The following is a 272,236-nucleotide window of genomic DNA, read 5'->3' as shown; positions in this document are numbered from 1 at the left end:
AAAGGGTCTGAATACTTATGTCAACGTGATCCGTTTAAAAAAAAAAAAAATGCAAAAAAAATATATGTTTTTGTGGAAATTGTGAGGTATTGTGTGTAGATTGATGAGGGGGGCTGTAATGTAACAAAATGTGGAAAGTCAAGGGGTCTGAATACTTTCCCGAATGCACTGTACATTTATTTCCATGACAGAATTAAAAAGCAATTTTGGACTGACCAATTACAGTAGCTATTAGCATGCATTAATGTCAATGGTCATGTCCGATGTCCTTAAATAGCTTGAAAAGGCACTCGCACATCTGAGATATCTTTTTTTGCAGGTGCATGATCACAGTTAAATAAAATGAGATAAAAGAAGAAACCCGCACACTGCTTTTGATAGTATCACTGCTCTTTAATCAGCCTTACGTACCGGCCTCAAGGTTTTCCTCAGAGCTTCAGGCCTTGAGGCCGATTCCTACTGTAAAGCTGATTAAAGAGCAATGATACTATCAAGAGCAGTGTGCGGGTTTCTTCTTTTTTCTCTAAAAAAACTTCGCAACAGCACTTGTGTATAACCGCAAATGGCCAACACCTAGTTGATATGGGTGCATAGTTGATGAAACCACTGCAGCATACTCCGGCTGTAAAACCATCTTTCAAGCGTTCAAAATTGGCTAGGATTTTCCTCTATTCAATGCTGGCCATGTAATTCTGACAAAGTAAAAAAAAAAAATAATAATAATTGAATAGCCTAATTGACAATGCTGTCAAGATCTCCTCACTAAACATTTTCATTAAAATATATTTTTTAAACAATGTTTTTTTTTTTAACATACACATACAAACATCAACTTACAGAAGCACACAAACAACGACTCTCATCTGCCCAAACTCACATACTCACACCCCATTGGCCTCAAACTGCACCATTTTGTTTCTCTCCATCGCCCATGCACTTTCAACATGTAGAAGTTTTAGCAATAAGGCCCGAGGGGGTGTGGGGTATGGCCAATATACCATGGCAATGGGCTGTTCTTATGAACTACGCAACGTGGAGTGCCTGGATACACCCCTTAGCTGTGGTATATTGGCCATATACCACAAACCTCCTTATTGCTATTATAAACTGATTACCAACAAAATTAGTGCAGTAAAAATAAAAGTTTTGTCATACCCGTGGTATATGGTCTGGTATACCACAGCAGCCTGTCAATAATGGGGCGGAAGGTAGCCTAGTGGTTAGAGCATCGGACTAGTAACCGAAAGGTTGCAAGATGGAATCCCCGAGCTGATAAGGTTCAAATCTGTCGTTCTGCCCCTGAACAAGGCAGTTAACCCACTGCTCCTTGGCCGTCATTGAACATAAGAATTTCTTCTTAACTGACTTGCCTAGTTAAATAAAGGTAATAATAATGAAATAAACATTCAGGGCTCGACCCACCCTCTTTATGATAAAGCATTTTACCTTTCGATTGTTGTGTTAATGCTGGAGGATTGGTTGATTTTTACTTTAACTTCTTTGGGGTAGGGGGCAGTATTGGGTAGCTTGGATGAAAAACATGCCCAAATGAAGCTGCCTGCTACTCAGCCGTAAAAGGTAGAATATGCATATAATTGGTAAATTTGGATAGAAAACAATCTGAAGTTTCTAAAACTGTTTGAATGATGTCTGTGAGTATAACATAACTCATATGGCAGGCAAAAACCTGAGAAAAAATCCAACCAGGAAGCGGGAAATCTGAGGTTTGTAGTTTTTCAACTCAGCCCCCATTGAAAATACAGAGTGATATTAGTTATGTTTCACCTCCCAAGGCTCCCACTATATGTCAACAGTATTTAGAACCTGTTTTGAGGATTATACTCTAAAGGAGGGGCTCATAAGGGATCTTTGAGTGAGTGGTCTGGCAGAATGCCACTGCCTCGGTCTGTGGCGCTCACGTGAAATGTTCCACTTCATTTGTACAGACAAAGGAATTGTCCGGTTGGAACATTAATTAAGTGTTATGTTAAAAACATCCTAAAGATTGATTCCATACTTAGTTTGGCATGTTTCTATGGGCTGTAACAGAACTTTTTGAACTTTTCGCCCCAACGTTCGGCGCAACCTGAACGCGCTTTTGGATTTGTTTACCAAACGCCCTAACAAAAGAAGATATTTGGACATAACTGATGGACATTATCGAACAAATCAAACATTTATGGTGGAACTGGGATTCCTGGGAGTGCATTCTGATGAAGATCATCAAAGGTAAGTGAATATTTAAAATGCTACTTCTGAGTAATGTTGACTACCCAATATGGCGGGTATCTTTTTGGCTGCTTTGTTGTCTAAAGGCTGTACTCAGAATATTGCATGGTTTGCTCTCTCCGTAAATTTTTTTTGAAATCTGACACAGCGGTTGCATTAAAGAGAAGGTTATCTAAAGTTCCATGTATAATAGTCGTATCTTTATCAATGTTTATTATGAGTATTTCTGTAATTTGATGTGGCTCTCTGCACAATCACCGCATGTTTTAGAACTACTGAATGTAACGCGCCAATGTAAAGTCAGATCTTTTTTATATAAATATGAACTTTATCAAACAAAACATACATGTATTGTGTAACATGAAGTCCTATGAGTGTCATGTGATGAAGATCATCAAAGGTTAGTGATTAATTTGATCTCTTATTTCTGCTTTTTGTGACTCCTCTCTTTGGCTGGAAAAATGGCTGTGTTTTTCTGTGGCTTGGTGGTGACCTAACATAATCGTTTGTGGTGCTTTCGCTGTAAATCCTTTTTGAAATCAGACACTGTGGCTGGATTAACGAGAATTTTATCTTTAAAATGGTGTAAAATACTTGTATGCTTTAGGAATTTTAATTATGAGATTTTTGTTGTTTTGAATTTGGCAGCACTCGTGTATAACCGCAAATGGCCAAGGTTATCTAAAGTTCCATGTATGTCTGTTTGTTTATCTATGTTTATTTATGTTTATCTAGGACTGGGAGCGGAACCCCAGTCCTAGACAGGTTAATGTTCTTAGCTTAATCTTTTGAAAATAGATCACTTGAAAATATTCTGGGGATGAGCATGCACATCTTCAATACGTACGCTTAGTGCATTTAACCATACACAGTGTACAAAACATTTAGAACACATTCTCTATATTGAGTTGCAAAGCTTAAAAATCCTTATTTAACCCGTCTCCTCCCCTTCATCTACACTGATTGAAGTGGATTTAACAAGTGACCTCAATAAGGGATCATAGGACTCACCTGGATTCACCTGGTCAGTCTATGTCACGGAAAGAGCTGGTGTTCATAATGAAGTACACTCAGTGTATGTCACAAGTAAGAGCCTTGTGTTGCGTGTTGATACAATTCCAAGTCCGGGAAGGTTAAAACCACCCTCGGACTTAAGGAAGATGTAAAAACTTCCTTTTCATTTCCTGAGTTGTATTTGCCCATGTAAAGTCTTACGACCGAGTCCACATTTTAAAATAATGTCTTCGGTTTGGAGAATTGGTATTATAGAGAATAAATATAAAAACATTGGCAGCCATGCCATTCTGAAGAGGTTTATGCTGCATGTAAGATGTATGGAGGATTGTTTCACTTAATTAGATCTGCTTTCATATTGTTAAGTAACTGGATCATGTTATACACTGAGTGTACAACATATAGGAACACCTTCCTAATATTGAGTTGCACCCTCTTTTGCCCTCAGAACAGTCTCAATTCATCGGGGCTTTGGACTCTGCAAGGTGTTGAAGGCATCCCACAGGGATGCTGGCCCATGTTGACTCCAATGCTTCCCACAGTTGTGTCAAGTTGGAAACTGTTGAGCACTGTTCAGTTCTTAGTTGTCTAAGTAAATAACTCACAGACACTAGAGAAGCTTTAACCAAGTTTAACTCTTCCCAAAAGGTTCTGTACAGCTGTATTCAGACAGCAAAACATTTGTCACCATCACAGTTATATACATCCTACTTAAAATACTCCTCCTTCTCTCCAATCCTTACATTTTATGGTTCTACGGGAAGAGAGTAACGAGGGTAACGGGATACCAAACCTTTATTACCCTCTTAAGAGAATCTGCCCTCACCTCCTGACCTCAACCCCTCCTTCATCTAATCCACAGAGGTCCATCTGTCTCCCCTGTATCAACACATTGCTCTCCTCTTGTCACCCAACACATTCCACAGCTATCTGTCTTTCTACAGAGACCCCGTCTTTTTCACTCCTTAATATACTATGCGACTGATCAATCATGTCTTTAATATCTCAATGTCCAACATGTTGAATCAAACAGCATGAACAACCCAGCAGCATTGCAGTTCTTGACACACTCAAACCAGAGCTCCTGGCACCTACTACCTTACCCTGTCCAAAGGAAATTCACCCTTTGAATGGCACCCATACACAATCCATGTCTCATTTGTCTCAAGACTTAAAAATCCATGTCTCCTCCCCTTTTTCTACATTGATTGAAGTAGATTTAACAAGTGACCTCAATAAGGGATCATAGCTTTCACATGGATTCACCTGGTCAGTCTAGGTCATTGAAAGAGCTGGTGTTCCAAATGTTTCGTATACTCCGTGTTCATCATATATAATACGTATGTCCTAGGTCCTATACGTCCTAGTATGTTGCATAACATATACACTGCTCAAAAAAAAGGGAACACTAAAATAATACATCCTAGATCTGAATGAAAGAAATATCCTTATTAAATACTTTTTTCTCTGCATAGCTGAATGTGCTGACAACAAAATCACACAAAAATTATCAATGGAAATCAAATTTATCAACCCATGGAGGTCTGGATTTGGAGTCACACTCAAAATTAAAGTGGAAAACCACACTACAGACTGATCCAACTTTGATGTAATGTCCTTAAAACAAGTCAAATTGAGGCTCAGTAGTGTGTGTGGCCTCCACGTGCCTGTATGACCTCCCTACAATGCCTGGGCATGCTCCTGATGAGGTGACAGATGGTCTCCTGAGGGAACTCCTCCCAGACCTGGACTAAAGCATCCACCAACTCCTGGACAGTCTGTGGTGGATGGAGCGAGACATGATGTCCCAGATGTGCTCAATTGGATTCAGGACTGGGAAACGGGCAGGCCAGTCAATAGCATCAATGCCTTCCTCTTGCAGGAACTGCTGACACACTCCAGCCACAACTAGCATTGTCTTGCATTAGGATGAACCCAGGGCCAACCGCACCAGCATATGGTCTCACAAGGGGTCTGGGGATCTCATCTCGGTACCTAATGGCAGTCAGGCTACCACTGGCGAGCACATGGAGGGCTGTGCGGCCCCCCAAAGAAATGCCACCCCACACCATGACTGACCCACCGCCAAACCGGTCATGCTGGAGGATGTTGCATGCAGCAGAACGTTCTCCACGGCGTCTCCAGACTCACATGTGCTCAGTGTGAACCTGCTTTCATCTGTGAAGAGCACAGGGCGCCAGTGGCGAATTTGCCAATCTTGGTGTTCTCTGGCAAATGCCAAACGTCCTGCACGGTGTTGGGCTGTAAGCACAACCCCCACCTGTGGACGTCGGGCCCTCATACCACCCTCATGGAGTCTGTTTCTGACCATTTGAGCAGACACATGCACATTTGTGGCCTGCTGGAGGTCATTTTGCAGGGCTCTGGCAGTGCTCCTCCTGCTCCTCCTTGCACAAAGGCGGAGGTAGCGGTCCTGCTGCTGGGTTGTTGCCCTCCTACGGCCTCCTCCACGTCTCCTGATGTACTGGCCTGTCTCCTGGTAGCGCCTCCATGCTCTGGACACTACGCTGACAGCCACAGCAAACCTTCTTGTCACAGCTCGCATTGATGTGCCATCCTGGATGAGCTGCACTACCTGAGCCACTTGTGTGGGTTGTAGACTCCGTCTCATGCTACCACTAGAGTGAACGCACCGCCAGCATTCAAAAGTGACCAAAACCTCAGCCAGGAAGCATAGGAACTGAGAAGTGGTCTGTGGTCACCACCTGCAGAACCACTCCTTTATTGGGGGTGTCTTGCTAATTGCCTATAATTTCCACCTGTTGTCTATTCCATTTGCACAACAGCATGTGAAATGTATTGTCAATCAGTGTTGCTTCCTAAGTGGACAGTTTGATTTCACAGAAGTGTGATTGACTTGGAGTTACATTGTGTTGTTTAAGTGTTCCCTTTATTTTTTTGAGCAGTGTACAAAGTTTGCACTATCTGATGTTGTCGTTCTGACTGTGTGTCTCAAGATCTACAGCTGGATGGACGACCTGGTGGCTGCTTACCCTAATCTTGTCACCAAGGTACAGATTGGAACTTCCTATGAGGGCAGGCCCATATACAGGTATGCGCTCTAGATACAGAAACATTAGACCAATTACAACAATTGTACCTGTTAGCGCACGTACAGTACATGTGTGTTTTTTGTCAATATATGGGTTTGGTGTCTACGTCCGGATTAGTTTGTGTGCATACGTTTTGTATTTATCAGTTTGTTTCCACCAGTGCTGAACTACAACAAAGAAAAGACAAGTGTTATTATATTATGGGTAGTGTTAGATACATTTGTGATAATAACACTTGTCCTCTCTCTGTTCTCGTTCAGCACTGGTGGACACAAACGTCCCGCCATCTGGGTTGACTCTGGGATCCATTCCAGAGAGTGGGTGTCTCAGGCCACTGGAGTGTGGACAGCCAACAAGGTGAGAGAACACTTCAGACTTCTATTGTATTCTAATTGAAAAAATAACATTGAACATACTATCTAATATATTCTACAAAATAAATGTGGCACTGGTGCCTCCCTGACCTCTCTCCTGAACGCCATGGACATCTACCTGCTGATTCTGACCTACGTCCACTCCCACACCAGTGTAGGTACCCACTATAGATGTACCATTAAGCATTATAACGCAGTTACTGTATATTGTGGTGGGAGTTACAGAATTAAGTGTAAAGAGTGACCTTTAATCTGTGTCACCTCAATGTGTCTCGTTGTAGAGTGATATGAGGACTATCCTGATTGTGCTACCTAGCATACCAGTAAAAGGTTGAGTTTGTCCCTTGTCCCTCATGGTTCACAGGACTGTATGTGACGTAAGACTCAACCCGGGCGCCATGTGCCGTGGTGTCAACCCAACAGGGACTGGGATGCCAGTTTGGAGATTTTGACCACCAATACCTGTAAACCATGTACGGCTACAGTTCCATACCAGCATTGGTGGTGGGTGTCACAGGTTAACTGTGGAATAGATTTATTTCACAGCTCATAGTTTCCTGTCCCAAATATGACATTAGTCAAGTGCATAGTCTTATGAGACAATGCTTTCTTTCCTAAGCATGACATACCTTGTTGTACACATAATTAATCAAATCAAATGAATTTGTCACATACACATGGTTAGCAGATGTTAATGCGGGTGTAGCTAAATGCTTGTGCTTCTAGTTCCGACAATGCAGTAATAACCAACGAGTAATCTAACCTAACAATTCCAAAACTACTACCTTATACACACAAGTGTAAAGGGATGAAGAATATGTACATAAAGATATATGAATGAGTGATGGTACAGAACGGCATAGGCAAGATGCAGTAGATGGTATCGAGTACAGTATATGCATATGAGATGAGTAATGTAGGGTATGTAAACAAAGTGGCATAGTTTAAAGTGGCTAGTGATACATGTATGACATAAAGATGCAGTAGATGATAGAGTACAGTATATACATATACATATGAGATGAATAATGTAGGGTATGTAAACATTATATTAAGTAGCATTGTTTAAAGTGGCTAGTGATATATTTTACATCAATTTCCATCAATTCCCATTATTAAAGTGGATGGAGTTGAGTCAGTGTGTTGGCAGCAGCCACTCAATGTTAGTGGTGGCTGTTTAACAGTCTGATGGCCTTGAGATAGAAGCTGTTTTTCAGTCTCTCGGCCCCAGCTTTGATGCACCTGTACTGACCTCGCCTTCTGGATGATAGCGGGATGAACAGGCAGTGGCTCGGGTGGTTGTTGTCCTTGATGATCTTTATGGCCTTCCTGTGACATCGGGTGGTGTAGGTGTCCTGGAGGGCAGGTAGTTTTGCCCCCGGTGATGCGTTGTGCAGACCTCACTACCCTCTGGAGAGCCTTACGGTTATGGGCGGAGCCGTTGCCGTACTAGGCGGTGATACAGCCCGACAGGAGGCTCTCGATTGTGCATCTGTAGAAGTTTGTGAGTGTTTTTGGTGACAAGCCGAATTTCTTCAACCTCCTGAGGTTGAAGAGGCGCTGCTGCGCCTTCTTCACGATGCTGTCTGTGTGGGTGGACCAATTCAGTTTGTCTGTGATGTGTACGCCGAGGAACTTAAAACTTACTACCCTCTCCACAACTGTCCCATCGATGTGGATAGGGGGGTGCTCCCTCTGCTGTTTCCTGAAGTCCACAATCATCTTCTTAGTTTTGTTGACGTTGAGTGTGAGGTTATTTTCCTGACATCACACTCCGAGGGCCTTCACCTCCTCCCTGTAGGCCGTCTCGTCGTTGTTGGTAATCAAGCCTACCACTGTAGCGTCGTCCGCAAACTTGATGATTGAGTTGGAGGCGTGCGTGGCCACGCAGTCGTGGGTGAACAGGGAGTACAGGAGAGGGCTCAGAACGCAACCTTGTGGGGCCCCAGTGTTGAGGATCAGCGGGGTGGAGATGTTTTTACCTACCCTCACCACCTGGGGGCGGCCCGTCAGGAAGTCCAGTATCCAGTTGCACAGGGCGGGGTCGAGACCCAGGGTCTCGAGCTTGATGACGAGTTTGGAGGGTACTATGGTGTTAAATGCTGAGCTGTAGTCGATGAACAGCATTCTCACATAGGTATTCCTCTTGTCCAGATGGGTTAGGGCAGTGTGCAGTGTGGTTGAGATTGCATCGTCTGTGGACCTATTTGGGCAGTGTTACAGATACAAGTATCCTGTGTGTGTATCCTGTGTGTGTGTTTATTTTCTCTCCTCCTCCCCTCACAGGTGAAAATCATCACTCCCCAATCAGTCAACAATCAACCCATCAATCAGAAGACACACCTCCTCCTGTTTCCTACCCAATCACAGTTCCTTTCCCTTGGTTTAAAAACCCCATCAGTTGTTTGCTCTAGAGCTCAATCTCTCTGTAAATGCCATGTATGTAGATCTCTCTGTTTCACTCTCTCTTTGTGTCTTAACCTCTCCTTTTGTTTGAGCACCTCCATAGCACTTTGTCATCACCTGTGAGTATTGTTTTTGGTTATGGTGTTTGTATTTGATTGCTGGTGGGAAAAGGGGAAACCAAGACAAGTCGCCCATGGGCATACACTACCCGTAGGTGAACTTTTAAATACACTAGTTAGAACTGGGCGGACCACCCACTGTATTTTTGGTTAGTTAGCTGTTGTTAAAGTAGGCTAGTCTAGCTTAGGGGTGTTTTTGTATACTTATTGTTTCTTTCCTTGGGTCCAGCTCAGCCCCTTTTCCTGCTCCCCCCCCATTACCGTGTGTTTTATAAATAAACCTTGAGTTTGACGGTAGATTTCAGTTGTCCTGGTTATTTCGTTCACACTTTCACTTTGTCACAATTATAATTTGCATGAGTTATGTTACGCGTCTCATTACCATCCCCCCTAGACTGTCGGGCCAAAAGGGATTCGTAACAGGCGGTAAGCAAATTGGAGTGGGTCTAGGGTGTCAGGTAGGGTGGAGGTGATATGGTCCTTGACTAGTCTCTCAAAGCACTTCATGATGACGGAAGTGAGTGCTACAGGGCGGTAGTCGTTTTAGCTCAGTTACCTTAGATTTCTTGGGAACAGGAACAATGGTGGCCCTCTTGAAGCATGTGGGAACAGCAGACTAGGATACGGATTGATTGAATATGTCCGTAAACACACCAGCCAGCTGGTCTGCGCATGCTCTGAGGGCGCGGTTGGGGATGCCGTCTGGGCCTGCAGCCTTGCGAGGGTTAACACGTTTACATTTTTGACTCACGTCGGCTGCAGTGAAGGAGAGTCCCCCTCCCCCGGTGCATTACAGGTGCTAGCTACAGAACTCACCAGAAACTCAGCTCTCTCCATGGGATCAGATACAAGGTTGGTAGCATCAGCAAGACCATCTGTCATTATTCAATAGTTCAGAATTGTTATACTATAAGTGTTTCAATTCATTTGATTTGTCATTAGATGCCACCCACCAGCCAGGACTGGAAAGCAGAGTACTGGAGTTCAATCCAATACTTTCAATTTATACAAACTATTTGTAATAATAATCACTTACTAATATGTGATGTCTCCCTCCACCCAGACCAAGCAAGCAGCGGCATCATTGATTGGTTATACAAGCTGGGCATGAAGTACTCCTTTACCTTCGAGGTGAGGGACATTGGTTGCTGTGGTTTCATCCTGCCAGGCAATCAGATCATCCCTACAGCCTCTGAGACTTGGCTGGGTCTGAAGGACATCACAGTGTACGTCCGTGATCACCCCTATTAAATTCACCCCCTCCCACGTACACACTTAATTTCAAGGTCTGAACTCTGTTAAATAAGGGATTCTATGTCTGTAATAATTACATGTTCATTGACCTTTTATTGTGAATTTGATAGTAAGTGGTGAAAAATAGAGTAGACTGGTAGCTTAATCATCCAACCTGGTCTCAGAGGTTTTTATTATTCTGTATGTAAAACCAAGATACTCCATTTAGTATGATATGACGTTTCATATGGTATGTATTATATGTGAATGTCCATCATCCATTTTATATGATATTTTACAAATTACAATTTATTTTACGAATCTGAATTGTTACAAGTTCCAAATTTGCAAAACATACCATTTTTGTTTTTTTTAAATGTATGATATGTTATTAATTATAGCTAGGTGGTTAGGAGTCTAACGTTAGCTATCTCATTAGCTAGGCTGGGGGTTAGGGTTAAGGTTAGGTTCAGGGGAAGGGTTGGATAAAAGGGTTAAGGTAAGGGGAAGGGTTAGCTAACATGCTAGAAGTAGTTAAAGTTGCTATATCGCTAAAATGCTAAAGTGATGAGATTCAAACTCGCAGCCTTTGGATTGCTAAACATTGGTGTTATACGCCCATCCGTCATCTATTTTATGTAACCTTACCAAACGCAACATACAGTTGAAGTAGGAAGTTTACATACACCTTAGCCAAATACATTTAAACTCAGCTTTTATTTCTTTCATCACATTCCCAGTGGGTCAGAAGCATTCTCTTTAAATTGTTTAAACTTGGGACAAATGTTTTGGGTAGCCTTCCACAAGCTTCCCACAATAAGTTGGGTGAATTTTGGCTCATTCCTCCTGACAGAGCTGGTGTAACGGAGTCAGGTTTGTAGGCCTCCTTGCTCGCACATGCTTTTTCAGTTCTGCCCACAAATGTTCTATGTGATTGAGGTCAGTGCTTTGTTATTGCCACTCCAATACCTTGACTTTGTTGTCCTTAAGCCATTTTGCACAACTTTGGAAGTATGTTTGGGGTCATTGTCCATTTGGAAGACCCATTTACGACCAAGCTTTAACTTCCTGACTGACGTCTGAGATGTTGCTTCAATATATCCACAATTTTTTTCCCCTCATGATGCCATCTATTTTGTGAAGTGCACCAGTCCTTCCTGCAGCAAATCACCCCCACAACATGATGCTGCCACCCCAGTGCTTCACAGTTGGGATAGTGTTCTTCGGCTTGCAAGCCTCCCCCTTTTTCCTCCAAACATAACGATGATCATTATGGCCAAACAGTTCTATTTTTGTTTCATCAGATCAGAGGACATTTCTCCAGAAAGTAAGATCGTTGTCCCCATGTGCAGTTGCAAACCACAGTCTGGCTTTTTTATGGCGGTTTTGGAGCAGTGGCTTCTTCGCTGAGCGGCCTTTCAGGTTATGTTGATATAGGACTTGTTTACCTGTGGATATAGATACTTTTGTACCTGTTTCCTCCAGCATCTTCACAAGGTCCTTTGCTGTTGTTCTGGGAATGATTTGCACTTTTCGCACCAATGTACGTTCATCTCTAGGAGACAATGCGTCTCCTTCCTGAGTGGTATGATGGCTGTGTGGTCCCATGGTGTTTATACTTGCGTACTATTGTTTGTACAGATGAACATTGTACCTTCAGGTGTTTGGAAATTGCTCCCAAAGATTAACCAGACTTGTGGAGGTCTACAATGTTTTTCTGAAGTCTTGGCTGATTTCCCCATGATGTCAAGCAAAGAGGCACTGACTTTGAAGGTAGGCATTGAAATACATCCACAGGTACACCTCCAATTGACTCAGAGGATGTTAGTCAGCCTATCAGAAGCTTCTAAAGCAATGACATCATTTTATGGAATTTTCCAAGCTGTTTAAAGGCACACTTAGTGTATGTAAACTTCTGGAATTGTGATACAGTGAATTATAAATAAAATGGTCTGTCTGTAAACAATTGTTGGAAAAATTACTTGTGTCATGCACAAAGTAGATGTCCTACCCGACTTGCCAAAACTATAGTTTGTTAACAAGGAATTTGTGGAGTGGTTGAAAAACGAGTTTTAATGACTCCAACCTAAGTGTATGTAAACTTCTGACTTCATCTGTATCATACTAAATGGATATACATTTACTAGGTGACGTCGAGTCTATGAGACCAGGTTGAATCATTATGAAGGAAAAAAAATGCTGTACTGGGTGCTGTCCATGGTGCTGAATATTACATTGGAACTGTAGGTGCTGTCCAAGGCAATGGATCAGTTGGCACGCTAGATGGCAGTGCAATATAGGGAAAAAATGATATACTGCATCTTCATTCCCTCCATACTAACAGTTATAGGGGGAATCTAGAAAGTTGATTATAGAGATGCATAGGTTAATTAAGTTAACTATAATTGTTTCAAAACATTACATTTAGGGGATATGGACAATAGTTAAACTATTATACACCACATGACAAAAAGTATGTGGACACCTGCTCGTCGAGTATCTCATTCCAAAACCATGGGAATTAATATGGAGTTGGTCCCCACTTTGCTCCTATAACAGGATCACCATGGAAGCTCCTTCCCCCGAACAACTTGCAAAAGTTTTCATCAGAGGTACAACTACATTTTGTGAAAGCCCCAAAAAAAGTTATTGAGAAAAGTTAGCTATTTATAATAATACCTGACTGAATTGTAGACCCATAGGAATATACAGCACCAGTCATAACAGTAATGGTGCCGGAGTCATTGAAAGTCATTGAGCTCTTCAGTTTAGGCCATTCTACTGCCAATGTTTTATCTATGGAGATTCTGAGTTAATGGTGTGCTCGATTTTATACACCTGTCAGCGACCGGTGTGGCTGAAATAGCCAAATCCACTCATTTGAATGGGTGTCCCCATACTTTGATTTATATATATATATATATATCATTGAAGAATCACCATGTATTTTACCGGGTGAACGGGAGAGTTTGGCACTCACAGCTGCAGATATGGGATCTGCGGGTTTGGCCCCTGAAAAGTTGAATTTGATGGCTAAGAGTTTACCCTAGAACGAGATTATACAGTTGTGCCCTCTACGAGAGTGTTGTATACATATATGTGGCGCTTGTTTGAGGGTTGGTGTCAGGTTAAAAGCGATTGTACTTTGCAGAGCCCTTTGATGTATTTGCAAGAGCTTCTTGAGCTTGGCATTTCCTTTTACACACTGTACATCTGTCTATATGTCGGCTAAGCTCGTTAGGGATCTCCACGCATCAGTACACCCTTCCTGTTTGGAGACCGTACCTGGCAACTCCAAAGTGATGTTACGTCCTAATGCAGCTTTTGCTCCCAAGGTTATGCCTATGTCTTACATGCTTTTGAGTCGTTTCCTTTCTCACCTCCTCAGTTTGCTTCCAGTGAGCAAAATAATTGCATGGCCTGTGTCCGCTGCGCGCTTTATGCACGTATATGTATAGGATTAAGGATATCCACGTTTGTGACCAACTTTTTGTCTGTTTCGCTTTTTCAGCTCAGGGAAGGGAGTTTTCTAAGCGGAGTTTTCTAAGCATAGTCTTTCTCATTGGTTTGTGGATCCCCATGGCATATGGGGCGGCAGGGTAGCCTACTGGTTAGAGCATTGGACTAGTAACCGGACTAGTAACCGGAAGGTTGCAAGTTCAATCCCCCGAGCTGACAAGGTACACATCTGTAGTTCTGCCCCTGAACAGGCAGTTAACCACTGTTCCTGGGCCGTCATTCAAAATAAGAATTTGTTCTTAACTGACTTGCCTAGTTAAATAAAGGTAAATAAAAATAAATATGACAGCAAAGAGCAAAGGTCGCCTAGCGGTGTGTGTGCTCACTCCACTAGGGGTGTGGCGGCTTCTTGGGCATTGTTCAGGGGCATGGTGATAGGTGATATCTGTGCAGCAGCGAGTCGGGGTTCCAACATACATTTGTGAGGTTTTATCGCTTGGATGTAAATGCTCCCAGTATGGCTCAGCGTCTTATGGCTGGGTCCAGGTGTAGGTCTTAGGCAGCGTGCAGGTTGTGCATTTATCCGGGTTACGGTTCCTTGTACCTTGGGGTGCTGCAGCGCATAAAGTGCGTATTATCAGGGTTACCACAGTTTCCTGTGAGTTTGAGCCTCGGGCTGAAGTGGTTCATCAACTCTGGTTGATGGTAGGCAGAGCGTGTGTGTGCTTTACCAAGTCACGACAGGCTTCTGTTGTTTTGGACTTGCGGTTCCTTGTATGAGTTCTGGCAATTCAGGCTGGCAAGGAAAGTATTGTTCTTGGAATCATGGGGTCTATGTACTTGGGCTGCAGTGGCAGTGTGTCAGTGCACATAGCCAAGTTGCAGCAGGTTCTGGTTCCCTAGAACATGTGTGTGTAAAATTTCCTTCAGAAGTACAAAAAAAAAGTCAAATAAAATTCACCTATGTGCAATCCGTGTCACATGATCTGTCACATGGTCTCAGAATATATATACACCTGTTCTGAAAGGCCCCAGAGTCTGCAACACCACTTAGCAAGGGGCACCACCAAGCAAGCGGCACCATGAAGACCAAGGAGCTCTTCAAACAGGTCAGGGGACAAAGTTGTGGAGAAGTACAGATCAGGGTTGGGTTATAAAAAAATATCAGAAACGTTGAACATCCCACGGAACACCATTAAATCCATCATAAAAAAATTGAAAGAATATGGCACCACAACAAACCTGCCAAGAGATGGCCACCCACCAACACCCACAGACCAGACAAGGAGGCTATTAATCAGAGAGGCACCAAAAAGACCAAAGATAACCCAGAAGGAGAGGCAAAGATTGGAGTATCTGTCCATAAGACCACTTTAAGCAGTACACTCCACAGAGCTGGGCTTTACGGAAGAGTTGCCAGAAAAAAGCCATTGCTTAAAGAAAAAAATAAGCAAACACGTTTGGTGTTCGCCAAAAGGAATGTGGGAGTCTCCCCGAACATATGGCTTTTTGGCCATCAAGGAAAATGCTATGTCTGGCACAAACCCAACACCTCACATCACCCCGAGAACACCATCCCCACAGTGAAGCATGGTGGTGGCAGCATCATGCTATGGGGATGTTTTTCAATGGCAGGGACTAGGAAACTGGTCAAGATTGAAGGAATGATGGATGGCGCTAAATACAGGAAAATTCTTGAGGGAAACCTGTTTCAGTCTTCCAGAGATTTGAAACTGGGATGGAGGTTCACCTTCCAGCAGGACAATGACCCTAAGCATACTGATAAAGCAACACTTGAGTGGTTTAAGGGGAAACATTTAAATGTCTTGAAATGGCCTAGTCAAAGCCCAGACCTCAATCCAATTGAGAATCTGTGCTATGACTTAAAGATCGCTGTACACCAGCGGAACCCATCCAACATGAAGGAGCTGGAGCAGTTTTTCCTTGAAGAATGGGCAAAAATCCCATTGTCTAGATGTGCCAAGTTTATAGAGACATAACCCAAGAGACTTGCAGCTGTAATTGCTGCAAAAGGTGGCTCTACAAAGTATTTAGTTGGGGGGGGGGGGGGGGGGGGTGGAAAGTTAGGCACGCTCAAGTTCAGTTTTTTGTCTCATTTAATAAAAAATATTTTGCATCTTCAAAGTGGTAGGCATGCTGTGTAAATCAAATGATACAACCCCCCCAAAATCAATTTAATTCCAGGTTGTAAGGCTACAAAATAGGAAAAATGCCAAGGGGGGTGAATACCTTTGCAAGCCACTGTATAACATATTTGGGCACCATGCTGTCAGGGGATTTGGGCTTGCTGAAGAGCGGTACTGAATTGAGGAAATGGATGCGAGCGCCGGTATTATAACCAGGAAGGCGAGGCTTCCGAGGGTGGGCTCGGCATGCATTGGCCCATTGGGTGTGATTTAATTTTCTTCAGGTGAATATGATTGGTCGTTGACTTCCCATAGCATGTTATATCTAATTTCCTCCTTCAAGGAGCTGTAGTTATATTCATAACTGTACATTATAGAAAGCAGGATAATTAAATTGACCAGCTAACCCTGACAAACAGTCAGCTATATCTCTTGATTTTCTGGTTCATTTAGTAAGCTGAACTTATATGGGTTGCTGATTGTCGAGTCAATTATACCATGCCAACTCTGTAATTTAGCCCAGAATATTTAGGACAGCTAGCTGGCAAACTCATTGATCCTGCTTTCTAGAACAGCCCCTGGACACAACAACAAAGACATTTACATAAACATCTATTAAATAGCCAGCCAAGCTAGAGAAATGTATAACAGAATATTTGTTGTTATGTACTGTGTTCTTAGCCACTGGCCCTCACTTCAATCATCTGTTTTTGGAAATGTATTCAAATAACACCTTTCAAATATAGGTAGCACAATTCAACTTAACGAGACCCTAACTCACAAAAATGCACCATTTTTTTTCTCCAGGATTGATATGCAGAATTCTTAAAAAAAAAAAAAAAGCTATTGTTTTCAACAGTTAGATAATTGACTCTCTATGATGCAATACTGATTACATTTTTTGTTTTGTTAAGGCTAGTGGAAAGGCCTTTTTTCAATTATGTGACCCGGGATGTAAACATTTGGCATGTCTGTTACTAAGCTAGTGGACAGTCATCAAAAAGGGCTTTAGTTTTTGAGATACCTTTACCTGATGTAGAACAAAACATAACCATGTTTTTACACATCCCTAATGTCTCTCAAATATGAAATGGATGGTTGCGTAAAGATATTTTACTGCAAAAGTGGTTAAATTGATAGATAATGTGACACACCCTGAACTCAAAAAGTGCAGAATAATGCCTTGCTGGGGGGGCAAGCTCTGATATTACTAAAATTTGGAACACAAGTAGTCAGTTGTCTGCCCTACATACACAAATAAACAGCATTAGGATATCTTAATGAATCTCGGAAATATAGACCAGTAAACACAGGGATACAATAGTCGGAAATGTAAACTATGAATATTTATGATGAATGAAAGCTTTACTTTACTTCTTTTAGCTGATTAATAGACAACTTTAGAAGTCAAATTTGAACTCATTCAGTGCTGTATCATCCTTCCTGACAAAAAAACAAACAGCTACACATGTTTTTTGATGTTCTGGCTGGTGTAATTTGCTCTAAGGAAAACAAGTGGGCTCAGACATCGGAATTAAGGATTTTGTATATTTAGCCCCTACTCTTGAAATTAGGTCAGGGGCCATCACAGTTCATCTTTGGGGCCACCATGGATTTAGCCTCAAATCAAAAATGGCGTTCAAAATCCAAACTGGCTGCCATAATACCTTTTGGTGGAGGTTAAATTAAATATGATTTTTTTTCTTCAGAATTGTGTACAATACTCATGTTCATTAAGACTATTTGATTCTGAATCCAATATGGCCAACATGATTACACTCAAACACCTTCTCCTGCATATGTTACCCTTAATTTTGTATTGAATGTGTTATTATGTCTTTAAAAAGGTTTCATATGGCTCTTGGTATATCTAGGACTATGAGTGGCACTGCCATGGCTCTGTTAAATTTGAATACCTTCAGCCAAATAGATTTTCAATGTGTGTTCATGTTTAAATCTCATTCAGATACAGCTAATCAGCAATGTTTGTTGACTTCTGTAACCAAAAAAGACTTGGTCTCATGCATGTTAACATCAGAAGCCTCCTCCCTAAGTTTGTTTTACTCACTGGTTTAGCACACTCCGCGAACCCTGATGTCCTTGCGGTATCTGAATCCTGGCTTAGGAATGCCACCAAAAATTTGGAGATTTCCATCCCCAACTACAACATTTTCTGTCAAGATCGAACTGCCAAAGGCGGTGGAGTTGCAATCTGCTGCCGGGGTAGCCTGCAAAGTTCTGTCATACTTTCCAGGTCTATGCGCAAACAGTTCGAGCTTCTAATTAAAAAAAAATCATCTCTCCAGAAATAAGTCTCTCACTGTTGCCGCCTGTTATAGACCCCCCTCAGCTCCCAGCTGTGCCATGGACACCATATGTGAATTGATTGCATCCATCTATATTCAGAGTTCATTCTGTTAGGTGACCTAAACTGGGATATGCTTAACAGTCCTACAATCTAAGCTAGATGCCCTCAATCTCACATAAATGATCAAGGAACCCACCAGGTACAACCCGTAAACTTCTGTAAACATGGGCATCCTCATAGATATTATCCTGACAAACTTGACCTCCAAATACACCTCTGCTGTTTTCAATCAGGATATCAACGATCACTGCCTCATTGCCTGCATCCACTATGGGTCTGCGGTCAAACAACCACACCTAATCACTGTTAAATGCTCCCTAAAAAACTTATGCTAACAGGCCTTTCTAATCGACCTGGCCCGGGTATCCAGGAAGGATATTGACCTCATCCCATCAGTAGAGGATGCCTGGTCATTCTTTAAAAGTAATTTCCTCACCATCTTATTAAATAAGCATGCCCCTTTCAGGAAATGTAGAACTAATAAAAGATACAGCCCTTGGTTCACTCCAGACCTGACCGTCCTCGACCAGCACAAAAACATCTTGTGGCGGACTGCACTAGCATCAAATAGTCCCCGCGATATGCAACTTTTCAGGGAAGTCAGGAACCAATACATCCAGTCAGTTAGGAATGCAAAGGCTAGCGTTTTCAAACAGAAATTTGCATCCTGTAGCTCTAACTCCAAAATGTTTTGGGACACTGTAAAAACCATGGAGAATAAGAGCACCTTCTCCCAGCTGCCCACTGCACTGAGGCTAGGAAACTGTCACTGCCGATAAATCCACGATAATTGCGAATTTCAATAAGCATTTCTCTGCGGCTGGCCATGCTTTCCTCCTGGCTACCCCAACCCCGGCCAACAGCTCCGCACCCCCCGCAGCTACTTGCCCAAGCCTCCCCAGCTTCTCCTTCACCCAAATCCAGATATCAGATGTTCTGAAAGAGCTGCAAATCTTGGAACAGTACAAATCAGCTGGGCTAGACAATCTGGACCCTCTCTTTCTAAAAAGTATCCACCACCATTGTTGCAACCCCTATTACTAGTCTGTTCAACCTCTCTTTCGTATCATCCGAGATCCCTAAAGATTGGAAATCTGACACGGTCATCCCCCTCTTCAAAGGGGGTGAAACTCTAGACCCAAACTGTTACAGACCTATATCCATCCTGTCCTGCCTTTCTAAAGACTTTGAAAGCCAAGTTAACAAACAGATCACTGACCATTTCGAATCCCACCGTACCTTCTCTGCTCTGCAATCGGGTTTCCGAGCTGGTCATGGGTGCACCTCAGCCTCGCTCAAGGTACTAAAAGATATCAAAACCACCAACGATAAAAGACAGTACTGTGCAGCCATCTTCATCGACCTGGCCAAGGCTTTTCTACTCTGTCAATCACTGTATTCTTATCGGCAGACTCAATAGCCTTGGTTTCTCAAATGACTGCCTCGCCTGGTTCACCAACTACTTCTCAGATAGAGTTCAGTGTTTCAGGTGTCTGGCTAGACTGTAAACTCTCCTTCCAGAGTCATATTAACTACTTATGGGCAGGTGGGACGCTAGCATCCCACCTGGCCAACATCCGGTGAAATTGTAGAGCGCCAAATTCAAAATACAGAAATAGTCCAATTAAACATTCATAAAAATGCAAGTGGTATACATCGGTTTAAAGATTAACTTCTTGTTAATCCAGCCGCTGTGTCAGATTTCAAAAAGGCTTTACGGCGAAAGCATAACATGCGATTATCTGAGGACAGCGCCCCGCTTACAAAAGCGTACAATTTTTTTACAATTAAGTAAAGGAATTACAAAAGTCAGAAATAGCAATACAATTAATCACTTACCATTGATGATCTTCATATGATTGCAGTCACAAGAGTCCCAGCTACACAATAAATGTTGGTTTTGTTCGATAAAGTCCCTCTTTATGTCCCAAAAACTCAGTTTTGTTGGCGCGTTAATCCACTGGCTCAAAGGCGGTCACAACATGCAGACGAATACATCCTAATAGTACCGGTAAAGTTTGTCGAAACATGTCAAACGATGTTTATAATTAATCCTCAGGTTGTCTATCGTCTAAATAATCAATAATATTTCAAACGGACAATAGCTTTTTCAATAGAAAGGAAAAATAACGGGCGCGCAATCGGCCATGCGTGCAAAACAGCTCTGCTTCTTTCTACAGTCCACTGAAAGAATGGTCTCATTCTTCCTAATTTTTCAGAAAACAAGCCTAAAACAATGTCTATAGATTGTTGACATCTAGTGAAAGCCATAGGAACTGCAATCTGGGTCCTATCCCAATATATACTGCATAGGCATTCAATTGAAAAGTACCCACATCAAAAATATCCCACTTCCTGGATGGATTTCCCGCAGGTTTTCACCTGCCATATCAGTTCTGTTATACTCACAGACATTATTTTAACAGTTTTGGAAACTTTAGAGTGTTTATGCATATCCTAGCTTCTGGGCCTGAGTAACAGGCAGTTTACATTGGGCACTTCATTCATCCAAAATTCAAAATACTGCCCCCTACCCAAGTTAAACATCTCCAATCCAAAATTAAATCTAGAATCGGCTTCCTATTTAGCAACAAAGCATCCTTCACTCACGCTGCCAAACAACCCTCATTAAACTGACTATCATACCCTCGACTTCGGAGATGTTATTTACAAAATAGCCTCCAACACTCTACTCAGCAAACTGGATGCAGTCTATTACAGTGCCATCCATTTTGTCACCAAAGCCCCATATACCACCCACCACTGCGACCTGTATGCTCTCGTCATCTGGCCCTTGCTACATATTTGTCGCCAGACCCACTGGCTCCAAGTCATCTATAAGTCTTTGCTTGGTAAAGCTCCGCCTTATCTCAGCTCACTGGTCACCATAACAACACCCATCCGTAGCACGCGCTCCAGCAGGTATATCTCAATGGTCATCCCCAAAGCCAACACCTACCAACACCGCCTTTCCTTCCAGTTCTCTGCTGCTAATGACTGGAACGAATTGCAAAAATCGCTGAAGTTGGAGACTTATATCTCCCTCAGTAACTTTAAGCATCAGCTATTTGAGCAGCTTACCGATCGCTGCAGCTGTACACAGCACATCTGTAAATAGCCCATTCAATCTACCTACATCATCCCCATATTGTTTTTATTTACTTTTTTTAAAACTCTTTTGCACACAAGTATTTCTACACATCATCATCTGCACATCTATCACTCCAGTGCTTAATTTGCTAAATTGTAATTACTTTGATACTATGGCCTATTTATTGCCTTACCTCCTCACGCCATTTGCACACTCTGCATATAGACTTCTTCTATTGTGTTATTGACTGTAGGTTTGTTTATTCCATGTGTAACGCTTTGTTGTTGTTTGTGTCGCACTGCTTTGCTTTATCTTGGCCAGGTCACAGATGTAAATGAGAACTTGTTCTCAACTGGCCTACCTGGTGAAATAAAAAATAACGTAAAAATAAAAATGGGCAATTCTGCTAAACATAATAACAAGCCTTTCACGACACAAGCACATAATAGCGTAACCAAGTTACAGGAAAGCAACCTGTAAATACAAGTCAGCCACTCTAGTACCATACAGTATATGTACAGCTTCTTTTCTCTCTCTTCCCTACTGAAATTGATTCAAAGTCCTCGAGGTGACAGGACATGAGTGTGTCCTAGCAGGCTGAGGAGAAAGTAGTCAGTGGTGGTTGTCGTTCTCGGCCCGACCAGCTTGCACAGCTAACAAGCTTCAGCGACAAGGGCAGTATCCTCCCTGTATGACTGATGGGGTATTGGGGCTGTGTGGTGATCAGTATCTAATTTGACATTTGCAGGGGATCCAGCTTGCATGCCAACGAGACCCATTGACTAATTGGAATGTTATCTCAGCCTGAATGATGCTGGGGATACTTCAATAGTGGAATGGTTAGTTATCTGGTTGTGAAAGGGCTGACACAAACAGACCTGCCCTTAGATCTTTCCAACACCTAATTGACCTGTTGGTGTAGTTTTTTTTATGTTGAATGTGGCAAAAATCCTGCCGGTCACGTCCTATGTATTCGTTTGGAAGTCGGGTAGGATTTTAATTTGATCAGCTCAAACGGAGAGTTGCTCTCTTTCAGCCTTCCTGTATTCTGTTTTAATCGAAGCACATTCTGCCTAGTATAGTATCGTGCACTGTTCGAGTTTTGTCCGCATGATAATTCTTTGGGGACTGTACAGCTAATAATCCTAACATCTCATAAGAAATAAGGTGATGTTTTTGGTGTGATTGACAGTAACGTTATACTATGCTATTATATTTGGTTCTGTTATATAGAATACAAATGAATCATTATGTGATCTTCCAAGACATAGATTCACCTTTGATCTAACTTTACTGAATGAGCACCATTGTGAGAAGTGGAAGAGCAACTGCTTAGGCGCAGCAGCACTACAGCCCTGCTGCGCATCTAGACAACAGTTTTACGTCACCCAAAATGTTGTGGCGCAGAAACGAGAAACCCCATGTGATTATGAAAATCTGGGAATATGTGGCCAAGGAACCAATTCTGGTTGGGCTCAGGGAATGTAAAACAGAGACTTTGCAAAAAGTGATTCAGTGTAGCAGCAAATATGTTGAAAGAGCAACTAATGAGCATGGAGAGCCTCACAAGTTTGACACAATTACCTTATAGCATACCGTATATTTAAGTCTAATAAGGCTATTTACTTACTTTTGTATATTTTAGACGGGGCACGAACTACGTGAGGATGTGGGAGGTTGTCCGAAGTTGGAGAATTTGTCATTTTTATAAACACCTGAAACAGCATTTTCCTGCAATCTAGAGACATAATCAGTATGCCTAATTCTATGGCTGAATCTCAAACTGAACACTTAATCGAGTGGCCACTTACTGCTGTGTTCGATAGTGATCACTCGAGTGTGCAAGTATTTTGCCAAAATGAGCATTGAGATTATGCGCACCACGGTGGACTCCATTCAAATTGTAGAAACATCTCAAGGATGATCAATGGAAACAGGATGCACCTGAGGTCAATTGAATCTCATAGCAAAGGGTCTGAATGTTTATGTAAATCAGTTTTTTTTAAATTTATTTTTTAAATACATTTGCAAAAATGTCTAAACCTGTTTTCACTTTGTCATTATGGGGTGTTGTGTTAAATCTATTTTAGAATAAGGCTGTAACGTAACAAAATGTGGAAAAAGTCGAGGGGTCTGAATACTTTCCGAAGGCACTGTAGAAAAAAACAAGTAATGTTGCTGTGTGTGTGCAGGACACCACCATCACTTGTGAAAATGATTAAAATATTAAAACTAAACAAGGCACACAGCTCAATCTCTTCCCTAACAGATTACCCTAACACTACAATACATTAATTATGGATAAACAGCATGCATTGTTTATTGAAGAATAAGGACAGACAGACCGAGACTGAAAGACAGAGTGCTATTTGCTACTCTCTCGGTTGATAGTTGTGAGTGTGATAAAATGTATCCTTTTCCCAACCCTTTGTTGTGCTTTGAGGCATGGCTAATATTTTGTTTATGTTAAAGTAGCCTATTCTGGCTTTAAAACTTTGATCAAAGCAAGCCTTTGTTCATAATTCCACTCAAGCTAATCAACAAGGTTTGGAAGAGCGCACATCATTTCTGGCAACAAAGCATGGAATCTCTGATCAGTTTATTTCCTCCCTGCCAGCTGAGGTAGGAAGGACGCCTGTATCTTTGTAGTGACTGGGTGTATTCTGATTCTGTCTTTCCAAAGACTGCTAGTTGAAACATGAATGTAGACTGGAGCAAAAAAAATGTGGCTGGCAAATTGACCATGACCCAGTATAGAGCAGTAACTGCAGGATTACAAACTTCTTTAGTCATCAATACACAACCCAAAAGGAGCACCGGTATCTTGCTCACCTAACAGTTTATTCTGTTAAAAGTACTGACCATGTTGAAAGATCGTCTTGAAAGGACAGATACATTTCTTGATTCAACACCACCGTATCAAAAAAACAATCTTCATGGCTCAGATAGCTCTCAAGTAGAGTACTTGATTGAAACATAAACGAAAGGTATTTCTATGCGTCCTGAGTGTTATGGTTTCTACTTCTATGACAGTTGAAGCTTGAACGCTTGTTTGTTTTCATCTCACACGCTAGAAAAGGGCACTGCACAGTTTCTTGATTCCTCAAATGGTTTCCAAAATGAGTGAACTTGCTTTCCTTGCAAACATCTTGGAAATCACATAATTCACACACAAAAATGTTGAATTCTCTTGCCTTTTTGACACTTCTAGTATGCGATCGAGAAAGGTGTGAGGTTTGGAAGGTACAGACACAATCAGAGTAAAAAGAGGGCCAGTTTGCTCCTCTGTTGCCGTATTCGACAGTGTTTCAGAAGGAGCTCTTGATTGGAGTGTTCAAGTTCTTGCAAAAACAAATGCAATGATTGGTTCGTTGGCTAATGGGTTTCAATATACACTGAACACTGACACAATGATGAAAATAATCATGGCCTCTAAACCTTCAAGCTGCATACTGAACCCTATTCCAACTAAACTACTGAAAAAGCTGCTTCCTGTGCTTGGCCCTCCTATGTTGAACATAATAAACGGCTCTCTATCCTGATCTCTCTTTTGAAGAACATATCAAGACCATTTCAAGGACAGCTTTTTTCCATCTACGTAACATTGCAAAAATCAGAAACTTTCTGTCCAAAAATGATGCAATAATCTACTTTCTGGCTACCCGGATAAAGCACTAAATCAACTTCAGTTAGTGCTAAAAACAGCTGCTAGAATCCTGACTAGAACCCAAAAATTTGATCATATTACTCCAGTGCTAGCCTCCCTACACTGGCTTCCTGTCAAAGCAAGGGCTGATTTCAAGGTTTTACTGCTAACCTACAAAGCATTACATGGGCTTGCTCCTACCTATCTCTCCGATTTGGTCCTGCCGTACATACCTACACGTACGCTACGGTCACAAGATGCAGGCCTCCTAATTGTCCCTAGAATTTCTAAGCAAACAGCTGGAGGCAGGGCTTTCTCCTATAGAGCTCCATTTTTATTGAACGGTCTGCCTACCCATGTAAGAGACGCAAACTCGGTCTCAACCTTTAAGTCTTTACTGAAGACTCATCTCTTCAGTGGGTCATATGATTGAGTGTAGTCTGGCCCAGGAGTGGGAAGGTAAACGAAAAGGCTCTGGAGCAACGAACCGCTCTTGCTGTCTCTGCCTGGCCGGTTCCCCTCTTTCCACTGAGATTCTCTGCCTCTAACCCTATTACAGGGGCTGAGTCACTGGCTTACTGGGGCTCTCTCATACCGTCCCTGGGAGGGGTGCGTCACCTGAGTGGGTTGAGTCACTGATGTGATCATCCTGTCTCGGTTGGCGCCCCCCCCCCCCCCCCCCCCCCCCCCTTTGGGTTGTGCCGTGGCGGAGATCTTTGTGGGCTATACTCAGCCTTGTCTCAGGATGGTAGGTTGGTGGTTGAAGATATCCCTCTAGTGGTGTGGGGGCTGTGCTTTGGCAAAGTGGGTGAGGTTATATCCTTCCTGTTTGGCCCTGTCCGGGGTGTCCTCGGATGGGTCCACAGTGTCTCCTGACCCCTCCTGTCTCAGCCTCCAGTATTTATGCTGCAGTAGTTTATGTGTCGGGGGGCTAGGGTCAGTTTGTTATATCTGGAGTACTTCTCCTGTCCTATTCAGTGTCCTGTGTGAATTTAAGTGTGCTCTCTCTAATTCTCTCTTTCTTTCTCTCTCTCTCAGAGGACCTGAACCCTTGGACCATGCCTCAGGACTACCTGGCATGATGACTCCTTGCTGTCCCCAGTCCACCTGGCCGTGCTGCTGCTCCAGTTTCAACTGTTCTGCCTTATTATTATTGGACCATGCTGGTCATTTATGAACATTTGAACATCTTGGCCATGTTCTGTTATAATCTCCACCCGGCACAGTCAAAAGAGGACTGGCCACCCCACATAGCCTGGTTCCTCTCTAGGTTTCTTCCTAGGTTTTGGCCTTTCTAGGGAGTTTTTCCTAGCCACCGTGCTTCTACACCTGCATTGCTTGCTGTTTGGGGTTTTAGGCTGGGTTTCTGTACAGCAACAATTTCAATGATTTTATGCGTTACAGTTCATATAAGGAAATCAGTCAATTGAAATACATTCATTAGGTTCTAATCTATTGATTTCACACGACTGGGAATACAAGTATGCATCTCTTGGTCACAGATACCTTAAAAAATTTATTTATGGATTTTTTTTAGGAATTTGGGGCACCACAGAAGAGGTTGTTTAAAGAGTTACCATCTCCCGAATGAAACTCTATAAGATTTATCTATTACATCGATAAACAGTCATCTTATTAACCATTACCTCTTATCATATCCTCATTCTGAACAGTCATAACCTTCTTGGATCTGCAAAAGCCCCATCCTTGCTCATGATTCAGTACTACACAACTTGGTTTAATTACTTATTTACTAGCTAACTAAATAATAACAGGATAACATACACACTTAATACATGAGACAAAGGTCCCTAGCGGACTTTTACAATATGGTGGCTTTCTACACAACGACATGCAGGGATAGAGAGGGAAAAGACACTTATTGTCCATACATTTCAGAACTAATCTCACAGTAATCATATAGTTTGCACACGAACCACCGACCGTTTGGAATAAGAAATCATGAATGTATTTACGTGTGAATACCTTTGTTCGTCGTTTACCTTTGTCGGAACCAGCCCTCCTTAGGAAGGTTGTTGGCCTTTCAGCAGCAAGAGAATTCTCTTTCAGCTTTGATTGTCCAAAACGGATCTCCCCTTTCCCGTCTTATACTGTTGTTCACTCTGGAAGATAACTAGCCAACCGTGTCGACGGTTCCCATTGGTGATGAGCGTAGTAGGAAAGTCTCACTTAGATTCGCTTTCCTAGATATTTGACTGAAGCCAGCTAATCAGCTGTCTCAGTGATGGTATGTGAGGGGAGTTTGTTTTCCCCATCGTGTTGGTATTCAGGATTCGGACCACGATGGAAATGAGCTGCAGTTCACCTTCTCTCTCGTCTAAAGGATGGTGAGTTCATTTCTTCACTTTGTGTTGAGGTTAAAAGTTCCAGCCATTTCAAACGTGTAGATCCCGCCTCATGTTTCTTGATCTAATGTTAATCTCTATTTGTAACGGTCGTCGTATGAAGAAGGTGTGGACCAAAGCGCAGCGTGGTAAGTGTTCATGTTATTTTTATTTAAACTGAACACAAAACAACAAAGAGAATGAACGAAAACTAAACAGTCCTGTCAGGTGCAGAAACACAAAACAGAAAACAACTACCCACAAAACCCATGTGGGCAAGAGCTACCTAAGTATGGTTCTTAATCAGAGACAACGACAGACACCTGTCCCTGATTGAGAATCATACCCGGCCAAAAACAAAGAAATACAAAAACATAGAAAAAAATAACATTGAACGCCCACCCTAGTCACACCCTGGCCTAACCAAAATAGAGAATAAAAAGCTTCTCTATGGCCAGGGCATGACACTATTGGAAATCCTTTTATGCACTCTGGCCGAAGGGGACGTTCTGTCACTATGACACGCTCTCTGACCTCACTCGGGGCGGGGCTACTTACTTGTACAAAGTTATGTAAAACTTCTCATATGGCTCCTAAAATCACATTCCTATCTTAACAAAACTATTTCAATTGTTCATATTTCACACACAACGTTGATGGAGACCTCATACCTGTAGTGTAAATACTTTTCAAGTTACAGTGTTTTGTCCATACCATATTTAATGACATCACAAAATAAAAAACAACATGACATTAGTTTTCTATAGCTCCCCACTGACCATTCCCCATGTTCTTATGTTAGAGATATTGTTCCAGTATTCCCTTTTTTGAGCGTGTTAAGAGTTTTGGCGGGAAACAGACTGTTAACAAAGGCCATTCCTTTTACCAATACTGGGGGGGGGGGGGGGGGGGGGGGAGAGAACCCTCTTCTACTTAAATTTACAAGATGTGAGGTGTCAAAACCCCCAGACCAGCTCCCCCCTCCTGTGGGTGAGAGAAGGAATGGTTACTGTCAGCCATTGCCAAGCTGATCTGACCCATTTTGAACCTCACAGGACAGTCATGACACAGGGGATGCGTTTGAATTTAGAAAATCCTACGTTTCTTTCAATCATTTTTTTCCCATTAAGTAATCCAACAAAGCGTACACCGCCATTTTGTCTATTTCAAGTTCTCTAATTGATCGAGACAGGTGATGACAGACAATTTCACTGTAAGGTTGTTTCAGCATGTGACAAATAAGATGTGATTTGATGGGTCCGTCTTGCATTTACTGGTTAATATCAGTATTACAGTCATGTGGGGAAATAACATGGACATAAAACAACAACGCTTTACAAGATGCTCAGGTTGTCTGTTGCTGATATATTGGATTCCAGCTGAGTTGTGAAAACCACCTTTATTACTTTTGAATCTCTAATCTTCAGAGCATTCACTACAAAGACAAATCTACTAAACTCGGATATGCACTGCTTTGAGAGCTTCCTTATTGATTTTTTTTATTTGTTTCTCCTCCAAACAACCCGAAACACAGCAAGTCTGAGATAAAATGAATAACAACAGGGTGAGTCTGTGAATGCTGTTCTGTGTCTGTTAGTGTGTGTGTGTGTGTGTGAGATACTGTACATGTGATTGGCCATACAGTGGGGCAAAAAAGTATTTAGTAAGCCACCAATTGTGCAAGTTCTCCCACTTAAAAAGATGAGAGAGGCCTGTAATTTTCATCATAGGTACACTTCAACTATGACAGACAAAATGAGAAACAAAAATCCAGAAAATCACATTGTAGGATTTTTATGAATTTATTTGCAAATAATGGTGGAAAATAAGTATTTGGTCACCTAAAAACAAGCAAGATTTCTAACTCTCACTGACCTGTAACTTCTTTTTAAGAGGCTCCTCTGTCCTCCACTCGTTACCTGTATTAATGGCACCTGTTTGAACTTGTTATCAGTATAAAAGACACCTGTCCACAACCTCATACATACAAGACCACTGATAATCTCCCTCGATCTGGGGCTCCATGCAAGATCTCACCCCGTGGGGTCAAAATGATCACAAGAACAGTGAGCAAAAATCCCAGAACCACACGGGGGGACCTAGTGAATGACCTGCAGAGAGCTGGTACCAAAGTAACAAAGCCTACCATCAGTAACACACTATGCCGCCAGGGATTCAAATCCTGCAGTGCCAGACGTGTCCCCCTGCTTAAGCCAGTACATATCCAGGCCCGTCTGAAGTTTGCTAGAGATCATTTGGATGATCCAGAAGAAGATTGGGAGAATGTCATATGGTCAGATGAATCCAAAATATAACTTTTTGGTAAAAACTCGTTGTGTTTGGAGGACAAAGAATGATGAGTTGCATCCAAAGAACATCATACCTACTGTGAAGCATGGGGGTGGACACATCATGCTTTGAAGCTGTTTTTCTGCAAAGGGACCAGGACGACTGATCCGTGTAAAGGAAAGAATGAATGGGGCCATGTATCGTGAGATTTTGAGTGAAAACCTCCTTCCATCAGCAAGGGCATTGAAGATTAAACGTGGCTGGGTCTTTCAGCATGACAATGATCCCAAACACACCGCCCGGGCAACGAAGGAGTGGCTTCGTAAGAAGCATTTCAAGGTCCTGGAGTGGCCTAGCCAGTCTCCAGATCTCAACCCCATAGAAAATCTTTGGAGGGAGTTGAAAGCCAAAACATCACTGCTCTAGAGGAGATCTGCATGGAGGAATGGGCCAAAATACCAGCAACAGTGTGTGAAAACCTTGTGAAGACTTACAGAAAACATTTGACCTCTGTCATTGCCAACAAAGGGTATATAACAAAGTATTGAGGTAAACTTTTGTTATTGACCAAATACTTATTTTCCACCATAATTTGCAAATAAATTCATTAAAAATCCTACAATGTGATTTTCTGGATTTTTTCCCTTCTCATTTTGTCTGTCATAGTTGAAGTGTACCTATGATGAAAATTACAGGCCTCTCTCATATTTTTAAGTGGGAGAACTTGCACCATTGGTGGCTGACTAAATACTTTTTTTGGCCCACTGTATATCCTCATTAAACTTGGGCTTTATTCAAAGGAGGGCACTTTCAGAATGTATAGAAAACTCTGCGTCAGCTCTATACCATGCAATATAACCAACAATGACCTTATTCTGACACCCTACTAAATAGTGCAATGTTCAGAGCTGAATGATTGTTGAAAAATGTAAACTGTTTGATACAAATATTTATTTAAATATTGAAAATTCATACAGAAATATTAATTTGTATTATTTCCAGTGGTTTTCATCTGATCTAATACGAACAGTCAAAGCTGTGCTGTGTCAGCTGCCTTCCAACATTACGGCTTGATTCAGTATTCAATTGAAGTTGAAACAATTTCAAATATGGATTGCAGTTCTATTACAAGTGTATTTCTTGAAACAAGCATTATCAACACAAGCATTTAGAAGATTGATTTTGAGAGGTATTGGATAATTAATATTGCAACATGGGAAAATATCAAAGCCTCTGACTCATTGCAGGCCTGGGGCCACTATATTACTAATGTAATGATTAAGGATTGTGGCGGCAGGTATCGTAGTGGTTAGAGCATTGGGCCAGTGACCAAAAGGTTGCTGGATCAAATCCCCGAGGTAAAAATCTGTCGAACAAGGTTAACACCCACTGTGCCCTGGTAGGCTGTCATTGTAAATAATTATTTGTTCTTATTAAGCAACATTGATAAAACAATCCCCAATCAGCATAGGAGATCAGATTGAAGTAATTGATACAACATTTATGTTGTTTCGATGATTGCCATGCCCTTTAGCTGGGAGCTAGACAACACAAGCAGCATCCCAATTCACACCTTAATCCCTACATAGTGCACTACTTTATCACAGACTTGACTGTTCAGCTCATAACACCTCTTATTCAGATCATTCCAACGATAGAAATAGAATGGCATTCTAGTTCTATGATTCCTACCACTGCTTCTGAGAGCACTATAGAGTGGCTGTGAATGAATATACAAAAACAACAGAGCACTCACACATTGATAATCAGTCATTATACACTTTATCTGAAGGCATTGGACAATTCCAAGAGTTCAGTGAGATTTTAAGGCAATGTTTGAATAGTATTTCTGAATACACATAATCATGTCATAATATACAATATACCGGTGCATCTCCTTTATAGAAAATGATCCATGCAAAACATGATGCATGCTATTATCTACTGTTAAACATGATGCATGCTATGGTCTACTGTAAAAACAGTAGGATAGTAGTATTATCACAAGCATTCAATTATAAATCACTGGAGTATCATAAGTAAACAAAGGTCATGTGTATAAGAATACATGGGCTTTCTGAGGCGTTCTGTTACAGTCAGTCAGCTGACACATTTTGGTTCCCAGAACGTTGTGGAAAAAGAAGAGGAGAACCTTTAGGGAACGTCATGGGAACGTTCTGTTTCAGCTGGGCAGTCACTTGGCAAAGTGAAACGGACGCACATCACATGATTGTCTGCGGGAGGAGGCCGTGTATTCTTCATTTAAGCCGTTTTTTATCCACAAGAAGTGTGTGGTTTGTTGGTTCGCCATGCGAACACTTTTAGTGTTCTGTTCCAATAAATGCTCTATATTGTTTTTTATACTCACACATTTTCATAGACTTGAAGAGACAGTCTGTTTGGTTTCACACATACAGCAGTGCGCGAGCGCAAGTGACAAACCCAACCTCACAAAGCCCACTTTGAAATCCTGCCATTGTTCACTGTGTGTTAAATGTGATTCCCCACTCGTCGGTCGGATATACTCTGAGATTAGCTTCTATTTCCCTTTCCTGAGGGCAAACTCATGAAAATTAGCCTGAAATGTCTTTATTTCCCCAATTTCATACAGTATCTACATCTTGAATATAGATCTAAAGTTGACGGAAATGGATGGTTAACCAAGTGGGAGTGAAGTGATATTTCGATATAAAGCTGAAGACTGGCTGTTATAGTTGTTTATCTCTAGACTATTCCATAGAGTGTTCGGGAGAATGTAAGACATTTGTATTGTATGTTCCCTTCCTATACCCTCTGCCCCTTCTTTGAATACATTAATACATACAGTACCAGTCAAAAGTTTGGACACACCTACTCATTCAAGGGTTTTTCTTTCTTCGTACTATTTTCTACATTGTAGAATAATAGTGAAAACATTCAAATGATGAAATAACATATATGAAATCATGTGGTACCCCAAAAAGTGTTAAACAAATCAAAATACACTTAACCAGCATGGCTACCACAGCATTCTGCAGTAATATGCCATACCATCTGGTTTGCGCTTAGTGGGACTATGATTTGTTTTCAACAGGACAATGACCCAACACAACTCCAGGCTGTGTAATGGCTATTTGACCAATAAAAAGAGTGATGGAGTACTGCATTATATGACCTGGCCTCTACAATTCACCCGACCTCAACCCAATTGAGATGGTTTGGGTTGAGTTAGACCGCAGAGTGAAGGAAAAGCAGGCAACAAGTGCTCAGCTTATGTGGGAACTCCTTCAAGACTATTTGAAAAGCATTCCTCATGAAGCTGGTTGAGAGAATGCCAAGAGTGAGCAAAGCTGTCATCAAGGAAAAGGGTGGCTACTTTGAGGAATCTCAAATACAAAATATATCTAGATTTTTTAAACACTTTTTTGGTTACTACAAAAAACACACACTACATGTGTGTTATTTCATAGTTTGATGTCTTCACTATTCTTCTACAATGTAAGAAATAGTCAAAATAAAGAAAAACCCTTAAATGAGTAGCTGTGTCCACATTTTGGACTGGTACTCTATGTTCTGAATATAGACGAGTAAAATGTTGAAAGTAAATGTAAAACATAATTTCACTTTGTGACAGACAAAGGCAATGTCGTAAACCAAAAGGTTAACTGAAATATTTCTTGATAATTTTACTGAATATCCTGCCTTTCCAAAACATACATACACAGGGTTTAGCGGCATGACGCAAAGTGAGAGGTAGAAACAAAAGAGAGAACCCTTCTGAAAATACAAACAACATTTTCTCACGGGCTTCAAACTTGAAAAAAGTAAGACGAGTCAGAGGACACACGTGGAAGTGGTGTAACTAACTGGTATGTGTGTTTTTTGACTCCTGGGCATGGATGAAGATTCCATTATTCCAAAATCCTTATGAGAATGGCAACTGTGAATGTAACCGACAGAGAGAGGCTGTGTCCCAAATGACGCTCTACTCTCTATTCACTGCATTACTTTTGACCAGGGCCCATAGGGTGCACTAAAAGTTGTGCACTATGTAAGGAAAAGAGTACCATTTGTTATGCAGAGAGAGAGAGTAAGGCTGGTTGAGTCCCTGCTGTATATGACAGGACCAGACTCTGAAGGGAAGGGAGTCCCCTTGTGAGTCAAGGCAGGCAGACAAGTAAGGTAGCGAGTGGGAAGATTATAGATGGTGAAGGTCCTGTCTGAAAGGGGGTAGGAGGCCCTGAGTGCAGGATTCACTCGGCATGCATACCCCTCTACTAGATATAGAACATGCTCCGTTTAAAAAAAAAAACACCACACATGGGATGTGGCTCCTGGGTCTCTTTGTACAATTGTCGTCAGCATCATCATAATCATTGTCATCGCTACAACCAGAGACAGAGTGCATCTGGAGTACAAACAAAGAAAAATACATATACAGTTGAAGTCAGAGGTTTACATACACCTTAGCCAAATACATTTTAAACTCAGTTTTTCACAATTCCTGACATTTAATCCTAGTAACAATTCCCTGTCTTAAGTCAGTTAGGATCACCACTTATTTTACGAATGTGAAATGTCAGAATAATAGTAGAGAGTGATTTATTTCAGCTTTTATTTCTTTCATCACATTCCCAGTGGGTCAGAAGTTTACATACGCTATATTAGTATTTGGTAGCATTGCCTTTAAATTATTTAACTTGGGTCAAACGTTTCGGATAGCCTTTCACAAGCTTCCCACAATAAGTTGGGTGAAATTTGGCCCATTACTCCTGACAGACATGGTGTAACAGAGTCGTTTGTAGGCCTCATTGCTCGCACACACTTTTTCAGTTCTGCCCACAAATTTTCTATGGGATTGAGGTCAGGGCTTTGTGATGGCCACACCAATACCTTGACTTTGTTGTCCTTAAGCCATTTTGCCACAACTTTGGAAGTATGCTTGGGGTCATTGTCCATTTGGAAGACCCATTTGCGACCAAGCTTTAACTTCCTGCCTGACTGATGTCTTGAGATGTTGCTTCAATATATCCACAACATTTTCATGCTTCATGATGCCATCTATTTTGTGAAGTGCACCAGTCCCTCCTGCAGTAAAGCACCCAAACAACATGATGCTGCCACCCCCGTGCTTCACGGTTGGGATGGTGTTCTTCGGCTTGCAAGCATCCCCCTTTTTCCTCCAAACATAACGATGGTCATTATGGTCAAACAGTTCTATTTTTGTTTCATCAGACCAGAGGACATTTCTCCAAAAAGTACAATCTTTGTCCCTATGTGCAGTTGCAAACCGAAATCTGGCTTTTTTTAGGGTGGTTTTGGGGCAGTGGCTTCTTCCTTACTGAGAGGCCTTTCAGGTTATGTCGATATAGGACTTGTTTTACTGTGCATATAGATATTTTTGTACCGGTTTCCTCGAGCATCTTCACAGGGTCCTTTGCTGTTGTTCTGGGATTGATTTGCACTTTTCCACCAAAGTAGAGGTATGAAGGCTGCGTGGTCCGATGGTGTTTATACTTGCGTGCTATTGTTTGTACAGATGAACGTGGTACCTTCAGGCATTTGGAAATAGCTCCCAAGGATCAACCAGACTTGTGGAGGTCTACAATTTTTTTTCTGAGGTCTTGGCTGATTTCTTTTCATTTTCCCATGATGTCAAGCAAAGAGGCACTGAGTTTGAAGGTAGGACTTGAAATACATCCACAGGTACACCTCCAATTGACTCAAATGACGTCAATTAGCCTGTCAGAAGATTCTAAAGCCATGACATAATTTTCCGGAATTTTCCAAGCTGTTTAAAGGCACAGTCAACTTAGTGTATGTAAACTTCTGACCCACTGGAATTGTGATACAGTGAATTTTAAGTGAAATAATCTGTCTGTAAACAATTGTTAGAACAACTACTTGTGTCATACACAAAGTAGATATCCTAACCGACTTGCCAAAACTATAGTTTGTTGACAAGAAATTTGTCAAGTGGTTGAAAAACGAGTTTTAATGACTCCAACCTAAGTGTATGTAAACTTCCGACTTCAACTGTATATCCACAAGTACAAATCCTCCTCTTCATCCTTAACTTTGTAAACATTTAGAAAGAGACCGTTGGTGAGACAAAAGTGGGGTTGAGAGGAAGAGTAGGGCATAGAAATAAGAGACAGAAATGTACTTCTGAATGGTTCTTCACAGATTGGATGCTGCTCCTGGTTGGTCAGTTCTAGGCACTCTCCCACTTCCTGGGTCAGACCAGTAAACTGTGTCCTCTGACATCTCATGGGAAGTCCTTCCTGAGGGACACTTTAAATAGAAGCAAAATGCCTTGCTGTCCTTTCTGCAGAGAGGAAGTCAGAATTCACAAAAGTGCAACAAGAGAGTGGAAATGGCGGTTGGCTTCTTCGGACCGCCATTGTCAAACTCCAGTGAGGAAGAAGAAGCAAGAAAGGAAGAGGCTCCGGAGGAGGCTTACCCCTCAGATTCGGCTGACCCGTCGGGTGAGGAGGGGGTGCACGGCGGGGGCAGGGTTGTAGGCAGGGGGGCAGAGGCCTGGTTTGATGCACCTGGTTCTCATGTAGGAGAGGAACTGGTCAGGGATCTCAGCCAGGACCTCCTTGGCCAGACGGGCCATACTCAGAATGTGGTTCCCCCTGCGGTCGATGTAGTCACGGAACGGAACAAACTGGATGGAGAAAAGGAAGGGGGGCAGAGAGAAAGGACGGAGGAGGTGAGGAGGAGAAGGAATGGGGGGGAACAGGGAGGGAACGAGTACAGTAATTCCGTTAGAAAAAGACAACCATGAATAGAGAGGAATATAACGAATACAGAGGCGGTATAGAGGAGGAAAAATAAAGAATACAAGTGAATTTATGGGATAATGACAATTACATATGTGTACATGACATTCTATTGATTAATTCTAGAATGTAAGCCTATTTCCATTGACACTGAAAGTCTGCTTTCATATATGCTTGAATTCTATAGGCATGCAGAGACGCACAGAGGAAGCTCTATAATACCTGAACAATGTCTCTCTCGGCGAACCTCCCTTGGGATGAGATCCTCTCTTCATCTCCATCAAGCTCAATCATTTCTGAGGAGAAGGAAAGCGAGAGAGAGACACACCGAGAGATGGACAAAGAGAGAGAGAAGCACATCGGTCATCCATGCCCACGTCAGAACAAAACAAACGTTGACATGTCAACATCGTCAGAGCCAAGGAGCACGACACATCGTAGGCTACACCTACTGTACTGTTGTCCGTGTGCACTGACCACACACACACACACACTACATTACAACAGGGAGCCAAGCTAGCGCGCTACACAAGATGACAGTGTTCCTTCGCCTGCCGTGTAGTTTGAGTACAGAGAATGTGTGTGTAGAGTGGTGAAATCCTGGGTTGTAAGTTAACATTGCGCGCTGCTAGGTGACTGAGTGATGCGGGTGTGGTGACGTACGTGCTGGGATACGTGTAAAGGAAAGCAACCATGTCCCTCCCTGTGCCACTGCACATCATGCTACGGTGCACATTGACTTTATGAGCGTGATAATGTTTAATACCCATTGACTTTAGAGGCTAATTGCTCATAAGGAATGAAACGTGTTTATTATGGAGTGTTTTATGAATTGTAAACATCTCTTTCCAATATTAGGAGAGGAGAGGACTTGATCTGTTCTGAAATAAAAGGTGAATGAAAATTAGGACAAATTACTGTAAAATATCACAAATGAGTATCGCCATTTAGAAAGACATAAACAAAAGTGCCGGATGGGAAGCAAATGAGAGAGAGGGAGAGGAAGGAAAGAGCAAGAGAGAAAGGGAAAAGAGAAGAGATGGATAGCCGGGTGAGGGGCCCAAAAGAGAGGGAGTGGAAGGAGAGAAGCAGAAGAGGGAGAACTGGGTGAGGGGCGTAATAATGGATTTAACGCAGAGATGAGATTAGAGAATACACATAGAAACACATATGTATGTACGCACACACGCAAGCACATGCACACACACACGCACCCACCCACATTTCATTATTCCTGTCTTACCATTAAATTCTGCTGGTCCAACTCCGACAATTATAATTGACATGGGCAAAGTAGCTGCCTTTGGATGTGTAGGGGGGAAGAGAGAGAGAGCGAGGGGGGAAGAGAGAGAGAGCGAGAGAGAGAGAGAGAGAGAGAGAGAGAGAGAGAGAGAGATCATAGAGAGGAGACAGCGAGAGAGATGTTTCAAAAAAAGAGAGCCTGAGGAAACAAGTTTGTTCTCAACGCCAGTGTCAATAACCATCGTTATCTAAAATCGCCACAGGTTGTCAGAGAAATACTCCCAATTAACATACTCCCAATTCATTTACACTAAGTACTGTAATAGCCTGCCTACTTCTCATATAATGGTACACTAGAGATCGACTGTCATAAGACGGACAAAGTTTTTCAACTTCTGCCGAGCCTTTATAGGACTAACTATTTGTGAAAAAGTAGAATAATCTGTCAAACCTTTGTAGGAGTAATTACTAAATTAGCACCTGTAATTTCATGTATGTACAACTTGTGTCTAAACCCCAGCCAGCCTGACAGCTTATAAATGAAGCTTATTTCCATCCTCTCCCTCAGCGGATGCCTATTGCATTGTGGGTCGAGTGGGTTGCCATTCGCCAAAGGCGGAATGAGAATGATAGATGTTATCACTGTGTTTCATAACTTTTTATTGCCATTTAGGTGGACATTAAATTGGCAGAGATATGAGGAACATCTATTTTGGGGGGTTGCTTGGCACTCAATGTTCTCATATCTTACTCCGCAATCACATTTACAAGGATGCATGGAAACTGGTGTAACACAGAGTAGCGATTCTGTTTCTATGTAACACCATTTTGGAATCAGGGCATTCCAAAACAGCATTTAACAACGGAGACAGAAAAACACACCAAATCAGGTGTGTCAAACTCATTCCACCGAGTGACTAGTGTCTGCAGGTTTTTCGGATATTCCTTTCAATTAATCCCTAGACAACCAGGTGAGGGGAGTTCCTTACTAATTTGTGACCTTAATTCATCAAACAAGTACACGGGAGGAGCAAAAACCCACAGCCACCTGGCCCCTCGTGGAATGAGTTTGACACCCCTGTCCCATAAACAATAACAATATCAACGTTGGGTCCAACCAACTATATCTAGGACAGTCCCAAGATACACGTTTACAATGGACATGTTTCAAACACATTTGAAGTCCTAGGACTCCTTTCCTATGTTTACAGGTCTGGTGGCATACTGTAAATGTTGGGAGATAATAACGTTGACATGTACGCACGTTTACGATGGACTCCTTGGTCTGGGCCATGTCGGTGATGACGCCGTCCGAGATGATAAGGAGGATGAAGTACTGGGAGCCATCTTTGACTGATTGTGCATACCTGGAGTGGGGGGAGAGAAAGAGAGAGAGCAGAGGAGAGGAGAAAGAGAGAGGTTGGTGGGAGGAGAAGAGAGAGGAGAGCAGGATGAGATGCACTGGGCAATCAATAAATCAACCCATTAAATGTATTTATGAAACGTATTTTGTGTTAGCTCTTTCATTCATCTAATCTGCTCTCAGGCCTGTAACTCTAGTCATTTGTTTGGCTGATGTTGAGGCCCATATCTTGACTATAACCCTGGGGGGTGTTCCCCACGGTTTAATAATGTTACCATTGACTTGTTACCAAGTCTTGGGCTTTTGGGCCAATGCAACAGACACGCACACACTGCACGCTCTCTGAGTGACAAATTAATACAGCCACAAGTATTGGGAGAATTACTGTTTCGTCTGACACTGGAGCCGCTTATTTGTGTGAAAATGATTTCCCTCAGTGTGTTTTGGTCACACAGAAGATAAATGAGCTATGAACGGCGAAGCTATTCTTAGGCCACGTGGGCGGACGGATCACACCGAGAAATAGACGGGATTGGAGGGGCGAAGAGGGATGGAAGAGAAAGCTTGTTACAGTCAATCTTGTGTGTGTGTGTATAGATGACTGGGCAAGATTTCCCAATAGTGAATACCAAGTAGAGCATGTACAGCACAGGGACAATGCACTCTACGGAGAGACACCAAGTCCAGTTTTCTGTTTGGATAAAATGACCATTAATCAACCATGTGGATAAGGCGACGCTCTCTTCTTCTCCAATAGTGTCTGTCTACTGGTCGATGGTACAAAGCCTTATTGGTTTTCAAAACTAACAACTATTCTCTCTGTATGCAACGCTGAATTAATAGCTTTGAACAACTGCCACAAAAGGACCAGCTGACATCATGTCAGTGATTCTCTCGTTAACGCAGGTGTGAGTGTCGACAAGGACAATGCTGGAGATCACTCTGTCATGCTGATTGAGTTTGAATAACAGACTGGAAGCTTCAAAAGGAGGGTGGTGCTTGGAATCATTGTTCTACATCTGTCAAACATGGTTACCTGCAAGGAAACACATGCCGTCATCATTGCTTTGCACAAAAAGGGCTTCACAGGCAAGGATGTTGCTGCCAGTAAGACTGCACCTAATGCAACCATTTATTAGATCATCAAGAACTTCAAGGAGAGCGGTTCAATTGTTGTGAAGAAGGCTTCAGGGCGCCCAAGAAAGTCCAGGAAGTGCCAGGACTGGCTCCTAAAGTTGATTCAGCTGCGGGATTGGGGCGCCACCGGTACAGAGCTTGCTCAGAAATGGCAGCAGGCAGGTGGGAGTGCATCTGCACGCACAGTGAGGCGAAGACTTTTGGAGGATGGCCTGGTGTCAAGAAGGGCAGCAAAGAAGCCACTTCTCTCCAGGAAAAACAGACTGATTTCTGCAAAAGGTACAGGGATAGGACTACTGAGGACTGGGGTAAAGTCATTTTCTCTGGTGAATACCCTTTCCGATTGTTTGGGGCATCCGGAAAAAAGCTTGTCCGGAAAAGACAAGTCCTGTGTCATGCTAACTGTAAAGCATCCTGAGACCATTCATGTGTGGGGTTGCTTCTCAGCCAAGGGAGTGGGCTCACTCACAATGTTCCCCCATTAATTTTTTTTGTACCTTTATTTTACTAGGCAAGTCAGTTAAGAACAAATTCTTATTTTCAATGACGGCCTAGGAACAGTGGGTTAACTGCCTGTTCAGGGGCAGAATGGTAGATTTTGTACCTTGTCAGCTCAGGGATTTGAACTTGCAACCTTTCGGTTACTAGTCCAATGCTCTAACCACTAGGCTACCCTGCCACCCCAATAAAGAATGGTACCAACACATCCTCCGAGAACAACTTCTCCCAACCATCCAGGAACAGTTTGGTGACAAACAATGCCTTTTCCAGCATGATGGAGCACCTTGCCATAAGGCAACAGTGAAAGGTACAAAAAAAATTAATGGGGGAACATTGTGAGTGGCTCGGGGAACAAAACATCGATATTTTGGGTCCATGGCCAGGAAACTCCTCAGACCTTAATCCCATTGAGAACTTGTGGTCAATCCTCAAGAGGCGGGTGGACAAACAAAACCCCACAAATTCTGACAAACTCCAAGCATTGACTATGCAAGAATGGGCCTCCATCAGTCAGGATGTGGCCCAGAAGTTAATTGACAGCATGCCAGGGCGGATTGCAGAAGTCTTGAAAACGAAGGGTCAACACTGCAAATATTGACTCTTTGCATCCACTTCATGTAATTGTCAATAAAAGCCTATGAAATGCTTGTAATTATACTTCAGTATTCCATAGTAACATCTGACAAAAAATATCTAAAGACACTGAAGCAGCAAACTTTGTGAAAATTAATATTTGTGTCATTCTGAAAACTTTTGGCCACGACTGTAGATTGATGAGGAACAACATTTAGTACATTTTTGAAACCTGTAATGTAACAAAATGTGGGAAAAGGGTCCGAATACTTTCATGAATGTGTGAAATGCTTGATAATGTATGTGATATCAACAGACTTCAATTTTGACTGGCTTTCATCAACAACAACAAAAATAAACTGTAACCAGTGCCTGCAACCTGGTTTGGTTTATAAGTCAACCTACCAGGGTAGTTACAAACAGCACAGGAATTAAATCATGAACATGTATTAATCACATCTTTACTAATCCAGCAGACATTTGCTTTAAAGCTGTATCAAATCCATCGGAAGTAGTGATCACAATATAGTAGCCATATCTAGGAAAACCAAAGTTCCAAAGGCTGGGCCTAATATATAGTGTATAAGAGGTCATTCAATAAGTAATAACATTACAATAATATTTGCTGGTCTGTGGTTTGCACTTGACACATTTATGAAATTGCTTACTCCAGTTACTAATAAGCATGCACCAATTAAGAAAAAGACAGTAAAAACTGTTAAATCCCCGTGGATTGATGAGGAATTTAAGATGGGGAGAAATATGTCCACAATAAAACACTATCATCGAGGCAGGTCCTACAGGCTCTAGTTTGGTCACACCTGGACTACTCTTCAGTCGTGCAGGTAGGTGTCACAAAGAGGGACTTAGGCAAATTACAATTGGCCCAGAACAGGGCAGCATGGCTGGCCCTTGAATGTACATGAAGAGCTAACATTAATAATATGCATGTCAATCTCTCATGGCTCAAAGTGGAGGAGAGATTGACATCACTACTTGTTTTTGTAAGAAGTGTTGACAAGCTGAATGCACCGAGCTGTCTGTTTAAACTGCTAACACAAAGCTTGGGCACCAATCTATACCCCACAAGACATGCCACCAGAGGTCTCTTCACAATCCCCAAGTCCAGAACAGACTATGGGAGGCGCACAATACTACATAGAGCCATGAGTACATGGAACTCTATTCCACATCAGATAACTGATGCAAGCAGTAGCATCTGATTTTTAAAAAACATATAAAAATACACCTTATGGAACTGTGAAGACACACACACACACACACACACACACACACACACACAGTGGTGTAATGGTGTAATAATGTAGTGGTGTAATAATGTTATATGATGTACTGTTTTATCTTTTGTTTTATGTGTGATGTAAATGCCTTAATGTGTTTTGCCCCCAAGAAGAGTAACTGCTGCCTTGGCAGGAGCTAATGGGGATCCTTAATAAATATACAAATACATGGCGGGTGGTTCTGAGTGTATTGGTGTGTGTGTCTGTGTGTTGTCTGTGTGTGTGTGTGTGTGTTGTCTGTGTGCGCATATGCATATGTATGTATGCATGTGTGTATGTGTGCAAGTGTTTGTGTGTGTGTGTGTGTGTGTGTGTCTGTTGTCTGCAATCATGCGTACGTGCGTATGCATGTGTGTCTGCATGAGTGTGTGTGTGTGTGCGACCTACCTGGCCACGTGGTTAATGACAGGGGAGAAATGTGTGGGACCATAGAGTCGAACAGACTTAAGGCTTTGGTAGTAAGCCTCCATCACCCCCTCTATCCCACTGCAGTACGGATTCTGGGGGTTCCCATTCTGCACAGACACACAAAGAACAAACAATGTAGGAATTAATTAATTGGTTATCAATTCATCACATTTATTTAAAAACACATTGCATAACAGCAGTTATCTCAGTGTTTTTACAAAAACCTGACCTATACCCCAAACAGCAAGCAGAACATACAAGATCAGTAAATGCATAAACCACTTTTTAACTCTGTAGTGTCAAGTAACAACTTTGGGAGAACACCATATAGTCTTGGATTTCACCTTGCAATTATGGTGAGATTAACATGCATTTCGTGCTTTCGTGCTAATTGTCTTGTACTGTATGCAATGTGCATAATGTAAACTATGTTGTGTCCTGTATAATAGAGTTTCCCAGTAAAGTGAAGTGGGAGAAAGCCATCTTGACCCTAGCTGCTTTGGTTGGCCTCCCGTGAGCATGGAGAAGACAGCCACTCTTTGCTTTGCAAATGGAACTTGGGTTAATTCTGCCTCTATTCTTCCTCTTCTACTTTATCCAACCTTCTCTCCTTCTCTGTCCTATACTCCCCATCTCTTCTTCCTTGTCCCTCTAGTGTCTCCTCTCCCTCCATCTCCCCCCATGTATCACCTTGCTAAAAGGCTGACTCAGTAAATCCTTAATGCTTAGATGAACTCTCCTTGAGCATTACCCAACTGAGCAGCTGGAATGGCTGCCGGCGCCCGGGGCTGCATGGGCTTCACATCTGGACAGGAATTTATACGGTAGAGGACTGTGTATGCATTCCAAATGGCACCCCATTCCCTATATAGTGTACTACTTATGAACAAAGCCTGATACTTTAAATCAGAGGATGGGCTCGTTGTAATGTCTGGAGTGGAATGGGCACCATGTCTTTGATACCTTTCCATTCCAGCCATAAGAATGAGCCTGTCCTCTGAATTCGGACCAGCGGTCCAGAACCAGGACGGTCGGGAGACTGGCAGGTTAAAAGGACGAGGGATGGAGGGAGATCACGTTTACACTTTGGTCATTTAGCAGACGCTCTTATCCAGAGCGATTTACAGGAAATATTAGGGTTTCACCTAGTAGGCCCGGCGATTCAAACCAGCAACTTTTCAGTTAAGGGCTCTCAACCGCTAGGCTAGGGTGTCTCCAGTTTCCTCACCAGAGCGAACTCGTGCGAGACCCGTCCGTCCGGGGGCAGTTTAGCTCCGAAGCCCAGTGCAGGGAACATCTTGTCACTGTCGTAGTCCTGGATAATCTCCCCTACAGCTCTCAGAGCCATGGCGTAGGCATTCAGCTGGTACGGACTCATGTAGTGTAGAGAGGTGGGCTGGGAGGGGTTGCCTGAAATCCAACAAAATACATTACAACTGAGCTCAGAGCTGCTACATCTCTCCTCAGGGTCTACATCAGAAGACAAGGGGTCAGAGACTTTTTCAAATTCATAGCCAAGGCAAGTTCGAATGATATGAAGCAGTTTTGTAACACAGACTTGTACGGTGTTGTAGCTAGATGGTTGCCAATTCAAAGTTGATGTCAAGAAGGCCTTGCTGCCACACATGCAAGAGGGTTCTCAAGGGCCGACAAGAGCTAAGCTACTCACCATTTGATGCTGTGAAATCAATTGCCACTGTGAAACTAATCTGAGTCCTACAACACAAAACAAAACCAGGAAGATATTAAAACATCACTCATGCGAGATTTGATTACACCATGACTCAACGTGATCTCACAGACTCAATTCATGGACAAGGGGGTTATAACTGATGTTTCCCGCAACATGAATATAGGCCTATGGGCTGATTAGTAATCCACTCATCCATGAGTTTGTTCCTCCTTTCCATTACCACACTAGTGATGTAAGTGAGCCCAGCGCTCGATAAAAAGGTTACGGTAGAAATCGTTCCAGTCAAATTCACATATTCCTATTGCTGTACTCACTCACATACAGCTGCTTGGAATGCAAAACGAGCAAGCCAAGTTGAATGGGTGCAACAACACAATCAGAAAGCGCATTATACAATAGAAAGCCTGTACTAAATGATTCACTTGTAAATGTAATGCTCATCTAGGGATTGTAGACATAAGGATAAAGAGTGATGGCGTATCCAATGTGTCCCTATTGAAATAAAACTTGAATAAAAAAAAAGACAACTTGAGAACGTACCCTCCTTTAATGTAATCCAGGAAGGTGAGCTCCATGTCCACCAGGCAGGACAGAAGGGTTACCTGGCAACACGTTTGGAGGTTACAAGGATACTTTTTGGAGTTTGAAGATGATAAACTTTATAAAAGTGAACTATCCCTTTAAAACACAAATCAAATCCAATTGTATTGGTCACGTACACAGATCTTCAGGTGTTATAGCAGGTGCTGCGAAACGCTGCAGTAGAATGTCTCCCAAATACAATACAAATACACAAAATCAAAAAAAAATAATCTAAACAAGAAATCAATAAATACAAATCGTAGATATATTAGAGTGAGCATGTGTCAGAATCCAGAATATAAATGTGGTGTGTATTGATAGTATATAATTTGGAAAAGAAAATAGCATGTACAGTAGTATGTACAGTATATTAGGATGAGCTATGTCGAGAATACAGTATATATTGTACATACACAGTGAGTAAACAACAGTATATAAACAGAATATGAGGTGACCAGCATTCATATATACATTGGGTGTTAGTCTCAACGTGCAGGGCTGAGTACTGGGCAGGTAGCCGGCTAGTGATGGCTGTTCAACAGTCTGATGGCCTGGTAATAGAAGCTGTTTTTCAGTCTCTCGATCCCGGCTCGGATGCGCCTGTACCGTCTCTGTCTGCTAGATGGTAGCTGAGTGGACAGACCGTGGCCTCGGTGGCTGAGATCCTTAAGATCTTCTTGGCCTTCCTCTGACAGCAAGTGCTGTAAATATCTTGGGGGGCAGGCGGCATAGCCCCCATGATGTGTTTGGCTGACGGCACCACCCTCTGGAGAGCCATGTGGTTGAGGGCAGAGCAGTTGCCGTACCAGGCGGTGCTGCAGCCCGACAGAATGCATCTGGTGCATCTGTAGAAGTTTGTGAGGGCCATGCTGCACATCAGGATTTCAGTGGAAATACAGTAGTATCATAATTATAACACCTTATTTAAATATGGCACGACAACAATAGAAGACTTGGCTAAAACACATACAGTAGAGTACTAAGCTACTAATTCAACTGTGACGCCTTTGAGCTATGAACATGCAAAAAATAAGTGCAGAATTACATCCATAGTATGCATCGCAAGTGGAATCCTACTCCCTGTATAAGTGCACTACTTTGACGAGAGCCCAGAGGGCTGTAGGGAATATGGTGCCATTTGAGACACAGGCATACAATCCCACTAAGACACAGCTAGGGTTGAAAGATAGGTGGCCTTTTCAAGTCAAAGAGTATTACAGGGTATGGACTCACTGTTCCCGAGTTGAGGTATTTCTTCTTCTTCTTGCCTTTCTTCTTTGGATTGACCACCTGCAGAGAACAGAGCATGGCTTGGTTCACTTTGTTGTGTCTCGTTGATCTTGAGTTGAACACAAAGCCAAGGCAACTGAAAGCCGGACTTAAAATGTTTTTTTTTTTTTCATCAATCAAATTTTGTCAAACCATTTTTGCCCTGGTGGCCACATTTGGTCTTCAATAAGGTCCAGAGGGTGCACTGAAAATGGTTATATTTCCTCACCGTCAAGATTTGCACACAAACAAAGTCCTCTATCCACCGTTTTGGGAATGTTCAATGCTCCCTGACTGTCGAGCTTTCATCTTGGGGATTTTTAGCGAGTTGGACAGTTTCTACACATTTCGACACAGTTTCAATTTGGTTGTAGTCATTTTAAAGTATGAGTCTGTATTTTACTAAAACCACCCGCATGCCTGATTGGACCCCCTCGCGGTCCAGATGTATGACACCCCTCTCCTAGACTCTGCAATACCACCCTGGAAGGCTCAATATTTGGGTAAACACACCCTTGTGGGGGTGTGCGTTAACGTGTGTGAATGTGTGCGTATGTACACCTGCTACAACATGTCTCACCTCGTAGCTGTGAAACTGTGACTGGCCTCTTGACATCTCTCTGTAGCTGGTATTGAATTCCCCAATGAAGTCATGGCTGGAAGAGTAAACACACACAGTGCCTCACACACCTGCTGGGATTTCTCTCCAGCTGGGATCGCCTTTCCAGGAACAGATCCAATGGTTTAAACATGACTTTTCAAAATGCCTTTGTTGCAAAAATCGGTACATTGTTACAAACTCCATCACAGGGTGACACAAAAGCATAAAGTTTGTTTGCAGTCATCTAACAATAACCTACATTGTGTCATGACATACATAAGCAATATTTCTGAGTGCAGACTATTCATGTGGTTGCCCCTGGGGCAATTACTATAGCAGAAGTGCAGATAATAAGTGAAGTGGGTGCGTGCGTATGTTTCTGAGACAGTACCCACCCTCCATCTCGGTCCCAATCATACACCTCCACTTTTATGCTCCTGAAGGAGAGAGAGCGAGAGAAAGAGAAAGAGAGAGATAGAAACCCCATTTGAAAAACGAATTAGTGTGTCTGATTGAAAATCTCTGCTGCTTAAAAGAGAGGTGCTCATCTGTGAAAGAGGATGGTCTGGCTCTAAGAGGGTGTGCTCTCAGAAAGGTGTCTGCTTTTGGGATTCAATGTACTAAAGGGAATGAACATTAAGGGTTACATAGAGAAAATTGGACCTCTCTGAAATGAAAATGGGTGGCCTTCCCTTCAGGAAAATATATTTTAACTAAACCCCCCCTGAAAGCTTGGGAAACTGGACCTTCCCTATAATAATTCAAACAAAGTGGATAACAGATAACATGTCTACCGATTACCCTCACTTCTTGGACAGACCAGAGACTTAAATGCAGTTTTAGAAACTGTTCTTCGTCTTCTAAGCGTTACATAGCATCGCAGGAACTTTTAAAGCGCACAGGGCTGAGGGTCAGAAGGTTGTAGGTTTGCAGACCACCGTGGACAAGAGTAGAGAGAACTCCTTTATAGTAAAAGCATTACATGAATCTATCATCGTATCAACGTATTAGCAGATCTGAGAAGAAAAAAAAGCCTTTTATAAACATTTCATACAATTCTTCGTAATTTTACATATTAGAGGAATCTTTATTTTAAGACCAAACAAATTACCGAAATTACAAACTAAGACGAGCACAAAGAGATAAGCCTGCGTGTTCATTTTTATCATATTTCTCCAATGCCAAATCTGTGTGCATTGTTTGTAAAAAAAACAGTCCATTTCCACCCCAGACAGAGTCGGCCTACTGACGCAGAAAAATGTAAGCATTAACTGATGGCTACTCTTCTTCGTGGCTTAACCCAACGAGAAAGTCACTTTTTTTCTCTCTAAAGCATGTCTGTATTTAAACATATTCTATTGTACAGAAAATGAATAGCTTAATTGATAGTGACAGAGTGAGATTACTTCCCAAGCAAAGTCAACCTCTGAATATCAAAGAAACTAAACAAGGATATTCCCATATGCATCAGAGTCTTTCCTGGGTATTTTGACGATTGTTTATAGCATAAAGCATCACGGACCAAAGCGCAATTATAGATCCCTTTATATAATCAGATCAGTTTAATTTTCTTCAACATCATAACAAAGGGTAGGGCTGTGTTTTTTTGTTGACATTTTCCTTAATAAAAGGTAGGCCTCTGGCATATCCTCTCATGCCACCTCAATTTGCGTCTTGGTTTTAATTTAACAGTCCTTCACTGACACGGAGGTAAGCTATTTAAAGTGTGAATGGTGGGTGGAGGAATTCACAGACAAATCGATAGATATAGCAGCCTAATTTTGTCTGTCAAACAGGTAGGCCTACCTCTTATTTCCTAAATAGGAAGAAATAGGCTCCAACACAAAGCCCTCTCGTTTCTATTTTCATTGCAAATTAGAGTGCTGCATTCCTCAACAATTACATAAATATAAACACATTCATAATAACACTAGAGAAAAATTGTGTTATGAATGTGACATTCTCAGTTATGGATGTGACATTCTCCGTTATGGATGTGACATTCTCCGTTATGGATGTGACAGGGTGCCAAAAGATAGACAGCAAATGATGACACATTTCATTCTAGATCATTAAATGACACGTTTTTATTTAAAATATGATATAATCACCTACCGAGTAATAGAATAAATATACAAAACTGAAACTGCATTCAAAGTTTTTTTTTTATAAGCTCATGCTTTGTATTAATCTCACATCCTTCAGTCTGCCAAATGCAGGCTCTATGAAATGGTACTTCCTCCCATTTGTCCAAAAAATGACATGGACTGGACAAATGGACCTGCAGCCACCCAAGCCTTGTCATCCTTGGCTGGCACGATGTACACACATTCTGTGTGGTCGTTTCTCCTCAAGAATTGCATTTCACCAGCATCAGTCAGTCTTTATAAGTTACCGGACCCAAAAACTGCATGTATATACACTGAGCATACCAAACATTAGGAAAACCTTCCTAATTGCCCTCAGAACAGCCTCAATTAGTCGGGGCATGGACTCCACAAGGTGTCGGAAGCGTTCCCACAGGGATGCTGGCCCATGTTGACACCAATGCCTCCCACAGTTGTGTCAAGTTGGCTGGATGTTTCTTGGTTGGTGGATCATTCCTGATACACACGTGAAACTGTTGAGTGTGAAAAACCCAGCAGCGTTGCAGTTCTTGACACAAACCGGTGCGCCTGGCACCTACAACCATCAACCAACAACCATCCCAATCAAAAGGCACTTCTGATTTTCTGTCTTGCCCATTCACCCTCTGAATGGCACACATACACAATGCATGCCTCAATTGTTTCAAGGCTTAAACATCCTTCTTTAATCTGTCTCCTCCCCTTCATCAACACTCATACTACAGTACCAGTCAAAAGTTTGGACACACCAACTCATTCAAGGGTTTTTCTTTATTGTTACGGTTTTCTACATTGTAGAATAATACCGAAGACATCAAAACTACTATGAAATAACACATATGGAATCATGTAGTAACCCAAAAAATATCTATTTTATATTTGAGATTGTTCAAAGAAGCCACCCTTTGCCTTGATGACAGCTTCACACACTCTTGGCATTCTCTCAACCAGCTTCATGAGGTAGTCACCTGGAATGCATTTCAATTAACAGGTGTGCCTTGTTAAACGTTTATTTGTGGAATTTCTTTCTTTCTTAATGCGTTTGAGCCAATCAGTTGTAGGGGTGGTATACAGAAGATAGCCCTACTTGGTAAAAGACCAAGTCCATATTATGGTAAGAACGGCTCAACTAGGCAAAGATAAACAACAGTCCATCATTACTTTAAGACAATGAGTGTCATTAGGTTGATGTCTCTCCTACGAAGGGTTCAAATTCTTAATTTTCGTTTATTGAAATGGTAAAAAAAAAAATATTTTTTTTGAATTATAACCTACCAGTGGCACAGGGTTAACACTTTCGTAGACATCTCTTGTCAGATTGTAAATCACCTCATGCTTGACAGCTGCAGTTCACAAGCATGCACAGGGCAGACTACACAGATAAAGGATAAAGGCCAATGTTGTCCCGGGGGGGGGGGGGGGGGGGGGTACCCGTAGTTACTCAAGGAAGTAAACAAACTCAGCATGACTGGTGAAAGTTTATGGATTTTTAAGACCTTGATTACGATGACGAATTTAAGACCTTTATTGTGTCATGTGATCCCATGCAATGCTCCAGTTAGCTGAGCAGCGCATGATTGCAGGTCATATGAGAATGTGAGTACACCCGAAATAGAGAAAGATTGCCCTCTACCTTTTTTGCGAACATAAAAATCCTTCGGAAGCAGTATGAAGGGCATGAATATATTTTTTTATCACGATCGTGTTTTGCAGTGATGCTGACATGTTATGAAGAGTCTAACTGTCACATCCGTTACCGAGTACTGACAACGAGAGAAAGGAAACCAATTATACATCACCTAAGCCCTTGATGAAAGTTAAATTTGCACAGAAAGTTTGCATACAATCATACACGAAATGTATCCATAATAACAGCTTTTCCTCAAAGACGTCAACCGAATCAAAGCAGTCTTATCAGTCTACTCTGGCCTGCTTGGAGAACGCTACACAGTGAGAGCGTGCGTAATTGTACATGCTGAACAGCTTTCTATCTATGGGACAATATCCACTTCAGGCAGCAGGTGTAGGAGAATGTGATGAAGAGGCTTGTGGAACCTTAAGTTCGCAAGGGGAGAAATGTCATCATGGACAATTTCTTCACTTCAACTGTCATTGGCTAATAAGTTGCTGGCAAAGACAAAAAGTCTGGCCGGCACCATGAACAAAGTGAGAGCGGAGCTCCCTCCCTATGCGCAAAATAAGGCACCTGCACAGCCGTTGTAGGCCTGCTCCACAATGGTGCTGAAGAATGACAAGGTGATGGGGACACAAATAAGTGAAGACCAGAAACTATTACGCACTACAACCAAACGAAGGTATGTCTAACTTTGTCAAGCAAGTGAAAGTTATGAACATTTTGTCAACTGTTAGCTAAATGAAATCCAACTGACGCCATCGTGTGAAGACGCACACAAGCAATGGACATCGCTGCCAAGTCCCTTTATGGAGTTCCTCTTTCCAAGGTAATGTACAGAACGGAGGCATTTATTCCTCTTATAACACAGTTGCCAAAGAAAACAATATGAAAGCACACATTTACCAGCAGAAATAAAAAAAATTGTTATGCTGTCAAATTCATACTTTCTAATCCGTTGTTTGCTCGATTATTTCTATATTTACTGACACAGTCGTTTGTTCTTTATTTTCCATTGCCATGCTCGCTGGCGACGCTCTTATCCCTTGCTTGCTAGCTAGCTAAGGCTAACACAGCCACAACCGCTGCAGCTAGAATAACAGCAAGGTAGCTGTTTTCTATTGACATTCATTTGGATGTATTCTTAACAATGAGCTGATAATGCCCGATTTTGCCTGGCATAGCTAGAAAAGTTTGCCTTCTCGTCAGGACACTCGTCAACACTGACTGTTAATTTTGTAACTCCCAAACCCGCATGCGGGAGCGTAATCATCGCCTGAAACTAATTAGCATAACGCAACGGACATAAATATCCCTAGAAAATATTCCTATTCATGAAAATCACAAATGAAATATATTGAGACACAGCTTAGCCTTTTGTTAATCACCCTGTCATCTCAGATTTTCAAAATAGTTTATCGATAGCCTAGCATAGCATTATGCCTTGCTAGCAGCAGGCAACCTTGTCACTGAAATCAGAAAAGCAATCAAATTAAATCGTTTACCTTTGATGAACTTCGGATGTTTTCACTCACGAGACTCCCAGGTAGATATCCAAAGTTCATTTTTTCCCAAAAGATTATTTTTGTAGGCGAAATAGCTCTGTTTGTTCTTCACGTTTGGCTAAGAAATCGCCAGGAAATTGTGGTCACCAAAACCCCCGAAATTCCAAATTAGCTCCATAATATCGACAGAAACATGGCAAACGTTGTTTATAATCAATCCTCAAGGTGTTTTTCTAATATCTATTCGATAATATATCCGTCGGGACAATTCGTTTTTCAGTAGGACCGATTGGAGTAATGGCTACCTAATTTCTCTCGGAGCCACCATGTGACCACTTACGCAATGTGGCCGCCTACGGCTATTCTTCAACAGAAATGCGTAAAACTATGTCACAATGCTGTAGACACCTTGGGGAATACATAGAAAGCGTAAGCTCGTTGATGGCACATTCACAGCTGAATAGGGACTCATTGGAACGCAGCGCTTTCAAAACCTGGGGCACTTCCGGATTGGATTTTTCTCAGGCTTTCGCCTGCAACTTCAGTTCTGTTATACTCACAGACAATATCTTTACAGTTTTGGAAACGTTAGAGTGTTTTCTATCCAAAGCTGTCAATTATATGCATATTCTAGCATCTTGTCCTGACAAAAATGAAAATACTGCCCCCTAGTACCAACAGGTTTTAATTACGAGATCGATTGCATATCAAACACTAGGCTAGAAGCTAGCTAGTTTGTTGCTAGCCATCCCGCCAATATGAAAAACAAATTCAAACTAGAAACGTGGGAGGATTTGACAGCTTTAGCGGAGGAGGGGACCGGAGAAGTAAATGTTCATCACTCATCATGTTAGGTCAACAGATGCTAAGTTTTTTCCTCGTTGGACCTCTGTTGCAAGTACGGTCTGCATGTGTAGGCGCATATTGCTTCATGATTGTAAGGTGTCCCAATATATTTTCAAATTATCCCATTATCTGGTTTTAATGTCCATTATAGAGTTTCACAATTTATCAAGGCCACTTGGTCCTTATAATGATGTTAAGGCTATTGATGCTTTCCTAATTTGACTGTGAGTCTTGACCATGCATCTTGGTGGTTGGAGTATTTTATTTTGTTGTCATAAAAAGATACTGTTACCGTGTTCCAAAACATATGCTTTATGTTTCATAGTTGCAACAAAGGCACTCTACAAATATATATTTTTTACATATAGCCTACAGTAACATACTGTAAATGAATGAAAACGGTAGTGTTATTTGAAAATGTTACCCACGGCCTTCATACACAACCACATAAAAAAATGTTGCGACAGCATATAGGAAATGTATGAATTACACTGTTAGAATGTTACAGTCAGAATGACTGCTCATTAGCTTGAAGGGGGGTGTAGCGTAGAAGGAGGAAGTCACTTCAAAGGGACTCTCTGCCATTCTCCTTTTTTATTTCAAAGCGTTGAATCTATGCATCTGTCAGATACTTGCGTCTAAGGAATGAGTTACCTGTCATAGTCTCCGTTGCACAGGGCCTTGACAGGGATCTTGAAGGCCTGCCACACTGGGTCCAGAGTGTTCTTCACCACCTCGGTCTTATGGCAGATAGTAAATCTAGAAACACACAATGGCTGTCAGGACCCTTTCAAGACAACATTGTTGTTGTTTTTAACTCCTACTTATTATTATAATTTTTTTTTGCTGTATAGAAGTCAAAACAACAGCAGCAGCAGCAGCTTCATGTTCTTATACAGGATACAGTGTGGCCATGTGGTCAGGGAGATCATGCTGCTGTTGTGCCCCGAAGCTAGCCATTTAAACTGCTTCAGTAAATATCCAGCTGCACAAAAGCCAAATGTGTTGAGTGCAAGATATGAGAGTCAGCTCGCATAAAAACATCTGCTGGGCAAAGCCAATGTATGTTTAACTCAGGCTCACCCTTTATTTTCCTTTCCTTTCATTTTATTAATTTCTCCTCTCATCCTTTCTTTCACGTCCACTCATCCCTTACCACCTATACTGTCTGTGCAAATGCTGGTTCGGGGAGGGGGGGTTTGAGGAGGAGGATTATTTAAGACAATGTTTGAAGACGTAGGGGTTTCAGATGTTTTCAGGAAGATGGGCAGGGACTCTGCTGTCCAAGATTAAGAGGGAAGCTGGTTCCATTATTGGGGTGCCAGGACAGAGAAGAGCTTGGACTGGGCTGAGCTGCCCTCCCTTAGGGGTGGGAGGGCCAAGAGACCTGAGGTGGCAGAACGGAGTGCTCGGGTTGTAGGGTTTAAGCAAAGCCTGAAGGTAGGGAGGGGAAGCTCCTCGTGCTCTATGTAGGCAAGCACCTTGGTCTTGTAGTGGATGCGAGCTTCGACTGGAAGCCAGTGGAGGGTGCATAGGAGCAGCGTGACATTGGAGAACATGGGAAGGTTGAACACCAGGCGGGCTGCGGCGTTCTGGATAAGTTGCAGGTGTTTGAGGGCACAAGCGGGAGGCCCAGCCAACAGAGAGATGCAGAAGTCCAGACGGGAGACGACTCTTGCTGTTCCGTAGGGAAGCTACAGACCTATTATCCACTGTGTCTGCCAGACCACTCACTCAAATATCTCTTATGAGCCCCTCCTTTAGGGTAGAATCCTCAAAACAGGTTCTAAATACTGTTGACATCTAGTGGAAGCCTTGGGAAGTGAAACATTACTAATATCACCCTGTATCTTCAATGGGGGCTGAATTGAAAAACTACAAACCTCAGATTTCCCACTTCCTGGTTGGATTTCCCACTTCCTGGTGTTTTCTATCCAATACTAACAATAATATGCATATATTAACATCTGGGACAGAGTAGGAGGCAGTTCACTCTGGGCACGCTATTCATCCAAAAGTGAAAATGCTGCCCCCTATCCCAAAAAGGTTAAAGGTCTTACTCAGATCGGCTACGGCGAGCGTGATCACACAGTCATCCAGAACAGTTGCTGCTCTCATGCATGTTTCAGTGTTGCTTGCCTTGAAGCGCTCATAGAAGTCATTTAGCTTGTCTGGTTGGCTTGTGTCACTGGGCAGCTTGCGGCTGGGTTTCCTTTTGTAGTCCGTAATAGTTTGCAAGCCCTGCCACATCCGACGAGGGTCAGAGCTGGTGTAGTAGGATTCAATCTTAGTGCTGTATTTACGCTTTGCCTGTTTGAATGCTTTCAACTGAAATGTGTCTTTCGCATTTAACTCAACCCCTCTGAATCATAGTTGTGGGGGGCTGCCTTAAATCGATGACCACGTCATCGGCACCCAGGGAGCAGTCAGTTGCTGTTGCTCAATGGCAGATTTTTCCATCTTGCCAGCATGGGGATTTGAACAAGTGACCTTTCGGTTAGTGGCCCAATGCTCTTACCCGATAGGCTACCTGCCACCCATCACATAGTACAGTATACAGTATGCAAACAAACATGATTAGTGGTTGTGAATGAATCAAGTTTTCATTCGATTTTGTATGTAATAATAAATCAACGCTTGTTGTGATGACTTACGATCCGTCTTCGTTACTGCGGTAGAAGACCAGAAAAGGATCCGATTTCCCAAAGAAGTCTTTCTTGTCCAACTTGTTCCCACAGAATTGCAGCATCACTGACTCCTAGAGAGAACAGGTTACCGATAGATGGAACAGACAGACAATGAAAACCACAGCCTGGAAAAATAGTCATTTTTCTCTGTTTGCTCCCCCCCCCCTTCTAATTATTTTACATTTCATGACCTGTTTTGATTGACCGAGTCCCTTAGTATTTGGTGGATTATTTGTAGGAAAAAAGGCAACGAGTCATTGTTGTGCTCCCATGTAGGGTGTGTGGTATATGTATGACTGAAAAGTCACGGTTGAAAATGCTAAAGCTGTTCCATTTTCATGATGACTGTTCATTAAAAATGGAACACTTTTTTACACACAAAAACCACTCACCCTGCAATTGCTCAGCTCCTCTGCTCTCACTTTGATGGTACCACACTTCTTCCCTGGAATCCCACTGTTAAACCACAAAAGAGAGAGACTAGAATCATCACTTCTGGCAGCGTTTACTGTACATTTGTGCGTTGTTCATGGCTCTCAGTCCATTTTTGTGTTTTATTTTAGGACACCTTTATTTATACAGGTAAGTCAATTAAGAACACATTCTTATTTACAATGACGACTTGTCCGTCGAGCATCGTCAATACCTTCCTTGACAAAGATGAGGCCTAGCGTTTTGTGCAGAATGACGACAGAAAGAAATTGACCAAGTAAAAATAGACACATGAATGCCAGAACCCCAAGGCTTGATTTAGACTGGAGAGAGAGAGAGCAACATTGTTTTTCATTTGGCTAAATAGAGCTATATAATGTTGCTGGAATTATGCAATAACATGCATGGAGGAAAATAGATGGCAAATTGAAGTGAGTCTTTGAAATGCAACCGGGGCTCTCGGAGGCCCAGCGAGAGAAGCACTCACTGAAATGGACTGACTGGGTGAGCAGTGAGCACAAAACCTTGGCACTGGAGGGGAGGTGGGGGGGTAAAAGAGAGAGAGGGTATAGGAAAGTGAAGACTGGATAAAGAACACGAATGGCATTGAACTAACTCTGCAGTTCATACGAGTCCTTCCATTAAATTATCTACATAGTAGATATGGTTCCCTTTCAGTCAGTCAAATCGTTACAACACAGCTATGGGGAGTTCATACGCTAACGCCCTCTACTGAAGAACGTTAGAATCACACCTGAGAAGGCCAATGAACACCGTGCCTCACCGGAAGTCCGGCCTTCCAAGGGTGATAAACCCAAGGCACGAATTCATTTCTTCCATTCTTCTGCGCTTCATCTCGAGCTGAGCAGAACAATTTCACGTATTCTTTAAAAATAATGAACATGGGGAACGCGAAATACAAGTGTTTACTTCAACTTACCACTCACACTTAACGGACGTGCTCATCCTTCTGGACATTGCGTGTTAAAAGCTTGGTAACTGGTTTCGTGATTTTCCTGCTGAATCTGTTAGTTAATCTTCTGCGTGTTTAGCCTGGCTAATTGGCCGAGTAAAGTAACCAAAACAACGAAAGCTAACAAGCCGTGCTCGGGTTCAAGACCTTGTCTAAATAGATAAAAAAGATACTCACGTTTTGTCGTCTGTCTCGACGCGGTGCATGCTCCATCTGCCCCCCGCTTGGGTCAGCTTGTGTGCGGGACGGTGACAGTAACACTGGCTTGCACGCAGCTCCTTTGGGGAACGTGTGGAATTCTTATGGCTTCCTTTCACAGGTGCACGTACCTCGGGCTGGGTATGAGTTACGTGACCCAAGGATGATTTGGGGCTTTGGTCGGATTAAATATCTTGTCTCCCTGGGCTGAGGCACGCGAAAGCCGCCCTAGCTCAACCCGGTTGCTTTGCGATCTATCACCGGCTAAGGGAGGCGACTTGAAGGGAGAGAACGGTCGGTGGGCATGCCAGGCCGCCTGTACCCGCCTCGATTAAACACGTTTACCTCTCGTCCCAAAGATGGTCGATGATCAGTTCTTATGTGGACGGGATCAGGCTAGCTAAACAGAGCTGCATAGCGTGCTACCCACAGGGTAGCTGACTCGTCAAGGCGAGCTAGCTAGTGTACTGCCATTGGTGATTCCTGCCTCCCATTTTGGAATTGAGCGTGTAGCTCTCCTGTTTAGCATATGTAAGTTCTGCAGCTGCACCATGTCACTGCCCCAGTGTAGCCCACAGTATGCTTACATCTGGGACGGGAGAGAGTCATTAGGCAGCGCACAGATTGCACAATACCTGGGTCCAACAGGCTTTCCTGTCAGGTTGGAACTCTGGGTGGTCTGTCTTGGGGCATTTCATTTGGTGTACGCTAGGGTTGGCATGGGGTGTGAGTTCATATCCCTATAGCTGTGTTGTACGGAGTTGACCGACTGAAATGGAATGTATAGTTATGGCTATAACTAATGTTCCCTGTAGGAGGGAAATGAGGTACATCACCTGTTCGGCCCCGCACCGCCCAGTTCTGGGCTCGATGAACAGCGGGCGTTACTGAATGGAACAAACTTATCTGTGCCTCGGGATTATCACCTGTGGCTTCCGGTGAGGCACACTGTTCATTGGCCTTGTCAGGATTGGTTCAAATGTTCTTCAGTAGTGCAAAAACTCCCCATAGTTGTGTTGTACCTTGTTTCCCACCTTCAGAGAACAGTTAGTCATAACTGTACGTTCTCACCTATAGTCTAGAACGGGGACAATCTATACTTTTTTGGCTCAACTTCCCATTTTTAAGTGAAAAGAAAATATCTGGACCAGCACAGTAGGGTGGGTATCACAGGACAATGTAAAAAGGGGTATACCGGTCATGTGTAATAGTATAATAAATACTGCGTGACAAGTTCATGGCAGTCATTATTATCATCAGGATAAATTAAAAAATTATTATCTCAATGCCTGTTTGTGGTGTGCCTCCTAAGAGCATCTGTCTACAGCCAGCATTGTTTACTTCTGTACATATGCTCCTCCTTTGCTCTGCTCTTTATTTGTAAAATCTTCCTCCACTCCACTGAACACAAGTGCCACGCTTCTGACTCGGCCGTCTCTATGTAAATAGAGGTGCCACTTTAAGATACAGAGGACCGGCTGCACGCACGCACGCACGCACACACACACTAAGTGTAGCCTGAGATGATTATATAACTCAACAACAGCGGCACATTCTTATATCATCGTCTTGTGTCATTCTTCTGCCAACCCATTCAGCTGCGACAACCCATTGATTCATTCTGTATATACATTTGCCACATGCACACACGTGCATACACACAGACACACACAAACAGTCACACACTCAGTCAGACACCCGCAGGCAGGCAGGCACGCATGCACACACACAAACAATCATCTCAGGCAAACACACACACACACACACACACACACACACACACACACACACACACACACACACACACACACAGTGGAGTGAGGGCCACCCCTTACGGTTCACACATGAAGAACACACCCTGCTCTCAGTGCCTCAGGAAGAAAATAAATGGACATTCAAATAGCACCCTATTCATTATGTAGTGCACTAGACCCCTACCGGCCCAGGTCAAAAGGAGTGCACTCTAAAGGGAATAGGGTGCCATCTGGGACGCAGGTATTTTTCTCTTTGCACTTAAACCCCCCTGAGGAACCATTAGTGGAGGTGACAGAGGGGCTCCTAACACTAACAAATCTGTTTCAAAATACCAGGCCATATTGTACAGTATTTGACATTATACTGGAATACATCACTGAAGATAAAGCATGTATATTTGTAGAGCACAGCACAGGCCATAGTAGCCTTTTTTTCCAGAGCGGCCATATGCTTTTATTAAAAAATAATGTACAAATTTGCACTTCCAATTTGTGTAAGACTTCCCAGTTTGAAACTATTCATCACATTTAGTTGACAGTGACAGTGCATATTAATCAACATTTAAGTTATCTTCAATGTAAAAGTTAGATGCTAATGTTCATTTGTAGTTCCAGTTCAATTTCAACTCTAGTCAATTTGAGGAATCTCCAATAAGACTCCTGGCTCCTTGATAAATCATGCCTCAAAATGACACAGATTAACATAGCGACATGGCTCCCAAATGAACGCATGTGTATTTCTAACTTGATAATAATTCACTTGAGAATGTGTAATCATCTTTGTTATTTTTTAAACATGCTGAAACATTATGCAAGTGAAGCCCCTTCTTATCCCATTGTGTAAAAAACAGCAGCTGGCAACAACAACACTGTTGGCATCCCATACAGTGTATAAAATCATTTCTGGATGAGAAAGAGAACTGTCATTATCTAAGTGGATTCTTACGTTCTATTTGTATTTCGAAAGTATTCAGACCACATTTTGTTACGTAAATTCAATTGATTGGACATGATTTGGAAATACACACACCTGTCTATATAAGGTCCCACAGTTGACAGTGCATGTCAGACCAAGCCATGAGGTCAAAGGATTTGTCCGTAGAGCTCAGAGACAGGATTGTGTCAAGGCACAGATCTGAGGAAGGGTACCAAAGTGACCACAGTGGCCTCCATCATTCTTAAATGGAAGAAGTTTGGAACCACCAAGACTCTTCAGAAAACTGAGCAATCGAGGTAGAAGGGCCTTGGTCAGGGATCAAGAACGCGATGGTCTCTCTGACAGAGCTCTTGAGTTCCTCTGTGGAGATGGGAGAACCGTCCAGAAGAACAACCATGTCTGCAGCACTCCACCAATCAGGCCTTTATGGTAGATTGCCCAGATGGAAGCCACACCTCAGTAAAAGGTACATGACAGCCCACTTGGAGTTTGTCAAAAGGCACCTAAAGACACTCATAGACCATGAGAAACAATATTCTCTGGTCTGATGAAACCAAGATTGAACTCTTTGGCCTGAATGCCAAGCGTCACATCCGGAGGAAATCTGGCACCATGCCTACGGTGAAACATGGTGGTGGCAGCATCCTGCTGTGGGGATGTTTTTCAGCGGCAGGGACTGGGAGGTTAGTCAGTTTCGAGGCAAAGATGAACGGAGCAAAGTACAGAGAGAGCCAACAGCACAATGACTATAAGCACACAGCCAAGTTAAAGCAGGAGTGGCTTCGGGAGAAGTCTCTGAATGTCCTTGAGTTGCCCAGCCAGAGCCCAGACTTGAACCCGATCGAACATCTATGGAGAGACCTGAAAATAGCTGTGCAGTAATGCTCCCCATCCAATCTGACAGAGATTAAGAGGATCTGCAGAGAAGAATGGAAGAAACTTCCCAAATACAGGTGTGCAGAGCTTGTAGCGTCATACCCAAGAAGACTCGAGGCTGTAATCGCTGCCAGAGGTGCTTCAACAAAGTACTGAGTAAAGGGTCTGAACACTTATGTAAATGTTATATTCCAGTTTTAAATTTCTAATTCATTTCTTAAAAACCTGTTTTTGATTTCTCATTATGGGGTATTGTGTGTAGATTGATGAAGAACATTTAAAAAAAAATCTAATTTAGAATAAGGCTTTAATGTAACAAAATGTGGAAAAAGTCAAGGGGTCTGAATACTTTCCGAATGCATTGTACATCAACTGAGTTTCATTAAATAGGCACGAACAGGGTTCTTTTAATGCTCAACATTAATTTGTGGTAACCTTGCTTAGCCAACAACAAACAGTTCTCAAAGTGGGGTAGTGTATTAGGAATCATGTTATTAATGATCAATCTATTTCCTTAATTGACTAGAATTGCAACGATATTGGCCCCAATGTTGAATATACTGTACATCAATAGAATACCAACGACGCAAAATTTCAAATAAAATAGAACCCTTTAAACCATGTAAATTATGTGGCCTCTCGAGCCTGGCTTTTTATAATGAGGACGAAATAGGCCAAAAATAGCAACAATAGGGTGTGTGTGTGTGTGTGTGTGTGTGTGTGTGTGTGTGTGTGTGTGTGTGTGTGTGTGTGTGTGTGTGTGTGTGTTTGTGACAGAACGGTACAGTACATTACTTACATGAGAGGTTTTTCCACGCAGCTTCCCATGGAGCCCACCACCTCCCCCAGGGTACAGAATGCCTGGCCAAGGAAGTCCTACACACACACACGAGAAAGAGCGAGTGAGAGTGTGTGAGAGAAATGGCCCAAAAGATAGATGAGAAATAAACAAATTTGATATACATTTTTTTTGTAAGATTTTCAGAACGTAATGAGCACAAATGCTATGCGAGCAGATCAAGGAGGTTCAAATGGAAAAAAGTGACCCTGATTCTAGCTATGATTTCCAATCTTCCTCCATCTACCTCCCAAACCCCTGGCTTAGCCCCCCACCATGCCACACAGCCCAAGATAATGTCCTAGGATATTTACGTTTCGACTAAATATTTTTTTGTAAAGCTTCTCTATTAAATCCTATGAGCATATGGGATGAAGAATGACATTGATACGTGATGAACAAAGCCTAATAGTAAAGAAGGTAATTTTATAGATGCTTTCGTTCTCACTGACTTACAGGTAACACAGAGTTAACACATATAGCGCATACACTTAACGCATTGTTCCCAGGTGAGAATCAAACCCACAACCTGGTCTTCTACAGTAGGCGCCCCGTCATGCCTTAACCAACTGAGCCATGGAAGGTGTGAAAGCTATGTAGCTTTTACCATTTGACACAAACAGACGGTCTTGAGTCTTTCTCTCTCTCTCTGCCCAATATAGTGTGGTGGCTCACACAAGTAGAGAGGGTAGTATTGTTTAGTTTTGTATGCATGGTGTTGTTCGCACAGGCCCTTTGGGCTGGAGCAATGAAATTAAACTCAGTGTGTGAAGACTCAAAAGAGTGAGGACTTGTACTATGCTACTGGGCCCAGCCTGGCTCTGCGTATAATAAATCCACTTGACAGATGAGCTGTGTTTGGTCCAGCGGGCAGAAAGCTGCTCCCAGGATCTATTCTGCCTGTCGGTGATTATCACTCCTCTCCCTTTGTCCCACCATGCAACTTGGGCCCATTGCTCTTCTTCGGAAAGAGAGAGTGTGGAAAACAGTCATCCCTCCTTCAGTGTACAGTGCCTTGCGAAAGTATTCGGCCCCCTTGAACTTTGCGACCTTTTGCCACATTTCAGGCTTCAAACATAAAGATATAAAACTGTATTTTTTTGTGAAGAATCAACAACAAGTGGGACACAATCATGAAGTGGAACGACATTTATTGGATATTTCAAACTTTTTTAACAAATCAAAAACTGAAAAATTGGGCGTGCAAAATTATTCAGCCCCTTTACTTTCAGTGCAGCAAACTCTCTCCAGAAGTTCAATGAGGATCTCTGAATGATCCAATGTTGACCTAAATGACTAATGATGATAAATACAATCCACCTGTGTGTAATCAAGCCTCCGTATAAATGCACCTGCACTGTGATAGTCTCAGAGGTCCGTTAAAAGCGCAGAGAGCATCATGAAGAACAAGGAACACACCAGGCAGGTCCGAGATACTGTTGTGAAGAAGTTTAAAGCCGGATTTGGATACAAAAAGATTTCCCAAGCTTTAAACATCCCAAGGAGCACTGTGCAAGCGATAATATTGAAATGGAAGGAGTATCAGACCACTGCAAATCTACCAAGACCTGGCCGTCCCTCTAAACTTTCAGCTCATACAAGGAGAAGACTGATCAGAGATGCAGCCAAGAGGCCCATGATCACTCTGGATGAACTGCAGAGATCTACAGCTGAGGTGGGAGACTCTGTCCATAGGACAACAATCAGTTGTATATTGCACAAATCTGGCCTTTATGGAAGCGTGGCATTTCTTAAAGATATCCATAAAAAGTGTTGTTTAAAGTTTGCCACAAGCCACCTGGGAGACACACCAAACATGTGGAAGAAGGTGCTCTGGTCAGATGAAACCAAAATGGAACTTTTTGGCAACAATGCAAAACGTTATGTTTGGCGTAAAAGCAACACAGCTGAACACACCATCCCCACTGTCAAACATGGTGGTGGCAGCATCATGGTTTGGGCCTGCTTTTCTTCAGCAGGGACAGGGAAGATGGTTAAAATTGATGGGAAGATGGATGGAGCCAAATACAGGACCATTCTGGAAGAAAACCTGATGGAGTCTGCAAAAGACCTGAGACTGGGACGGAGATTTGTCTTCCAACAAGACAATGATCCAAAACATAAAGCAAAATCTACAATGGAATGGTTCAAAAATAAACATATCCAGGTGTTAGAATGGCCAAGTCAAAGTCCAGACCTGAATCCAATCGAGAATCTGTGGAAAGAACTGAAAACTGCTGTTCACAAATGCTCTCCATCCAACCTCACTGAGCTCGAGCTGTTTTGCAAGGAGGAATGGGAAAAAATGTCAGTCTCTCGATGTGCAAAACTGATAGAGACATACCCCAAGCGACTTACAGCTGTAATCGCAGCAAAAGGTGGCGCTACAAAGTATTAACTTTATAGGGCTGAATAATTTTGCACGCCCAATTTTTCAGTTTTTGATTTGTTAAAAAAGTTTGAAATATCCAATAAATGTCGTTCCACTTCATGATTGTGTCCCACTTGTTGTTGATTCTTCACAAAAAAATACAGTTTTATATCTTTATGTTTGAAGCCTGAAATGTGGCAAAATGTCGCAAAGTTCAAGGGGGCCGAATACTTTCGCAAGGCACTGTATATTTTAGAACACCCGGGGGATTGTGCTGTCACTAATATGCGGGACGGGCTAAAGGTGGTGGTGAGCTTTCCAGTAGAGGCAAAGAGGGACAGGTTTGTACACATCAGAACCCGGAGAATAGGCTTAGTCTCAGCTAGGCTATAGGCGGGCGCATGCTTCCCAACCGAAACAGTTCGGAACAGTTTATGCATATATTATGATGACATTTTGTTCATTTTGGTGTTCAGCTAGGGCTTTGTCAGCTGTGCTGGCAATCAAACATTTTTCTCAAGGCCAGCCAAAGTTTGGAAGGTCTGTGCCCCTTCGTCCGTGATTAGTCAACTGTAGTGGTGACGCAAGTTTCTTCTTCTTGTAGGTTCAGCCCGAATCTCGGCGTTGATTCAACCATTTCGAACGACAACTTTGAGCATCGGTTGACCGAGTAGGTACGGAAATACCTTCGCAACTACAATTCTAGCCGTGCCTTAAATAAAGACCAACATGTAAATGCAAATTCATGTAGGGAGATTGAGGAGACACTGGGATCCGAACAAACCACTCGTTCGAAAAAGTGGGGTAGGTTTCGCAAAAAGTTTTTCAAGGCAAAGAAAGGAAACAAGGGCAGCAGTGGAGATGCCGGTGGAAAGGCTACTTCAGGAATGTTACTGCTGGCTTTTTTTGGCACGTGGAGCATGGGAAGACTGAAAGCAACCTTCTTCACCAAAGGATGAGGTATATTGTATTTTCTATTGTAGTTGATGAAAAGAGTAGCCATGTTTTGCTAACAATAGCTAGCCTTCTGGTGCTAGCCACATGGCTGGCTAGTTGCTAGCTAGCCTAGCAGCATAGCCGTGCAGTGAAAGCAAGCCAACCAACTAAACTAAAGATCTTTTCAACTTTTGATCAAAAATCATTTTGTCAGAGAAAGAAAATCATAAGCTTCCCACATTGGTAACACCAAAGTCAAAGTTTGGTAGCAAGGTCCAGCTAGTGAAAAATGTGCAAACGTTTGAACAGAGATAAGAAGCTAGGCCAGGACGTTTGCAACATTATACAGTCTATTGTAATCTCGGTTAATGATATTTGATATTATGTTCATTGATCGTTTTGGATGGTTTGGATATGTGTACTAAACTTTTTTATTTTAAGGCACAAACACTAGTGAATGGAGACAGCACCTGGTTTCGTTCTCTGCGCCCCAGCACTGCCTATTCACTGGCCCAAGCACTACATCTGCCCTCAGTATTGACTGGTCATCGGCCCCAGCCCATCTCACGCACTGAGCTGCAGTGCAGAATTAGAAACAATCTCCATGCAGGACCTGGGAAGCTCTATCCTGGGCTCACCTCCAAGACCTACTCTACCGGCTTGCTCCTCACCAGTGCCACAGAACAGCAGCAGAAGTAGCATTGGTGTGAGAAGGGAGAAAGGACCTGCAGACTCAGCATTTAACACATCACTCGCAAAGGCATTGCAAATGATTGAAGACTTGTCTCAGAGGTAAATACAAATATTTTCAGACTCCTCCTTCCCTCCGATCCCCTTTCCTCTCTTCTGTTGTGATTTTTCCCTCCTCGCCTCACCATGCACACTGCTCTCCAGGCACTCCTAATTTCCCCACCCCTCTTCTCATCCTATCCACAGGGCCCTGGTACCTATAGCTGATTTCATGGGAGAACTCTCGCCAAAACTCTGGCAGGAATTAGATCACCAGCTGCATGAGTTTCTGTATGACTTCAAGAAGAGGACATGGAACCGAACAACTGGGAACACAGTGAAATTCACTTGTTCTGTTGTTGTTCTGACATCTCTGGAGCCAGACACCAGACTTTCATCTTATTCCATAGACACGTTTGTTGTTCACACGTCTGTTCATAGCAGACACTAACACTGATCGGAAATATTTGTAACTACACAGACTTCAATTTTATTCCATAGACACTTGTTTACTTGTCTGGTCTCGGACACTTTCGTATTGTGGTTTACTTTCAGAGCTCATAAAGCAAGAATAAAGGTTTATTTTTGTGTGCTGAAAAAGGTGTTTTTCTTCATCTCAATACAAGGTGTTTCAATGCATTCTATTTGATCATGCATTGAATATAAATTACTGCTCACTGAGACATCATAGAATCAGGTTTCATTTTATTAACAAGATTAAAACTCTACATTTTAGGCCAAAGTACTTTGGTTCACAGTGCACACAAAGAACTGGGTCTGTGTGTCCATCAAGGGGTGTGTGAGCAGTTCAAACAAAGGCCTTTTCTGCATGACTGCTTGGCCTTGGGTTGAGTTGTCCTCTCCTAACCACGTCTTCCTGCCATGGCACACATCCGGGGGGGGATCCTTCAACTTGTTTAACTTGCAAGAAATGTCGCCCTGGAATTTGGAGACTGCCCGTAGCCTTTTCAGGGCTACACTCGATTGGACGACCAAGAATCCTAATCCTTGCAGCCATGATACCAAATGCATTCTCTGACTCTGACAACGAGAGTGGTAGTATTTCCAGGTACGCCCAAGTTCATTGAAATGGACACCTGTGAATGAGAGGTAACGAGAATATACAGTACCAGACAAAGGTTTAGACACACCTACTCATTCAAGTGTTTTTCTTAATTTTGTACTATGTTCTACATTGTAGAATAAAAGTGAAGACATCAAAACTATGAAATAACACATGGAATCATGTAGTAAAGTAGCCACCTTTTTCCTTGATGACAGCTTTGCACACTCTTGGCATTCTCTCAACCAGCTTCATGAGGTAGTCACCTGGAATGGATTTCAATTCAACAGGTGTGCCTTGTTAAATTCATTTGTGGAAATTATTTTCTTTGTAATGCGTTTGAGCCAATTAGTTGTGTTGTGACAAGGTATGGGTGGTATACAGAATATTTGGTAAAAGACTAAGTCCATATTATAGCAAAAACAGCTCAAATAAGCAAAGAGAAACGACAGTTCGCTTTAAGACATAAAGGTCAGTCAATGCGGAAAACAAAGAACTTTGAAAGTGTCTTCAAGAGTAGTCGCAAAAAAACCCATCAGGCGCTATGAGGAAACTGGCTCTCATGAGAACCGCCACAGGAAAGGAAGACCCAGAGTTACTTCTGCCGCAGAGGATACATTCATTAGAGTTAACTGCAACTCAGATTGGAGCCCAAATAAATGCCTCACAGAATTCAAGTAACGTGAATCAGGCCTTCGTGGTCGAATTGCTACAAAGAAACCACTACTAAAGGACACCAATAAGAAGAGACTTGCTTGGGCCAAGAAACACAAGCAATTGACATTTTTATGTAACCCTTATTTTACCAGGTAAGTTGACTGAGAACATATTCTCTTTAACAGCAACAACCCTTGCCAACATAATCCATCCACCTGTCAGGTGTGGCATATCAAGAAGCTGATTAAAAAGCATGATCATTACACAGGTGTACCTTCTGCTGGGGACAATAAAAGGCCACTCTAAAATGTGCGGTTTTGTCACAGCACAATGCCACAGATGTCTCAAGTCTTGAGGGAGCATGCAATTGGCATGCTGACTGCAGGAATGTCCACCAGAGCTGTTGCCAGAGATTTTAATGTTAATTTCTTTACCATAAGCCACCTCCAAAGTCATTTTTAGTGAATTTGGCAGTATGTCCAACCGGCCTCACAACCGCAGACCACGTGCAACCATGTCAGCCTAGGACCTCCACATCTGGCTTCTTCAGGACCGTCTGAGCCCAGCCACCCGGAGAGCTGATGAACTGAGGTATTTCTGAGTATTTCTGTCTGTAATAATGCCCTTTTGTGGTGAAAAACTCATTCTGATTGGCTGGGCCTGGATCCCCATTGGTCTATGCCCTCCCGGGCCCACCCATGGCTGAGCTCCTGTCCAGTCATGTGAAATCCACAGATTAGGGCTTAATTTATGCATTTAAATTGACTAATTTCCTTCTATGAACTGTAACGCAGTAAAATATTTTAAATTGTTGCATATTGCGTTCATATTTTTGTTCAGTATGTTATTTTCTTATTTCACCTTTATTTAACCAGGTAGGTCAGTTGGGAACAAGTTCTCACCTGGCCAAGATAAAGCAAAGCAGTGCGACAAAACAACACAGAGTTACACATAAACAAACGTAGAGTCAATAACACAATAGAAACATCTATGTACAGTGTGTGCAAATGTCGAAGAGTAGGGAGGCATAGGCCATGGAGGCAAAAGAGGCAAAATAAATAGGCCATGGAGGCAAAATAATTACAATTTAGCATTAACACTGGAGTGATAGATGTGCAGATAATGATGTGCAAGTAGAGATACTGGGGTGCAAAAGAGCAAGAGGATAAGTAACAATATGGGGATGAGGTAGTGCTATTTACAGATCGGATGTGGAAAGGTACAGTGATCGGTAAACTGCTCTAACAGCTGATGCTTAATGTTAGAGAGGGAGATAAAAGACTCCAGCTTCAGTGAGTTTTTAATTTTTTAAATATTTTTTTATATTACTTTTTACCCCTTTTTACTATCTTGTCTCATCGCTACAACTCCCGTACGGGCTCGGGAGAGACGAAGGTTGAAAGTCATGCGTCCTCCGATACACAACCCAACCAACCCACTGCTTCTTAACACAGCGCACATCCAACCCGGAAGCCAGCCGCACCAATGTGTCGGAGGAAACACCGTGCACCTGGCAACCTTGGTTAGCGTGCACTGCGCCCGGCCCACCACAGGAGTTGCTGGTGCGCGATGACACAAGGATATCCCTCCCGGCCAAACCCTTCCTAACCCGGACGACGCTAGGCCAATTGTGCATCGCCCCAAGGACCTCACGGTCGCGGCCGGTTACGACAGAGCCTGGGCGCAAACCCAGCGTCTCTGATGGCACAGCTGGCGCTGCACTACAGCGCCCTTAACCACTGCGCCACCCGGGAGGCAGCTTCAGTGATTTTTGAAAGTCGTTCCAGTCATTGGCAGCAGAGAACTGGAAGGAAAGGCGGCCAAAGGGAGTGTTGGCTTTGGGGATGACCTGTGAAATATACCTGCTGGAGCACGTGTTACGGGTGGGTTTTGCTGTGGTGACCAGTGAGCTGAGATAAGGTGGGGCTTTACCTAGCATAGACTTGTAGATGACCTGGAGCCAGTGGGTTTGACGACGAATATGTAGTGAGAGCCAGCCAACGAGAGCATACAGGTCGCAGTGGTGGGTAGTATATGGGACTTTGGTGACTAAATGGAAGGCACTGTGATAGAGTACATCCAATTTGCTGAGTAGAGTGTTGGAGGCTATTTTGTAAATGACATCGCCGAAGTCGAGGATCGGTAGGATAGTCAGTTTTACAGGGTATTTTATTTGGCAGCATGAGTGAAGGAGGCTTTGTTGTGAAATAGGAAGCCGATTCTAGATTTAATTTTGGATTGGAGATGCTTAATGTGACTGGAAAGAGAGTTTACAGTCTAACTAGACACCTAGGTATTTGTAGTTGTCCACATATTCAGTCAGAACCGTCCAGAGTAGTGATGCTAGTCGGGCGGGAGGGTGCGGGCAGCAATCGGTTGAAGAGCATGCACTTGGTTTTACATGCATTTAAAAGCAGTTGGAGGCGACGGAAGGAGTGTTGTATGGCATTGAAGCTCGTTTGGAGGTTTGTTAGCACAGTGTCCAAAGAAGGGCTGGATGTATACAGAATGGTGTCGTCTGCGCAGAGGTGGATCAGAGAATCACCAGCAGCACTGACATATACAGAGAAAAGAGTCGGCCCAGGAATTGAACCCTGTGGCACACCCATAGAGACTGCCAGAGGTTCCGGACAACAGGCCCTCCGATTTGACACACTGAACTCTATCTGAGAAGTAGTTGGTGAACCAGTCATTTGAGAAGCCATGCTGTGGAGTCTGCCGATAAAAATGTGGTGATTGACAGAGTCGAAAGCCTTGACCAGGTCGATGAAGGCCAGGTCGATGAAGTACTGTCTTTCAATGGCAGTTATGATATTGTTAAGAACCTTGAGCTTTGCTGAGGTTCACCCATGACCAGCTCGGAAACCAGATTGCATAGTGGAGAAGGTACGGTGGGATTCAAAAGGGTCGGTAATCTGTTTGTTAACTTGGCTTTTGAAGATTTTAGAAAGGCAGGACAGGATGGATATGGGTCTATAACAGTTTGGGTCTAGAGTGTCTCCACCTTTGAAGAGGGGGTGCACGCGGCAGCTTTCCGATCTTTGGGGATCTCAGACGATACGAAAGAGAGGCTGAATAGGCTAGTAATAAGGGTTGAAACAATTTCGGCTGATAATTTTAGAAAGAGAGGGTCCAGATTGTCTAGCCCAGCTGATTTGTAGGGATCCAGATTTTGCAGCTCTTTCAGAAAATCAGCTGTCTGGATTTGGGTGAAGGAGAAGTGGGTGGGGGGGCTAGGGAAAGCTGCTGCAGGGGGTGCTGAGGTGTTGGCCGGGGTACGGGTAGCCAGGTGGAAAGCATGGCCAACCGAAGAAAATATTGAAATGATTGATTATCGTAGATTTATCGGTGGTGACAATGTTTCCTATCCTTTGGGAGGAGGTGCTCTTATTCTCTATGGACTTTACAGTGTCCCAAAACTTTTTGGAATTAGTGCTACAGGATGCAAATTTCTGTTTGAAAAAGCTAGCCTTAGCTTTCCTAACTGACTGTGTATATTGGTTCCTGACTTTCCTGAAAAGTTGCATATCGTGGGGGCTATTCGATGCTAATGCAGAACGCCACAGGATGTTATTGTGCTGGTCAAGGATAGTCAAGTCTGGGGTGAACCAAGGGTTAGGGTTAAGTTCTACATTTTTTGAATGAGGTGTGCTTATTTAAGATGGAGAGGAAAGCACTTTAAAAGAGAAACCATGCATCCTCTACTGAAGTGTTTTAGGGAGCGTTTGACAGTGATGAGGGGTGGTCATTTGACCCATTATGCACGTATGCAATGAGGCAATGATCGCTGAGATCCTGGTGGAAGACAACAGAGGTGTATTTAGAGGGCAAGTTGGTCAAGATGATATCTAATAGGGTTACAGATTTAGGGTTGTACCTAATGGTTACAGATTTAGGGTTGTACCTGGTAGGTTCCTTCATAATTTGTGTGAGATTGAGGGCATCTAGTTTAGATTGTAGGACGACCGGGGTGTTAAGCATGTCCCAGTTTAGGTCACCTAACAGTACGAACTCCGACGATAGATGGGGGACAATCAATTCACATATGGTGACCAAGGCACAGCTGGGTGCTGAAGGGGGTCTATAACAAGCGGCAACGGTGAGAGACTTGTTTCTGAAAAGGTGGGTTTTTAAAAATAGAAGCTCAAATTGTTTGGGCACAGACCTGGATAGTATGACAGGCTATCTCTGCAGTAGATTGCAACTCCGCCCCCTTCGACAGTTCTATCTTGTCGGAAAATGTTATAGTTAGGAATGGAAATTTCAGGAATTTTGGTGGTCTTCCTAAGCCAGGATTCATAGACAGCTAGGACATCCGGGTTGGAGGAGTGTGCTAAAGCAGTGAATAAAACAATCTTAGGGAGGAGGCTTCTAATGTTAACATGCATGAAACTAAGGCTTTTACGGTTACATAAGTCAACAAATGAGAGAGCCTGGGGAATGGGAGTTGAGCTAAGTGCTGCAGGGCCTAGGTTAACCATGTACAGACAAGGGTATGGTAGGATGTGAGTACAGTGGAGGTAAACCTAAGCATTGCGTGACGATGAGAGAGGTTTTGTCTCTAGAGGCGTAATTTAAGCCAGGGGAGGTCACCGCATGTGTGGGGGTTGGAACAAAAGGGCTAGCTAAGGCATATTGAGCAGGGCTGCAGGCTCTACAGTGAAATAAGACAATAATCACTAACCAAAACAGCAATGGACAGGACATATTTACATTTGCGAAAGGCATGTGTAGCAAAGTGACCATAGGGTCTAGTAAGTAGCTAGGCGAGCTGGAGACACGGCGATTCAGACAGCTAGCGGGCCGGGGCTAGCAGGCTAGCGGATGGGCCTTCAGGGGACGTCGCGACGGTGGAGCCTGTTTAAACGCCCTCGGACGGTTATGTCTGCAGACCAGTCGTGATGGATCGGCGGAGCTCCGTGTCGGCAGTAAAATGGTCCAGGCCAATTGGCAAAATAGGTATTGTAGCCCAAGAATTGGCTGATAGACCCCTTCAGCTAGCCGGGAGATATGAAATACAGTGCCTTATGAAAGCCCTTACAACCATTTGGTCTCCCAGGTGGCGCAGCGGTCTAAGGCACTGCATCTCAGTGCAAGAGGCATCACTACAGTCCCTGATTCAAATCCAGACTGTATCACATCCGGCCGTGATTGGGAGTCCTATAGGCCACCACACAATTGGCCCAGGTTTGGCCGGAGTAGGCCGTCATTGTAATAATTTGTTCTTAAAGGATGCATAAAAAAATGTAAATGACACAATGGCTCAAACAATGGAAATACAGCATTTGATCTGGCTCAATTGGTAAGGTTGGTAAGGTTGGCGCTACCAATGCCACGGTTGTAGGTCTGATTCCCACATAGACCACATACACATAGTACTCCCTTCGGAGAGAAGTATGCCTTAGGCTTATATTATTATTATGTTGTATCATATACAGTATACAGGTAACTGTCAAAATAAAATAAACACTTGAGTAAATTAGGGATACAAAAGTATATTGAAACCAGGTTCTTCCACAGAGGCGGGGTTCCTGAGATACCTAACAAACAATCAATGCTAAGGGTCATGTGTAAAAATGCCCAGTTGCCCATTATTTTGGTTACTTTGGCTAGAAGAACAGATTTCAGTGACATTGAAAGTGGGGTCTCAAAGGGGGGTTGAAAGTGTGTGTGTACGCGCACACGTCTCAGTCACCAGATCTCAACTGAACACTTATGGGAGATTCTGGAGCGGCGCCTGAGACAGCGTTTTGCGCCACCATCAACAAAACACTAAATGATAGAATTTCTGAGCTGGGGCTGGAGCTGAGGCTGAGGAGCTGGAGTTGAGGCTACACTGCTGGAGAAGTTACCTGGCTTCATGACTGTAATATGGTTTGGGACTGGAAGGATTTCTAGAGAATATCCGTATGTGTCCCATGAGATCATTACTAAACAGTGAGATTGGTTACGCACGAGATGGAAAAGGCAACTCACATGTTTAGACAGGTTGTCGCTCTTCGAGTCGAGGTCGTACCTGGACAGAAACAGAAAATTACGTATAAATCGCTGTTTGCGGAAAATCATTGTACTATTTTACAAAAAGGCTCGGCAGCCAGCGACAATGGTTATAAACACTCATACATAGCAAGAATGGAGGTTCTACAGAAACGATTTAAAATAAAAAAAAACAAGTGCAACCTGTGTGCTGACGCTTTTCAAAAAGAAAGATGATGAGAGCAATTCTATTGTAGTGCAGTATATCCCTTCCTTAATCCGTTGCTCCGATGTCTCCACTGTGCCTGTGTTTTAATGAGTGCGTGCAAGCTTGTGTGTGAGCGGGTGCATGCGCAGGTGTGTGTGCTTGTGTGTGTGTGTGTGTGTGTGTGCAGGTGTGATGGTATCTGTTTCTCTGTACAGACAGAGTGCCATCTAGGATAAAAAGAGATCCGACACCCAAGCAGCTGAGAGAAGGAGAGAGATGATCCAATACCACGTTGGTGCAAACGTAATTCCATAAGACTAGGGAACATTGATACGCAACCGGCCCGCCGACGGCAGAATGCACAGGTGTGCGTAATGTTCTATTTGTCTTTGCCTCGGTCACTCACAAATATTCATAAAGGATTCATTTAATGAGAAGGAGAAGAAGAAAAAACACTGACATGCATTTGGCTGCACATGCTCCGTCTCACCCACACACAAAAACACACATTCTTTAAACTGCTTTGTTGGTTAGGGGCTCGTAAGCATTTCACAGTAAGGTCTACACATGTTGTATTCGGCGCATGTGACTAATAAAATTTGATTTGATGTGAGAGAGTTTGTCAGAGAGGATGCCCCCGGGCAGCTGAGCGTGTGTGGCAGGCTGCTTTCCTGGTTGGATAAATGTGTGTGTGTGTCACACACACTTCCTTATGAGGAAGGAATACGAGGAAGGCTTCACACCACTCTCTCACTTTAGTATCTTACCTATTTATTTTCAGATGACCTAATTGCACTCTTTTGTAGCTTTCTCAACTATGTGCATGGTTTCTATACCTATTTGCTCCTCTCCCTGTACATTTTACAGACTCTCCCCACCCTGTGGCTGCAACCCTTCTAATTTAGTGTACACTGTGCACACAACCCATATGGAATTCCTGGTTTCTAGCAGCGTTTGGAACTGCAAATCTGCAATCAACAAGGCCGAGTTCAGTCCTGATGGAGACACGGATTACCCCAGAGAACATTGCTACTCCAGTTGTTCGCTCTTCATCTGACTACACATTTTCTCATAGTCTGTGAGCATCTAGTCATCGTGGTGGTGGCACAGGGTTACTCATTTCTCCTAAGTGTAGATGTTCTCTTTTTCCCCTTGCTCACCTGTCCATGTCCTCATTTGCATTCCATGCGGTCACTGTCACTTGTCCACTGAAGCTTAAAGAATACGTTTGGATTTTGTTTAAGAGGCCCTCCTTGTCTGCTTCCCCAGAGTAAGATGAACTCGTGAATACCATTTTATGTCTATGTGTCCAGTCAGAGTTAGATTCGCGAGCCAATGCTAACTAGCGTTAGTGGAATTACTGGAAGTCTATGGGTAAAAATGGTATCCACGAATTCATCTCACTCTGTGGAAGTAGATAAAGGGCCTCATTGCCAAAATCCCAAAGTATCCCTTTAACATTGTTGTCATTTACCATCCACCAGGTGCACTTGGAGAGTTCCTCAGTGTGTTTGACACTTTGATAAGCTAATTTCCTGACGATGGCGCACAACTTATCGTACTGGGCGACTTCAACCTCCCGACGTCTGCTTTTGATTAATTTCTTTCCCCCTCTTCATCTTTCAATCTCACCATTTCCCAGTCCCCTCCCACTCACAACGCAGGTAATGCGTTTGACCTCATCTTTACTAGATCCTGTCCGCCTACTAATATCACTGCAACCCCCATCCAGGTCTCTGATCACTACTTTGTTTATTTTCTCTCCATCTCTCCTCCACACCTACCCAGTCAGCCCCTGCCCAGATGGTAATGCAACATTGCAATCTTTGTTCTTTCTATACTATCATCTCTCTCTTCTGCTAAATCCTCCTCTCTCCTGACTGGCTCTTCACATGCTTTGACTCTCACTGTCCCCTTTTCTCCCGGCCAGCTTGGCCCTCCCAACTCAGTGGCAGACTGACTCACTTCATGCTAACAGAACAGGGCTGCGGGAAGCGGAGAGGAAATGGAGGAAAAACAACATTTCCGGAGGAAAATTACATCCTTCCACTCCCTCCTCTCTACCTTCTCTTCCTCTGTATCTGCTGCTAAAGCAGCTTTTCTATCACTCAAAATGTCAAGCCTCTGCCTCCAACTCAGGGAAACTCTTTTAAACCTCCTCCTCCTTCTCTAATCCTCCCCCACCTCCCTCTCCCTGGACAACTTTGTCAACCACTTTGGAAAGAATGTCGACGACTTCCGCTCCTCCTTCACTCAGCATATTGAGTCCACTGCCCTCACTCACACAGAGGTACCCTACGCCTTGACCTCTTTCTCCCCTCTCTCTACAGATGAAATCATGTGACTAGTGAGGATATACATAGCTGCTCTGCCTCCCGGAGATGGCCTGCCAGCTCCAAGACTTCTCCATCACGGTGAACAACTCCACAGTGTCCGCCTTCCAGAGTACAAATAAACGTGACCCTGGACAACACACTCGGCAAACATAAAAGCAGTGACTCACTCCTGCAGGTTCATGCTCTACAACATCCACAGAGTACAATTGTTCCCCTCACACAGGAAGAGGTGATGGTCCTAATCCAGGGACTTGTAATCTCCCGTCCGGACTTCTGCATCTCTCTGTTGGCTGGGCGGGCCTCCCACTTGTACCATTAAACACCTGCAACTTATCCAGAATGCTGTAGCTCGCCTGGTGTTCAACCTTCCCTAGTTCTTCCATGTCACGCTGCTTCTATGCACTCTCCACTGGCTTCCAGTCGAAGCTCGCATCTACGACAAGACCATGGTGCTTGCCTACAAAGCAGCAAGAGGAACTGACTCTCTCTACCTTCAGGCTATGCTCAAACCATACATTCCTACCCTAGCACTGCCGCCTCTGTCTCTTAACCATCCGACACCTACAAGACGTCAACTGAAAACCCCACCTATTCAAAGAGTATCTCAAATGAGACATCTCATTCAGTCTTATCCCCACGACAAATACAATTTCTATGATACAGTTGAAGTCGGAAGTTTACATACACATAGGTTGGAGTCATTGAAACTAGTTTTTCAACCATTCCACAAATTTCTTGTTAACAAACTATAGTTTTGGCAAATCGGTTAGGACATCTACTTTGTGCATGACACAAGTAATCATTACAACAATTGTTTACAGACAGATTATTTCACTCGTAATGCACTGTATCACAATTCCAGTGGGTCAGAAGTTAAAATACACTAAGTTGACTGTGCCTTTAAACAGCTTGGAAAATTCCAGAAAATGATGTCATGGTTTTAGAAGCTTCTGATAGGCTAATTGACCAAATTTGGAGGTGTACCTGTGGATGTATTTCAAGGCTTACCTTCAAACTCAGTGCCTCTTTGCTTGACATCATGGGAAAATCAAAAGAAATCAGCCAAGAACTCAGAAAGAAAATTGCAGACCTCCACAAATTTGGTTCATCCTTGGGAGCAATTTCCAAATGCCTGAAGGTACCACGTTCATCTGTACAAACAATAGCACGCAAGTATAAACACCATGGGACCACACAGCCATCATACCACTCAGGAAGGAGATGCATTCTGTCTCCTAGAGATGAATGCACTTTGGTGCGAAAAGTGCAAATCAATCCCAGAACAACAGCAAAGGACCTTGTTAAGATGCTGTAAGAAGCAGGGACAAAAGTATCTATATCCACAGTAAAAACGAGTCCTATATTGACATAACCTGAAAGGCCGCTCAGCAAGGAAGAAGCCACTTTGCCAAAACCGCCATAAAAAAGCCAGACTACGGTTTGAACTGCACATGGGGACAAAGATTGTACTTTTTTGATAAATATCCTCTGGTCTGATGAAACAAAAATAGAACTGTTTGGCCATAATGACCATCGTTATGTTCGGAGGAAAAAGGGGGAAGCTTGTAAGCCGAAGAACACCACCCCAACTGTAAAGCACGGGGGTGGCAGCATCATGTTGTGGGGGTGCTTTGCTGAAGGAGGGACTGGTGCACTTCACAAAATAGATGGCATCATAAGGCAGGAAAATTATATGGATATATTGAAGCAACATGTCAAGACATCAGTCAGGAAGTTAAAGCTTGGTCGCAAATGGGTCTTCCAAATGGACAATGACCCCAAGTATACTTCCAAAGTTGTGGCAAAATGGCTTAAGGACAATAAAGTCAAGGTATTGGAGTGGCCATCACAAAGCCCTGACCTCAATCCCATAGAGAATTTGTGGGCAGAACTGAAAAAGCATGTGCGAGCTAGGAGGCCTACAAACCTATCTCAGTTACACCAGCTCTGTCAGGAGGAATAGGCCAAAATTCACCCAACTTATTGTGGGAAGCTTGTGGAAGGCTACCCGAAATGTTTGACCCAAGTTAAACAATTTAAAGGCAATGCTACGAAATACTAATTGAGTGTATGTAAACTTCTGACCCACTGGGGATGTGATGAAATAAATCATTCTCTCTACTATTATTCTGACATTTCACATTCTAAAAATAAAGTGGTGATCCTAACTGACCTAACACAGGGAATTTATAGGAGGATTAAATGTCAGGAATTGTGAAAAACTGAGTTTAAATGTATTTGGCTAAGGTGTATGTAAACTTCAGACTTCAACTGTATGTGGTTGTCTCACCTAGCTATATTAATATGAATGCACTAACTGTAATACTCTCTGGATAAGAGCGCCTGCTAAATGACTCAAATGTAAAATGTCAGTGTGGCAGAGCCTCGGCCGCCGGCTCTTTGCTAAGAGCTGTTGGAAGGCCATCAGTGTAGATGGTAATACAGCCTGATGCTCACCCACTCACAACAGAGCTAAGCTACAAACACACGCTACAAACACAATCTTCTTTTCCTTGTCACTCCATCTGTAACCCAAACACACGCATACCCTCACGCTCTCTCTGTCTCTCAAACCTACTCATACTCTCACCGACCAAACACCCAGGCAGGCATTCACACACACGCAGGCAGAAAATGAACATGTACCTCTGTTTACCGCATAGCTCTTAAACAAACAAGCATCATATTCACGTCTCACAACTGTTATTTTTCATCCGTCTTTCTAAAACCTTATTTTGCCCCATGAACGTATTATGTTCCAAAACATCCCATAAAGGGAATTTATACCGAAATGTAGAAAAAAAGATATGAAAACCTGTTTCACGACTTCATGACTAGCCCGAGGTGGAGGATAACAGGCCCCGACCCCATTGATCTGCGTGAAAGAAAGGCCGGAGGGCAGGCTGCCTTCTGAGGAGAAGGAGGCGATCGAATAAACCCCCCCTCGCCTCAATTCTGCTCGCAAACATGCAATCTTTGGACAATAAAATGGACGAGTTATTGGGAAGATGAAACTACCAAAGGGACATTAAAAACGGTAACATCTTATGCTTCACGGAGTTGTGGCCGAACAACGACAATATCAACATACAGCTGGTGTCTGGTAAGACAAGGGGCGGGGGTCTATGTATTTTTTGTAAACAACAGCTGGTGCACAATATCTAAGGAAGTTTCGAGCTGTTGCTCACCTGAGGTAGAGTTTCTCATGAAAAGCTGCAGACCACATTACCTACCAAGAGAGCTTTCATCTATATTCTTTGTCGCTGTTTACATACCACCACAGTCAGAGGCTGGCATTAAGATAGCACTGAATGAGCTGTATTCCGCCATAAGCAAACAAGAAAACGCTCACCCAGAGGCGGCGCTCCTAGTAGCCGGGGACTTTAATGCAGGGAAACTTAAATCAGACTTACCTCATTTCTATCAACATAAATGTGCAACCAGAGGGAAAATAACTCTGGACCACCTATACTCCACACACAGATGCATACAAAGCTCTCCCTTTGACAAATCTGAACAAAATACTATCCTCCTGATTCCTGCTTACAAGCAAAAATTAAAGCAGGAAGAACCAGTGACTAGATCAATAAAAAAATTGGTCAGATGGAGCAGATGCTATGCTACAGGACTATTTTGCTAGCACAGACTGGAATATGTTCCGGGATTCCTCCAATGGCATTGAGGAGTACACCACATCTGTCGATGGCTTCATAATTAAGTGCATCAATGACATCGTCCCAACAGTGACCGTACGTACGTACATACCCCAACCAGAAACCATGGATTACAGGCAGCATCCGTACTGAGCTAAAGGCTAGAGCTGCCGCTTTCAAGGAGCAGGACTCTAACCTGGAAGTTTATAAGAAATTCCGCTATGCCCTCCGACGAACCATCAAACAGGCAAAGTGTCAATACAGGACTAAGATCGAGTCGTACTACACCGGTTCTGACACTCGTCGGATGTTGCAGGGCCTGCAAACCATTACAGACTACAAAGGGAAGCACAGCTGAGAGCTGGCCAGTGACATGAGCCTATTGGATGAGCTTAACTACTTCTATGCTCGTTTCGAGGCAAATAACACTGAAACACGCATGAGAGCACCAGCTGTACCGGAAGACTGTGTGATTACACTCTCCGCAGTCGATGTGAGTAAGACCTTTAGACAGGTCAACATTCACAAGGCCAGATGGATTACCAGGACGTATACTGCGAGCATGCGCTGACCAACTAGCAAGTGCTTTCACTGACATTTTCAACCTCTCCCTGTCCGAGTCTGTAATACCAACATGTTTCAAGCAGACCACCATAGTGCATGTGCCCAAGAACGCTAAGGTAACCTGCCTAAATGATTACCGACCCGTAGCACTCACGTCTGCAGCCATGACGTGCTCTGAAAGGCTGGTCATGGCTCACATCAACACCATCATCCCAGAAACCCTAGACGCACTCCAATTTGCATACCGCCACAACAGATCCACAGATGGTACAGTCTCTATTGCACTCCACACTGCCCTTTCCCACCTGGACAAAAGGAACACCTATGTGAGAATGCTATTCATTGACTACAGCTCAGCGTTCAATACCATAGTGCACACAAAGCTCATCAATAAGCTAAGGACCCTGGGACTAAACACCTCCCTCTACAACTGGATCCTGGACTTCCTGACGGACCGCCCCCAGGTGGTAAGGGTAGGCAGCAACACACCCTCCGCACTAATCTTCAACACAGGGGCCCCTCAGGGGTGCATGCGTAGCCCCCTCCTGTACTCACTATTCACTCATGACTGCACGGCCAGGCACGCCTCCAACACCATCATTCAATTTGCAGATGACAGGTAGGCCTGATCACCGACAACAACGAGACAGCCTATAGGGAGGAGGTCAGAGACCTGGCCGTGTGGTGCCAGGACAACAACCTCTCCCTCAACGTCATCAAGACAAAGGAGATGATTGTGGACTACAGGAAAAAGAGGACCGAGCAAGCCCCTATTCTCATCGACAGGGCTGCAGTGGAGCAGGTTGAGAGCTTCAAGTTCCTTTGTGTCCACATCACCAAAAAATTAACATGGTCCAAGCACAACAAGACAGTTGTGAAGCGGGCACGACAAAACCTATTCCCCTTCAGGAGACTGAAAAGATTTGACATGGGTCCTCACATCCTCAAAAGGTTTTACAGCCGCACCATCGAGAGCATCCTGACAGGTTGCTACATTGCCTGATATGGCAACTGCTCGGCCTCCGACCGCAAGGCACTACAGAGGGTAGTGCGAACGGCCAAGTACATCACTGGGGCCAAGCTTCCTGCCATCCAGGACCTCTATACCAGGCGGTGTCAGAGAAAGGCCCTAAAAATTGTCTCCAGCCACCCTATTCATAGACTGTTCTCTCTGCTACCATACGGCAAGCAGTACCGGCACGCCAAGTTTAGGTTCAAGAGGCTTCTAAACAGCTTCTACCCCCAAGCCATAAGACTCCTAAACATCTAGTCAAATGGCTACCCAGACTATTCACATTGCCACCCCCCCCCCCCTCTCCACACCACTGTCACTCTCTGTTGATGCTTTGCCTGTTTGATAGTCACTTTAATTAACTCCACCTACATGTACATACTACCTCAACTAACCGGTGCCCCCGCACATTGACTTTGTACCGGCACCCCCCTGTATATATTGCTATTTTTTTACTGCTCCTCTTTAATTACTTGTTACTTTTATCTCTTATTCTTAACCATATTTTTTGAAACTGCACTGTTGGTTGGGGCCTCGTAAGTAAGCATTTCACTGTAAGGTGAAATTGTATTCGGTGTATGTGACTAATAAAATGTAATTTGCTTTTTATTTAAAAGGTGAACATTGACATCTCCCTTCTCACACTTGATACATATTTTATTCTTAACTCAACTTGAACTCACACAGAGCACCACTCTCTCTCACCCAAACATGCTCAACCAAACACACACAGACACACACAAAAATGTTAAGAACGGTATTAACTCACAGGTCAAATCGTAGATTCTGTCTCTCTTCAAAGAAATAGTCCAGGGTGAATTTCCGGACAAAGTCTGGATTCAGGGTGTTGTTTATCATCTCTGTCCGACTAAACTATGAAGAAAGAGGGAGGGAGGAACAGACACTGGTTTGTATTGATTTCAAATGAATTAGGCAATACTCTGACTTCCAAGGGATCCTTGGACCTTCTCCCCCCTCACCTCAACTCACCTCTCTCCATTCCCTGTTGGCGATTCCTTGTGTATACAGCACACAAACTGTTAAGAGGAAAGAAAAACAGAAAGAAAAGTAAAACAACAGTTAAAATCCAGAGGAAACAAAGGCATGAGTAAAACCCAGAAGATACAAATGTTCTCTCCTAGGCTAAGACATATTCCCTGATTAAATGTCAGTGTAACTCTGCCTTTCAGGCAACAAGGAAGATATTTCTCAGATACAATTTTAAAAAGGCAGAGTTGAGAGTGCAAGAATGCTAAGGCAGTGTTTCCCAATCCTGGTCCTGGGGACGCAAAGGGGTGAACGTGTTTAGTTTTTGCTCTCGCACTAACAAAGTAACACACTTATAATAAAGCTTTTGATTAGAATTAGTTAGTGTTAGTGTCAAGGCAAAAACTAAAATGTGACTATCCTTCTGGATTTGGTCTTACGTAGCAAAATTTGAAATGTTTTTTTTTGGATAAACATTGGATAAAACCAGAGACACACAGCCACAAAATGGTATATCATACACTGCATTTTTGAGGAACAATGGGAAAGTAATTCTGCTTTTAAAGTTGATAAACATGTAAACTCACTTTTGAGAGAATGGCCTTTAAATGTTTTGGTGTCTAGTGAAGAGCTCTTCTTTGTCTACACCCATTCAGCATCGTTCACACCCTCTTAAGCTTTCGCCGCACCCATCTCGTTTCGCTCTCGGAGCGTTCACTTGACACTCTGGCAGATTATTTATTTACCTCTGCATAACATGAAAACAGCTTAACCAGCTCAGCTGGCAACAACCTCATTACACTTTTTTGCCAACTGACGCCGGCCATATTCAATGGGTGTTGTATAATTTTAGCTTAAGACTCGGGGTCTGTACCCCGCCCTGTGCAACTGGGTCCTGGACTTCTTGACGGGTTGCCCCCAGGTGGTGAAGTTAGGAAACAACACCTCCACTTTGCTGAGCATCAAGACAGAGGCCCCAAAAGGGTGCGTGCTCAGCCCACTACTGTACTCCCTGTTCACCCATGACTGCGTGGCCACGCACACCTCTAACTCAATCATCAAGTTTGCAGACAACAGTAGTAGGCTTGATTACCAACAATGACAAGACAGCCTACAGAGAGGAGGTGAGGGCCCTGGGAGTGTGGTGCAAGGAAAATAACCTCTCACTCAATGTCTGCAAAATAAAGGAGCTGATCATGGACTTCAGGAAAAATCCACATCGACGGGACAGCAGTTTAGAAGGTGGAAAGCTTCAAGTTCCTCGGCGTACTCATCACTGACGATCTGAAATGGTCCACCCACACAGACAGTGTGGTGAAGTAGGTGCAACAGAGGCTCTTCAACCTCATGAGGCTGAAGAAATTTGTCTTGGCACCTAAAACCCTCACAAACTTTTACAGATGCACAATTGAGAGCATCCTGTCGGGCTGTATCATTGCCTGGTACGGTAACTGCACCGCCCACAACCGCAGGGCTCTCCAGAGGGTGGTGCTGTCTGCCCAATGCTTCACTGGGGGCAAACTACCTGCTCTTCAGCCAACCTACAGCACCAGATGTCACAGGAAGGCCAAAAATATCATCAAGAACAACAACCGCCCAAGATACTGCCTGTTCACTCCGCTATCATCCAGAAGGCAAGGTCATTACAGGTGCATCAGGGTAGCCTAACAACAGATTTGTACCTTGTCAGCTCGGGGGTTTGAACTTGCAACCTTCCGGTTACTAGTCCAACGCTCTAACCACTAGGCTACCCTGCCGCCCTGCCAGGGTAGCCTAGTGGTTAGAGCGTTGGACTAGTAACCGGAAGGTTGCAAGTTCAAACCCCCGAGCTGACAAGGTACAAATCTGTTGTTCTGCCCCTGAACAGGCAGTTAACCCACTGTTCCTAGGCCGTCATTGAAAATAAGAATTTGTTCTTAACTGACTTGCCTAGTTAAATAAAGGTTAAAACAAATTTTTTTTTAAAAGCTGGGACCAAGAGACTGAAAAAAAGCTTTTATCTCAAGGCCATCAGACTGTTAAATATCCATCTCTAGGCGGCTTCCACCCGGTTACGTAACCCTGCACCTTAGTGGCTGCTGCCCCATATACATAGACTTGAAATCACTAGCCACTTTAATAATGTTTACATATTTTTTCTTTACTCATCTCATATGTGTATACTGTATTCTATTCTACTGTATTTTAGTCTATGCCACTCCGACATTGCTCATCCTAATATTTATACATTCCTTAATTCCATTATTTTACTTTTAGGTTGTGTGTATTGCTGTGAATTGTTAGCTATTACTGAACTGTTGGAGCTAGAAACACAAGCACTTTGTTACACCCGCAATAACATATGCTAAACATGTGTATGTGACAAATAAAATTACATTTGACATGATACCACCCAAATGTATGGACCAAAATAACTAGAACATATCTTGTTTAAAATCAAACACACACACACAAACTGAGCCAATTCCCTCCACTGGGAGCAGTGTAAAATTTTTATCAAATCCAGTTCATCAGAATCAGAGGGGTCAGAGCCCCCATCCACCTCTGAAAAAGCTTCAATAGCCTCGGTCCATAGAATTAAGATGAGTGATTCTATACTGAACAAAAATATAAACACAACATGTAAAGTGTTGGTCCCATGTTTCATGAGCTGAAATAAAAGATCACAGAAATGTTTCTTATGCACAAAAAGCTTATTTCTCTCAAATTTTGTGCACAAATTTGTTTACATCCCTGTTAGTGAGCATTTCACATTTGCCAAGATAATCCACCCACCTGACAGGTGTGACATATCAAGAAGCTGATTAAACAGCATGATCATTACACAGGTGCACCTCGTGCTGGGGACAATAAAAGGCCACTAAAATGTGCAGTTATCACAATGCTACAGATGTCTCAAGTTGAGGGAGCATGCACTTGGCATGATGACTGCAGGAATGCCTACCAGAGCTGCTGCTAGAGAATTTAAAGTTAATTTCCCCACCATAAGCCACATCCAACGTTGTTTTAGAGAATTTGGCAGTACGTCCAACCGGCCTCACAACCCCAGACCACGCATAACCACGCCAGCTCCGGACCTCCACATTTGGCTTCTTCACCTGAGGATCGTCTGAGACTAGCCACCTGTACAGCTGAACTGAGGAGTATTTCTGTCTGTAATAAAGCCCTTTTGTGGGGGCAAACTCATTCTGATTGGCTGGGCCTAGCTCCCCAGTGGGTGGGCCTGGCTCCCAAGTGGGTGGGCCTATGACCTCACGTGCCCACCCATGGCTGTGCCCCTGCCCAGTCATGTGAAATCCATAGATTAGGGCCTAATTCATTTATTTAAATTGACGGATTTCCTTATATGAACTGTAGCGCAGTAAAATCATTGAAATTTTGTTCAGTATATTTCTATGCTACCTTCCCTTACTAGCTCTGTATGTATGCTAGTGAACAGAGCTCTGGAGATAATGTGGTAGCATCACATGCTTGCTATGGCAGAAGTCATGGCTGTTGGCCCACCTCAGTGTCAAGGCTCGCATGTTTCAGTGGGTTCGGCTAACAGTGTTGAAGAGAGCTGGCTGTTGTGTACGTGGTGTAATGTCATGTCATGTTATGCTGTTGTGTGAGGTTGAGCTCAGCTGTCTGACTGCACAGAAACCCTGTCAGCTGCTAACGAAAGCTGGGACTGCATATGGTCCCCATGCATTAGGTTGGAACATGCACAATCACATGAACATACACACACACGAAAACACACACGTTGTGTTGTCAACAGTGTTGTGTTGTCAAGTCTTATAGGCTAGCCTACCCTAATGTGTGTAAGGCTCCCTGTGGCCAGCATATGTGTGTGTGTGTGTGTGTGTGTGTGTGTGTGTGTGTGTGTGTGTGTGTGTGTGTGTGTGTGTGTGTGTGTGTGTGTGTGTGTGTGTGTGTGTGTGTGTGTGTGTGTCTTTGCCCCCCTGGCCTGCAGTACAGTGCTGAGGAGGTCTAATGCTGTGTGACTGAGGCCAGTACCGTCAGCACTGCAGAGACAGCACAAGTGCCTCCTTGGATAAACATACTACAGAAGCCAGCCAGCAGGCCCCTGGGATCAGATGGCCTTCCTCCCTCCTTGTGCTGAGTCTGACCACATCTCCTACAGTGGCCCAAATGTTCTCAATTTAAAGATGTACTAATATGGACACACTACACAAACGGATCCTTATCTCCATGACGGATATGGCTGTTAGGGTTGCAAAAATCCAGAAAGTACCATGATTTTTCAGAAATTTCTGTAATCGGCAGGGAATAAGGGAATCCTGCAACCTATGGCTGGTGTATATGACGACAATCTGTTTCTGCTCAGTCAAGTAGAGCTGAGATTACAACCTCTGACATATGCAAATGCCTGCTGATTCACAGGGGGAAGCACAAGAGAGAGAGAGAGAGACAGAGAAAGAGGGAGAGCCAGAGATAGCGAGCAAGAGCCAGCCAGAGAGAGAGAGAGCCAGAGAGAGAGAGAGCGAGAGAGCGAGGAAGAGAGCGAGAGGGTGTGTGTGTAGAAAACCATCTTACTTGGGTCTGATTTGGAGAATGTGTCTCTGTCCAGGAGATTTCTGTAAAACAAGAATGCAAAGAAACAAGCCATTATTCGTTGTTCAATATATTGTTAGGTAGTGATGTAGTCATGAATCTTTAGCCTAACTACATTTTAAAGGGGACTGAAAAATAAAGCATAAAATAAAGCACCCGGTACAGCCTATAGACATTTCTCCATTCATTTCTCAAACAAATAATCAAAATGCATTTTTTTTCTCCAATTTTGACACGCCCTTTGTCAAGTCAAGACTTAATCAGTCAAACGTACGACACCACTGTCTTGTCCTGCTTTAAGAATCGGCATGGAAGAGACAAGTCCCACTTCCTTCCAGGTGCACCGAGACAGTGAGGCACCCAGGAGTTCAAAAGCAGGGGGACGCGATTAGATATGCACACCATCACTTTTGCATCAGAGACTTGGAGAGGAACGGCGAGACGAAACGCCCCGGCACATAACAGAGTCAGTGGGAGGGGAGTCCCGGCATGCCTCGTTAGCAAGTCTCTGTGTATGTGTGTGTGTGTGTGTGTGTGTGTGTGTGTGTATTTGTGATACATCAGCAGCAACAGGATCGGTCTGTTACTCTGTTTGGTTTCTAACTGCACTACATGCCACACTGGTTTGCACCAGGTGGTGAGTCCAGGTCCAACAAAGACGACTCAAAACCGCTCGCAGCTTGAATTCCTGCCGGATCCTATATGAAACTGCATCAAACTTTCATGCTCTGTTTTGTTGGGAGAGAGAGAGCGTGAGAGGGTTGGTTACCACTATCATGCTAGCTAGGTGTACACAGCATGGCGTTCATTGTGTGACAAGGCAGTCGAGCGGATTGCAGGGAGTGTCTTTAGGCGATTGATCGTTAGTGATGTATCTAGATCAACCACCCATGTTGTGCTGATCCCAGCGTGACCCAAATGGTATCACACTATGCCTGGCTGGCTGGCCTCTTTCAGAGCACAATTAGCCCCTTAGTTGACTGAAACCAAAAATAAGTGATAATAAGCAACAGAATTGCGCTGTTTATAACGGCTGGACACAGCTCGGTCTGGGAGAGCGTGTGGGTAGCCGTGATATCAAATACCAAACGTGTTATGCTTCGTTTGAAAAAATACCCAAAATGTGTTCTCTCCCCAGAGCCCATAGGTGGAAAGGGGTCAGGTGCAAGGAGCGGGAGGAACATGTGTGTGTGTGAGATAGAACAGGTGTGTGCATGTGCATGCATGCGTGTGTGTGTGTGTGTGTGTGTAACTCTACTCCAGCTGCCTCTCTCTCACTGACTGGTCATTCAGGGAAAATCTTTAAAAAATACCCTTTTCCCCCCCATCAACCACAGTCCAGGAATTTCAGGTGGGCCGAACAGAGTGCCTCCTCACCGTTCATCAAACATTTACGAGCACAGTCCCAACACACCATCAACATGCAGTACTAGCAGTCCCCTAACATCTCCCTTGTTCTACCCCCAAGTCTGACTTCTGTTCTAACTGCGTGAGTTGAGAGGGACCAACTTTCACCTGCGATGCCACTGGAGATGAGAGAGTATCCCAAAAAGGGGTGCATTAAATATTCTTGACATTGGCGGTTGAGAGGACAACAAAAAGGGAAAGCTAGCCCAAGAGTACAGTATAAGAGCACTCTTTGACAGAGGGGCCAAGGTTGTTGGTGATATCAAATCGGTCTCCCAAGAGAAGCCGACTCATTATTCAAAACGATTATGTTACCACGACCTGTCACCAGCAAAGGCTATTGATGAAACGCCAATGTCTGATCATTAGACCTTTAGAGAATCAGACGGAGGCAGAGAGAAAAGAAAAAAAAACACAGACTCAGAGAAGCTGCTTCTGCTACCTATGCAGGTAAAGGACACACAGCACATTAACAATAATGAGAATCACTGAACAATGAATAAGAACTTTCATTCAACATTGCCAGACTGCTGCATTGACCAAACTGCTAAATTCTCACTAATCTTTCATTCTTTAAAATCTTTCTCCTCAAGTCTCCCTCCTCACCTCCATTCAATGTTTTGTCTCTCCATGATAGAAGTATAAATTAATGAGTTGCATCAGACAGAACACCCCTAACAGGCTGACCACACCGCTCGCATTCCTATTTCTGACGCAGATCGCGCTGCAATTCCTGCCTCTCCCGCCTCCTCATTGGTTTACAGAAGCAGGTACCCACGTGACATCTCCTCATTGGTTATACCCACGTGGGTGATTGAAAGACGAACTGTGTTGCCGGTCGGCTTAGTAATACTATGAATGTTTAGAAGCCAATCACCATATAAGTTCAAAGATGAAAAGGTCTGGAAGGAGGAGAGATGACCAGAAACAATTCGGTTGAACAGAGGACCTTGTGTAGAGGACCAGAGTAGATTACCTTGTGCATTTCATGTAAGATAACTCAATGTTTATATCCCATGACAAATTAGCTAGCAACAGCAAGCTAGCTAAATAGGACAAATTAGCTAGCAAGTGCAAGCTAACTAGCTAAATTGCCATAAATGTTTAATGCTTTTTGACCTGTCCCCAAATGAATGTCATTGGTTCAGAGTTTTTTTTTTATATTTTGAAATTGTGTTTCGTGATTGCATTTGGTGTAGGGGGACAAAATAAATGTATGCACGATGGCGCACGCGCGCAGCCTTTTTAAGCTGTGTAAGCTGTCTATTATTCATCCCGCAAAGCCAAAGTCACATGTAATGGCGTTAGGCCTATGTGATATGGACAATTCTTCTTACACTAGCCATGCACACCCCCACCCTACTGTGAATATAATGTAAATGTCAAAAGCAGAGTTCTAAAAACCCACGGCAAACAACTACAGAGACGGGCCGAAGCACAGTCAAAGGTTCTTTATTCAATTCAAAACGTAGAAAAAAAGATGACAATAAGCGTAAAAAGAATGGTTCGCTTTAAAACCACTAAGCCCCCAGTTAGAAATGTATAGAAACCTATAGAGAGGCTAGTAGTTATGACTATAAGTAACACGAGCACTATGTGTACAGGGTAAAACTACTGTAGCACAGCAGCAAGAAGTCAGTGGGTTCCCGGTCGGACGGGTGCGTTGAACGTAATTCTCAAATTTCCTTTCATGTTTCGTTCGGGGGGGGGGGCGTGTTTGGTCATTTGTTAGGAGAGGGAGGAGCTGACAGGGATTGACAAAAAGCGGTCTCATAGTCAATATTCCATGCCAATCTGTCGAATCACTGCACACCATGTGAGGCAAACAAATAGTTAATGCAATTTCACGGGTGATAAGGCGTTAAGTGAAGGCAAACGCTGTAAATAACACAGCACACTTGTAAAACAGGGGAGGATAGCAAAATGGGGCATGCTGAGAAGTGTTATCATAAACATGCTGATAACGTAAAATGCTAATAAGGTAGAATGGCAATCTCTAGTTTAAAAAAAGAGTCTCATTGATATGAGTGAAACAAACACTGTCCGAGTGAAATAAACACACTAGACCAAGTCTCTGGGGAAGACCGCATTCTGTTGTGATCAATGAGGTCAATGGCGTGGGACTAAAACAGACGCAGTGTAAATCAATGGACCTTCGAAAAAGAGAGACATCTCTGAAGTACCAGCAACAGTGTTTTGAAAATGAAAGCTATTAATAAAGAGTAGAAAAAACACGTTCCACATTCTAACTAACTTCTGAGTGACTCAAGAATCGTGTCAAGAATTATAGGGCACTGCTCAAGGGGGAAAAAAACTATTTTGTAATGGGGGAGCAAGTCGAGAAAGACAGACAGAAACAGAGAGAGAAATAACCGTCAAACAATGTGAAAGTGATGGAGGTGCCCGCCGTCCTCTCTGTCAAGTAACTAGTTAATGTCACGGAGGAGCTGGTGTGGCCTTAATGAGACCAAATGGCTCTTCTGAAAAGCTCATTAACGTAGTCACTCAGCATGACCCCCCCCCTGGGGCTGTGGCTCTGGCTCTGTGCCACTCACACAACCTTACAGTCCTGCCACTACACTGTTACCCTGGAAACCACCCTGTGGGGCTTGGCCTGGGACACTTCGAGGCGATACCCTGGAAACCACTTTAACCCACCCTGTGGGGCTCGGCCCGGGGCCACCTGACCTGAAGGCTACACAATCTTGATCTGCGTCTGTCCAGGTCTTGGTACTATTTAGGCCACTGGAGCCTCTATGCTCTGGGTCTTGAACAATTTAACCTTCTGTGGCCTCTATATTATGTCCTGCAGTGTTGTTAATTATTTGCCACAGCTCTATTAGCTCACAGGCAGGTTCGTAATTCGAACAAGGCTAGGAGGGCTGGGCACCCCCATAACCAATCAGGGCCATAAGAATATAAACATCAATATGGGCTCTCAAAATTGTCAAAGGTATTGACGTTGGGCACCCCTAAGAGACATCCAGCATCCCCCCGAGAGTAAAATATATAATTCTGTACAGAGCATAATTCACAGTATGCATGTGCTCATAGGAAACAGTGACTCTATTCATTCCTACCCAGGATGACACATCAACCTGCCTCCACTAAGATCTAAAGTCAAGTACCAGCAGGTCGGTGTCCCGGCTCAATACAGCCACATCACAGCCTTTCATATCCTTTCTGCCCAAAGGTCACACATAATACATCTGCCTCCCTCCCTCCCGCAGCTCAGACCAGGCAGATATTAGCTTCTCAATCTAGGCTTCTGTAATGGAAACTTTCAAAATAAAAATAAATCTCTTAGAGAGTGCCACATGCACCTCATTTTTTGAAGGAATTAATTCTGCATAAAATACATATTGTATCTTAACATTTGTTTTTCGTGATCAATCCAATTTTTGTGGCGGGGGTGGTTAAAGGAAAAATTAAATATACATTTTACAATTTGGTACAGATAGAGGAAAAGACACAGGAGGACTACGTTTGGATTTGATCCCAATAGCCAGAAGTGGGAGACATACTGTAGGAAGCATTAAACTACAGAAATTCAGCCGTGGAAAAATATTCCATTTGAAAATAGATATTCTTCCGGTTAAAGTAATTGGAAGGTTCTACTGAGGACGGATTGAATTTGATTTGAGCATTCTGTTAAAGTATCTGCAAATGGTTGTATCTAAGGAAGGAAATACACTGTATCTACCGCTAAATATTTAAAATGGGAAACATTTTGCGATTCCAGAAATCCAACAGGGTCTTGAGAAGCAGTCGGGCTGAATTGATTAGATACATTTTATAACTTCAGATGATGCTGAATTTATCTAATGATCTTCAATGCGTTTGGGAGCGATTGAGATACATTGTCTAGATATCGGAAAATATTGTCTGCATATAATGAGATGAAATGATCAGTAGATTTGAGAGAATAAATAACTGCAAGAAACTGGTGAATTAATTACAGTGCATTTGGAAAGCATTCAGACCCCTAGCCTTTTCCACTTTGTTACGTTACAGCCTTATTCTAAAATGTATTAAATCATTTTTTCCCCCTTCAATCTACACACACACACACACACACAATACCCCATAATGATAAAGGAAATATCAGATTTACATAAGTATTCATTTACAGCGATTACAGCCTCGAGTATTCATGCGTATGACCCTACAAGCTTGGCACACCTGCATTTGGGGAGATTCTCAGATTCTTCTCTGCAGATCCTCTCAAGCTCTGTCAGGTTGGATGGGGAGCGTCGCTGCACAGATATTTTCAGGTCTCTCCAGAGATGTCCGATCGGGTTCACGTCCGGGCTCTGGCTGGGCCACTCAAGGACATTCAGAGACTTGTCCCGAAGCCACTCCTGCATTGTCTAGGCTGCGTGCCTGACGCTTAAAAATATCCCCACAGCATCATGCTGCCACTACCATGCTTCACTGTAGGGATGGAGCCAGGTTTCCACCAGATGTGAGTTTGGCATTCAGGCCAATCTTGGTTCAACAGACCAGAGCATCTTGTTTCTCATGGTCTGAGAGCCCTTGAGGTGCCTTTTGGCAAACTCCATGCGGGCCGTCATGTGCTTTTTTACTGAGGATTGCCTTCCGTCTGGCCTCTCTACCATAAAGCCTGATTGGTGGAGTGCTGCAGAGCTGGTTGTCCTTCTGGAAGTTTCTCCAATCTCCACAGAGGAACTCTAGAGCCCTGACCAAGGCCCTTCTCTACCGATTGCTCAGTTTGGCCGGGTGGCCAGCTCTAGGAAGAGTCTTGGTGGTACCAAACTTCTTCCATTTAAGAATGATGGAGGCCACTGTGTTCATGGGGACCTTCAATGCTGCAGAAATGTGTTGGTACCCTTCCCCAGATCTGTGCCTTGACACAATCCTGTCTCGGAGCTCTATGGACAATTCCTTTGAACTCATGGCTTGGTTTTTGCTCTGACATGCACTGTCAACTGTGGGACCTTACAGTGCCTTGCGAAAGTATTCGGCCCCCTTGAACTTTGCGACCTTTTGCCACATTTCAGGCTTCAAACATAAAGATATAAAACTGTATTTTTTTGTGAAGAATCAACAACAAGTGGGACACAATCATGAAGTGGAACGACATTTATTGGATATTTCAAACTTTTTTAACAAATGAAAAACTGAAAAATTGGGCGTGCAAAATTATTCAGCCCCCTTAAGTTAATACTTTGTAGCGCCACCTTTTGCTGCGATTACAGCTGTAAGTCGCTTGGGGTATGTCTCTATCAGTTTTGCACATCGAGATACTGAATTTTTTTCCCATTCCTCCTTGCAAAACAGCTCGAGCTCAGTGAGGTTGGATGGAGAGCATTTGTGAACAGCAGTTTTCAGTTCTTTCCACAGATTCTCGATTCGATTCAGGTCTGGACTTTGACTTGGCCATTCTAACACCTGGATATGTTTATTTTTGAACCATTCCATTGTAGATTTTGCTTTATGTTTTGGATCATTGTCTTGTTGGAAGACAAATCTCCGTCCCAGTCTCAGGTCTTTTGCAGACTCCATCAGGTTTTCTTCCAGAATGGTCCTGTATTTGGCTCCATCCATCTTCCCATCAATTTTAACCATCTTCCCTGTCCCTGCTGAAGAAAAGCAGGCCCAAACCATGATGCTGCCACCACCATGTTTGACAGTGGGGATGGTGTGTTCAGCTGTGTTGCTTTTACGCCAAACATAACGTTTTGCATTGTTGCCAAAAAGTTCAATTTTGGTTTCATCTGACCAGAGCACCTTCTTCCACATGTTTGGTGTGTCTCCCAGGTGGCTTGTGGCAAACTTTAAACAACACTTTTTATGGATATCTTTAAGAAATGGCTTTCTTCTTGCCACTCTTCCATAAAGGCCAGATTTGTGCAATATACGACTGATTGTTGTCCTATGGACAGAGTCTCCCACCTCAGCTGTAGATCTCTGCAGTTCATCCAGAGTGATCATGGGCCTCTTGGCTGCATCTCTGATCAGTCTTCTCCTTGTATGAGCTGAAAGTTTAGAGGGACGGCCAGGTCTTGGTAGATTTGCAGTGGTCTGATACTCCTTCCATTTCAATATTATCGCTTGCACAGTGCTCCTTGGGATGTTTAAAGCTTGGAAAATCTTTTTGTATCCAAATCCGGCTTTAAACTTCTTCACAACAGTATCTCGGACCTGCCTGGTGTGTTCCTTGTTCTTCATGATGCTCTCTGCGCTTTTAACGGACCTCTGAGACTATCACAGTGCAGGTGCATTTATACGGAGACTTGATTACACACAGGTGGATTGTATTTATCATCATTAGTCATTTAGGTCAACATTGGATCATTCAGAGATCCTTATTGAACTTCTGGAGAGTTTGCTGCACTGAAAGTAAAGGGGCTGAATAATTTTGCACGCCCAATTTTTCCGTTTTTGATTTGTTAAAAAAGTTAGAAATATCCAATAAATGTCGTTCCACTTCATGATTGTGTCCCACTTGTTGTTGATTCTTCACAAAAAAATACAGTTTTATATCTTTATGTTTGAAGCCTGAAATGTGGCAAAAGGTCGCAAAGTTCAAGGGGGCCGAATACTTTCGCAAGGCACTGTATATAGACAGGTGTGTGCCTTTCCAAATCATGTCCGATCAATTGAATTTACCACAGGTGGACTCCATTCAAGTTGTAGAAACATCTCAAGGATGATCAATGGAAACATGGTCAATAGAAACATGAGCTCGACTTCGAGTCTCATAGCAAAGGGTCTGAATACCTATGTAAATAAGGTCTTTGTTCTTTATTTTTAATGAATTTTCAAAAATGTCTAAAAAGCTGTTTTTGCTTTGTCATTATGGGGTATTGTGCGCAGATTGATCAGGAAAATGCTTTATTTAATACATTTTAGAATAAGGCTGTAAAGTAACAAAATGTAGAAAAAGTCAAGAGGTCTGAATACTTTCCGGATGCATTGTAGTTGTGCCAAGCTTGTAGCGTCATATCCAAAACGACACAAGGCTGTAATCGCTGCCAAAAGGTGCTTCAACAAAAGTGCTGAGTGAAAGGGTCTGAATACTTATGTAAATGTAAACCTACTCATTCAAGGGTTTTGCTTTGTTTTTACTATTTTCTACATTGTAGAATAACAGTGAAGACATCAAAAGTATGAAATAACACATGGAATCATATAGTAACCAAAAAAAAGTGTTAAACAAATCTAAATATATTTTATATTTGAGATTCTTCAATGTAGCCACCCTTTACCTTGATGACAGCTTTGCGCACTCTTGCCATTCTCTCAACCAGCTTCACCTAAAATGCGTTTCCAACAGTCTTGAAGGAGTTCCCACATATGCTGAGCACTTCTTGGCTGCCTTTCATTCACTCTGCAGTCCAACTCATCCCAAACCATCTCAATTGGATTGAGGTCGGGTGATTGTGGAGGCCAGGTCATCTGATGCAGCACTCCATCACTCTCCTCCTTGGTCAAATAGCCCTTACACAGCCTGGAGGCGTGTTGGGTCATTGTCCTGTTGAAATACAAATGAGCGCAAACCAGATGGGATAGCGTATCGCTGCAGAATGCTGTGGTAGCCATGCTGGTTAAGTGTGCCTTGAATTATAAATACGTTGGCTAAACTGGAACACTAGCGTGAGCCCATAGCAAATTAATGGAATCGAACGTTGGCAGAGCCTGTTTGACTGGAGTGATGCTTAGAATTGCATAAAAAATGTATCTATTTTTATTTTACCACTACAATCGGTTCGTCGGATAAAACTGGAAGAAACAGCTTGTGTAGAAAGTAAACATCGGCACCTCGATGGTGTCAACTGTGCTTATGTCTGCGTAATGAAAAAGTATGGAAAAAATAGAAACTTCTGACTATTTTTGGTCTAGCGATCGATGACAAACGATCTCGCTGCCCAGACTTACATAATTACAAAGAAGAGATTCTCCTGATTAAAATGGTGTCATGTAACAGTTTGCTTCCATTCCTCTCCTCGCCCCTACCTGGGCTCGAACCAGGAACCCTCTGCACACATAGACAACAGCCACCCTTGAAGCATCGTTATCCATCACTCCACAAAAGCCGCAGCCCTTGCAGAGCAAGGAGAACTACTTCAAGGTCTCAGAGCAAGTGACGTCACCGATTGAAACGCTATTAGCGCGCACCCTGCTAACTTGCTAGCTATTTCATACTGTTTACACTTGAAAAAAATCTAAATACAGACATTGTGAGATATTTGGCCAAATAGCCAGACATGCCTATATTTCCCCCATATGAAACAATGGGAAGACCGCAGAGTTCCAATATTATTTTTGGTTGGTTACATTTTGTTGTTTACATTTGAACTATAAAACAATGTGAGCAGGTCTCATTGCCAACAATAGCGAAGCAGGCATTGTGACATTGAACAATATGCTGGGAATAGAACGTTCGGAAGGCGAGTGGTGCCACGGTGCTCAATAGAACTAATAGGAGCTGGCAGGGTGAAAAATGCACAAAAATAAGCCGTTTTTTCGCGATTACTTCAAAACGACGGCAAGCAGCTGGGAAATATGGTCATATTATGAAACTGGGCGGATGTAATGAACTAGTTTTTATCAGAAAAGAACGTTGTGTCCAGCCTACTACCTACACGGATTTCAGAGCACTCGTCTGAGTGTACCAGAGCGCAGAATAATTACTTTACGAGCGCTCAACACCCGTTGAATATGGCCGGTGTCAGTAAACGTTGGGAAACGTTGGGAAACGTTATGGTCAGATTTGCCAAATGGAGGGCCCCCGCCCTCCATTTGGCAAATCTGACCATAATTCTATCCTCCTGATTCCTGCATACAAGCAAAAACTATAGCAGGAAGTACCTGTGACTCGCTCAATACAGAAGTGGTCAGATGACATGGATGCTGCGCTACAGGACTGTCTATAAGGAGCTTTGTATGCATCTCTGTGTGTGGAGTAAAGGTGGTCTCTAGTTTTTTATCCTCTGGTTGCACATGTGACATGCTGGTAGAAATGAGGTAAAACAGATTTAAGTTTGGCTAAATTAAAGTCCCCGGCCACTAGGAGCGCCACTTCTGGATGAGCATGTTCTTGTTTGCTTAGGGCTTTATACAGCTCGTTGAGTGTTATTGAAATATTGATCATTTATTTGATTGAGATACGTGCCAACAGAAAGACACATCAATCTCAGTTAAAGCATTCGAGCGAGCGAAACAGCGCCCCTCTGTCTCAGTATATGTAGCCCATGTATGTGATACTGTCTGGACCAAAAGAGTATGGCATGTCATACTATTTCTATCCAGACAGCATCAGATACACGGGCACATATAGAAGGGAGCTGTTTCGCTTGCTCGGATGCTTTCTCACATGATATAGTTTCAGCAGAGAGGAAGAGGCGAAGGGAGAGGGCTCACTTTCGCCAAAATCTGTCCAGTATAAGCTCAATGCCTTTCTATGGGGATAATATGCAGACCTATGCTTGTCGCCTGCCTTCCCGCTTTTGGGACAAAGACTCCCATTGTCAGGGCGGAGACATGAGCATCTCGTCATTATATACAGAGCTCTGGTTTCAACCTCTTGAGAATTGGAAAGGAAAGTTGGTGGGTGCAATGTACTGTTAGGATGCTGGATTGCCCTAAAGTAAATTGATTTCATTAAAAATACTTGACCAGGGAGCATGACTTAGCCACAGAGGATCATTCTTAATAAAACATTTTTGCTGCGGATTGTTTAAAATCAAAGTGTATTTGTCACGTGCGCCGAATACAACAGGTATTAGGTGAACAATAAGTAAGTAAAGAAATAAAAACAACAGTAAAAAGACAGTGAAAAATCGTAAGTGTGTTCGGGATCCTGCGATTTGGGGTATTGTGATTGGCAAAAGGATTATCTAACTTAGTTGCAGCTGTCAGTGAAAAGTGTCTCAAACATGTGTGAAGATAACTGTAATATTTGTGTTGTGGAGAAAATGACCAGGCAGGAGACAGGAGAACATGCAACATTTAAAATTATTCTTAAACGTTATTGTAGTATCTGTGATCTATATCTGTTACTAAGCAGTGATGTATTGTATTACTGCAGTGTCACGTTACCACACCTAATATGATATGCTGAAGAGCACGAGCACGTGCATGGGGGCATTACCACGCTGAAACAGGAAAAGGCCTTCCCCAAACTGTTGCCACAAAGATGGAAGAACAGAAACGTCTATTACGTTTTTTTTATTCCATATTTAACCTTTATTTACAGTTGAAATCGGAAGTTTACATGCACCTTAGCCAAATACATTTAAACTCAGTTTTTCACAATTCCTGACATTTAATCCTAGTAAACATTCCCTGTCTTAGGTCAGTTAGGATCACCACTTCATTTTAAGAATGTGAAATGTCAGAATAATAGTTGAGAGAATTATTGATTTCAGCTTTTATTTCTTCAATCACATTCCCAGTGGGTCAGAAGTTTACATACACTCAAATAGTATTTGGTGGCATTGCCTTTAAATTGTTTAACTTGGGTCAAACGTTTTGAGTAGCCTTCCAGAAGCTTCCTACAATAAGTTGGGTGAATTTTGGCCCATTCCTCCTGACAAAGCTGGTGTAACTGAGTCAGGTTTGTAGGCCTCCTTGCTCGCATACGCTTTTTCAGTTCTGCCCAGAAATTTTCCTAAGGATCGAGATCAGGGCTTTGTGATGGCCACTCCAATAACTTGACGTTGTTGTCCTTAAGCCATTTTGCCACAACTTTGAAAGTATGCTTGGGGTCATTGTCCATTTGGAAGACCCATTTGTAATCAAGCTTTAACTTCCTGACTGATGTCTGAGATGTCGCTTTTCCTCCTTATGATGCAATCTATTTTGTGAAGTGCACCAGTCCCTCCTGCAGCAAAGCACACCCACAACATGATGCTACCACCACCGTGCTTCACGGTTGGGAGGTTATTCTTCGGCTTGCAAGCCTCCCCCTTTTTCCTCCAAACATAACGATGGTCATTATGGCCCAACAGTTCTATTTTTGTTTCATCAGACCAGAGGACATTTCTCCAAAAAGTATGATCTTTGTCCCCATGTGCAGTTTCAAAGCGTAGTCTGGCTTTTTTATGGTGGTTTTGGAGCAGTGGCTTCTTCCTTGCTGAGCGGCCTTTCAGATTATGTCGATATAGATTATGTCGACTTGTTTTACTGTGGATATACAGTCGTGGCCAAAAGTTTTGAGAATGACCCAAATATTCATTTTCACAAAGTCTGCTGCCTCAGTTTATTTGATGGCAATTTGCATATACTCCTGAATGTTATGAAGAATGATCCAATGAATTGCAATTATTTGCAAAGTCCCCCATTGCCATGCAAATTAACTGAATCACCCTGAAACGTTTCCACTGCATTTCAGCCCTGCCACAAAAGAACCAGCTGACATCATGTCAGTGATTCTCTCGTTAACACAGGTGTGAGTGTTGACGAGGTCAAGGCTGGAGATCACTCTGTCATGCTGATTGAGTTCGAATAACAGACTGGAAGCTTCAAAAGGAGAGTGGTGCTTGGAATCATTGTTCTTCCTCTGTCAATCATGGTTACCTGCAAGGAAACACGTGCCATCATCATTGCTTTGCACAAAAAGGGCTTCACAGGCAATGATATTGCTGCCAGTAAGATTGCATCTAAATCAATCATTTATCAGATCATGAAGAACTTCAAGGAGAGCGGTTAAATTGTTGTGAAGAAGGCTTCAGGGCGCCCAAGAAAGTCCAGCAAGCGCCAGGATCGTCTCCTAAAGTTGATTCAGCTGCGGGATCGGGGAACCACCAGTACAGAGCTTGCTCAGGAATGGCAGCAGGCAGGTGTGAGTGCATCTGCACGCACAGTGAGGCGAAGACTTTGAGGATGGCCTGGTGTCAAGAAGGGCAGCAAAGAAGCCACTTCCCTCCAGGAAAAACATCAGGGACAGACTAATATTCTGTAAAAGATACAGGGATTGGACTGCTGAGGACTGGGGTAAAGTCATTTTCTCTGATGAATACCCTTTCCGATTGTTTGGGGCATACGGAAAAAAGCTTGTCCGGAGAAGACAAGGTGAGCGCTACCATCAGTCCTGTGTCATGCCAACAGTAAAGCATCCTGAGACCATTCATGTGTGGGGTTGCTTCTCAGCCAAGGGAGTGAGCTCACTCACAATTTTGCGTAAGAACACAGCCATGAATAAAGAATGGTACCAACACATCCTCCGAGAGCAACTTCTTCCAACCATCCAGGAACAGTTTGGTGATGAACAATGCCTTTCCCAGCATGATGGAGCACCTTGCCGTAAGGCAAAAGTGATATCTAAGTGGCTCGGGGAACAAAACATCGATATTTTGGGTCTATGGCCAGGAAACTCCCCAAACCTTAATCCCATTGAGAACTTGTGGTCCATCCTCAAGAGGCGGGTGGACAAACAAAAACCCACAAATTCTGACAAACTCCAAGCATTGATTATGCAAGAATGGGCTGCCATCAGTCAGGATGTGGCACAGAAGTTAATTGACAGGTTGCCAGAGCGGATTGCAGAAGTCTTGAAAAAGAAGGGTCAACACTGCAAATATTGACTCTTTGCATCAACTTCATGTAATTGTCAATAAAAGCCTTTGACACTTATGAAATGCTTGTAATTATACTTCAGTATTCCATAGTAACATCTGACAAAAATATCTAAAGACACTGAAGCAGCAAACTTTGTGAAAATTAATATTTGTGTCATTCTCAAAACATTTGGCCACGACTGTAGGTACTTTCTACCCGTTTCCTCCAGCATCTTCAAAAGGTACATTGCTGTTGTTCTGGGATTGATTTGCACTTTTCGCACAATCATCATCTCTAGGAGACAGAACGCATCTCCTTCCTGAGTGGTACGAAGGCTGCGTGGTCCCATGGTGTTTATACTTGCGTGCTATTGATTGTACAGATGAACGTGGTACCTTCAGGCGTTTGGAAATTGCTCCCAAGGATGAACCAGACTTGTGGAGGTCTAAAAAAAAATTCTGAGATCTTGCCTGATTTCTTCTGATTTTCCCATTATGTCAAACAAAGAGGCACTGAGTTTGAAGGTAGGCCTTGAAATACATCCACAGGTACACCTCCAATTGACTCAAATGATGTCAATTAGCCTATCAGAATCTTCTAAAGCTATTCTGGAATTTTCAACTTAGTATATGTAAACTTCTGACCCACTGGAATTGTGACACAGTGAATTATAAGTGAAATAATCTGTCTGTAAATAATTGTTGGAAAAATGACTTGTGTCATGCACAAACTAAATGTCCTAACCGACTTGCCAAAACTATAGTTTGTTAACAAAAAATTTGTGGAGTGGTTGAAAAACGAGTTTCAAATGACTCCAACCTAAGTGTATGTCAACTTCTGACTTCAACTGCAACTTGGCAAGTCTAGTATGTCATTATATGCTGTAGTGTTAAGATTTTCCTTCACTGGAACTAAGAGGCCTAGCCCAAACCATGAAAAACAGCCCCAGACCATTACTCCTCCTCCACCAAATTTTACATTTGGCACTATGCATTGGGGCAGGTAGCATTCTCCTGGCATCCGCCAAACCCAGATTACTCCATCGGACTGCCAGATGGTGAAGCGTGATTCACCATTCCAGAGAACGGGTTTCCACTGCTCTAGAGTCAAATGGCGGCGTACTTTAAACCACTCCAGCCGACGCTTGGCATTGTACATCTTAGGCTTGTGTGCGGCTGCTCGGCCATGGAAACCCATTTCATGAAGCTCCCGATGAACAGTTCTTATGCTGACGTTGCTTTGAGGCAGTGTGGAACTGAGTGTTGCAACCGAGAACAGACGATTTTTACACACTCAGCGGTCCCATTCTATGAGCTTGTGTGGCCTCCCACTTTGTGACTGAGCAGTTGTTGCTCCTAGTCATTTCCACTTCACAATAAGAGCACTTAGAGTTGACCGGGGCAGCTCTAGCAGGGCAGAAATGTGATGAACTGACATGTTGGAAAGGTTGCATTCTATGACGGTGCCATGATGAAAGTCACCATGTTCTTCAGTAAGGCCATTTTACTGCCAATGTTTGTCTATGGAGATTGCATGGCTGTGTACTCGATTTTATACACCTGTCAGCAACGGGTGTGGCTGAAATAGCCAAATCCAGTAATTTGAATGGGTGTCCACATACTCTTGTATATAGAGTGCATTTGGAAAGTATTCAGACCACCTGACCTTTTCCACATTTTGTTAAATTAAAGCCTTATTCTCAAATGGATTAAATAATTTTTTCCCCCTCATCAATCTACACACAATACCCCACAATGACAAAGAAACAACAGGTTTCTGGACATTTTTGCTAATTCATTAAAAATAATAAACTGCAATATTACATTTACATAAGTATTCAGACCCTTTACTCAGTACTTTGTTGAATAATCTTTGGCAGCGATTATACCCTCAAGACTTCTTGGGTATGACACTACAAGCTTGGCACAATTGTATTTGAGAGTTTCTCCCATTCTTCTCTGCATATCCTCTCAAGATCTGTCAGGTTGAATGGGGAGCGTTTTTCAGGTCTCTCCGGAGATGTTAGATCGGGTTCAAGTCCGGGCTCTGGCTGGGCCATTCAGGAATATTCAGAGACTTGTCCCGAAACGTAGAAGTGGCTCTTGGCTGTATGCTTAGGGTCTTTGTTCTGTTGGAAGGTGAACCTTCACCCCAGTCTGAGGTCCTGAGCGCTCTGGAGCAGGTTTTCATCAAGTATCTCTCTGTACTTTGCTCCGTTCATCTTTCCCTCGAATCCTGACTGGTCTCCCAGACTGCCGCTCAAAAACATCCCCACAGCATGATGCTGCCACCACCATGCTTCACCGTAGGGATGGTGCCAGGATTCCTCCAGATGTGACGCTTGGCATTCAGGCCCAAGAGTTCAATCTTGGTTTCATCAGACCAGAAAATCTTGTTTCTCATGCTCCGAGAGTCCTTTCGGTGCCTTTAGTCAAATTCAAGCGGAATGTCATGTGCATTTTACAGAGGTTCTCTCATCTTCGCACTGTCAGATTGACCATCGGATTCTTGGTCATCTCCCTAACCAAGCCCCCCCCCCCCGACAGATTTTAATGTGAATATTCTAAAATCTGCATATTAAACAACATGAGCATTTCATGGTTTTGGCACCAGACAAGGTGACCGAGAATACATTTGCAGGACATTAATATGCATTCAGATCTGAATTGGTACAGCCAGCACTATCAAACTAGGGATATTGGCAAAATGAGCAGCATTTACATGTCCTGAAAAACAGCCTATAACAAATGACAAAAAAAAACAACATATTCCTTGTGTTTCAATGGATAGCATATGCTAAACTTCATAGCCTATATCTTTTACTGTTTTTTATGCTACTTTCCTAAAACAATTATTGTCCACCTCACGGCTCACCTGTGGGAGATTTGAGCACTAAATGCATCAGGGCATTGCATGTATAGGCCTTTAGGCTCAGGTTTCTACTGTATGATATTAGAGAAGCTTAGGCCTATCCCAAGAGAAAGAAATGCATGTCACCAGCATATCTCAACGTCAGATAGCTACTGCGTCTGCTATACAAATGTAGACTTGCAGAAGGAGGTTCATTTGTTCATGTTCAATCACAGTATTTTGTATAAAGAAGAGCATAATATTGCTAGATTATAAGGCGTAACTCTGGTAGGCCTTAAAGCATCCTGCCTCGCCTCAAGTTCAACTGTTGGGAGTCAGTTTGAGTGTTGGTGCGCACGGCCTTCATATCACAGGCTTGCAGTAGCTAAAGTAGCTAATAATAGCCACACCAAACCTTCACAAAAGCTTCTAAACTTTATTAAGGTAATATCAAAAGTAAATCAAACAATTGTTTATAGGGACTATAAGTGCAGGCTATTATATTGTGACAAACACAGCATTACAAACTGTGAAGGACCTCGGCGTTACTCCTGACCATGATCTCTCTTTTGACGAACATATCAAGAATGTTTTAAGGACAGCTTTTTTGCATCTACGTAACATTGCAAAAATCAGAAATGTTCTGTCAAAAATAAAAAATACAAAAAATGAATCCATGCTTTTGTCACTTCTAGGTTAGACTACTGCAATGCTCTACTTTCCGGCTACCCAGATAAAGCACTAAATAAACTTCAATTAGTGCTAAATACGGCTGCTAGGATCCTGACTAGAACCAAAACATTTGATCATATTACTCCAGTGCTAGCCTCCCTACACTGGCTTCCTGTTAAGGCAAGGGCTGATTTCAAGGTTTTACTGCTAACCTACAAAGCATTACATGAGCTTGCTTCTACCTATCTTTCCAATTTGATCCTGCCGTACATACCTACACATATGCTACAAGACACAGGCCTCCTAATTGTCCCTAGAATTTCTAAGCAAACAGCTGAAGGCAGGGCTTTCTCCTATAGACCTCCATTTTTATGGAATGGTCTGCCTACCCATGTGAGAGACGCAGACTCGGTCTCAACCTTTAAGTCTTTATTGAAGACACATCTCTTCAGTAGATCCTATGATTGAGTGTAGTCTGGCCCAGGAGTGTGAAGGGGAACGGAAAGGAACTGGAGCAACGAACCGCCCTTGCTGTCTCTGCCTGGCCGGTTCCCCTCTTTCCACTGGAATTCTCTGCCTCTAACCCTATTACAGGGGCTGAGTCACTGGCTTACTGGTGCTCTTCCATGCCGTCCCTAGGAGGGGTGAGTCACTTGAGTGGTTGAGTCACTGACGTGGTCTTCCTGTCTGGGTTGGCCGGGTCGGTCGGGGACCCTTGGTCTTGTCGTTCCGAGCTCCAAGTCTGTGTACCCGGTGGAAAGCCACCTTGTTTACAGTCTCTATAGGTAGTTTCAATGCGGATTTCATGAATTCTCTGATCGCGCCCTCCGGATTATTGGATGCGTCCTCAGGAATACCAGGAAAAAAAAAAAAATCACGCATTCTACGACTTTGTATGTCTAGTAGCGAGTACTTAATCACCCTGTTTCCCTGAGTAGACAATCCATGTTGGGATCGTGTATTTTTACCTTGGCTGTGAGTGTCTTGTTTTCTCTTTGGAGCTTGAGAATTTCACTCTGGCTGAACTCCAAACTCAGCCTCAGCCCTGCAACCTTCTCACACAACTTTTCCATTGTTGCATGGATTCCAGCCAGGGCACTAGACACTACCTCAATGGTAAGTAAATCGTCCGTGTCTGTACATGAATCTGTTATTCTTTTTTTGTCGAGTTATAGTTATTTTGTGAGGTGGTCGTATCTTTCCACGAAGGAGTATGTTGTTCCTCCATAGCGTAAAGCTGTTGGTACTCGTCGATTTCCCTCAGGATCTGCTTGGTATTCAGATTAGCTCTATACTGCAACCAGTTGTTTTATGAAAAGATAACAATTAGTCTTTCCCACGACGACGACAGGTGTCTGAGGTACTCGCGGAATTCACGCAACAAAAAAAAAGGAACAGAAACTTGCAGTAAAGGCTAATCGCGTTGTGGAATCCTTAGTAACAAAACTTCAGTTCAGATTAAAATCGATTTAATGAGAAAGTTGTAATGTAAACAACAAACCGAGTATAGAGTACAGTGTCCTGTTGCGCGCTCTGATGACGTCTCTCTCTCGTAACGTAACGTCAAATCAAATCCCAAGGGAGATCCTTGTGCATTTTCCCCATCAGAGTTGTGTTTCCATCAAATTGACTCGTTGCAGATAAATGTATGTGTGCAAATGCGTAGTGAAAATTATTTGAGGTTAAATTCATGTGTACCGAATAAAAAACAGAAATTAAATGGGTTTCCATCGCATTTTCAACTCTAGGCCTACTGATGTTTTTTTCTCACAAATAAATGTTGCATTGATATAGCGAATGTGTCCACTCTGGTATTGGCACGTGTGCACTAGGCAACAGCTTGCAGATACGTATCTGATTACTACGGACAAAAGTGAGATTATTTTTATTTGTCAAACGCCAGCCAAGCATCGATCATCATGTCACAAGAATATGACCCTCCATATTAGTTGAAACAAGCATAACGCTCATCACTGTGTACTTTCGTCACCCTGTGAAGTCATCATTTATTTCATCTGTTGCCTAATAAACTGCATGCAACTCCATGATGGCGTGAAATTTTTTATCCAACGTGTACTGTAGGCTACTGTACTGCATGAAAAGGTTGGATGGAAACCTGGTTAATGTCAAGACATTTTGAGGATGCTGGAATTATATTTTGGATGAACGTGCGCATGCCTACAGGAGACTTTTGAAGTAGCCTAATCAGATTAAAACACTGTGACTGGTTGTGTTTATGTAAGTAAACACAGGTAATACATTTTAAAAGTTAAATGATAAATATTTAGGCTATATTGAAGCATTAGGTTCTAGGTGAGCGAGGAATAGCCACTCGGATTGGCGAGGAGGCAGAGTGCGTGTTAAGCTTTCCTGAATGGCCCTGCCCGGAGGGAGCGTATGTGGCGACATTATTATAGGACGACTTTGAAGAATGATGATCTGAAACAGACAGCGCATTCTGTATCAGAAGTCAAAATAAAAATAAAATACAGCCAGACTGGCCTGCTACTGTGCCTTTCTAGACCGTATAAACTGTTGAGAGTGGACCCACAACGAATCCAAATCGAATTAAACATTCAAATCACAGGGCTTTTGCGCCGTCATTCAAATTACATTTTCACTGAAGCCTAGAGTAGAATTTTGTACTCAATTGAAAACAATAATGCAATTATGAATTCTATAGTCTAGGTAGGATAACTGTATTGTCCCGAAACAAGATCAATAGCGGAGCTTTCTGAGCTGTGTGTTTCATGTCTTCACTGTTCTTTCATGCCCAATGATGCACCTGGCCCGTCCATTGCCTATCATCTATCCCCATTTGTTCTTGTCAATTCATATTGAAAATTGATGCAGCTTTGAATTCCTTTATTTGTAGTATGATTGCTAGTTAGCCTGTTGCAAATCTGGACAAACGATCCAACTACCACTATTGTCACTATGAAGGGTGGATAGAGGAGAGAATCGACAGCTAGACTGATATACTTTACAGACAGACCTGTGGTGTAGTTAAGCAATAGGGCACGAGGGTGTGTGGTATATGGCCAATATACCATGGTTAAGGGCTGTTCTTATGCACGACGCATGGCGGAGTGCATGGACACAGCCCTTAGTCGTAAACCCCAGAGGTGCCTTATTGCTATTATAATCTGGTTACCAACATAATTAGAGCAGTAAAAATAAATATGTTGTCATACCCGTGGTGTACGGTCTGATACACCACGGCTATCAGCCAATCCGCATTGGCTGACCACCCAGTTTATAATAAAAGTTAACATGGAAAAGCGTAGTGCACAAGGGAAGTACCAAAACACCTTGATATATAGGGGAGGCGCATGCAAGCAGATGAGGAAATTTGGCTAGGATGGAAGAAATTATATAGCCTAGTAAAACCTGCAAAATAATGTTAACCAGGAAAAACGCACTAACATCCACTGTGCCCAATAAAATAAAATAAAACACACAACCCTCCCCAAATTAAAAGAAACGTTTGACAACTCTCCCCTCCAGTAAATTGCGATCTGGCTCTTAATCAAAGAAGCTGTAATTGCGGTTATCAGAGATTGAGCATCATTGACGCAGACAGTGACAATCGGAATTCCAACCTTCAGCACCACAATCTCAGGTGTGCACCGACACCGCACTGAGCGACTCCACGTCTCTCCTTCTCTGTGATGAGATCTCCACAGTGAGTGTTGTGACTGACAGAGACCGACCAGTCGCGGGAGCATCAGCTCTCTCTGGTAGAAGGAACTCCGCGGAGACCCCAGTCTTACAGAGGCGCGTGGCTCTTACGCAACACGGGAGCCCGAGCCAGCCAGCTGCTGCTCGCTACTATAGTTGTATCAAGTCACATCTAAAATCATAAAGCATTCATCAATTCTCTCAGCAGCATCCATTTTTCTGGACGGCGGTTTGTTTAGTTAATTAAGTGGAGCCGAGCCCAAAAGGGAGCGTGAGCTGTCATGTTAGGAAACACTAATAGCACGCACATTGTTCCACCGTCATAAACTTCATTTAAACATCCCTCAAATGTAGACTAACCGTGATTGATAAGCTAAAGCAATGGACCATCATGATAATGGTAATATTTAATTCAATCAAAATGTATAGATTAAATTCTATTTTTATAGCCTAATGGGCTGTGTTTGTTTTCTGGCCAAATCCCCAAAATAAAGAATTAATGCGAGAATGCTTGACTAAATTCGGACTAAACAATTTATATTTAGCAGTTCACCAAACATATCCACCGTTCTCCACAATCTTAGCCTATACCAGAAGCATTCTGTCACTCAATTGACATCAGTGCCCCTCTACTCACCTACACGACACCGTGAGCTCAACTCTGGTGGCGGGAATGGCAGCGGTGAATGGGTCAAAGTCTCCAATACACGCCATATTCATGAAGCTACTCATCGTCGAAATCTCCCGTTAAACGGGCCTTCTTCGGTCACATGAAAGAAAGAAAGAAACCGTTAAAAACGGTGCGCTGCTTAGGGTCGCTGTTGCATGAGGCTTCGGGAGGCGTGTCGCTCAGCCAGCTGCAAGAGGAGCGTCGCCCATAACAGCCCAGCGTCATGTGTAACCGTTGAAAGATTCAGCTCGTGCTAGTATGCAGAGTTGAGAGCGAGGTATAGACCCAGGCTAAAATGGGTGATAGTGCGGAGGGCGCGACGCCCGGGAGGAGTGCAGCCAAGACATGTACAGATCTCAGCTTTGGGAAATGTTACACAATTACAAAAATAAAGAAAAAACACGATAACACATTATAGTTTAAGGCCTAGTCTGTGCTGATGCTTTTAGGGAACCATTGCAATTAGCAAATGATTTATTGCATACATGAAGTCTAACCAATTAAGGGATTTGTAGCCCAATTAACAGGCTAAATCATTGTAATGCCTGTGCTTTGAAAATCTATTGAATGACAATACAGTGCAAATCAGTGGAGGCTGCTGAGGGGAGGACGGCTCATAATAATGGCTGGAATTGAGCAAATGGAATGGCAAACAAATAGCAACCATGTGTTTGATGTATTTGATATCATTCCACCTGGTAAACTCAAGCCATTACCACGAGCATGTCCTCCCCAATTAAGGTGCCACCAGCCTCCTGTGGTGCAAATGAATAATGAAATCTTCAAGGAACTCATTTCTGTGACACTACAAAGGCATCATGGCCCACCTGCTTTTCAATGCACTGGCATGCTAGCGAATTCCTGACTTTTCCCAACAAACCACAATTTGCTCTCAGACATTGGGTGTCCTGTGTCTACCTGGTTTCGTCTCAAATTGGTCTTTATCAGCTTGTTTAAATCATTTGTACACATAGTTATCCGCTTGCTTGGGTTTTGACAGTGATGAGAAGCTGCCTTTATACAGGCAGTGCCATTTTTATATTTTGTTCCTATTTGGTCTTTGACCAATCAGATCAGCTTTGAAAAAGATCTGATTGGTCAAAAGACCAATCAGTGAAAAAAAAAATCAGAATTGGGCTGCCTGTGTAAGCAACCATAATGATAAAATGAAATGAAATTAAATTGTATTGGTCACATACACATGGCTAGCAGATGTTAATGCGAGTGTAGCGAAATGCTTCTAATTCCGACAGTGCAGTAATATCTAACAAGTAATCTAACAATTCCTCAACAACTACCTAATACACACAAATCTGAAGGGATGGAATAAGTATGTATAAATATGTACATATAAATACATGGATGAGCGATGGCCAAGAGTGTGCAAGATGCAATAGATGGTATAAGGTACAGTATATGAGAGGAAGAATATAAGATATGTTAACATTATTAAAGTTGGCATTGTTTAAAGTGGCCAGTGATTTGAATCTCTATGTAGGCAGCAGCCTCTCTGAGTTAGTAATTGCTGTTTAGCAGTCTGATGGCCTTGAGATGGAAGCTGTTTTTCAGACTCTCGGTCCCAGCTTTGATGCACCTGTACTGACCCTGCCTTCTGGATGGTAGCGGGGTGAACAGGCAGTGGCTCGGGTGGTTGGTAATGGTGCAGATGGCGCAAAGAGACCACCTGAGAAATTTCCTCTATTAAGTGAATGATTTCTCTACCAGATGCAGCAGCCCAATGAGCTAAAATATGAACAGCTGCATCAAATTAGATTAGACACTGAACAAAAAGCTTATTTATCTCAAATGTTCAGCACAAATTTGTTTACATCCCTGTTAGTGAGCATTTCTCCTTTGCAAAGATATTATAGGGATGTTACTAGATGACATCACATGCATAGATGAATATTAACAATTTACCTTACTGAAAAGGTCCACCTGACAGGAGTTGCATTTCAAGAAGCTGATTAAACAGCATGATCATTACACAGGTGTACCTTGTGCTGGGGACAATAAAAGGTCCCCCTAAAATGTGCAGTTTTGTCACACATTGCCACAGATGTTCCAAGTTTTGAAGGAGCGTGCAATTGGCATGCTGACTGCAGGAATGTCCACTGGAGCTGTTGCCAGAGAATTGCATGTTCATTTCTCCAACATAAACCACATCCAACGTCATTTTAGAGATTTTGGCAGTACGTCCATCTAGCCTCACAACTGCAGACCACATGTAACCACGCTAGCCCAGGATCTCCACATCCGGCTTCTTCACCTGAGGGATCGTCTGAGACCAGCTAACCGGAAAACTGATGAAACTGAGTTTTTTGTCTGTAAAACCTTTTGGGGGTAAAAACTCATTCTGATTGGCTAGGTCTGGCTCCCAAGTGGGTGGGCATATGCCCTCCCAGGCCCACCCATGCCTGCACCCATTTAAATTGACTGATGTCCTTACACCCTAGCCATCCTACAATCTAAGCTTGATGCCCTCAATCTCACACAAATGATCAATGAACCTACCAGCTACCACCCCAAAGCCGTAAACACAGGCACCCTCATAGATATCATCCTAACCACCTTTCCCTCTAAATACACCTCTGCTGTTTTCAACCAAGATCTCAGCGATCACTGCCTCATTGCCTGCATCCGTAATGGGTCAGCGGTCAAACGACCTCCACTCATCACTGTCAAACGCTCCCTGAAACACTTCAGCGAGCAGGCCTTTCTAATCGACCTGGCCAGGGGGACATTGGAAGGATATTGATCTCATCCAGTCAGTAGAGGATGCCTGGTTATTTAAAAAGCATGCCCCATTCAAGAAATTTAGAACCAGGAACAGATATAGCCCTTGGTTCTCTCCAGACCTGACTGCCCTTAACCAACACAAAAACATCCTATGGCATACTGCATTAGCATCGAACAGCCCCCGTGATATGCAACTTTTCAGGGAAGCTAGAAACCAATATACACAGGCAGTTAGAAAAGCCAAGGCTAGCTTTTTCAAGCAGACATTTGCTTCCTGCAACACAAACTCAAAAAAGTTTGGGGACACTGTAAAGGCCATGGAGAATAAGAACACCTCCTCCCAGCTGCCCACTGCACTGAGGATAGGAAACACTGTCACCACCGATAAATCCACGATAATTGAGATTTTCAATAAGCATTTTTCTACGGCTGGCCATGCTTTCCACCTGGCTACCCCTACCCCGGTCAACAGGACTGCACCCCCCACAGCAACTCTCCCAAGACTTCCCCATTTCTTTTTCTCCCAAATCCAGTCAGCTGATGTTCTGAAAGAGCTGCAAAATCTGGACCCCTACAAATTAGCCGGGCTAGACAATCTGGACCCTTTCTTTCTAGAATTATCTGCCGAAATTGTTGCAACCCCTATTACTAGCCTGTTCAACCTCTTTTTCGTGTCGTCTGAGATTCCCAAAGATGGGAAAGCAGCTGCGGTCATCCCCGTCTTCAAAGTGGGGGACACTCTTGCCCCAAACTGCTACAGATCTATGTCTATCCTACCCTGCCTTTCTAAGGTCTTCGAATGCCAAGTCAACAAACAAAGTCAATTATCGACCAATTCGAATCCCACGATACCTTCTCCGCTATGCAATCTGGTTTCAGAGCTGGTCATGGGTGCACCGCAGCCACGCTCAAGGTCCTAAACAATATCTTAACCGCCATCGATAAGAAACAATACTGTGCAGCCGTATTCATTGACCTGGCCAAGACTTTCGACTCTGTCAATCACCACATCCTCATCGGCAGACTCGATAGCCTTGGTTTCTCAAATGATGAAACTCTCCTTCCAGACTCACATCAAACATCTCCAATCCAAAGTTAAATCTATAATTTGCTTCCTATTTCGCAACAAAGCATCCTTCACTCATGCTGCCAAACATACCCTTGTAAAACTGACCATCCTACCGATCTTCGACTTCGGCGATGTAATTTACAAAATAGCCTCCAATACCATACTCAGTAAATTGGATGCAGTCTACCACAGTGCCATCCGTTTTGTCACCAAAGCCCCATATACTACCCACCACTGCGACCTGTACGCTCTCGTTGGCTGGCCCTCGCTTCATACTCGTCGCCAAACCCACTGGCTCCAGGTCATCTACAAGACCCTGCTAGGAAAAGTCCCCCCTTATCTCAACTCACTGGTCACCATAGCAGCACCCACCTGTAGCACGCGCTCCAGCAGGTATATCTCTCTGGTCACCCCCAAAACCAATTCTTCCTTTGTCCGCCTCTCCTTCCAGTTCTTTGCTGCCAATGACTGGAACGAACTACAAACATCTCTGAAACTGGAAACACTTATCTCCCTCACTAGCTTTAAGCACCAGCTGTCAGAGCAGCTCACAGATTACTGCACCTGTACATACCCCATCTATAATTTAGCCCAAACAACTACCTCTCCCCCTACTGTATTTATTTATTTTGCTCCTTTGCACCCCATTATTTCTATCTCTACTTTGCACATTCTTCCACTGCAAATCTACCATTTCAGTGTTTTACTATATTGTATTTACTTCACCACCATGGCCTTTTTTGCCTTTACCTCCCTTATCTCACCTCATTTGCTCACATTGTATATAGATTTATTTTTCTACTGTATTATTGACTGTATGTTTGTTTTACTCCATGTGTAACTCTGTGTTGTTGTATGTGTCAAACTGCTTTGCTTTATCTTGACAATTGTAAATGAGAACTTGTTCTCAACTTGCCTACCTGGTTAAATAAAAGGTGAAAAAAAAATACAAATAAATGAACTCAATAGAGTTGTTGAAATTGTTGCATGTTTCGTTTATATTTTTGTTCAGTATAGTTTTGGCCCGAATGAGTGTTTTAATCAGGGTGCCCAATAGCTGATTGATTGCAAAAACGTCTTATCTTCAGGTGCAGTTGACCTTCTGACACTAGGCTACAGCCAGGGTCAATCAATTCTCTCCTGATATGAGACAGAATTAGCCTACTTGATCAAATCTGGCATTTACATTACGACACTATTCAATCACTTTAAAGACATTCTGGAGTTTGTGTTTTAGCAGCCCTGCCACGAGGGATGGGCACTGGGTGCGATTTCTACCATGCTTTATACCATGCCATTTGGGGGTACCATTTTTTTTATGGGACCTATTTGATTTTTTTTTAAATGGGCCTAATAGCAAATACATGGAATTTAACGGTAAAGAAAACCAGCCCCGTCTCAGCCCTCTCCTTTAATCCCTGTTCACCCATGAATGCGTGGCCATGTACACCTCCAACTCAATCATCACGTTTGCAGACGACACTTCAGTGGTAGGCTTGATTGCCAACAACGACGAGACGGCCTACAGGGAGGAGGTGAGGACCCTCAGAGTGTGGTGTCAGGAAAATAACCTCACACTCAATGTCAACAAAACAAAGGAGATGATCGCGGACAGGAAACAACAGGGGGAGCACCCTCCTATTCACATTGACGGGACAGTAGTGGAGAAGGTGGAAAGTTTTAAGTTCCTCAGCGTACACATCACGAACAAACTGAAATGGTCCACCCACACAGACAGCGTGGTGAAGAAGGCGAAACAGCGCCTTTTCAACCTCAGGAGGCTGAAGAAATGTGGCTTGTCACCAAAAACACTCAAACTTTTACAGATGCACAATCGAGAGCATCCTGTCAGGCTGTATCACCGCCTGGTACGGTAACTGCTCCACCCACAACCGTAAGGCTCTCCAGAGGGGAGTGAGGTCTGCACAACGCATCACCGGGGGCAAACTACCTGCCCTCCAGGACACCTACACCACCCGATGTCACAGGAAGGCCATAAAGATCATCAAGGACAACAACCACCCGAGCCACTGCCTGTTGACCCCGCTATCATCCAGAAGGTGAGGTTAGTACAGGTGCATCAAACCTGGGACCGAGAGACTGAAAATCTTTAATAATAAAAAATTGGACGTAATAAATGTATCACTAGTCACTTTAAACAATGCCACTTTACATAATGTTTACATACCCTACATTACTCATCTCATATGTATATACTGTACTCTATACCATCTACTGCATCTTGCCTATGCCGTTCGGCCATCGCTCAACCATATATTTATATGTACATATTCTTATTCATTCCTTTACACTTGTGTGTATAAGGTAGTTGTTGTGAAATTGTTAGATTACTTGTTAGATATTACTGCATGGTCGGAACTAGAAGAACAAGCATTTTGCTACACTCGCATTAAAATCTGCTAACCATGTGTATGTGACCAATAAAATTTGATTTGATTTACAGTACCGGTCAAAAGTTAGGACACCTACTCATTCCAGGGTTTTTCTTGATTTTTACTTTTTTCTACATTGTAGAATAATAGTGAAGACATCAAAACTATGAAATAACACATATGGAATCATGTTGTAACCAAAAAACTGTTAAACAAATCAAAATATATTTTAGATTCTTTAAAGTACCCACCCTTTGCCTTGATGACAGCTTTGCACACTCTTGGCATTCTCTCAACCAGGTGACTACCTCATAAAGCTGGTTGAGAGAATACCAAGAGTGTGCAAAACTGTCATCAAGGGAAAGGGTGGCTACTTTGAAGGATCTAAAATAAAACATATATTTTGATTAGTTTAACACTTTTTTGGTTACTACATGATTCCATATGTGTTATTTCATAGTTGTGTTGTCTTCACTACTATTCTACAATGTAGAAACTAGTAAAAAAAATTAAGAAAAACCCTTGAGGTAGGTGTGTACAAACCTTTGACTGGTACTATATATTACCTTTTAATTTGGCATGAACACAACCAGCCATTACAGTAGCCAGTAGCCTTCCTGAGTAAACAGTAAACAGTAGCCTACCTGAGCATGGTCATCCACCCCCCCCCAAAAACCCAGCATCCAAACAGTGCACTGCTGAAATAGTGCATTTTGCACATGACAAAGTCAACAAGCACTGCAAATAGTGTAGGCTGCACTTATCTTTTGCACAAAAGATGAACCATTATGAACGGATTAATACATTGAAAGCATTATAGACTTTGTCTTGTAACTATTTGTTTTAACCTGAATTATATTTATGATTACAAAACTCCTTGGTCATCTATAACATAAGCATGATTTTTTTCTAGTTCAATGGTCAGGACACCTGTACTGATGTGTTCCATGATACAAATTAAACAATATCCTCTGAGATAAAATCCTCCTGAGCAAAACCACAGCTATTAAATAATTTACAGTTCAATTTAGTGTATTTTCACTTGCAAAGTGCTTGCAACAAACTGATAGCCACGGAACTGGAAATTCAGAGACCTCTTTTCCACTCTGTAGCTCTAAAATATTCACCATAGACCCTGAAATTGAAATTCCATATCATCACAAATACCATCAGTTATAAACATGTCCAAAACATCAAGGGCCGGTTTTATAGACACAGCTAAAGCCTATAGTTCTGGACTAAAAAGTATTCTCAATGGAGATTCTCAGGCAAACCAGCCCTTACAGTACAGCAATCATTGATCTACTCCAGTACGGATTTCTGTTTAATACGACAATAGTTAGTTCGAAAATAGTCCGATTTTGTTCTGGGTATCCAGATAAGTTGCAAGTAAATAACAGTTTTCACTTGCATGTGTGTGCTCCAAAATGTTATTAATGTTAATGTTAATAAGGTCACAATGAGCCTTCAGATTTTGACACCAAGGGAGCCCCGGGAGACATTCATGTGCATCCCAAATTTCACCCTATTTGCTAGTGCACTGGTCAAAAGTAGTGCACTATATAGGGAATAGGTTGCCAGTTGGGACAAATTCTTAAGCTCTCCTGTAGTTGTCATACCTCCTGTTCATCCATGTGTGACCTAGCTGTACAACCATTCCTATGCTTTGCTTGTTGATGAATTACAAATTACACTACTGCCATCTAGTGGATACATCTGGTTAGCCTAAGGTGTTCTTTGAATAGGTATATTTTGAAACCTTGCTTCCTTCCTTTGAGTAAGAATAGCTTTTATTGGTGTAGGTGAATGCTACGAGGTGGAAACCTTGCTTTCACCTATCCAATCAGGTTAGTTGGATCAGTGAATGCTACAGCCCCAATCACTGTAGTGCCCTTCTTCCTCAGTGTTCTCTCCACACTTCCAATCTTCAAATCCCCACCCCTCCCTCAAAAGGAACAGACCCAGGTGACCACACACAGGGTACTTGCTGGTTTTTGACAGATGACATTTATTTCGCCAGGCATCTGACATTAGATCTGCTACAGTACAGAGTCAGCCATTTTAGGGAATGACATCTACAGCAAAACTCCAGAGGGGAACCCAGGACTGGTTTGAATACATACAGCTTCTTTCAACAGAACAATTCAATAAAATCAGAGCAGGGCTGCATCTGAAAATGGCACCCTGTTCCCTTTATAGTGCACAACTTCTGAACAGCATCCATGGGTCCTGGTCAAATGTAGTGCACTATGCAATAGGGTGCCATTTTGGATGCATCCCCAGGAAACATAACAGGCTGACTCAGGGCCAGGGAGAGGGGTTCTGTTCAAAAGAGATGAGTGCTGTTAGAACACAGTCTCCCAATTCTGGTCATTTGTTACCCATTCGGGAATGCAATTTGGTGATCAACAAAACAAACCTTCAGTTTATTTCTTTGTATAATACTGTTTACGTATACACATATTGTGTTGGCTGCTGCTCCTACTACTTTAACATTCAATAGTCCCAGCAGACAGTGGATCCGATACATAATTTGACAGTTAGTTCAGCTCACACCAATCACAAATAGGCCAGTTGAAATGTACAGCAAAACTGACACAAACACGATAAACCACCGTACAGAGAGGTCTTCCCAGACCAGGATTGGGAGAGCTTTACAGTACAGGCACAGATAAAAGGCTCCCTCTCTTCCCCTCACTTCAGACTCTTATATAAAGTATGTAACTACGGTTACCAAGTGTATCTCACCTGGAGTCCAGAACAGAAGCCCTCTATGGGTCATAGGTGAGCAAACAACTTAGCAGCAAGGGCATTAGGTTAGTTATTAACTTATTAGAGGGAATAGCATCAAGTGGAAAATCAAACAATTGCTAAATGACGAGTAGTGGACGAGTGAAGAGAGTCAGTGTATCCTCAAAGAGACATTGTATTTGCACATAGAGAGTAAGGAAGGACTAAGTGTAAAGACTAAGGAAGCAGAGAGGTGACTGAAGGTGTTTTGCTAGTGGCTACAAGAGTAGTGTTAGTTAATGTACAGTATCCAGTTCACAGGTAAAGTACAAGAGAAGTTTCATGATTTGGTCACCCATGGAAAGCGGGTGCTGAATTCAAAGCAAAAGAACATCAAAACCGAGCGACTTAAGTGGGTGTCAGTTCACGTAAAGCCACGTTGATATCACGTAAGGGACAGCAGGGATGAGGACAGTGGTTCTGCTTACAATGCAGAAGAAAGGCTTCTCTTCCTTTGCTGGTCCGGGTCTGGTCCGAGAACCAGGTCCGGGTCTTGAAGGCCTGCGACAAAGCCCGGTCTTTACTTTCCTCTCATCTAATTTCCACACCACTCCCCCAGCACAGAAAAACACTCAAGATCTGCCTCTATTTGTGTTTGTGTTTGTGTGTGTGTGTGTGTGTGTGGGCTCACTCAATACTTGATACGAGCGGAGACGGAAGGATGTCTATGAAGCAAAAATAGGGTTTATTCTGCACAGGCCAGTGCTATGGCCACACAGGTTAGACTAGATACATTTAGCTAGGGAGACATTTTTCTAGGGATAAATCTACAGTATCTCATTCTGGAAAACGACTACAGCTACTTTTGCTGAGATAAGATTCCATTCTTGGGGACTGTTGTCTTGGTTATAGTATGTGGGGGCTGTGGGTGGTTTCCAAGGCTAAGGGTCAGAGGTCAAAGTGCTAGTCAGCAGCATCCCAGGTTTAGGGTCACGGTGGGAGGTCCCGGCCATGTTCAGTTACTGGCCACCTCATCAGCTGTGTCCACCGTCGTGTCTAAGGTGCTGTCGAGTCCGCCCCGGGCACGCCAGATCTTCACTGTTCGATCACTATCAAATTACAGAGCAGAAAAACTGTGTTACTGCAATGGCTGTATCCAGGCTATTGTGTGTGTTTGTGTGTCTGCTTGTCATTCTGTCTGTGTGGTTCTGTGACTCACTCAGATGCTGTGAAGAGGTGGCTGCTATTGGTGGAGATGCCGTTGATGGGGCTCTCGTGGCCCTTGAGTTCCCCAAGGGCCCCCAGTGTGTCTGCGTGCCACAGCTTGAGCACCCCTCCTCTACAGCCGCTCAGCAGGGCCGGAGAGCCAGGCACCACACCCAGGGCACACACCCAGTCACGATGGGCGTTGGGCACTTGCTGTTAAGACATAGATAACATAGTACATAGAGACTCTGTTTTCCATTCAACTATTTTGCAGGTTAGCAGTGTTTTCCCAAACAACTTCCCAGTTAAAATTCCCGCACCGCCTCCCCAAAAGCATGATTCACCAAAATAGTTTGTAAGTATTAGGTACTTTAATTAAATTTTTTAAGGGGTAGCTCAGCTTTAATACTGCAGATAGATTGGAGCTTCCATCAATGTCATTGTCTGCATAATTTCCAATCCCCCATATATTTTAGGGTAAATATATTATATACAGTACCAGTCAAAAGTTTGGACACATCTACTCATTCAAGAGTTTCTTTATTTTTGACTATTTTCTACATTGTAGAATAATAGTGAAGACATCAACACTATGAAATAACACATATGGAATCATCAATCATGTAGTAACCAAAAAAGTGCTAAACTAATCAAAACACATTTTAGATTTTAGATTCTTCAAAGTAGCCATCCGTTGCCTTGATGACAGCTTTGCACACTCTTGGCATTCTCTCAACCAGCTTCACCTGGAATGCTTTTCCAACAAACTTAAAGGAGTTCCCACATATGCTGAGCATCCGTCCAGACGCTGTTCTTGTTTTGTTTCATGTTTCACTCCCTGTACTTGCTTCTCATCTCCAGCGTCGGACATTACAGAATGCTGTGGTAGCCATGTTGGGTAAGTGTGCCTTGAATTCTAAATAAATCACAGACAGTGTTACCAGCAAAGCACCCCCACACAATCACACCTCCTCCATGCTTCACAGTGGGAACCACACGTGGAGATCATCCATTCACCTACTCTGTGTCTCACAAAGACCCAGCGTTTGGAACCAAAAAACTAAAATTTGGACTCACCAGAACAAAGGACAGATTTCCACCGGTCTAATGTCCATTGCTCGTGTTTCTTGGCCCAAGCAAGTCTCCTCTTCTTATTGGTGTCCTTTAGTAGTGGTTTCCTTGCAGCAATTCGACCATGAAGGCCTGATTTACGCAGTCTCCTCTGAACAGTTGATGTTGAGATGTGTCTATTACTTGAAATATGTGAAGCATTTACTTGGGCTGCAATTTCTGGAGGCTGGTAACTCTAATTAACTTATCCTCTGCAGCAGAGGTAACTCTGGGTCTTCCTTTCCTGTGGTGGTCCTCATGAGAGCCAGTTTCATGATAGTGCTGGATGGGTTTTGAGACTGCAGTTGAAGAAACTTTGAAAGTTCTTGAAATTTTCCGGATTGACTGACCTTCATGTCTTAAAGTCTTTTCTCTTTGCTTATTTGAGCTGTTCTTGCCATAATAATCAACAGATAGTTGTGAATGGTACGTTACCCCATTAACCCTCCTCAGAACTTGAAACGGTTCCACAAACTGCGGGCTCAGCTTCCGCGGGTTCAGCTTCCTCAGCGTTCCATATCTCCTCAGCGCACCGAATCCACTCGTCCACCGCAGGAGCCTCGGTTTGGCTCGGATGCCAAGGTGCCAGGGCTGGCTGATACCCCAACACACACTGGAAAGGAGTGAGGTTAGTGGAGGAGTGGCGGAGGGAATTCTGCACATACTCCACCCAAGGTAGAAAATCCACCCACTCCCTCGGCCGATCCTGACAGTAACACCGCAGGAACCTGCCCACCTCCTGGTTGACCCTCTCTACCTGCCATTTGCTTGAGGCCGATACCCGGAGGTGAGACTGACCGTGACCCCCAGGTGTTCCATGAACTCCTTCCATACCTGTGAGGTGAACCGAAGGCCACGATCTGACAATATCCGACTTTGACTTGGTCCTGGTGCTCCTCCGGGAAATCCACTTGTGGTGCACAGTCCGCAACCAACCCAGCAGTCTTCTCTCGGATCAAGAAATAACGGGGTTATGCACCATGACACTCATTCAGAACAGATCACTCTGAAACAGAAACAGTAATGTGATGTACGAGCCCTGTCCCTATTGGACGATTATCCAGGGCTCGAACTGCAATGGGTGACTGTAGGGGAACCAATGGAATGCGTAATGCAGTGGCCCGTGCACTATCTAAGAGATTCCCGGCAGCTCCGGAATCAAATCAGAGCTAACGGGAGTGAAGGGCTAGGGTACTCAGGGAATTTAATGGGAAAACACACTGGTTGATTTGACAGACAAGGAAAGGAGACCTTGCCTCATACCTGAGTTGGTGCAGGGGAATTCCCTGGCTTGTCACCGCCACTCCTAATGGATAGAGAGCAGGTCGGGGAGAAATTACCTCCTTCTCCACAATAGAAGCAGAGACCCAGATTCCTCCTTCTCCTATGCTCTGCCTCGGGCAAACATGCCGAGCCCACCTCCATTGGCTCTGGCCACAGAGCAAGGTAGCCATGGGCTCCGAATTCCGTGCAGGTCTTCTTCGGGACTGCAGGAGGTTGTCCAACCGGATCACCATGCTGATGAGCTGGTTGAATGACAGGTTGTCATCACGGCTGGCTAACTCCAGCTGTACCTACTTCCGCAGTCCGCTGTGGAAAACGGCGAACAGGGCTGACTCGTTCCATTAAGTGGAGGCTGCGATGGTCCGGAACTCCAGGGTGAACTCCGAGGTGGTCCTAGATCCCTGGCGTAGTCGGAGTAGACACTCAACCTCCTCTCGGCCCTCCACAGGATTATCAAACACAGAGGGGAAGAGGAGGGTGAAGAGCTCGTAGGACTCAACCTTGGGTCCGCCCGTCTCCCAGACCGCGGCACCCCAGTCCAGAGCCCGTCCGGTCAGTGCCTAGATGACGGTGGCAACCCTGTCTCTTCCTGAAACAGCCCCGGCGTAGAGAGCGAGGTACAGATCGCATGTAGAAGGAACCCCTTGCATCTTGCTGGTGCGCCGTCGAAGCGCTCCGGGCGGGACAGGGGAATACCACAGACCGGCTCAGAGGGAATGGAGGTTGGTCGTGGTGTGGGAGCTGGTACCGGGAACGGTACTGAGACTGGAGGGACTGCACACTCCCCTCCAAGCGAAGGATGATTGCCAGCACACTGTCCATGGTGATACCGAGTCTGGAGAGACAGTCCTCGTGGTGCTGTACTGTCCCTACAATGGTCACCAGCTCAGCCTTTCCTGCTGTCTCCATTTTGCGGGTCGGTTATTCTGTCACGCTGGTATAAAGGATTTGGAGACAGGCTCAGGAATACACAATAGGGTTTTTTAATACACCCAAGACAAACACGTATACAAAAACACTGGGCTGTACCCAAACAAAAGAGCGAGGGTAAACCTTGTTGAACGACACGGGACGATACCCGTAATACACAATATATAAAGCACGCAGCATAACAGCTGCACCAACACATAGGTGCTCACACGACCAACGGACATTGGAACAGAGGGCACAGATATAACATATTAATCAGGGGAAATGGGAACCAGGTGTGTGTAATCAGACAAGACAGTCTGGTGTTGATGATAATGAACCCCGTTCAGTGAAGCCTAGAAAGCCAGTGACGTAGACCTCCGGAAAAGGTGAATAGAATGAGCAGCAGTACCGGGGGGATCTGTGACAAGTACTTTTAACAAGGCACACCTGTGAATTGAAATGCATTCCAGGTGACTACCTCATGAAGCTGGTTGAGAGAATGCCAAGAGTGTGCAAAGCTGTCATCAAGGCAAAGGGTGGCTACTTTGAAGAATCTCAAATATAAAACATATGATTAGTTGAACACTTTTTTTGTTACTACATGATTCCATATGTGTTATTTCATACTTTTGATGTCTTCACTATTATTCTACAATGTAGAAAATAGTAAAAATAAAGAAAAACCCTGGAGTGAGTAGGTGTGTTCAAACTTTTGACTGGTAATGTGTATACATATCTTTTAAAAATATATTTCCCTTTATTATTTTCCCCTAACCCTACCACCCATCCCCTAATTGGAGTAAACTAACGGACATAAACACTTAGGCTTCTACTTCCAGTTTATACATACTATAGACATTTTATGGACACAAGGTATTTTACAATAATTATAATTAGTTTATTTTTAATCCAATCCTTTCAGCTACCATCAACCCCTCCCATCTATCTCTGAAGCCCATCCACCAGTTTCTATTTCGCCATATATTTTTAACTACGCTGTTTCACAAAAGTTATGAACCTATATACGGACACAGTATTTATTATACTAGTTATCCTGTTGTTTTTAATCCCACCGTTCAGCTCCACTCAACCCCTCCCATCTATTTCATTTTTTTCTTTCTATTTTACATATAGTTTTGAACTGTGCTGTGATGTTCCACAGCAGTGTTTCACACTGAACCTTTCTATTCTCATAGTTTCTAGAGATTGTAAATGTAAAAAATTTTTTTTGCCTAAAGTATTATTATGTTATTGATTGAGTTACTATGACATTTCAGATCACCCAGTAGCGCTATCTGCAGAATTAGCTCCAAGTAAATGTAGCACTTCTTCAACCATTCCTGGAACTGTGAACAAAAACAAGCTACATATGGACAGTACCAAAATAAATGATCTAATGATTCGGTCTCTTCGCAGCAAAATCTGCAGAGCTGGGATGGTCGTTTTCCCTATATATATATATATATATATATATATATATAAATAAAACATTCTATTGGCTACAATCATTTTGTATAATAATTTAAATAAAACAATTCTAAGTTTTGAATCCAGAGTTGTTTTGCGTATGAGATCATAAACCATGTGCCATGGAATCGGTACATCAAATATCTCTTCCCAACTATTTTGCAATCTACAGTGCCTTGCGAAAGTATTCGGCCCCCTTGAACTTTGCGACCTTTTGCCACATTTCAGGCTTCAAACATAAAGATATAAAACTGTATTTTTTTGTGAAGAATCAACAACAAGTGGGACACAATCATGAAGTGGAACGACATTTATTTGATATTTCAAACTTTTTTAACAAATCAAAAACTGAAAAATTGGGCGTGCAAAATGATTATGCCCCCTTAAGTTAATACTTTGTAGCGCCACCTTTTGCTGCGATTACAGCTGTAAGTCGCTTGGGGTATGTCTCTGTCTATTTAAAAAAAAAAATCAATTAGTATATTTGAGTTTAACAACAATATTTGTTGTATTATTTGCTCTGTCTTTTCTGGTGGAACAAACTGAAATTGCAACCAACTTTCTATAACTCGTTTTAAAAATAGCGATATTTTGGAGATTATTTCATTTTCAAATAGCCGAAAGTGAGAGGTTGTAATCTGAATAAAGGGCAAAAGGCCATTCTTGAACATAGGGTGAGACATTCTTACTAAACTGCTTTTTTTTTATGTCTGGATTCACCAAAATAGTCAGTGACACTTCCCCTTCCCCTCTGTTACCTGCAGTAAGTCTTTGCGGTCTAGGTCCCACTTCTTAATGCCGTTGTCCCTGGAGCCGCTGAAGAGGACGTCCCCCTGCACCACCAAGGACTCGATGCCATCGTAGTGGGGAGGCTCAAAGTTGTGTGTGGGGCTGATAGCACCCAGGGCCCCCTCTGTCACGTCAAACAGCTGCAACAGACAGTCCATCAACAACACTAGACAAGTCACAGCAAAGCGTTAGCCAGGCTAATTCCTATTGCATAGAAAACAAATATAAGAGCCAACATGATCCATATTCAAACATGAGACAACAATAAAACCATGTAGAGATGTAATATGGTGTGTGTGTGGCAGTCATCCTTTCGACAACAAATATACGCAGAACAGCCACACACCATAACACACTCTCACACACCTTGATGTAATGGTCCTTGGATCCGCTGATTACCAGATCCTGACCGTTCCCACTCTGGTCCACAGTCAGACACATGACTGGACCCAGGTGACCAGTCAGCTTCCCTGTGGATACAAATCTGACCAAGAGAGAGGGAGGACAGTGGGCCTTTAACATGATAGCAATCTCCTGAGATGCACTGCGTTACGGCAAGACACTCACTAAGAGGACAGGCAAAGATCAGCAAGGGAATAGATCAGGGGTACTCAACTACTATATGGGAAGGTCCGGTCACACAGATTTCCTAGGTAGCAAAGGTCCGGATGGATATTGTCATTTATCGTCGTAGTAACAAACCCCTACCATGCAACCCATACGACCCCAAACGGTTCACACCCCTCTTGTTGGCCGAGAGAAAAAAATACATACATTTGTGATTATTTTCTAACAATTATACACATTTGCCATGTCATATGATACCGGAGGGACTCAATTAAATTTGAGGTTTTATTAGTCGTATGTACACGGAAAACACATGGTATCACAGGAGGTTAGTGGCACCTTATTTGGGGAGGACACACTCGGGGTAATGGCTGTTAGTGGAAAGGTATCAAATACATCAAACACATGGTTTCCTTGTGTTTGATGTCATTCCATGTGTGCCGTTCCAGCCATTATTAAGAGCCGTCCACCCCTCAGCAGCCTCTTGTGCATGGTATACATCCTCCAACGAAATGCTTACTTGCAGGTCCAACAACAGGTGGTCAGTCCAGTTCAAGTCTTCAGCAGTCTGATGGCTTGTAGATAGAAACTGTCTCTGAGCCTGTTGGTATCAGACTTCATGCTCCGATACCGTCCTACCGACGATAAGGGAGAGGACAGCTTGTGGCTGTGGTGTATGGGGTCCTTGATGATGCTGCGGGCCTTCCACAGGCACCATTTTGACTAGATGTCCTGGATGGTTGAGAGCACGGTCCCAGTAATGTACTGGGCCATCTTCACCACCAGCTGGAGGGCCTTGCGGTCATGGATGGAGCAACCGGTCAGGATGCTCTCCATGGTGCAGCAGTAGTGTTTGGAGAGGACCCGGGGCGGCATGCCGAATTTCTACAGCCGCCTTAGGAAGTAGAGTCACTGTTGCGCCCTCTTGACAAGAGTGGTGGTGTTGTTGGTCCATGTCAAGTCCTCTGTGATGTGGAAGCAGAGGAACCTAAAACTTGTGAGTCTCTCTGCTGCAGTCCGGTTGATGTGAATCAGGGCATGTTCCCTCTTCTGCTTCCCGAAGTTAACAATCGACTCCTTTGTTTTGCTTACGCTGAGGGAGAGGTTGTAGATCAAATGGGGGGCCCCTTGGGGGTCGAGGTCCCTGGGAACGTAATCTGGCCATAATAATTACAAGATTTAGATAGCTGGTTAGACTAACTTACCTATCTAGCCAACATGGGCTAGTAGTTGATCAACTGGACTTTTCTGACATGTTATAAATAGCTCACTAAGGTCTGCAGGGAATGAAATAACACAAGGAAAGCGGCGCATTCACCACCAAATTTAGAAATTGCACCTTACTATTACAACTCTCAACAGCAGTAAGCTGAATCCACCCCCCCCCCCCCAAAAAAAAAAACATGTAAAATAGAAATACAGTGCCTTGCGAAAGTATTTGGCCCCCTTGAACTTTGCGACCTTTTGCCACATTTCAGGCTTCAAACATAAAGATATAAAACTGTATTTTTTTGTGAAGAATCAACAACAAGTGGGACACAATCATGAAGTGGAACGACATTTATTGGATATTTCAAACTTTTTTAACAAATCAAAAACTGAAAAATTGGGCGTGCAAAATTATTCAGCCCCCTTAAGTTAATACTTTGTAGCGCCACCTTTTGCTGCGATTACAGCTGTAAGTCGCTTGGGGTATGTCTCTATCAGTTTTGCACATCGAGAGACTGACATTTTTTCCCATTCCTCCTTGCAAAACAGCTCGAGCTCAGTGAGGTTGGATGGAGAGCATTTGTGAACAGCAGTTTTCAGTTCTTTCCACAGATTCTCGATTGGATTCAGGTCTGGACTTTGACTTGGCCATTCTAACACCTGGATATGTTTATTTTTGAACCATTAATGGAATGGTTCATTCAATGGTTCATTCATTTTGGATCATTGTCTTGTTGGAAGACAAATCTCCGTCCCAGTCTCAGGTCTTTTGCAGACTCCATCAGGTTTTCTTCCAGAATGGTCCTGTATTTGGCTCCATCCATCTTCCCATCAATTTTAACCATCTTCCCTGTCCCTGCTGAAGAAAAGCAGGCCCAAACCATGATGCTGCCACCACCATGTTTGACAGTGGGGATGGTGTGTTCAGGGTGATGAGCTGTGTTGCTTTTACGCCAAACATAACGTTTTGCATTGTTGCCAAAAAGTTCAATTTTGGTTTCATCTGACCAGAGCACCTTCTTCCACATGTTTGGTGTGTCTCCCAGGTGGCTTGTGGCAAACTTTAAACGACACTTTTTATGGATATCTTTAAGAAATGGCTTTCTTCTTGCTACTCTTCCATAAAGGGGCGGCCAGGTCTTGGTAGATTTGCAGTGGTCTGATACTCCTTCCATTTCAATATTATCGCTTGCACAGTGCTCCTTGGGATGTTTAAAGCTTGGGAAATCTTTTTGTATCCAAATCCGGCTTTAAACTTCTTCACAACAGTATCTCGGACCTGCCTGGTGTGTTCCTTGTTCTTCATGATGCTCTCTGCGCTTTTAACGGACCTCTGAGACTATCACAGTGCAGGTGCATTTATACGGAGACTTGATTACACACAGGTGGATTGTATTTATCATCATTAGTCATTTAGGTCAACATTGGATCATTCAGAGATCCTCACTGAACTTCTGGAGAGAGTTTGATGCACTGAAAGTAAAGGGGCTGAATAATTTTGCACGCCCAATTTTTCCGTTTTTGATTTGTTAAAAAAGTTTGAAATATCCAATAAATGTCGTTCCACTTCATGATTGTGTCCCACTTGTTGTTGATTCTTCACAAAAAAATACAGTTTTATATCTTCATGTTTGAAGCCTGAAATGTGGCAAAAGGTCGCAAAGTTCAAGGGGGCCGAATACTTTCGCAAGGCACTGTATATATGTATATACTGTATATTATTATTATTATTATATATTTTTTGAAAGTCAGAACCCGAAGTCCATATTGACCCCGTTCAAGGTCCGGATCGTGGTCTGCCAGTTGAGTATGGCTGGAATAGACATTCAATACAAGCAGTAGCCTCTAGATCTATTATAGATCAGCACATAGTAGTGAGAGAGAAGTTTTCTGAAGACAATGCCTTTTTTCAGGCCTCTTTGGATTTGTTTGTAAAAATGGCCGGTGTGCCGTGCTATACCGTACCTTCTTAGGTCCCAGACTCTGACAGAGTTACCGGCGGCGGCGTACAGGACAGAGCCGCTGGGGTTGAGTGCGATCTGGTTGATCTGGTTCTCTCCTGCCGGGATGGTGACAGTCCGGTTGGTGCTAGACGCACAGGCGTCGCCCGGGGTCACCTGACCAGAAGACCTGTAGAATACAGAGGCGTGGGTGTCAAATAAAGTTACCATATATGGGTGTAATAGATGTTATCATATATGGGTATAACAGATGTTACCATATATGGGTGTAATGGATGTTATGTATATTTGTATAGCCTATCAAAAACAGTTACGCGATTGACACTCACGTGAGGGTGCGGATGCACTTGGCTGAGTCTCGGATGTCCCAGACCTTGATGTAGGAGGTGGAGACGGTGAAGACCAGGCTGGAGCTGTAGCGGACTGACACCACATTGTTAGGGTGACCTGTCAGGGACATGATCTCCTGACCTGTCACTAGGTTCCACACCTTACACGTACGGTCTGGAAGGAGATGAGAGGAGAGGAAGAGGTGAGCACTGATCTCCACAATCATTTGCTCAAATCACATCACGAGAGCATCTGATTATATTTCTGTCTCAATTTCTGTGTCACAATGTCACTGGCAGAGTTTCTGTCTATCTACCTACGTCCCCTTAACACTAGTGGTGCCAGTCCAGTCACAATACTGTCAGCCCCATAACAACAACAACAATCTATCGGTCCTGTCCAGTACACATTTATCTCAAGTGACTAACTTTTGCTCAGTCTGTGAGACAGGAGACATTATTGATACATTGGACAATTGACCTTTGGAGCCGGTGAAGAGGAGGTCATCGGTAGAGTCAACACACAGCACGGCTTTAGTGTGACCCTCAGCCACGTGGACACACTGCAGTGTTGCTGACCGACTGCCCTTTGAGGAAGGCACTGGGTTGATCACCCCTCTGGGGAGGAAGAAACCATGCATGAAAATGTCAGTAGGGCTCAGAGAACGGGTAACCACCGTTTAAGGCTTCATATACTGCAGTAACACAGAAATAATTCAATACAAGATTAAACATGCGCCCAAAAGTCCACCACTACAGGCACACATGCATACCGTATACAGTACATAATGTACATGTACCCACTTGGCCAGTTAGCAACATGCTGCAAATCAAAATAAAAAGCTAACGAGAAGCCAGTGACAGTGTCCATCCACAAGCATGGTCAGGCTGACAAAAACTCAACCAAAAACTGAACAGAACCATCCAGAGATCCAGAGAAAGGACTACCTGTCAACCAAAGAGGAGCCTCTCTCCTCGCAGCTTACCACACATCAACACACTGGCAAGAAGGGAGACATTGTTGGCAACTGACAGAGATTTTCAATAGCTGTCCGTCCTTCTTCACTTTAACACAATCCTCCTACAATGGGCCAACCTTGCAAGTACTTTCAGTTGAGTCTTGTACAGTTATTGGGTGACAACAAAAAAACATTTGGTAGTCACAACAGGTAAGTCACTATAGCGTGACTACAAAAGTGAACAGAGGGAAAAAGGCCTACATATTGTAGTGTACATTTGGGAGAAGAAACGGTCCATTCTGTGGACAATTAATATTTTCTAAAGTCTAAATCTCACTAAAGGAGAGGTGACAACGTGTCCCGAGTGGCTTAGATGTGTCCCCTGACGTGAGAGAGTGTGCTCAACAATTCCAACACCTACCTAATGTTTATAGCTTACCTAATGTATGCAGCATACCTGTAAACAATACATTTGATTGGATATTTATTATATTATATTTGACTTCCAGAGCTTCCTTACAGTGGGGTCCCTAATTATTGGGTCCCTTGATAAAGGAGTAAAAAATAAAATAGTGTATAAAATAAATAATACAAATACTGAGCTGTTTTGGAGAACACATTGGGAGGGATATTAGAACAATCCTCCATACTGAATCTATCCAGATCCTTGATACCCTTTGTTTTTTTTCTTTATTACTTGTTAAACAAAATCTCTTCTTCTGAGCAATTGTATTAGTATTAAATAATATAACAGTACAACCAATTTGTCGCCCTGTCAGACGGACAAATCTGTTGCCTTGGCTACGTGAGCGGTTAGAGGGGAAGGAGGGGGGAGACGGGGTGCTGGCGTCAGAGTTCCTCGTATCACAGCTGAAACGGTGGACAGGGAGGCTGAGGCTGGGCGTCTGGCTGCTGGCATACATACATAAAGGATAAATCCGTTGCCTTTCTACTGTTTGTTTGTACAGTGTACTGTACAGGATCACACGCATACCAGTGGAAATGTGCATGCACATACACACGCACACAAGGACACAGAGGGACACACTTGCACACACACTACAGCTAGAATAGGCTAAAATAGATAAGCAGCTTTCATTGTTTGAAACTATCTACTTCTGTCTTCTCTGCATTCTGTAAGAACCCTGTCTAATCAACAATTAAGTGATAATGCCCGAGAATCCGGTGTTTGGAGGATATATGTGATTTGTTTCAGGAATCTAGGCATATGTCGCAAGTCACGACTTCACAGGAAAGACATTTTATATTTTTTTATTTATTTTTAATCAAAATGCCTTCTGGAACATGTGAATTTTCATGTGCCTTAATAACAAACTTGTATGCCATCTGTAAATAAGAATACAATTGTTAAATTATGAGCCTTGTTGGTTAACCTTTTGTGTGTAGGGGCAGTATTTTCGTTGTTGGCTAAAAAACATACCCATTTGAAACTGCCTATTTCTCAGCCCCAGAAACTACAATATGCATATAAGTGTCAGATTAGGATAGAAAACACTCTAAAGTTTCCAAAACTGTAAAAATATTGTCTGTGAGTATAACAGAACTGATATTGCAGGCGAAAACCTGAGGAAAATCCAATCAGGAAGTGCCTCTTATTTTGAAACGTCTCTGTTCCTATGCATCCATATCCTCCATTTAAAGGGATATCAATCCTTTTTCTATGGCTTCCCTAAGGTGTCAACAGTCTTTAGACATAGTTTCAGGCTTTAATTTTGAAAAATGAGCGTGAAAGATCACATTGTATAAGTGGATAGGTGGGGGCTCTCAGAGTGAGTTTTGCGCTACAGAGTAAAGTGGCCATTGTTTCTCCCTGGGTGTTACTGAAAAACGTACACATCCGGTTGATATATGATCAAATATATATTTTAAAAACAACCTGAGGATTGATTATAAAAAACGTTTGACATGTTTCTGTGGACATTATGGATATTATTTGGAATATACGTCTGCGTTGTCGTGACCGCTCTTTCCTGTGGATTTCTGAACATAACGCGACAAACAAACGGAGGTATTTTGGGTATAAAAAAAATCTTTATGGAACAAAAGGAACATTTGTTGTGTAACTGGGAGTCTCGTGAGTGAAAACATCCGAAGATCATCAAAGGTAAACGATTAATTTTCTATAGAATCGAGGTCAGGGTTTTGTGATGGTCACTCCAATACCTTGACTTTGTTGTCCTTAAGCTATTATGCCACAGCTTTGGAAGTATGCTTGGAAAGCACCCTCACAACATGATGCTGCGACCCCCATGCTTCACGATTGGGATGGTGTTCTTCGGCTTGCAAGCCTCCCCCTTTTTCCTCCAAACATAACGATGGTCATTATGACCAAACAGTTCTATTTTTGTTTCATCAGACCAGAGGACATTTCTCCAAAAAGTACGATCTTTGTCCCTATGTGCAGTTGCAAACCATAGTCTGGCTTTTTTTATGGCGGTTTTGGAGCAGTGGCTTCTTCGTTGCTGAGCTGCCCTTCAGGTTATGTCGATATAGGACTAATTTTCCTGTGGTTATAGATACTTTTGTACCCGTTTCCTCGAGCATCTTCACAAGGTCCGTTGATGTTGTTCTGGGATTGATTTGCACTTTTCGCACCAAAGTACATTCATCTCTAGGAGACAGAACGCTTCTCCTTCCTGAGCGGTATGATGGCTTTGTGGTCCCATGGTGTTTATACTTGCGTAGTATTGTTTGTACTGATGAACGTGTTACCTTCAGGCGTTTGGAAATTGCTCCCAAGGATGAACCAGACTTGTGGAGGTCTACAATTTTTTTCTGAGGTCTTGGCTGATTTCTTTTGATTTTTCCATGATGTCAAGTAAAGAGGCACTAAGTTTGAAGGTAAGCCTTGAAATACAACCACAGGTACACGTTCAATTGACTCAAATTATGTCAATGAGCCTATCAGAAGCTTCTAAAGCCATGACATAATTTTATGGAATTTTCCAAGCTGTTTAAAGGCACAGTCAACTTAGTGTATGTAAACTTCTGACCCAATGGAATTATAATAGTGAGTTATAAGTGAAATAATCTGTCTGTAAACAATTGTTGGAAAATGCACAAAGTAGATGACCTAACCGGCTTGCTAAAACTATAGTTTGTTAACCAGAAATGTATGGAGTTGTTGAAAAATGACTCCAACCTAAGTATATGTAAACTTCCGACTTCAACTGTAGAAGGCTTCTGTCAATTTGAGCTCGTCAGTCTGTGCTGGTAATCCTGTCGAAACACTGCTTTAAAAAAATATGTATTGTGTAGTGGAACTGCATAAGTGTTACTCTCCACTTTCTGGAGGATAAAGTTTTGAAATCAGTGGAATTAGAGTATGATAGCTAAAGAGATGGAGAAAATACCCATCTCTGGATTACATCTTCAAACTAAGGGCAATCGTGGTATGGCATCCGTGACAGGGAGACGCGTCCATCTTGCACGATGATGTATATGGGTAAGATAGACTAGGGTTAGCTTGCTACATTTTCAGATATTACACATTTATAATTTTGACAGAAAGAAGTTTCATTTCAAACTAAATATATTCTCCAAACACTGGCTTCAAGGGCATTATCACTTTTATACAACAGGTTACCAATATATTCCAATAATGATTGACATATTTTGTTTAAACACGTTATTTTGATTAATTTATTCATACTATTTCATCCTTCCACAATATATAGTCCATACAAATCTAGGGTTGCTACCCAAGCCGACTGGTCATTAATTTCGGTTCGGTTGCCAGAGACTTGGACTTTTTGTTCTGTATCTATGGATACGACCCAGTCGTTCATTCTAAATGCACTGGCTGGCACCATTCTTATCCCTTGCTTGCTAGCTAGCCAACTACTAATTTACAGTCACGTCAAACAATGCAGTCAGAAAACAACAAAGTAGCAGCATTTGCATTTGTTTAAGCTGTTTTCTATTGACATTTATTTGGATACATCCATAACAATGAGCTAATGAGATGCGATTTCACCTGGCATAGAAAATGTGCTCTCTCGTCAGGACACTGTTGTTCAGAGGAGCTAGCCAACAACACAGCTAACACAATCACTTCAAGTTGAATCCTGAAAGACTGCTTTCTATTGACATTACTTTGTATATATCCATAAAAATTATGACAGCTGATTCATGATGTCGACTGGCTGATAAACGCTGCTTGCCTGTCTGTCTCTTCCCAACTAACGACACATTGATTACTATGGGACAGCTGGAGACCGAATTTGAATATTGAAACAATGTTGCAAATTTCAGAGTCAGACAGCAAGGTTTATACAAATCTCCGCTGTTAAAAACTAAATGTTAGTCTAAAAGAAATGTGAGATAATCTAGATGCTATTTATAGTGGAGATCAAGTGTATAAATTGCCTGGCTGGGCTGATGAGACAGTGGATTGCAGATGGAACAGAGTAAATAGCCGGTGGTAACTTGTGAAATAGACACCGTCTGGAATGCGGTTTTAACCAATTAGCATTCAGGATTAGAACCAACCGTTGTATACGGCTCTGCACTCATTTCTGAGACTTTTCATGCTCATCACATGTGGTCCTGAGAACTGATCAGGGAAATAATGTTTGCTCACTCAGCATGGTTCCCCGCTGGATACCAATATATAGGATTTATATATCGTAGCCAAATTTGCAACAGAGGGTTTGGAGAGGCTGAGAGGGCCAAGTTGAACACTGAATTAACTTGCCAAATTAAAAATAGATTTAAGAAATAGAAGTTAATTGTTTAATCTCAGTCAAAAGGGATATAGAAACAAAATTAGCTATATTTCTCAAGAACGCGTCAACTACTTGACATTCGGTGTAGAACTTGGCAGGGTAAGGTTATTATTTCCATCACACCAAGCAAAGAGAATTGTTGATTTAGAATAGATAACACCACATACTTTCTGAGGTGGGAAATTCAGAAAGGGGGCGATAAGTATAATTTGCAAGAGCTGTTGGAAAAAGTTGTGCTTTTGGCCTCCGGACACGAGAGCTTCGCTAGTCTCTTACTGTTTGATCTCCTTGACCTTAGCCGCCAATTGTGTCTTGTCATAGGTCTTCCTGCGAGAGAGCGGCGAGGGCTCTGGAACTCTTTTTTCCGCCCCTGAGGAGGAGGCAGGTCTGGAGCCGGAACAAACATTTAGTTTTCATTAGCACCACACAACACCATCCAAAGACAACACAAGACAAAACATAAGGAACAAAAATGACAACAATGTAAGACTATAAACTAAAGTATAAATGAAACAATATTGGAGGCGGTGAACATGCATTACACACATACCACACTGTTACCTGATATTCAGTCCCAATATAGACGTTCCTCCTTCACCCAAATCTTGTGTTTTATAAGGACACCGGTGTAGCATTAGGGCTACATTGTGTCACACTGAAATCAGTCCCCAGCACTATATCTTATGTGGTCAAGTCAAACTAAAATTGGTATTGCTGCTCAAAACATACGTAGAAAGCCAATGTGCGCTATTGGTTAGTTTTATTAGCTCTTTCTGATGCTTTGACAGGATGCAAATGTTAAGGATTAATATTGTGTAGAGTTGACATAGCTGTGCCATAAGCCTATTGCAATTGAGAATTGCATCTAGCGAGAGAACATGAGATCTGCATGCCCATACTGTACATGCCTCATAATCATAGTGTGTGTGTGTCTGCCTGTCAGTAGTAGCCTTGATGGTTTAGTGTTATAACAGCTGCTACATGCTAATTGACAAATATACTAAAGGGTTACATGTTGGTTTCTACTGGCTAGGAGACTTGCAGGTGAATAGAGGAGATTTAAAGACCATGTCAGGCAAAGTGGAAAGGGAATAAGCAGCAGCTGTATCAACATGCAGAAAGCAGGGGGTTAGCAGGTTAGCTAGCTAGCACACGGAGGCCCGGACTTACATGCTGCCCATCTTAGAGGACAAGCCGGGAGAATGAGCCATATAGTCCCTGTCCCTGACTGACGAGCCAATGGGGGTCTCAGGATCTCTGCCCTCTTCTGGAGTTTCAACCAATGGGAGACAGGGGGAGGAGAAATCGGCAGAAGGCGTGTCAGGGACGGAGTCACTTTTGGCGTAGAGCAGCTCCATCTGAGTGGTGGTTCTCCTACGAGCCTGGGTGGGGAGAAACACACTCAGTTCATAATACACACAAACACGCACCCACACACAAATGTCCCCACAAGGATAGTAAAACAATGATACACAGGCTAATAGGCTGAGAATGGTACCTTGCTCCTTGTTTTGGCCTCTCCACAGAGTTTCATTAGATCTGATGTCAGAGAGCTGTAACAAGGAAGTAGAATATATGAGCTAACATACTTTAAAAAAAATAAAACAGGCAACAACAAAAAAAGTCAAATGTTCACTATTTTTGGGTCATTTGAGTGAACTCTCTCTTTAATACTTACTGTCCGTCTGTTGCAGGACTCTGGGTGAATTCGTCACTGCTGCTGTCATCCCCATTCTCTGTGAAATCAAAGTACTAAAATGTCAGTTGAACTGTATGTCAGAGCCAAACAACATCCATAGCAAATGCATTTTTTGTTGTTGTGTGTTATGGCTAAATACCAACAAACTTAAGTCAGTTCTGTCTAGTAGTCCAAATACCTGCCAATCGTCCAACCAAACATGGTACAAGGGTAAAACCGTTTATTGAACCAAACCTTGTGCTATTACTATGTTGGCTACAAACAGACAACAATATGTGGTTATGTTAACAATATGTGGTTTATATTATTGAATAAGGTAATGGTGGTAATAATGAACAAGGAGAAGCGGATGAAGACGCTGTCAGCGCAGCGCCATGCCGTCTATAAGAAATTGCCTCAAAAGACCTGAATAGATCAGGTCCTTGTTCAGTCACTGAGAGGGAAGGGTTGACAAGGTTCAGGGGTCGAAAGGGTGAGAGGGTAAAAGAGGTCAGATGTGAGGGGTTATGAAAAGGAGGGAAAACCGAGATGAGCTGCTCCCGGGGCAGTGTGCTTTGCCTAGAGGGTCCTACTGAGACAAAACAACCAGGTAAATGGCAGGGGTCCTCTACAGATACAGTACAGTAGTTATATTATCAGAGGCGACAGTATAAAGCATGGTGGCTGTAGCACATGGTGTGAAAGTATTTTACCTTTATTTAACTAGGCAAGTCAGTTAAGAACAAGTTCTTATTTTCAATGACGGCCTAGGAACAGTGGGTTAACTGCCTTCAGGGGCAGAACGACAGATTTGTACCTTGTCAGCTCGGGGATTTGAACTTGCAACCTTTCGGTTGCTAGTCCACCACTCTAACCACTACCCTGCCGGAGTTATATGAGCAGGTGCTAGAAAGCATGGTGGGAAGAAAAGAAAGGGGGGGGGGGGGGGGTCAGCTAACATACGGAGGGAGGTTTTGAAGACAGCAGCATTGCACCTCATGCACCCGCTCATGTTGTTGAGTTAGTTTCCAGGAGGGGGACCCATGCATTCATATAAACATATATATAGAGAGAGTCTGGTGTCTGTTACTTACCCACTGGCATGTTACCTAGCTCTGTATCCATTAAGGCACCATGGGCGGGGCAAAAAGAAAAAAGGCAACACACAAATCAAAAACACATTCAGTCATTCACCCGTAATCAAAACCAAATCAGGTCTAAAGGAAAGAAAGAGCAAGAGTGCAAGATCGACTATTCAAAAAAAAGATGTCCTCCTCCACAGACGCTGGTCATACAGAACTGTCATACAGAACCTTATTCCACTGTCAGCGCAATAACAAAACGTCAACTCCATAACAAAACGTCAACTCCATAACAAAACGTCAACTCCATAACAAAACGTCAACTCCATAACAAAACGTCAACTCCATGACAAAACGTCAACTCCATAACAAAACGTCAACTCCATGACAAAACGTCAACTCCATAACAAAACGTCAACTCCATAACAAAACGTCAACTCCATAACAAAACGTCAACTCCATGACAAAACGTCAACTCCATAACAAAACGTCAACTCCATAACAAAACGTCAACTCCATAACAAAACGTCAACTCCATGACAAAACGTCAACTCCATAACAAAACGTCAACTCCATAACAAAACGTCAGCTCAATAAAAAAATAAAAAAAAGGGCAAAAATAAATAATGGACTTGTGTGATTATTCATCTCACAGCCAGAATCTATTGAAGAGGCCACAAGCAAAAAGCAACTCAACAATCCCCCATCATGCATTAGACCACCATCTCCCAGTCTTGGTACTGGAGGTCCAACCAGTAGCTTTCACTCCAGGTCCAATAGAATCTCAACAACATTCAGGCCACAGACAGTTATGTTTTGAATTATACATACTTCTGGGTCTATCATCCATTGAGTAACCAACCATTTATTTTTGGGCTAGCAAGACCTGGGAGTGTTGTGGGCTTGATTTACGGACCTCCTGTAGCAGGGGTTGAGAGGGTCAGGGTCAAGGCCCTGGACTGAACTATACATGTATCTTGCAGGGTGTGTGGCTGGCAGGCTGGACGATTGGAGTTAGGGCTGTTACCTTGTAGAGCATTCCCCAGCAGGGCATCCAGTTCGGGGTTAAACTCTGCTTTCTCTTTCAGCATGTGGAACAGCAGCTGGTTCTGAGTGGCGCTGGTGATCTCTGTCTGCTTCAGCCTGCCCTCCATCACCTTCACCTGGGACTCCTTCTGGGCTGCCTGCAGACCCTAGGATAGGGAGGAGGTCAAAGGTCATAGGTCAGCTATAAGAAGGGTCACTAAAGGTCAGCTATACGAGCTATGATTGTGTGTAATACTGTACACAAAATACTGTACACAAAATATGAATACACAAGGAGGGTGCTTGTACATGTACACACAGAACTAAACACATTAACTATCGTAGAAACTGACTTAATTGGGTACATGTGGAACCTGGGTTTAAAGTGCGACTGAACCAAAAAAAGCAAGATAGGCTATCCAAAGTCAAACCAACTTTGCCACGGTCGCACACCGGCTGACGGAAGCTAATTGGCGAAAGAAGTTGGCTAGCTCGCTAGCTAGACTAGGCTTCTTCCAGACACAAGACCTGGTGAGACTTATCTAGAAGGGTGAGTGACCGTAACTGTGTACTGTTCTGGCAGAGTGAAAGTACAAACGCTTCCCACTTTCGAACACACACACACGCACACACACGCACACATCAAAGCACACGTCCAAAACCCAAATCTTGTTCTCAATCGCATTTCCTAATGAGGATCATTGAAACCGAGGCTGAATCAGGTCGTTCAGCCCACCTTTAAACTAAGTCAACTCCAGGAGAAGACGACGGCATAAGAGATTGGGGAGAGACTACGGAGGGACAGGTAAAGGGCAGTAAGTTAGTTACCTTGTTGATGGCCATAGAAATAAAGTGGTCCATCAGGAAACGGGCTTCTGTTAGGGTGCAGGAGCTGATCACTGCGGACACATCCACCGTGTCAACCTCCTCCTGCAAATGCATAATCAGATGGTTAGGAAAAACGTGTTACTCAGAGAGTCATGGGTTAGTGTTTGATTTGTTTGGCCAGATTTGTGCTGCTTGAATTTGGCCGTGGTTGTATCTCAACTTTTATGTGGCTTCCTCTCCTTGATTATTATTATTTTTTTACAGCTAATGCCAGCTTTTTGTCTGTCTGACCTTGGCCTCCTCCATCTGCATAATGTTGGCCTGGCAGTCTGCGATGCTGTCGTTGATGTAATCGATGTTGGCCATCAGGGTGTCCACTTCCTCGTTGAGGGGAAACACCACCTTCTCTTCCTCAGACCCCTCCCCCGCCAGCCTGTCCCTCTTTCTGGTCACCTTCTCCCTCCTCTTGGTCAGCTCCTCACGTTGCTGTGGAAGGGAGGAGGGATGGAGGGGGGAGTGGAGGAGGAGGTATGGGGGAAGAGAGAGAGAGGAGGCAGGGAAAGGGTGGTAGAGGACGGAGCAGGGGAATAAGGAGGAGTTTGCCAAACGTTTTCAATGTTAATTGCTAATTATGCTAATGTAGAGTAATATATTAGGTCTGTAAACTATATTCACCAAATGAAAAGATGTGTGAATGGCATTTAATGCTTACCTTGAGCAGGCGGTTCATGTCGGCCTCCATGTTGGATATGGTCATCCTCTGCATGATGACATCAGAGATACGGCGCTCCAGAGACTGCCACTTCACTTTGGCCACTCTGGTGGAATATATGCCCGTTGACCGTCTGTAGTAGGACCTGTCACACACACACGTGCACACACACAAGTTTGAGGCATGTTCACTCTACGGTACGGCAACGCAGGTCTCAAGCTATGTGTTTTTTAACTGCAAAAGCCATACTGATTGCTCGACAATATATAATATGGTGTACCATGCAGTGTAATGCAGCAACACACATCAAAACGGTATTACGGTGACCCGTTGTCCAGTCCCTACCTGGTTCCGTTAGGTGCGGTGGATCCAGAGGATTGCAAGCGTCCTGAGGGGGGTCGGTGGGAGGAGTCCTGGAGGGCCTCTGGTAAACTCACCTTCCTGCTGGTCACCTTACCAGACATAGGTCTGGCCTGCCTCCTCAGTGCAGTTACCTGGTAGATAAGATAGATAGATAAGACAGACAGACAGACACGTAAGTCACCAGAGCCACCACCTGATGCTGAAGTTGATCTCAATAGAATAGTACAAGTCTGGCTTGATATCTGATTCACTAAACTGTTTGTTGTTTTCAGTGCCCTTGAGAAGTCTTGAACTCTAATTAATACAAAGATGCCATTGGTAGCCTACTCTCTCTGTACCTCTGCTCTCAGACTCTGGCCAATGGCTCCTACAACTTCCTAATTCCAGGTACCAAAGGTCAAATAGAATTTTGGGGAAAAAGCTTTTCGTTTTCTCATCCTAAAACTTTAAAATTCCTTGAACTTAGATCCAACTAGATGAGAGTTAGTGATTCGTTGCAAGGATGTGTGTAACTGCTTCTAGTCTTGGGTAATTGTAAAGTATACAGCACTTCGGTATACTACATTATTTTTTCCCTTTTGAAAATACCATTGCCCCCTTTAGTAAATATCATTGTGTGGCTCGGATCAATAAAAAAATATATTAAAAAAATCAGTTTGGGCCTCAACTTACTGTTGCAAGTTAGAATAGTAGAATACACAAGGTGCCATTTCGAAATGTGGTTGTGCATCAACGGTTTCTCTTGTAATGTCAGTCACTAGGTAGGTTTCCGTCTAATTTGTGACAGATTTTCATGTGAATATTCAAAAATATATATATAAAATAAGATGCACATTTTACACCAGAGAGGTGTTTCCTTCAAACTGACTTTTTGCATATAAAAGGCTGTGCAGGATTACATAATGCACATAAATGACGTTTTCCTCTAAATAGCATGTACCGAATGAAAAAACTAAATCTAATTTTCACTGATGGTTTTGTCAAAAAAACTGTTGCGTTATATAACAAATTTGCCCACTCTGGTCTTGGCACCTTCTCTTTAACCAACAGCTTGCAGCTACAGATACAGGCTACCTACATTAACAGATTATTATGGATAAGAGGGATATTATTTGTATTCGTCAAAGGGCAGCCAAGCATCGATCATCAATGTCACTAGAATAAGACCCTTGATATTTATATATTGGAAAGGAACATCAAGATCGTCACTGTGCACTTTCATCACCCTGCGAAGTTAATCATCATTTATTTCATCTGTAGCCTAATAAACTGCATGCTTTCCCGAGTCGTAACTGGAAGGACACACAACATATTATTGCGTGACTCCAAATTTACCTCGATATGATTGTTATTGTATCGATATTTGCGCATAAAGGCACTTCCATCGATATTTCGGCGTTTCATGTTTCCATCAGCCCAGTCGTGACTTTTTTCATGCGTCAGGTAATTTATTTGCATGAAATGATTGGCTGGAAACCTGCTTACTGATAGTCAATTGGCACATCTCAGCTAAAACAATGTTAGATCGGTAAGTTAATCTAGCAGCCAGCTATCTAAATGTAGTAATCATGGTCGAATTACCGGCTGGGGGGGACCCCCATTGATTCTGTTAGTCAGTCTCACTCAGATATATTAAAAACTGCAAACATTTCTCGGATGCACATGTGAGTACAGACTCGCGAGCAACTGCGGCCCCTCATGATGACTTCAGATTTTTTTGTGTGGCCCCCACCCCTATCCCTGCTCTATGTGGAGGCCCCAAGATGGCTGTTCATGTTGCTCACCTCCTCAGTCTTCCTACGCAGTATGAGCTCCTGTTGTCTCTTCTGGGCCTCCAGTAGCTTCAGCTGGTGCTGTGGAAAACACATTAACATTGCCTTCAGTAATGCCAGTAGCATTAAGTTGCCATTTTTTTTTGCTTAACTGGTCCAATAACACATCTGGTTCAAGACAGCCCAAACCAGACTAGAAATAAGTATAACAACATCAGGCTGACTTGATACCGAACCGTACTCACTGGATAAAGAGCTATAAGAAAACAGTTTGGGTCGGCATGATGAAAAGCAGGGCGGGGCTACATGAGGTGGACAGTGTGATGAGGAAGTACAGTTGTGGTACTGAGGAACCAGACTTATGGGTCCCCGTGGTTCACCTCCTGTTTGCGCTGGTCCTTCCTGAGGCTGGCGATCTCTCTGCTCCTCCTGGACTCTGTCCTTCTGTTCTTCTCCTGCTGCTCCTTCATCTGCTTCATCAGACGAACCTGACAGCCAACCAGGTCACATTTGGATCAATATCAGTAACCCAGCCGTTGATGTTCAACGTCCGTATGTAGAAAAGAATATGAAATATGATGTTGACTGAGTGGTGACTCAAAAAAACGCAGTTGGAATATTGTATCGATAAATATCTTTACGATGGCAATGTCACGATTAGCTGACAGCGGGTGTGGTCAGTCATGGTCATGGCTGTGGTCAGTCATGGTCATGGTTGTTGTCAGGTACAAGTACGTCTTCTTTCTACCTTTGTCTTCTTCATCTCCGTGACGTCCAGTTGGAGCTTCTTGAGCTGTGTCTCGTACTTTGATTGGTTCTTGAGGAGGCGTGTGTGTTCCTTCTGGGCTGACTGTAGCTTCTGTAGCTCCTTATTCATGAGACTTAGCTTCTTCTCATACCCCTGCTTGATCTTCTTAGCCTTATCGTCGTTGCACGTCTCCACCGAGCCTGAAGGGGGCGTCAAAAACAAGACGGAAAAACAGAGGAAATAAGCTGAAAAATCATAGGTTGCCATCCCTCCTAGAGAATTACTGGGTATGCAGGCTTTTGCTAGCCCTGCTACACCTGATTCTACTAGTCTGCTGCTCATAAGGACCTTGATTAGCTGAATCTGTGCGTTAGAGTCGGATTGAAAATGTTGACCACCCCTGCCTTAATTCAACAGAGGGAAACCCCACACTTTTTTATAGGGGGTGTTTGTTCAATAGCCCAATGTTCTAAAGAACCAGGACAAAATAAAAACTATTCACACTTCTCTGGTAGACTACAGACCAGCAACGGCTGTATGCATATCCAATAGCTATGTAATCCCAGTGTCCAGGTCATACATGAGACTTACCCATGTTCTGCAGCACCTTGTCCCTCTCCAGCTGTGTGTCTCTGATCTTGCTCTGCAGCATCATCAGTTTCTGTTCGTACTGCTGCTTGAGCGTGTGCAGACGCCTCTGGCTGTTCTCCAGCTCGTCGATCAGCTTCTGCTTGATGGCAATTTCACATGTAATGTTGGCCAGGTCCGCCTGGAAGTTTTCTGGTGGGGAAAGTCACATTGATTCATGTGGGTTCAAATCATAGATATACATGTCCACTAGATGTCCCTTCTATATTTCCTATTTCTACAATTAGGCCATTTTACCTTTCTCATCTGATTCCGAGTCTGAATCATCAGAGCTCTCCTCCACATCCATCTCCTCCTCTTCCTCATCGTCCTCTTCCTCGTGGTCACTCCCCTCCTGCCCCTCCTGAGAGCACAAACAAAATTAGAATAGAACACAGAATTATCCGGTGTCAGAAAAACGGGGTGGGAAAAACACACGTGTCTTGTAATTATTGCTGGGACGATAAACCGAAAATGACCGTCATTACATTCCTCTTACCGAAACATTTTGCGTATGTCGGTCATTTTGCTTCTCAACGTTCCTGTAGATTGTTCTAAAACCATTATGCGGTCAACAGTAATAGCCTTTGCATTATGTTGTTTCCTGCTATGAAAGTATCTGCCGGTCTACGTTTTGCTGTCGGCTGACTGTAGTGAGCCGTGTGGGGTTTCCCTCTGTTGAATTAAGGCTGGGGTGGTCAACATTTCCAATCCGACTCTAACGCACCGATTCAGCTAATCAAGGTCCTTATGAGCAGCAGACTAGTAGAATCAGGTGTGGCAGGGCTGAAGCAAAAGCCTGCATACCCAGTAATTCTCGAGGAGGGATGGCAACCTATGATTTTTCAGCTTATTTTCTCTGTTTTTCCGTCTTGTTTTTGACGCCCCCTTCAGGCTCGGTGGAGACGTGCAACGACGATAAGGCTAAGAAGATCAAGCAGGGGTATGAGAAGAAGCTAAATCTCATGAATAAGGAGCTACAGAAGCTACAGTCAGTGAGCGAGCCACTCCCTCTCCCCACTGTGCGCACGGAGGAGGGAGAGATGCATTCTGAGAAGCACAAGCATTATGACTGTTGTTTAAACTGCAATTGCAGTTTTTATCGTTGTATTTATTGCTAGAGCAAAATAGTTATGTTTATCACAATATTACTTTTTGTCCATATCAACCAGCTATAGCACCTCCCCAATAAATAAGTTATCGCTGGGGCCTCCCGAGTGCCGCAGCAGTCTAGGGCACTGCATCGCCGTGCTTGAGGTATCACAACCGGCCGTGATCGGGAGTCCCATAGTGCGGCCGCATGATTTGACCTTCGCCTCCCGAGCCTTTTGGGGAGTTTGAAGATTGAAATTGGGGAGAAAAAGGGGGTAACAAAAATGTAAAAAAATATTGCTGATTTATCGTTATTGCAACAAAACAAAAAAAATCCATATCGCCCAGCTCTATCATTTGACTAATAGGTTGTCAATCATACCGTCTCAGGCTCCTCATTGGACCGCTCAGTCAGCTCTTTTTCTGTCCCATTGTCTTGGTCGTTGTCGGGGACTTCCTCCTTGACAACACTAGTAGGGAACAACAGAGGGGCAAGGTGAGACAACATTGAGCTAATGTTCAATATTATTTTTTTCTATATCTTCAAAAATAAAGTATGTTAATAAAGCTCATGATAAGGCCATTGATGGTGGATGAAAACAGAACCAATAACTTTGTTCCCATCATATCTGTCTGTCGGTGTGAGCAAATTGAAAGAAACTAGTGAACATAGGAAGAACTGAAGGAACTGAACTCAGGTTTCCCTTCTGGTCTGGCAACTGCCTGTCAAACAAAACAAAATGGTTGTTTAGAAGAAGTGAGGGATGGAAATGGCAGGGAGGTTAAGGGAGGGGGACCTGTGAACAAACCTGCCATTTTCCTCCTCTACTAACTCCTCCTCCCTCTCTCTCTCTTCCAGCAGCTGCTGGAGCCTTCAGTGAGAGGTCAAGGTCAAAGGTCACAGGTGAGAGGACAGGGGAGAGAGATGTGACAAGGAAGGAAGGAAGGAAGGAAGGAAGGAAGGAAGGAAGGAAGGAAGGAAGGAAGGAAGGAAGGAAGGAAGGAAGGAAACTAGGGAGTACAGAGAAGAGGAAGGAAAATAAGTCATAGGGAAAAATATAGAGATCACAAACTGCTACTCACCATGGCCGCACATTGTCATACAATAATAAAAAAAAAACATACATTTTTTAACAAGAAAACAAAGAATTTGGTCCTACAATTAACTATGATCACTCTTTACCTCTTCTTCTTCTTCCTCTCCTTCTTCTTGAGTTTTTCCAGGTCTTTCTTTGCCATCTCGATGATGTCGGAGGCCTCCTTCTCGGGGGCCAGGAGGGCAGGGGAGAAGGTTCCGGGGTAAAAAGACTGCCGTGAAGAGACACGGGACAGGTTCTTACGAAGGTTCTCATTCACAGATTCACTCTCCAGGAGTTTGGCTCTACGGGGAATAACAGTGAAATTTAATTAAAACGTCAGTTTCTGACATATTCCTAAAGCTCAATATTGTCTATATGCTATGATAGGTCATGTTCAGTAGGGAGAAAACACTTTGTTTTACCTCTAGGTCCTTAAGTACTGTATGCAGACAGAAAAGTATACCTGAGATCCTCAATCTCTTTGATGTAGCTCTGGATCATGTTCCCAATCTCTTCACTCCCCTCACCTGAGAACAAACAGGAAACCCTTAGCAAACACACATCTAAACTTTATTTTTATTTTTACAATGAACAGGGTCATAAGCACACCTTCACCTGCCCTGGCCAGGACCTGGTTGGCCTGGTCACTGAGGTACTGTGTGAGTCTGGCCCTCTGTGCGTCAATGGTCTCCTGCATGGCCTTGACCCTGATCCTCAGGTTGCTGTTCTCTGTCTGCAGCATGCTGTTCTCATGGAACATGTCGTTGATGCTCTCCATACCGTCCTCACCCACCATACGCTTACCCTGCCAGAGGAGAATGGGTTCAGACAGAATTATCATTATCAAGTCATTAAGGGCAATTTATTTACGTCATGCCTCCGTTTCATATGGTTCGTTTTTTTCAATTGTCTCTCTCTCACCGTCCTGTACTCCATGAGTTCCATCTGTAGCCTGGCGATCTCTGTCCTGAGAGCAGAGATCTGCTGGGAGGCCTTGTCCTGGTTCACCATCACCTTGTTCTTAATGTTCCTGGCTCTGTTGGCATACTTCAGTGCATTCAGGGTCTCCATAAAGTCCCGGTCAGACGGGCTGATGCACGCTATCATCATCGTTTGGCTGAGAGAGGGGAAGGATATGGGAGGAGAAAAATGTGGATTTACAAAAGAAACACAGAGAGAAGCAATCTGTAGTTCAGATGGATATGGTTGCTTGTAGCAACTGTGTTGCAGACATCTAATAATTACTTTATCAGCTAACAAAAAGGATTTAGTTTGACATGCACACCAACCAACTGGGACACCAACCCTGACAGAAAGAGAGGGAGAAAGGCTTGACCAATTGCACACAGACCTATTTCCACCCAAGGAGTCCTGTAGAAGCCGGGTGAGTTTGGAGTCTCTGTAAGGCACATGTGTGGATCGCTTGCTTCGGTCTCCCAAAGCACTGATTACATTTCCAAGAGCAAGCTGTAGTTTGGAAGAGATGACCAAGAAATACCACACAACAAAACAGATATTGAAGGTTATTTCCAGAAACATTCTGGTTCAAGGACTCTATTTATGTCCATACTGGGCTGATATGAGTTTGAAGTAGCCACCCTTTGCACACTCTTGGCATTCTCTCAACCAGCTTCACCTGGAATGCTTTTCCAACCGTCTTGAAGGAGTTCCCACATATGCCGAGTACTTCTTGGCTGCTTTTCCTTCACTCTGCGGTCCAACTTATCCCAAACCATCTCAATTGGGTTCTTGTCGGGTGATTGTGGAGACTAGGCCATCTGATGCAGCACTCCATCACTCTCCGTCTTGGTCAAATATCCCCTACACAGCCTGGAGGTGTGTTGGGTCATTGTACTATTGAAAAACAAATGATAGTCCCACAAATCCCAAACCAGAAGGGATGACGTATCGCTGCAGAATGCTGTGGTAAACATGCTGGTTAAGTGTGCCTTGAATTCTAAATAAATCACAGACAGTGTCACCAGCAAAACACCCCCACACCATCACACCTCCTCCTCCATGCTTCATGGTGGGAAACACACACGCATAGATCATCTGTTCACCTACTCTGTGTCTCACAAAGACAAAGCGGTTGGAACCAAAAATCTAAAAATTTGGACTCATCAGACCAAAGGACAGATTTCCACCTTTCTAATGTCAATTGCTCGTGTTTCTTGCAACAAGCCAGTCTCCTCTTCTTATTGGTGTCCTTTAGTAGTGGTTTCTTTGCAATTTGACCATGAAGGCATGATTAACGCAGTCTCCTGATGTTGAGATGTGTCTGTTACTTAATCTTTGTGAAGCAATAATTTGGGATTCAATCTGAAGTGCAGTTAACTCAAATGAACTTATCCTTTGCAGCAGAGGTAACTCCTGGTCTTCCTTTCCTGTGGAGGTCCTAATGAGAGCCAGTTACATCACAGCGCTTGATGGTTTTTGCAACTGCACTTGAAGAAACTTTTAAAGGTCTTGAAATTTTACGCATTGACTGACCTTCATGTCTTTTGCTTTTGTCGTTTCTCTTTGCTTATTTGAGCTGTTCTTGCCATAATATGGACTTGGTCTTTTACCAAATAGGGCTATCTTCTGTATACCACCCCTACCCAACACAACTGATCGGCTCAAACGCATTAAGAAGGAAAGAAATTCCACAAATGAACTTTTAACAAGGCACACCTGTAATTTAAATGTATTCCAGGTGACTACCTCATGAAAGCTGGTTGAGAGAATGCCAAGAGTGCGCAAAGCTGTCATCAAAGACAAAGGTTGGCTACTTTGAAGACTTTTTTGGTTACTACATGATTCCATATGTGTTATTTCATAGTTTTGATGTCTTCACTAGTATTCTACAATGTAGAAAATAGTAAAAAAAATAAAGAAAAACCCTAGAATGAGTAGGTGTGTTCAAACTTTTGACTGGTACTGTAAATATTCAGACCCTTTGCTGAGACTTGAAATTGAGCTCAGCTGCATCCTGTTTCCAATTATCATACTTTAAATGTTTCTACAACTTGATTGCAGTCCACCTGTGGTAAATTCAATTGATTGGACATGATTTGGAAAGGCAAATGCCTGTCTATATTAGGTCTCAAGGTTGACAGTGCACGTCAGAGCAAAAACCAAGCCATGATAACAAATACATTTTCCATAGAGCTCAGAGACAGGATTGTGTCGAGGCACAGATCTGGGAAAGGGTACCAAAACATTTCTGCAGCATTGAAGGTCCCCAAGAGCACAGTGGCCTCCATCATTCTTAAATGGAAGAAGTTTTGAACCAACAAGACTCTTCCTAGAGCTGGCCGCCCGGTCAAACTGAGCGATCGGGGGAGAAGGGCCTTGGTCAGGGAGGTGAACAAGAGCCCGATGGTCATTCTGACAGAGCTCCAGAATTCCTCTGTGGAAATGGGAGAACTTCCAGAAGGACAACCATCTCTGCAGCACTCCACCAATCAAGCCTTTATGGTAGAGTGTCCAGACGGAAGCCATTCCTCAGTAAAATGTATATGACACGCTTGGGGTTTGACAAAAGGCACCTTAAGACTCTCAAGCCCATTAGAAACAAGATCCTCTGGCCTGATGAAACCAAGATTGAACTCTTTGGCCTGAATGCCAAGCATCACGTCTGGAGGAAACCTGGCACCATCCCTACGGTGAAGCATGGTGGTGGCAGCATCATGCTGTGGGGATGTTTTTCAGCAGCAGGGACTGGGAGACTAGTCAGGATCGAGGGAAATATGAACGATGCAAAGTATAGAGAGATACTTGATGAAAACTTGCTCCAGAGCGCTCAGGACCTCAGACTGGGGTGAAGGTTCACCTTCCAACATGACAATGACCCTAAGCACACAGCCAAGACAACGCAGGAGTGGCTTCAGGACAATTATCTGAATGTCCATGAGTGGCCCAGCCAGAGCCTGGACTTGAACCCGATTGAACATCTCTGGAGAGACCTGAAATAAGTTGTGCAGCAATGCTCCCCATCCAACCTGACAGAGCGTGAGAGGATATGCAGAGAAGAATGGGAGAACCTCCCCAAATACAGCTGTGCCAAGCTTGTAGTGTCATACCCTCGAAGACTCAAGGCTGTAATCGCTGCCAAAGGTTCTTCAACAAAGCACTGAGTAAAGGGTCTGGATAATTATGAAAGGTCATATTTCAGGTTTTTATTTTTAATAAATTAGCAAAAATGTATTATATATAGATTGATTCTTTTTTCAAAAACTTTTTATAATAAGGCTGTAACGAAACAAAATGTGGGAAAAGTCAAGGGATCTGTATACTTTCTGAATGCACTGTATCTCAAGCTTAAAAGGATAGATTTTGATGTAGATTTTTACATTATGCTAATTAGGGGGCAGACATCAACTTTAGGGGGTTAAAGGACAAAGATGGTATATTCCTATATTGCACACATTTTTACCAGAGCCGTTTTGAACAGATTCTTATTGCGAGGGCTCTCCAACCTTGTTCCTGGAGAGGTACCATCCTATAGGTTTTCGCCAAACCCTAATCTAGCGTACCTGATTCTAATAATTAGCTGGTTGATAAGCTGAATCAGGTTAGTTACAAGTGGGGTTGGAGTGAAAACCTACAGGAGTGTAGTTCTCCAAGAACAGGATTGGATAGACCTGCTAGTGTATTAGGGAATAGGGTGGGTCAAAATGTGTATACTACTATAAGGAATACGGTCCATTTCGGACACAACCAGTGTCTCACCAGTCCACAGTTGATGGAGATTCCCTCCTTAGCTCGGTCTCCGGTCGCCCCTGTTCTCTTCAGTCTCTCTGACCCGGCTAGGTCCACAAAGTGAAACTTGGCCGTCAGTGTCTCATACTCTTCCATCTCTGAGTTGCCGTTAGCAACCTTGTTGTCCGTCTCGTTGTTGTCCTGCTGTGAGTTGGGAAAAAAATCCAGATCGATGCCTTTGTGTCAGTACCGTTATTCAAAAGCATTGTCCCTGTCATTAATGTAGCATAACATAGAATGTCAGTAGCCTACCATAAACAGTAGCCTACAATAATGTCAGTACCGTAATAAGAGTCATTTCTATATACAGTATGTAATTTACGTAACCTAGCACAATATGACATGATAGCATAGGAGTGGCTATATCATTTCTGTAACATCAAGGTTAGGAGTAATTTCAGTCACTGTCATAACATATAACATGCTCATAACAAGTGACAGGAGTCACATCACAGTAACAAAAGGGTAGATACAGAATTAGATAGGAGTTGGCAAGAGAGCACAAAAGGACTGGCACTAAGGCTAGGAATAAGCTGCTCGTGTACGTACATTGTCGGATGCACAGACTCTGACTTGGCACAGGTGAATGGTGAAGATGGCATGAGAACGGGAGCTCTGGACATTCATCTGGGTGCTGGCCGTGGTACGACATAGAGCACCCAGCTTCAGACACTGCATCATCTGAGAGAGGAGAAAGAAATTGGACATCACTGTGTTATCACTGTGCAAATGATCATTTTACAGTTTATTTCATGTTTTTACCTTCCTATATTACATATGCATACAGACATACACATTTCTCCTGGACCCCCGGACCACATATCCCAACACATACAACATAGTGTATAGCATACGCGCTCAAGCACACACGCATGTACGTACATTATTGATGCGAGGGTTGACTCATAACCCGCAGGCCCTGCGGACGGGTTTAGGGTCATTAAACATTGTGTGGCGGAAGGGCGGGTGGGTGGCGGGCGGGTTGAATAAAGAAAAACAGTACCTTAAAAAATCCATAAATGTATTATTATTGTGCAATTTATAGAGTCTACATTTGGGTTTTTATTTCACTATTTTCTGCTATCTGGCACCATATTAGTGCATAAACCTAAGCTTTAGGGCTTAAGTGTTCACACGCCAAATTGCCTACACAGCCAATCGCCAGACAATGCTTTTGGTAACGGGAAGAAAGAGTTAACATCATTCTCCGGAGGCAAAAAGGACATTGTCGAAGTTTAATTCAATAAGACAAAAGCTACAAATGAAAGGTTGAAAATAAAGAGAAGGGATGGCCAGAAAAGTAATGTTTGGAAAAGATTTGTGGTAAAAGCGGACAATGGCAGTGCCGGCTATGTTATGTGTGACGATTGTGAGGTGCTATACAAATTCGACAGTCACAAGACGGGACTTCAAATATGCCTATGGCATGTCAAGGGAACTGTAGCCTACTGTTTAGATGTGTTAAATGGAAACTGAAATCTATATGACTAACCAGAATAACCTACAGTTTTTTTGGCTAACTAAAAAAGTCCTCTGATATTATTAGTCCCACGCAAATAGACATCCCTGTGTTTTGAAAGAAATGTCTGAGTGTGACAGGTGTTGCTCGAAGTTTGATTCGATAAATTAAATAAAGTGCTGAGCATAGGCTATATAGAGTGCATTCGGAAAGAACTCAGACCCCTTGACCTTTGCTACATTTTGTTACGTTACATTATTCTAAAATTGTTTAAATTGCTAATTTCCCCTTGTCAATCTACACACAATACCCCATAATGACAAAGCAAAAACAGTTTTGTTTTTACATTTTTGCACATATATTAAAAATAAAAAATATCACATTTACATAAGTATTCAGACCCTTTACTTAGTACTTAGTTGACGCACCTTTGGCACACAGTACAACTGAGCTATTTCACTTTCTCATAAAGAGCCTTGAAACACATATCAAGTGCAAGTTCGCTGTTTAGCTCACATCTGAAGGCTGGGGGGGAATTTAGGACATATTCCATGGTGGATCGCTAAAATATCATAATGATTATGATGACACTGTCTCAATTCAAATATTATGGCGACACTATACCAAAGATGGCTTGGTACGGTTTAGAAACCTGTGAACCAAGCTCGAGTTATCATTGGAACATGTTATTGCCTGGGCTTACATATCTTCACACCTAGAAAAAAAACTCCAGGTTTCTGTCATAACTGTCAATCAACGTTTTATATATTTTTATACATTTATTTATATATAAATTACAGGGGGCAGTTTGGAAAAAATGGATCCCGTCCGAATTGTCCTCTGGAATAACGGACATTCTGGGGTAATAAATACACGACCAACTAGTCCTGAGCGAATAGGGCTATGGCCTTAATAATAACTCCTGCCGAATGAAGCATTTCTTGCAGTACAATAATACACTAAGTGTAGGCAATATTTGGACTTGGGAACAGGAGTGGAGAAATCTGATTTCTTTCTGCATCTTGAGAGAATGCAATGCTCAGTTAGTATGATCGATAGAGGTCCTGTCTTCATCCTAAAAGCATCAGAAAAGCTGGTAGTATTTCAACCAGATAAAATATGCATCGATGCCGAACTGAAATCTTATCAGAAACGCACGTTGGGTCGTTTTCACAGCTTTCTTTTTCCTTACAACCGGTCAAAGTGATGTCATTTGGACATTTTGCAGAGAAAATCTTTCCTGTTTTTTTTTTTTGTTGCTTTATTGTATTTTCTCCCCAGTCGCTAAACATCTTTGCTCCGAGAAAGATGACACAGAGAAAACGTTTCTGATATCAACTAGATTGAAGCAGTCATTCTATCAATCTATTACATTATTCTGTTGAGCAAGGGTTTATTTAGTCTTCTAGGGCAACATATAATGACAAACGAGAAGCTACATGTATTTAATTATAGACAAGTAGACTAACAAATAGCCTCCCAAAATGTCAGAAATTATAAGCAGAGACATATCATATCTAAATCATGCAAAGCAAAATCCAGCAACACCGTGTCAAAAAATCGTTCTGGAGTCTTTGACTGTAGCCTATAGCACATTTTCTATATTTGCGGGTAAGGGCCTCCGACTTTCACTTTATCACATATAGTCAGGCGGTTGCGGCTGGGTTATTCGCAGTTGCATGCGGGTGTGGGTAAACAAACAGCTGACCTGCGCATCTCTAACGTACATACCTCTGCCTCGGAGGCTACAGTCCGTGTGGTCACCCCCACTGTGTAGATTCCTCCATTAGCATCCTCGTGGATCTTAATGTGGGATTTCTGCGTCCGAGCCTCCAGGTCCCTCGTAGAGTCAAACAGATCCAGCACCTCCTCATTGTAAAGCTAAATAAGGACACAGCCAGAAACACAAAATATTACAGTCGTATTTGTTACCGTGGTAATTGAGCACTGTGAAATTCCATGAAAATATCAAAAGGTTCTGATAGTTTGTATCCTATTCCAGTTCTGATATCACACTGATGCAAGACCATATATCTGATTACGTCAGACTGAAAGAGAGAGAGAGTTAGCAACATGAGTTGGACTGTCTGACTCAGTCTGAACAATGTTAAACAGCAGAGGACTCTCAAGAGTCTAAACTGTGAGACAGACTCCATATCAAAATACCTTATCTAACACACACACACACACCTACAACAGAGATGTTTCTATAGAATGTAACAGGCTTTGCCACCACTCCCCTTCTCTATGGTGTGACCTCTACGAAAGGCTTTTCTACCAAAGTAACTTGGCTTTGTGCTGGTGCCCAAGGTCCAGAGCAGTATATCTAAATGCAAGGCTCTGCCTATGTCCTAGTTTGATGAACGTGGGTGAATAACAGGTAAATGACTTACAGTGCATTCAGAAAGTATTCAGACTCCTTCACTTTTCTCCACATATCGTTACGTTTCAGCCCTATTCTAAAATGAATTAAATAAACATTTTCCTCATCAATCTACAGAAAATTATTGGACACGATTTGGAAAGGCACATTATACAGTGGGGCAAAAAAGTATTTAGTCAGCCACCAATTGTGCAAGTTCTCCCACTTAAAAATATGAGATAGGCCTGTAATTTTCATCATAGGTACACTTCAACTATGACAGACAAAATGAGAGAAAAAAAATCCAGAAAATCACATTGTGGGATTGTTAATGAATTTATTTGCAAATTATGGTGGAAAATAAGGTCAATATTTGGTCAATAACGAAAGTTTATCTCAATACTTTGTTATATACCCTTTGTTGGCAATGACAGAGGTCAAACGTTTTCTGTAAGTCTTCACAAGGTTTTCACACACTGTTGCTGGTATTTTGGCCCATTCCTCCATGCAGATCTCCTCTAGAACAGTGATGTTTTGGGGCTGTTGCTGGGCAACACGGACTTTCAACTCCCTCCAAATATTTTCTATGGGGTTGAGATCTGGAGACTGGCTAGGCCACTCCAGGACCTTGAAATGCTTCTTACAAAGCCACTCCTTCGTTGCCCGGGCGGTGTGTTTGGGATCATTGTCATGCTGAAAGACCCAGCCACGCACGGTTCATCTTCAATGCCCTTTCTGATGGAAGGAGGTTTTCACTCAAAATCTCACGATTCATGGCCCCATTCATTCTTTCCTTGACACTGATCAGTCGTCCTGGTCCCTTTGCAGAGAAACAGCCCCAAAGCATGATGTTTCCACCCCCATGTTTCACAGTAAACATGGTGTTCTTTGGATGCAACTCAGCATGCTTGTCCTCCAAACACGACGAGTTGAGTTTTTACCAAAAAGTTATATTTTGGTTTCATCTGACCATATGACATCCTCCCAATCTTCTTCTGGATCATCCAAATGCTTTCTAGCAAACTTCAGACGGGCCTGGATATGTACTGGCTTAAGCAGGGGGACACGTCTGGCACTGCAGGATATGAGTCCCTGGCGGCGTAGTGTGTTACTGATGGTAGGCTTTGTTACTTTGGTCCCAGCTCTCTGCAGGTCATTCACAAGGACCCCCCGTGTGGTTCTGAGATTTTTGATCACCGTTCTTGTGATCATTTTGACCCCACGGGGTGAGATCTTGCAAGGAGCCCCAGATCGAGGGAGATTATCAGTGGTCTTGTATGTCTTCCATTTCCTAATAATTGCTCCCACAGTTGATTTCTTCAAACCAAGCTGCTTACCTATTGCAGATTCAATCTTCCCAACCTGGTGCAGGTCTACAATTTTGTTTCTGGTGTCCTTTGACAGCTCTTTGGTCTTGGCCATAGTGGAGTTTGGAGTGTGACTGTTTGAGGTTGTGGACAGGTGTCTTTTATACTGATAACAAGTTCAAACAGGTGCCATTAATACAGGTAACGAGTGGAGGACAGAGGAGCCTCTTAAAGAAGAAGTTACAGGTCTGTGAGAGACAGAAATCTTGCTTGTTTGTAGGTGACCAAATACTTATTTACCATTATTTTTCTGATTTTTTTTCTCTCATTTTGTCTGTCATAGTTGAAGTGTACCTATGATGAAAATTACAGGCCTCTCCCATCTTTTTAAGTGGGAGAACTTGCACAATTGGTGGCTGACTAAATACTTTTTTTGCCCCACAGTATATAAGTTTCCACAGTTGACAGTGCACATCAGAGCAAAAACCAAGCCATGAGGTCGAAGCAATTGTCCCTAGAACTCAGAGACAGAATTGTGTCGAGACACAGATCTGGGGAAGAGCACCAAAACATGTCTGCAGGATTGGATCCTCAATAACACGGTGGCCCCCATCATTCTTAAATGGAAGAGGTTAGGAACCACCAAGACTCTTTCTAGAGCTGGCCGCACGGCCAAACTGAGCAATCGGGGGAGAAGGGCCTTGGTCAGTGAGGTGACGAAGGGCTTTGGTCAGTGAGGTGACGAAGAACCCGAAGGACTCTCAGACCATGAGAAACAAGATTCTCTGGTCTGATGAAACCAAGATTGAACTCTTTGGCCTGAATGCCAAGCGTTATGTCTGGAGGAAACCTGGCACCATCCCTACTGTGAAGCATGATGGTGGCATATGTTTTTCAGCGGCAGGGTCTGGGATACTAGTCAGGATCAAAGGAAAGATGAACGGAGCAAAGTACAGACAGATCCTTGATGAAAACCTGCTCCAGAGTGCTCAGGACCTCAGACTGGGGAGAAGATTCACCTTCCAACAGGACAATGACCCTAAGCACACAGCCAAGACAATGCAGGAGTGGCTTCGGGACAAGTCTCTGAATGTCCATGAGTGGCCCAGCGAGAGCCTGGATTTGAACCTGATCTAAAATCTCTGGAGAGACCTGAAAATAGCTGTGCAGCAACGCTCCCAATCCAACCTGACAGAGCTTGAGAAGATCTGCAGAGAAGAATAGGAGAACTCGAGGCTGTAATCGGTGCCAAAGGTGCATCAACAAAGTACTAAGTAAAGGGTCTGTATACTTTTGTAAATGTGATATTTTAAAAACAAAAAACTGAAATATGTGCAAAAATGTCAAAAAATGTTTTTAGGAGAAGGCTGTAACGTAATAACATCTGGAAAAAGTCAAGGGGTCTGAATACTTTCGAAATGCACTCTATTTATTATGGTTGTTTTGTTGGAAGTCCTGTTGCATGTCGAGTTACATGCTGTTTACATGTTATTGGTAGACCACTCAAATGAAGTTGTTACCCATTTATTTAATCATTCACATCTCTGGTTCTAAGAAGAGGCCAAGTCCGGGCTCTGGCTGGGGGTAAATCTAAGACGCAAACAAAACCTCTCCCATCTGTTTTCCTATGGATTAATGTAGAGTATACGTTTTAAAGACGCTAATTCCTAATACTGTAATGTCAAAATATGTAGACATTTTAAATCGCTGGCAAGATTAAAGTCTTAAAGAATCAAAGTCTTAAAGGACAATTTTGCTTTTGTTCACAACCTAATCTCTATTTTTGTTATAGAAGGGTCCAGACACTTTTTTGTGATTTCACTTGGTTTTGAAAAAACATGAACAAATGTTCCAAAAACACCCAAATACATATTTTTAGAAATGGAAAAGCTCTCAGTATAGTGATGCAGGTCTTTAGATGTTGTACACAAAATTGTGTCAATCCAAACTTTATTCACACGTTATATTCCATTTTGTTGCGACTCGAGCGATTACCTCTACGTATGACAGCAGACTACATGGACAATGGAATAGCTGGATAGGGGAAACAGCTTGAGTCGCACAAAATGGAATATAATGTGTATACATTTCAGAATGTCACAATTTCTAATCACCTGCATCACTATACTGAGAGCTTTTCCATTTCTAAAAGAACGTATTTGGGTGCCACCGTACTGCACAACGAGGATAAGGAAGTGAATCGCGGGCTGGGGTAAGTAAAAAATTTTTTTTTATAATAATAAAATTAAAATGGTCTGTACCCTTCTATAACATGCCATTTACATACAAAATAGAGATTTGGTTTTAACTTCTAACTTCTCCTTTAAGGCCCTTTGTTTGTGGTGAAATTCCATGTTTTAGTATGTTTTAAAGCCCTTTGTGCTGAAATTCCATGTGTTTTAGTACGTTTTAGTAGAATGGACATTCCCATTCACTGTTCTGAGGCGGCTGGACTGGCGGCCATATTGGATGTGTTTTTTTCATTGCTTCCATTATTGGGTAGCCATGTCCTTTCTACTAACTCTTTTTCTATGACAGATACAGTATATTACTCTGTCATAAATGAGTAGACTCATTCTGTCCACGTGGCCTCTGTCTGTCAGTATAACAAGCAAACACAACCTTTCAGTCACTTAGTATTAACCCTTGCCACCCGAACCGTGACCCTAACAGCCCTGCTCCCGCCCTCTGACAGCTGTCCACAGTCAACAGTCCAAGTAATTTTTATGTAACGTCAGGAGACCAGAGATCGGAGCTAGTTAAATTGTCAAGTGTCAACACATAGGCTACATAAGCTTGGCATGGGCGTACAGTATAATGGCTAGTCATGTATTATTCCACATAATCCTGTGTTGGAGAGTGGGGGGTATGTCTCTGTCCCTTTCCCAATCTCTTAAGGCCAGGCACCACAGGCAACATTTTTGATTTTGCAACTATAACTTCCATACTTTCAAAAAATGTATAAATAAATCGGCAATACTTTATTTGTATCATTTTTAGCCCAACTCCATCAACCACACCTACCATAAATGTCGTTCTTGTTAGCATGTTTCATGTAGAATTTCAACTGCTATTTTTAAAACTCTCCATGTTGAATTATCATTCAAAGCTTGTTTTCTGGAGCATATCATGAGCTAGTCCATATATGGCTATATCCTTTGTAAACATAGTGCTTCGTGTTAATTTGTAATTTCCTGAAATCCAATTGGTTACTGGCATTTAAAGGCCCTTTCCACCAACCTGATTGGTGAAAATGCCTCATCTCCCGCGAAGAATCCATGTAGAGAGACAAAATGAGAACATCTCGAAGAATATACCTACAGTATGTGAGTAAAAATAGGTGATCTCAGTTAGCCAAAGTGAAAAATGCAGTGAATGAAAGATAAAATTAGCCTTACACGGAACCCAAACCGGCTGCGAGCATGCGCCATCGTGCATACATTTATTTTGTCCGCCCACACCAAACGCAATCACGACACGCAGGTTAAAATATCAAAACAAACTCTGAACCAATTATATTAATTTGGGGACAGGTCGAAAAGCATTGAAACATTTATGGCAATTTAGCTAGTTAGCTTGCACTTGCTAGATAATTTGTCCTATTTAGCTAGCTAACTGTTGCTAGCTAATTTGTCCTGGGATATAAACATTGAGTTGTTATTTTACCTGAAATGCACAAGGTCCTCTACTCTGCCAATTAATCCACACATAAAATGGTCAACCAAATCGTTTCTAGTCATTTCTCTTCCTTCCAGGCTTTTTCTTCTCTTGACTTTATATTGCGATTGGCAACTTCCATAAATTAGGTGCATTACCGCCACTGACCTCGTTCGTCTTTCAGTCACCCACGTGGGTATAACCAATGAGAAGATGGCACGTGGGTAGAACTGATTTCTCTGCTCGCGGTGTGGTCAGCCTGTCAGATTAGCCTTACCGTCCGATCGAGGCAGTACAGGTAGAGGAGGAAAAAGGAGGTAGCGCAGCAGCGCGTAAGAGACCCAAATTAATTGAGATGAAGATGACAACTTGCAGCGACCAACCAGACAGCAGCCAGCCAACAGTGGCTTTTATTCCACATGTCATAAATAAACCAATTTGTACATGATTTGATTTGCCCTAAGTGTCTAAACACTGGACTGAAATCACCATAGACCCCACCAACCAGGGATTCTGTAAGTCTGTCATGATAGACTGTGCAAACTGTGAAGGTGATGGTGATGAATTTAGGAGAGTTTACACTTCCTCCCGGCTGCAGGAGTGCTCCAGGGGAGATGCCACATCTTTCACATTTGATATAAATGTGAGGATGGCTCTTCTAGCCAACAAATTTGGACTTGGATATGCAGCTCATTCCTTCCTTGCGTCTCAGCTCATATCAGAGACATGACAGGAGAGTGACAGGTAAATAAAAAGGGAGAGTTGCCCATTATTGTCAGGTGACTTGCTGTGTATAAATTAGACTTATTTCCTTGCTCCAGCAAATGTATTCAAAGTGAATAAAACAGAGTGATGGGAAAACATAACTATGCAATGAGACTGTCACATAGCCCCCCCCCCCCCCCCACACTGCAGTTGCAGAGATTCAGAGAGGGCTACAGTCTGGTGAGTGCTGCAAAGATAATTAGATGAGCATACGCAGATATAGACCCAGACATAGCAGAGTTGCTGAAGGAGGATGAGGATGCCATCATAGACATGCATGTATCCTTTGATGGCACTTTGCACAAGAGAGGATAACATGTCCAACTACGGGATAGGTGTGTGCGAGCCCTAGAAAATGATGAAAATCCACCCCGTCACAAAGGCCATACAATTTTTAATAGAGAGGTTGCACAGAAAATGGTACTTGTATATCATAGGATGTCAAATGATAATCTCCTCAAAAGAATGTAGCACGGAGGAACCCAGAATGCAAATGAATGTCTGAACTCAATGCCCCCAACCTGTCTTTGTGGGCAAAAGCCGCATTAACGGGAGAAGCCAGTAATTGCAGTAGCCACGTTCAATGAGGGAGCAACTGCTATATCAAATGTGATGATCACATTGTGGCTTGACAGCACTCTAGTGACACTGGAAGCAATCAGAGAGGAGGATGTGAGAGCTGATGCTGCTTCAATGGAGTGTGCCAAGCGTAGGCGCAGGTGCTATGACACAGTCAACAAAGTCAAGCGGCACCAGCAACAACTCAGAGGGCCTTACATATAGGGCAGGCATAGCTGACTCATGTTCTGCGCATTTCAACAGCCATACAAAGTCCTTGTGTGTGACAAATTGAGCAATGTGATATGAGAATTTGCCCAACAGACCAGTATTCAAATTATATGCTCTATTGCTTGAAACAAATGTATTAAATGTGCTAATGTATTTTTAAAAGGTATATTTGATGTTTAAATATCAGTTTAGAAGTGATATATGAATAAGAGTTTAATTCATGTGACAAATGGTCATATTTATGGAAAGTACATTTTAATAATATTAGCCTATCTTTATCGGAGATTTAGCGGCCATTCATTTTTGTCAGTCTTCAAAAGGATGTATATTCACATTATTTTACACACAGGTTCTTAGGTCTTATAGTTAGATTTGTACAGAGTTTTTTTTTATATCTTGTGTCATTTTGATTTTAAATGTCATTTTATTGTGTAAATATATGCAAAATATGCATCAGCCATACATGTGAAGTGTTTCTTAAATAATTTCATGAAATTACAATATTTTGATAAACTGATCAGTAAAAGTGTGACCATTGAGTGTCTAATAAAAATAAAACAAAAACATTCTGCCTTGAAGCAATGTGTTGAAAAACGTATTCTCGTAATATGCAAATTAGCGCATATTTAAGGAGGGTTTGCATCATTTGCACATTTACATTTTTAAATAACTAAAACCTGTAATACAATAATATATTGTATTTATGTATACTTTCAACTGGTAAAGTTTCAGTCTGATGAGAGTAAAGAAAAAAAACTATTAGCCTGTGGTGCCTGGCCTTAAATAATATGTCACCCTATAAAATATTTCCATGTGTATATTTCCACATACAGTTGAAGTCGGAAGCTTACATACACTTAGGATGGAGTCATTAAAACTCATTTTTCAACAACTCCACACATTTCTTGTTAACAAACTATAGTTTTGGCAAGTCGGTTAGGACATCTACTTTGTACATGACACAAGTAATTTTTCCAACAATTGCTTACAGACAGATTATTTCACTTATAACTAACTCACTGTATCACAATTCCAGTGGGTCAGAAGTTTACATGCTCTAAGTTGATTGTGCCTTTAAACAGCTTGGAAAATTCCAGAAAATTATGCTATGGCTTTAGAAGATTCTGATAGGCTAATTGACATCAGCCAAGACCTCAGAAAAAGATTATAGACCTCCTCAAGTCTGGTTTCTTCCTTGGGAGCAATATCCAAACGCCTGAAGGTACCACATTCATCTGTACAAACAATAGTACGCAAGTATAAACACCATGAGACCACACAGCCGTCATACCGCTCAGGAAGAAGACGTGTTCTGTCTCCTTGAGATGAACGAACTTTGGTGCAAAAAGTGCAAATCAATCCCAGAACAACAGCAAAGGACCTTGTGAAGATGCTGGAGGAAACAGGTACAAAAGTATCTATATCCCCAGTAAAACAAGTCCTACTGTATATCGACATAACCTGAAAGGTCGCTCAGCAAGGAAGAAGGCAAGGAAGAAGGCACTGCTCCAAAACCGCCATAAAAAAGCCAGACTACAGTTTGCAACTGCACATGGGGAAAAAGATTGTACTTTTTGGAGAAATGTCCTCTGGTCTGGTGAAACAAAAATAGAACTGTTTGGCCATAATGACCATCATTATGTTTGGAGACTAAGGGAGAGGCTTGAGAGCCGAAGAACACCATCCCAACCGTGAAGCACAGGGGTGGCAGCATCATGTTGTGGGGGTGCTATGCTGCAGGAAGGACTGGTGCACTTCACAAAATAGATGGCATCTTGAGGAGGAAAATTATGTGGATATATTGAAGCAACATCTCAAGATATCAGTCAGGAAGTTAAAGCTTGGTCGCAAATGGGTCTTCCAAATGGACAATGACCCCAAGCATACTTCCAAAGTTGTGGCAAAAAGGACAACAAAGTCAAGGTATTGGAGTGGCCATCACAAAGCTTTGACCTCAATCCTATAGAAAATGTCTGGGAAGAACTGAAAAAGCATGTGCGAGCAAGGAGGCCTACAAATCTGACTCAGTTACACCAGCTCTGTCAGGAGGAATGGGCCAAAATTCACCCAACTTATTGTGGGAAGCTTGTGGAAGGCTACCCGAAACGTTTGACCCAAGTTAGACAATTTAAAGGCAATGCTACCAAATACTAATTGAGTGTATGTAAACTTTAACCCACTGGGAATGTGATGAAAGAAATAAAAGCTGAAATAAATAATTATCTCTACTATTATTCTGACATTTCATATTCTTAAAATAAAGTGCTGATCCAAACTGACCTAAGACAGGAAATTTTTACTAGGATTAAATGTCAGGAATTGTGAAAAACTGAGTTTAAATGCATTTGGCTAAGGTGTATGTAAACTTCCGACTTCAACTGTATATTCCCTGCCCAAGTCTCTGTCTCCTTTTTGACGCCGTAGTCCATACCTCCAGGAACTGTGCGTTGATCTTGAACTCAGGCATGGGACGTCCCTGCTCTTTAGCAGCCTGCTGGCGCTGCTCGATGCCCCTGAAGAGGTGGGTGACTGCCCGGGGAATAATGCCCAGCTCCTCCTCCCCGATGTTCACGTCAAACCCTGTACCCATGGTGTACGTCTTACCTGACCCCGTCTATAGGAGGAGGAAGAGGACGAGGAGGATGATGATAAGACAGCAGTGGAGAGGAAAGATGAAGAGAAGGGTGAGAGGGAGATAGGATAAAGCGGGGAGGATGAAGAGGGGGAAAAAGATAAGGATTAGGAAAGGATGGGGTGGGGATGAGTATGGAGAGAGAGAGAAAACAAGTTTAATTTATTTCACATAGTGAATTTATTGAAGTTTCATTTACATCTGTTGTGTTTGTATTCCAGTGAAAAGAACCCTCTGATTACTGGGTCAGACTGTGGGGAAAGTGTTGAAGCTGGATTAGTAAATCCCAGTACAGACTAGACAGACACATACTCTACCAAATGTCCTCTACAGTCTGAGTAAATACACAGGGACAAACTGAACAGTGCTGGGCTTGGTCAAACCGGGCTACCTAGAGCCTGGGTCAACCACTGTAGCTACTGTACATACAGTGTGGATGACATACAAATAGGTTACCATCAATGCAGGAATGGAAGGGGGAAGATGAGCTTATATAAAAAAATGTATGGATATCTTAGATGTGTGTGTGTGTGGCTACTTAACCGCTTAAGACCCCACACCATTTAAATCCCCCTCCCATCAAACAGACTTAGTTCTAGACAGCCCCTACTATTGGAGAAAAAGGCTCAGTTGCCAAGGCAACCGGGGTGAAGGGGAGAGAAGCCCAAATGTCAATGCAATTTCCATTGCTACAGAGTCAGACTGCCAGGAAAAGGAAAGAGGCAGCTTGAGAAGAGTATGAATTGGTTAATTGGTAGGAAACGAGAGGGAGAGGGATGGAGGGGTTGCTTTGGTGGTGTTACTATACATAGAATTGTGCTTTATGATGGTTTGCAATGACAGAAGCATCGCCAGTACTCTCAGAAACCTTTTGTAAAAACTATACAAGCACTCCAAGAGCTAATAAGTATTACGGAGGGGGTCCGTGAGTTTTCAGGACCTCACAAACACATGTGTAAGGCAGGATTATGATATCAGTTCAGTCTTTGACTAGTGATCCAACATAAGCTTTTGCATTACACAAATAACCCCAATAACTAATAACTATAACCCCAATAACTACAAACTAGGGGAATATGGGACAACTGCTATAGCTTACTGCTATAGCCCAGAGTTGTTCCTGGCCACATGACCTGGCCTATGGAAATATCAACAGGTTACACGAAAATATCCCCCAAAGGACCAAACGGCCATGCAGTCAGAACAATCAACCAAGGTCAGTTGAGAAGTCTTTGAGGGCCATCGTGTAGACTTGCCTGGCCGTAGGCAAAGATGGTGGCGTTGTATCCTTCGAAGCAGCCCTCGATCAGTTTCTCAGTGCAGTCAGCATAGATGCTGTCCTGACAGGAGTCCATGTCGAACACATAGTCGTATGTAAACGCCTTGTCTTTACCCAGCATCACCTGGGGCTCCCCAGGGGTCACAAACGTACAGATGTGACATCCCTCAATCTTCTCCCGTGCCAGTTGAGGACGGATCCTGGTGGAGATAGGGAGGGGGAAAGAGAGAGAGAGAGAGAGAGAGAGAGAGAGAGAGAGAGAGAGGGAGAGAGATAGAGAGCGAAAGAAAGAAAGAGAGAGAGAGAGAGAGAGAGAGAGATAGAGAGCGAAAGAAAGAAAGAGAGAAATGTCACTGTGAACAAAAGCTAAACATACTGTAATTGGCTTAACCTATGTAAATATAATGTTGTTTTTAGTCTGCACATTTGTTTGTGTGTTAAGTGTTCAATATGTACAGTAACATTCCTCACTGTTGATCTAAGTTGTTGTACTATTAAATGGACTCTTCAAACAAGGAGTTAACAAAGGCATTAACTTCCCTTATAAGCCTATAAGAAGGCCAGTCTAGCAGCTAGAGGTCGGCCGATTAATCGGCATGGCCAATTAATTAGGGCCGATTTCAAGTTTTCATAACAATCGGTAATCAGCATTTTTGGACGCTGATTGCGGCCAACTACATTGCACTCCACGAGGAGACTGCATGGCAGGTTGACCACCTGTTACGCGAGTGCAGCAAGGAGTCAAGTTTAATGCTAGCTAGCAACTCACCTTATCTTATAAAAAAATAATCTTAACATAATCACTAGTTAACTACACATGGTTCATGATATTACTAGTTTAACTAGCTTGTCCTGCGTTGCAAATAATCAATGCGGTGCCTGTTAATTTATCATCGAATCACAGCCTACTTCGCCAAACAGGTGATGATTTAACAAGCAGATTCACGAAAAAAGCACTGTCGTTGCACCAATGTACCTAACCATAAACATCAATGCCTTTCTTAAAATCAATACACAAGTACAGTGCCTTGCGAAAGTATTCGGCCCCCTTGAACTTTGCGACCTTTTGCCACATTTCAGGCTTCAAACATAAAGATAGAAAACTGTATTTTTTTGTGAAGAATCAACAACAAGTGGGACACAATCATGAAGTGGAACGACATTTATTGGATATTTCAAACTTTTTTAACAAATCAAAAATTGGGCATGCAAAATTATTCAGCCCCCTTAAGTTAATACTTTGTAGCGCCACCTTTTGCTGCGATTACAGCTGTAAGTCGCTTGGGGTATGTCTCTATTAGTTTTGCACATCGAGAGACTGAAATTTTTCCCATTCCTCCTTGCAAAACAGCTCGAGCTCAGTGAGGTTGGATGGAGAGCATTTGTGAACAGCAGTTTTCAGTTCTTTCTACAGATTCTCTATTGGATTCAGGTCTGGACTTTGACTTGGCCATTCTAACACCTGGATATGTTTATTTTTGAACCATTCCATTGTAGATTTTGCTTTATGTTTTGAATCATTGTCTTGTTGGAAGACAAATCTCCGTCCCAGTCTCAGGTCTTTTGCAGAATCCATCAGGTTTTCTTCCAGAATGGTCCTGTATTTGGCTCCATCCATCTTCCCATCAATTTTAACCATCTTCCCTGTCCCTGCTGAAGAAAAGCAGGCCCAAACCATGATGCTGCCACCACCATGTTTGACAGTGGGGATGGTGTGTTCAGCTGTGTTGCTTTTACGCCAAACATAACGTTTTGCATTGTTGCCAAAAAGTTCAATTTTGGTTTCATCTGACCAGAGCACCTTCTTCCACATGTTTGGTGTGTCTCCCAGGTGGCTTGTGGCAAACTTTAAACAACACTTTTTATGGATATCTTTAAGAAATGGCTTTCTTCTTGCCACTCTTCCATAAAGGCCAGATTTGTGCAATATACGACTGATTGTTGTCCTATGGACAGAGTCTCCCACCTCAGCTGTAGATCTCTGCAGTTCATCCAGAGTGATCATGGGCCTCTTGGCTGCATCTCTGATCAGTCTTCTCCTTGTATGAGCTGAAAGTTTAGAGGGACGGCCAGGTCTTGGTAGATTTGCAGTGGTCTGATACTCCTTCCATTTCAATATTATCGCTTGCACAGTGCTCCTTGGGATGTTTAAAGCTTGGGAAATCTTTTTGTATCCAAATCCGGCTTTAAACTTCTTCACAACAGTATCTCGGACCTGCCTGGTGTGTTCCTTGTTCTTCATGATGCTCTCTGCGCTTTTAACGGACCTCTGAGACTATCACAGTGCAGGTGCATTTATACGGAGACTTGATTACACACAGGTGGATTGTATTTATCATCATTAGTCATTTAGGTCAACATTGGATCATTCATAGATCCTCACTGAACTTCTGGAGAGAGTTTGCTGCACTGAAAGTAAAGGGGCTGAATAATTTTGCACGCCCAATTTTTCAGTTTTTGATTTGTTAAAAAAGTTTGAAATATCCAATAAATGTCGTTCCACTTCATGATTGTGTCCCACTTGTTGTTGATTTTTCACAAAAAATACAGTTTTCTATCTTTATGTTTGAAGCCTGAAATGTGGCAAAAGGTCGCAAAGTTCAAGGGGGCCGAATACTTTCGCAAGGCACTGTATATATTTTTAAACCTGTATACTTAGTCAAAATAAATTCATGCTAGCAGGCGATATTAACTAGGGAAATTGTGTCACTTTTCTTGCTTTCTGTGGAAGCAGAGTCAGGGTATTTATTGTCACACCCTGACCATAGTTTGCTTTGTATGTTTCTATGTTTTGTTTGGTCAGGGTGTGATCTGAGTGGGCATTCTATGTTGGATGTCTTGTTTGTCTGTTTCTGTGTTTAGGCCTGATATGGTTCACAATCAGAGGCAGGTGTTAGTCATTGTCTCTGATTGGGAGCCATATTTAGGTAGCCTGTTTTGTGTTGGGTTTTGTGGGTGGTTGTCTCGTGTCAGTGTTTGTACCACACGGGACTGTTTTGGGTTTTCACGTTTCTTGTTTTGCAGTTTATTCATGTATAGTTTCATTATTAAAGAACCATGAATTATAACCACGCTGCATTTTGGTCCGCCTCTCCTTCTCAGGAAGAATCCCGTTACAGGTATATGCAGCAGTTTGGGCCGCCTGGCTCTTTGTGAACTGTGTGAAGACCATTTCTTCCTAACAAAGACCGTAATTAATTTGCCAGAATTTTACATAATTATGACATAACATTGAAGGTTGTGCATTGTAACAGCAATATTTAGACTTATGGATGCCACCCATTCGATAAAATACGCAATGGTTCCGTATTTCACTGAAAGAATAAACATTTGTTTTTGAAATAATAGTTTCCGGATTTTACCATATTAAGGACCTCGTATTTCTGTGTGTTATTATGTTATTATATTATAATTCAGTTTATGATTTGATATTTGATAGAGCAGTCTGACTGAGCGGTGGTAGGCAGCAGCAGGCACGTAAGCATTCAATCAAACAGCACTTTCCTGCGTTTCCCAGCAGCTCTTCGCTGTGCTTCAAGCATTGCGCTGTTTATGACATCAAGCCTAACTCCCGAGATTAGGCTGGCAATACTATAGTGCCTGTAAGAACATCCAATAGTCAAAGGTACTGTACATGAAATACAAATGGTAGAGAGAGAAATAGTCCTATAATTCCTATAGTAACTACAACCTGAAACTTCCTACCTGGGAATATTAAAGACTCATGTTAAAAGGAACCACCAGCTTTCATATGTTCTCATGTTCTGAGCAGGGAACTTGCTGCACTTTTACTTTCTTCTCCAACACTGTGTTATTGCATTATTTAAACCACATTGAACATGTTTCATTATTTATCTGAGACTAAATAGATTTTATTTACGTATTAAGTTAAAATAAGTGTTCATTCAGTATTGTTGTAATTGTCATTATTATTATACAATAATAAAAATCGGCCGATTAATCGGTATCGGCTTTTCATGGTCCTCCAATAATCGGTATCGGCGTTGAAAAATCATTATCGGTCGACCTCTACTAGCAACAGGAGGTATACAGTAGTCGGTAGCTCATAGGTCTCGTCCTTACGCTACCCTGAATCTCTGACCCAATACTCTGCCCCATAAAACCAGCTAGCTGGCTTCATATGTATGTTTGTGTGTGTATGTCCGTGTGTGTGAGATTGGGAGTGTGTGTGTGGGGAGTATGAATGTGAGCTAGAGACGCACTAAGCTCCAATGCTGAATGTCAGTAATGCCCTCCTGATAGCTGGCCAACTAAAAGCTGGCCTTGGATAATTTAGCCTGGTGTAGAAGTGAGAGAGAAAGTATATGCTGGGCATATACCGGTGGGGAAATTCCCCCCCGGACCCCCTCGAAGTAAATGCTTTTTTATCAGAGCAATCATCACTTAAATAGCTGGTTTCAGAGCATTTCTGTGTCTGGTTGAGGAACTGAATACGCCCCAACCTGCTGTCTATCCCTGCACCCCCACCATCACCACCTCCACTCCCTGCCGCTTCTCCAACACCACTGCACTCTCTCCGTAAATCATTAAGGGCTGTGCGTATCGAGGGAGAAGATAGAGGGAGGAAAGGAGAGGTGGGGGTGAAAGGCTTCTTTATGCACATTTCTGCAGAAATGGCCAATGGCCAATGGTGACTTTAAAATAGTTACAGAGTTTAATGGCTGTGAAAGGAGAAAACTGAGGATGGATCAACAACATTGTAGTTACTCCACAATACTAAGTCGAAAGAGCACAGCAAAAAGAGCATGGCAATCAACGACGGTTGCATGTCACGGGCCGTGGAAGCCGAAGACAGCAGCCTGCCGCAAAGTAGCCTACACTCCCAATGAGAGGCCCGGAGCAGATACCAGCAACGAATAGCTTCACCGCCATGGAGCCTGATCTTCCTGCACCTTCGTCGCTGGGGTTACCTGTGTCTGTGGCCATTGTGCCTACTCCTACTCCTACTCCTTCCCCTACGATTTCGAAGACGATGTCGGCAACCTTCCGTCCCTGCTCTGGATCGAACGGGGCTTCTCCATCTGTCGGAGGCCTGCACCATCCTGTGAAGCATGGGAGTGTGCCGATTCCCTCAACCTTTTCGCCAGCCGTGATTTTGGGCAGCTCCATGTTAAGAAGTGTGACTGTTCCTGGTGCAAAAACAATGTCCTACCCCGGAGCTGGAGTAAATGACATTACTAAGCTGCTCCCGAATGTACTACGCCAGGACATGGACATAGATTATATCGTAGTCCATGTTGGTTTTAATGATATCATGAAGGGCAGCTCTCAAGAGTTGAAACTGGATTTCAAAGAGCTGATTGACTGTCTGCTAGACACTAATAAAATAGCCGTCATATCTGGCCCTATACCCTCTCTGAATCGGGGGGCATTGAACGCTTTAGCGGGATTCCCTCTCTTCACAACTGGCTACGTGATTATTGCAGCTCAATGTGTGTAACTTTTGTTGACAACTTTGATACCTTTTGGAAACAAAATACGTTTTATAAGGAGGATGAAATCCACCCCAATAATTTGTGTTCCTGGATCCTTTCACAGCATTATAAGGCTGCGTTGAGACAATAACTTATCAATGACCCAAGCCCAGCTCAGTTAATCCATATAATTGTGTTGCTGATGTCACACTCTGATCTGTTTCACCGGTCTTTGTGATTATCTCCACCCACCCAGGTGTCACCCATCTTCCCATTATCCCTTGTGTATTTATACCTGTGTTCTCTGTTGCCAGTTCGATTTGTTTCGTCAAGCCTACCAGCGTATTCCCCTCTGTCCTGTTACGCGATTGTTCCTGTTTTCTAGTTATTTTCCCGGTTTTGACCTTTTCTGCTTGCCCTGACCCTGAGGCTCCCTGCCGCCCTGTACCTTTTCCCCACCTATCCAGATTACTGACCCCTGCCTGTCCTGGACCTGTCTTTTGCCTGCCCCTGTTGGAATAATAAACTGTTGTTAATTCGACGTTGCCTGCATCTGGGTCTTACCTTAAAACGTGATAGCGGAGTCATCATAATGCTTTAGCAAATGTACATTATACCAGGGGCATTGGTAGACCCAATGTAAGGAACCTAATTTACGTCCCTCTAACTGCCCTGAATGCATCTGCCAATCTTACAGCTATTGTATGCAGCAAACATCTGTCTATGAACCAGATTTATGCTGTTAGCGCTGAGGCAGTGTGCCCTAGGATCGAATCCCCGAGCTGACAAGGTAAAAATCGGTCGTTCAGCCCCTGAGCAAGGCAGTTAACCCACTGTTCCCCGGTCGCTGAAGATGTCGATTATGGCAGCCTTCCGCACCTCACTGATTCAGAGGGGTTGGGTTAAATGCGGAAGACACATTTCAGTTGAATGCATTCAGTTGTACAACTGACTAGGTATCCCCCTTTCCCTTTTCCCTTTCCATAATAGGGCATCCACTGTGTGCAGCTCACCCTGCACTAACACAAATAACATAAGAATATCTACTTCTGATAAGCTTCCTAGTAAAGCAATGAAAACAAGCAAGCACTGCAGAAAAGTGGTTCAAAATAGCTTGTTAACTGCTAGTCACAGACAACATTCGTAATGTGACTATCTCTGAAACTCACTTAGGCAATACCTTTGATGATACAGTGGTAGCAATACAAGGTTATAACATTCACAGAAAATACAGAAATGCCAGTGGTGGAGGTGTTTATATTCAAGTGCTAACAGTCAGTATCTGGATAATGTGTGTGAAATGCTTGTAATGTATGTGATATGAACAGAGGTATATTTTCTATGTGATTTAAATTTTAACTGGCTTTTATCAAGCTGCCCACTCAAGAAAAAGCTTCAAACTGTAACCAGTGCCTGCAACCTGGTTCAGATTATCAGTCAACCTACCAGGGTAGTTACACACACAGCAATGACATCATCAACGTGTATTAATCACATATTTACTAATGCTGCAGAAATGTGCTTGAAAGCAGTATCCAGATTCATCGGATGCATTGATCACAATATCGTAGCCCTAGCAAAACCAAATTGCTTATCCTAGTTACTAATAAGCATGCACCCATTAAGAACATGACTGTAAAAACTGTTAAATCCCAGTGGATTGATAAGAAATTGAAACATGGTATGGTTGTGAGGGATGAGACAAAAAGGAATGGCAAATAAGTCTGGCAGTACAAGCGATTGGCAAACATACTACAAATTGAGAAATCATGCGACTAAACTGAATTTAAAAAAATAACTACACTATGAAACAAAGATAAATTACATAAATAATGAAGATAAAAAGCTTTTGAGCACCTTCAATGAAATGTTGGAAAAAAAGGCAAACTCAGCTCCATCATTCATTGAATCAGATGGCTCATTCATGACAAAACCAACTGATATTGCCAACCGCTTTCATTATTTTTTCATCGGAAAGATTAGCAAACTTAGGCATGACATGCCAGCAACAAACACTGATACTACACATCCAAGTATATCAAATTATGAAAGACAAGAATTGTAATTTTTTTGTGCAAATATTGCAAATATATAAATATAATGCAAATATTATTTGTACTACATACGTAGAGCTACTTATGGTCACTTTAGTTCAGAGAGAGGAGGGAGGGATGGGGGAAAGGGAGAGAGAGAGATAATGACAGAGAAGAGAAAGAGAGAGAGGGGGGGTGAGCAAGAGAGAAAAAAAGAGAGAGAAAATGAGCAAAATGTTTGCATGGGTGTGGTGTACACATGCCAACCAATGTACTGTATAATTACCCAAAATGTGTTTTGCTTGCATTCTAAGTACAATTCAACAACAGTAGGAGGGTCTCCATTCTGCTCCATAAACATGTCCGCAATCGCAAAGTTTTCCTATTGGGTAGATGCGTCTTGGACTGGCAGAATGCGCTGACACCTCAGAGGTCATGATACATAGAACAGAGTTCTTCCAGAAATGCAGTGGTGGGAGACAGTCTATTTTGGGGAAAGTTCAGTTTAAGTGTAGGCTATGTGCTGCCTCGGAAATAAATAGCCTTCAGTCCAGAAAGTGGGTCCTCATATACTAACACTTCACAGTGTTTCACTTCAGTTACAGGACATTTGAAGTTACAGGACATTTGAACTTAAGGAAAGGACTATAATTAGGCCTACATTACAAATTATAGGACTGGACTATATCATGTGCATCACAAACCAGCATACGCATACTGCTAATGCGACACCAGAAACAATACAACTTAGTGGTCTTATTCAAAGATACCAGGACTGAGGTATTTACTGTAGGTGAGGGGAGTGACACAATATACCCACCCACCCACACACACATCCGTCCAGATACCATTACATGTCCAAAAGTATGTGCTCGTCGAACATCTCATTCCAAAATCATGGACATTAATATGTAATTTGTCCCCCCTTTGCTGCTATAACACCCTCCACTCTTCTGGGAAGGCTTTTCACTAGATGTTGGGACTTGCTTCCATTCAAACACAAGAGCATTAGTGAGGTCGGGCACTGATGTTGGGCGATGATGCCTGGCTCGCAGTCGGCATTCCAATTCATCCCAAAGGCGTTCGATTGGGTTGAGGGCAGGGCTCTGTGCAAGCCAGTTAAGTTCTTAACGAACAATTTCTGTATGGACCTCGCTTTGTGCACGTGGACATTGTCAGGCTGAAACAGAAAAGGGCCTTCCCCAAACTGTAGCCACAAAGTTGGAAGCACAGAATCGCCTTAAATGTCATTGTATGCTATAGAGTTAAGATTTTCCTTCACTGGAACTAAGTGGGCCTAGCCCGAACCATGAAAAACAGGTTCATACACCTGTCAGTAGTGGGTGTGGCTGAAATATCCAAATCCACTCATTTGAAGGGCTGTCCACATACTTCTGTATATAAACTGTACATAATGCTGGGGTGAAGCAAGTTGTTCTTATTTTCTTGACTTACATATTGACTTTAGTATTTTGACACTGAAACTGCCCTATACTGCTGAAGCAACTATAGGCTAATATTGGTAGAAAGGAAATACTTCAGACTAGGGTTGCATGGTATATCAGTGAACATATCGGATTTGGCCGATATTAGTTAAAAATGCCAACATCGGTATCGGCCTGATGTCTAGTTTAACGCCGATGTTAAAAACCGACGTCAAAGCTACTGTGCATACCTATATAACGTAGGTACATGACGTAAAATGTTGCACTACACATGCAACACAGCAAATCTAGCCCACAATGTCTGCTGTGTGGATCGAGCAGTCAACAAGTCGTGCAGTCATTTGAAAGAGTAAGAAGGTTTCAGAAAGACAACTCAAAGGCGAAATCCATTAAAGCCAAGATAATGGAATTCATTGCCCTTGGCAATCAACCGTTCTCTGTCGCTGTTGACCTACCGGAGTTACACATTAATAGTGTCACTGCTATTAGCTTCACGACATACATACTATGGAATGACGTTTGGGTCTTTGCGTGTCAAAAAATATACAGTAACACTGTCAAAGTTGTACAAAAAAGTCTGCAAACAAGCAGACAGCGGCCACGAATGCTGTGTTTACAATACTGCGTTGGTAATAAAGCATGATTCGTTCGACAGCAACTTCTGGGGTAGGTAGCTTTAGCTTGTTACCTAGCTAGCACCAATACAACCAGCCTGAAAACAATGACCAGTAGAAACTGCAGGCATTTTCATTATTCTTAGACATGATTTAGGAATCCTTGTGAGTAAGTATTAGCTGGGTTGCCACTTGTTGTTTGCCTATTGAAATTGAACTTCAGTTAATGAAAATAAATAGCTAGCCAGCTACTTAAACCTGTTGCCCAAAGCTGACGTTATAAGCAGCCAGCTACCTTCATCTGGCTAGTGAGGCTCGACCGGACCAGGTTATGTGTTGTGAAGCTAGCCACAATAAGGATTAGGCACAGTAGTGGGATTTGCAGTTTGCCTTCAAAAAAAAAGTATGCCATTGACAGTGATGCAAATGAATACAAATAGTAGAATTATGCTATACTTTTATTTTGAAGGATAAGCGCAACGTCCACTAGAGTGGCTAATCCTTATTGTGGCTTGCTTCACATAGATGGGTCCAACCACCATTAATGGAATAAGAACTGTCTTGTAAATTAGGGTTATTTTAGAGGATGACACCTAGCTATATAATTAGCTAGCTATCTATCTATAGCTACTGAAACAAATGTTGTTTTGCTATGTTTTTGTGGAAGAACATTGTTTGCATCCATGAGCCAGCTAGATCAGCACTGTAGGTGTGCAAGACAAGTTTACCAGCATCATAGCATACGTATCGATGAATCGTTGTGACATATGAAACACAAGTGAGTGTAATCAATGTGTAATAACTACGTAAAAAATGCATGAACGCGTTAAATTATTATGTGAAGTGCAGTCATATTCAGGTCCTGATTGGTCAACAAGCTTATATGACACGTCAAATAGTGTTATTTGACATGTCAAAGACCCAAACGGCGTTCCATAGAAATCCTGGTTGAGAAAAAAAAACTTAACTAATGAACAACGAAAAGCACAGCAAGTGAGTGAAATAAATAGGTTTTGATTATGTTTTACTGGTAATGGGGACATATGTAAATGCCAACAAAATAACTTTTTGGTCAGTGTGGTGTGTGTGTGTGTGTGTGTGTGTGTGTGTGTGTGTGTGTGTGTGTGTGTGTAACCTTTATTTAACTAGTTAGTTAAGAACAAATTCTTATTTACAATGACGGCCTGGACGACACTGGGCCAATTGTGCTTTCCCTATGAGACTCCCAATCACGGCCGGATGTGATACAGCCTGGATTTGAACAAGGAGTGACGCCTCTTGCACTGAGATGCAGTGCCTTACACCACTGTGTCCGTGTGTGTGTTAACTATTTAACTGTACTAGAATGCTTAAAAGGCTGCTAAAATTGTAAATATCGGTTATCAGTATTGGCCAAAAATGTCATATTGGTGCATCACTACTACAGACTGAAGATCTGTGTAGCAGAGTCGAAAGTGCATTACCGGCTTGATGTGGATGTTATCATAGGTCGTGCTTATTTGGTGTGTGTGTGTGTGAACAGGCCTATAGAGAAGTAATTACACGACAGTAAGGATCAACTGAAAGCCAATTATTCTGCTAGTCAACACCTGTCTTACAAATTAATAGAACACACATGCACACACACACACACATACACACACACAAAACACACATGCACGTACAGGCACGCATAAACATGTCAAATAAGGTGGTACTGTACACACACACTCCCACGTCTCTCATCACCTTGACTGAAAGACCCCTGCCATTATGCTACAGTATGTGTAGTTTAAGTACTTAACATTGAAATAATTACCTTATCTGGATGGTTCAACAAGTACCTCTCCACCTCACCTGGGAGGAGGTGTTCTGGGACACTGTAAAGTCCATGGAGAATAAGAACACCTCCTCCCAGCTGCCCACTGCACTGAAGATAGGAAACACTGTCACCACTGATAAATCCACCATAATTGAGAATTTCAATAAGCATTTTTCTACGGCTGGCCATGCTTTCCACCTGGCTACTCCTACCCCGGTCAACAGAACTGCACCCCCCACAACAACTCGCCCAAGCCTTCCCCATTTCTCCTTCTCCCAAATCTGCTCAGCTGATGTTCTGAATGAGCTGCAAAATCTGGACCCCTACAAATCAGCCGGGCTAGACAATCTGGACCCTTTCTTTCTAAAATGATCTGCCAAAATTGTTGCCACCCCTATTACTAGCCTGTTCAACCTCTCTTTCGTGTCGTCTGAGATTCCCAAAGATTGGAAAGCAGCTGCGGTCATCCCCCTCTTCAAAGGGGGTGACACTCTTGACCCAAACTGCTACAGACCTACATCTATCCTACCATGTCTTTCTAAGATCTTCGAAAGCCAAGTCAACAAACAGATTACAGACCATTTCGAATCTCACCATACCTTCTCTGCTATGCAATCTGGTTTCAGAGCTGGTCATGGGTGCACCTCAGCCACACTCAAGGTCCTAAATGATATCTTAACCGCCATCGATAACAAACATTACTGTGCAGCCGTATTCATTGATCTGGCCAAGGCTTTCGACTCTGTCAATCACCACATCCTCATCGGCAGACTCGACAGCCTTGGTTTCTCAAATGATTGCCTCGCCTGGTTCACCAACTACTTCTCTGATAGAGTTCAGTGTGTCAAATCGGAGGGTCTGCTGTCCGGACCTCTGGCATTCTCTATGGGGGTGCCACAGGGTTCAATTCTTGGACCGACTCTCTTCTCTGTATACGTCAATGAGGTCGCTCTTGCTGCTGGTGAGTCTCTGATCCACCTCTACGCAGACGACACCATTCTGTATACTTCTGGCCCTTCTTTGGACACTGTGTTAACAACCCTCCAGGCAAGCTTCAATGCCATACAACTCTCCTTCCGTGGCCTCCAATTGCTCTTAAATACAAGTAAAACTAAATGCATGCTCTTCAACCGATCGCTACCTGTACCTACCCGCCTGTCCAACATTACTACTCTGGACGGCTCTGACTTAGAATACGTGGACAACTACAAATACTTAGGTGTCTGGTTAGACTGTAAACTCTCCTTCCAGACCCATATCAAACATCTCCAATCCAAAGTTAAATCTACAATTGGCTTCCTATTTCGCAACAAAGCATCCTTCACTCATGCTGCCAAACATACCCTTGTAAAACTGACCATCCTACCAATCCTCGACTTTGGCGATGTCATTTACAAAATAGCCTCCAATACCCTACTCAACAAATTGGATGCAGTCTATCACAGTGCAATCCGTTTTGTCACCAAAGCCCCATATACTACCCGCCATTGCGACCTGTACGCTCTCGTTGGCTGGCCCTCGCTTCATACTCGTCGCCAAACCCACTGGCTCCATGTCATCTACAAGACCCTGCTAGGTAAAGTCCCCCCTTATCTCAGCTCGCTGGTCACCATTGCATCTCCCACCTGTAGCACACGCTCCAGCAGGTATATATATATATATATATATATATATATATATATATATATATATATATATACTGAGATCATGTGACAGATCATGTGACACTTAGATTGCAGACAGGTTGACTTTATTTAACTAATTATGTGACTTTGGAAGATAATTGGTTGCACCAGATCTTATTTAGGGGATTCATAGCAAAGAGGGTGAATACATATGCACACACCACTTTTCAGTTACATTTTTTTTGTGCATTTTTTGAAACAAGTAAATACTTTTGAAAGGCACTGTACACACACACACGCCATGGAGCCTGGGTCAAAAGACTCTCAGTGATTTCTGGTGGCTGGTTACTATGGAGACCGTGGTCGTAAAGTACCATAGAGTTAACAGTATCAGTCAGCTGGATGTGTCAGCCATTATTAACACATTTAAAAGATAGGGCTAACTTCACAATATTCACACTTAATTACAGTGTGCGTGCATGCATGTGTGAGATAAAGAGAGAGGGAGGTGGAGGCAGACAAACACAAAGTGAAGTAGAGGCTGGTACTATATGTGCCAAATTACCCATTGTGCCACTAGATATTTCTGTCAGTGTGCCACCTCAGCATGTGTCCTCCTAGTAGGGAGCGGCCCTTATTCAGCAACAACACAGATTTGTGATGACTCATTCATTCAACTGTCTTTATGTGAAAAAGACAAGCATGTCTAGGGGACTAACAAAGGATTTTAGATCCAATGATTAACACATTTGATAGCTTTAAGTATGAACAACATAATGCATTCTTTACTGCACTCTTTCTGTGGGCGTATGACCTCAATAAGGCCATTGCAATGTTTTCTTCACTGTAAACAAATAATCAATTTCAAAGAATCCATTTCACAGTCAGAGCTCTCTAGCCTAGGAAACGGTTGGCTGTCTTTTCCTTGAAGACCGTGACTAAAAGCTCCTTTCATTGATCAACTATCGCTCAACTGTCTTCTTTTTGAAAGGATGCCCAAGACTTCGGGCACCGGGCCAAAGAGCTATAAATGCCAGATCTGTCTTTCCAACAGTTCAGCCGTTACAAAACAAGGCTGATATCATCCATTACTTGACCGGTGTGTGAGGAATTTGGTCGATGGCACTTGCCATTTGTGCACCCTGCAGTTTATTTTTGGAAGCGTGTGATGATGCTGCGTCATGCATGGATACAGTGTAGGGCCTAACACATTTCTTTAGTAATTCTACGACTCAGAAGCCTTGAGATTGTGGTTTATGTAAACTATCAACTGCAAATTCCTAAATTCATATTGTCCTACGCACAATATATGCAGTGGTTTGAATTAGCCTATAGTCTGCGTCCTCAAAGACCAGCATATCATATGGCAACAAATTTGACATCAAAATATAGACCTGTTGGTTACAAACGTATCACAATTTTTCTATGAAATCACAAAGCGCTTAGACTGGACACTGTGGCCCAAAATATTATGCAAGGCCTGAGACGAATCTATGTAATTGTGCCGACAGTTGCATCTATGCAAATGCAAAGCAATTAAATGTAAGGCTTGAAGACTTACCTCAAAGCCACCCGGACTGAGCTTTCGTCCTGTCCCATTGACATGATTCCACAGTTGAGTGATTATCGATTGATAGAAGAACAAAAACGAGTGTAGGCTATCTGTCCGTTTATTTTCATCCGACAAAACGGGATGGAGATGAGTGCGCAGCTCCTGAGAGCAAGTTGTCTGAGCAACAGAGCAACTCACCTCGACTTCACTTCAGCCATATTTCAGATTATTATAAGCATAATAGAGATTTTCAATAAAATACTGTGCCTGTTTGGTGCCCCCTTGCATTTCCAGCTAGAATGCATTCTTTGTCGGCATTCTGTTGGAGCGTCAATGCTGTTGCGTTAAATCCAGTCGCTTTTGCGGCTCGTTTGCTTCCAGGCTCTTTGGATGAGAGAGGGACACACGCCTCCCCCGCACACCGATTCAGCTCGAGTCGCAATGCGTCACCAAACCACGCCTTCTTCGACGGGCTCTGTCTGTGAAGGTTAAGAGTTGACATCACAATGCGCATGAAGCAGCCAGATGACTAAAAATTGACATCGAAATAGAATTTGACGTTTGAAGAAACCTGGATAAACGTCAGAATCGGTTAAAGTCAACTTGGTGAAACCGTGAGATCTAGTTGGATGGAGATCAATTCCAATTTCGACATTTTGAAGAAATGTAGTGAGTGACTTCATGCCAGGTCTAATCTTGGAATATCATCCTCACAAATTAATAGTCTGTTTTCCATGAAGACCATGATGCTGGTTGTTATCAGTCAGATCATCAAATCTTCCCCAAAAAATTATGAAAAACTAAGACTTGTCTTCTACTGAATGCATTGTAGAATAGAACATAATAAAATATAAAACATTTAGTCGACCATTTGGTTTGAACAGAATTGCTTTCCCCCCCAACATACCCACAATTATACTGTAGGCTACACACAATGACATGGTTGAGAGAAATAGCAGTTGGTATGTAATACGCCCCATGTATTTGCAACTCTGTAGTCTTCGAATAAGTGCCCTTTCATTTCATTCTAGCCTATGAGATGCTTCTGGCTATCTTGGTGCACCTCTGAGGATTTCATGAAATTTACTTGACTTAAACTCATAGGCAGTTGACGAATGTCCTACATCTCACTCTGTTCTGGACGTTTTTCCAGGTCACACCTGTTCAGTCCACACTCAGTCAATTCTGTGGGTGAATTACTTGATACACTTGAAGTCGGAAGTTTACACACACCTTAGCCAAATACATTTCAACTCAGTTTTTCACAATTTCTGACATTTACTCCTAGTAAAAATTCCCTGTCGTAGGTCAGTTAGGATCACCACTTAATTTTAAGAATGTGAAATGTCAGAATAATAGTAGAGAGATTGATTTATTTCAGCTTTTATTTCTTTCATCACATTCCCAGTGGGTCAGAAGATTAAATACACTCAAATAGTATTTGGTAGCATTGCCGCTAAATTGTTTAACTTGGGTCAAACATTTTGGGTAGCCTTCCACAAGCTTCCCACATAATTTTCCGCCTCATGATGCCATCTATTTTGTGAAGTGCACCAGTCCCTCCTGCAGCAAAGCACCCCCACAACATGATGCTACCACCCCCATGCTTCACGTTTGGGATGGTGTTCTTCGGCTTGCAAGCCTCCCCCTTTTTCCTCCAAACATAACAATGATCATTATGGCCAAACAGTTCTATTTTTGTTTCATCAGACCAGAGGACATTTCTCCAAAAAGTACATTCTTTGTCCCATTGTGCAGTTGCAAACCGTAGTCTGGCTTTTTTATGGTGGTTTTGGAGCATTGGCTTCCTCCTTACTGAGCGGCCCTTCAGGTTATGAAAATGTAGGACTCGTTTCACTGGTACATTTGCACCTGTTTCCTCCAGCATCTTCACCAGGTCCTTTGCTGTTGTTCTGGGATTGATTCGCACTTTTCACACCAAAGTATGTTTATCTCTAGGAGACATAATGCGTCTCCCTCCTGAGCGGTATGACGGCTGTGTGGTCCCATGGTGTTTATACTTGCATACTATTGTTTGTACAGATAAACGTGTTACCTTCAGGCATTTGGAAATTGCTCCCAAGGATGAACCAGGCTTGTTGGAGGTCTGCCATTTTTTTCTGAGGTCTTGGCTGATTTCCTTTAATTTTCCCATGATGTCAAGCAAAGAGGCACTGAGTTTGAAAGTAGGCCTTGAAATACAGCCACAGGTACACCTCCAATTGACTCAAATGATGTCAATTAGCCTATCAGAAGCTTCTAAAGCCATGACATAATTTTCTGGAATTTTCCAAGCTGTTTAAAGACACAGTCATCTTAGCGTATGTAAACTTCTGACCCATTGGAATTGTGATAGTAAAATAATCTGTCTGTAAACAATTGTTGGAAAAATGACTTGTGCCATGCACAAAGTAGATGTCCTACCTGACTTGCCAAAACTATAGCTTATTAACTTATTAACAAGAAATGTGTGGAGTGGATGAAAAACTAGTTGTAATGACTCCAACCTAAGTGTATGTAAACTTCCGACTTCAACTGTACATGATGAGATTATTATGTTTGTTTTTTTTAATTATCAAATGGTAGCCAGGCATCTATCATCATGTCACCAGAATAAGACCTTCGATATTTATTGGAAAGGAGCATCACCATCATCGCTGTGGACTTTCACCACCCTGTGAAGTTCATCATAACTTAGTTCATCTGTAGCCTAATAAACTGCATCCTTTCCCGAGAGGTTCTGGGAGGACCACACAACATATCATCGCGTGACTCCAAGTTGACTTCGAAATGATGGTAATTATATCAATATTTTTGCGTAAAGGCGTTACCACCACCATTTCTCCCATAATTAAAGTGATGCTCCAGAAATGTTGTATAATGTCAGCCAGTAGTTTGAAAGTGGTGCTCGTGAGCCAAAACTGGTCCCTGTTTTTTATTGTGTACAACATCTGTGTTCCCCAACTCCGGTCCTCTGGTCTTTCAGTACATATTTTTCTTGTGGCCCTGAACCGCACTCCTGATTCTACCTGTCAAATAATCATAATGTTGAGTCCGGTGTTCTTGTCCGGGGCTTCAGCCAACATTTGTGGAGTTGGAAAACACTGTACTACGTCATCCAATTGTGTACAACATCATCCGTTTCATATGATATGTTCCAACTGCAAAAAAATACATTTTAATAATATTTTTTTTTGCAATTCGTATCATATGTTACAAATCCACAAATGTATTGTGCTTAAGATCCTGGACTGCACTTTCCATTTTACAGAAACAAAAAGATCCCAACTTGTCTAGTGTACATTTGAGGTAAAAGCTTCTAGTGTTAACGTACAGAAGACCCAGGCTTTTACGAGAGCAGAAATCAGTGAAGCAAAAATAAGCAGAGCACAAGTCAGAATTGGGGCTCGTAACAGTAGACGGGCCAGGGTGTACATTTCCAGATTTCATCAGCAGTAATAGAATCAGGGCACAGCAGAGAACAGAGAGAGATTTGCAGTGTTGAGTTTTTAGGACCTTTGAATGTGCATCCGATGGCAACAAGGTCATATTGTACAGCAATTTAAATCAGATAACATGAATACAAAGCCGGTGAGAGAAGATTTGAATAGGATGGGAGGCCAAGAGTCTGTGTAACCAATAGAGAGTCAGAGTTGTGAGTGTGGGAACCAACATTGTCTGTCCCACGGTCGGGTAAATGAGCAAGTTCATAGTCAACAAAGCATGCACGAGTCATGGAGCAGATAGCACTAAACACAAACAAGAAGTAAAATGGCTTGGGGCTAGCCAAGTTCAAAGAGTCACTAGACTCGCCCAAATAAAATTATGTGAGAGTAGCTCTCTATGTCCAGTCGGCTATAAAAGTCTGAGATAAAATAAATAAATAGTTGGCCTTTGATAAGTAATTCAAGTGTTTCTGAGTAAAGCTCATATAATAAGATTCACAAGTTAAAAATCCTACATAAAAAATCAGGTCAGTCCAAAGTCTGCGGTGTATGTGTGTGCGTTTGTGCTATTAGCGAGCAAAAGCTCGGGAGAGAAGGGGGAGTGAGGCGGGGATACCTGTACCAGGCAGGGGGAGACAGGCCAGGGCAGACAGGAAGCAGATTTCCAGGTGGGATCCAAGCATCAGTGCAGCAGTCAACAGGAGTAGGTGTCACACCCACTTGGGAGAAGCTTTTGTCGAGAGGCTGAGTAGGAGAGGAGGCGTTCAACATTACCAGACAGGTGCGTGGTGGTGCAGAGGCACTGCATCTCAGTGCTAGAGGTGTCACTACAGACCCTGGTTTGATTCCAGGCCGTATCACAACCGGACGTGATTGGGAGTCCCATAGGATGGCACACAATTGGCCCAGCATTGTCAGGGTTAGGGTTCGGCCGGGGTAGGCCGTCATTGTAAATAAGAATGTGTTCTTAACTGACTTGCCTAGTTAAATAAAAATAAAAAACTATGGCAACACTGCCATGTTGATCTGAACCTTGCTGTTGGATAACCACATTAATGTCCAACTTTCAGCTATCGCAGATGCACCTCCCCCGACTTCAGTCCTCAGCTTTCGTCTAGTCGGATGTTTTAACCTTACTACTCAAACACACCCATTGACTTCAACTGGTTTCAGGTCAATCTGTGATAGCTTTCTGATAATTGGTGTGTGTGTCTGTTGGATGAGGTCTTTTTCTTCACCTCTGCTAGGGATTTAGTCTACCCTAGTTTTTCAGTGGCAGCTGTAAGCCACGGTCTTGCCACGGTCTTGTCAAGCAGTGTGTTGTTGCCCAAAACGAAGATTGTCGCCCGAAACGAAGACATTCTGCCAAGTTGTTCTGTGGAATTATTCAAGGAAGGAAAGAGAGGAAGGCTCCACACCACTCTCTCACTTGAATATCTTACCTAGTTATTTTCTGGTTATTTAATTTTGATTTTTTGTAGCTTCTACCAGGTGACGTGTAGAGCGTATGTTGTCTGCACCATGTGCTCTCACTAATGGTGTCCCCAGAGCTCGGTTCTCGGCTCTCTCCTCTTTTCTCTATACACAAAGTCACTCGGCTCTGTCATATGCTCTCATGGTCTCTCCTACCAATGCTATGCGGGTGACACTCAACTACTTTTCTCATCCCCCCCTTCTGTAACCCAGATGGTGACAAACTTCTCTGCATGCCTGGCAGACATCCCACCTTGGATGTTGGCCTACCACCTCAAGCTCAACCTCAACAAGATAGAGCTGCTTTTCCTCCTCGGAAGGCCTGCCCACACCAAGACCTCTCCATCACGGTCAGCAACTCCACCGTTTCCCCTTCCCAGAGTGCAAAGAACTTTGGCGTGACCCTGGACAACACCCTGTCGTTCTCATCAAACATCAAAGCAGTGACTCGCTCCTGCAGGTTCATGCTCTACAACATCCGTAGAGTACAACCTTTCCTCACGGTGCAGGTCCTAATCCAGGCACTCGTCATATCCCCTCTGATCTCTTAACCATCACACCTCTACTATAGGTTAGCTCCTGCTCAGTCCAGTCCTGGGACCCCAATGGTGGGACCAGCTTCTCTCTCATGCTAGGACAGCAGAGTCCCTGCTCATCTTCCCAAAAACATCTGAAACCCTACTTCTTCAAAGAGTATCTTAAATAAGGCATCTCAGTCTTATAACCCCCCCCCCCCCCCCCCCCCCCCCCCCCCCCCACACACACACACACACAAACAACCTTGCACTTGTCTTATCCTAATAGCACTGACTTTGTCTCACCTAACTATCTCAAGATGAATGCACTAACTAGATAAGATCATCTGGATAAGAACGTCCTCTACATGACTAAAATGTTAATTCCGATGTACCAAATAGAAAATAGGTTTCCATTGTATATTCAACTATGAGATTTTTCACAAAAGTAATGGCTTTATAAAGTGAATGTGCCCACTCTGGTTTTCACACATGCACTCTAGCCAACAGCTCACAGATAGAGTGTGGGTAGGCTACCTACACAAAGAGATTCCTATTGTGGATAAAAGAGCAAGATCATTTTTATTTATCATACAGCAGCCAAGCATCAACGATCAAGTCACCAGAATTACACAGAACCCAAACCGGCTGCGCGCATTCTCCATCGTGTGCGCTATCGTGCATTTATTTTTTTCCCCTACACCAAACGCAATCACAACACTCAGGTTAAAATATATCAAAACAAACTCTGAACCATTGACATTAATTTGGGGACAGGTCAAAAAGCATTAAACATGTATGGCAATTTAGCTAGTTAGCTTGCACTTGCTAGCTAATTTGTCCTATTTAGCTAGCTTGCTGTTGCTAGCTAATTTGTCCCGAGGGGACACACAAACTAACGAATACATTATTGTTGTTGTAATGTTTGTATTCTCTTGTATTGGTTGTATTGGTTGTATTTTGTTGTATTTTAAATATTTTAAATGTATTTTAAATGTGTGTCACTGTCCTTTGACTATCAGTGTATGAGTGTTTTACGTGTCATGTTTTGTGTTGTTTTATGGACCACAGGAAGAGTAGCTGCTGCTTCTGTAAAAGCTTATGGGGATACAATGTCAGCGACATTCATTCACATAGTCACATTTGTTTTGTAAACAATTCCTCCTTTGTCATTTTTTTTTGTGGATAATCGAGAGATCTGATTGTAAGTCCTTAAGATACATTCTCTCATCTCTACCCAGATTATTCTGTTTGTCTTTCAATAGCTCACCTATATACTTTTCAAGTATGCCGTAGAAGGTTTCTATGGAAGCATTGCATTTGGGGGAGGTAAATGGCTCTGTTCTGTACAGTATGTGGTTCTCAGGTACCTCCGGTTGGCAAATAGCTCCATCTCATGGTTGACAAATAGTACAGCAGGTAAGTCTATTGATGGATGTGGTAGATATACTGTATTTCTCACTGAGGATGATGCCAAAGAACATGGCTGATGTTTTACATTCTCCCAACCAATTGTGCTATTTAAAAAAAAAAGTTATCGTTTTGTGTAACTTATTTCTTATAACTTATTGTGTACATAATGTTGCTGCTAACGTCTCTTATGACCGAAAATAACTTCCGGACATCAGACTCATCCTTTAACGAGTCCGACGAGAAGGATATCCTGCTTTCACTGGAACAGGCGCAGATCCACGCCTTTTTCCGTGAAAAAAGGACGCAGGAAAAGGGGTTGCAGATCAGGCAGCCTTCTGAGAATCCGTAGGCAAGCGAGTAAACTCACACTGCCATCCGTTCTTCTTGCAAACGTGCAATCATTGGAAAACAAAATTGATGACATGCGTGTGTCTATTTGTCAATAAAAGCTGGTGCGCGATGTCTAATATTAAAGAAGTCTTGAGGAATTGCTCTCGAGGTAGAGTACCTTATGATTTGCTGAAGACAACACTATCTACCAAGAGAGTTCTCATCTATATTATTCGTATCCATCTATTTACCACCACAGAACGAAGCTGGCACTACGACCGCTCTCAACCAACTCTGTAAGGCCATATGCAAAGAAGAAAATGCTCACCCAAAAGCGGCACTCCTAGTGGCCGTGGACTTTACTGCAGGCAAACTTAAGTCCATTTTACCTAATTTCTACCAGCATGTCACATGTGCAACCAGAGAAAAAAAATCCTAGACCACCTTTACTCCACACACAGTGATGCATACAAAGCTCTCCCCCGCCCTCCATTTGGCAAATCTGACCATTATTATATCCTCCTGATTCCTGCTTAAAAGCAAAAACTAAAGCAGGAAGTACCAGCGACTCGCTCAATACGGAAGTGGTCAAATGACGAGGAGGCTACACTACAGGACTGTTTTGCTAGCACAGACTGGAATATGTTGTCCTATTGGAAGGTGAACCTTTGCCCCAGTCTGAGGTCCTGAGATCTCTGGAGTAGGTTTTCATCAAGGATCACTCTGTACTTTGCTCGGTTCATCTTTACCTCGATCCTGACTAGTCTCCCAGTCCGCTGAAAAACATCCCCACAGCATGACCCTGCCACGACCATGCTTCACCGTAGGGAGGGTGCCAGGTTTCCTCCAGACGTGACGCTTGGCATTCAGGCCAAAGAGTTAAATCTTGGTTTCATCAGAACAAAGAATCTTGTTTCTCATGGTCTTAGTGTCTTTAGGTGCCTTTTGGCAAACTCCAAGCGAGCTGTCATGTGCCTTTTACTGAGGAGTGGCTTCCGTCTGGCCACTCAACCATAAAGGCCTGATTGGTGGAGTGCTGCAGAGATGGTTGTCCTTCTGGAAGGTTCTCCCATCTCCACAGAGGAATGCTAGAGCTCTGTCAGAGTGACCATTGGATTCTTGGTTCCTCAGTTTGGCCAGCTCTCGGTTGAGTCTTGGGGGTTCCAAACTTCTTCCATTTGAGAATGATCGAGGCCACTGTGTTATTGGGCATTCTCAATGCTGCAGACATTTTTTGGTACCCTTCCCCAGATCTGTGCCTCGACACAATCCTGTCTCGATGATCTACAGATAATTCCTTCGACCTGATGTCTTGATTTTTGCTCTGACATGCGCTGTCAACTGTGGGCCCTTACAGTATATAGACAGGTGTGTGCCTTTCCAAATCATGTCGAATCAATTTAATTTAACACAGGTGGACTCCAATCATGTTGTAGAAACATCTTAAGGATGATCTATGGAAACAGGATGCACCTGAGCTCAATTTTGGGTATCATAGCAAAGGATCAGAATACTTATGTAAATAAGGTATATATTTTTTATTTTTAGAAATTTGCAAACATTTCTAAAAACCTGTTTTTGCTTTGTCATTATGGGGTAATGTGTGTAGATTGATGAGGAAAATAATCTAGTTCATCTATTTTATATTAAGGCTGTAACGTAACAAAATGTGGAAAATGGAAGGGGTCTGAATAGTTTCCGAATGCACTGTATGAAGGGCCTATATATATCAACTTTCACAGTAAATGCTTTTGTTTTAAAATTTTTGCAAAAATCTCTGCAAACCTTTTCTCGCTTTGTCATTATGGGGTATGGTGTGTGTATAATGCTTAGGATTTTTATTTAATCAATTTTAGAATAAGGCTGTGACGTAACAAAATGTGGAAAAAGTCAAGGGGTCTCATGTGTTCTGACAATTATTGTAGTATACTGTAGAGTTTTTGCAGACAATACTGTAGTATTTATTATAGCGTTTTTGTTTTATTACCTTTGACATAGAAGTGGAGGCTTTCTACTTCAGGAAACCTGCTGACCAAATTCTAGAAGAGCACATTTTCAACTGGGGTCTGAATGGATTGTTCAGAGCTTCTGCTGTTTTCCATAACCTATAGGAAACACAATATATGGTCTATACTTGGCATGTAGGTTTCTTACTTATGGGTAGCCCAAATTGCATAATGGGAGATAGAAATGAGCAGGGTATATGCAAATAAGAAACTGCAGTATTTACTATAGTTTTAAAAAGTGTAGTGTTTTTGCAGACTGTAGTGTTTTTACATTGTTTTTTGTGGGTAATACTGCAGTATTTTATAGTATACTACAACAGCCACATTGTGTAGTATAGTATTATACAGTGTTCTACAGTTAACTTTAGAATTATATAGTAAGGACTAGTAGTAAACTGTCATATTTTTTTCATGTGAGAATAGCAGTTGGTGAAGGGCATCCCTCAGACAATGAAGAATTAGAGACGTTTGCTGTTGAAGAGTGTGCCAAATTGCCAGTTGAAAGATGCAGCAAGCTCATTAATGACGGCTACAAGATGCGTTTGTTGGCAGTTATCTTTGCCAAAGGCTGTGCAAACAAGTACTAGCTCTGGCGTGCCAATCATCTAATTAAAAATATTACAATTAGAATGCCTTGTGGCTCAGTTGGGGGCGGCAGGGTAAGCCTAGTGGTTAGAGCGTTGGACTAGTAACCAAAAGGTTGCAAGTTCAAGTCCCCGAGCTGACAAGATTCCCATCTGTCGTTCTGCCCCTGAACAGGCAATTAACCCACTGTTCCTAGGCCCTCATTGAAAATAAAAATGTGTTCTTAACTGACTTGCCTAGTTAAATAAAGGTAAAATAAAAACTTTTTTAAAAAGTTGGTAGAGCATGGTTCTTGCAACGCCGTGGTTGTGGGTTCGATTCCCATGGGAGACCAGTTGGGAAATAAAGTGTGAAAACTTCTGCATTCACTACTGTACAGTATGTCGCTCTTGTCTGCTAAATGACTAACATGTCAAATGTGTTCTGCAGTGTTGAAAATGCAATAAAAAGGTGAAGATACGTTTTTATTGGATTTTCAACCAGAAGAAATATGAAATGATTTAAGAAAAGTGCAAGGGTGGCAATATATTATTTATTTTTAAATTTGTATAATCTACATGGAAAATACATTGGACTTAAACCACAGGATTATGTCATCATGGTAACCAAATTTCAACATAGACAAAACATTTATAAAATATGAGATCTCTAATTAAAAAATAAATCGACTGACTGTTGCTGACAAAGTTGTTCCAAAGGTTTAACAGAGAAAATGAAATGTGTTTAACAGAGAAAATTAAATGTGACCATACTTTATCAATCATCAATGATGATATTTAGGTTTATTTAGCATTTGCAAAGTCATCAACAGCAATGGATTGAATTTAACCCAGAATTCAACTAAAAATAGACAACACAATAGGCCTAGCGTTTCAACTCTGGTTGATTTCAAATACAATGATATTACGCAACCAAATATCAACATTTGAAGGATATGTATCTGTTGCTTGGGCAGTTCCATCTATGCCATTGACTTAACATGGCTTTAATTCCAGTTTATCTACAAATTAAAAATGTATATGTTGGATTCACAAATCTAGGTTTAAGAATAGGACTAAATCAAATCAAACTTGATTTAAAGTGCATTTAAAGTTTGATATGATTTAGTCCTATTCTGTCATTTCGATTAAAGGCATGAATCCAACATATCCATTTTTTGGGTGGACAAAACTGGAATTAAAGCCATACTGGACAGATGGAACTATCCAAGAAGAAGGTACATCTCCTTCAAATGTTATCTTGTCGACATGTTACAAAAATGATATTAGATTTTTGTCTCCAACTCAACCAAAAATATAAGGTAAAGAATGGAATTAAGCCAGTGGCTCAAATGCAACTATCCAAACAGTAGATACAGCTCCTTTAAATTTTGACATTTGGTTGCATTGTCAACCAAGCACAATTCAATACTAGGCCTACTTTTAAAAAAAAACAAGGCTAACTTGCAAACTAATGTAACATTCAACCTTAAAAGGTCCATGGCCACATGTTGAGATTACTGTAACTATAAATTTCTTCTTATGTATATAAAGCTTGTATGTTCAAGATAGCATTGCATAAGTCATCACAGGTCTGTGTCGATCTTGTGGCTCCTGACTGGCGCAGCGGTCTAAGGCACTGCATCTCAGTGCTAGAGGTGTCACTGCAGACCCTGATTTGATCCCAGGCTAAATCACAACCGGCCGTGATCGGGAGTCCCATAGGGTGGCGCACAATTGGCCCAGCGTCATCCGGGTTAGGGGAGGCTGGGGTAGACCATCATCGTAAATTATAATTAATTTGCTCTTAACTGACTTGCCTAGTAAAATAAATAAAAAAATCAACACAATTGCTGTAATAATCTGTGCATAATCTCAAAACTCATTGATCAATTTCACCATGCATTTTTAATGTGATCTCAACTGCAATCCAGGTTATTTGGTTCTGCTATTAGATGAAGCACATTGGTATATCATTAATCTGTTGTATAAATTAACAAAATATCTGACATTGTATTCCAATTTGAACTTTGCTGCTCTTTAAAATGGTTCAAAGCACAATGATAGACATTTGGGTGACAACTAAACCAAAAATCAGACATTGTTTTTCCACTGGAATTTAGTTGTGCTGTTAGATGGTTGAAATAACACATTTAGTTGAATTTACACTTTGGCTATGTGTGCACATCCTAACTCAACATTAACAAGAACTCTCCAAATAAAAGACAATGACTATATTGACAAAACTGGTAAATGGAAAAATATACAAATAAATAAATTATAACATAGGTTGTGCACTTTGCAAACAATGTGTCCATGCCGACAATGAAAACTGGAAAACTGGAATAATAATATTGAATGCATTAAAGTAAATTACCGTAACCAAAGTAACAAACATTGAAATTATTTCCGGTAAATGTACTACCTTCCTGTGATATAGTATGTAATGGGGAATTTATACACACTGACAAACAAATGCAAACAATTCACACAATGAAGTTATGAAACAATGAATGAGCACAAATTGGCGTGAGAGAGCGCATTCTGGAGAGAGAAGTGTGTTGTTCATCTGGGCGCATGGTCAATCGGACGTCTGCATTGGCCCATGCAGCATTCACGTTGATAAGGCCTCAGCAGAAGTCAGGACATTCAAAGGTACTTCTTACGCTTAGTGGAGCAGTGCAGAGCTGTTGTCAAGAAAGTAAGTTTGTATTTATACAGGATGTACCGCCCCACCTACTGTACCTTCAACCAATCATGTCAATGCAGAGCTAAACAGAGCCCTCCACATTGTTACAACATTTGGGTAGTGAATTGTGAGCTCGATTTGGCCTCTGCATGCCTCTGGAGGCTCCGCAATTGCATCACACCCTCCATATGGAGCCTCCGACCACATTTTTGGATCAAGCATAAATTAGCTTTTAATTTAGGCCTCTGCATTGGATTAGTTCACTGATGGGCACAAACATTCGTTACTGCTTGACTAAAACCAACTCGGTCGACCAACAGCCTATCGGGCAAACAATCGACCAAGCAACTAATTGGGGTCAGCTCTAGTGTGTTATCTTTGGAATGACTTTGGAGAGACTAAGCAGGTACGAGGAGTAAAACATTTAATTAATAACAGACATGGAACGAGACAGGAACAGCGTCAGCAAACAGGTAACACAAACAAAATACAATCAATGCAGAAGCGGGGAACAGAGCTGGAGAACTGACAAATATAGGGGAGGAAATTACAGGTGATGAATGACTCCAGGTGAGTCCAATATCGCTGATGCGCGTTACGAGGGAAGGCAGGTGTGAGTAATGGATGACAGGAGTGCGTGATGCAGGGCAGCCTGGCACTCTCAAGCGCCAAAGGGTGAACGGGAGAAGACATTACACCATCACCTTAATTAGCTATCATACTCAACTTCCACCGGGCATTCCACTGATTTCAAAACTGGATCAACTTCTTTAGTTACAACTATACTGTTGATCACCGTTTCAGAAGACTCTACAATGTCTGGTTCAATGAAAATGTTTTTACCTAATTCAGGGATTTCCTCATAGTCTGATTCATTTTCAGAGTCAGAGAGTCAGCATGGCACGATCATCTTTTAGAAACTGGAGAGCATTAGCAACACGTTTGCAGTTCTTCGTGATATCTTTCAAAAAAGCCGCATTAGCAAGGATACAGAGTGGCTCATGTTATAGACAGAAGCATGCTACATGGCATACCAACCCGAACTCATTTCTTGGCATGTCCAGCCCATCCATTATCTCAGCCAATTACTGCTAGCGGGAAGGTTCCTGACTTTTTCCTTGGCTAAACCAAGTAGGCTCGTAATTTAACAGGTGCATGTTTATCAATAATTGGAAGAAGCAATTTTATAAATTAATCAAGTGCAGTCTGGATGCTCCTTATTTATCAATTCAGACCAACAAATATTCTTAACATCATCCACATAAGTCACAGAAAAATATTTTGTATGATCTCTTATACACTATTTTAGGCCCAGCTTTTGGAACTTTGGCTTTCCTGGATATAGCCACAATATTGTGATCACTGCATCCAATGGGTATGGATACAGCTTTAGAACAAAGTTCTACAGTATTAGTAAAAATGTGATTAATACATGTGTATGATCTTGTCCCTGTAGTGTTTGTGAACAACCTGGTAGGTTGATTAATAATCTGAACCAGATTACAGGCACTGGTTACAGTGAGAAGCTATCTGTTGAGCGGTCAGCTTGATGAAAACCAGTCAATAATCAGGTCCCCAAGAAAGTAGACTTCTGTTTACATCACATAGACTATCAAGCATTTCACACATATTTTTTTAGATACTGACACCCCAAAAGAAATGTGCCAACCTGCACAACACTTCAATAACACTTGACACAATAACTTCTCTAAGCATTACAGGGATATGGCTCTGAATATATACAGCAACACCTCCCCCATAAGCATTTCTGTTTCTTCAATCGACGTTATATCCTTGTATTGCTACTGCTGAGGCATGGGAGCCGATGAGCCGGCTGAGGCGTAGACGCCTGACGAGCGTCAAATATATTTTGATTTGTTTGACACTTTTTTGGTTACTACATGATTCCATATGTATTATTTCATAGTTTTGATGTCTTGACTATTATTCTACAATGTAGAAAATAGTAAAAATAAAGAAAAAGTCTGAAATGAGTAGGTGTCCAAACTTTTGACTGGTACTGTATACTGTAATATACTTTTGTTGAATTTACGAGGCATTGCTAGACACAGATGACCAAGATATAGTGTCATGTACTGTCATGTTGTGTCTTGTCTCTGTCCTTTCCCTTCACCCTGTCTCCCTCTGCTGGTCGTTGTTAGGTTACATATAGCCTATGCGCAAGAAGGAGGGAAAGAAAGAGCCCTTTGAATTTAATTAATTCAGAGATGGGTGGCATGTCAGCCACCAGGCAGGTAGAACTGTGCATCGGTAATCAAACAATGTAGGTTATAGGCTATGGCAATGCTGCATTTCGCAATTTCTTGTCTTGCAATGTCTCAAGCAAGTTCAATAAACTAGGGGCTATCAATGAGTAGGCTGAGCTATTCTACACAGAAGAACAAACACACACTAGCGTTTTTCCTAGCAAAAAGAAATAGGAGCAGGCAAGGGACAGAGAGGATCGGGGTCTATCCCTCTCTACAGCATGGGCATACGTGGACATCCCCATGCATGCACCTTATCAAAATATTACTAATTCAATATTGCACAATCCCATTCTCTGGGCTCTGTCTGCAATCATAACCAGTAGTATATACCAGGAATAATGAAACAGAATAACAATACATGTTTAGGGAATCTATGAATTATGTATGATCACTGGAATCTTTGCCACTCAAAATATATATTTTTTCTAGAATATTTTGAAATGTATTTCATCACTCAAAATCTTGCCAAAGATTATTCTGTAGGAGGGTTTAACATGAATTTTAAATAATTTGACATGATTTATATGAATCGGGGCATGAACATATGGACTTTGAAATGAACAAGGGAGAGGTTAAATGTAGGCTAAGTCTGGCATAAGCGGATTCCCACAATTTACAATAAGGGGAGGTCTCAGGTAGTCTCCATATAGGCTATTCCCTGACAATGCTGCCAAGTTGAAGAGCTTGTGATCTCCATGCACAGAAAAGCACCCCTCAGCCTCAGAAGATGCCCTTCTGGAGGCATGCAGCCATAGTGTCATTATACCCCAATGTAGGCATATTTACCTACTAGCCAAATAAAGTGCAGAGCATTCAAACTCATTCCAACATATTTGAACATTTAATTCATCCTTCATTGAGTTCAGTCAGTCAGGCAATATGTCATCCATTCAGTCATTTGTCTGAGTTGCAACAGGAACTAAATCAAAGAGAATAGAACAGTCTTATCCATTTGTTTATTGAAATCCATGTGTATATTCAAAAGTTCTTTAGCCTATAACTTTATAACTTTTTAATTCAATGTTTCATTTGCTGTAGGCCTACCCCCCCCCCCCCCCCAAAAAAAACAAAAAAAAACAAAACAAAACAAACTTGTAGGCATTTTCATTTTGCGTACTGATGTCTTGCGGAATAATTTTAGAACTCTATTTGTGTTTTATAACTGTTTTTAGTATAGTCCTCCCCTTAAAATGAGACCCTAGCTCACAGGCCTCTAAATATAGCCTCTAAATACATTTTAAACAAACTAGTTTGCAGTGGCTAATAGGGAAAATATAGATAGTCGTCCACTTGGGACCCCTTGGCTATTGCGCTCAGGATAGGTTATCGCCTTAATCAATATTTTGTTTTGTCTCACTTATTGAGAAGTTTATAGTCTCTGCGTGATGGTGTTGTGCAAATGCAAATGATTATAACAAGCCAACATAGAGTGGAATTTGCAAATACAACAGTCAAAATGCCTAATAAGGCCTATAGTCCGTGCTCCCAAATATTGAAAAAGTATGATTCATTAGGTTACATGATCACCACAGTAGCCCCATGCGGCTATAAAAATAAATTATGCAATTATATTGCAATTAAATAACACACAACAGCATGGCATATTATTATTCATTATTATTTTACCCCCTTTTTCTCCCCAATTTCGATCTTGTCTCATCGCTGCAACTCCCAAACAGGCTCGGGAGAGTCGAAGGTCCAGTCATGCAGCCTCCGAAACATGACCCACCGAACCGCACTTCTTAACATCCGCCAGCTTAACCCGGAAGCCGGCTGCACCAATGTGCCGGAGGAAACACCGTTCAACTGACGACCGCTGTCAGCCGGCACCAGGCCCGCCACAAGGAGTCGCTAGAGTGCGATGAGCCAAGTAAAGCCCCCCTGGCCAGACCCTCACCTAACTCAGACGACGCTGGGCCAATTGTGCACCGCTCTATGAGACTCCTGGTCATGGCAGTTGTGACACAGCCTGGGATCAAACACGGATCTGTAGTGACACCTCAAGCACTGCGATGCAGTGCCTTAGACCACTGCACCACTTGGGAGGCCAGCATGGCATATTTAGATAGTGGAATAGGCCTAAATCATATTTACTTTCTATTTTACAGCTCAGGCAGTTATTATAGACAAGGCTCTTTTGTGTCTTTATAGTATCATTTTCACACGTCATTTGCTGAAGGCCCAAGCCTATACTACGCCATCTACTGACTGGTATAACGTAGTTATTGAATGCCGTTCAAAAACAAACTTGGACTTTTATTTTGGAAATGAAACCGGAAGCTGCAAAGCAACTAACTTCTTGGTGTCACGGCAGATTTCCTCCTCTTCCTCTGAAGAGGTGAAACAAGGATCGGACCAATATGCAGCATGGTAGGTGTCCATGGTTTTTAATGAGGAAAAACTAAACATGAACACAAATACAAAAACCAATAACCGTGAACTAACCGAAAACAGTCCCGTGTGGCACAAACACTGACACAGGAAACAATCACCCACAAAATACCCAAAGAATATGGCTGCCTAAATATGGTTCCCAATCAGAGACAACGATAGACAGCTGCCTCTAATTGAGAACCAATCTAGGCAACCATAGACATACAATTTACCTAGACAGGAAACAGCCCCATAAACATACAAACCCCTAGACAAGACAAAACACATAAAACCCCCATGTCACACCCTGACCTAACCTAAATAATAAAGAAAACAAAGATAACTAAGGCCAGGGCGTGACACTCGGTTAGAGTTGCTTTATTGAAGGGGGAGTGCGTTTGGAAGGAGTAAGATGGCGGAAGTGGATGCCGAGTTCGAATTAAGCAGTGCTTCGGGTAAATTTGGTGAAGACGAATGTTCTGAATGGACAATAGTATCATAAACTGGAAGAAAGAGGAAATTGTCTAAAATTGGAGTGGAGGATACATGTGTAAATGATAATGAATCGCTTCTTGTTGGGATGCGTTTGTTGAGAAAGGTTGTATATGTGGGGAAACCCATTTAAGGTGTTGAAAATGGTCAAGTATGCGCTTGGAAAAGTGGAGTCTGTCAGAGTGATCAAGAGGGGTCTTATTTTGGTTAATTGTATTTCTCATAGGAAGATTGCAGAAGGCCTCAAAAGAATCCGGACAACAGAAGTTATGTTTGAACTTTGGAGTAGAGCACCCGTGACGATGGGTGTTCAGGTTGAATACCTGAAGAGAATTACTGGTGTGGTTGGTGCTCGCATCTGAACCGCTGGGTGAATGGAGAAAAATAAGAAAGTCTGTCGGTTCTGTTGTTTTTTGATAAAGAGCAAATACCTACGCATGTGAAGCTCGGATTTGTAAGATACACTGTAAGAGCGTTCATCCCCAAACCACTGCAATGTAAGAATTTCAAAGGATTTGGCCATGTTTCAAGTGTGTGGAGGCGAACAGAGTATACTGAAGAACGGCGTGTAGAAGGACGACGGTGTTGCAATTGTGGTGTGGATCATTATCCCGAGTTCCTGGAGTGCTCTGTAAGGGTGAAGGAAATTGAGGTGGCAAAGGTTAGTGAGGCCTATTGAATCGCCTATTCGAAGGCAATTTCAAATAATTGAGAAAACAAGTGATGCTAGTGAATATATGGTAGTGGATACACCACAGCCTGTAGCAAATGTTTGCTGCCAGACAAAATATACCTTGTGTGTTAAAAAGGTGGATTTTGTTGCATTCATTGCCACAGTTAAACTGTACAGCACAAGTCTCAAAGAAGTCAAAGAAACTGGACATTATTGTGGCTGCGGCAGAAATGTTTTTGGGATTTTACATCTGAAGATTTGCAAGGGGGACTGGCGCCAGAAGACCCACCCTCCCAGGTTCCTCTTGAGACTGTGTAGGAATCAGATCTGTTTTATTTTCTTTATTATTTTTTTAAATTATTTTTTCGTAGTTCCGTTTTTGGGGGGAATTATATTGTGTGATCACCAATATACCATAGAAGAAGAAGCGTTGCTTGACTGACTAGCTAACTTCGACTAGCTATGTTCGGTTCATATCCTTTGCAGATACACATACACATACACATTCCTGACAAAAGTTTACATGTATAAAAAACATCAGTAACTGAGTAAAGGGGGACGTAAAGTAAGAATTTAACCTTTTTGGGATAGGGGGCAGCATTTTCACTTTTGGATGAATAAGGTGCCCAGAGTGAACTGCCTCCTACTCTGTCCCACATGCTAATATATGTATATTATTATTAGTATAGGATAGAAAACACGTTTCTAAAACAGTTTGAATGATGTCTGTGAGTATAACATAACTCATATGGCAAGCGAAAACCTGAGAAAAATGCAAACAGGAAGTGGGAAATCTGAGGTTTGTAGTTTTTCAAAGCTTGGCCCACCGAATACACAGCGTCTATGGAGTCAAGTTGCACTTCCTACAGCTTCCACTAGATGTCAACCGTCTTTAGAAACTTGAATGAGGATTCCACTATAAAGGAGGGGCTCATGAGACCTGTTTGAGTCAGTGGTCTGGCAGAGTGTTTCATGCTTGTGACGCTCGCTCCCGACAGAGTTAGCTCTCGTTCCAATGCTTTTCTACAGACATAGGAATTCTCCGGTTGGAACATTATTGATGTTTTATGTTAAAAACATCCTAAAGATTGATTCCATACATAATTTGACTTGTTTCTACGACCTGTAACGGAACCTTTTGAGTTTTGTCTGGACGAAGTGCTCGCGTCTCATGAAGATGGATTACAGGGCTGAACACGCTAACAACAAGTGGCTATTTGGACATAAATTATGGACTTTATGGAACAAATCAGTCATTTATTGTCGAACTGTGATTCCTGGGAGTGCCTTCTGATGAAGATCATCAAAGGTAAGTGAATATTTATAGTGTTATTTCTAACTTCTGTTGACTCCCAAAATGGCGGATATTTCTCTGGCTGGATTGGGCTCTGAGCGCCGTTCTCAGATGATGCTTTTTCTGTAAAGTTTTTGGGAAATCTGACACAGCGGTTGCATTAAGGAGAAGTCTATCTTTAATTCTGTGAATAACACTTGTATATTTTATCAATGTTTATGAGTAAAAATCACTGGATGTTTTGGAATCAAAACATTACTGCACATAAATTGCCAATGTAAACTGAGATTTTTGGATTTAAATATGCACATTATCGAACAAAACATACATGTATTGTGTAACATGATGTCCTATGAGTGTCATCTGATGAAGATCATCAAAGGTTAGTGATTCATTATCTATATTTTTTGGCTGGAAAAATCTTATCTTTGGTCTAAAATAATCATACTTTCGCTGTAAAGCATTTTTGAAATCGGACACGATGGGTAGATTAATAATAAGTTTATCTTTCATTTGCTGTATTGGACTTGTTAATGTGTGAAAGTTACATATTTCAAAAAAATATTTGTCGAGGGGTTCCACTAGCGGAATACCTGCGCTAGAAAGGTTAATGTGTAAATGTTAATTCATAGTTGTAAGATTGGGTTTGTACGTTTACAGATGTAATTTAACGGTTACGTTTCATGTTTCAATCATGGCTTTTCTTACGATCCTAACAATACATATGTCCAAACTTTTGGCAGCTTTCTGGCTACATAAAAAGATGTGAGAGTTTGTGTTCTTGAAGTATGCTATAGAAAATAGTTTCCTCCCATGCAAAAAGTAAAATACTGAATCTTTAGAGTCGATTCCAAGCAGAATCGAAACTTGACACCCAGAAATGGGAGTCGACGGGCAAGGGGTCGAGGAATCGATTATTTTGGAGTCAACTTCCCACCACTAAATGTGTGCCCACAAACTGCCATAGTCTTGTGGCTTGATAATAGAGGGCTGGCAGAAGGGGCAATGATACAATTAGCACTGGGATAAAACCATGCGGCCATCAGCAGCTTTCAAAACTGTGACATGCTGTCAAACAAACATAAATTAAAAATGGTTTACTAAGTTAGCTAGATGAGTTGATAACGTTAGTTAACAGTCGCTCTCAGTGATGATAGCTAATTTTAAAAGGTTAGCTAATGTTAGTTTGGCAGATTATAGCCACATTAATCTTAGATGACAATACAAAAAAAACAAATAATTTAGGTAGCTACACCAATGACACAGCTCAAAGTGAATGGCAAAAACGTTAGCCTAACTGAAATTCTTTACTGTCCCCTCTGCTGATTCCGACCAAGAACACATTCGGAAAGTTAGAAAACACAGCAGCCACGCAATACAGTCTTGAGTGGCAAAACAAATCTGCCCATTAGCTGATTCGCTTTCCAAACACCCAATTTGGTTAATCCTTCCACTTCTGTTGATACGCCCACTTCCAGAGACATTCCATGTATGCAGTTACCCCATGACTCCAATAAGGCCTTAAAAAGATCTAAAGACGTTTACCTTATGCACACTAGAGAGCAGTGTAACACAGTTAAATAGGCTGCCTGTTGATGTAGCCTATTGATGTAGCCTTAACTCAATATAATATGAGCGTGTCTGTATCTGTTGTTTGATCTCACTCATGGTTGACATTTCCCTGACAGACAAACGGTTAGATGAGGACAACACTGAACTACATAGACATCAGTGCCAAGCATGGACCAAGTTTGATCTTTAATCTCGAAAGGGAAAAAAATACATTGTGTTTTGAAGCCATTTCATGGAAAAAAGTATTTACAAGTTATCAAGAGGAGTCAAACTCTTTACATAGACCGACAGCACATCAGTAAACAAAAAAAGAGACCAGAGTTAAGGATTTGTAGCACTTCTTACCAAAAAACAAGGTGTTCTGATATCCAAACTATTCAGATAAATATATTTATAATATTTCTATATTATATTTACAGAATACCTTAAATATACAATGTTCACCATGTATTCTATAAACATATTTATTTTACTAGGCAAGTCAGTTAAGAACAAATTCTTATTTTCAATGACTGCCTAGGAACAGTGGGTTAACTGCCTTGTTCAGGGGCAGAACAGGATTTGACCTTCCAACCTTTCGGTTACTAGTCCAACACTCTAACCACTAGACTACCTGCCGCCCCAGTCATCAGAAGTTATTTAGGCACACATTTTCTTTTAGATCAATCATGGGGGGGGGGTTCAGTTTCAATGCCATCCTTTCGCTGTTTGCACTATATTGTACTTACATCAAGGAAATGTGGTCAGCATAGCATCATTGTCAACAAGTATGTCATCCAAAACACCTACACTGCTACTAATCTCAGTACTCTGGGCCAGTGGTGAAGTCATAATGTACACAGCCAGTGGGGGGGGTGGGGGTGGGGGTGGGGGTGGGACATACTGTGGACAGAAGCTCCAGTCCCAAATGGAACCCTCACTGGTCCATACATAGCCTATGACCCTTGTTGACTTTCCCTGGCAGAGCCTAGAATCAGGTTTGGGGTAAGTCCATTTCAATTCAATCAATTCAGACAGTAGACAGAAATTCAAATTCACTGTTGTTTTCATAGAGAAGCAATAAAGACCATTTTCATTTGAGTTTACTTACTGAATTTACAGAATTGAATTCACACCTATCCTGCCTAGCACTATTAGTAGCCTTGGTGGAGTTTGATTCCACCTTATTGCTTACACCAATACTGTCCTGTTCTGTCCACTAGGGGGTCAACAAGGTCTCCGGGACTGGGAGCTAGAGAGGGTATATTTGGGACTGAGCCAAGGAGCAACTGGGTGGGGAAGACAAAAGGAGATAATATGTACAGTGGACACATCTTTTTAATCGTTTTCACGGCAAAAGGGGACGAGGAAAACATGAAGGGGAGCAGCTACGATAACTACAAAGAATATACTGAAACACTACAAATAAAAATATGCAGATGATGATTCCCATGACTAAACACAATGAAGAGCGATTGGTTGGCCAGCCAGTAGGGTGGGAGGACCATAGACATCGCCCTACAAGTCGCTCTATAAGTCTGACTCGGGCATGTCTGGCATGTCAGCCATCAGGTAGCCGATGCCGTAGCGGCCGTTGGGTGCGGCATCGGGGACCCCTCCACTCTGCTTACGGTAGATGCTGTTGCCAGGCATGGGAGATGGCGCTTCGCTGCCGGGCGACTTGGCGTGGATGAGGCTGGCATCATCGTCCTCCTCGGGTCTGACGCTCTCCTTGATGATGCAGCCCTTTTTGTAGGAGATGGTGGACACCACGCCAGCGTTCTCGTCGATGATGTTGAAGTAGCGGAGGAAGAAGACCACGGGCACGGGCATGATGGCCATCACCACCAGGGAGATGCAGACCGCCAGGCCCCAAGGGGGATATTTAAGGGACTTCTCACTGGCCTAGGCGAGACAGGGAAGGATTGAGAGGTTAGAACTGTATAGTATTACTATTGATACTACTAGTGTGTATCATTATAGCTCAGAGACTCCTCACTGGCCTCATTCACATGGGGGAAGGAGAGCAAGAAGTTACTATTATATATTACTTCTCACTGGCCAGAAACGGATACTGACACTAAAACCATGTTGGGCCCATGTGACAATAGGTTGCATCTTAAATCAGTTTTAAGTGTAACGTCCACTCCTCAAATCTGTGCTGATCTCATAATCCAAGAGGATTGGTGAAGCTAATTTGGCAGAGGGCTATCACGTAACCATCCAGGTCTAGGTATTTTAAAATGAGTGTGGATAAAGGAAAGAAGGCAAGTACAGGAAGCAATATAAGACTATAGAAAAAGAGAAAAAATATCTTGATGTGTAGTTGAATTGTTGTTTTGGTGCTGGAGTATAACAAAAGCCTGTGTATCCCATTAATTGAGACCACAGACACCTCACCATGTCCTCTAGCCAGGCACTGTAGCTGGGTGGGGTCATTCCCAGCTGGATCACACTGGAGCCCAGCAGAAGGATGAGCAGCAGGGGGGTCACGTACTTCCACATGTAGTAGTAGAACCGAAATGGAGTGAAGCCCAGCATGTCCTTCAGGTCCTCAAAGAATCTGGGCGGAGGAACAGGGGAGAAGCAGGGAAAGGATCCCACAGAAGGTGAGGATACATAATGGTACACACTTTAGACTGTGTTGAGTTTGGCAATTATGTTTAACATACAGTACCTGTACAGGATACCAGAGGTCATAGCAGGTAATATTTAAGTCAAGTGTTGTTCATTCACTATTCATGGTTAACTCATTCTGAATACTGAATTTAAAGAATATTTGTCATTGCATTTGGATGGACAGCTTCGAATTTGGAATTATAGTCAAGAAAACCACAGATTACTGACATTCTGTATATCATTTGACATATACATACTTGTCAGTCCCGTAGACCCAAGCAACAGCCACATTCTCCAGGATGACCACTATGAGCAGGGGCAGTGTGGCAGAGTAGTCATCAAACATGGCCACCCAGTAGTTCCCAGATCGTTGGACGAACAGCAGGCCGATGAAGAAGGCTAGCAGACAGACACCCACTGTTACAAGAGGGAGAATACACGGACATTAGTAAAAAGGGACAAGGGGGATAAATGCCATCCGGGTGGTGCTTGATTTATGGTGGCATTTGGGCATGGCATTTTGGAAAAAAAAGATTTGATTTGATTTTCCCTTTCTAAATCAACTAATATGGCAGCTTAATTAAATGTGTACCATGATAATAACAATATGCTACCACAAGGAGTACTAACACCACCGATGATACATTTGAGGGAAATGTGGATTTTCTGAAATGGAGGCCACAAATGCTCAAATCTAAGGTAATCACACTTTTTTTACTCACAATGTTATTTCCCTTCATTAAAATGTTCTAACACCAAGTGACACTTTGGATTTAGACACACCAAATTATAAAAGAAAAATCCTCAAATGTATGACATATTAAAAGGGTGTGATTAGCTAATATTTTTCTTTAATAGAGACCCCCTCCCTCAATAACAGCTTGCCACTGGATCCTTGTACACCTTCGTAATCAGTGATTTTCAAGGTGGTAACACCAAATGACATAAAACCAAGGGACACATTATACTGGTAAAAAAAGAAGAAGGTATTTGAATAGCCTTCTTTGTTTTCTAGCATTCCAAATAATAGAAAGATATCTCGAAAAACCGAAAACATGTCACTACACCTCTACACATTACCAGCGGGACAATTTTCTATCCTCAAGTAGTTCCTACAATGCATGCAACTAGATGTTTTGCAATATTAAGGACTTACATATGTGACCTGTTTCAGGAAGCTAGGCGTATGTCGCAAGTCACTACTTCACAGGAGAGGCACTTATATTCGTAAACTTTTTATTTATTTATTTATATATATATTTTTTTTTAAATAAAAAAAATTGTCAGAAAAGCCTTCTGGAACATGAACTTTCAAGTTCCTTAATAACAAACAATTGTTTGCCATCTGTAAATGCAAATACAATTGTTAAATTACGAGCCTAGTTGGTTTGGCCATGGAAAAATACAGGAACCTTCCCGCAAGCCATGTTTGGCTGCGATAATGGGTGGGCTGGACGAGAGATGAGTTTGGATTGGTCTGCCATGTGGAATGCTTGTGTCTATAACATGAGCTGCTCAGTGTGTGTAAATAATCATTTTTACCGCAGCTTTTTGGAAAGACATGAAGAACTGCAAAAGTGTTGCTATTGCTCTCAACATTACTGCCCTGAATTTATCAGGCGCCATCGACAAAGATCAGTGGGAAAACGTTGTGATGGACTACTTTCTGGAGGACGATCATGCCATGCTGACTCTCTCTGACTCTGAAAATGTTTCAGATAATGAGGAAATTCCTGATTTAGGTCAACATTTGTCCTTGAACCAGACATTGTATAGTCTTTTGATGACAGTGATGGGGAAGAAATGGCGATCAACAATGTTGTTGTCATAGAAGAAGTTGACCGAGTTTTGAAATCAGTGGAATGCCGGTGGAAGCAGAGTATGATTGAAAATGCACAGGGAGTCAAAAAGAGAACACAGAAGGATGTTGAATAAAACATCTGTCTCCAGATTACATCTTCAAACTAAGGGCAACCATGGCATCCATGACAGAGAGGTTGAAGTGTTCATCCATTTATATGGGTAAGAGTCTAGCTACATTGCGACCTGTATGCTCTCGTTGGCTGGCCCTCGCTTCATACTTGTCGCCAAACCCACTGGCTCCATGTCATCTACAAGACCCTGCTAGGTAAAGTCCCCCCTTATCTCAGCTCGCTGGTCACCATAGCATCACCCACCTGTAGCACGCGCTGCAGCAGGTATATCTCTCTGGTCACCCCCAAAACCAATTCTTTCTTTGGCCGCCTATCCTTCCAGTTCTCTGCTGCCAATGACTGGAACGAACTACAAAAATCTCTGAAACTGGAAACACTTATCTCCCTCACTAGCTTTAAACACCAACTGTCAGAGCAGCTCACAGATTACTGCACCTGTACATAGCCCACCTATAATTTAGCCCAATTCAAGAATGACCCATCCTCATTAACAGAATTCATGCACAATATTGATCAACATGTGGTTGCGCTAATTATGAAATTCTCTTTGGTGCCACACATCTACTGTGCATTGGATTTGTATTATGCAATCATTATTGAGCCAAAGGCATTAAAGCAAAGAGCCATAATAGCTCATACACATAGGTAATACTTAATTGACCTGATACTATAGAAAATACACATCAGTATAGTTCAGCTGAGGATACATTGTGGAAAAAGGTCTACCACACACTGACACATAGGCTTTCTCTCTTTTATTTTTCCTCAATTCCTTGTATCTTCTCTCCTTTATGTCCTCCTTTACAACGCATCGAGGAAGAAGGTACGATAGGGACCTTCTCCAATACGATTGAGAAGGAAACAAGGAGATAAGCTAAGAGGAATCGCAGAAAGGTGAATTGAGATATAATGACCTATATATTCCTCCATCACGTCTTAGGACTGACCTGTGAGGAACTCCTTGCGGACTTTGAAGGTGTCGACCAAAGGTGTGATGATGCCCTCGATGGTACCAAACATGCTGCCCATGCCCAGGTTAACCAGCATGAGGAAAAACATGACGGACCAGAAGGGAGATGCAGGGAAGTGGGTCATGGCCTCTGTGAAGGCGATGAAGGCCAGGCCTGTACCTTGCACTGCCTGAGGAGGCGGAGGACAGGGAGGAGAAGGACAGGGAAGAAGAAGGTTTTATGTAAATTAGTCAGTAATATCCACTTCTAGTAAGACTATTTGCCCTAAGGTTTCACATGATTGGAATGACAAATCTTGACGTGTGTAGACAACATCTAGAGGCAAGTCTACCGCAGTCTGTGGAAAATAGTATTCAGTAACAGTTTACATTGCACTGTTATGACACAAAGAATGTTCATTGGATAGGCGTAGCCAGAGCCATATATTTAGGGTGTGTTCGTAAATTGCCTCCAGTGTGTCAGAGTGTGCTTTGGGTCGTTTTGTAAATTCAGAGCGTTTCGCACTTACAGTGCCTTGCGAAAGTATTCGGCCCCCTTGAACTTTGCGACCTTTTGCCACATTTCAGGCTTCAAATATAAAGATATAAAACTGTATTTTTTTGTGAAGAATCAACAACAAGTGGGACACAATCATGAAGTGGAACGACATTTATTGGATATTTCAAACTTTTTTAACAAATCAAAAACTGAAAAATTGGGCGTGCAAAATTATTCAGCCCCCTTAAGTTAATACTTTGTAGCGCCACCTTTTGCTGCGATTACAGCTGTAAGTCGCTTGGGGTATGTCTCTATCAGTTTTGCACATCGAGAGACTGAAATGTTTTCCCATTCCTCCTTGCAAAACAGCTCGAGCTCAGTGAGGTTGGATGGAGAGCATTTGTGAACAGCAGTTTTCAGTTCTTTCCACAGATTCTCGATTGGATTCAGGTCTGGACTTTGACTTGGCCATTCTAACACCTGGATATGTTTATTTTTGAACCATTCCATTGTAGATTTTGCTTTATGTTTTGGATCATTGTCTTGTTGGAAGACAAATCTCCGTCCCAGTCTCAGGTCTTTTGCAGACTCCATCAGGTTCAGGTTCTTCCAGAATGGTCCTGTATTTGGCTCCATCCATCTTCCCATCAATTTTAACCATCTTCCCTGTCCCTGCTGAAGAAAAGCAGGCCCAAACCATGATGCTGCCACCACCATGTTTGACAGTGGGGATGGTGTGTTCACGGTGATGAGCTGTGTTGCTTTTACACCAAACATAACGTTTTGCATTGTTGCCAAAATGTTCAATTTTGGTTTCATCTGACCAGAGCACCTTCTTCCACATGTTTGGTGTGTCTCCCAGGTGGCTTGTGGCAAACTTTAAACAACACTTTTTATGGATATCTTTAAGAAATGGCTTTCTTCTTGCCACTCTTCCATAAAGGCCAGATTTGTGCAATATACGACTGATTGTTGTCCTATGGACAGAGTCTCCCACCTCAGCTGTAGATCTCTGCAGTTCATCCAGAGTGATCATGGGCCTCTTGGCTGCATCTCTGATCAGTCTTCTCCTTGTATGAGCGGAAAGTTTAGAGGGACGGCCAGGTCTTGGTAGATTTGCAGTGGTCTGATACTCCTTCCATTTCAATATTATCGCTTGCACAGTGCTCCTTGGGATGTTTAAAGCTTGGGAAATTCTTGATTCTTCACAAAAAAATACAGTTTTATATCTTTATATTTGAAGCCTGAAATGTGGCAAAAGGTCGCAAAGTTCAAGGGGGCCGAATACTTTCGCAAGGCACTGTAGAGTGCACACTGGATGCTCTGGCCGAGTAGAAGGGTTTCTGACCTCACAACGGCAGTCAAGCACCCAAGCTAACTGGCTAAAGTTGACTAGTTTGCTAGCTACTTCCAGACACAAATGAGAGAACACCTCACTCTGACCATTTTACTCACTCTAGCAGAGCTGGTTAGGCTGTTTTCATATTATCTAGAGTGTTAGTGACTGTAACTGTGCTGCTGGCAACAATTTAACTATGTTTTTTTTCTGGTATCGTGATGCATTTACATTACACTACATTCCAGGCCAGCCATGTTAGGTACCCATGGGCTATAATAGCAGTTCACAGAATTTTCTGAATTTTAAACAATGCTATGTACAAGATTCCAAATTCTCATCATGTATGGATGAATGGAAAGCTCACAGGCGCAAACATGGCGTCCATTCAACATTTTGGCCCACCTCTCTAAATATATGGCTCTGGGCGTAGCTAATCCTGGTTTGTGACATGACGGTGCAAAAGTCAGTTGTTGTGATGATACCATGTCTGACACCAGTTTTTATGACTGTTTATGTGTTTTCTTCAATGACCCTAAAAGTGACTGTTAATGATCATGAAAGATGCGAAAAGACACAATATTACCGTTCTACATTCTACAAGCCCCCTCACCCATTGCCTTATGTCAGATGTTGTGACGGCCGTCTGCACCGAGCAACTCGTTGCAGTAGAATGATGTAGCTGTCGGAAGACAAAGGACCCTCACCTTGTTGAGCTCTTCCTCGATGCTGCAGGAGTCCAGGCCCAGGCGCGGGTAATCCTTCTCCGTCACCCCTCTGAGGATCTCCGTCAGCTGTTGGTAGTCCTCAGCACTCAAAGTAGCGCTGAAGTTGATGTGGTGGGGGATCAGGTCGTGGCTGACCTCATTCCCTAGCAAAGCAACTATCTTCTTTGTGTTCCTGAGAGATTGAACATAATATAAGACCAGATCCAAATGGATACTCTATCATACAAGACCACGCTAATAGCGGCCTTGTCACGTGGCTCAGTGGTTACAGCATGATTCAAGTATTGGCCACATACATTGCATTGAATATACTGTGTGTCTCTATGAAAAGTACGATCGATAAAAGCATCTGCTTAACTTCAAGTCACAGGCATATTGGCCTACAGTATAATCACCAAAAGTTACGATTTGGGGGATTAGGCTACAGTTCTAAAAGTGAGTGGCTTATAGTATACTACTCACAGTGCAACACACTTGGCGTTCATGATGTTGGCCTTGAAGCCAAGCACGGCGAATACCACCAGGGTGGCCAACACAGAGGTGAAGAAGTTGATGAAGGAGACCAGCACTGCGTCGAAGTGACAGTTGTTATCCCGTTTGTTGTAGCTGGAGAAGGCTATGACCCCTCCGAAGCCCAGGCCCAGGGCGAAGAAGACCTGTGTGGCCGCTTCGCGCCACACTTTGGCCTCCAGCATGATCTCCAACTGAAAAGGAAATGCACAGTTAGACAGTGGTGGAAAAAGTACCCAAATTGTCATACTAATAGAAACTTAATAGGATTCAAGTAAAAGTGAAAGTCGCCCAGTAAAATACTACCTGAGTAAAAGTCTAAAAGTGTTTGGTTCTAAAATATACTTAAGTATCAAAAGTTAAAGTACAAATAATTTCAAAATCCTTATAATAAGCAAACCAGATGGAGCCATATTATTGTTTTTTTTATTTACGGAAAGCCAGGAGCACACTACAGACATAATTTACAAACGAAGCATGTGTGTTTAGTGAGTCCGCCAGATCAGATTCAGTAGGGATGACCAGGGATGTTGTCTTGATAAGCGTGTGAATTGGACCCTTTTCCTGTCCTACTAAGCACTCAAAATGTAACGAGTACTATTGGGTGTGCGGGAAAATGTATGGAGTAAAAAATAAATCATTTTCTTTAGGAATGTCGTGAAGTAAAAGTAAAAGTTGTCAAAAATATAAATAGCAAAGTAATGTACAGATATTCTTTACTGAAGTACTTTACACCACTGCATTTAGGGGAGGTGCTAAAGGAAGATAAACTATAGTTCCAGACACATCTCTCCTCGATGTGGATTCATTTGACCAATGTTTGACTCTTTAGGACAACACTACGTAATTTATTGTACAATAGTCTTTGTTAAACTTCTAATAATGGACAAGCAATTGTTTGGACCAGTGGAGCAGATCAGTCGACATGTGAATCATGATTGAGAGTTACCTCCATTTGTCAAAACTGGAGAAGATCAAACAAGGACCCAACAAGGAGAACATATCCAGCATGCTACTGCTCTCAAATAGCCAACAGTATATGTGTGTGGTGGAAGGCTTAACCCAGTTAGAAGGCACACACTACACAACACACAATGAGCCCTGCTTTTGATGTCTTTCTCCGTGCGTACAGGAGACACAGCAAAGGCATTTGAAGTAGAAAGATGTCAGCTGTGTGAGAATCAGCAGACACATGAGACTTTGTTGTGAAATGAATGGAACACGCCATCGTGGATGTTACATAAAGCAGGGAGCGCCAAGCAACCAAATGAAATGATTCCAATTGCTATTGGTCCACGGCAACTGAGTAGCCAAAGACTAAAGTATTAAAAAAATATATTTCTGCCACATTTTCAGTCAATTTGGTTTCCTTCCTGTTTCAGTAAAGTGAACAACGCAACATTGATCCATAACTGGATCAAACAAATGCATTGGATAAAACTAGTGCATTGGATCAAACAAGTCTGGGTCCTTGACTGGGTGTAGTGCAGTATGTTGGCTGTGTGAAGCAGAATTGTGCTGACTGTATGGTACTGTACCTTGGGTATAACCAAGGAGCAGCATTATGGTGACTACCAGGGGTTAGAACCAAAATAATTTTCAATTGTTTAGTTCTGAACAGAAAAAATATTTTTGAGATAGAGCAGCGTGCTATGGTGCGGACAAGCTATAGTTGTGTCGATGCATTGGACAGACAAGTACGGGGCGTGAGATGCAACTTAAATTTTGCGGGTGGGGAGAGAGCGAGATAGGGTGGAGGGGCTTGGCCTGAAGCGCTGGGCATCTTGTTATGACATGCATTATCTGAATTAGTCCCACAGAATTATGCATACGAATGAGCGGCTCCTATGGAGGAACTTTGAATATCTTTGAACTTCCGAGAGTTGGCTTTAACGTTGAACCGGAGCTAGCTAGTCAGCTAACAAGCTTGTGTGTGCAGAGCAGCATTAAAATGAACTTTTTGTAGTTAATAAATCCAATGTGAAATGTGATAACTATAGTATCCTAAACTAGAATTGAAAAAGTTAATCTATTCTTCTCTCATAAAAAAATCTCCCTCCCCAATTTCTGAATCACGCTTGTAATGTCAGCAGGGTACAGTGGCCTGTGCTTCAGAGGGGGATGGGCAGGTAGCCTACACATGCACACACACACTGGCAAAGATTTCCAGCTGGCAGGCAGACACTGGAATAAAGCCCCATTTCCACAGGCACTTAAAATTAGGGCCAAATTCAAGGTGGCTCGAATGGAAATCTCACATTCGAGCTGGATCGAGGGAAACCCGGGCCAGCACAGCCCAGTTTCTCAACTGGTGCCAGCTCAATTAGAATTTGGGCTGGTGATGCCATTACCATGCAACCACCAAGTTGATCACTGCTCGATGCTGACACAACCTTTAGCTAGCTCGTCTGGGCTTGTTGCTGGCAGCTAGCACATGGACAAGCAGTACTGCAGTTGTTAGACAAGGCACAAATAAATCAAGAAATAGAGTTAAGAAAATATTTACTAAATGAAATAAAATCTAAAAGTAACACAATAAAATTACATAAAAATAACTTTTTTTATTTCACCTTTATTTAACCAGGTAGGCCAGTTGAGAACAAGTTCTCATTTGCAACTGCGACCTGGCCAAGATAAAGCATAGCAGTTCGACACATACAAAAACACAGAGTTACACATGGAATAAACAAACATACAATCAATAATACAGTACAAAATGTCTATATACAGCATGTGCAAATGAGGCAGGCTAAGGGAGGTAGGGCAATAAATTGGCCATGGTGGCGAAGTAATTACAATATAGCAATTAAACACTGGAATGGTAGATGTGCAGAAGATGATTGTGCAAGTAGAGATACTGGGGTGCAAAGGAGCAAGATAAATAAATACAGTATGGGGATGAGGTAGTTGGATGGGCTATTTACAGGTGCAGTGATTTGTGAGTTGCTCTGACAGCTGGTGCTTAAAGCTAGTGAGGGATATAAGAGTCTCCAGCTTCAGTGATTTTTGCAGTTCGTTCCAGTCATTGGCAGCAGAGAACTGGAAGGAGAGGCGGCCAATGGAAGAATTGGCTTTGGGGGTGACCAGTGAGATATACCTGCTGGATATACCTGCGTGCTAAGAGTGGGTGCTGCTATGGTGACCAGTGAGCTGAGAGAAGGCGGGGCTATATATAGGGGGTACCGGTACCGAGTCAATGTGCGGGGTACAGGTTAGTCGAGGTCATTTGTAAAGTGACAATGCATAGATGATAAAAAGCGAGTAGCAGCAGTGTAAAAACAAAGGGGGGGGGGGGGGGGGGGGGGGGTCAATGTAAATAGTCCGGGTGGCCATTTGATTAATTGTTCAGCAGTCTTATGGCTTGGGGGTAGAATCTGTTAAGGAACCTTTTGGTCCTAGACTTGGCACTCTGGTACCGCTTACCGTGAGGCAGCAGAGAGAATAGTCTATAACTTGGGTGACTGGAGTCTGACATTTTTTTGGTCCTTCCTCTGACACCAGACGTAGCTGCTCTGTCCTGCCGATGCACGGAGAAGCCAGCCAGCTCTATATTATGTGTCGTCGTTCAGTCACGGCTCGGTGAAACACAAGATACTACAGTTTTTAATGTCCCATTGGTCAGATAGTCTTAATCGTAGATCGGCCAGTTTGTTTTCCCATGATTGCATGTTTGGAAGTGGTGGTTTACCTACTTGTCTGCAAATTCTTACAAGGCACCCGACCCTCCTCCCCCTTTTCCACTGTCTTTTCTTCATGTTGTTGACGTGGATGTGGGCCTTGTCTTGACAAAGCACTATATCCTTTGCTCATTAAAACCTCTTTGGGCTAGGGGGCAGTATTTTGATGTCCGGATGAAGAGCGTGCCCAAAGTAAATTGCCATTTACTCAGGCACAGAAGCTAGGGTATGCATGCAATTTCGATAGAAAACACTCTAAAGTTCCTAAAACTGTTAAAATAATGTCTGTGAGTATAACATAACTGATATGGCAGGTGAAACACAGAGGACTAACCATCCCTCGCAAATTAAAATTCAGCCTACCACGGTTTCCAATGGCTTTCATGTTTATTATGAGGCCAAAACCTCCCAGATTGCAGTTCATAGGGCTTCCACTAGATGTCACAGTCTTTAGAAAGAGTTTCAGGCTTGTTTTTGGAAAAATTTGCTAGAATTTGTAGTTTTTCTAAGTGGCTCCCATTTTGGCTGTAGTGTTTTCATGCTCGTGGATGAGAGTGCGTTCTTTGTTGTTTATCTCTGGTAAAGACAATAATGATTCTCCGTCTCAAACAATATAATTTATTTACGTATTAGGGTACCTTAGGTTAGATTTTAAACATTGTTTGACTTGTTTGGATAAGTTTATTGGTAACGCTTGGGATTCATTTTGTACGCATTTTGAAGGAAGGAAACCGGTGGATTATTGAATGAAGTGAGCCAGTTAAACTGAGTTTTTGGGGATATAAAGAAGGACATTATCGAACAAAAGGACCAGTTGTGATGTAGCTGGGACCTTTTGGAGTGCCAACAGAAGAAGATCTTCAAAGGTAAGGCATTTATTATATCGCTATTTCTGACTTTTATGGCGCACCTGCCTGGTTGAAATATGTCTCCATGCTTTTGTATGCAGGGCGCTGTCCTCAGATAATCGCATGGTGTGCTTTCGCCGTAAAGCATGTTTGAAATCTGACACAGCGGCTGGATTAACAAGAAGTTAAGCTTTATTTTGATGTATAACACTTGTATTTTCATGAATGTTAAATATTTATATTTCTGTAATTTGAATTTCGCTCCCTGCAATTTCACCAGATTTTGTCGAGGTGGGTTGCTAGCGGCACGCCTGCGCTAGAAAGGTTAAACAAAAAAGATTTGTAATGTTCGAGGTGAGTAATCGCTGTTCTGCTGTCCAGACGCTCTTTTCGGTCATAAGAGATGGTAGCAGAAATATTATGTACAAAATGAGTTACAAACAATGCGAAAAAACAAAACAGCACAGTTGGTTAGGAGCCCGTAAAACGGCAGCCATCCCCTCTGGCGCCATTATAATAACCACCATAGCTGGATCCTTCATAAATTTTTGCACTACACAAACGTTTATGAGAACATTTAGCCCTTGAATGCTAGCTACCTAATGTTAGCCAGCAAATCAGAGTTGAAACAAGCCAGCTAGCTATCTAAGGTTAGCTAGCAGGAATATTAGCTGGCCAAGTCATATCGAAAGCTAGCTAGCTATATCATATCAAACATGTTGTCTCGTTTGCTTAGTTAGCTAGCTAATAACCAATGCCATGGCAAGCAAGGTAGGAATTTAGTTAGCTAGCCTGTTATTCTAGCAACGACGCTAACCGTTTAGCTAGCTAGCTAACGTTAGCAAGCGAAATACATTGCTCTGAGTCTGGCTGGTACTATAGGGGAATGTTAGTTACAGCATGGTGAGGATTAATTAAATTATTCAACATTTTCCAATTTAGCTAGCAACATTAGCGAAGCCAGCTGCAGTCACATATTGGCAACCTAGCAACATTTCTAATTTCTGGGGGCAGTGGAAACACAATTTGAGCTAGCCCACCAAGGCCAGCCCAATCTTGCTTGACTTCAAATTGCCAATGGAAAAGGGGCTTAAGTTTCTGAGTGACAGAGTTTTGTGAGACTGGAAAAAAAATGCTGGAATGTAAAATAATGTTATTAACCAGTTCCCATGCTTTTAAAATAACGGTTTTGTTCCGGAACAGTATAGATCACTTTCGTTCCCGGTTCTGATTCTGTTCCTCTGAAAATATTGTTATTTTCCAGTTTTCTGTTCTGTTCCCTGAACCGGTTCCAACCCCTGCACTGTACTGTACCTTGGGTAAGCATTAGGGTTAGGATACTGTACCTTGGGTGTGAACATGTGTCGGATCCCATCCACGGATCCCTTGAGGAGCAGAGCCCTGACCAGGAAACAGATCAGCACTACGTAGGGAAACAACGAGCTGAAGTACATCACCTGTAAAACAACAACATAAGAACAACCTTATTATAACTCATACATTACAAAGTGAGAGGCAGACTTGAGACTTGACCCTGACTCGTGTTAAAAAAAATACTCTTGGACTCTGACTTATGCTCAAAGACTTGACTTGCCTAAAGTTATTTATTGACAAGTCCGGCTTAGACCCAAAGTTTGGGATTAATACCGAGATAGATCCTGTGCACTGATGACTTTTGTGCTTTATCTAAACGGATCTCTGAGGCTGCCTCTTGTTGTCTACTCCTGACCTGTGGACACAGAGAAATACACAGCCTTGCGGAGTGCGGACCACAGTAAGTGGAAGAATATTGTCTTATTGTTCAAGATTATAGACTAGCATATACAAAAATATTTCAAGAGCAGCCTTTTTGCATCTTCGTAACATTTCAAATACTGAAACATTTTGTCAAAAAAAAATGCAAAAATGCTAATCCACGCTTTTGTCACTTCAAGGTTAGACTAGATTTACATTTTATTAGAAGGTATTATCCAGAGCAATTGACAGTAGAGTGCATACATTTTCATACTTTTTCCACATGTACTGGTCCCCCATGGGAATCGACCCACAACCCTGACATTGCAAGTGCCATGCTCTACCAACTGAGCCACATGGAACCTACTGCAATGCTCTACTCTCCGGCTACCCAGATAAGGCACAAAACACATTTCAGCTAGCGCTTAACACGACTGCAAGATTCTTGACTAGAACACAAAAACGTGATCATATTACTCCAGTGCTAGCCTCATTACACTGGCTTCCTGTTAAGGCTTGGGATGATTTCAAGGTTTTACTGCTAACCTACAAAGCATTACATGGATTTGCTCCTACCTATCTAGTCGATTTGGTCCTGCCGTACAGACACATGCCCTCTTGTTGTTCCTAGAATTTATAAGCAAGCAGCTGGAGGCAGGGCTTTCTCCTACAGAGCTCAATTTTTATGGAATGCTCTGCTGATCCATGTGAGAGACACATACTCTGTCTCAACTCTGTCTTTACTGAAGACTGATTACTTCTTCATCTCTTGAGTGTAGTCTGGCCCAGGGGTGCAAAGGTGAACTGCAAGGCACTGGAGTGACAAACCACCCTTGCTGTCTCTGCTTGGTCAGCTCCCCTCTCTCCACTGAGATTCTTTATTTCTGACCCTATTATGGGGGCTGAGTCAATGGCTTGCTCGAGCTCAGCCATCCTTCCTGTCCTTGGGCTTGTGTAGTTGGGGAGATCTTCCTGGACTATACTCGGCCTTGTCTCAGGGTAGTAAGTTAGTGGCCTGTTGATATACCATTAGTGGTGTGGGGGCTGTAATTGGCAAAGTGGGTGGGGTTATATACTGCCTGGTTGGCACTGTCCGGGTGTAACTTTGGATGGGCCCAGTATCCGCCGACCTCCCCCCGTCTCAGTGTCCAGTAACTATGCTGCAATAGTTTACGTGCCAAGGGTCTAGGGTCAGTCTGTATGTCCTGTGTGATCTTAGGCATGCTCCATCTAATGCTCCCATCTCTCCCTCCTCTCCCAGATTACCTGAGCCCTATGGCCATGCCTCAGGACTACCTGGCTTGACGACTACTAGCTGTCCACGTCCCCAGTCCACCTGGTCGTACTGCTGATTCAGTTTCTACTGTTAAGCCTGTGGCTATGGAACCCTGACCTGTTCATCGGATGTGATTCCTTGTCGTGCTGCTGATGCAGTTTCAGCTGTTTTGCCTGTGCTATCGAACCTTGATCTGTTCACCGGTTGTGCTATCTTGTCTCGGACCTGCTGTCTCAACTCTCTCTCTCTTTTTTAAAATGTTTAATTTTACCCCTTTTTCGTGGTATCCAATTGTTTAGTAGCTACTATCTTGTCTCATCGCTACAACTCCCGTACGGGTTCGGGAGAGACGAAGGTTGAAAGTCATGCGTAATCCGATACACAACCCAACCAAGCCACACTGCTTCTTAACACAGCGCGCATCCAACCCGGAAGCCAGCCGCACCAATGTGTCGGAGGAAACACTGTGCACCTGGCAACCTTGGTTAGTGCGCACTGCGCCCGGCCCGCCATAGGAGTCGCTGGTGCGCGATGAGACAAGGATATCCCTACCGGCCATACCCTCCCTAACCCGGTTGACGCTAGGCCAATTGTGCGTTACCCCACGGACCTCCCGGTCGCGGCCGGCTGCGACAGAGCCTGGGCGCGAACCCAAAGGTTTCTGTACCAAATATTAAGTTCTGCTTTTCTGATGTATCAAATACTTACGTCATGCAAAAAAATGCTAATTAATTACTTAAAAATAATACAATGTGTTTGTTTTTTTAGATTCCGTCTCTCACAGTTGACGTGTACCTATGATAAAAACTACAGACCTTTACATGCTTTGTAAGTAGGAAAACCTGCAAAATCGGCAGTGTATCAAATACTTGTTCTCCCCACTGTAAATATGCACTTTAGCGAACAAAACATACATGTATTGTATAACATGAAGTCCTATGAGAATCATCTGATGAAGATCATCAAAGGTTAGTGAATAATTGTACCTCTATTTGTGCTTTTTGTGACTCCTCTCTTTGGCTGGAAAAATGGCTGTGTTTTTCTGTGAGTTAGTGGTGACCTAACAATTGTTTGTGGTGCTTTCGTTGTAAAGCATATTTTAAATCAGACACTGTGGCTGGATTAATGAGAATTGTATCTTTGAAATGGTGTAAAATAATTGTATGCTTGAGGAATTTTAATTATGAGATTTTTGTTGTTTTGAATTTGGCGCCCTGCACATTCACTGGCTGTTGGCGAGGTGGGACGCTACCATCCCAAATATCCCAGAGAAGTTTTAAGACACAGCTTACAGACGGTAGGCATTAAGGTCACAATTAAGGTCACAGTTATGAAAACTTAGGACAAGAGGCATTTCTACTGACTCTGAAAAACACTAAAAGAAAGATGCCTAGGGTCCCTGCTCATCTGCGTGAACGTGCCTTAGGCATGCTACAAGGAGGCATGAGGACTGCAGATGTGGCCAGGGTAATAAATTGCAATGTCTGTAATGTGAGATGCCTAAGACAGTGCTACAAGGAGACAGGACGGACAGCTGATCATCCTTGCAGTGGCAGACCACGTGTAAAAACACTTGCACAGGATTGGTACATCCGAACGTCACACCCGTGGGACAGATAAAGGATGGCAACAACTTCCCGAGTTACACCAGGAATGCACAATCCCACCATCAGTGCTCAGACTGTCCTCAATAGGTTGAGAGAGGCTGGACTGAGGGCTTGTAGGCATGTTGTAAGGCAGGTCCTCACCAGACATCACTGGCAACAACGTCGACTATGGGCACAAACCCACCGACGCTGGACCAGAAAGGGCTGGCAAAAAGTGCTCTTCACTGAAGGGTCGTGGTTTTCTCACCAGAGATGATGGTTGGATTCAAGTTTATTGTCGAACGAATGAGCGTTACACTGAGGTCTGTACTATGGAGCGGGATCAATTTGCAGGTGGTCCATCATGGTCTTGGGTGGTGTGTAACAGCATCATTGGAACTGAGCTTGTTGTCATTGCAAGCAATCTCAACGCTGTGCGTTACAGGGAACATCCTCCTCCTCCATCCTCCAGACATCCTCCTCCCTCATGTGGTACCCTTCCTGCAGGCTCATCCTGACATGACCCTCCAGCATGACAATGCCACCAGCCATACTGCTTGTTTTGTGCATGATTTCCTGCAAGACAGGAATGTCAGTGTTCTGCCATGGCCAGCGAAGAGCACGGATCTCAATCCCATTGAGCACGTCTTGGACCTGTTGGATCGGAGGGTGAGGGCTAGGGCCATTCCCCCCAGAAATGTTGGGGAACTTGCCGGTGCCTTGTTGGAAGAGTGGGGTAACATCTCACAGCAAGAACTGGCAAATCTGGTGCAGTCGATGAGGAGGAGATGCACAGTACTTAATGCAGCTGGTGGCCACACCAGATACTGACTGTTACTTTTGATTTTGACCCCCCCTTTTTTCAGGAACACTATACACTTTATGCATGTTAAGTTTGCTGAAAATAAACACAGTTGATATTGGGAGGACGTTTATGTGATCGTGCCTCAATGTAATCAAGGTATGAAATGATTGTTATTCTTCACTGCCATCTCTTTTTGGGCTTAGTTGTGGTCTACAAATGATTAAAAATTATTTTCCGGCCTCCCGACCATTCACTCCGACAAAAATATGCCCGGGGCTGAATCTAGTTGCCTACCCCTGCTGTATGGACTGGTTGAAGCTCCATTTGCCTAACCATGTCACTATGCAGCTGAGCTGCTCTTGAACATCTTATTCACATTGTATCAACCATTCATACAATAGGAAAATAACAACCGTGGTCACAATGTCTATAAAGAAGCTCCTTTCTGCTCAGAGAGTCTAAAAAAATTAAATAAAAATACAAAAAAGTTTTGTCACATACACCGGATAGGTGCAGTGACTACTGTACCTGCCACCCATATCTAAATATTGTATATCTGCCTCACCTATCAAAGTTTGTATCTTTATCCCATTAGATAGTATGTAATTTATGTAAGGAGAGGTGATGTCAGTCACAGATCGTAGGCGCCATCTATCATTATGGCTATGTATCGTCAAGTTGTTGCTATGCAACTCAAAACTCAAATTATACCTTGTCAGGTCATGATAAAAGCTTAATCTTAATTATGTGTACTGTAAGTGCTTTAACTTTGAGGTGTTCTTTTGTAGCTGCACAGAACTGTTGTCTATCAAGAATGCAAGCACAAATTAGATTGAGTGGAAAATTAATAAGCCATTTAATACACATGATTGAAGTTCTTTTTCTTTCCTTTTTTTGTGAGTACACCCCTAACAATCAAACAAAGTAAAAGAGCGCGTATAACCATGGCAACCACGCTCCCCCTCGGTCTCTCTTGCACCCTCACACCCACACACAGAAATGAAAAAGAAACTGTAGATCACAGCCTAGGAATAGGCTTTTGTGAACAAGGGGCGAAAGCGACATTAATATTCTTTTGTGTGGTAAAGCCCTGATTAAGCTTCAAAGGGTCTCCCACTCTGGCCCCTTCACCAGGAGGGGAATGGAAAGTGCATGGCCATTTTCATGACCTCACGCTCGGCGACAGACTAACAGGACGTGGAAGATCGGGACACTACAGACGGTTTCCCTGTTGTCATGCCATCACCATGGCAGAGGACCAAGATTAAAGCACTTCTGTCTGAGAGGCCAGGGCATCCATCTTGTTTTGTCTGTGTGTGTTGTGGAGACTGTTTTTGTCTGTGTTTGTTGTGGAGACAGGGGCTTGAATAGAACCAAGCAAACACCAGACAGCTGTTGGGATAAGACCAGTGAGAGGGACAAAGGCTGGATCAAATGCTGCATTAAGATAGCACAGGATAGGGCCATTTTCCTATAAGACCAGAAATACTCTAAAGGGAGGGAAAATGGTCCTTGCTAAAATGCTCAAGGAACAATACTCTAAAAGGAGTAGAAACTTTCTTTGCTAAGACGCACAAGCGATGATAAGGACCCAATGGTGTTCTCAATGGTGTTCTCTTTCAAATACTTGTTTCAATGTATCACATGTGGGGGTTTGCAAGGAACACCTACTCTCTCGGAAACACCTAACAAAAGCATCTGTCGGAGACTGTCACGCCCTGACCTTAGAGATCCTTTTATTTCTCTATTTTGGTTAGGTCAGGGTTTGGTTAGGTCAGGGTGTGACTAGGGTGGGGAGTCTAGTTTTTTCTTTTCTATGTTGGCCTGGTATGGTTCCCAATCAGAGGCAGCTGTCTATCGTTGTCTCTGATTGGGGATCATATTTAGGCAGCCCTTTCCCACCTTGTGGGATCTTGTTTTTGTATTGTAGCCTTTTGCCCTACAAAGCTGCACGTTCGTTTTGTTACTCGTTATTTGTTTTGTTGCTGGTTCACATTAATAAAAATTATGAACGCCATGCTGCACCTTGGTCCAATCCTTCCAACAACGAACGTTACAGAGACAGACAGGTGAGACCCTCACTTCCAAAAAAAAAGCCACTCTCCAGGCCTCCGGTTGTTCTCGCTTCCTTTCCTCATGAAGAGTGTCACTACTCTAGCTCTCCTCATATCGACTGTATAGCTGTTTGCCTGCTTAATCTGCTCACCATCAAAACGTGAAGGATATTGCTGATGAGCGTAGGTCTTCAGACCCTGTCGAGAGGTTGAGTAGTAACCGTAAGGTTTATGTTTACGAGTAGAAATTACATTTCTACTTCTCAGTCAGTCGGTTTCCTTCAGCCAGCACTGAGCTAGCCACGGCACACCTTCACCACAAGGTAGCTGCTAGCTAACTAACGGCCCACTAGCCTCATGGCTATAGCGTTATACGGTGATCAATATTGCTAGCAGTTAGCCACAAGGCTCCTAATTAAAATACCCCTTCCCATTTTCCACATTTTGTTACATTACAGCCTTATTCTAAAATTGATTAAATACAAATGTTTCATTATCAATCTAAACACAATACCCCATAACGACAAAGTGAAAACAGGTTTTAGACATTTTTGCAAATGTATTAATGTATTTGTTTAATTTATTTACATAAGTATTCAGACCCTTTGCTATGACAATCGAAATTGAGCTAAGGTGCACCCTGTTTCCATTGTTCACCCTTGAAATGTTTCTACAACTTGATAGGAGTCCATCTGTGGTAAATTCAATTGATTGGACATGATTTGGAAATGCACACATCTGTCTATAATAAGGTCCCACAGTTGACAGTGCATGTCAGAGCAAAAACCAAGCCACGAGGTCAAAGGAATTGTCTGTAGAGCTCTGAGACAGGATTGTGTCGAGGCACAGATCTGGGGAAGGGTAAGACGACATTTATGCAGCATTGAAGGTCCCCAAGAACACAGTGGCCACCATCCTTCTTAAATGGAAGAGGTTTGGAACCACCAAGACACGTCCTAAAGCTGGCTCCCTGGCCAAACTCAGCAATCGGAGGAGAATGGCCTTGGTCAGGGAGCTGACAAAGAACCCGATGGTCACTCTGACAAAGCTCCAGAGTTACTCTGTGGAGATGGGAGAACCTTCCAGAAGGACAACCATCTCTGCAGCACTTCACCAATCAGGCCAAAAGGCACCCAATGGACTCTCAGATCATGAGAAACAAGATCCTCTGGTCTGATGAAACCAAGATTGAACTCATTGGCCTGAATGCCAAGCGTCACGTATGGAGGAAATCTGTAACCATCCCTAGGGTGAAGCATGGTGATGGCAGCATCATGCTATGGGTGTGATTTTCAGCTGCAGGGACTGGGAGACTAGTCAGGATCGAGGAAAGGATGAACGGAGCAAAGTACAGAGACCTCAGCACCTCAGACTGGGGCAAAAGTTAATCTTCCAACATGACAACAACCCTAAGCAAACAGCCAAGACAACGCAAGAGTCCTTGAGTGGCCCAGCCAGAGCCCAAACTTGAACCCGATCGAACATTTGTGGAGAGACCTGAAAATAGCTGTGCAGCGACGCTCCCCATCCAACCTGACAGAGCTTGAGAGGATCTGCAGAGAAGAATGGGAGAAACTCCCCAAATACTGGTGTGCCAAGCTTGTAGTGTCATACCCAAGGCGAATCGAGGCTGTAACTGCTGCCAAAGGTGATTAAACAAAGTACTGAGTAAAGGTTCTGAATAATTACATAAATGTGATATTTAAAAAATATGTACTTATTAAATTAGCAAACATTTCTAAAAAGCTGTTTTTGCTTCATCATCATGGGGTATTGTGTGTAGATTGAGGGGAGAAATAAATTATGGAAAAAGTCAAGGGGTCTAAATACTTTCAGAATGAACTGTATATATCTTGGTACACCGTTTACACAAGCTACTATTTGCTAGCCACCAGCACCAGGGATTATAACTATGCCGTCTAACTATGCTGTTCTTACAACAGGAGTTGCTCGGTCCCCCTAGCAAGCCTTGTCCCTCACAATGACCACTGTTATCCTGTCCAAGGACGATCCCTATCAACCAATCACCCTTTTATAAAGCCCTTTTTACATAGGCAGTTGTCACAAAGTGCTTATACAGAAACTGAGCCAAAAAACGCAGAGAGCAAGAATGCAGATGTAGAAGCATGGTGGCTAGGAAAAACTCCCTAGAAAGGCTGGAGCCTAGGAAGAAACCTAGAGCGGAACCAGGCTCTGAGGTGTGGCCTTTCCTATTCTGGCTGTGCCCGGTGGAGATTATAAGAGTACAAGGCCATTAATGCTAGATCGTTCTCCAAGATTTTCAAACGTTCATAGATGAACAGCAGGGTCAAATAATAATCACAGTAATTATAGAGGGTGCAACAGGTCAGCATCTCAGCAGTAAATGTCAATTGGCTTTTCATAGCAGAAACTGGATCAGCAGCACAACAAAGTGGCACGTCTGAACAGGTCAGGGGTCCATAGCCGCAGGCAGAACCGCAGAAACTGGATCAGCACCACAATCAGCAGCATGTTCTTGGGCTTGCGGCTCCATGATAGCGGGGAAAGATTCCCATCCTCTATACATAGGGAACATGTCCAGGAGGCACTTGAGGACCAGTGAGCACTGCAGACAGCTTACGAGAGCAGGTCTGAAGAAGAGGCTGAAACGTGCTTCTATCTCGCTAGCCCTTCTTGACTCAGAGCCGATAGCTGAGGCACAGCTCTCCGCAACGGAGCCCTGTTGGGGTGAGTTATTGATAGCCTTGACTCCCTCCCCTCACTATCTGACGATGTAGTGTCACGGGAAGGCGAGTTAGGGGATGACAAGGATGACTATGGGATTAATCTCACAAAGATAAAAGAGATTGCGCAGGAATTGGGGACTGACGTCTCCCGCCCACTCACGCATGCAGACCTGAGTGCAGTGGAGCTGCCCCTCCTTCAGTGGAGTTTGGCCTCCTTCATGTCTGCAAGTGGGCCACGGCCAGACTCGACATCAAGTCTTCTGTAGGGGCTCAGGGCTGGCAAGGAACATATACAATGGGAAGAGACTCCAGTCCCCATACAGCCCCGATAAAGGAACTACACCCTGCAGTACCAGCTTGCCTCAGGGAAGCTAAGAGCGTGTGGGGAAAAAAACCCTCACTAGCAGGATTCTTGCTAAAAGTACCCTGAGTCTGCACATACACATCATGGAGGAATCTGGGTTTGGCAACCCTCCCATGGTGTAGCCATCACTGACTCACCACCTCAGCCCCTCACGCCATGTTGTTATTAATGACTCACTCCCTGGGAAGGTAGAGTGCTTAACTGCCTCTGTTTCTCAGAAAAATGTACAAGGCATCAGCCCAAGCAATTTAGAGCTCTCAATGTGACCTCTTTATTGTTGGCATATCAGGCTACTTGGAGGAGGTGGGGAAGCAACTGGACTCAGACCCTAGACCCAGATGTTTGGGAGGAGATCTGTATGATTACAGAAGTGAGCCTCCTTGCCCCCCATAGTGCCATCCAAGGCTGTGGTCATACCATGAACCTAGAGGTGGAGGAAGAAAGGGCACTTTGGCTGAGCATATCCACACCCCAGGAGCCTTCTTTGGTTTTCAGCCAAGGGCAGCAGTCAGCATGTCAGCCTTTCCTCCGGTCTCACTGACACACGCGGCGCAGGATGATGAACTGTGGCCCTGTTGACCCCATGCCTATGGCCTTTTGCCTCTAACTGCTATGGCGCGAGCAATCCCAGTCAAGCCATTCGGGGTATGCGCCACTCTGGTTTTCCCACTACAGGGCTGTACTACTCTGTACAAGGCAGGGAAACCCTAACCACTCTGCTCCCCATTCTACGGGAGGACAGGTTTCCAGGGTTCATTGGGAAACCCTCTCAGCCCGTTTTACTATTCTGAGGGGCGTTTTGTTATTCTACCTGGCAAAGACAACTTGGCACAACCACGGCTGTGTCTAGTGCTAAAAGAGGACGAGTGCACCCTGTGCAGCACAGATTCCCAGGCGTCTTCCCCAAGTTCCTCCCCCAAATCCTTTTCCCATCGAGTCTTTAAAGGCACCAAAGAAGGGTTCTGTAAGTCATGAATGATTGCATACACATCTGAAATTGCGCCCCTAGGAAGCTTGTTCAGCTCCAAGATGCTCTCTCTAGCTGTATTCGCAGGCCTATTGGGAAATCCAGGTGTGTTAGCCCTGACAAAGTTTCTAGTCTGGAGATAGCGGAAAAAGTGGGATTGGGGAGATTTAACTTTTCCTGCAGCTGAGAAAAAGAGGCAAATGTATCATCAAAGAATAATTGGGCTAGCGAGGAAAGGCCTAGTGAGTGCCAAATGCCAAAAGCCCCATCATTCAAAGATGGAGGAAATAAAATGTTCTGATTGATTGGGCCTGATAGAGAAAAGCCTCGGAGGCTAAAGGCTAAACGGAACTGATTCCACATTTTAAGAAACTGCTTTACAATTGGGTTGGCACACCTTTTGCCTAGGGACACTGGGAGAGACGAGCACAGCACAGAGGAAAGTGCTGCAGGTTTACACGATTCAGACTCCATCTGGACCCAGAGTGGTCTAGGGCCAGTAGGATCAGTCTGCAGCCAGTACAGAACGGCTCTGAAATTTGCAGCCCAGTAGTATGTCTGAAAATTTGGTAGAGCTAAAGCCCCCAATGACCTAGGCTTCTGCAAATGTTTTCTACCAATCCGTGGTACCTTGCCATCCCAAATAAAATGCATGAATGTTTGATCCAGTGAAATAAAAAAAGATTTTGGAATAAAAATGGGTAAACATTGAAATAAATATAAAAATTTGGGCAACACATTCATTTTAATGACATTAATCCTTCTGATAAGAGAAAGGGGTAGCGAATTCCAAAAAGTAAAAGATTGTTTCAATCTGTCTGCTAGAGCAACAAAGTTTTCCTGAAACAAATTTGAATATTTCCTTGTCACTTTTACTCCCAAGTAAGTGAATTGATCCCGGACAATCCTAAACTTGTAAAAGAGCACTTTAAAGCAGCCTTGTTTACCGGAAAAAGCTCACTCTTGCCTAGATTCAGCTTGTACCCTGAGATTGATCCAACATTTTTAAGAACAGATAGGGCACGTGGCAATGAGGTATCGGGGTTGGAGATAAACAAAAGGAGGTCGTCAGCATATAGCGAGACTTTCTGCTCCCAGCCCGCCCTGATTATGCCTTGAATGGCATCATTAGAGCGTAGTGCAATGGCGAGAGGCTCGATTGCCAAAGCAAACAACAAGGGGGAGAGTGGGCAACCCTGTCTGGATCCGCGGTGCAAGGGAAAATAGTCAGAGGACAAGTTATTAGTCCGTACCGAAGCCATGGTGGGAAAAATAAATAATCTTTATCCACGCAATGAATTTGGGGCCAAAGCCAAATCTATAAAGGGCAGCTGTTAGGTAATCCCACTCAATGCGGTCAAACGCTTTTTCGGCATCAAGTGAGACCACCACCTCCGGGTCCTCCGACGCTGGGGAGTACAGTATATTCATAAGGCGCCTAATATTGAAAAATAAATCCCTATTTCTCACAAAGCCAGTCTGGTCAGAGTGTATTACTTGGTGCAGCAAGCCTTCCATACGGATGGCTAAAAGTTTAGCTAGGATTTTGTAATCACAGTTTAAAAGCGAGATTGGGCGATAAGATCCACATTCCAGGGGGTCTTTGTTTTTCTTTAGTAGTAATGAAATTGAAGCCTGATAAAGACTAGGCGGTAGCTTTGAAGTATTGAGGCACTCTGCAAATAGTCGAGACAAGAATGGGCAAAGCAGACCAGAAAACGTCCTGTAAAATTCGCTTGGAAAACCGTCCGGACCCGGTGATTTACCACTTTTCATTGCGGACACTGCTGTTGCAATCTCCTCAAGCGTAAATTCTTCTTCTAGACAGTCATGGGAGTCTGTATCAATTGAAGGCATATTCAAGCCATTAAAGAAGGAGTCAATCAGGAAGGGGTCTTGAGGGGATTCAGAGGTGTATAGAGCTGAGTAAAAAAATTTAAATTGATCATTGATCTCTTTATGTATAACTGTGGTGGCACCAGACGGGGTCCTTATTTGTGGGATTAAACGTGAGGCCTCAGATTTACGGATCTGATGCGCAATGAGTTTACTGGCCTTGTCGCCTTGTTCATAGACTTTGTATCGAGCTCGCAAGAGTAACTGTTCAGCTTGCCTGGTAGAAAGCTCATCAAATTCAGATTGGAGTAGTTGGCGCTCTTTATGCAGATCAGAGGAAGGATCCGTAGCACACTTCTCATCCAATGTGGCTATGGACTCGCTCAGGTCCCGAAGTAGCTGGGAGCGAACTCTGTTTTGGTTGGCTGTATAAGAAATAATTTGGCCACGTAGGTATGCTTTGAGAGACTACCATATGGTAGAGCAGGACATACCTGGTGTTGAATTAGTTGAATTACTAAAATCAACAAATGAGAATCTAAATTGGGAATAGCAGACAGAAAGGAAGAAATGAAACTTGTGTCATCCCAATTGGGAGCATAAACACTAGCCAAAACAAGAGGGGTAGAAAACAGTTCACCGGTTACTATGACGTATCGTCCCTTAGGATCAGCAATAACCTCAGAAGCTACAAAGGGAGTAGATTTATCACCAGAATAGCAGCACCTCTTGATTTACTATGAAAGTTTGAGTGGAACACTTGACCAACCCAGTCCTTACGCATCCTAAAATGCTCACCAGTCCTCATTTTATTTTTTTATTTTATTTCACCTTTATTTAACCAGGTAGGCTAGTTGAGAACAAGTTCTCATTTGCAACTGCGACCTGGCCAAGATAAAGCATAGCAGTATGAGCAGACAACACAGAGTTACACATGGAGTAAACAATTAACAAGTCAATAACACAGTAGAAAACAAAGGGGGAGTCTATATACAATGTGTGCAAAAGGCATGAGGTAGGCGAATAATTACAATTTTGCAGATTAACACTGGAGTGATAAATGATCAGATGGTTGTGTACAGGTAGAGATATTGGTGTGCAAAAGAGCAGAAAAATAAATAAATAAAAACAGTATGGGGATGAGGTAGGTGAAAATGGGTGGGCTATTTACCAATAGACTATGTACAGCTGCAGCGATCGGTTAGCTGCTCAGATAGCTGATGTTTGAAGTTGGTGAGGGAGATAAAAGTCTCCAACTTCAGCGATTTTTGCAATTCGTTCCAGTCACAGGCAGCAGAGTACTGGAACGAAAGGCGGCCAAATGAGGTGTTGGCTTTAGGGATGATCAGTGAGATACACCTGCTGGAGCGCGTGCTACGGATGGGTGTTGCCATCGTGACCAGTGAGCTGAGATAAGGCGGAGCTTTACCTAGCATGGACTTGTAGATGACCTGGAGCCAGTGGGTCTGGCGACGAATATGTAGCGAGGGCCAGCCGACTAGAGCATACAAGTCGCAGTGGTGGGTGGTATAAGGTGCTTTAGTGACAAAACGGATGGCACTGTGATAGACTGCATCCAGTTTGCTGAGTAGAGTGTTGGAAGCCATTTTGTAGATGACATCGCCAAGGTGGAATATCGGTAGGATAGTCAGTTTTACTAGGGTAAGCTTGGCGGCGTGAGTGAAGGAGGCTTTGTTGCGGAATAGAAAGCCGACTCTTGATTTGATTTTCGATTGGAGATGTTTGATATGAGTCTGGAAGGAGAGTTTGCAGTCTAGCCAGACACCTAGGTACTTATAGATGTCCACATATTCTAGGTCGGAACCATCCAGGGTGGTGATGCTAGGCGGGGATGCGGGTGCAGGCAGCGATCGGTTGAAAAGCATGCATTTGGTTTTACTAGCGTTTAAGAGCAGTCGGAGGCCACGGAAGGAGTGTTGTATGGCATTGAAGCTTGTTTGGAGGTTAGATAGCACAGTGTCCAATGACGGGCCGAAAGTATATAGAATGGTGTCGTCTGCGTAGAGGTGGATCAGGGAATCGCCCGCAGCAAGAGCAACATCATTGATGTATACAGAGAAAAGAGTCGGCCCGAGAATTGAACCCTGTGGCACCCCCATAGAGACTGCCAGAGGACCGGACAGCATGCCCTCCGATTTGACACACTGAACTCTGTCTGCAAAGTAATTGGTGAACCAGGCAAGGCAGTCATCTGAAAAACCGAGGCTACTGAGTCTGCCGATAAGAATATGGTGATTGACAGAGTCGAAAGCCTTGGCAAGGTCGATGAAGACGGCTGCACAGTACTGTCTTTTATCAATGGCGGTTATGATATCGTTTAGTACCTTGAGTGTGGCTGAGGTGCACCCGTGACCGGCTCGGAAACCAGATTGCACAGCGGAGAAGGTACAGTGGGATTCGAGATGGTCAGTGACCTGTTTGTTGACTTGGCTTTCGAAGACCTTAGATAGGCAGGGCAGGATGGATATAGGTCTGTAACAGTTTGGGTCCAGGGTGTCTCCCCCTTTGAAGAGGGGGATAACTGCGGCAGCTTTCCAATCCTTGGGGATCTCAGACGATATGAAAGAGAGGTTGAACAGGCTGGTAATAGGGGTTGCGACAATGGTGGCGGATAGTTTCAGAAATAGAGGGTCCAGATTGTCAAGCCCAGCTGATTTGTACGGGTCCAGGTTTTGCAGCTCTTTCAGAACATCTGCTATCTGGATTTGGGTAAAGGAGAACCTGGAGAGGCTTGGGCGAGGAGCAGCGGGGGGGGCGGTGCTGTTGGCCGAGGTTGAAGTAGCCAGGCGGAAGGCATGGCCAGCCGTTGAGAAATGCTCATTGAAGTTTTCGATAATCATGGATTTATCGGTGGTGACCGTGTTACCTAGCCTCAGTGCAGTGGGCAGCTGGGAGGAGGTGCTCTTGTTCTCCATTGACTTCACAGTGTCCCAGAACTTTTTGGAGTTGGAGCTACAGGATGCAAACTTCTGCCTGAAGAAGCTGGCCTTAGCTTTCCTGACTGACTGCGTGTATTGGTTCCGGACTTCCCTGAACAGTTGCATATCACGGGGACTATTCGATGCTATTGCAGTCCGCCACAGGATGTTTTTGTGCTGGTCGAGGGCAGTCAGGTCTGGGGTGAACCAAGGGCTGTATCTGTTCTTAGTTCTGCATTTTTTGAACGGAGCATGCTTATCTAAAATGGTGAGGAAGTTACTTTTAAAGAATGACCAGGCATCCTCAACTGACGGGATGAGGTCAATGTCCTTCCAGGATACCCGGGCCAGGTCGATTAGGAAGGCCTGCTCACAGAAGTGTTTTAGGGAGCGTTTGACAGTAATGAGGGGTGGTCGTTTGACTGCGGCTCCGTAGCGGATACAGGCAATGAGGCAGTGATCACTGAGATCCTGGTTGAAGACAGCGGAGGTGTATTTGGAGGGCCAGTTGGTCAGGATGACGTCTATGAGGGTGCCCTTGTTTACAGAGTTAGGGTTGTACCTGGTGGGTTCCTTGATGATTTGTGTGAGATTGAGGGCATCTAGCTTAGATTGTAGGACTGCCGGGGTGTTAAGCATATCCCAGTTTAGGTCACCTAACAGAACAAACTCTGAAGCTAGATGGGGGGCGATCAATTCACAAATGGTGTCCAAGGCACAGCTGGGAGCTGAGGGAGGTCGGTAGCAGGCGGCAACAGTGAGAGACTTATTTCTGGAGAGAGTAATTTTCAAAATTAGTAGTTCGAACTGTTTGGGTATGGACCTGGAAAGTATGACATTACTTTGCAGGCTATCTCTGCAGTAGACTGCAACTCCTCCCCCTTTGGCAGTTCTATCTTGACGGAAGATGTTATAGTTGGGTATGGAAATCTCTGAATTTTTGGTGGCCTTCCTGAGCCAGGATTCAGACACAGCAAGGACATCAGGGTTAGCAGAGTGTGCTAGAGCAGTGAGTAAAACAAACTTAGGGAGGAGGCTTCTGATGTTGACATGCATGAAACCAAGGCTTTTTCGATCACAGAAGTCAACAAATGAGGGTGCCTGGGGACATGCATGGCCTGGGTTTACCTCCACATCACCCGCGGAACAGAGAAGGAGTAGTATGAGAGTGCGGCTAAAGGCTATCAAAACTGGTCGCCTAGAGCGTTGGGGACAGAGAATAAGAGGAGCAGGTTTCTGGGCATGGTAGAATATATTCAGGGCATAATGCGCAGACAGGGGTATGGTGGGGTGCGGGTACAGCGGAGGTAAGCCCAGGCACTGGGTGATGATGAGAGAGGTTGTATCTCTGGACATGCTGGTTGTAATGGGTGAGGTCACCGCATGTGTGGGAGGTGGGACAAAGGAGTTATCAGGGGTATGAAGAGTGGAACTAGGGGCTCCATTGTGAACTAAAACAATGATAACTAACCTGAACAACAGTATACAAGGCATATTGACACTTGAGAGAGACATACAGCGAGGCATACAGTAATCACAGGTGTTGAGTTGGGAAAGCTAGCTAGACAGTAGGTGAGACAACAGCTAATCAGCTAGCACAACAACAGCAGGTAAAATGGCGTTGACTAGGCAACGGGGCCAACAGATAAAACAAACAAGCAGAATAGAGTACCGTGATTAATGGACAGTCCAGCGTGCATCAGCTATGTAGCCAAGAGATCAGTGTCCAGGGGGCAGCGGTGGATGGGGCAGGGAAGCTGGACTGGCGAGTGTTATCCAGGTTAAAAAAACTAACAATGACTAAATAGCTTGTAGCTAGTTAGCTGGTTAGCTTCTGGGGGTTCTTGAGTGTGTACTAAAAATTAAAAATAATAGCGATTCCGTATCACATTGGGTGAGGCAGGTTTCCGGAAGGTATAAACAAGTTAAAAATCAAAAAGAGATAGAAAGTAAATATGGATCCAGTGAGTGTTTGGGACGCGGCGATTCAGACGGTTAGCAGGCCTGTGCTAACAAGCTAACAGTTTGTAGGCCCGGGGTAAACAAGGTAGCAGTTAGCGGACCGGAGCTGGACAAGCTAGCAGTTAGCAGGCCTAATTAGCAAGCAGGGAGATAGCGAGGGCTAGAGAGTTAGCCTTTGGGGGACTTCGCGATGGGGTGAGTCTGTTTATTCCTCTTCATGCGGTGACATCGATAGACCGGTCGTGGGCCCGAGGTGTTGTAGCCCAGGAGTATGCTACGGTGGTAGCACAGGTGTGCTGGCCGGGCTAGCTTCAAGCTAAGTGGGTGGAAACGCTAGCCAGGAGCAATCATCCGGGGTTGCGGTTTAGCTAGATAGCTAGTTGTGAAGATCCAGCTGAGAAATGTTCCGTTTGCGGTGGGAATCCGGGGATGAATCCGGGGATGAAAAAAAAAAAATAGGTCCGTTGTGCTCTGGTTAGAGTCGCGTTGTTCGAACTGGCGAGAGCTTTCCGAGCTAAAGGTTAGCTGATGACCGGTTAGCTGAAGACCGCTAGCACAGCTGGTGGTTAGCTGGCTAGCTTCAGTTGAGGGGTTCCGGTTCCGAAGTAAATATAAATACTTTAAGAAAAATAGCTACGTTGGGTGAGGCGGGTTGCAGGAGAGTATTGGAAGCTTAGGTTTAGCAAAATGTTTTTAAAGAGATATGCTTAGAAAAATATGTAAAAAAACGAAAAAGAAACGATATATACAAGGGACACGACAGGACGACTTACTGCTACGCCATCTTGGAAAATCGTGTCAGTCTCTTGTGAGTCTCTTGTAGAAATGCAATATTTGCATTCAAACCCTTTAAGTGTGTCAACACCCTCTTACGCTTCACCAGGTTGTTAACCCCTTTGGTATTCCAAGAAATGTACTTGATCGTATTATTTCGGCCCCTCTGGGCATTCCCGTTATTCAACCCTGTCATTAGAGCATAGAATGGAAAAGCAATGAGCGCCCAAAACCCTCAGAATAACTTGTCTCAGAGTAATAATGTACGGTGGTAAATGTTTGGAAAAAATACAGAAAAAAAACAGAAAAAAAACTAAAAAGACAGAATGACAACATTAGAACTGAACAATTCAACCTGCCCCCATCCCAGACAATACCTCCCCAAACGAGGTACAAGCCTAAATAGAACATGTTCTCTTCGCACAGTATGTCTGTGAGAGTGCGGTCTTAAGCCTAAACCCACAGTCCCGCTCTTTAAAGTCGCGTTTTGTTAGTGGATCCAGCAGCAAAAAGAAAGATTTGTACGTATTTTTTCAAAAAAATATAAAAGGCGAATCCCTTGTGCAAACGGAATGACAAAAGCACCACTTGTAGATGTATATAATTGTATTCCCAAAATGTATAAAGGCTCCCAGCCAAAAATCTAATTTGAAGTAAGGAAATCGTAGTAAGACAATCAAAAATAATAGTAATTATAATAGTAGTCTAGTTGAAGCTGAGACAGCTTACAACCAATACCAAAAACCGACGTGTGCGCAACGTTGAACGTTTGCTGGGCATACAGTGCCTTGCGAAAGTATTCGGCCCCCTTGAACTTTGCGACCTTTTGCCACATTTCAGGCTTCAAACATAAAGATATAAAAGTGTATTTTTTTGTGAAGAATCAACAACAAGAGGGACACAATCATGAAGTGGAACGACATTTATTGGATATTTCAAACTTTTTTAACAAATCAAAAACTGAAAAATTGGGCGTGCAAAATTATTCAGCCCCTTTACTTTCAGTGCAGCAAACTCTCTCCAGAAGTTCAGTGAGGATCTCTGAATGATCCAATGTTGACCTAAATGACTAATGATGATAAATACAATCCACCTGTGTGTAATCAAGTCTCCGTATAAATGCACCTGCACTGTGATAGTCTCAGAAGTCCGTCAAAAGCGCAGAGAGCATCATGAAGAACAAGGAACACACCAGGCAGGTCCGAGATACTGTTGTGAAGAAGTTTAAAGCCGGATTTGGATACAAAAAGATTTCCCAAGCTTTAAACATCCCAAGGAGCACTGTGCAAGCGATAATATTGAAATGGAAGGAGTATCAGACCACTGCAAATCTACCAATACCTGGCCGTCCCTCTAAACTTTCAGCTCATACAAGGAGAAGACTGATCAGAGATGCAGCCAAGAGGCCCATGATCACTCCGGATGAACTGCAGAGATCTACAGCTGAGGTGGGAGACTCTGTCCATAGGACAACAATCAGTCGGATATTACACAAATCTGGCCTTTATGGAAGAGTGGCAAGAAGAAAGCCATTTCTTAAAGATATCCATAAAAAGTGTTGTTTAAAATTTGCCACAAGCCACCTGGGAGACACACCAAACATGTGGAAGAAAGTGCTCTGGTCAGATGAAACCAAAATTGAACTTTTTGGCAACAATGCAAAACGTTATGTTTGGCGTAAAAGCAACACAGCTGAACACACCATCCCCACTGTCAAACATGGTGGTGGCAGCATCATGGTTTGGGCCTGCTTTTCTTCAGCAGGGACAGGGAAGATGGTTAAAATTGGTGGGAAGATGGATGGAGCCAAATACAGGACCATTCTGGAAGAAAACCTGATGGAGTCTGCAAAAGACCTGAGACTGGGACGGAGATTTGTCTTCCAACAAGACAATGATCCAAAACATAAAGCAAAATCTACAATGGAATGGTTCAAAAATAAACATATCCAGGTGTTAGAATGGCCAAGTCACAGTCCAGACCTGAATCCAAGCGAGAATCTGTGCAAAGAACTGAAAACTGCTGTTCACAAATGCTCTCCATCCAACCTCACTGAGCTTGAGCTGTTTTGCAAGGAGGAATGGGAAAAAATTTCAGTCTCTCGATGTGCAAAACTGATAGAGACATACCCCAAGCGACTTACAGCTGTAATCGCAGCAAAAGGTGGCGCTACAAAGTATTAACTTAAGGGGGCTGAATAATTTTGCACGCCCAATTTTTCAGTTTTTGATTTGTTAAAAAAGTTTGAAATATCCAATAAATGTCGTTCCACTTCATGATTGTGTCCCACTTGTTGTTGATTCTTCACAAAAAAATACAGTTTTATATCTTTATGTTTGAAGCCTGAAATGTGGCAAAAGGTCGCAAAGTTCAAGGGGGCCGAATACTTTCGCAAGGCACTGTACATTACATTCTCAGTGTCAACAAAACTCTCTCTATCCTCTATCTTGTTAAGTGTGCTCATGTGTTGGCCACGCCAACTAATTGTCTACACCTGATCTTAATGAGAGTGTAACGCATGTGAAACGCTAGCTTAGTTAGCAGTGGTGCGCGCTAAATAGTGTTTCAATTGGTGACGTCACTTGCTCTGAGACCTTGAAGTAGTGATTCCCCTTGCTCTGCAAGGGCCGCGGCTTTTGTGGAGCGATGGGTAACGATGCTTCGTGGGTGACTGTTGTTGATGTGTGCAGAGGGCCCCTGGTTCGCGCCCGGGTATGGGCGAGGGGACGGTCTGAAGTTATACTGTTACAAGAGCTTGTTTCCTTTGAAATGTGGCCTGTTTGCATAGACTAAAATTAACAGTATTTAAAAAAACACAGCTTGCTAGCTCCATCCTGGTGGGCTTAGTGGACTAATTCCATGGATAGAGAGCAAAAAATCATAGATTTAAACTTCACTACCATGCCACAATAAAAAATAAGTGTTTGCATGATTAATGCCTAAGCAAATTAATGACGATGTGTCCTATCTGTGCTTGGAGTTCATAACAGTTGAACTAAGAGTCTTATTGAAACATAATTACAAAAAATTATATAATTACCTTCAAATAACCTATAATATCTGTTCTCAGAACATTAATAAAACCTCCCAGAAACTGAGGGAACCTCCCTGCAACCAAAAAATGAACGTTCCCATAAAAAGTTACATTTTCACTTCTGTTCTCAGAACATTTAAAAACCTTTCTGTTTCACCAGTAAGGAAACGTATGGCTTCATTCTCAGAACCAACGTTCACACAACTTCTAAGGAACCAAATGTGCTAGCCGGGGGGGGGGGGGGGGCATTTAGAATGTTCCTTCCCGGGGCCCGAGAGTTGGTTTGTCTGGCCATGCACTGCTGAAGTCATAGTAAAACTCCTTGTATGCTATTTCTGTCTCCCTCGAGTTATGAGGGGGTCCCTGATGAATGTGCCATCACAAAATGGTTTCCCAGCACCAAAAATATTGAGAACATGCCCTAGCGATGAAACAATTCTCCATCCTCACACAGATGATTTAGCATTCGGGACATAGCCAGTATATCATTTTTTTTTTATGGAAAGACAGGCCTGTAAGTCTTAAAGACAGCCAGACCCTAATACACACTCAGTTGGTGTGTTTTTCTCGTGGAAAAGCTGTGACTATACAGATTGTTCTATCCTACACTCTGTTTTCCATGGTCCTATGCTCCTTGCAGCATCTTTTGGACTGAGATAAGGTTCATCTTAAGTTCATTTTGCCGCTTTCTCTGCCTGCCATGTACCCGACAGTGATAGTTTATCCATAACTGTAGTGTAGTCTAAGGGGGGCACATCGCTTAAGCTTTTAGCTTGTGGGACGTGTGCTTAAATCCTTTCACAGCGGCTATTAGCCACTGAAAAGCGTGGAGACTGCATATTGCTCATTTTGCTTTACTACTGCCCTTGGCGTCCCTAAGTGTATGGGTGGACTGTGCTCAACCAGCAAATGTTCGAGCCCACAGTATACCCAGGGATTTTTCAGGTTAATGTACTTAACCAATCTTTGAGCCGGTCAACTTTTTCCCCATTGTCACACCTTGGAGCCTATGGCTTTTCACCTGTTGCCTTACCTAGAAGGGCGTCCCTGTTGTCCAGTTTGCACGGTTCACATTTACTTGGATTGTAGGTGAGGTCGGGCAAGGGTGTCATGCTCTTCGCTCATTGGGCAACCACCCTTAGAGGGTTGGCCCGTCTCTTTTTGACAATATCCTGCTGGATCATGGGACCATAATATATATTTATAATAGTGCAAGGGTGATAGCCTTTGGTGGGGCCAGGAAGGGCCCTTTCCTACAGGGGGGTTTACCTCTTGGACACTGTTTTTGGGACGTCTTATTATACTGATATTTTGTGCTTCCCCTCGCTTTGTTATGAGGTTTCTCCCAATGGGTGCTCTCTGCACCTTCTCAAGATGTTGGGACTTCCCTGGCTTCGGAGAGCCTGTTTTGCAAAATGGGAGTTGGCCATATCCCCACATGATACATCGAAATGAGTATTTGAAAGAGAACTTAAGGTTCCTTGCGTAACCCCGGGTTATCTGGTAACATGAGTGAGATGTAGCGCCGCATTCAGAGCGTCAGGAAGAGAAGCATGCTTGAAAATATCCAGAGGGTAGGAGACTGGCTCCTTTATGGAAGTGAGGGTCTCCAATCCTTCGCCACTTTAATTGTCGGTCTCCAACAGATGCTTTTGACCGGTACTTCTGAGAGAGTAGGCAGTCCCAGCGAACCCCTACATGTGATACATCTCACTCATATTATCAGAGAACCATGGTTATGCAAGTACCTTTACATGTTTCACACCTTGGGTAGATTAAGAAAGACCTGACACACTTTCTCCTGCCTTGGCTCCAGCCTGACACGGAATGAAGGCTTAACGCTAAAAACAACAGCGACGTTATCATCACAGAATTTTCCGATAGGGATTAAAGCCTTAGAAAGAAAAAAAAAGTGTTAGCTATTTAACCAAGGACCTTGACTCTGACCTTGTAACTGGCCAGCTAATAGCAGTCATATGACAAGAGAGAACATGGATAAAGGATCAAGATGACCTGCTAAAGAAGATGGCAACGGATGCAGAGCAATGTCGACTGTTAGCCAGTTCGGCTAATCCATCCGGATGCTAGTCACGCTACTCTCAACTTGGCTACAGTAACATCCAAACCCGGATCACATGAGCTCCAGATCATTTCCAGTCAGTTACCATTAGGAAGACCTGTCAAGGTCTTTCAGGTATACAGTAACTAACAAGCTTTCCCTCACAACTCACATTTGAACGGCTAACTCACTAAACCAGGAATACCGTAACTATCTAGCTCTCTCTCTCTCAAACTTGCTCCCTTACACCAAGCTCTCTTTCTCACCAAGCTCCCCACCCCCATTTACTCTCTCTCTCACCTTCCCGGAGGACTGGATGCCCTTGATCATGGCAAGGCAGACCATGGACCAGGCGGCCAGCAGACAGATGGTCATCCTCCAGTTGAGGCCTCCGCTCTCAGAGATGGAGTCAGAGATGTTCAAAGCCTCACGGTACCAGTAGTAGGTGGTGGCCGAACTCTTTTCACACTCAGGCACCACAACTGGAGGGAGGAGGGGACAGACAAATGGTGGTTGTTACGGATTAGACCAGAGCACGCTTTATAATGGATTGTGTGTCTACAGTATGGCTAATGGCTTACTGTATCGCTTTCACTGGGAAGTATCTAAGCACTGTGACTTTATTACCTGTTTTATTTTGTTTGCTAGTTTGTATGCTAGTTTACTTGTATGCTAGTTATGAAGAGCCACCTGTATAGTGCTTGTGTAATGAAGATGTGAGTGTGTGCTGGATGAAGGTGAGTGTGTGTGTCTTACACATTGTGGTTTTGTTCTTGACCAGGGGACACTCGTGCCATGGCAGAGGCTGCTGGAAGGACTGGGAGAAGTAGAAGAGACTCCACCCAATGATCACATTGTAGTAGAGGGCCACAAAGAAGCACACCTGCAGAACAAAAAGTTAGTGTTGAATACACACATATCACATTTGAGATCAGAATTTTAACACCCACAATGTTAAATTGAACACTTTCTTAGGAATTATATTTGACCCACCAAAACAGTATTAAACTAACACCCCCAGAGGGTTGGATCCCTAACACTGTGGGTGTGGCAAATGCCTTGTGACAGAGACATGGATGTTGTAATTCCTATTGGAATCCAGACATAGGGAGGATCTTGAAACTTCTCATCACCCATAATCTGCATGAGGAATTTGTCGAACAAGATTACCTAAATCATCTAAACTGTAAGAACAGTCTCAGTAATGGGGGCAATAGGCCCAACCACTTACAGATTGGATTAGAAAAATGTCAGTTATTTATCTTAGATCAAATAATCAATCAATGTGCGTGCAGAAAGACATTTAAAAATAAAAAACTATTATAAAATATGCCTGCAAAGCATGCTGGGAAATAGGATATTTTTTAAATATTTTACCATTATTTAACTAGGCAAGTCAGTTAAGAACAAATTCTTATTTTCAATGACAGCCTAGGAACACTGTTCAGGGGTAGAATGACAGATTTGTACCTTGTCAGCTCAGGGATTTGAACTTGCAACCTTGCGGTTACTAGTCCAACGCTCTAACCACTAGGCTACCCTGAGACCCCTCCCAAGTATTTTTTCACTCTGAGGGAGTTAACGGAAATGAACTCAACATAGTTGAGTAACAACCACACCACGAACTGTTGCTTCATCTGTGATTCAATCAACACTTCATTTATTCACTGCAGGTGGCGTCAATTTCAATCCAACTGGTGTTAACCCCACGAGAATCATCACTCAGATATAATGCTCACAACACTTTTACCTCCACACCGAGTTTAACTGATTGAGGTTTACAACTAGGTAATGGTGATACCCATCTACTGTCGGACTATGGTTAGAGAGCAGGCAGAGCCAAAGATGCAATTTGGTTTAAGAGTATTTATATATTCAGGTGGCATGGAATGATGGCATGGAATGATTGACAGTTGCTGACATGAGACTTTGTCTTGAATTGGATGGACTAGCCGGTGGGTCTGTAGCAGTGAAGGCTGCTGAGGGGAGGACAGCTCATAATAATGGTTGGAAGGGAGCCAGTGGAATGGCATCAAACACAAGGAAACCATGTGCGATGTATTTGACACTATTCCACCTATTCCGCTCCAGCAATTACCACGAGCCCGTCCTCCCCAATTAGGGTGCCACCAAGCTCCTGTGGTCCGTAGAGTATGTTTGTATGGCTTCTATTTCAATGAGGCATACTGTTTCTTGGTGTGAGAGTTGTATGACGTGCCCAATTGCTCAACTTTGTCTGGGTGAAGCACCCCGGATTGAAAAGAGGCGCCCTCAAACCTGCCCGTTTAAATACCTGGCCATAGCGTTATTTAGCGGGTACACCTTCAACGAGTGCCCTCCATCCTCACGTGACCATAGAGTTGGGTAGGGGGCACACCTGCCACGAATGCCCTCTCCCCACCTCCACATCACCGATCAGGGAATTCTGAACACAGAGATTTTAACCACACATTTGCTGTGCACAATCCAAATCATTACTACCTGAACACAATCAATCCATCTAAAGTTATCGTTATAATGCTTTTATCAATAAAAAAAACATTGTGACAGCAACCCAAACCTAAACCCCAGAGGAGCAAGGCCAAGGCAACACACTAGTTAAACAACACGGATCCTGAATACAGAATGCTGATCTACATTAAACCATGCTCAACCAACACGTGTTGTCATGGTGGACATGCACTGCCAGTTAGTTCGCAGAAAGGTGTCGTGCCCTATTCAATACCCAAAATTCTCTGCTCTAAACCTGTTACTCTTTAAAGCAGCTTGTCTTGTCCTTTCTCAATTATTGTCCTTTGTCTGTCTCTGTGTGTGTGTGTGTGTGTGCATGCAAAAAATCCTTCTCGTGTGTGTGTGCTTTCCCCTTTTTCTAAGGTGTGGTGCCCGTAGTGGCAGTGCCGCTGACTCACCACACAGCTGGCAAACCCGATGCCCCCCAGACGAGGGCTGATGTAGTTCCACACCCCGATGCTGCCCCTGCGGATCCGCTGCCCCACTGACAGCTCCAGGAAGAACAGGGGGATGCCAATCACAATCAGAAGGATCAGGTAGGGCACCAGGTAGGCCCCTGTGGAGAAGAAGAAACACACCAGGGTCAGAAACCGTATCTATTGCGCACACACACACACACACACACACACACACACACACACCATGTAGTGAGTTTCTGCCTCGTTGTGTCCTAGTTTCTGCCTCGTTGTGTCCTCGCACGACTCAAGTAATTTTCCCTCATCATGGTGTGTGGTGCCACCAAATAGTATATCAAGCTGGAATTTACTCAGGTCTCAAATTTACCCAAATTGAGCTGTGGTTACTTGAGTCCACATCAGAGAGATAACATTCCTTATTTCCTTAATAGGGAGAATTACTAAGACACAGCCCGTAATAGCAGAGCTCCGTAAAACACAGGGTCTGTCTGTCTCTCAGGAAGATACTCTCAGGGCATCAGAACATACTCAGAAGACACGAGACTGCAACTGGAAGACACATGGTAGATAGAGATCACATAAAAACCTTTGTTCAAAGGAATTGGTGGTTGGCATTAAGCATGTCCTATAATCTTTCAATGTTTTTACAGCAGGAGCCATATTGCCACAAGTAACTGGAAGAGATGAATACAATGTATAGTCAGTAGATCACTTGAATAAAAACAAACCTCCAACCCTTTAACTGTTTTGCTTTAACTGCAAAGTCACTCATTGCAAAGTCACTCATTGTGAATCAGAAATAAGGATATCACATCTGACAATAAGCTATAGTTTCAAAACAAAGTTGTTTTTTTGTCTGGAAAACAAAAAAGTCACTGATTGAGGAAAATTTGGCCACTGGTTTCAGCCTCCCGAAAACAAGATTAGCTGGCCCGGAATGGCAGATAGGCCTACTCGTCAACCAGAAACCAAAGCACGTTGGAAATGTACAGTATCTATTACACGAAACCTACTGTATCTCCTCTCATACTGGCTCAACATGTTTCCAACCCCACTGATCATTTTCACCTTTTTTTAACCTTTTGTGGCCACACACGTCTCCAACTCAATCATCCAGTTTGTTGACGACACAACAGTGGTAGGCCTGATTACCAACAATGATGAGACAGCCTACAGGGAGGAGGTGAGGGCCCTGGCGGAGTGGTGCCAGGAAAATAACCTCTCCCTCAAACAAAACAAAGGAGCTGATCGTGGACTTACAGGAGACAGGGGCCGCAGTGGAGAGTCAAAACCTTCAAGTACATTACTGACGACCTGAAATGGTCCCTTCACACAGACGGTGTGGTGAAGAAGGCTCAACAGCACCTCTTCAATCTCAGGAGGCTGAAGAATTTTGTCTTGGCCCCTAAGACCCTCACAAAATTCTACAGGTGCATCATTGAGAGCACCCTGTCGGGCTGTATCACCGCCTGGTACGGCAATTGCAGCGTCTGCAACCGGGATTGTGCGGTCAGCCCAACACATCAGTGGCACACTGCTTGCCTTCCAGGACATCTACAGTACCCGGTGTCCACAGGAAGGCCAAGAAGATCATCAAAGACCTCTGCCACCGGAGCCACAGCCTGTTCACCCCGCTACCATCTTAGGAGACAGTACAGGTGCATCAAAGTTGGGACGAGAGACTGATAAACAGATTTTTATCTCCAGGCCATCAGAGTTAAATACTCACCACTAACCGGCCTCCGCACAGTACTCTTCCTTGAACCTTAGCCACTGTTACTAGCCGACTACCACCCGGTACTATACCTTGCACCTTAGAGACCGCTTTGCCCTATGTACAGTGCCTTGCGAAAGTATTCGGCCCACTTGAACTTTGCGACCTTTTGCCACATTTCAGGCTTCAAACATAAAGATATAAAACTGTATTTTTTTGTGAAGAATCAACAACAAGTTGGACACAATCATGAAGTGGAATGACATTTATTGGATATTTCAAACTTTTTTAACAAATCAAAAACTGAAAAATTGGGCGTGCAAAATTATTCAGCCCCCTTAAGTTAATACTTTGTAGCGCCACCTTTTGCTGCGATTACAGCTGTAAGTCGCTTGGGGTATGTCTCTATCAGTTTTGCACATCTACCATTTTTTCCCATTCCTCCTTGCAAAACAGCTCGAGCTCAGTGAGGTTGGATGGAGAGCATTTGTGAACAGCAGTTTTCAGTTCTTTCCACAGATTCTCGATTGGATTCAGGTCTGGACTTTGACTTGGCCATTCTAACACCTGGATATGTAATTTCCCTGCCTCATGATGCCATCTATTTTGTGACGTGCACCAGTCCCTCCTGCAGCAAAGCACCCCCACAACATGATGCTGCCACCCCCGTGCTTCACGGTTGGGATGGTGTTCTTCTGCTTGCAAGCCTCCCCCTTTTTCCTCCTAACAAACAGTTCTATTTTTGTTTCATCAGACCAGAGGACATTTCACCAAAAATGATGATCTTTGTCCCCATGTTCAGTTCCTGAACGGTATGACGGCTACGCGGTCCCATGGTGTTTATACTTGCATACTATTGTTTGTACACATGGACGTGGTACCTTCAGGCATTTGGAATTTGCTCCCAATGATGAATCAGAATTGTGGAGGTCCCTCCCGCCCTCGCCTCCCACCCTCCCCCGGCTAAGACAGGGCTTATCTTATGGGTTAATGGCTGTCATAGGAAAAAAGCTGTGGATGGATCAATATTGCAGTTACTCCACATAATGTAGGTTTTAGAGTTTGATGAGTCTGACACGGTGGCTGGTTTAACTTGTGAACAATATATTTTCTGTAGCACACCTGATGGTCACTATGGTTTTTGTTATTCCATCCCTAAGCTCCCTACATTGAGTCTGATAACTGCCAGCACACAGCTGACATTAAGGAATGTTGCCCACATTCCTTGAAAATCAAATTTTGCCATTCCATTGTGTGGGTTGTTAGTTGATTGATGTTAGTTGATGTATCATGTGTCATTGGGGCTAATCATGATGATTAGAGGGTTTGGGAGGTGGGTTATTATTTCACTTTCCATCTCCTTTTGTCTTTCCACTATCATCAATCTGTAATGATGGACATTTTAAGAAATTCAACATCTACTCTGTCTGCACAGCTTCCCAGGCAACCACAGCTGCATGAATGCGGTGATATAGCTTTCCAAAGGCAAAGAAGGGAGGATATACTGTGAAGACTGAGTCACTGGATTACTGGTGCTCTTCCATGCCGTCCCTAGGAGGGGTGCGTCACTTGAGTGGGTTGAGTTGCTGACATGGTCTTCCTGTCTGGGTTGACGCCCTCCCCCTTGGGTTGTGCCGTGGCGGAGATTTTTGTGGACTATACTCGGCCTTGTCTCAGGATGGTAAGTTGGTGGTTGAAGATATCCCTCTAATGGTGTGGGGGATGTGCTTTGGCAAAGTGGGTGGGGTTATATCCTGCCTGTTTGGCCCTGTCCATCATCGGATGGGGCCACATTGTCTCCTGACCCTTCCTGTCTCAGCCTCCAGTATTTATTCTGCAGTAGTTTGTGTCGGGGGGCTAGGGTCAGTCTGTTATATCTGGAGTATTTCTCCTGTCTTATCTGGTGTCCTGTGTGAATTTAAGTATTCTCTCTCTCTCTCTCTCTCTCTCTCTCTCTCCCTCTCTCTCTCTCTCTCTCTCTCTCCCCCTCTCTCTCTCCCTTTCCCCCTCTCTCTCTCTCTCTCTCTCTCTGTCTCTCTCTCAGGACCTGAGCCCTAGGACCATGCCTCAGGACTACCTGGCACGATGACTCATTGCTGTCCACAGTCCACCTGGCCGTGCTGCTACTCCAGTTTCAACTGTTCTGCCTGCGGCTATGGAACCCTGACCTGTTCACCGGATGTGCTACCTGTCCTAGACCTGCAGTTTTCAACTCTCTAGAGACAGCAGGAGTGGTAGAGATACTCTCGATGATCGGCTATGAAAAGCCAACTGACATTTACTCCTGAGGTGCTGACTTGTTGCACCCTTGACAACTACTGTGATTATTATTATTTGACCATGCTGGTCATTTATGAACATTTGAACATCTTGGCCATGTTCTGTTATAATCTCCACCCGGCACAGCCAGAAGAGGACTAGCCACCCCTCATAGCCTGGTTCCTCTCTAGGTTTCTTCCTAAGTTTTGGCCTTTCTAGGGAGTTTTTCCTTGCCACCGTGCTTCAACACCTGCATTGCTTGCTGTTTGGAGTTTTAGGCTGGGTTTCTGTACAGCACTTTTGATATATCAGCTGATGTAAAAAGGGTTATATAAATACATTTGATTTGAAGACAGACCCAACATGCTGTAAGTCATAGTTATTCGTTTCAAATCAATTGAGCATTTCAGGCACACACTCCAAATACAAACACTGAAAAGCTTCACCAAAAAGTGCCAAACCAAATATTTCATAATTCAAATGAAGTACTTCAAAACCCTCTCCCCTTCCCTCTGAAGCTAGGACAGCAGAGTCCCTGCCCATCTTCTGAAAACCTCTGAAACCCTACCTCTTCAAAAGAGTATCTTAAATAATCCCACAGCACCCACCTGCACCCCCCCCCCCCCCCATAAAATAATGTTTTACTTAATATGACTGTGATATGTTTGTCCCACCTAGCTATCTAAAGATGAATGGGCTAATTGTAAGTCCCTCTGGATAAGAACGTCTGCTAAATGAATAAAATGTACAAATGTTAATCAATCTCTGTAGTTGGTTGCATTTCCTAAAGCCTAAGTAATTCACTTTTACATGACATCACATTTTGTTAATTTGCATTGTTATTTTCAAGCATTCGCATGGGACATGAGTGCTACAAATTGTATGAATCAATGGGTCCTGCACACTGTTGGTCGGCTGTGTGGCTATACTATTAGGCTTATGGTTCGAATCTTTTGTCAAATGACGTCTCACAATTATTTCTCGCATTTATTTCATGTTGATCAATATTTCCGCTATGCTTGCCTATTGTAGCTGATCAAAAAAATGTCTGATCAATACATATTGTAATTTATAATGCTAATACAGGCACCAATAAATTGTCCAGCTCACTTATTGTATGCTCTTTTCAAGTACACTCCCTTATATCTTAGCTTCTAAAGTGACTCAGAGTTTACTAATTATTTTGAAGAAGTGTATTCAGTGAACTGTATTCTATAATTAGTTACAAAACAATAGTAATGCAATTGTGTATTGCTGCTGTTTGTCTGATATCAAAAGTCCACGATCAGCTCTGTTGACCATGTTAGCATTTTGCTGAGGCAATGGGGTGAGGTACACTATTTCTGTTCGGAATGACATGTGGCCCAGTATTTACATGGTCCTTAATGACATGCATGTTTACCTTGTTACCTGGCAACAACCACATGAGTGTTTCAAAGAGCTGTCAGTCAAGGCAAACTCATTAATAAAAGATCCCCGCCCACTCATTCTGTTCTTTCAGGCTCCCTGATAGTTAGAGATGAGAGAGGGTACAATTTCTTCAATTCTGAGCATTTCATTTGTGTAAAAATATTATGGGTGATGTTTTGGCTATTTTTACTTGGGAAATAGGATGACTGTGCAGGACCTTTTTAAGGACAGGAGTTTTTCAGGATAAAACAATATGAAATGGAGATGAGCACAGGCAAAATCCTAGAGGAAAACCTGGTTCAGTCTGCTTTCCACCTGACACGTGAAGATTAATTAACCTTTCAGCAGGAAAATAACCTAAAACACAAGGCCAAATCTACACTGGAGTTTGTGAACGGCCGAGTTTTGACTTAAATCTACTTAAGCAAGACTTGAATGGTTGTTTAGCAATGATCAACAACCAATGTGACAGAGCTCGAAGATTTTGTAGAAGAATAATGCAAATATTCTACAATCCAGCCTGAATTTTTTTAAATTCAGGCTGTAACACAAAATGTGAAATAATTGAATGGGTATGAATACATTCTGAAGGCACTGTATCTTGATTAGATAAGTATTCAACCCCCTGAGTCAATACATGTTAGAATCACCTTTGGCAGCATTTATAGCTGTGAGTCTTTCACACCTGGATTGTGCAACATTTGTCTGGGTAAGAATCATCTAATAATGGTAAAATATGAACACAATATTTATCTGGACACTTTCAAATTGTTATATTGCTACTATGCAAATATGCACTTTCTGTATCCTGTGCATGTGATAAACATTGATTTTAATTGATATAGTGTGTATTTACCAGAGATGGTAATGTGAAGAACAACATGACCTGTACCAAAGTTAGATTAGGATACAGGCCAAGGACTAGATAAAGTGTATTTTTGCTACTACTTTCACCACTTTTAGCCTTGACATATTTGGATGCTTACTACACTACCTTACTCACTCTGTTTAGCACATGGCCTCACATGTGAATTCTTAAAGAGATGATTTGGGTGAAGGTTTAAGATGCTGAATGGTTGTAGACCACAGGAGATTGGTGGTACCTTAATTGGGGAGGATGAGCTTGAGCTAATTCAATGTAAAAAAAAACACAATTTAAAATGTTGCTACATAGGACCGAATCGAGACGGTCGGTTACGAATTAGTTTACATCCCTGTTAGAAAGCAATTCTCCTTTGTCAAGATAATCCATCCACCTGACAGGTGTGGCATATCAGGAAGCTGATTGAACAGCATAATCATTACACAGGTGCACCTTGTGCTGGTGACAGTAGAAGGCCACTCTAAAATGTGCAGTTTTGTTCCACAACACAATGCCACAAATGTCTCAAGTTTTGAGAGATTGTGCAATTGGCATGCTGACTGCAGGAATGTCCACCAGAGCTGTTACCAGATAATTGAATGTTAATTTCTCTAACATAATGCCATTTTAGAGAATTTGGCAGTACGTCCAACCGACCTCACAACCGCAGACCAGGTGTAACCACATCAGCCCAGGACCTCCACATCTGGTTTCTTCACCCGCGGGATCATCTGAGACCAGCCACCGAACATTTGAAACTGTGGGTTTGCATAACCAAAGAATATCGGCAAAAACTTTCATAAACGGTCTCTGCGTGCTCACAGATGAATCCCGGTTTTAATTGTACCGGGCAGATGGCAGTCAGCATTTATGGCATCGTGTGGGCGAGCAGTTTGCCAATGTCAAACTTGTCTATATAGTCCAAATCAGGATGATCCATACTTTTTCAAAAATATTTATACCAATCTATTGAACTTACAGGTAACAAACGATCCAATAATTATGGTGGGAGACGATAACACAGTGCTAAGTACATCAATGGTCCGTAAAGGAAATCCCTACAACCCTGACATTGTGAGATATACATGCAGACTTAATCAAGCTAGTCATCTTGATTACTTTCTTGTCTTTTTCTCACTTGCATCAAACGTTAAAAAGTATTGATAGGAGACAGAATGCGATCGGCCATCATCGAATTGGCCTTCACATAACATAACAGAATTTCCACGTGCAACATAAGTTCAGCAAATCCCTTTATTGATTGGGATACGTTTGAAATGTACCTTCAGGTGTTATTTAATTTGGTTTGTCTAAAGAGACAAGACTAACAAGGGAAATACAGGAACTAATAGTGCAGGTAGATATCAATAAATATGGTACTACAGAGATATAAAACAAGTTAGAGGAAAAACAAAAAGAATTGGAGGATCTTCTTCAAGAATGATCTAATGTAATCTATTACAAAACTCAATCAAACTGGATGGAATATGGAGAAAAATGTACCAAATTATTCCTGAATCTTCAACACAGGAACGCTTTCAAAAATTACTTGCAGAAACTCGTTACCGAAGACGGAGTCATCCATGAGTCTCCGAATGACATTTTAAAGGAGGAAGCTAAATATTTTAGAAACATGTTTTCTTTTTCGTTTTCTCCGCACCCTCTGAATGATGTAAGGAATTATTTCCAAATAATAAAAAATAAAAAATTGAATTAACAAAATATCAGTGCGAAGGCCAGGAATAACTTTTTGAGGCTACTAAATCCTTTCAGTCTGGAAAAAAACCAAGGGCTTGATAGCTTACCGGTAATCTCCATTATTAGCTTGTTTTAACTACTTCTATAGAAATGGTAGTCTTTCAGATACTCAGCAGGAAGGTCTGATTTCACTATTATTAAAACAAGACCATGATGGCAAATATAAAGATCCAGTCCAGCTAGAAAACTGGAGGCCTCTTACACAAAACAATACTGGCGAAATGCATAGCATTCAGAATTAAAAAGGTTTTCCAGGTACTGTTTATCCTGATCAGACAGGTTTTTTACATGGACAATACATTGGAGATAATATACAACAACTACTAGAAATAATAGAACAACATGAAACTTCTAAAGAAGCCAGTCCTGGTATTTATAGCATATTTTGAAAAGGCCTTTGATAAAGTAAGACTGGATTTTATATACAGTATAAATGCCTGAATTTTTTAAAAATATCGGCGAGTCTCTTATTCAATGGGTAAAAGTAATGTATAGCAACCCCAGGTGTAAAATAGTAAATAGAGGCTACTTCTTAGAGAGATTTGAACTGTAAAGAGGCATTAAAAAAGTGGGGTCTGCTGTCAAATAACAACATTAGAGGATTACAAATGCAAGGCTTAAATACAAAGATGTCCATGTATGTCGATGACTCAAGCTTTAAGTCTGCAAGCTAGATCCCTGCAATGTCTCATTGAAGATCTAGATAACTTTTCTGTACTCTCTGGACTAAAACCTAATTATGACAAGTGTAACATATTACGTACTGGATCTTTAGAAAACACAACTTTGACACTACCCTGCAGTTTACCTTTAAAATGGGTTGACGATGAAGTAGACCTACTCAGTATTCATATCGCAAAATATATCAAAGAGCTCCCCACAATGAATTTCATGAGAAAACTAGTAATAATAGACAAGATCCTGCAACCATGGAGAGGTGTCTGTCTATTTATGAAAAAAATGACACTGATTAACTCCTTAGTCATATCTCAGTTAACTCACTTATGGCGCTGTCTACTCCTGATGATTCGTTAATTTAAAAACAAATATGAGCAAAAAATATTTTGCTTTATCTGGGATAAGGTGTGCCTATCTATACAATGAATATGAACTGGTTGGGCTGAGATTATTAAATATAAAAGCACTAAACCTTTCCCTAAAAGCTTCACTTATACAAACGTTTTACTTGAACCCAAAATGGTTCTCAAGTAGATTATGAAGAAAAGCTCCTCCCTTGTTTAAAAATGGCCGTATTGCCTTTGTGCAGATTGCCATGTCTCATTTTTGATTAACTGAAAATTAAACCTTGTTTAAAGTATCTCTCTTTTTAAAACAAGCATTGCAGAGCTGGGTACAATTTCAATTTTATCCCACAGAAAATATAGAATATTACAAATATTACAAATATTATGGTTAAACTCAAATGTGCAGGTTGATAAAAGACCTGTATTTATGTTTGAAAGGGGCCTTTTGATTTTTAAATGATATTGTAAATTGAAATTGTAGATTTATGTCTTTCATGGAGCTATCGGAATTGTATGGAATGGTCTGCTCAATCCAAGATTACAACCAATTGATCACAGCATTACAGCAAACCTGGAGGAGGCAGGTGGTAGTGGTAGAGAACTGGTATGTCTGTCCAATATAAAGGATAAAAGTTTCATTTGAGGACCGGGATGTTGACAACTGTGCCATACAGATTACAAAATAGCTGGGAAGAGATTTTTGATGTACCGATTCCATGGAATAGGGTGTATGAGTTGATATATAAAACAACGCAAGAATCAAGGAGGGTTCGGGTCCCCGAAATGACTTGGTGGGAGATCTGTCGACATGCCCTTGACCCTGGTTGCTCCTGTGACTTGCTCTGGATGGGAGTGTCTGCTAGATGACTGAATGTAATGTAAATGTTGAGCGGTTTCACTGCAGGTAAATTGTACGTTTAAATATTCAATAAAAATCAAAATATGTATATACAGTTGAAGTCGGAAGTTTACATATACCTTAGCCAAATACATTTAAACTCAGTTTTTCATAATTCCTGACATTATATCCTAGTAAAAATGTCCTGTCTTAGGTCAGTTAGGATCACCACTTAATTTTAAGAATGTCAGAATAATAGTAGAGAATGATTTATTTCAGCTTTTATTTCTTTCATCACATTCCCAGTGGTTCAGAAGTTTACATACACTCAATTAGTATTTGGTAGCATTGCCTATAAATTGTTTAACTTGGGTCAAACGTTTTGGGTAGCCTTCCACAAGCTTCCCACAATATGTTGGGTGAATTTTGGCCCATTCCTCCTGACAAAGCTGGTGTAATTGAGTCAGGTTTGTAGGCCTCCTTGCTCGCACATGCTTTTTTAGTTCTGCCGACAAATTTTCTATAGGTTTGAGGTCAGAGCTTTGTGGTGGCCACTCCAATACCTTGACTTTGTTGTCCTTAAGCCATTTTGCCACGACTTTGGAAGTATGCTTGGGGTCATTGTCCACTTGGAAGACACATTTGCGACCAAGCTTTAACTTCCTGTCTTGAGATATCGCTTCAATATATCCACATAATTTTCCTGCCTCATGACGCCATCTATTTTGTGAAGTGCACCAGTCCCTGCTGCAGCAAAGCAACCCACAACATGATGCTTCCACCCCCGTGCCTCACGGTTGGGATGGTGTTCGTCGGCTTGCAAGCCTCCCTCTTTTTCCTCCAAACATAACGATGGCCATTATGGCCAAACAGTTCTATTTTTGCTTCATCAGACCAGAGGACATTTCTCCAAAAAGTACGATCTTTGTCCCCATGTGCAGTTGCAAACCATAGTCTGGCTTTTTTATGGCGGTTTTGGAGCAGTGGCTTCTTCCTTGCTGAGCGGCCTTTTAGGTTATGTCGATATAGGACTCATTTTAATGTGGATATAGATACTTTTGTACCTGTTTCCTCCAGCATTTTCACAAGGTCCTTTGCTGTTGTTCTGGGATTGATTTGCACTTTTCGCACAAAAGTACGTTCATCTCTAGGAGTCAGAATGAGTCTCCTTTCTGAGTGGTATGACGGCTGCGTGGTCCCATGGTGTTTATACTTGCGTACCATTGTTTGTACAGATGAATTGCTCCCAAGGATGAACCAGACTTGTGGAGGTCTACAATTATTTTTCTAAGGTCTTGGCTGATTTCTTTTGATTTTTCCATGATGACAAGCAAAGAGGCACTGAGTTTGAAAGTAGGCCTTGAAATACATCCACATGTATATATAAATATATATATATACAGTCGGAAGTTTACATACACTTAGGATGGAGTCATTAACTTCTTGGTGACAGGGGACAGTATTATCTTGTCCGGATGAAATTCATGCCCAAATTCAACTGGCTGCTAATTAATCTAACAAAATTACCATTTGTGATGTTTATGGGACAATATTGGAGTGGCAACAAAAGAAGCTCGTCAAAGGTAAGGCATGAATTATATTTTATTTCTGCGTTTTTTGTCGCGCCGGCAGTGTTGAAATATGGTTTCTCTCTTTGTTTACGGAGGTGCTATCCTCAGATAATAGCATCGTTTGCTTTCGCCGAAAAGCATTTGACAGCAAGCAATCTGACATGTTGGCTGGATTCACAACACGTGTAGCTTTAATTTGCTATCTTGCATGTGTGATTTCATGAAAGTTTGATTTTTATAGTAAATTATTTGAATTTGGCACTCTGCTCTGCATTTTCTCTGGCTTTTGGCCAGGTGGGACACTAGCGCCCCACATATCCCAGAGAGGTTAACCTCTCCAAATCCTAACGCCATGGGCAGGCGACTTCTATACTCTAACCAATAAGAACAACAGCCACTCACCCCCTCCGTTCTTCTGACACAGGTAGGGGAACCTCCAGACATTGCCCAGGCCTACAGAGTAGCCCACCTGGGCCAGGATGTACTGCAGCTTGCTGTTCCAGGCTGGCCTCGCTGCATCATCTTCTGCGTCCGAGCCTTCGTCCTCCACGTCCATGTCTCCGTTGAGGCTAAGCTCCTTCCCTTCCCCATCACCTCTGCCACCTCCCACGATCAGCGAGCTCTTCTTAAAGGAATCATCACAAGTGTCCTCGTTGGATAGCAGGTCTTTGACGGACTCCCTGACATCATCGTCAAGCTCTCTCTTGACGGCCTTGCTGTTTTTGGGCATTTGATAAAGCAGACCAGGGCGAGGGGTGGAATGTCTTTGGGCTAGTTGCGGGAGGGGTGTGGGAGCAGTGCAGTTCTGGTAGTTATTCTGAGATCCGGGTAGTGTCTGCACAAGGCAAGGGCTTAGAGATGGTCTGTCAGGGGTTGTATAAAGTATCTGTCTTGGAGGTTTGTGATGGAGGGTTGAGAAGGAGTTGTTTATTTCTTCATTGTCACAAAATGCCTGAGGGAAAAGAAATCCAAAAACAAAATTACTTAAGGGTACAATGTAAATATAAAAAATGCAATATGCATTACTTCAGGGAAAACAGCATGAGGGTGTATGATTCATGGCGATGCAATAACTGTTAGATGTTAACACAGGACCCATGTTTTATGAAAATCAGACTACAATATTGAACTTTTCATCATCAGCATATGGCAAGAGGAAATCAAACAAAATACTAGGGTACAACATCCATAACTCCAGTAAAGGCAGAATGAGTGTGTATTGGTGATATCACCACTCTCTGATGGTGACACAGAACTCATGTTTTAAAGAAATCAGATACAGTCTGTGTATGACATCACAACAATGCACATAGAAATATTTACTGTATTTACTCAAAGAAGAGAGCGGAGGAGGGAGGAAGTAAGGGGGGTCTGTAAAAAAAAAAAGTTTCCATTCTTCTTATCAATTAAACCAAAACTAGTTATATTAATGTAATTTCCTTCCTATCCACAGTCTGTGACCACACTTGATTTGAATAGAATCACCCCTCATACTTCAGCCAGACATGGTAGTTTGGATGGTGTCCAACCTGGTGTGTGTGCATGTTAGAAAACTTGCCTTGGGCAATTGTTGAGGACAAATAATTATAACATAAATTATTTGTGTTCCTGTTTTTAATTTACTGAATATCTTAGAATAATCAATTCCGCACAAGGAAATCATATGACAAATGTGACCAAAATCGACGAATGTGCCATTGTCTATTTATTGTTTACATTTATTGAAACATGGATTGGACTTGCTATGACAGGTCTGATATCGAGACGATCATGTATCCTCGCCTCTAAATAATTAATCCCCAACGCCAAGCACGAGGCAATTTGCATACCAACCCAAACACGCATTGTCCTCGCAACTCAACATGAGCGCAGAGAAAACCAACAGACGTAAAATGTAACAAAAAATTACCCCGAATATAGCCCTTATTAAGGTATTAGTATAATAGTTGTGATGTGATCATGCTTCGGCCGATAGTTCTTAAAATCCCCATTGTGCATAAATGAAACCCCAAAAAGCACGAAATTATACAATGTTGCAATGGTGCAGAATATAGCAGTCTTCTCTATCCCTTTTGACCGATCCGTGGTTTAAGTGGTTAAATGATTTTCTTTGACCACTTCCAGATTAGCCTTGTTCATTCACTAAGTATGGGCTTCATTTCATCAGCAAATAAACGTACATTGTAATAAACGTACATTTTAGGGTGTAGATGGAGTAGTAAACTAGGCTGTAGCCTATATACAGAAAGATTGAAACCTATTCATATTGTCTTGTTAATAACATTTGACTACTGTATTAAATGTACATGTGCATTTCTATCTATGATGAAATAAGAAATCGTTCCATGAATACGTCGCCGTATGGCATATTCCACTATAAAGGGCTACATAAAGCCATTAAAAAGGCAAGACATGCATGTGTATGTGGAAACAAAAAATGCATGATTAAATACATAGCCTACATGTCGAATAAGTAATGGATGAGAGGAATACCTGGCGCCATGTTGTTTATTCAAGAGACAATTTGTTGAAGGAATGAACATAAATTAATTCCTCCCTCCCCGCCCAGCCGCATCTCCTCTGTAGTGCCATCCATTTCAGCATACGCTCACTGCCCACATCCTGCGCAATGCAACAACATTTTATTCAGCTCAAAACATATATTTCTTCTAAATGATGTTTACCTTTAGTATAGATTCGTCTTCTGTGAAATTCAGATGTTGGTATTTTTCGGAAAGAAGCGTCTCAAGGAATGAAATTGTGACAGAAGCACATGCACGGGGGAGACATCATCACTCGTGTTGCGTCTCTGGTCCTATACTGCCGGTGTAGTGTTGTGCGAAACAAACTCAAGATCTTCGACTAGTCTGCGTTTTAGTAATAGGCTACAGGCAGAGCGGTGATAGGAGTGCTCGGCTTCTCTCTTTGTCAATATTTGATCCAAAAGCCCATTCTTTTTTGCTCAATTTATCCCTATATATTTAGGTCGATTTAACATGGTATACGTATATTCAAACCCCTCGTGAATGCGCACGATAAGCTAAATACTCGTTTTTAAAATGTCTAATCTCCCCTATTTGCACTTGGTATGATCCACTACTAACCTCTTACAATACACTGAAAAAAAACACAACATGAAGTGTTGATCGCATGTTTCATGAGCTGAAATAAAATATGTATAAAAAGCTTATTTCACTCAAATTTTGTGCAGAATTTGTTTACATCCCTGTTAGTGGACATTTCTCATTTGCCAAGATAATCCATCCAACTGACAGTTGTGGCATATCAAGAAGTTGATTAAACTCATGATCATTACACAGGTACACCTTGTGCTGGGGACAATAAAAGTCCACTCTAAAATGCCACAGATGTCTCAAACTTTACATGCACTATGCATTGGGGCAGGTAGCGTTTTCCTTGCATCTGCCAAACCCAGATTTGTACGTCGGACTACCAGTTGGTGAAGCGTGATTCATCACTCCAGAGAACACGTTTCCACTTCTCTTGAGTCCAATGGCGCATTCTTTATTCCACTCCAGCTGAAGCTTGGCATTGCGCATGGTGATTTTAGGCTTGTGTGCAGCTGCTCGGCCATAGAAACCCATTTCATGAAGTTCCAGACAAACAGTTCTTGTGCTGTCATTGCTTCCAGCGACAGTTTGGAACTTGGTAGTGAGTGTTGCAACCGAGGACAAACGATTGTTACGAGCTTACACGCTTCGGCACTCTGCAGTCCCGTTCTGTGAGCTTTTGTGGCCTACCAATTCGTAGCTGAGCCAGTGTTGCTCCTAGATGTTTCCACATCACAATAACAGCATATACAGTTGACCGGGGCAGCTCTAGAAGGGCAGAAATTTGACAAGCTGACTTGATGGAAAATTGGCATCCTATGAGGGTAACATGTTGAAATTCACTGAGCTCTTCAGTAAGACCATTCTACTGTTAATGTTTGTCTATGGAGATTGCATAGCTGTGTGCCCGATTTTATACACCTGTCAGCAACGGGTGTGACTGAAATAGCCGAATCCACTAATTTGAAGGGGTATATACAGTGCATTCGGAAAGTATTCAGACCCCTTCACTTTTTCCACATTTTATTACTTATTCTAAAATTATTTTTTTCCCTCATCATGCGAAAGTATTCGGCCCCATTGAACTTTGCGACCTTTTGCCACATTTCAGGCTTCAAACATAAAGATATAAAACTGTATTTTTTTGTGAAGAATCAACAACAAGTGGGACACAATCATGAAGTGGAACGACGTTTATTGGATATTTCAAACTTTTTTAACAAATCAAAAACTGAAAAATTGGGCGTGCAAAATTATTCAGCCCCCTTAAGTTAATACTTTGTAGCGCCACCTTTTGCTGCGATTACAGCTGTAAGTCGCTTGGGGTATGTCTCTATCAGTTTTGCACATCGAGAGACTGACATTTTTTCCCATTCCTCCTTGCAAAACAGCTCGAGCTCAGTGAGGTTGGATGGAGAGCATTTGTGAACAGCAGTTTTCAGTTCTTTCCACAGATTCTCGATTGGATTCAGGTCTGGACTTTGACTTGGCCATTCTAACACCTGGATATGTTTATTTTTGAACCATTCCATTGTAGATTTTGCTTTATGTTTTGGATCATTGTCTTGTTGGAAGACAAATCTCCGTCCCAGTCTCAGGTCTTTTGCAGACTCCATCAGGTTTTCTTCCAGAATGGTCCTGTATTTGGCTCCATCCATCTTCCCATCAATTTTAACCATCTTCCCTGTCCCTGCTGAAGAAAAGCAGGCCCAAACCAAGATGCTGCCACCACCATGTTTGACAGTGGGGATGGTGTGTTCAGCTGTGTTGCTTTTACGCCAAACATAACGTTTTGCATTGTTGCCAAAAAGTTCAATTTTGGTTTCATCTGACCAGAGCACCTTCTTCCACATGTTTGGTGTGTCTCCCAGGTGGCTTGTGGCAAACTTTAAACGACACTTTTTATGGATATCTTTAAGAAATGGCTTTCTTCTTGCCACTCTTCCATAAAGGCCAGATTTGTGCAATATACGACTGATTGTTGTCCTATGGACAGAGTCTCCCACCTCAGCTGTAGATCTCTGATCAGTCTTCTCCTTGTATGAGCTGAAAGTTTAGAGGGACGGCCAGGTCTTGGTAGATTTGCAGTGGTCTGATACTCCTTCCATTTCAATATTATCGCTTGCACAGTGCTCCTTGAATGTTTAAAGCTTGGGAAATCTTTTGTATCCAAATCCGGCTTTAAACTTCTTCACAACAGTATCTCGGACCTGCCTGGTGTGTTCCTTGTTCTTCATGATGCTCTCTGCGCTTTTAACGGACCTCTGAGACTATCACAGTGCAGGTGCATTTATACGGAGACTTGATTACACACAGGTGGATTGTATTTATCATCATTAGTCATCTAGGTCAACATTGGATCATTCAGAGATCCTCACTGAACTTCTGGAGAGAGTTTGCTGCACTGAAAGTAAAGGAGCTGAATAATTTTGCATGCCCAATTTTTCAGTTTTTGATTTGTTAAAAAAGTTTGAAATATCCAATAAATGTCGTTCCACTTCATGATTGTGTCCCACTTGTTGTTGATTCTTCACAAAAAAATACAGTTTTATATCTTTATGTTTAAAGCCTGAAATGTGGCAAAAGGTCGCAAAGTTCAAGGGGGCCGAATACTTTCGCAAGGCACTGTATATGATGTACTGTTTTGTTTTGTAGCTTTTTGTAGCTTAATGTGTTTGTTCCCCATGAAGAGTATCAGCTAAAGGGGATCCCTAAAATACAAATACAAACCCTCATGGATATTACAGCTAGTCTAACTTATTAATCAATAATTAGTGGCTGATTGTGCTTAAATCCCCCCCTAAAAAAAATTAAGAAGTGGAAATCCCTATTCACATTAAATATAAGCCTATAGAGGGGTTGGGTTAAATGCGGAAGACACATTTCCACATTAAATGCGGAAGACACATGAATGTAATCAGTTGTGCAACTGACTGGGCATCTCCTTTCCCTTTTCCCTTTGAAAGTCTTAAATGGAGAAGCCTCTGTTTATGTACCACTCTCAGCCTTTGATCTATTTGGCATACGGGCAATTAAGGGCACAAAGTACCAAATGTACAATTAGGTAACCTAAACAAAGCTGAGGCCCAGTGACCTCTCCCGACCATTGAAAGAGACCTAGAGCTTATCCCACACATTAGTGTGTTGAGCCTGGTAGCATGCCCCAAGGCTGTCCTACACTGCCTCCCTCCCAGCCCCCTTCCCATCCTCCCTGTCCCCATGTGACCTCAGCACCTGCTCTGATGACCATGCACTGTCAGGTGCCTCAAGGACACACAATAGCTCTTTCTCACAGTAGGTGTCATGTGCGCTCTGAAACAGGCATGGTGCTGTGTGTGTGTACGTGTGTGTCTGTCCGTGTGTCTGTTTGTGTCTGTGGGAGGAGAAAAAGAGAGATCGAGAGCGAGAGAGGGATCAAGATCGAGGCAGAGTGTTTTGTGTACTGTATGCTTAACTGGATTATAGTGAACTAGAATGAGTTAGATTGTGCTTGTGTGTGTTTATTTCTCAAACATCTTTTTCATTTCAACAGTCTCTATTGTTATACTCCTTCCTTCATGTCTCAGTTTGTGGTACAAGGTTTAACACATGCTCACAGTGCATTGTGTCCCTATCCCCTTCTGCCACAGTTTGACTTGCCTGTCTGAATAAATGACAAAGCAGTGTACGCACAAGCACCCCCCCCGCACCCCCCCATACACACACACACACACACACACACACACACACACACACACACACACACACACACACACACACACACACACACACACACACACACACACACACACACACACACACACACACACACACACACACACACACACACACACTCTCCCGCCCCTCTGCTAGAGCCCAGCGACTGCAGCCTAAGCAGACAGTCTTATTGATTGTTCCTAATAGAGTTTGTGTGATATGTCGGGCAGCCTTCTGTTCACAGCATCCACTAGCTTTAGCAAGTGAAGGTCCTGCAGGCTCACAAGCTGTTTGATAAACGTACGTGGATACTGTGTTCTATCTCTACAAGAGACCAAGATAGGGATATATTTGACTCCATTCACTTTAGTTATTGTCATGGTTAGGGTCAATCAAATGAGAACTTTCTCAATTAAAAAAAGCGAATTGAAACATGTATGAATCATGTTTGAATTCTTCTCCTCAATTGACCACTAACCCGAAGCTCTGGAACTGCTCGACTCCGTGTCGGTGTTCAAGCTCATAAGAGGAGCGAATCTTTAGGCAAGAGAGTCAGGGTAGCGTCAGCTGTCTGTCCGTCTGTTTGAGAGGAACCCTACATGTCGTTCTGAGGGTCATATTTTCCATAACAGTGAGCTTTCGATAACCACATATCGACACAAACAGACACAGGCTATGTCAGATATATCAAAGGCGCACCATTCTTGGAAGTTGGAATTGTTTGGGTTTGTGTGTGTGTGTGAGTGGGTTTGTGTGTGTGTGAGTGTGTATGTGTGTGTGTGTGTGTGTGTGTACATGTGTGTGTGTGTGTGTGTTTCAGGCAGATTGTTGTGGTGATGACTGAAAAAAATAACTCTTTGTTCTTGGAATAGGATGGGGACTTCACTCATTAGACAACCGCAGAACCACTATGATGTCAGCTAGTAGTCAACTGAAAAAAGTGGTAATGCCCCAAGGGATCTTTGAGAACAAGGTAACGATGACATCGTAAATGGTCACATAAAGTCATCTGAGGGTAGGGGGTGAGGGGGTGACAGTATACACACTGTGAAACGTTCCCCTGTACATTTACACCATTATACTGGCAGCAGAGTTGTAAATATAAACGCAACAAAGTCTTGGTCCCATGTTTTATGAGCTAAAATAAAAGATCCCAGAAATTTTCCATATGCACAAAAAGCTTATTTCTCTAAAATGTTGTGCACAAATTTGTTTACAACCCAAGATAATCAATCCACCTGACTGGCGTGGCATATCAAGAAGCTGATTAAAAAGCATGATCATTAGACAGGTGCAACTTGTGCTGGGGACAATAAAAGGCCACTCTAAAATGTGCAGTTCTGTCACACAACAGAATGCCACTAATGTCTTAGTTTTGAGGGAGCGTGCAAAAGCAATGCTGACTGCAGCAATGTCTACCCGAGCTGTTGCCAGAGAATTAAATGTTTTAAATTAAATTTAATTTCTCTATCATAAGCCGCCCCCCAACATCGTTTTAGAGAATTTGGCTGCACGTCCAACCGGCCTCAAAACCACAGGCCATGCGTCATGTGGGCAAGCGGTTTGCTAATGTCAGCATTGGGAATGTTCACTTCTTCCGGTCACCTATACCACCAGGGCTCTTGATTGTTTGGTTGTATTTAATTCACTCAGGTGTTTTAGTGTCATATAAAGATGAAATCTATTGTTGGGCTGGAACAACCAATAGTCAGGTTGTCTTATCCCAGGTTGTCTTATCCCAGGTTGTCTTATCCCAGGTTGTCTTATCCCATTGAGGCCTTTGTCCTACGCTGTAATGTCCATACATTTTCCCTTCTCTTATGGATAAAGTTCTCAGCAATTTATCATCGGTTCAGTGCCACTGGAGTTGGGACAATAATGTCCTTCTCCAGGATAGATGGATGTCATATTGTAAAATGTGTGTCTCCCCTTTTCATAGGCCTATATTATTTGATGGTTGCGTTCAAGACAACATCATTTTTTATTGATCTGTTTGTCAGTGTCAGTCGAGTAGGCCTAGGCAACCCTGTGATTTGTCATATAAAAAAATATTCTGCCAATGTCTCCTGTCATATAAAGTGTAGTAGAATTGCATTACATGTGTTTATCGAAGGCCACATTTTTTCAGTGCAAAGGAAAGTAAAGAAATGTCTCTAATATACTGTAGCCTATAGGCCTATACCACTACGCGCTCAGAAATACACAGTGATTAGATTGAGTTATATTATTAGAGTAATAAATTATGACTATCCAATCTACTCATCACATTAGGAATCGTAGTCTTACATTAGTCTGAAAATGTGATGATAGATGAATGCAATGCTTTATTATAAGGTGCATTTTTATGGGGAAATAATAGCTCCCCCAAAACTTGAATAAAAACATTTCCGTTGTCTTTCCTGCCTTGTTAGAGCAGCCAAATACAGCACAGAAATTGACCAACTATTTGTTGCCACTGTTATATCATGCAGCTTGGAGTAGCCACTGTTATTGTCTTAAGAATTGATGCAGTGGTTTTCCAACATGGCCGCCAGGAGGAAGTCACCTGGCAACCTTCTATACTGTATAAAATAAATAACAAAAATACTGACCTATATTGTATGAAAGTGATTTTGTTTAACAAGTAATACTTTTTTTTTCTTAAAAAGGTAGGGGTCAAAATTATTGACACCCCTGAAGATTCTCATAAATAAAGTAGTCACAAGCTTCCTTTCCCCGTCACAAGCAAATTCTCAGCCATTAAAGGTTTGCAGCTTTCTGCCACTCCTGTCTGTCCCCTATGCACATTTAATAATTGGGGTAATACTACCATATTTGTTACACCTGTGTGTGGTGAGAGTGCTGTACCAATTTAACTGATATTATCAGCCTCATTCACTGCCTTTAAAAAAAACATACCTCATATGGCTGACTTGCTTAAACAAATGTGGTTTATAATTACAATTGAGATGTACAAACTATGGCATAAGGGGACAACAGGCAGATGAGAGGCAGTCCATAATTTTGATTAAGACATTAATGAGCGAGCTAGGATGGATGTAGTCAATATAACTGTTTGTTTAGCACTTTTGAAATGTACAACGACAGAATTCAGAATATGGACCGTTCTTACAGTGTTCTCCCTGTACACCAAGTCAGAACCGTAGGATAAATAAAGGGGGCATATAAGCAGACAATGAAAGCTCTTACAATATTCGATGATTACAGGTTATAGGCTACATGTGCACCACCAAGTCAGAACAGTATGCGAAATTAAGAGGAGTAAATAGGCCAAATTATAAGGGTGAGGCACATGGGCTACTAACATCTTACTACACAACATACACTTAATATTACTTTCTTAGCTACAGTATATATATCTCCCTTGCATATTAGATCATTTATGCAGCAGCATAAAATACATTTTCGGACTCACCTTGTTGTGCTGTGCTCATTTGTCTTGAACTCACTGAAGTCAAGTTTTTGCAGTTCCGAGTTAACAGTTGTTTTGAGCGCGGCACAAATCATGCTTCATTGACAGCGTGGCCAATTTTGAATGTTTATCATTTTAAACTTGGAAAAGAGGCCTTTAATCCCAGATTTGGGACCACACAGCCACTGTCACTGATTTCTTCCAAACCACTCATTGTTGAACTCATGAGCACCGATACATTTTATCTATAATTTTCTTCATTATTTCTCTTCATATGACATGGATTAAAAAGGATTTGCCAGTAGATTGTCGACTTTATTCATGATGACGACTGCTAGCTACGATTTTGAAAGTATGATGTCGACATTATCAGTCCAATCAAAGCATCTGTAGATATAACGTGATTTGACATAATTTTATCTCTGGCTAATGACCTTGAGCCTTCTTGGATGGGCTCTTCTAATGTAACTCTATGGCAGCACTCAAAGGGCTCGAATTTTCAAAGTCTACCCTTAGACTTGGAGGTGACGTAGTGTCAGAACACTGAGCCAATCATGACGCAAAGCTCAGTATTTTCTGCTGGCTTTCCCCACCACGACAGAAAGCACTGAGCTAGGCTGAAACACCTGCGTTTGGGAGCTGCTGTTTTAGAGACCATGTTTGCATGCGGCTTTATTAACTCAATGATGTATATCTTTTTTTAATCTTTTTTTTTTTACATTGTTTGCAAACTGATATGTTACAAATATTAATGTCAAAATAACATACAAAACAGGCAAGTCCCCCACCCCCCCAAAAAATATGGGGCTCTACATTTTGCAAAAACATTTTTTTGCCCTACTTGCCCTGCATGACAGGTCTACACTGGAGATAATACATTAAAAAGGGTTCATAGGCTTTATTCTTATGGCATTTATTACAATGCATCATAACCAGATCAGAATGGATCATACCTGTTGTCTTTAAGTAAAATATTACCCATTTATCTGATGACTTTATAACATCACCTATACACCTTTCTCTAAACTGATCTATTGTGATCTTGGGATGGTAAACACAGGGCCGGTCACAGTTGGTGGTTTGCCGTGAACCTTACCTGTTGAATTCTTCATGGGATAACTAATTAACCTAACAAAGGAACCCGATTCCATGAGGCCGTCACGAGTGTGAATGCCCGACAGCCATTGGAAAGTTTAGGCATTGGCTTTCACAATGTAATTTTCATAACCCACATGCTCTTTTGTTTACCTTAGTAGCATTCTCATTGAGAAGAAACAATACAACGATAAATTAATAATGTGAATAGGTTACTCTTAGACAGTCAGTTTTCCCCACATTGTACTATCTATCATCAACCACATTCGTAATCGTTTACATTTTACTTCCAATATAGTTCATAAACTGAATTGAAAAAAAGCCTATACAAAAGCCCTTCTTCCGACTCTTTCCTGGAGCAAAACAGTTGGTACCCACTGTACTTTAACGAACACTAACCCTTTGTACGCCCAGTCAGGTCGCAAGCCTCCCTAGGCCACATGCAGTTCAAACGTGTCGAGATAAAACAGTAAAAGAACACTCGACTGTTAAACAAGAATGATGACGTTAGCCTGCTCAGCCTTGACACCAAAGTTTTTTTGAACAGAAACAATTATAATATTTGGGACTTGAGAAGACATGTTGACTCTTGAGGGAGCATTATGTGTGTCTGCAAATCATGTTGTGTCTCGCTCCTCACGTCACAGTGTTCATTACTGGAGATAATGTACTTCCAGGAATCTGGCCCTTCTAACCTCAGAGGATGTTAATAGAGTTCTTTGCTGTGCAATAATATCTCCTAGTGGGAGTTTCCACCATATTTCTTATACCAGTCATTTCCTTTCAAATCAGTGAAGGGAAGTGAAGTGAACGAGGGCAAACTTTGGGAGGAAGGAGAGATAATTGGGACACAACCCATCTGTTGCTTGCCATTCTGATCATGTGTCCTCATTTTACATTCTGTTCCATTGAGCCAAGTGATTGGTTGGATTGATCCCATAGCGTGGACAATGTGTGAACTATAGTGCCAAACTGAATGAATAAATCATAGATCGCCCATTAAAGAAATAACATTTTTGATGAATCAATGCAAAACACTGAATTATGGGTTAGTGTTAAGGTTAAGATTACAGATTGACTTCCTCTCTGGTCCTAATTCTGATACCCACATGATATCATTGGAGTCTCGTGCCTTTTAAATCCCCTCACCGCAGTATGTCTAATGTTCCAATGTTCATCACAGTTTAAAAACATGTGACTGCTGCCTACAGTCCCCCTAACCCCCAGTCAGGATGATACAGATAGCTCAAGATGTATGCTTAGATATGTAGAAAATAAACATATATTCTTTACATAGAATTAAGCATAATTATTATGGCTCTAGATTGCAGGAAAAAAAGGTGTTTCGGGGTGTTTGAAAAAAATGCACAATTCTCCAATTTAGGGACAAGGCCTCTGGACCACTCCCAGCCATTCTCATCTACTTTGGGCCTCAGATTTTCCGGGTGCATGATGTCCCTGCACACACACGCACGCATGCACACACACAACTTTCTTTAAACCCCCCCCACCCAGTTGATTTAGAAATAGATAATGGGACTAATGTGGGGGATGGACCAGTGAATTGCCGACAAGTTATTTTAAATGAATCTTTCTTTGACAAAGAGAGGATTAATTACAGTGTAGGACTTATTAAAGCCTCCTTTCACTGGGAACTGTCCTGTGTCACGGGGCTCATCCAAGTCATGGGATCCAGGGTGTACAGACTCAGAGCTGGGATTCTTTGAGGGATTCGGACAGCTCCTGGAAGCAGAGAGCCAGATAGTTCCCTTCAGCTGTAGCTGACCTATTTGTAATGGAAATATCGTAGTAGTTATAATACACTGCACCAGTGGAATTTGCTGAATATTCAGACAAAGACCATCCATCCATCTATCATCCATCCGTCTTCGTCTTTATTTTCTTCTTCGACTTTGAAGGGATGAAATCGACTGTATTTAAAGGGATGAAATCGACTGTATTTAAAGGGATGAAATCGACTGTATGGCGCCAATGCAGTGCCATAAGAACATTGGGTAGCACATTATTTGAACTGTAAGATAGGCCCTACGTCATAACAGTGTCATAATATTGTCATACAGAAACATTGTTATCCTTACCGTCCCTTGTTCGGCACATTGTTCTGATCACCACCACATTATATTTCCTCAATGACATCAGCATCCTGGAGGCCCATTCTAACCTCAAGATCATTAGTAGAGAATTTAACATAATACACAATCCGTCAGTTTAAACTAGAGATATTCCCGTTTTTTTTTTTGCATGGGCTGAGTCTCAATCCACCACATCTGCCGACGGTGGCCTTCCGCATCTGCGGTGGAAGGTGGCAGAGCTGCAGCGGTGTTTGTCAGACCATGAGACTTCCTGAAAATCGGTCTTCTCACGAAAATGTCTGTAGTGTACAAACTATTATGACCCCTCAAATTCTGAGTTTTGCTCCACCACCGCGGGACTCGTCTGAAGGTAACCCATACAAACAAACGGAAGTATGGAGGTAGATTTGTTCCAACAAAAATAATGGATTAAATATGTGTCCCAAAAATATTTCCTGATAATATTTCTCAATTAAATATTTATCCTAGATATAGAACAGACACTTCCAAACGTTATTCCTTATGATTTATTTTGTAACTGTCTTTTTGCCATTTATGAATGTGTTGTTCAATGCATTTCTATAGTAGTAAAGGCCAAATTCAATCTTTTTTTCAAACCACTTTGAAACAATTCCATATGTTATCTTAGTACCACCCCTCCACGGTTTAGACTTTTAGAAGATAACCCCATAATGAACAAACCCTTGAAATGGTAAGGTCATAATCATAACTTTGAAAGCCAACCCAAATCTCACCTTCGGGAATGTCTCATCTCTCACAACCCACTGTTGTTAGTATTACATTAGGAATGGAGAATAATAATCATCTCATATCTGAACTTTCCCCTTAAAGACTTACAGTAGGTGACTCGTAGAGATTTGGGAGGGCTCATTCTGAGGCTCAACAGGGAGTGACCCAGAAGTGGAATGTGTTGTGTGTGAATCAAATGTGAAGGCCGTGAAGCACAGGAATTAAATTTAAGAGTGATTATGCTTCAAATGTACGTCCAGTGCCTTCCAACAGGGATTATCTCTGTCAAATATTTGCCTCTCATGTGAGTCGAATATCTTTAAATGACCACTAGCCAGAAGCAACCTCTTATCATCCTCCGTTCCATAGGAGCACAGGGCCAGCCTCGGTACACTGCACTGCCCTAGAGGTACTGTAGTTTTATGTTAAGTTCCTTGCTCCAAAGCAGAAGGGTAGGAGATCTAAAACCGGCAGTCCTCCAGCTGAATGTTCAGCCTCCCATTCTTTTAGTGCCTGGACTGGGATTCAAACTGGCAACACTCTGGCTATACAGGGCTGCCTCTCTTACCTCTAGGCCACCTACCTATTCTACAATTAATACAGTACATCCCTAGTCTAGGTATTGTGAGATTACATTTTTATTGGTTGCATCTCACACACTTTGTCTAATCGAATTAACAGTATGAGAAGCACCAGAGATACAGTACGTGAGAACTTTGTTGTCACGTTTTTCATTTCTCCCAGCAGTCCCCTCTCCCCACAACCCCACATGGAAATGATAGGCTTAAAGTACCCCGGCTGGGACCCAGAAGCTCAGATAATGGCTACAGACGAGTAACAGAAAACCCTGGACAGAGTAAACACACAGCGACTATCCAAACTATCCAAACCGGCACTCCATTTGGGCCGGAGCCGCCATTGACAGGCGTAATCTGCTGTGTAAATCTGCAGCTTGGGCTTGTCTGGTTTCTGTCTGGGTTCTGTGCTCCCAGACAAAAGCGCTGGACACCTTGCGCCACTGACAAAGGGGTGCACGTTGCCGGTGCCTAATCAGAGTAGACAAGGCTTGCTGATGGGGTCTTTTTGAGCAATTAATATTGATCAATGCTTCTTAGGGGGACCTGATGGAAAAGAGGGACAGGCAGTTTGACTTCAACAACAGGACCTGCTGAAAACCCTCCCTGTCAAAGGATGGGACTGTGAAGTGGTGCCGTGACCTGTAGTGACCTTTGCAAAGCACGTATACAAACAGATACGTTTGGCGGTGTCACTGTTTGTTGACCTTTCAGAGTGCATACAGTATACATATAGACGGTGTTGTCATATTTTTAGGGGGGTTGGGACTACAGAATTTGGTGTTGATCTTTTGAGGGAATATGAATATGTCTCATCTGTCGCCATTTAGCCATTGGTGCTGTTCTTGAATTCTGGCAAATCATGAGAGTAGGACTCAATTACCTCCGAGTCCGAACACAAAAAGGCGAGGACACAATGTTATTCATTGAATCACGGAACAAGGTGGCAGAAGTTCTAATGTTCTTAAGTTCTGAGAGCCCGAGGGAATGGGTGTGGGAAAACTGTGTGGGCCGTTCTGGAATCTTCTCAGAGGGAAGGACTACAAGCACTGCACTTTCTCCATGTGGGAATGGTTCCTTTCCTTTGTCATCAGAAATGTCATGAAGAAAGTGTATATTGTTGGAGTGGTACAGTAGGTTGCTGTCTGTGCTGTTTGCCCCCTACTGTACCATCAACTGCAGAGAGAGCGAGAGAGAGTGAGAGAGAGCGAGAGAGCGAGAGAGAGAGCGAGAGAGAGAGCGAGAGAGAGAGCGAGAGAGAGAGCGAGAGCGAGAGAGAGAGAGAGAGCGAGAGCGAGAGAGAGAGCGAGAGAGAGCGAGAGAGAGCGAGAGAGAGCGAGAGAGCGAGAGCGAGAGCGAAAGAGAGAGAGAGAGCGAGAGAGAGAGCGAGAGAGCGCGAGAGAGAGAGAGAGAGAGAGAGAGCGAGAGAGAGAGAGAGAGCGAGAGAGAGAGAGCGAGAGAGCGAGAGAGAGAGCGAGAGAGAGAGAGAGCGAGAGAGAGAGAGAGAGAGAGAGAGAGATCGAGAGAGAGCAAGAGCAAGAGAGCTAGAGAGAGCGCGAGAGAGAGCGAGTGAGAGAGAGTGAGAGGGAGAGAGAGAGAGAGAGAAAGGCAGTCACGCAGACGAACAGCTCCTGACTTGTGCTAGCAAGCTAAATTCAAATGTATTAGCTCCAACTATTTACTGGTGGTAACCATAGCGGTAACCATAACAACATGGCCACTGAGGCAGCGCCAGCAGCACCAGCAGCAACAGAGACTGCCTCATTTAAAAAAAGTCCAGCAGAAATCAAATCAGAGAAGGAAATAATCAATTTTCGCTCTTTTGTGCAGGACTTCCCCACCCTAGGGAAGATACCGGAAACCAAAAAGGGCAAGGACAGCACCCGACCTCTCCCCTCACCTCAGGCACTCCAATAACAGGAGCCCAGGCACGCAACAGGTTTATCCTCCCCTCTGCCTGCCTACGACCTCCAGAGCCATGACCACACCACCATCAGCCTGCTGAGAGACAGGCTGGCTCTGTTAGAGGTATGGGCTATTGAGCTGAATGAGCATCCCCCCAGCTACACCAGCCCAGACACAGAGCTTCAACAGGACCAGATCAACCAGTGCAGGACCCAGCTGAAGAACTCTGTCCAGAAGCTGCAAGAGAGCCTTGCCACAGCACTTGAGGAGGTAAAGGCCACCATGAGGAGAGAGCTAGTGCAGGTAAAGGAGGAGATGGCAAAGGAGTTGACTGTCATCAAGAGGGTGCTGCAGTATAGAGAACAGACTGTAGAGACTCCTAGAGAGAAGCTGCAGCCCCTCACCACGACCCCCCCCCCCCCTCCCCACTGACCCACCATCACCCACTACCCCCCCATACCGACCACCCTTTATCCACACCCCTAGTCAACAAGGACGCTCACATGCGGACACCTACTACAGAGAGAAGCTGTCTAGCCTCCCCAACATACCCCCACACGCCCCACCCTGTGTACCCCAGTCCCTCTGGTAAAACTCACTGAGGTGGCTATCCTCATCGACTCAAATAGGAAGTTAATCCAAGAGGATAAACTCTTCCCCCACCACAAGGTGTCCAAAAGATGGTGCCCAAAAACGCAGGATGCAGTCCACATCCTGTCCCAGCCTGACTTTGGCACACCAGGCCACATTATTATTCACACCGGCACCAACAACCTGCCAGAGGAGCAGAAGAGAGTCGGCAGCCTGGTCAACAGAGTAGCAGAGAGGGCCTCTGAGTGGTTCCCCAACTCCCACATCACCATCTCCACTCTGCTGTCCAGCAAAGACTTTCATCCCCGTACCATTCAGAAAGTCAACGCTGACATCACCAGAGGGTGTGGCCTACTCACGAACGTGCACGTTGCTCACCACCCAACAATCACCCCAGAGCACCTGCACGACCACTCCCACCTGAGGAAGCAGACAGTAGGGATGTTTGCCAAGTCTCTAAAGGACGTGGCACTTGGTAGACAAACAGCCCACGCCACACTGGACAGAGGACCACCCAGAGACCCCTACCAGACCACTCCTCCACCAAGGAGCCCCAGGCCCCCTCAATGCCCCACCAGACCCAGTGCACCCCACAGGCCCCACCCACCACCAGAGCATCACCACCTCCATCAGCGCAGCCAGGCGGGACCGGGCCCAGCCAACTACCCCACACCAGACCACCACCTCTACCAGACCAGAGAGACAGCCTCCCGGCCCAGATCTGGCCCCCCTCCACTCCACAGGTCCCAACAGCAGGACCAGCGCAGCTATGCGGAGGCCCTCAGAGGACAGGAAAACTCTAAACGCACTAAACACACGCACACACATAGCTATTGTACTAAAAGTACTAAAAGTTGACTTGTTCAATGAATAGGAAGAAGGAAAAAGAAAAAGAGAACAGATGTTTATTGTTCTCCTGTTTATCTCGCTCAGAACAACTTAGTAGTTACTGTTTTTTGGACTGTCTTTCTTTTTGCAACATGAAATCGCTATCAGTTAGCATTTGGAACATTCAGGACCTAAACTCATCAACCTTTGAACTGAAGACTTTAGCACTGGAGTAAAAAAAAATCTCAAAGATGTTGTCATCATTCTGCAGGAGACATGGTGTAAGGCAGATACTGTCACTCACTGTCCCACGGGCTACAAAGAAGTAATTGTGCCTTCCCAGAAACACAGCTCTGTCCATAGAGGTAGAGACTTTGGAGTATTCATAATTTGGTACAAATCTGAACTACAAAATCTAATTGATCCCCTCAAAATTGATAAACATCACATTTGGTTAAAATTGAAAAAAATTGTTGTGTTACTTTGCGCAATATATATCCCTCCCTCAGAATCTCCATATTACTCTGAGGAGATATTCCCCACCCTTGAGGAAGACACATGCAATTTCCAGGGCCAAGGAAATATGCTCATCAATCCGCACACAGGAACACTACCTGATCTAACGACCACACGAGGGGACAGCTTTATTACAGGCCATACTGTTTCTAACTGTCTTAATCTCCCCCATAAAAACAACAGTGACAGCACCATCAACAACAACGGAAGGGATCTGTTGCAGCTCTGTAGAAGCCTGGGTCTGTACTTTGTCAATGGTAGGTTACAGGGGGACTCTTTTGGGAGATTCACCTATGGCTCACCTCCTGGCCACAGTACAGTAGACTATATGATTGCAGACATTGACCCTTTCTCTCTCAGCTCATTCACTGTCAAGCCACTGACACATCTGTCTGATCACAGACAAATTACATTCTTCTTCAAAAGAACAGACATGGAAACAACCAGACATTCACAGCCCAGTAAGCTGTACAATATCAGAAATTCATACAGATGGGCCAAAAACAGCACAGAAGAATACCAGAAATAAACCAGTACCCCAAAAATCCAAACACTCTTAGATAACTTTCTGGATAAAGAAGGCATCAATCTAACATCTAAACATCAGCAATATATTCAGGCAAATGAAGCACAAGTGAAATTGATAAAAAACAAACCAAAAAAGACTGGTTTGATGCAGATTGTAAAATTATAAGGAAAAAAACGTAGAACACTATCAAACCAAAAGCACAGAGACCCAAATAACGGTGTATTACGCCTTAATTACTGTGAGACTTTAAAACTCTATAAACGTACACTCAGAACCCCAAATTAACAGTACAACAGGAAGCAGCTGACACTAATTGAGGAGTCCATAAACACAAACAACTTTTGGCAAAAATCGAAATGAAAGGAATTAGCAAAACAAATGGTGAAATATGGACAACCAAATTTAAAACACTACAACACCGTTCAAATTGATGTAAACACAGAACAATGCCAAATTCATGACAAGTTGAATGGATTAGGAAAAGCTAAAAAAGGACAATCACAATCCATTTGACTCCCCAATTACTCACCAGGAGCTCTATAAGAAACTTCAGGCCTTCAAATTTAAAAATGCATGCACACCTGATGGCATCCTAAATGAGATGGTGAAATTCACTAGTGCAAAATTTAAATTGGCTATATTAAAACGGTTTAATTTGATCCTGAGTGTAGGTTATTTCCCTGACATCTGGAATCCAGGACTCATAACCCCAATCTTTAAGAACGGAGACACATTTGACCCAAACAATTACAGTGGCATTTGTGTGAACGGTAACCAGGGGAAGGTCATCTGTAGTTTTATAAACGAAGAGTTCTAACCTTCTTTAATAAGCACAATGTCTTGAGTAAAAGCCAAATTGGATGTATACCAAACATTGCATGACTGATCATGTTTACACCCTACACACCCTGATAGATAAATATATCCTTCAAAATAATACCAAAATGTACGCTTGCTTTATCGACTTCCAAAAAGCATTTTATTTCATTTGGCATACAAGACTGTTCTACAAAGTTATTGCACGTGGTGTAGGGGGTAAAACATGGCATGACTAAATCCATGTATATTGTAACAAAATTCTTTAACCAGGGCAAGGCCTTCACCAGGGTTGCAATCTGAGCCCTGCTCTCTTCAATATTTACATCAACGAATTGGCCACTGTTCTAGAAAAATTCTCGGCCCTGGTGTTCGTCTCCACAATTCAGAGGTTAAATGCCTGTTCTTCACAGATGAGCTGTGCCTGCTGTCACAGAACATGGCCTACAGCAGAGCTTGGAACTGCTAGAGCAGTACTGCCAGACCTGAGCCCTGGAAGTAAACCCCCAAAATACAAAAATAATTATTTTCCAGAGAAGATCCAGATCTCAGGGAATTAGACCAAAGTTCTCAATTGATACAAAATATATAGAGTACTGCAAACACTACAATTACTTAGGTTCAAAAATAAGCTCAAGTGGACACCTTAATGAGGCAGTGAATTAACCGAGAGCATGCAGGGCATTCTACACCATTAAAAAGCTAATTCAAATTGAAATATCTATAAACATTTGGCTAAAACTAATTGAATGTGTCATTGAACTAATTGCACTTTATGGAAAGGAAGTGTGGGGTCCACTTGCATAACAAGATTTCACCCAGTGGGATAAACACCCAAT

At 42.8% G+C, this 272,236-nt stretch overlaps 3 protein-coding genes across 10 annotated transcripts; all 3 read right to left on the bottom strand.

Annotated features, from left to right (window-relative positions):
* Nucleotides 1–35,755: 35,755 nt before the first annotated feature.
* LOC110524482 (copine-8-like) lies at nucleotides 35,756–109,296 on the bottom strand. The gene is made up of 20 exons (XM_021604185.2): nucleotides 108,858–109,296; nucleotides 87,068–87,108; nucleotides 82,532–82,578; nucleotides 82,311–82,414; nucleotides 73,769–73,808; nucleotides 61,998–62,074; nucleotides 56,421–56,484; nucleotides 55,996–56,099; nucleotides 53,996–54,100; nucleotides 47,627–47,668; nucleotides 47,211–47,286; nucleotides 46,595–46,651; nucleotides 45,320–45,381; nucleotides 44,756–44,802; nucleotides 44,315–44,496; nucleotides 43,066–43,193; nucleotides 39,068–39,170; nucleotides 37,805–37,862; nucleotides 36,784–36,857; nucleotides 35,756–36,446 (listed from the first exon to the last, which is right to left on the bottom strand). The coding sequence occupies exons 1-20, from the start codon at nucleotides 108,950–108,952 to the stop codon at nucleotides 36,240–36,242; spliced, it is 1,713 nt and encodes a 570-aa protein (XP_021459860.1). The 5' UTR covers nucleotides 108,953–109,296; the 3' UTR covers nucleotides 35,756–36,239.
* Nucleotides 109,297–117,079: 7,783 nt separating this feature from the next.
* Nucleotides 117,080–179,283, bottom strand: LOC110524456 (kinesin-like protein KIF21A). 8 transcript variants are annotated; one of them, XM_036979468.1, is made up of 34 exons: nucleotides 178,880–179,283; nucleotides 164,343–164,565; nucleotides 162,886–163,068; nucleotides 153,306–153,455; nucleotides 150,665–150,796; nucleotides 150,086–150,256; nucleotides 146,721–146,836; nucleotides 146,291–146,486; nucleotides 145,985–146,174; nucleotides 145,833–145,896; nucleotides 145,474–145,671; nucleotides 144,673–144,760; nucleotides 143,457–143,562; nucleotides 143,163–143,351; nucleotides 142,572–142,771; nucleotides 142,204–142,311; nucleotides 141,836–141,904; nucleotides 140,034–140,182; nucleotides 139,689–139,833; nucleotides 139,268–139,462; nucleotides 138,977–139,078; nucleotides 138,150–138,315; nucleotides 137,135–137,155; nucleotides 136,041–136,098; nucleotides 135,861–135,915; nucleotides 135,533–135,744; nucleotides 134,639–134,749; nucleotides 129,137–129,273; nucleotides 128,656–128,830; nucleotides 128,331–128,495; nucleotides 124,956–125,073; nucleotides 124,559–124,729; nucleotides 119,041–119,240; nucleotides 117,080–118,930 (listed from the first exon to the last, which is right to left on the bottom strand). In XM_036979468.1, the coding sequence occupies exons 1-34, from the start codon at nucleotides 178,921–178,923 to the stop codon at nucleotides 118,837–118,839; spliced, it is 4,701 nt and encodes a 1,566-aa protein (XP_036835363.1). In that variant the 5' UTR covers nucleotides 178,924–179,283; the 3' UTR covers nucleotides 117,080–118,836. The 8 variants fall into 8 exon arrangements, with proteins under 8 accessions (XP_036835363.1, XP_036835342.1, XP_036835359.1 ...); XM_036979447.1 differs by having other exon boundaries at nucleotides 145,979–146,174; nucleotides 150,086–150,259; nucleotides 178,880–179,282; XM_036979464.1 differs by having other exon boundaries at nucleotides 150,086–150,259; nucleotides 178,880–179,282.
* Nucleotides 179,284–200,139: 20,856 nt separating this feature from the next.
* Nucleotides 200,140–254,375, bottom strand: LOC110524453 (sodium-dependent neutral amino acid transporter B(0)AT2). Its single transcript, XM_021604100.2, has 12 exons — nucleotides 254,205–254,375; nucleotides 251,923–252,472; nucleotides 240,066–240,223; nucleotides 237,913–238,039; nucleotides 237,457–237,638; nucleotides 214,405–214,515; nucleotides 208,486–208,727; nucleotides 208,003–208,195; nucleotides 205,459–205,651; nucleotides 202,835–202,994; nucleotides 202,359–202,521; nucleotides 200,140–201,863 (listed from the first exon to the last, which is right to left on the bottom strand). The coding sequence occupies exons 2-12, from the start codon at nucleotides 252,248–252,250 to the stop codon at nucleotides 201,489–201,491; spliced, it is 2,232 nt and encodes a 743-aa protein (XP_021459775.2). The 5' UTR covers nucleotides 252,251–252,472; nucleotides 254,205–254,375; the 3' UTR covers nucleotides 200,140–201,488.
* Nucleotides 254,376–272,236: the final 17,861 nt, after the last annotated feature.

The sequence above is a fragment of the Oncorhynchus mykiss genome, chromosome 1 (assembly GCF_013265735.2).
Source record: "Oncorhynchus mykiss isolate Arlee chromosome 1, USDA_OmykA_1.1, whole genome shotgun sequence".
NCBI classification, from domain to species: domain Eukaryota; kingdom Metazoa; phylum Chordata; class Actinopteri; order Salmoniformes; family Salmonidae; genus Oncorhynchus; species Oncorhynchus mykiss.
The sequence above is the reverse complement of the archived record's forward strand: the minus strand, read 5'-3'. Positions and strand labels throughout refer to the sequence as shown.

Bases quoted from the DNA above. Each gene is read 5' to 3' on its own strand.
- LOC110524482 (XM_021604185.2), bottom strand. From the start codon at position 108,952: ATGAGTAGCTTCATGAATATGGCGTGTATTGGAGACTTTGACCCATTC. The intron at 44,803-45,319 runs GTACGTTCTCAA...TTTGTGTTGTAG, and splicing joins CTGGATTACATTAAAGGAGG to GACTCAGATTAGTTTCACAG. The intron at 37,863-39,067 runs GTGCGTACATGT...ACACATCCAAAG, and splicing joins CCAAGGAGTCCATCGTAAAC to GCAGCTACTTTGCCCATGTC.
- LOC110524456 (XM_036979447.1), bottom strand. From the start codon at position 178,923: ATGTCAATGGGACAGGACGAAAGCTCAGTCCGGGTGGCTTTGAG. The intron at 163,069-164,342 runs GCAAGTCTACAC...CTCCTCCTATAG, and splicing joins CCATCTTTGCCTACGGCCAG to ACGGGGTCAGGTAAGACGTA. The intron at 139,463-139,688 runs GTAAGCATTAAA...TCCCTTCCACAG, and splicing joins ACATGAACCGCCTGCTCAAG to CAACGTGAGGAGCTGACCAA.
- LOC110524453 (XM_021604100.2), bottom strand. From the start codon at position 252,250: ATGCCCAAAAACAGCAAGGCCGTCAAGAGAGAGCTTGACGATGATGTC. The intron at 240,224-251,922 runs GTGAGTGGCTGT...TCTTCTCCACAG, and splicing joins GTGTCAGAAGAACGGAGGGG to GGGCCTACCTGGTGCCCTAC. The intron at 208,196-208,485 runs GTGAGTAGTATA...TCAATCTCTCAG, and splicing joins AACGCCAAGTGTGTTGCACT to GAACACAAAGAAGATAGTTG.